The sequence below is a fragment of the Pelodiscus sinensis genome, chromosome 1, assembly GCF_052426305.1.
Source record: "Pelodiscus sinensis isolate ZL-2025 chromosome 1, ASM5242630v1, whole genome shotgun sequence".
NCBI classification, from domain to species: domain Eukaryota; kingdom Metazoa; phylum Chordata; order Testudines; family Trionychidae; genus Pelodiscus; species Pelodiscus sinensis.
The window spans coordinates 43786549-44074906 of record NC_143052.1 but is presented as its reverse complement, the minus strand read 5'-3'; the positions used below and the strand labels follow the sequence as shown (position 1 = coordinate 44074906).

At 41.5% G+C, this 288358-nt stretch overlaps 1 protein-coding gene across 6 annotated transcripts; it reads left to right on the top strand.

Annotated features, from left to right (window-relative positions):
- The first annotated feature begins 91144 nt into the window (after positions 1–91144).
- On the top strand, positions 91145–279288 carry PTPRZ1 (protein tyrosine phosphatase receptor type Z1). 6 transcript variants are annotated; one of them, XM_014573372.4, is made up of 31 exons: positions 91146–91516; positions 150336–150401; positions 196779–196958; positions 198900–199051; positions 200141–200236; positions 200474–200540; positions 204359–204516; positions 205136–205286; positions 212792–212976; positions 214522–214648; positions 221290–221333; positions 225068–228536; positions 240252–240396; positions 249185–249276; positions 253519–253604; positions 255815–255835; positions 255999–256095; positions 257533–257615; positions 258393–258527; positions 260550–260684; positions 262218–262381; positions 263057–263137; positions 264752–264887; positions 268482–268628; positions 269813–269906; positions 270476–270549; positions 271806–271934; positions 272702–272848; positions 275244–275386; positions 277203–277338; positions 278281–279288. In XM_014573372.4, exons 1-31 carry the CDS (start codon positions 91459–91461, stop codon positions 278419–278421), a joined length of 6939 nt encoding a protein of 2312 aa, XP_014428858.3. In that variant the 5' UTR covers positions 91146–91458; the 3' UTR covers positions 278422–279288. The 6 variants fall into 6 exon arrangements, with proteins under 6 accessions (XP_089635245.1, XP_014428858.3, XP_014428855.3 ...); XM_014573369.4 differs by having other exon boundaries at positions 225068–228626; XM_089779119.1 differs by lacking the exon at positions 255815–255835 and having other exon boundaries at positions 91145–91516; positions 225068–228626.
- Positions 279289–288358: the final 9070 nt, after the last annotated feature.

Sequence of the window (288358 nt, the reverse complement as noted above, 5' to 3'; positions counted from 1 at the left end):
AAGATTAAGGGGGGACATGATAGCGGTTTTCAAATATCTAAAAGGGTGTCACAAGGAGGAAGGAGAAAATTTGTTCCTCTTGGTTACTGAGGACAGGACAAGGAGTAATGGGCTTAAAGTGCAGCAGGGGAGGTTTAGATTGGACATTAGGAAAAAATTCCTAACTGTCAGGGTGATCAAATATTGGAATAAATTGCCAAGGGAGGTGGTGGAATCTCCCTCTCTGGAGATATTTAAGAACAGGTTAGATAGACATCTGTCAGGGATGGTGTAGATGGAGCTTGGTCCTGCCTTGAGGGCGGGGGGCTGGACTCGATGACCTCTCGAGGTCCCTTCCAGTCCTATTATTCTATGATTCTATGATTCTAACCCTTCGCTGCAACAGCAGGAAGAAACAGTTAAAACACTCTCAGGGTACGTCAACACTACAGCGTTATTTCAAAATAAGTTATTTTGGAATAATAACACCCAAAATAACTATTTTGAAATAGCACGTCCACACTACAAATCCCCATTAAAATAGAGCAGAGCTATATCGAAATTGCTCATCCACTCTTATTGGAGCCTGAATTGCATATAAGGGCCCCCCAGAAGCACTCCGGGCGGGTCATCAGGACAGCACCCACATCTTGGAGCTACTGCCTGAGGTTGAAGCTCGTGCTTAAACCCCTCTACGGCTGCATCTCTGAACCTTCTCCATTGCCTACCTCATTGAGGGACAGCAAACACCACATTGCATGCTCTGGTTGCCTTGTGGATGCCACAGCACTCCTACCATGGAGCCAGACCTGCTGCAAAGCAGTCACTGGCTCAGCCCTGCTGCTATACCTCCTGGCACAGTTTATGCAGGCTGCCCTCATGCCACTGCTTGAGGATGATGACCAGCCTGTAATGGGGGATTCCCTCATCCAGACCTGGGCATTCTTCATGCACCACAGTCCCTCTCACCCTGTCCCCCACCCCATACCATGCACTGCTGCTTCTGGCAACCGGAGACCAGTACCGACTGGTGAGACTGGATCTTCATGGAGGGTGGGACAACCAGCAGTGGCTCCAGAACTTCTGCATGTGGATGGGCACCTTTCGGGAGCTCTGCAAGTGGCTCGCCCCTGCCCTCTGGCAAAGGGACACCCATATACGACCTGCCATCCCCCTCCAGAAGTGTGTTACCATCATTATTTGGAAGCTCATTATCTGGACAGCTACCACTCTGTCAGAAACCAGTTCAGTGTGGGGAGATCGACCGTTGGGGCTATGCTCATGTAGGTTTGACTCTCTTGTTATTGTCCCAGAATGGCAGTGAACTACTGGAATGGGGTTCCCTGGGGAAGGGAGGTGGTAGACTCTCCTTCCCTAAAGGTTTTTCAGTCCCAGCTTCACAAAGTCCTGCCAGGGATGGAGTACTTGGGATTGTTCTTACTGTGGGAAGGGGTTTGGGCTCAGGGAACTCTCTGTGATCAGTGGTCCCTCTAAGCTGACTGACTGGGCAGGGCTGATTAGCTACCTGTGAAGCTGTACTGCCACACAGCTTAAAGGGAACACTGCTTCTAATTCTCTGTTTGTATTCTTCTACAGGTGGTACGGGCCATCCATACCACTCTGCTGTGTAGGGTTGTCAACCTGTACCACCAAGGTCAGGGAGGTGGACATTCCGATGTGCACTGTGGGTGATACATCCTACCCCTTTCTCTCCTGGCTAATGAAGCTCTACATGGGATACCTGAACCCCACCACAGAACAATTCAATGCCAAGTTCAGAAGATGCCTCATCATGGCAGAGGGTGCTTTTGGCTGCCTCAGAGGAAGGTTCCTGTGTCTCCTCACCCACCTGGACCCTGGCAACTGGAACAACCCCCAGGTGGTGGTAGCCTGCTGTGTCCTTCACAACCTGGGTGAGAACAAGGGGGATATGTTCCCATCAGGATGGGGGGCAAAGACTGAGTGGCTTGCTAGAGCTTTTGAGCAACCATGCACTGCTGCCATCCGACAAACCCAGGGGGCCTGTGCGCATCTGGGAGGCCCTGAGGGAGAGTTTCAGCCAAGGCCAGCTGTGACACTCTTCCCTTGGGCCTCCCCATAAGAGGCCTCTGCATAGCTCCTGTGTGCCTTTCCTCTCCCACCCCTTCCATCCCCTCCCTGCTGCACTCCACCCTCCCCTGCACACCAAATAAAAAAAGACTTTTTGTTTGAAACAATAAACTCTCTGATGTTTATTTGAGGGAATTTAGAACTGGGGAGGTACTGGAGAAAGAACCTGGGAAGGCGGAGGAGGGGAAAAGAGGGGGGAAGAGTGACTCAGGGATGGGACTGAGAATTACACCTGCCTCAGGTAGTGGGGCTAGGAGAAGAAGCTGGGATGCAGGAGCAGGGGTGGTTGCTGGGGGGACGTGGGAAAAAATGGGTGCTGAGGTGTGGCTGCTAGACTGTTCCATGGTGTCAAACAAGGCCATCTGTGACCTAGGCAGTGGGTAATGCCCTGCAAGGGCACGATGTTCTGGGGGAGCCTTGCTACCTCCATCCCCCAGATGCAAGCTGGCATGGGAAGATGCTGGCCATGGAGGGGTGACGGGCCAGTTTGTCATCCCCTCCTCTGTGATGTGTACACACTGGGTCTGGCAGTGGCCGTATCCCACAGAGAGAGAAATTCTATCCCTACCTGCTGGAGGAGATGGGGAAGGGTGTTGGGGGAGGTGTGTGTGAGCGGCAGACACTGCTTGCCAGGGAGTGTGCTACTGGGGTCCCCTTCTCTTCCTGTCCCCTCTCCCCCTGCAGATTCCCCTGCTGGGGATCAGTGTCCCTCTTTTTTGTCACGCTTGACCAGGAGCAGATGCTGTCCTGAGAGTGCAGGCATGACTGTGTGCTGGGGGCAGCACTGCTGTGTTTTTTCCTCTTCCTAGTCTCCTTAGTGATGGCTTGTGGTGGGAAGGTGTCCCACCACAAAGTCCAGAGAAAAACAGGCCTGTGCAGGAACCTTGTGAGAAGGAGCAACCAGTTCCTGTGTGGCAGCCTCATGCGGCTGTCTGCTCCAGACTGCTGTTCCATGTGCACCAACATGCACAGGCTATGGTGTAATCCCCCAGCCAAAAAGGCTAAGTGAGGAGAGCACAACCCCTTGCCATTTGCCGCCTCTCCCCACGTGTGTCTATGGAAACTAATGGAACTCACCTCCTCCATCATCTCCTCATTTTCCTTGTCCACAGCCCCTCTCACCTGGAGGCTGACAACAGGTGTTTCTAGGATGGAGCCAATGACAAAGGGGGAATGGACTGACCCCCCCTCCTAGGATGCAATGCAGATGTTCAAAGTAGTGACATGACTGGGGTGCCGCACCTGATCAGAAACTTTGTTCCCTGGACTTTGTGTTGTCCTAGCACAGCTCTTTTATTTTCATGTGCACCTGCTCCTGGGTGCAACTGCTCCTGGGTGCACATGTGGCCCTTCTGGGCTAGGCTGGCAGTCATCCAGCTGTAGACTTCGGCACTCTTGCACCTGCTGTGGAGATCCTGTAGGGTTAGCCTCCTCTCCCTAGACCTCAATGAGATCCAGGATCTCTGCACCAGACCAGGAATGGGCCCCCTTCTTCTGCCCTGGGCCAGGGACTTCAGAGTTGGCTACTGGCTCACTTTCAGCCCTGGTGTTGCAATGGCGTGTTGGAGTCACTTATGGCTGCACTGATGGATGCTGCTCTGTGGCGCATGGTCAGTGTGGTACCACAAACCCTTTCTCTCCTATCTGTACCTTTAACCGGTGTGGATAGAATGGCCACTAGGGCGACTGTGAGAAGCCCTAGAGGCTAAATATTTTGAAATAAGCACAGCTGCATCATCCACACTCACGCTATTTCAAAATAGCTATTTCAAAATAAACGTTATTCCTTGTGAAATGAGGGTTTACTATTTTGAAATAAGAAGTCTGTTATTTTGAAATGATTTTTAAATAACACGCATGCTGTGTGGATGCTTATCTTGTTATTTCAAAATAACTCCTGTAGTGTAGACATACACTCAGGGACCAGGAAGAAATTGATAAAAAGATACTAAAAGTTTCAGGGGGGAAATCTTTTGATGTCAGTACAAATTGACACCAGGATACAGTGAGGCAAAAGAGTTAGCAGGAGAATTAATAATGAAAAAGGCAAGAAAAAGAACAGACAACTTAACAGGGAAATGCTTAAAGATAAATTTCTCAGGAGAAGAACTGGAGGAGAAAGATGTTTTGAAAAGGATAGCTATCTTCCCTATATTGATTGGTCAGATCAGGGGAAAAGAGGAGGCATTCTTGTTCTAAAACACGTCTAATATAAGAGCCTCTTCTATTTATAAAGTGGGAACAAATCTGAAATTTATTAAGTAGTTAGTCTGTAACTTTAAAAGCAACAGGTAGTCCTGTGGCACCCTTGAGACTAAAACATATACATAGTATCATGAGCTTTAGTGGGCAAAACCCACTTCTTCAAATGAGATGATCTTGAGTGGAGAAAAAAAGGGGGCCCTTCAGAATAAGAAGGGAGAGGGGAAAAAATTACTTGTCAATTGTAGTCCCAGTGCTAATGAGGCTAATTGAGTGGGCTGGAAGCAACCCATACCTAGCTTTTATGTCAATAGGGTGTTGAATGTACGGAAAGCTGGTTTTATAATATGTTAACCAGTTCAAGTCTTTGTTCAGGCTAAGTGAGAGGGTGACAGATTTGCATATGAAGGTTAATTCTATACACATTCTCTCTCTGTAGCTGGCTTGTGAAATTCCTTTGTAGAAGTCCACTAATGAGTGCCCAGGCAGTTAAAATGTTGCCCTACAGGTTTCTGTGTGTTACCATTTCTAATATCTGTTTTGTGTCCATTAGTCCATTAATCCATTAATCCTTTACCTTTACATTAATCCTTTACCTGTCCAGTTTGGCCAATATACTTGGCAGAGGGGCATTGCTGGTAGTCAATGGCATGTATCACATTAGAGGATGTGCAGTTGTATGAGCCCCTGATGTTGTGGCATATCTGATTACGTCCTGTGATGGTGTCACTGTTGTAAGAAGTAATTGATGCTGTGCCCCTTAGTCTCTCATAGGCTCCAGTTCAGCAATGTATTTAAGCAGATGCCCAAGTCTATCGTTATTCAGCCAAGCACCTAAGCATATGCTTACCATTAAGGACAGGCAACCCAACTCAACCTTCCTGCTCTCTTTCCTTCTCAGCCTCTTCCCCTCAGCTTCACTACACACTTGCCCCTCTTCTCCTCACCCTTTTTCCTTTCCATTTAGCAAAGACCCTCTTAAGCATATCCCCCACAAAGTGGAACCAAACTGTCATTTGTGGCCACCTCATTGTTTGTTCTGTTTGTGTGTTCTACCCCTTTCCACACCCTGTCTGTTTAGATGGTAAGTTTTTCCTAGGAGGGACTGTCCTCTTCTTGTGTTGAGATAGGGTCTTGTTGTGTTAGGCACTGTTCTTGGCTGGCCTTTCAGCACAACAGTAATAAATATGTTAAATAATAAAAGTAATAAGATGCTTAAGTCCATGAAGTCAATAGCAAGTAAGCTCATGACTAAAGTTGATCATGTATTAAATATTTTGCTGGATGGGAATGGCCTTCGGTATTGGAACCTAAAGGACCTCATGCTGGCTCCAGTGAAGTCAATGAAAAGGTTCACGTGATCGAAATGGCAGATCCATCTAGCCTAACTGTAGTCCAGCTAATGCCCGCTCTGTTCCCACTACAAGCTGGATCTGATGTTAGTTTTATGTAAGGTATTACATGGGGCAATGTATTTTATACATCTCTCTGTTCTGTCATTGGAATTAATCTGTTTGTAAAGGAAGTTAGCTTGACCGATTTGCAGAGTTCTTTCTCTAACATTTGTGCAAATTTAAGGGAGGCAGACTTATAAATAAATGAAGATATATGGCTATCTCATAGAGCTGGAAGGGACCTTGGAAAGTCATTGAGTCCCCTGCCTTCACAGCAGGACCAAATACCATCCCTAACAGATTTGCCCCAGATGCCTAAATGGTCCCCCCTCAAAGACTGAGCTCACAACCCTGGGTTTAGCAGGCCCATGCTCAAACCACTGAGCTATCCCTCCCCCTTTGAGCAGGAGATATTCCCATATGCTATAAAACTATCCATACACTCTCAGTGGTGTCAAAAGTCACCCTGTGGCTGAGGTTTGTTATTACTAAAAATTAACAATAGGAAATCATTGTCCAGTCCAACCCTTCTCTCAGCCTTGATTTATCTCAGCTTCTTCAGCCACTCACATGGGTCATGGCTGCCTAAGACTCAATGAACCACATTAACAGCTGGTATAAATGGACATAGCTCCATGGATTTCAATAGTGTTACACTCACACTGATTTAGGACCTGATCCATTTTCTCTTTTTCACAGCAGCTCAGCTGTGAGACCTATGTCATTCCTGGGGGCCTGCCCCACCCCAAGTTTCATATTGTTGACAGTGGCTGTGGTCAGCTGTAGCTCCTGTCTCTAGGACAGGGCATTAACCCTCTTGCCCTTTTCTATTATCAAATGACCACTTCTGTGACATGGGGTATATGAAAAATGAGATTCCATGTCTTTTCTTTGATGTTGCAATTTAGCTTAGGAGAGATAACAGAGATTTGAATAAAGCAAGTTTCCACAAGGAAGGTGTGGGACCTTCTCTAGCAATCTATTTTAACATTATTATGCATAAAAATACAAGGAGGGGTCACTGACACTATTGTTCTTCAACTGAATGTGACTGAAAATTGATACCCGGCTGGAGAAATCTGTTCCACCGCCTAGAACCACTCTTATTTGGAAACCTATTTTAAAAATTTTCTGCAACATCTTTGCTGATATACTGGGTACATTTCTGTGCAACTTTCATTCAGAAAGGATTTTATGTTATCTGTTGAGAGATTTAAGACCCTGCTTCACAAGCTCTAGTTGAGACAAGTTTCCAACAGAAAAGTTTTTATCAGAAAATACTGATTTGATGATGTTGGATCATTTTGCAGGAATACATCCATTTCTTCCAAATAGTTGTAATGTTTCATTTCAATAAAGTTGAAATATTTCATTTCCACTTTATCATTTCTACTTGTATTGCATTTTAAATATATATAATTAGAAGTGTTTTGATTTTTCATATTCTCTCTCAATTATAATATAACACAAGTTTAAATAAAATCTTGAAATATTTTGATGAGATTACAGTGAAATATATCAGAATATTTTGTTTTGCCAAAGATTCTGAGACTGACTTTTCATCTTGCTTCTGGAAAAACCCAAATGCCAAAATCTTCGAATATTAAGAGGGAAGAAAATTCCATTTTCCATCTAACTAGTTGCAGATTTTATATATTTAATCTTAATAGTGATTGGTCTGTGTAATGTTACTATAAAATCAGCATCCCTAAGGATCAGTACCTTTACTGGTATTTCTATTAATTTTAGCATATGGTGGGGGGGGGGGGGGAGAGGGAAGGGAAGGGAAGGAATTAAACTGAAACACTGAAGGACCAAGTGCAAAAGTCTTAATCTTGTCTTGGACTCCATTTACAAGAGATAGAAGAGCATTCAATTCTAGCAATGACTAGCATTGCAGATACTCTTTCACTGAGATCATTTGAAACCAGGATATGCACTTAAACCCCTTGCTACAGAAAACAGCTTATTTCTTTGCAAAAGTTCTTAGCATCATAGAAGCAAAGATGTACAGACAAGGAAAATTATAAGGAAGAATAAAAGGAATGTAATAATTCCTTTAGAACTCATTTTGTTCGTGTTGCTTAGGATCCCCCTGACTGGTCTCAATAGATTATTTCTAGTATCAATCTCGGCCACAGTGCCTCCCGGCAGAATACCACATCCATTCTGAATGAAAAGAACAGCAGACAGCTGCAGAGCCTGTTGTAAAGCAAACCCACAAATCTTGCTAGCTACTCATGCTTTGTTTTTAGACTTTTGTAGTTTTCCTCAGTCATAGGCGAGTGCACATTGGGGCAAAGGGATATGTCGTGTGAAGAGAAAAAAACATTACAAAAGGAATACAAATAGGAGCAGATTGCACAGCTCACGGTGAAAGGCACACATTAGTAAATAATGGGCAGAGCTGGTCAAAGCATATTTGACTAAATGAAATTTCTTCAAAGGATGCTGCTTCACCAAAGCTGAAGTGTTCAATAGAGATGTATCAGTTTTATAATTTTTTTGGTGGGGAGGGAGAGGGGTTCTGCAGCCTATTGGTTCAAGTGCTGGCATGGCAGATCCAGATTCAAGTTCCTGCTCTGCTTGATTTGGAGTATCAGGATTGAAAAAAAATATTATGCCCTGAATCAAGCAGAGCAAGGATTTCAAAGTGGGATTCCCACAAACTGCCCACTCTCCACTTTCTGAATTGAAAAGGTCAGGTTTTTATCCAAACCCACTATTTTATTGTCACAAAATCATTCCAAGTGTTTTGAGTTTCATTACCATTTGGAAAATTTCAAAACTGTGTGTCATGACCATGTGGGTTAGCCAGCACTCTGGGGACTAAGGGGTTAACTATGTCCCTTACCTAAGCCAGGTAGAGTCAGCCAATAGGAATTCAGGTAGGAATTTCAAACTGGAACAAAGCAAGTTTTGTTTTTTTCCCCTCCTTTGTCCCTGGACAGTTTCTCTTCAGCTACTGAGGGAGACATTTTGTCTCCCTCCAAGAACAGACTCTTCACTATCTGTAAATAGGGTAAGGTTAGATAAATCCATCAGGTTTAATTGTTTTATGGTTTGGGAAATGGGATCTGATGTCTGTGCATTTTTAAACATGGGTTTTGCTCTCCTTTGTAATTAAGTCGTGACCCATAGTGGGGTTTCCCCCACAAGTATATTAATTTGTGACTTTTCCATCTAGTCATGATGCTTGCAACAGGAATATTGTGGTGATAATAAAAGTTCTTTCTCTTTCTTTTATTAACCTGGTATTGGTTAATTTTTGTGTCCTGGTTTTTACTTTAGGGGAGAGATTTCCCAAGTGATCTCTCCCCTGATTTTCTTATCTTTACTTGGTTGGTGGCAGTGGATTTTATCCCCCAAATCTAGGTTTTTAAGATGTTGGGGGGGGGGGGGAGTTTTATACCAAAGCCTGGAAAGATAAGGTTTTGGAATACTTTTGCAGGCCCCCACTTCTGCATTTATTGTGCCAGAGTGGGGAAGGAGCCTGGACACCATGGAAGGGTCTTTGAAGTGGAATTGTCAGTCATAGGCACCCACATCTCTGAGGGTATGTCTACACTGCAGAGTTTTTTCAGAAAAATGTCTGTTTTTTAAAAAAGTTCACTTACGTCTACACTGCAATCGAAAGAACAGAGGGGTTTTTCCAACACTGGTAAACCTCTTTCTACAAGGAAGAAGTCTTTTTCCGAAAGCGATCTTTTGGAAAAAGGTGTGTGTGGATGGGGGAGAGGGAGTTCTTTCAAAAGAAGAGGAAAGAGGAAAAAGCACAGGTGTCCTGGTAGCCACTCTGTTCATAGTAATCACAGCTTAAATGTGAGATAGTGTCCATTCAGTGTGGACACTATCTTTCAAAAAAGCAGATTGCTTTTTTGATGAGCTTTGGCAGAGCTCTGTCTCGGAAGAAGTTTTTTTGGAAGATATCTTCCAGAAAAGCTTCTTCCGAAAGAAGCCTGCAGTCTAGACATAGCTTGAAACCATGTAAGTCATTTTTTTTTCACAAGGAATTTAGTCTTTAACATTCTTAACACTCAAAAACATTTAACAATAGCTTGCAACTGGAGAGTTCACAAACTCTTTTCAGGGTTAGGTAAAAAGAGCAGGAACTTGAAAGTAGATCTTATTTTCACAGAGGGACAGGTTTATTCACCTGAGAGGATAGGACTTAAAGCCTCATGCAAGAGTCATTTTGCTGATTGGGGCAGATTTTTTTTTTTTTTTTTTTTTTTGTGGACAGCCTGGATAGTTGAGGCAAAACCAAAATGCCAGCCTACTTAGAGCAAAAGGGGATAAAACTGAAGCCACGCTGTTCAGAACCAGCCCTGCCCTTCTAATATAAAACAAAAAACAGATGGATTAGCTTTCATGGGTGACCTGATATATGGAAGGAATACATCCTTTCTCTGTCTTGAACAGATCTTACTTGAATAGTGTCTTAACACTTTTTAAAAAAACTTTCCTCTGCTTTTTGGGTTTAGGACATTCATCTAATTTAAGCAGTATGATCTTTCAGATTGTCTCCTACACAAGCAGATATAACACCTGACTCTTCTTGCTTTCAGAAAATTATTAGTGGTAACACATTAAGGATGTTGCAGTGAGAACAGCTATTTGTTAACTGGACTGCTCATTAATACTGCAGATGCAGCTGGCAACGGCTATGAGAGATACCTTCTTCCAACGTCTGACTTTCAGATGATGACCTAGTCACAATGAGCCATGTACAGCTAAGCTTGTCTGGGGCTACAGGTGGAAGCAACTCAAAATTTTCAGCTTATATAATATGCACAGATTATTCCATTACCTTAACAGAAATAATGCAAAGAATTTATCAGATCGGTGCTCTGCAGCCACAATTGATCCCAAGTTCACTTCATTGTCAATTTACAGCTCTAAGATGCCAAACATCCTCATTAGACTGTGATCAGCTGTCTCTCCATTAACAATCCATTTAGTTGAATTCCTCTGCAACAGTTAATCCAATGGTGTCCAAGGAAGAGTTTTGAAAAGGAATTAGAATGTTTTATGCTTGGAACCCTGTGCCAAGAACAATCTAACCAGGGAAGAGGAAAACATGACTGTTGCAGAGCATGTCTGTCTTGTAGCACCTCTTCTTGATCTAACATGGCACCACAGGCATGCACGGTCTTGGATTCACTTCTCCCGGGGATCCTTAAGAACTACACACAGTCCAAAAAGGTTTCAGGCAGAAGTCCCCTGTTGCGTTCTGCTTTATTAAATACAAATAAACCCAGGGCATAGCCATGGTTTACTTTGGAAACCTTTCAAGAATGGTTCTGAGGAATGGTCTAGCCGGTGGGACAACTGACTGAGTTGTGCCCCAAGAACAGAAGGACACTTGCTGGTGAAGTGTTCTGGGAGTCCTGTTGCCAAACAGGGAGCAGTTTGTGCACACCCTCTCATCTGGACGGAGGACCTGGGTCCTTTGACATTGGCTTGCTATGATGAGTGTAGCCATCAGTTTGATGGAAGAACTCCTGGCCACAGAAGCTCCTGTCAAGCTGAGAGTCCAACCTTGGCAGTAGGATCAACTGCCTTGAGAAGTCTGGGCCCAAGACTGATGTATGACCTGAATCCTGGAAACATGATGCTGGCACTGCATGTGGCTGGCTGGGCATTCTCTATACAGATGTCCAAGACATAGATTGCGGGTTTGGCCAGGACTACAAGGGAGAATCTCATGCCTGCTTGCTGACTCTGGGCCAGAACCATTCATGGGGGGAGTCATCCACTTGGCTGTACCTGAAGATTTCAGATGAGACGAAGAGAGGACCCCACATTCATCTGAGCCTATGAAAATTTGATCCACAGCAAATTGAGACACAAGACAATCCTAGCCAGGTTTGTTTGTTTTTTTTTAGCTGGGATTGAACGTGAAGGATTACTGTAACTTATGTCCCTAGCGTCAGCTTACATCTCCTCCAGGAGTGCAAAAGTCCTCTGGACTGTTTTCCATCATTGGGGTTCCCGTTATGCCTGCTACCGATACATTCTGTCCTCACTGGGGACAGCCCCCTTTGAGTCCACTGGACAGCGGAGTGTGAAGACACCTTCTGGTCTGTCAAGATCACAACTACTGGTTCAGTATAAACATGTGGCATCTCATTTGAGCATCTTTGCTTTGAACCTCTTGCTATCAAAACTATGAGAGGATTTCATTGGGCTCTAATGCACCAATGAGATGTTTTGATTTAGAAAAAAATTAGGTCAATTACCATCAATCTATTAGGCTCTGAGAACATTTTCATAGGCAGTTTCAGTATTGCAGCTACTCACCGTATGCTGAGCTATGGTATGTCATTTAGAATTATCTCTAAATAAGTAATTCTTCCAGCATTCACATATTTATTCAGCTCTCCACAGCTCAAATTCCATGTTCTTTACCTGACAATAAAATAACCACTGCAATGGTGATTGGATTATGCTGTAACACAATAGAAACGACAGTGCATTTATGCATGCTGAGGCTAATTACATCTATAATAAATAACCAGCCAATGTGCATTACATGGCTCTAATCCTATCAAGGAGTTTCAATAATGTCAGAAGCCATGAGACCAAAGCTCAAGTGGTTTGTGCAGTTACCTGAGCTCCTAAATGGAATTATAGCTCCCTAATTAAAAAAAAAAAAGATTATTTTAAATATTTCATACAATGCACGCATCTGAGCCTGGACTCATGCCCTGCACCATCTGCTTGTCTCCCCGCCTCCACAGAGCGTTTCCATAGCTCCTCTCCCACCAAGCTCCTTGGGAGGTCTCCTGCATCCCTCCCCTGCATCAAGTCCCAGGGCTTCTTTATTCCTCTTTGCCTTCATAAGGTATTACTGCCTCCCCCTCACATATTGCAGCTTCTCCTCTATGAGTTCTTGCCACACCATCTTCCCCAGGCCCCACTCAGCTTGTCTCTTTCCCCATAGCTGCTTCTCTGTATCTAGAAATAGCCCTACCTTCTGCTCAAGGGGTCTATTTGTTCTCCTGCTCTGTCAGCTTTTGACTCACTATTGTTAGTTCTGGAGCCAGCTTCTGAATCTATTACTGCCTCCCATGTTACAGTAATCCCACCTTTTCAATAGGACTGTTTTAATCAAGCCTTGGGTCAGATTCTCCACTGTTACCCCAGTGCAAACTCATTGAGGAAAAGGAGGTTGAGCTGTTGTAATGAAGAGAAGAATAGGACCAATGTGTAGAATCTAAATATTCTCTGCATTTTAAGGATGGGCAATGTGTGCACATACCTACACAGATCTGAAGGGCTAGTCATCATTTAACATGTCAAAAAAAAACCAAAACCAGAAACCACACTACATGTTTGATCTTAAATATTTAATGCCATGAACCTGCACTCACCTTTAAAGTTTCATCACGGTGGGAAGCTTGAATCGGGAACTGTTTGTTCTTTAACTGCAGATCTTGACGTACCAGGGTGCTGCTTATAAAGCAAGAGGAGGTGGCAAAGAAAGAACAATGTTTGCTTCCAATTTATATACAGGATTCTGTCTCATGGAGTTAACTGCATCTTAATGTAACAACGAGATATTCAGAGGCACCGATCACCCATATGTAAATCAATAGCAGCCGTGAGTGCTAAGCATCTTTGACAATCAGATCCTGTTGGCTTGTTCCGGCTCACATTGATGTTAAATGGCAAAAACTCCCATTGACTTCAATGGAGCAGGATCAAGACCTTCATGGTTGACTTTTATAGTTTCAAGTTTGTGAATGTAAAGCCGTTTGAAGTTACAGATAAAAAAAATGACAGCATTTGGAACACTGCCAATAAGAACTTCATGTATTAATATCATTACTCCCTCTTTGGGAAAGCAAACATGTTATAGCAGCTTTGGTTTACTAAATGTGGTTGCTCAATTACTCCTTTTTAGGCATTTTGTGCAACACTCCCTGATTCTTTCCCCTAAAGGACCCACCCTTTCAAAACCAAAGTAAATGTGGGCTGTAGCTAGACTTGGTATTTAATTCACTGACAAGTGGAATCTATGGAATAGCTGCAAGGGACCCTTTGTGACTCAGCATCATACATTTTAAAGTTAGGAGAAATGATCAGCTAGTCTGACCTCCTGCATAACATAAACCATAGGACTTTACTCAGTGGTTGCTGTGTCAAGCTCATAACTAGCTCTGGTAGATGATACAAGTAATTTATCAGGGCAGGACAGAGATGACACCTGCCTAGTGAGACAGCAGAGAAACTTTGAGTGAGATGGGCACGGGAACAACAACAGGAGGAAACTGAGGCAGAACCAATGTGTGGAGGGAAGGTGGCAGTACTGGAAGATGAGAAGAAGCATGGAGAAATAGGGGAAGGAAAAGCTCATTCTGGGTATGTCTACAATGCACAATAAGCATAGGCTTTGATTTAGGGTTGAGACCAAGCTCCTCTTCCATCCACACACAAATCAGTCTGACTCAGTCAGCAAGCACTAGGGAGCCCAGGTCCTAGGACACTGCGAGAGGAGATGTGTCAGAGCTAGGAATATAAAAGGTTAAGTGGTTACCCTAAGCACTAGTCTTACCAGCATGTTTACCTGGTAACTGTTCAACTGGAGGTCCAGGCTCCTGCCTGCAGTAGCTTGGCTGGGAAGATCTTAGCCATGGTGGGCCTGGCTGGAGCAGACCCTCGACGCAGTGCAACAGGCTTGGTTGGAGCAGCTCCCTCCACCCATGGCAGCCTGGCCAGCAGGACTCCGGCCTCAGCAGGTGGGCTGGAGCAGCCCCCATCCATGACACAGAGGGCCCAGTGGCAGGACCCCAGCTGCGGCCAACAAGGATAGAGCAGCCATGCCCATGGAGGAGCCTCCTGCCCATGGCAGACTGGCTTGGCAAGACCCCGGCCATGGTGGCCCCTGCCTGGAGCAGCCCCCACTGCGGGTCCCCAGCCCCAGCTGCTCTGCATCAGCCCTCCAATGGTTAACTGGCTAAACAATATAATGTTAATAGTTTAACCTGTTAACTGTTTAATGGGTACTTACATCCCTGGTCAGAGCCTGAGTCCTACTGTGGCTCAGATGTGAGCCCTGCCTTTTTGCCATGTGGAAGGAGGTTCTGACAAGCTGCTGCTCATGGCGGGGGTGTAATATTTTTGGAATAGGTAGAATTCAAATGATGAGACCAGAATTGCAGTAAAGAGCTTAGTGTCTAGATTCCAAGAAATGGCTAGAGAATTGGTGTGCTGTATCAGTTTATTATTGTTTTACTATTTACCTCGTCCTTCCTCCATTTATTTGTTTTATCCACTTGTTGAGCTTCATCATATTTGTACTGTTCCAGACAAAGACTGTCTTTTATTATGCACGCACAATGTCTAGCACTGTGGGTTCCCAATCAGGGCTCCCTACGTGTAACTGTCATGTAAATAATCAGTAATACAACTCATAATAGGATGTATTCTCAGAATAGAATGCAGCAAGTGACATGTATAAGCTAATGACAGGCAAACTTTCCAGAGTTCAGTTCAGCACCCAGAAATTTGGATAATTTGAGTTTGACTAAACCATATCACCCAGAAAGGCATCCAATTGTGATGTGAAGACCTCATGAAATGGAGAATCCACAAATTCCTTTGTTAGTGCCAGTGGTTAATCACACTTGTTATTCAGAATGTGTGCCTTATTTCTAATGTCAATTTGGCCGGATTTAACTTCCAGTCATTGATTTTTGTTATGCCTTTTTCTGCAAAAGAGCCTGTTAGTACCTAGTACTTCCTCTTTCTGAAGGTGCTTATTTACCATAATCATGTCACTTCTTGATCTTCTTTTCGTTGAACTGATTAAATCTCTTAGTCCTGGTCTACACTAGGAGTTATTTCAAAATAACTCCTCTTATTTCGAAATAACAAGCGGAGCACGCACACTACCAAGCCCGTTATTTTGAAATAAGGGGTTGGTTATTTTGAAATCTGTACTCCTGCTTTCCACATGGAATAATGCTTATTTCAAAATAGTGTTAGTGTGGATGCTCAGCTGCTGCTATTTTGAAATAATTGGCCTCCAGAGGCCTCTCACAGCTGCACTTGTGGTTTCTCTGGCCACATTTGTCAGCTCCTCTGCTCCCCTTCCCCTGAGGAGCTTTTAAAGCAGCAGGCTTCAGGAAAAGGGCTTGTGGCATGAGGAAAGCCTTGCCAACTCCAGGGCACTCCACAAAATCCCAGGAGCCATTGCTGACCCCAGCACTCCCTGCCCCTCCCCCCCCCATGGCTGCCAGCTCGCCTGCTGCTCTCTTTGCTGCAAGTGAACTGATGCAGAGATCCTGGATAATATCAAGGTCTTGGGTGAGGAGATCAACCTCCAGGATCTCCACACCAGAAAGTGCAAGACAGATGTCTACAGCTCAGTGCCCGCCAGCTCATCTGAAAAAGGATACACATGAACCCTTGACCAGGTCTGCATGAAAATAATGGAGCACTGGGAAGCCTACAATAAGGCCAGGGAGCAGAGTAGACGCTCTGGGGCAGCAACTCACATGTGCTGGTACTATCACCAGTTTAATGCCATCCTGGGAGGGGGACTGATCACCTCTCCCCCGTCCTCATAGAGTCTGGCCAGGACATGCCCGTCGTCAGTATCCATGAAGGCAGGGTTGTAGCAGTTGATGAGAAAGAGGCAGAGCTGGCCAGCCGGGACACCATGCCCACCAGCCAGGAGCTGCTCCTCATCCTGGAGTTGGTCCGTCCTCCCAGGATGTCTCCCAGGGAAAGTACTTCAGGTGAATTCTATAACTTTCCCTATGCATACACAGAGGCAGGAGGCAGACTGTGAAAGGCTGCATGCTCCTCACTTGACCTACTTGGCCTGGGGGAGGGGTCACACATGGGTGCACATGGAGTGCCAGTCTGGAGCACACAGTCCCATGCCACTCTCACACAGGAGCCCCTTGGTCCTTCTCACAAGGTTCCTGGAGAAGCCTGCCTTATTCCAGCTTCGTGATGGAATGCCTTCCCACGACACATCACCACTAAGGAGGAGGCTGGGGTCATGGAAACACACAGCAGTGCCTCACATAGCTCAGGATCATGGCTGCACTCAAGTAGCATCCACTCTGTCAAGCACAGTGATGCGGCATAGACTGATCCCCTGCATGGGAATCTGCCAGGGAAAGAAAAAGGTTGTGATTCCAGTACTACTCTCTCCGGCAAGATGCAGTTCACACACACCTCGCCAACACTCCTTCCCCTCCTTTTCTCTCTGTGGGACATCGCCAGTGCCGGACTTAGCATGTGTGGGACACAGAAGGAGGCAGAGCCATCCTGTCCTCCACTCCCACCCTCAGTCTCCTGGCCTGACTGGCACCTCTCTTGTGAAACACACCAGGCAGCCACCACAAAAGGGATGTTCTCGCTGAGGTCCAGATGGGTAAGGAGACTCCTGAATCTCCCCTTTATGCGGCCAAATGCACACTACCACCATGCAGCATCTTCTGAGCCTGGCATTGAAATGCTCCTTGGTGAGGTCTGGGCTGCCCATGTAGGGCTTCATAAGCCAGGGGAGCAAGAAGTAGGCTGCGTCACCCATGATGTACATGGGCATGTCCATATCCTCGACTCTGATTGTGCGGTCGGGGAAAAAAATGCCGGCGTTCATTTTCTGGAACAGGCAATAGTTCTTGAAGATGCGGGTGTTATACACCTTCCCCAACCACCCAACAGTGATGCCTGTGAAGTGGCCCTTCTGATCCACTATGGCCTGTAGCACCATGGAGAAGTACCACTTCCTGTTTATATAGTTAGGGGCATGCTGGTCGGGGGCCAGGATGGGGATTTGGGTACCGTCTATGGCCCCCACACAGTTGGGGAAGCCCATGGTGACTGTAAACATCCCCGTTTGCGGGTGCGGTCGTCCTTGCCGCCTCCCCCCTAATCCCGTGCACCTGTCACCCTACAGCCCACTTCTCTGTGTCTTAGCCAACTGTACATTCGGCTTGCTGGCCTCTTTAACGTAGGAGGTCGGCTTGTCTCCCGCGATGGGAAGAAGGGGGGTCTGGGCCCGCCCCCTCTCATGGACCCCAGCCCAGGGCCCTAAGGATTCAGACAGCAAGGTTGTCCGGTCCGGCTGGCAGGGCGTCTGCCTTAACTTGCCAGCCCGCAGGCTCCCTTTGCCCGCCCTGGGCTGCTTCCTCTCCCCACCTGGGTTTGACCTGCCAAGTCAGGGCTTACCTCCTCGGCTTGGGGCCATTCCGTTGTCCTCTCTCGGGGCATGATGCTCTCGGCACTCCCCCCTTGCCACGGTGCCAGCTGGGATTTAAATCCCCACGCCGCTGTTCGCCGGCGGGGACCCGCCCAGCCCGGCGTGGGTCCGCTTCCGGCCCAGTGTTGTGGCGACGGGGTGACGTCATGCACACCGTGACGTCACTGGGCTTCCCCGGCTTGCCCAGGCGTCTTGCGGCCATGGCCGCCTGGCAACACCCGGCGCACCGCCATGTGGTCTGTGTCGGGGCCGCCCAGGTGGCTGGCCGCGGAATGCCCAACTCGGCGGCTCCCGTCTCCGGCCGGAGAGCCACCAGGCATACGGCTCCCGGGCGCGTCGGAGTGCGGGGCGCTTCTGCCCCGTCACAGTGACAAAGCTATCAATGATGTTGTTGAGCTTGCCCAGAGTGATGACTCCCTGTAGTGGCACATTGTTGATGGCCTTGACTAATTGCACAAGCACAGCCGGGACTGTGGATTTCCCAAATTGGTTCCCAATGGAGCAGTAGCTTCCTGGTGTGGTGAGCTTCCACGGGGCAATGGTGATGCACTTCTAAAGAGGGATGGTAGGTTATAGGGGGCAGGGCCGTCCTTAGGATTTATGGTGCCCGAGGCGGGAATATTAAACTGGTGCCCCAATGCCTGACTTGCTTTTAGCAACACAAACATAAGCTTACAGTATTGGAAAACTTGCCACATGCACATTATTAAAAACAGTTTAACTTAATTAAGCGCACTGTAATGCTGATGGACTAGCACTGAAGAAGTAGCACTATAGAAAAAATTCTGATTTATTGACAGAATGATGCAAATAATATATTTTTTTAAATTTGTCACCATTTTATTGGAAATTTATATGAAGAACCCTGCCCTCCTTCACCAGCTACAAGATGGGGGCCAGCTGAAGGCCAGGGTTGACCCATGGAGCCCTGCTCACCCCAGACAAACTTGAGGCCAGGCCCAGCCCATGCAGGTCCTCTCCCCCTTCGGAGGAGCCGCTGACAGGAAAGCGAAGCTCTGTCCCCACAGGAGGAGTCGTCAGCTGCCTGCAGGCCCTTCAGCACATGGCCTACCAGGAAATTCCCAGTATCCTGCCAGACCAGTCTGCCCTTGCCTCAGCACGCAGCCAGCCAGCCCCCTCCTCCCCTTCCCCCAGCACCTCACCCAACCCCCCCGCCTTCCCCTAGCACCTCACCCAACCCAGCTCTGCCGGAGGGAAGGGGGGAAAGAGGGATGCTCCACGGGGGAAGGGGAAAGGGGGAGTTACTCTGTGGGGGAAGGGGAGAAGAATTGTCATTATGGGTGGCAAAAAAAAGGATACTGCCAGAGCCTCCCGGACAGCCTGCCTCACCTCATTCCAGGGGAGAGAGTCACACAGGTGAGTTCCTTCCCCCATCCCTACTCCCTCCCCTTCCCAGAGACCCCAGCAGCCAATCCCCACCCTCAGACTGTGCTGAAGGCAGCGCATTCAGCTCTCTCTAGGACACAGCATCCCTGCTGTTGCATGTTCCATTGTTTCCTGTTCCTCCCAGCAGAGTGGTGCCCCAGAAATACTGGTGCCTTAGGCAGCTGCCTATTCTGCCTATGCCTAAGGACGTCCCTGACAGGGGGATGGCAGTTCTGTAGCCTGAGGGCAAGGACAAGCCATTTACAGAGGTCCAGGATGGTGGCCTTCTGCATGCAGAAATTCTGCAGCCTCTGCTGGTCATCCCACCACTGCAGAACGATGCAATCAGACAGAACTGGTCTCTCTCTGCCAGAAGAGGTGTTCAATGGTGTCCAAAGGGTTTAGGGGCATTTGCAGCAGCAGGAGCACCAGGACCTGGATGAAGGGGTCCTCCGGTTCGAGCTGGTCGTCATCCTGCTGGAGCAGCATGCCACGAGACACAGCATGAGGCAGCAGCTTCAGCTCCCTGATGTCAGTGCTGTGGTGTCTGCAAGGGCAACCAGAGCACACTGCATCCATTTGGCGTCCCATGAGGGAGGAGACAGTGGAGGAGTGGCATGTGAGACGTGGCTGTAGAAAGGAGCCCCTGTAAGCACGTGTCTCAGCTAGCCTGACCAAGCTGCCACAGGAAGTGTCTGCCCTCCTGTTGCCCTCCTGAGAGTGCTTCTGGGGGCTCTAAGTCTGAGGCAGGCTGCAATCAGTGAGGACACACTATTTTGAAATAATTCTGAGCTATTCCAATGTTCCCCCATAGTGTCGCTATTTTTATTTTTATTTTGGGAGTTATTATTTTGATTTTACTTATTTCAAAATTATTTCCTAATGTAGACAAGCCCTCAGTGAGAAGTACGAACATATAAGAATTTTTGTTGCCTTCTAGGGCTAATGTGGTAACAAATGCCTATCTACATTGGTATGTGCTGGGGCTATTGGGCAGTGTGAGTTACAGGGTAAGGACTAAATTCCAGCACTCTATTTCATTTTCAGTAAAAACATTTCAGCAACAAACTACCAGCGCAATGTACATTATGGACATCATGTGACTGGAGAAATGCCATAGCAAGAGACAAGGTCAGAGAGGGTATGTCTACACTACCCTCCTAATTCGAACTAGGAGGGTAATGTAGGCATACCGCACTTGCAAATGAAGCCCGGGATTTAAATTTCCCGGGCTTCATTTGCATAAGCTGGGCGCCGCCATTTTTAAATCCCGGCTAGTTCGAACCCTGTGCCGCGCGGCTACATGCGGCACGGAGTAGCTAGTTCGGATTAGGCTTCCTAATCCAAACTAGCTGTACTCCCGGGCTTCATTTGCAAGTGCAGTATGCCTACATTACCCCGCTAGTTCGAACTAGCGGGGTAGTGTAGACATACCCAGAAAGAGTAACTAGCTAATATTTGAAATACAGGTGTCTTATAGCCATAGGTTCTGTCAGTGCAAACAAATCTCACAGCCAAAGTTTTAAGAAATACTGCACAAAATGACTTTTTGCAGCCTTATTTCTGGGAAGGAGGCATGAACCCTAGTTCAGGCCTGACCAGAGTGAAAGACTGTTGAGAGTTTCAGTTTTATTGGGAGTTCTGTCAGGTATCCCTTACATGCAGCAAGATTCCTGTTTGAGGCAGGCTCCTGGCCTATCCCAGCACTACTGACAAGCAGTTATGCTGGTTGCTGAGAAAGTGTGTGTTAGCTCCATGTTTGCCAATTGCTGGATGGGATCAATGCATGTCAGTACAAATGATCTCCCCAATGGGATCTGTAGATTTGTATGACCATTTTAGATGAAAAAAAAAAAAAAGATTTTATTCCTAAGAAACAACACAATGGTAGATAATGTGCACTGCCTTTGTCACATTGTTTCAGTTACCATTGTGTTTGAAGGAATGTGGATATTTCTGCTGCCTTCCATACTTTTTGCTAGAATTCAGAATTTCTGCCACATCCTTTCTTATTAAAAGAACAAAGATAAATTATGTTGTATGTCAAATTTGAATTGGTGGCACACTCTTCTCATGTATAAGAGAACAAATTAATGTATATTGTTGTCCTTATTTTGACACATCACTTTTACTCTTTTTTTCCCCCAAGATTTGTACCTGTTATCTAAGTTTTCATTACAGAAAATAAAGGTAGTTAAAGCTATCTAAACAGAAACCTAAACCATGCATCAGCTCACAGGTGCCCTGCTTAGTCTTGCTGAGTCATCCAGCTTTGTACTTGCAGATTGAGTATTGCTCATGCTTGCAAATTTCAGAGCTTGTATTTATTTCATCTTAAAAAATGAGTAATCAGTTACTGGGTATGCACAAATATTCAGATTTTATCTGTGTTTCTTACAGGTGAAAACAAGTTACTTCTCAGGTATAGTAATTGCCCCTGGGATGGTTTCAGATTGAAAAAGCCATTCTGCCCAGATCTGGTCATAGACTAGAGCAAAGGAAAGAATGAGCAGAACTGGCTTCTGTGCCCCCAGCCAAAGAGATTCTGGCTATCACTGAGTACATGGAATTTCCTCATTCCAGTTATTTTTCATCATAGGGCCCCAGCAGAGGTGACCTGCATGCCCACTGGTCTCCAGTTCCCTTCTGTATGAAGCACTATGGTTTCCTTCAATTTTCTAGTTCTTATGTTGGCTGCATCATGGTTTAAAGAGGGCAGGTGGTTGCCACAATTTATTTACAGCATATAGTTCATCCACAAAAAGATTCAGTCATAGAACTCCAATACTACAGTAACTTGCATGGTAGAGAAACCTAGAACAGATTAGTAGATTTAAGGCCAGAAGGGAATATTATGTTTATCTAGATGACGTAGGCTCCTACGTCCCATTTTCAGAAGTGGCTTAGGAACTTAGGGTACGTCTAGACTACATGTCTCTGTCGCCAGAGGCATGTAGATTAGGCTACCAAACATAGTAAAATGAAGCGTCGATTTAAATAATCGTCGCTTCATTTAAATTTACATGGCTGCCGCGCTGAGCCGACAAACAGCTGATCATCTGTTTGTCGGCTCAGCGCGATAGTCTGGACCCGCGGGTGGCGACATCAAAGGTATTTGTCGACCACCCAGGTAAACCTCATCCCAGGAGGCTTACCTGGGTGGTCGACAAATACCTTTGATGTTGACACCCGCGCGTCCAGACTATCGCGCTGAGCCGACAAACAGCTGATCAGCTGTTTGTCGGCTCAGCGCGGCAGCCATGTAAATTTAAATGAAGCGGCGATTATTTAAATCGATGCTTCATTTTACTATGTCTGGTAGCCTAATCTACATGCCTCTGGCGACAGAGGCATGTAGTCTAGACGTACCCTTAGAAACATAGGCTACATTGAGAGTCAAGGGATCTAAAGTGCCTAAATTCTATTCTTTTCTTTTCTTTTCTTTTCTTTTCTTTTCTTTTCTTTTCTTTTCTTTTCTTTTCTTTTCTTTTCTTTTCTCATAACATATGTCAGGGTGCCTAGGTGATTAGGTGCCATCTTTTTGTGTCTGCATATATAAATCCAAAGAAATACATTTTTAAAATTTCAACTTTGAAATATCTGGATTCCTTGTAACTCCAGGTTTAAATCCAGCAATAGCATCTCTGCATTTCATTGTCTGGGACAAATAGGCTGAAGACTGTGCACTTTATTCTTTTCAGACAAACTTTTGAAAATTTAGGGTTCATTATAATCATGAAACATATTGGCGGTATCTTGGGCTCTCATCCCCCTACCTGCACTCTTGTGTGGTGTACTGCATTCTGGCTGGCTTCCACTTTTACAATCAGAAGGTCACCACAGTTAATGGACCTCTGTCTAAATAGCTGTAAAATGCTTTGGGAGTCTTTCTTATCTTAATTGTAAATGTAAGGTAACAGTACAGGCCGTCCTCACAGTAAGTCCAAGGTATGTTCCAAAAAACTTGGACTTATAGCAAAACAACTTAAAGTGGGGAATTTTTTCCCCTCGGCTGACTTCCATTTGTGCAAATTGGTTTTTTTTTTTTGGGTCATGATTTAAGAGAAGGGAATGGAAGGACTTATAACGCATCAGTTCCTACAAGCATCAACGACTTTAGTGTGGAACAGATGTATACCGGGGCGACTTATAGCAGGGATGCCCTGTAACAGTAATATAGGGCTTAAAATATAGGATAGAAAAGTAGAGAAATTGTTACTATTTGTCCCAATGTCTTTTTGAGTCAATCATATACTAAAGCTCTCCAAGTATTTGGCAAGCACACCAATCATGACTGTATGACCCAAACCTTAGCAGTGAATCACAGTTAGTCTCTGAAGGAAACAGTTGTACCAGTTCTAAATAATCTGAAGTAAAGAAAGATTCAGTTCATAGAACAAAGCCCTGAACAAACATTTCTTCCCAAACCAAAGTGCCATCAGAACATAACTGCACCGAAGTTAAATCTGCAAATCATAGCCAATGTCCTAGAAAAAAGACACAGTAGCTGGATAATATTCCTTATAAATCAACACAAGGACTATCCACACACTGAGGGTACGTCTAGACTACACATCTTTTTCAAAAGAGGCTTTTTTGAAAGTATCTTTTGAAAAAGTCTCTTTCGAAAAAGAGCATCTAGATTGCATTACGCGGATGGAAAAGCGATCTGCTTTTTCGAAAAAGAGTGTCCAGACTGATGGACGCTCTTTTGAAAAAAAAAATGGCACCCGGAACTGCTTCTGTCAGGACATGGGGGCAGCATTTACTTCCTGGTGCTGCTGCATGCCCTTTGCAGAGATGCGTGCTTAAAGGGATCCCCCTGAACAGCCGTTGCTCTGCTCCTGCAGCTGGCTTGCCTACCTCCTAGAGGGACAGCAAAGCTTCTGCAGTGCTTGCTTTGAGTGCCCTGCTTTCTGGAACACCACATCAGTTACTTTCCTGACTGGTTTTTGTGCTTTTAATTGTTTTTTTTGTTTGTTTTTTTGCCATGGAACTGGAGCTGCCCCTGGGCAGGCAATGGCCCCACACTGTGCTGCTTGAAGTTCTGCTGCATCTTCATGAGACCATCATGATGTTCGTGCCAGATCTGGATGCAGAACCCAACTTTGAGCCTCTCACTCGGGCTGCAGCCCCACTGCCCTTGCCACCAAACCTATTCCTGGAGAGGTGAGTTTGGAGGCTAGACACCAGTTCAGACTAGTGGGACCGTCTTGTTATGGAGCAGTGGGACGACCAGGCTTGGCTCAGAAACTTCCGTATGCGGAACTCCACCTTCCAGGAGCTGTGTGTCTGACTTGCCCCTACCCTACAATGCCAGGACACACACCTGCAGCCCGCCATCCCCCTGGAGAAGCGGGACACTATTGCCCTCCGGAAGCTGGCCACCTCTGACAGCTACCACTCGGTGGGATACCAGTTTGGCATGGGGAGGTCTACTGTTGATGGAGGTAAGTCACTCTCTGGGGACAGTCCATAGTGGGGGGGCAGACAAGGGGGATGGTCAGGACCAAGCAGAAGGAATGGGGAATGGGATGGGAGTGGTAGAAGCCCTTCTGGCCTCACCCTGCCATGGTACAAGGGGGAAGGGGTTTCCTGAGGGGAGGGGACTCTTGGGGTATGACACATCACAGTACCACACCATCCACTTGTCTCCTGCTTCCCCAGCCCTGGGTGTGTTGGACTCTCACAGCTCTCACCTGATGTTCCCTCCCCGGTGTCCAAAGTTGTCTGGGAGGCCTCCTGTGTCTGGGTGTCTGGCTCCTGGGTGAGGGTCACAGTGCTCCTGGTGTCCTCCTCCTCCTTGTCTTGGAGCTGCTGGTCCTCAGGGATGTCATCCTGGAGCTGTGGCTACTGCTGCACAGGTGTCTTCATCCCAGATTTCACAACCTTCTCTGGAGACAGGAGTTCCCCTGGCTCCAGGATCCAGTCCAGGTCCTCATAATATGCACAGTAGTGTGCTGCTTCCCCAGAGCAGGAGCTGCGCTCACGGGCCCTAACGTACCCCTGCCGCAGCTCCTTGACCTTTGCTCTCACTTGGTCTCACTTGCTCTCCCTTGGTGTGCAGGGGTGGTGGCCTTTCTTAGCAAAGCCATCGGCTATTTGGGCATAAATGTCTGCATTTCTCCTCCAGGACTGCAGGGCCTGCAGAGACTCCTCCTCGGACCAGAGCTCCAAGAGGGTTTTGATCTCGGGGCCAGACCATAATAGAGCCTGACATTTGGTGTCCCTGTCTTGGTGCAGGGATGTTTCCCTGGAAGGGCCAGGGAGGTCTTGGGGTGCTTGTGCCTGTGACATGGCTGTAATGGGCCTACCAGGAAGAGCCGAGTAGTCAGGGTCCTGCTTGGAGTTGGCTTGCTGCCACAATGGTACTCCTGGGTGCCGGTGCCTTTAAAAGATGGCTACAGGCAGGAACAATAGAGGTGAAAGGTCTGGCAAGGAGTGTCCATCAGGGCTTTTTCCTGGAGGCCTTTATTTTTGAAAAAAACCCACTTCCCCGCATCTGATCTTTTTTTGACAGATCTCTGTCGAAAATAGCGTTATTCCTCATAAAAGAAGGTTTACCACCATCGACAAAACCGCTGCATTCTTTTGATTTACTGTTGACAGAATATGGCAGCAGTCTAGACGCAGGTAAAGATTTTTCGAAAAAAGGCCACTTTTTCGAAAAATCCCTGTGGTCACACCATGAAGTATTACTGAATGCATAGAGTTGCTTTCCTGTTTGGAAACAAAACCAAGATGATTTCTAGGCCTTTGCTAGGTATTAAAAACACAATAGGAGAAATTCTGTCCACAGACACATGCTCAAAGCTCTTGCTGTGTTGGTATACCACCTAGCATAAAGAGATCTTAGTCTATGACAAGGTCTTCTAGGTGCAATGGTTCTACAAATAAGTAATAATGATTCCAATCATATCAAATATCATGGTGCAAAATTTGGCTCAAAATGATCTGGAAAAGCACAGAGAGAACAGTAACCCATGTGAAGCAGCCATTGGCATTGTGTGTAGTAACTTAGCTTGATCTTCTACAGTAGTACATATTTGTTCTGAATATGTAATTGTTTACATAGGAGTGCATGATATGATTGTAATTGATCGAAGAGAAAGTACAGCAGAATTATTACTTTGATTGTAGGAATATTATATAAATTAGGACACAATAGACATAAAGACAAAGTTTTCACAGAGTGAACTTTCCTGTGGCACTACCTGCAAGAGGATACTCTTCATTAATAAAGAGTATACACTACTCTCATTACAGTGCCTAATTGTTTTCAAACCAAAGGTTTTGGATAACAAAAGCTTATGCATTTTTTATAGACACTCACGTATTAAAGTTCTATGTCAAATATGCCTGGAAGATGTTGTGAGTTTTATTCTTCAGATAAAAAAGTATCATACGTTCTATGAAAAATAAGGGTCTTGGAGAATCACATTTTCTCATACACGCATCCCAAACATTTCCATCCCACACTGCTTGCACTTCATTTTATTGTAATACACCTGCTGTCATTAACTACTTTTTCAATTAAGAACAATTAAATTTCATACATTAGGCCAACATTTTGCTCTTGGAATCAAATCTGAACCCTAATGCCTAGTCTGCATTGTTGGACTGGATGTAGAAAAATCCAAGAATGGCTCCACCATGGTATCTTGGCCCACTGGCTAAAAGAACCTGGTCACACTTAAGATGGCTGTGAATAGAGGGTATACTATCTGTGCAGCAGTGGGCCCAATGGCCCTGCCTTTGCCAACTCTTCCCATGCTCCTATATTACTCTTGCCTGCATGAGCTAATGTACAGGGAGTTCCTGTGAAATTGAACTCTGCCCCACACAGCGAGAGCCACTTAAATCCTGCAGCCTCCCCTGTACAGGGAGTTGCATCATAGATCTGATTCAAAGCCCACAAAATTCACTGAGAGGCTTTCCACTGACTTCACAGGGCTTTGGAGGCAACTCTACAGCCCGTGAGGGTATATCAACATGGTGATAAAAGCCCCATGGCAGAACAATGGCTGGCCTGGGTCAGCTGACTTGGGCTCATGGGGCCCAGTTTGTGGGGCTAAAAATTGCAGTGTAGACATTCAGGCTTAGGCTGGAGCCTGAGTTGTGGGCCCCTCCACCCTCACAATGACCCAGAGCTGCAGCTCCAATATGAACCCAAACATCTACTGTAGCCCCACAGTCCAAGCCTAGTCAGATGACCAAGGTTCCCTCTAAGTTACATGGCAGCATGGCCCACAGCTGCTTAATCAGTCCCACCCAGCCAGGCAGCTCCGTGCACAGAACCCTGAGCCCCTGGCTGGGCAGGGCTGATTAAGCAGCTTCAGGGCCAAGCTTCCATGTAGCTTAGAGGGAACCTTGGTCAGCTGACTTGGGCTAGGTTGGTTAGCTGACCTGGGCTAGTTGTTCCTGTGTAGACATAGATAAGGACTGGATTTGCTCTTGAGTTGCTATTGTAACACCCATTGAGGTCAATGAAATTGAATTGGTATAAATGAGAAGTATTCTGATCCATTACTTTATGTTAAAGATTGCTCAGTTGAACTCATTTTAAATATTGTAGTATGCAGTTCAAGTGAAAAACCTACAATAATCAAGATCTTAAGTTCTGTCTCTCTCTCTTTGTATATATAAACTCTTTTGATAGCTTCATGATTAGTTATGAGCTGAGCATTTGAAAAAAATCTAAAAAAATCCTCCCATCTTCCTCCAACCTGCCTCCTTTCCTGTTCTACTATAAAGAATAAGTCTGACTTTGTGAAATATTCTCATTTTTCTCATCCTGTGGAATTACAGTATTCTCTCTTTATAATGAGTATATGATGCAACTGGCAAGTGTTAAATAGACGACCACCCACTGTGTGATAATGGTGGATGGTAGCGAAAGTGCAGTAAAAGTCCATCAAATAAAGAACCAGATTCCTTAGGCAACAGTAGAAATCCCAGGGATGAAGCAGTCGAGCATCATTTCCTGCTTAAGATAAATAACATTAGTGTCCAATCAAATAGCAGGGAATTACAGAGGAAAAAAATGTAGACTAGGTTCTGGGATCTAGATGTGAAGGGACCCAATTAGCTGCACTTGTTAACTGTCCATAAAACAATGTGTAAATCTGAGTGCAGGCTGTTTGGAAAAATAAAAGCACTATATAAACCAGTTTATGATTTTTACAGTTCCTCATTGCAGTTGGCAATTACTGACATAGATGATCTCATAGTCTGCTGTGTGCCTGCCAGATAGCTTGCATGCAGTTAGATGCCTTTGTGCTTCAGACCATAGAAACCTGCATAAAATTGGCCTTCTTTCCTTAATAGAGCTGCATGAACAAAGATGAGTTTGTCACTGACCAAGAACTGAAAGCTTTGTTTTGTAAGACTCTCTGAATGTATCACACTTTGCCAAAGGAGAAGGTCGAAAGAAAGAAAGAAAGAAAGAAAGAAAGAAAGAAAGAAAGAAAGAAAGAAAGAAAGAAAGAAAGAAAGAAAGAAAGAAAGAAAGAAAGAAAGAAAGAAAGAAAGAAAGAAAGAAAAAGCGGAAACCTGACAACAAATCAAAGTGCATACCCTTCTGGTGGATATTTGTGTATAAAGTGGGCTGAAACTTTTGTGAATACTGGTCACATTTCACAAGCTGAATAAAAATGAAAGAAAAAGGAACCTTAATTAATGGGATGCCTTTTGATTTGTAGAGCAAAACTGCCAGAGCAGATGTACCAGCAAAGAGGATTAGATTGCCCCTTTTTCTGATGCACTGAAAAATTCTTTTCTCCCCTGTAGTAGCCCCCATTGAGGAGAGGCTGTCTTTAGTGTCTAAGTTTCAGCACTGCCAAAGAAACTGTTGTATTTGGGTACAATGGGCAGCTCTCACAAGACCAGACAGAATATGTGAGGAGAGAGCTAATATTCTTTTAAATCCAAGGTTGATTCCACTTTAGTATTTAAAAGAAGTCCAAATAAAAGAGAATCTCTGAGTTGGAATGCACACAAAGCCTATCAAATATGTATTAAAGAGAATCCTGAAATGCTCATATATGAAGTTTATCTTTTTGAAAAGCTCACATAGTATAAATCAGTTAAATCAACGTACAACTAATTTTGGTTTACTTATATGTATTAATTTAGTCTGTTCACTTTTCTCTGAGATTTTCATCTGCAATTGTAGTTCTCCATTAATTAGATTACAGTAACAAACTGCACATTTAATGGATTAATTTTGGTTAGAAAAATCAGAAAGATTAGCAAATTGCATTGCTATTTCAACTGTACAATATTTATTTTAAAACTCTATTTTTACAGGAAATAATTATCTGCTGTTATCACCTATAAGGTGTATAGCAATGCTTGCTGTCTTTATTACCACTGCTTAGGTCAGGTTCATTTTGCATTTTTTCAGTATTGAGAAGAAGCAAAAAACCACAGGATCTGATGTGACTGAAGACATTCATCTGGGGCTGCCTTAGAAGACCACCCATTTATACTAGCCAAATTTATCTAGGCAAAGGCTGACCTTCTGCAGAAATTAAATAAAAAGTTTCATTTTCATATCTATGAGCTGTTTCCATGGTAAATATATGCACATTAATGGAGGAGAGAAAGAGAGCATTTTGCTTTCTTCCTTAAACCATTAGATTTTGTTTTGAAGGAATGGACCTTCAGGCCTCAGTGGTTATTCCCTCCTTTCCCTAGCCGACCTCTGAAATGGAGCTGTCAGCTAAGGTTTCCCTTACAAATAACTTCTCTTACAAGGAATGATAATTTAGGATCACACTTCTCCCTTGCATGAAGGCTTGTATCCACTTACTGGGAAATCTCGGCAGCGTTGAGTAAGGACCCACTAAATCAAACACAGATGGCACCCATATTGACTCCAGTACTCCACAAGGTTGCAAGGAGTAAGAAAAGTTGATGGGAGAGTTTCTCCTGTCGACCTCCCTCAGTAGGAACGCTATGGAAACTCAACCTAATGTATGTAGACTCCAGCTATGCTATTTACATAGTTTGAGTTGTATATCTTAGGGTGACTTTTTCCCTTAGTGTAGACCTGGCCTTAGTTAAACAGCAAAATACCTACCCTAATGTCAGATTCCCTGATGGCATTCCAAAGGACCTGGCCATATGTGATGTTTTGAGTTGGTATATGTCACAATATTCATCCTGGTTAGCATTCTGCAGTTTCTGTAGTGGGAATGTTATTTTCTGAAAAGATTTTATGGACTAGCAGACATGAAAGCTTTTTCCTTGAATGAGGATTTGTATTCTAAAACTATCTAAAATTGTTGAAACTACCACTTATTTGTTTCTATAGATTTCAGTCACAGTTAAATGGAGAATTTTGAGCATTAGTCATGTACAATAAAGTCTGGACAAATAATATTCTGAGATGAATATGTCAATATAACTATATTCAGTTTTGCTTATGTAGAGATTTTGTCTTTTCTATTGGAGTGCTCCCAGTGAAAAGACAGGGAATATTCTGGCCGCAATAGAAGCATTTGCAACAGACATTTTAAAGTGCACCAACAGCTGGTGTTTTGTACCCATCCTGTTAAGGTATCTGATATAAACTTTTTTAAAATTACCATATTCATTACACCCTCACCTGCAGCCATGCAAAATATAACAAAGATCCAAAGAAAAGCTACACTAAAAGTGACTCAGGACCTCAAGAATTTTCTTTTATGTCTTACATTTGTCTTTTTCAATGGCCAATGCAACATTTCACAAAGAATTTTTGTCAAATGCAAGGGCAATACTCAGTGACATGCCTTATTGGTCCCTTGACTATTAGAACAGCTTTTCTTAGGGGTGAAATCTTGCAAAAGAAATTATCTACCTTGCGTTTTGATTTAGGAATAATAACTGGAATAAGATTTCCCTCCATACCATTTTGTGAATATAAGAATCATCACTTCTGGACACAAGTGAAAGAGATTTTGGGAAAACTCCTCCAATGAGGTAGTAAGGGAAGATTTCAAACTAAGATGAAAATAAACCAGCAAGAAATAAAACACTAGTGGCTGCAGCCAGAGGTACATGATACCATAAGCTTTGTTTCACTGAGGAGATACTGTGATAGGATGCCTAACCCACACAGGCATAGAAAGGATTATTTATGCTGAATCCCAAAAGGAGCAGGAGAGGTGAAATCCCCAAGTGTTCTAGAAAAACTGTCTAAGGCCCAATAAATCAGGGAGAATATGCAAATAGCAACCAATCAGGACCCAGCGAGCTCACATTAAAGAAGCTACAAATAGTGAGTCAGTTGCTGCTGGGAGCTCAGGAAGTAAGGACTGGTCCCTGGAGGGCTGAGAGAACTGTCAGTATCTTGGGCAGAGCAGATGCTAGCAGGCACCAGTTAAGCAAGGGGGAGCTCCTGTCTGAGCAGCTGAGGGCCATGAGGTGAGGGCAAAGAAAATGCTGGGCCCCTGGGGAAGTGGCACAAAGAAATATAGCAATATTGATGGAAGTTAAAGAGGCAAAGCAGGACACTGCTGTCTACACGGTCCCTGGGTTGGGATCTAGAGTAATGGTGAAACTGGGTCTCTGCCACTTGCCATTGGAGAAGTGGCTGGACAAGAGGACTGTGATATGATCTCCCCTCCATCCCTGAAGGGGGAAACAGAGACAATAACATGGCTGGAGGGCTGAGTCATAAAGAGGATGCTGCAGTTCTGGAAGCTGAGAGAAGGGCTGTAGATAGAAACAGAGACAGAGTGATGGTGTGTAGACTTTGGACAGGACTGTCAGCCTTGAGCCAGTCCCAGAAGCAACCAGGGAAAAGCACAGTTGGGCAGTGAGGATGCACCCATGACATATACATAAAGATCAATGTCTCTCTTGAGAGACCTACAGCTAGGTAACGAGGCCGTAAACTCATGCTTTTAAGTAGCACTGCTGAGTCATGGGTAGGGGGTCAATTTCCACTGTCCCACTTACGTAACCCTGTTGGGGCTTGGGTGAGAACTAGCTGAGGTTTTAATTCAGCAAGATGAAGAATGATAGTGGTTTGAAAAAAAGCTCTGGTGTAAGTAAGAGCAGGATTTATCCCTACAAATTATAAATCCAGATATACTGCTTTTCTCCCAAGTGTTAAGCTGTCCCACTGATTTCTCATAGATTTCCCATAATGAGTTTTTGTTTGAAACAAATCAAATGGGTCAAAATGCAAATTAATGAATTGTTTTTAAGGGGGAAAAAAAGCTTGATCATAATTTACTTAATGCTGTTCTTGGCCTTTCTAGTCAGTCATCTGCCAGATAGAATTGCTAAGTGCTCCTTACTGTGATGTCAGGGGGTTCATGTTCACAGGGTTCTTTTTCACTACTGTATCCTCACAAACCAAGCTGACATTATACTCCAGGTGTTAGTATCTGTGTTGGAGGCTGTGTATTGACATCTATAGCACAAGCAGATTCAAATTGGAAAAGATCTGTATTTATCAAGAATAAGCAGACTGTTGTCCAGAAGTCAGAGCTTGCCTTAGTCAAGCCTAGATTCCAAGTCTTAAAATAGATACAACATATTCAGTCTATAGTGGTTACTCTTAAGAAATAAAGGCACCAACAATTACTATATCAAGGTATTATCAGTGACAGCAGAAGGTGAATGGCAGTCACCACCAATTTGGTTAACTTAATATAACCTCTCTCTAGATACCCACACACACATACACACACAGACGTATGAAAGCATGGCAAACTATATGGCTGTGTCTAGACTGCATCCATTTTCTGTAAAAGGGATGCAAATTAGACACATCGCAATTGCAAATGAAGTGGGGATTTAAATCCCCCCCCGCTTCATTTGCATAAACATGGCTGCCGCTTTTTTCCGGCTCGGAGCTTTGCCGGAAAAAAGCACCAGTCTAGACGGGGATCTTTCGGAAAATAAATCCTTTTCCGAAAGATCCCTTATTCCTCTTAAAATAAGGAATAAGGGATCTTTCGGAAAAGGCTTTATTTTCTGAAAGATCCCCGTCTAGACTGGCGCTTTTTGCCGGCAAAGCCCCGAGCCGGAAAAAAGCGGCAGCCATGCTTATGCAAATGAAGCAGGGAAGATTTAAATCCCCGCTTCATTTGCAATTGCGATGTGTCTAATTTGCATCCCTTTTATGGAAAAGGGATGCAATCTAGACACAGCCCATGTGTAGTTCCTCCCTGCTCTCACTGTTTATCAAATGGATAAAGTTTCATGGCACTCGGGCCCTCAAATGTTAGTGGAGCCACTTAAGGCATGAATGAATTGCTTACCAACAAGTTTTTTTTTTTCTATAGAAAAGCTACATGCCCACAAGAATTAACAAGAAAGTCTAGCAATTCTGCCTTTCTCCAAAATTTCCCAATATATGCAATAAAACAGCACAGGGTGTAAACCCCTCCGCCCCCTAAGTCAAATCATATTAGTATCAAGTTCATTTGGGACAGTTCATCTCTCTTGCTGAGCAACAGCATGCATGGTTTGAATGGCATGCTGTTGTCCTAGCCATTCCCTTATAAATCAGTGCTGTGATACAGACTGTGGCCATGTCAGTTGATACAGCATCCACAAGAGATGCATATGCAACCAAAGTGTAGGTGCTCTGCTTTGTTGAAAGCTTATGATTGAAACAAAATGGAATCAACTATTTGTGAAGAATATCAGTGTAATTTGATATTGATAGGACATCATGAGGTAGTACTCTTCAAAGACACATGGAACAATCTTGAACAGCATTCATTTGTAGTGACAAGAGGTTACTTTCTCAAAGAATTTTTACATGGTGAGTCAATTCTGGACACATAGTAGGTTTTTCAAATGCTGTACATTACAAAAGAGACTCTAATTACCCAGGAAGGATCAGGGACTTTTCCTTCCCACAGTTCAGTGATATTTCTTGTGATGCTGGACTATCTTCATGCTCTTCTTAAAATGTCACTTAAGCCACTGAATGGAAGATACTCTTTCTATCTGTTTTCTCTGTGTTAATTTCTATATTATCTTCTCTTTCATGAATAAGATTTCCACCAGCATGAAGTGATACAATTCCATTAGGAGTCTTACTTCTCCAGTTTTTGCAGCACTAGGAATGAATGGCCTCAGCACTTTGTAACGGGCACAGAATTAATGAAGGTGTACTATATCAAACCGAGAGACCCACATTTATGGTGTAGCTGTGCAACAAGTCATATGTGTACATTGTGTGATAATTTTGGAACTGTTAAACACTATGCATTACACAGCTGAGAGGCACCTTCTTTGAATGTCTTCTGAACAATGATACTCTTTGTTGGTTGAATGTCATGCCTTTATCTATCAACCAAAGGACAAACTCCTGCACTAACTGGGGTGTAAAACTCTGTAAACTACAATCACCTGTTTTGGATAATATTCTAAGACTCTTGTTTGGGCTATTTCAGACTGCAGCATTATACAACACTACTTGTTGTTCATTCAAAAGCTGCTCAGAAGAACAACCATGAAACATTTGGATGGCTTAAATTCCTGCTTCAGATTACTGGCAGCTTGGATTGCATCAGCTAATATAATTACACTGCTTGGTAGACTTGACTTGCCCATGCTACCATAGAATGAAATTGCAGAATCATAGTGTTTTTTCTAATATTGTCTGCAGGCATCACTTGACACTCTACATCATATCTCCTCTAAATGTACATAATATAAGCTGTTCAGCACCACCTGGCATGTGCCGCCTGGGGTTTGGGCTGCTGCCGTTACTGCTGTAGCAGTGGTGGTGGCTGGAAGCCCTGGGACCTTTTAAATCACCAGGCCCGAGAGCAGCTGTCTGCTTTGCCCATGTTGGTGGCCTCATGAATTCATCAGGAAGAAGGGAAAAATGCCAGCCCTCTTCCCTCTTGATTCTCTAGTCACATGTTAAGAATATGAAGAAAAGTAAGCATATTTTCCAAGACAAAGTGACTTTCTTAAGGCGAAGCTAAGATTGTCACATATATCAGCAATCTTAAAATGGGTGCCATTTATGTGGGACTAAGGGGATCAGTAGACACCCCACCCGAGTTTGAAACCCTGGATTTCATACACAAGGTTTGCTTAAAGCTGCATGTCCTGACTCCAGAGGCAGGCCTTACCTGCAACAGAGTTTGAGCTGCTCGCAGTTTGCCTTTGGGGCAGGGAGTTTGTTATAAAAAGAGGGAAGCAAGGTGATTAAGAATAACAAAAGGCTGGGCATTCAAGTAATTGAGGGATCGTTAGATTATCATGAAAGCATTGCAAAGGTATTCCACTTAAAATAGGGGGGAGGGGAGGAAATAGGAATGACTGTTGTGCTGCTGGATTTGCATTTGAATCACTGCTGTTAAACTTAAAAAAAAAATAAAAAATGAATGGTCCTGTAGAACCTTAGCGACTAACAAAAATATGGCTCTTAAATGTATAATTGTTCTTGAAAATGGGATGAACAGTGACTAAACCAAAGCTGACTGCAAAGAGTTACAAAAGGATCTCACAAAATTGGGTGACTGGGCAACACAAGGGCAGATGGAATTCAGTGTTGATAAGTGCAAAGTAATACACATGGGAAAACATAATCCCAGCTATACATACAAAAAGGATGGGGTCTAAAATACCTGTTACAACTCAAGAAAGAGATTTTGGAATCATTGTGGACACTTCCCTGAAAACATCTGCTCAATGTGCAGTGGCAGTCTAAAAACTAAGAAGCCAACAGAATATCAGGAATCATTAGGAAAGGAATAGCTAATAAGACAAAATACCATTTTGCCTCTATATGAAGTCATTGTATGTCCACATCTTGAATATGGTATCCAGATTTGGGCATCCCATCTAAAAAAAGATATATTGGATTTGGAAAGGGTACAGAAATGTCAGCAGAAATGATTAGGGGTAAGGAACAGCTTCCCTATGAGGAAAGTTTAACAAGACTGAGATGTTTCAGCTAGGAAAATAAGTGACTAAAGGGTGGGGGGATATGTTAGAGGTCTAGAAAATCATGAACAGTGTGGAAAAATAGAATAAGAAAATGTTATTCATTCCTTCACTAATATAGCACAAGAAGCTGACCCAATGAAATATATAGGCAGCAGATTTAAAACAAAATGAATACATTATTTTTTCACAGTCAACTTGTGGAACTCTTTGCCAGAAGATGGTGGAAAGGCCCAAACCATAACAGGACTCCAATAAGAACAAAATAATTTAAAGGAGGATAGGACCCTCAATGGCTACTAGCCAGAATGAGAAAGGATGGTGTCCCTAGCTGCTGTTTGCCAGAAGCTGGGAATGGGCAACAGGGGATGGATCATGAGTGCCTCTTTTGTTTATTCCTTCTGAAGCACCCGGCATTGGCCACTGTTGGAAGACAGGATACAGGGCTAGTAGGACCATTGGTCTGACCCAGTATGGCCACTCTGATGTTCTTATATAGAGCTGACATATATCTGCCCCCTGCTGTAACCCACTAGACCCCACAGGACCCCTTCCAGAGCTGAGATAGACCCCAGGGGTCCTGATGGGACCTCTCTCTTTCTCTCTCTCTCTCTCCCTCTGGCTCTGTCTAGACTGCAAGTTTCTTTCAGAAGAAGCTTTTCCAGAACAGATCTTCCAGAAAAACTTTTTTCGAAAGAGAGTGTCTACACAGCAAAAGCACAATGAACAAGCGATCTGCTTTTTCAAAAGATATCGTCCACATTTATTAGACGCTATCTCACATATAAGGCCACCAGTCTGCCAAAAAAGTAGAGTTTTCCAGTGTCTTAGTAGCCCCTGGATAGAGGTGATGTATGTGCATGTGTGGGGAGGGGCGGATGGAGTTGGTTTCCCTCCCCCCATTTGGTGCTTGGCTTGCACTGAGCATGCTCAGTAACACTGCTGAAGTCTCCGTCTTCAGTCCGCTCTCGTTCTCTTCCCCCCATCATAGTATGAATAGGTTGCCTCCCCCCACCAAAACCTGAAATAGCACCCCTGGATCTAAATAGATATCACCTTTTGAGAACTTTAGAGTTAGAAAAAGAAATTAGAAATTAAGAAATTCAGCATTATATTCGCAGATCTCAGCTTCGGCACTAACTTACATGCTCACACCAACCACAGTTGAGCACAGCTCAGCAGAATTGCAACTATGGGCTTGAGGAAGTCTCTTTTTTCCACTAAGTATCTGTAAATTAGAATAGTCCGTTAATAAAGGAAAGATTCAATCTTCCTTTGTCATCTTGATTAATATATCAATTGAACAACTTTCCTTAAAGGCAGCATTCCTGTTCTCATTACATTTAAAAATAAAGATGTCCATAATATGGTATGCATTTCTTTAAGCTCAGATTAGAAGAAGAAGAAGAAGAAGAAGAAGAAGAAGAAGAAGAAGAAGAAGTCAAGGCTAGCCATTCAAGGAAAGTTGTTCAATTGATATATTAATCAAGATGACAATGGAAGATTGTATCTTTCCTTTATTAACAGACTATTCTAATTTACAGATACTTAGCGGAAAAAAGAGCCTTGACTTCTTCTTCTTCTTCTTCTAATCTGAGCTTAAAGAAATGCATACCATATTATGAACATCTTTATTTTTAAATGTAATGAGAACAGGAATGCTGCCTTTGTCTATTTATTTTCTGCATAACTTATCAATGCGTTTATAGGCACAAACCTTGTGGGAAAATGGGTTTAAAAGTGAAAGATGCCTATAAAATTGTGCTTTTATTTGTCTGCTTAAATGTAAAGATATTTGCTTTATTTGCAAAATGTTGAAGGAGAAACAAAAGTGAGCTGTACCCACGAAAGCTCATGATACCATCTACATGTTTTGTTAGTCTATAAAGTTCTACCAGACCATTTGTTGTTTTTTTAAAAAATGGTGGTCCTAATACCTTCAATGACAAAATGTAAACCTAGTATTTTGGGGTTTGGTTTGGTAAACTGTATTTATAATATGATACACTGGGAAATAAGTTTATCAGAGCCACATTTCTATTTTAGCATTACAAGCACCTTACTTTCATTTGCTGTATTATCAAATCCATGTATTAGCTGCTTTTGTGTTAATTAATGCTTTATTTTGACTCTTTTGTCTCTTCTGTGTCAGGCTTAAGATTGTGCTTATTGTTTCAATGCCTGGTTCATGAAGTACTGCCTTAACTGTAAATTCCCTGAATTTCTAATATTACTTTATTTATTTTTAGTTCTAAAGTTCTTGGAAGGTAATATGTACTCAAATCACACTTCTGGTTCTATCACCTGAACTTTACCTTAATGAAACTTTTGGTCTGAGATCCAATATACCACAGTTTTTCCTTATACAGGTTGGACCTCTCTGGTCTGGCACCCTTGGGACCTGACTGGTCCCAAAGGAGGAAGTTTGCTGGACCAAGGGAGATTGGCCCCTCTGCTGACAGACTCTGGGCTCTCCCGGGATCTGTCAGCAAATCGCCAATCTCCCCTGTCCCTGGGCCACCAGGCTCCCAGCTCCTTAGCCAGTCCCAGGGCTGCTGGGGTTCCACTGCCCCCAAGGCTGCCAGACTCAGCTGCTCCAGGGCCACTGGGGCTCCTTTATTCCAGGCTCCGCTGCTCCAGGGCTTTGCTACTCCGTTGCTCCAGGGCTCCTCTGCTCTGGGACTCTGCTTCCCTGGGGCCACCAGAGCTCTGTTGCTCCATGACTCTGCTGCTCCACTGCTCCAGGGCTCCACGGCCCCTGGTCTGCTCCATTGCCAGCCACAGGCTGCTGGCACATAGCACCCCCAAGGCTGCCCTGGGCACCAGGATCCCACTGCCCCAAGTGAGGGCTCTCTGGTCCAGGGGCTTTCTGGTTCAGCAACATCCATGGTCATGCCAGACCATGGATGTTGCTGGACCAGGCAGTCCCAACCTGTACTTAAAATATAGGAGATGACTATGGCAATATGGTGATATGATAACTACTAATTGTCCGCTGATTTTGAATGGCAGCCAATACATGTTCCATGATATCCTCTGCTCATGAGCACTATAATATTTATGAACTTCTTCAGCAAGCCAACTCTTTGCTTTTTCCTGCCCACAGTATTCATTGAAGCATTGCTGATATACTTTGGTTGATTCCATGTTGTCATTGCAAATGCATCTTTTCAGCTCCTAGCATCAGAGTTTTCAACAATTCAGAAGACACTCAACACACAAAACTAACGCTGTGCAAAATTTCTACTTGCTTTTGTAGAAAACCTCAAAAGCAATTCACTCTGAAATACACCCATTTGCCTTTAAAGTAGCTTTTCAGTTAATCATTCTGTTGTTTTTACCTTTCACCTCTCAAAGAATAGCTTTGAAGGATTTGAACTCATGACCTAAGAAATTTGAAAAGGATACCCTATCCATTAAGGAACCCACTCTTTCCCCAAGTAACACTTCCCTTAACAGCATAAGCATCACCTCAGGGCTTAGTGCCCTTGCTTCCTTATCTTCTTTAAAGGACAGTGAAAAGCAGCCATACCAATGACTCATCCTGTTATCCAGGATTTTCAGAACCCAGAGCAGTGGCAACTTAACTATTTCACTCCAGGCAGGGTCAAGAAAAAATTAGTAGGAACACAGCAATTCTATCTGATCAAGAATTAAATTAAAGTGTACTCGCTAGCACTGCAGTTTATTAAACTTAAGCACACAGAGATGTATGCAATAGGTTTAGAACATCCCAGATATTTTACCATCAGGAATGGTACTGAATAATTAACAGCAGGATCACAATGGCCATTTGCTCAGTGGCCAACGAGAAAGGGTGTCAGGAAAACTCTCTCTCAAGATGGCTTCAGAGGACCGCACCAAAGTACATAATATTAACTAGTCTTTTATAACTAATTTCTACAAAATACATAGGTAAAAATGACCCTTCCTGGATCATCACCCTCCTAACTTTCAAAAAAAACTTTTAATATTAGAGGCATCTAGATTCCATGTTTCCCATCCACAGGGTTTCAGTCTCATTTGTTTACTTGTCTATCCTCTTCTCTCATTCTGATTAACAGAAACTGCGCCTTGCTTCAGATTAACCCTTCACTATGTGATATTCTATTTCATTAATTCATGGTGGCTGAATGCACATAATATGCAATTAGCTTAATCATACTTTGGGGCACACACCCCTCAAATCCAGGGCAACAATTCCACCTATTATGAACTGCATGCCCTCCCCAAGATCCATGGCAGTTGAAGATATGCTCAAAAAGACAGGGAAAAATGCCTCCACACTGGAAGCCTCTCTATTGATCCAAATGCTATCCCCACTTATTATTAACACTTCTATAAAAACAACTGCATGTCACAAAGATAAGGTATCAAGTATTTGTCACATCCTGAATAGCAACAGAGAAATAGCGGTGCTTTTTCATGGTGTGCTGTTCAATGAAGGCAAGTCTCTGTGGGAGAATGAAACAAGCAAGATGTGCAGTGTGAAGGAGGTGTGGGGGAGTAATGGACAAATTTCTTCCTGTATGGGTGAAAGCAGCAGTTGAAGTAATGAACAAGGGAATGACAAACTTTCCTAGAGGAAAGATGAGAGAAGCGATTCAGAGTGGACAATGTCAGAAATCTGCCTCTGTTTTGGTTAATACATGAAATGTATTTAAGCCACAGTATTTATTAAATTTGTTTTCTGGGAATCTGAGTTCTGGAATTTTGTTTTTTATTCCTATTCCAATTAAAGCCACAAGGAGAAAGTTGTTAGAGATAATTACATATGTGAACGTTTTTTCAGGAACTGTGATCGGATGAAACATTCCCTGATATTAGGTGCATCAGCTTTCAAAACTAATGTATGCTCTGTATAATATCATAAGAAAAAATTACATAATGTTCACCCATCCTTTAAGTGAAGAACCAGACCTATCACAGCATATTCACAAATATCACTCCAACCACAAATAACCCTCCAAACAAAAACTCTTCTACTTGCTCTGATGAGCAAGTCTCTGATGTACATCTGTTTAAAAAATCACATTCCAAAAGAGGACCATGAGGTAGTCATTTCACTGAGTGTTATTTTATGGGATCAGCTGCATAGTAATAGATCCCTTGACTCCCACAATAAAAGAAGTTAGACTTTATTCCAGCACCATTGCAGTTTCAGTTGTGACAAGATTTCAAGCATATTGTTCATTTGAGCCTTACAAAGGAATACAATTGAGTCCAAGAACTATGGCAAGTGAGGACGATATCCAGCAGAATCTCTGCTTTGGGGTTAGGTCTCTCACTAAAAAATATTTGTACCATAGCTTCTCCTTATTACAAACTGTGCAGGTTAGCACAAGTCTGTGACCAGGTGTGCCTAGTGTAAGACTGACTAACTCAGGAGCAGGCAATAAGGGGCCCGTGGGCTGGACGTGTTTACAAGAGTTAGCCTCTGACAGGCTGACAGCGCTTTATTTACCTGAGCATCCTGAGATACGGCCGCTCCAAGCTCCCATTGGCAACAGTGGGAAGCGGCACAGACTGGGACATCACTTCTTGGTCAGGAACAGCGATCTGCAGCTCACAGGTGCTGTGAGCAGCGTACCTGTGGGCACTCAGGTAAGTAAAGTGCCAGCAGCCCACCACGGGCTAACCCTGGTGAACCACATCTAGCCTGCAAGCCGCTTATTGCCCACTACAGAATTAACTGCTGAGTAGCTAACTGACCTTGTTCAGTGGTGTTATTTTGAAAACTGCAGTTTTGTATACTACCTCTTCTTTAATGAGAGATACTTAATACATTCTATAGAGAAGCAGCGACACTGAAGGGAACATGGGCACCCTGAGACACTCCAGTTGTTATGCAGCATTATTCATTATTCAAATAGCCCTGTTTTCTGGAAGTACTATATAAGCAAAGGAGAAAACAAGGGAGAAAACAGTTAACATTTCATAGCTGTGAATTGAACCCTTGTGAGACTGGCCATCCTTACAAAATAGAAATATTTAATGGTTTATTCCTACTGTTCTCAGGCAAGGAATTCCCACTTTTAGATAGAGTTTCCCAACCTACAGACCATAGGCATAGCTCCTTAAAAAACAACCAAACAAATCCAGAAGTTCTATAGAACATATGTGTGTTTCCTTTTCCTGATCCAAGTGACCATTTATTCATTTGTTATTCAACTGTCAACATTTGTATCCAAGAGATTTCAGGATAACATAGTGTCTGCTCCTGGCAAAGGGAGTAAGGGCATAAGGAGCTGGAGGACTGGTAACAAAATTATTTACCATAGCCTCTTCTATATCTGTAATTTCAGTTCATTGAGCACAAGAGTTTCCTTAAATTAGTAACAAAAACAGTTGTGTCCTTGTAGATTCATAGACTTTAAAGTCAGACAGGACCATTATTATCTGACCTCCTGCATATCACAGATCACAGAGCCTCACCCAGCTGTTCTTGAAATAATCCCATAATCTATGACTCAGTCGCTGAAGTCTTTAAACCATGATTTAAAGTCTTAAAGTTATAGGGTATGTCTACACAGCAAAGTTATTTCGAAATAACAGCCGTTATTTTGAAATAACTTTCCTAGCATCTACACAGCCAAACCGCTATTTTGAAATTAATTTGAAATAGCGGAGCACTTATTTTGAATTTGGTAAACCTCATTCCACGAGGAATAATGCCAAATTCGAAATAGCTATTTCAAATTAAGTGCTGTGTAGACACTTATTTCAAAATAGGGGGCCTCCAGCCTTCCTAGGATGCTCTGGTGGCCACTCCAGCCTCAACCAAGAACACTCCTCTCCCTCCCCCTTCCCCGGAGCCCTTAAAGGGGTAGACTCTGGCCACAGTGCCTGTGCCAGCTCCAAGCCTGCCAGACCAGAGCCAGCAATCACTGCCCTTAACCCATGAGCACCAAAACATGAGCCAGCAAGCCACTGGCAGCCAGCCCTCCACCACTCCCCAGGAGCAGTCTGCCAGCTCCTGAGGGCCTGCAGAAGGTGGGTGCCTTCCTGGTTCAGGGTGGAGATCATGGACCTTATTCAGGTTTGAAGGGGATGCCCCCAACGTCCATGATCTCCACACTAGATGGAGGAATGCAGCCGTCTATGGCAGGATAGCTGCCAGCCTGGCCACCAAAGGCAACATGCAAACCCAGGAGCAGGTTTGCATGACAATCAAGTCTGTCCAGCAAGACCTCCAACCCTGAGCCCTGAGCTTCCCCTCCCACTTCTTCCCCTAGCATCCCCCTTCCAGCTCCCTCCTCCCAGGTTTCCCCCTCCCCTCTTCCACCCTCTCTTCTCCCCTCTCCCACCTCCTTTCCCCAGTCTCACCAGAGTTTCATTCCTTCCCCCCCAGTTTTGTTAAAGAGAGTTTGTGTTCATGAAAATACATGTATTTTATTTGACATCAGGAAGGGGGGTTAGGGAGGGGTAAGTGGAAGGACGTGAGAGAGGAATGAGGCACAAGCCCCCAGTGGGGCAGACCAGGGAGGCTCTTAGTGCTCCTCAGGGTGGAAGCTCTCCCGCAGGGCCTCCTGGATACTGACAGCCCCCCGATGGACCTCCTCGATGGCAGTCTGCAGAAAGTGCAGCCAGGCTCACAGCAACATGTCCAAGAGAAGCACCAGAGTGCACAGGGACGGCTCCGGCTCCATGTTGCAGAGTGCTATGGTGTCTCAAGTGAGGGCAACCAGAGCATACAGGGACAAAATGCTTTGCTGTCCCTCATTGAAGTAGGCAAGCAAGCAGGGAAAGCTGAGAACTGGCTGTCCAGGGGAGTCCCTTTAAGCACAGTCCTCAGATAGCTTCAGGCAGCAGCCACACAAAGTAATTCCTGACCTGATGCCTTGCCGGACCTGTTTCCGGCCGGCCTTAAATGCGATTCAGCATCCACTCAGTATGGACGTGCTATTTCGAAATAGCAAAATGCTATTTTGAAATGTATTTTATGTGTAGACACATTATTTTGAAATAACTTATTTAGAATTAACTATTTTGAAATAAGATATTTTGAAATAATGCTGTAGTGTATACATACCCATAGAGAAGCCACCATTTACTCTAGTTTAAGCCAGCCATAACCCCTGTCCTATGCAGCAAAAGAAAGTGACCTCCTCCCGCAGCATCTCTGCCAATCTGACCTAGAGGGAAATTCCTTCTTGTCTCCAGACATGGCAGTTAGTTAGATCCTGAGCTAGACACCTGGGAAAGAATACATCAAATCAGAGCCCTCTGTCACATTCTCAAATGCAGTCCAGAACAGTGAGGGGCTGTGTCACCACCTGCTTTCCACTTTGGGTGCCTCCAAACGCTTTGCTGGTGTAGCCCCCAACCTGGGCTATTCACAAACAGTCAAACAGCATGTACTTTGCATTCTAAGCATCTGGTTATAGCTGCAGCCCTGGTCCAACTCCTCTGACCACAGCAGTCTGTCAGAAACACACCAGCCACATTCTGGCTCCCAACAGTCTTGGCTACTATTTGTAGGGTGACTCCAATACACTCCCGTCCTGAATTTCTCTCAAAATTTGTGTTCTGGATTGTCCTGCACTCTCTTGGATAGTTCAGATATTAAAAGTTGGATGCCTCTGTAATGGCTCTGTCATTAAGAGTTTGCTACTTTAAATGGAATTACCCAAACAGTTTGGTTTAAGCACAACTTTGGATTAGTTTTAATTAAAGAAATAAAACAAGTGTATTTAACTACAGAGGTAGACTTTACATGAGGCATTAAAGTCTGAAATGGTTATAAGAGAAATAAAGATAAAACACTTTCTAGCAGCTAAGACTTAACAAACTAGACTTATTTCAAGACATTATCCTTATCACATGATCGCAGCAACATCACTGACCAAAATCTCAAGAAAGGGTCCCTTGACCCACCAAGGGATGATCCCTTTGTTGTTTTAGATGAGAGAGAATGAGGAAGAAACAGGGGAAAAGATCTCACCAAACTGAGTGATTGGGCAACAAAATGGCAAATGAAATTTAATGTGGATAAGTGTAAAGTAATGTACATCGGGAAAAATAACCCCAACTATACGTACAGTATGATGGGGGCTAATTTGGCTATGACAAATCAGGAAAGAGATCTTGGAGTTATCGTGGACAGTTCTCTGAAAACTTCCACCCAGTGTGCAGCGGTGGTCAAAAAGGCAAATAGGATGCTAGGAATTATTAAGAAAGGGATAGAAAATAAGACCCAGAATATCTTACTGCCCCTGTATAAAACTATGGTACACCTACATCTTGAATACTGTGTACAGAAGTGGTCTCCTCGCCTCAAAAAAGATATTTTGGCCTTGGGATGGGTTCAGAAAAGGGCAACTAAAATGATTAGGGGTTTGGAATGGGTCCCATATGAAGAGAGGTTAAAGTGACTGGGACTTTTCAGTTTAGAAAAGAGGAGACTGAGGGGGGATATGATAGAGGTCTATAAAATCATGCGTGCTGAAGAGAGGGCGGATAAAGAAAAGTTATTTATTAGTTCCCATAATAGAATAACTAGAGGACACCAAATGAAATTAATGGGTAGCAGGTTTAAAATTAATAAAAGAAAGTTCTTCTTCACATAGCATGTAGTCAACCTGTGGAACTCCTTGCCAGAGGAGGCTGTGAAGGCTAGGACTATAACAGAGTTTAAAGAGAAGCTAGATAATTTCATGGAGGTTAGGTCCATAAAAGGCTATTAGCCAGGGGATAGAAATGGTGTCCCTGGCCTCTGTTCGTCATAGGCTGGAGAAGGATGGCAGGAGACAAATTGCTTGATCATTGTCTTCGGTCCACCCTCTCTGAGGCACCTGGTGCTGGCCACTGTCGGCAGACAGGCTACTGGGCTAGATGGACCTTTGGTCTGACCCAGTACGGCCGTTCTTATGTTCTTATCTGTTATTTCTAAGTATTTTCCTGAAAGTTACCTCTAGATAGAATTCCTTCCCACTATAAGGATGGAGCTATGGAGTCTCCTGGTGAGAGAGGTTTCATGCTGTTGTTTGGTACAATGCATATTGATCTGTTCCTGTCCATCTTTGTTGCCAATTAATGGCCACTTGACCAGCGATTGCTAGTCAACTTTGATAACACCTGGCTATGGGTGTCAGTTTGTCCTTTGTCTTTGAATAACAGGTTCCCTCTCCTCTGTAAACACATTGGAATCATAATTTCAGTTTATGTTTATTCCCCTTCATATACATTTCATACATACATTATACAAGTGTTGATGATGAGTGTATAATTAGTTTTTAAATGGTATCCCACAAGGTATATTTTGCACAAAGATCTTTACAGTGTAAGGTGTGAATACAGCGGTGCTTTCAGTCATACTCTCTCAATTTACAGTCACTAGAGATACTTGCCAATAATAGATATGGAAAATCCATATGCCATTGTCAGCAACTTCATCATGCCATCCCCTCCATATACTTAACAAGCTTAGTCTTGAAACAAGTTAGGGTTTTTGCCCGTCCTCTACTTCCTTTGGAAGGCTGCTCCAGTACTTCATTGCTCTGATCGTATAAACTTTTATCTAGTTTCAAACTTAAATCTGATTGCCAGTTTATATCCATTTGTTGTTGTACCAACATTGGCCCTTGACTTAAATAAGTTCTCTTCCTCCCTAGTGTTTATCTCCCCTTGTGTTTATCCCATAGCTATGTATTTATATCAAGCAATCCTATGTGTCTCAACCTTCATTTTATTAAGATAAATAAGCCAAGTTCTTTGAGTATCCTCTGGTAGGTTTTCCATTCCTCTGATCATCATAGTAGACCTTCTCTGCATTTGTTCTAATTAGAATTTATCTTTCTTAAACATGGGAGGGCAGAATTTCCCAGACTAGTCAGATGAAATCTCACTTTTTACTTGTACAATGGTAATAATACTTCCCTCTGGAAATTTCTACTGGAAATACTTTGCTCATTCCATCCTAGAATTTTATTAGCCTTTTCCACAGCTGGATTACACTGGTGGCAGGTTGCCCAACACTGACCTACTGGTGAGAGAATGAGAGAAAAGCCTAGAAAATAGAATTGTACAGTAAACAGTTTTTTGTTCAATTCATAATGAGTAGATTTATTTAAAATCTCATGTGACAGGAAAAATTAAAATCTCCAATTATTTTACAACCCAACATTCAAAAGATAGATAGATAGATAGATAGATAGATAGATAGATAGATCGATCGATCAGTTTGGGTCAAGCAAAATGTTTTACTTCAATTTAGGCCATTTTTATTTTATTTTTTCTATATTTAGTTTAAACTTTTAAAGAAAAAGTTGTGTTCAATCAGAAAACTGGGATTTTTTCATTTAGAAAAATGTTGAAATAAAACAGACAATTCTTTTCAAAAAAAATTATGTCAGAAATTAATTGAAATCAATTCTTTCCCATGAAACATTTGTTTAGGGGAATCAGGAGTTTCTGATGAAAAAACATTTGTCAAAAAGCTTCCAACCTTCTCTACTAGACCAAACTTCATTTCTTTAAAATATATATATTTATATATACACACACACACATACGGTAGACCAGTCCATCTGCCCCTGAAATCTAGACATATCAAATTTCAAACGTAAAATAAACATGTGCCGATGGATTTTTAAAAACCAAGCTAGTATTGTGCTATACTGTAATGATGAATTGTTATCTTGTTGTATAGGGAGAAAAATAAACACCAGCTGTCTTGTTTCCCACCAGTTTTGATATTGCTCTGGTATATGCTTTTTTAAAAGTATGTGTAGGGAGATATTGTCTTTGCAGAAAGTCTTTTCATTGTGTCAGCCTCACTGAACTTTGTAGAGCAGATAAGGATGGATGCACAAAGAAAAGAGACAAACATTTCCCAAATAGTACAGAACAATAGTGAGGATTTGGAATTAGGGAATTCAATCCCTGACATCCCATAAAGCAAAATCTTTGGGGCTTTTGTATAAAAATACCAATGCACTAAAAACTTTTATCCGGCCCTGAACCGACTGGAAAGCTCTATAAACCAGCGTTTCTAATCTTCACAGAAAATCTGGTTTATAGTCCAGTTGATGTGGGGCCAGCAGGCTCCTTACCTGGCTCCACATAGCTCCCTAGAACCAGAAACATGTGCCTACTGCCCCTGGGCAGAGGAATGGCCACAAAGGGTTTGGAGTGTGGAAGGAGGTGTGGGGCATGGGCACAAGAGAGTTTGGGCTGGTCTACACTGGCCCCTTTTCCGGAAGGGGCATGTAAATTTCATGAATCGTCGTAGGGAAATCCACGGGGGATTTAAATATCCCCCGCGGCATTTAAATAAAAATGTCCGCCGCTTTTTTCCGGCTTTTAAAAAAGCCGGAAAAGAGCGTCTACACTGGCCCCGATCCTCCGGAAAAAGTGCCCTTTTCCGGAGGGTCTTATTCCTACTTCACTGTTTGTGAGGAGCTGCCTGAGAGAGCAATCCCCAGATCTGACACCCCAAAACCTCTCCTGTGTCCCTGCCTCCTGCCCGGTGCCCCTGTCAGATCCCAACTCCCTCCTACAGCCTGGACTCCACACTCTCTCCCTCACCGAAATTTCCTCTCTTAGTTAACTGGAATTTTTCACTTACCAGCACCCCCATTCATCCAACATATTGGATTAAAAAGCTTTTACTGTATCCGGAGTCTTGATTAATAAATGAAATGAACAACATGACCTGGGTGCATTCCTAATTGAGGAGAAGAGAGCTTAAACTTTGCATATAGCCCCTTTGTACTATCCCAGCTGACACAAAGGAGCCATAGAGCAATTATGAACTGACTTCCAAGCCTTAAAGTGCACTCTGTTTCCTTGCCATGTGAATTTGTGTAGAGAAAGTGAAATACATTTAGATTAAAGGGAATTTTTTTACCAGTAGCTACTGATGCACAATATCTGGTTTTCTGTATTATAAATATAGAAAAAAGCTGCAGTATCTCCAATATCATTGATGATAAGGCCGGACGGGAATATTGTGATCCTTTGGTCTGACATTCCTGAATTTAGTCTATTTGAATTAGGGTATCTCTTTTAGAAAAACACACAATCTTGATTTCAAAATTTCCACTGATGGGAAATCCACCACAATCCTTGGTAAATTGTTCTAGTGGTCAATTATCTGGTAACTACTAGCAAAGAATTGCCTTTTAACAGCAATCACTCTACACAGCTTTTAGCTATCAACTGATTTTCGGTAAGTCACCAAGCTTAAAGATGGAGTACAAGCTATCAGGAACTGTTCCCCCAATGATATCAGGGCATACCTGATTGTTAAGCTTTGTGCTTTTGTTCTCACCCACTACCATTTCAGATCTGGGGAGAATTATAGCTTCATGTCAGTGACATTGCTAAGGATTTCCACATGGCCCCACAGTAGGCAAACATTTTTATGGCTGACTTAGAACAACGCTTCCTCAGCTCTTGTCCCCAAGTGCCTCTCTTCTACTTGTGTTACAATGTTGACATCTTCATCACCTGGACCCACTGAAAGGAGGCCCTTGAAGAATTCCACCAGGATTTCAACAATGTTCATACCATTATCAATCTCAGCCTGGACCACTTCACACAAGAGATCCACCTACTGGACACTACACTGCAAGTGATGGTCACATAAATTCCACTCTATACCATTTTACACTGGAAATCTACTGACTGCTACACTTATCTATGTGCCACCAGTTTTCATCCAGAACACATCACATGATCCATTATCTACAGGCAAGCCCTAAGAGACAAACACATTTGCTCCAATCCCTCAGACTGAGCCAAACACCTACAGGTTCTCTGTCAAACATTCTTAAAACTATACTCATCTATACTCATCTGGGGAACTGAAGAAACAGATTAACAGAACCAGATGGACACCTGGATGTCACCTACTACAGGACAGACCCAACAAAGAAAGGTACAGAATACCACTGGCCATTACCCATAGCCCCCAGCTAAAACCCAGTCCAACACATCATCAAGGATCTACAACCTGTCTTAGATGATGATGCCTTGCTCTCACAAACCTTGGGAGGCAGGCCACTCTTTGCTTACAGTCAGCCCTCCCCAATCTGAAACACAAACTCACCACCAACCACACACCCCACAACAGAAACACCAACCCCTTTCTCATCTCTGTCTATACATATAGGCTACGTCTAGACTGGCATGATTTTCTGCAAATGCTTTTAACGGAAAAGTTTTCTGTTAAAAGCATTTGCGGAAAAGAGCATCTAGATTGGCACGGATGCTTTTCCGCAAAAGCACTTTTTGCGGAAAAGCGTCTGTGCCAATCTAAACACGCTTTTGCGCAAAAAAGCCCCGATCGCCATTTTCGCGATCGGGGCTTTTTTGCGCAAAACAAATCTGAGCTGTCTACACTGGCCCTTTTGAGCAAAAGCTTTTGCGCAAAAGGACTTTTGCCTGAATGGGAGCAGCATAGTATTTCCGCAAGAAGCACTGATTTCTTACATGAGATTATCAGTGTTCTTGCGGAAATTCAAGCGGCCAGTGTAGACAGCTGGCAAGTTTTTCTGCAAAAGGAGCTGCTTTTGCGGAAAAACTTGCCAGCCTAGACGCAGCCCTACTGTCCTTCTGCAATGTACATTGGACAAACTGTACTGTATTTACACAACAGAATAAATGGTCAGAAATCAAACAGCATCAATGGGAGAACAGTGTGGAAGCAGGACTAAGGGAAAGGGGATTTGGGTGGCCATTTCAGGGTTTGTCAGTAGCAGAGCAAGAGTCTGGGTCACTCTGACTCCTGCTAATGCGAGAGCCAGAAGAGACGCTGTGTTCGCCTTTCTGTCTCTCCCATATTGATAAGAGTGGAATGCTTACCTCAGTGAGCCTTGAGATAAGACAATGTCCGATGGAAACTGAATGGGCAGGGAAGTAATTGTTTAATGTTATATGTAACAGAAAGGTATATATGTTGGCTTTTAATTGTTTTGTATTTGAAGATCCGCTTATGGATGTCTTCCCTTGCAATATTGCTCGAATAAACTGCCTCTGGCTACTTTGTGCTTAAACACAACGCAGAGTGAAGGCTTGTTTTCTTCCGCAACATTTTAATCTCTCTGGACAGAGGTTACAGAGTTGAAAGTTGCCATCTTCAAGCAAAAAAACTTAAAAACCAGGCTGCAGTGTGAAACTGCAGTGCTGGAATTCAGATACAAATTTGACCCTATCTGAATAGGTCTGAACAGAGATTAGGAATGGCTCACTCATTACGATATGTAATATTCTACTTAAGGTATTCTCACCTTTCCCACATTCACCCTGATTGAATTAGCTCTCATGTAACACTCTTATCTCTATACCACTGCTATCTGTTTCTCTTTCTTTCCCTTCATACATCTGATGAAGTAACTAGCAACTTATGTTACAATAAAATCATTAGTCTTTAAGGTGCCACCAGACTTTTTGTTGTTTTTTCCTTAAAGTAGTACACACATCAGTAACACTAATTCTCAGTAAATTTCCTTATTAATTTGGTTGTCCCATCCTAGCAGCTCTGTTCTGTCTTGTCCTGTCCCTTAGAAAGTGCCAAACTGAATAGTCTCTGGAATTATCATTAAGAGAAATAGTTTCTGGGAAGAAGGGCATTTAAAAGCCATCTTTGCTGGCCGTTAAGGAAAAGGGAACAAGGCTGTAATGTACCTGTTTCTCCTTCATATCTATAAATATCTCATTTACACTGAAAAAGCTGAAGTCCCTATTTTATTTTGGACATAGCGTCTATGAGGAAAGGTTTTCATGTGACAGCATTGATTTGACATATGTTCTCGTTTGGGCAACCATAGGGCCTTCTGGAAAAAATACTGAGAGGTGCCATGTGTCTGATCTCAAGGGAGTATATTAATTTTAGATGTGAATGTTTAGTTTTATTCCAGAATCCCTTATTTATGCTGGTAATATTAAGGCTTTATCTTGCATTGGTGTGTTAATTATTAGATGATGTTACCTATTATAAACAGGGAATTTGAACATGAATCAGTTAATAAGCATGATTTGTGAAGTTGCCAAAAACACATGAAAAGGGAGATTGTAATTGTAGCTTATTTTTTAACTATCACTCATTTCTCTTAATTTCTCATTGCTCATTGTTCTTTCACACTGTACAGAATCGTTAGTCAGACTTATGGATACCCAATAAACTGCAAAAATGCACAGAGAAAACATAAACAGGTAAGTCCTTCAGCACTCATTCTTGAGAGCAACACGGTAGACAAAGAGCAAGCTGCAGAAAAATCCTTTTCTGCTTCCACTCTAGTTGTAATAAAGCTACTTATCCAATGGTAGCCTATGATTTGCTCACTTTTCAACACTAGCTTACTAGTTTCATAAAGTACTATATACTAACTATGGCTCATGGATTTGTCACCTGTCTTCAAATAACTCATAATAATGAAAAAAAATCCAGAAAAAAAACTTTGGGATATAAATCACATATTTAGTTGGCTTGTGATTGAATACAGAGAAGGAAAGATAAGAAGCTAAGAAAGCAGAAGGATGGATTTGCAGGTAACACACTCTCCAGGAAGACAGATAATCCTCTTCCACAAATTTTATCTGTGACCACACTGTGGCATTCTGTGCCTCGAAACAACACCTAGAACACCCATATTTGCTACTGTCATAAAATTATAATATGCTTTGAACAGAGTATGCCTTGTGATGTATCATTTTAAAAATCTTGCTCTGTTGAACATTAATAGTCTACTGGATTGCATGTACTGTCATTGTTTGTGAAGATATGATGTTTTGCTATGTATGTATTGCTCAAATATGATATAAGGTTGGGAACACCCATGACTAGCCTTTCAGGTACAATAATTGAACAGCCAGACATGCTGATGGACCCATTAAAGAGAATCCAATGTCCCAGGAATTGGTTACAATGGAGACCTCTCAGATATAGTATGTAGGCAATGGAGAACGTTTGACCAGTATGAGTGGACCCCCATCTCAGAAGCGAAGATCTTTCTAGTGAGCTGAAAAAAACTATAAAAGAGAATAAGTGACATCATCATTTGGCCTCACTCCCTTCCAATTCAATATCAGGAAAGACATCTGGGCTACATCTAGACTGCAAGCCTCTTTCGAAAAAGAGCGTCTAGACTACAACCAGTACTTTCAAAAAAGCAAGCTGCTTTTTCGAAAGAGAGCACCCAGGCAGTCTGGATGCTCTCTTTTGAAAAAGCACCGTTTGCATTACAAGAGCACTTTCAAAAAAAGGCATTCTTCCTCGTAAAATGGGGTTTTCTGTGGTCGAAAAAACTGCTTCATTCTTTCCATTTACTTTAGAAAGAACGCAGCGGCAGTCTAGATGCAGGGGAAGTTTTTTCGAAAAAAGGCAACTTTAAAAAAAAAAACTGTAGTCTAGATACACCCCTGGAGAACAAAGATTTTGAATTGGTGAGTAGGGGCGACTAGAGCCTGCGGAGAAAAAGAGTGCATGGAGGCCCACCCAGAGAGGCAGGGAGTGGTCATGTGTGGGCACTCCATTTAGCACATAAAATTTTGGTGGGATATAGGGGGGCAAGTGCTACCATAAGTCACCTATGTTGGGGATGAAGGTCCCGGACTGAAGGAGAATTTCAGCCTGTGCATTGAAGACCTATAACCTGCTTGTCCTGTCTATAAGGATGAGATACTACTTGACTCAAACCCTGCCTTGGGACCAGCAATGGGCAACCGAGGTAAATGAGTGGGCCGCATGATGGCCCTTCTTCATTTCAGTGGACTGCAAGTGTGTTATAATGGTCTCCCAAGATAGGGTGGTTTTGCTAACTGAGCTTGCATACCTAGGATTTTCCGGGTATGCTGAGTAAACAATAGCAGCACTTTGATTGAATGCAGAGAGAGCAGATGGCTCTCATAGTGTTATATGCAATCAGCGCACACCTCACTTCACATGCCCTTGCTTCAGGTGTGTGCCATTTTAGTAATACCAGTAGGAAAAAAAACTGCATGGTTGAAAGCCAGGGTAATCTGTAAACACTGCCTGTGAGCAACAGTAAACAAAATGCTTCACGGGCCACACTTGGAACCCCAATGGGTCGCATATGGCCCTTGGTCTTCAGGTTGCCCATCTCGACTTAGACTGTGAATTTATTTTAATTCTTATGGGACCATCTTTGATCTCTATGTTTGCTATTTATAATCACTTAAAATCTCTATATAGTTAATACATCTGTTTTATAATTTACCTAAAACAGTATGTTTTAGTTGAAGTGCTTGGGAAAGCTGCTCAGGTGACAAAGGCTGATGCATGTAGAAGTGGTGATCTTAGAGCTTGTCTTCACTGTGCGATAAATCAGCACCTCTTCAATCTATGCAGGTTTAACAGGTCTGGTGAAGATGTGAGAAGTCAATGGGTGAGCACTCTCCTGTTGACTTCAATACTCCATCGATTTACCCTGTCATGTAGACAAGATCTTAATTAGTTTACACTGGTTAGGCTTTTGACTAGTTGTGATGGATAGGAGGAGTGCTGGCCAGCACTCGGTGACTAAAAGTTTAAGCTCAGGTAGCTAGGGGGTGTTTACAGGAAGCCAGGAAAGCTAATGGGAAAGTTTTTTGAAATTTAAATTGAAGAAATATACCTGCCTGCTGTTCCTTTTTGTGAGGTTTTAAGCTAGGAGCTGGGGAAAACAAGATGATTAATGCAGGCAGCACTACCATGCCTAGAAGGAATTCAAGGCATGGAAATGGACCTTGAAGTGTATCATGAGTGAACAGGGAAAAATATATATTTAATCGTGATCAGGTTATTTTATTTGTTTTGTTGTTTGGTTAAGCTTCTCTGTGCTAAGTCTTTGTGCTCCCCCCTCCATTCACTATATCCAAGCTGTACCCAGAGATATCATGTTCTCTGTGTTTTAATTTGTTTTTCTCAGTTGCTCTGTAACTCCTAACAACCAAATACACCTTATTAAGGATATCTTTCTGTTTTTGTTAATAAAATCATCTTTTTGAAGGCGATGCCTTGACTCTCGTGTCCTGGAAAGTAGCAGAGGGTCTGTGTTTGCATGCCTAAGACTAAGAGGTCAGCTATCAGAGACTGAAGTTTGTTTTCTTTTTTTTCTCAAGCTCTCTTGTGGTAAAAGAGCTTGGTGGCTACCTCTCTGGAAGAAGTTCGAGGGCTTTTCAAAAGAGGGAGTCTTTGCTTTACACTTGATGGTGGCAGCTACCTTCCAAGGGCTGGAAATGTGAGACCCCAGGGAGTTTTTGTAAGCAAAAGCCAGTAGAGGCAAGGTCTCTTGTGGGCCCACACCTGCTGCACTCAGAGTGCCAGAGTGGGGAACAGCCTTGACACTAGTGCAAGATGGTACATTTCTTGGGTGCAAGACTAGGAAGTCTGGGAGAGAATTGGCTGGAGTCTCTCTGTTGTTAGCTCATGAGTGGCTGGGAGAAGCCTTTCCTAACATGGGTGGATGTACCTCTGCTAGCGGAAGTCTGCATAAGTGCAGTATATGACAGAGGTTTATGACTTAGCAACAGCTCCACTGTAAGAGAGAGCCCTGGCTGGTGAGGCAGTCCCCTAAGCCAGGTTGCCTACCAGGAAAACCAATCACACATACGCAAGACACTCTTTTTTCTATGTTTCAGTTTTCGCTCTCTAAAATGGGGGTGATGCTTCCCCTAGCTTGCAGGGATATTGTAAAAAACTAAAATGCTATGGTGATGAGTTCTATGGAAAGATCTATAAATAAAGTACCCTGAATGCTTAAAATAGCAGATCAGAATTATAAACATTGAACTTCATAGATCACCCTCTCCTTGGTGATGTCAGTTCATCAGCAGACACACTGAATGTCACGTTTTGTTTGCTATATAGATGTTGAATTGTGAAACAACCATCTTTTCAGCCCTAATCCAAAGTTGAATATAGTTATTCTGGGTATGGCAGAGAAAGCTACTGTTCTGATGGCTTTTGTATAAATCATAAGAGGTGCAGCCCACGATGGAGTAGCTATCAGTGTGTGATATCTTATTTATTCAGAAAGTGGTAGTACTACTTTGCAGACAATATCCCTCTTCCTCTGCAAAGTGGGATAGATATACTGGAGTAGAATCAATCGGGGCTTATTTTATGTTAGATAGTAAAGTGTAATTTGCATAACTCCCCTCCCACATCAGTGTTACTGAATTAGGCCCACTCCCTGATGTGATGGGGATAGGATGGGCCATATAAAGTCATAGGCATAAATAGCTAGCTCCTTAAGGACCCCCAGAGCTGGACTGGTGTTACAGAGCGGAGCTTTGAGCTGATTTCCAAATATTCAGATGTTTCAGTCTCAGGACAGGTATAATCAGTGAAACTGAGACCTGAGCTCCTGCCTAAAGCTGAACAGTCATCCCACCTATTCTAGCTCTGCAGGGCAGTGAAGAGTTAGTAGTGGCATCCCAAACTGCCAAGCCTCAGGGGCTGCCTTCCTTTCTGCTTATGGTCTGTGAGCTGGTGAACAGTCTCAAATTATGCTCCTCCAGATCTGGGCATGAGGTGCTCTCCTCACCCATTCCACCCCCACACATCCATTCCAGGCCTGAGGATGAGTTTTAGGGTTCTGCTAGACATGCCACTCCAATCATCAAAGAAAGCGAGTGAAGGTGGCAGGCACCAGAGTGAGAAGTGAGACACAGGATTAATGCACCCCATCTCAGCATCTTATACCACATCATCGGGTATTATGTATGTCATACACACAGGGCTGTTCAACCAATTTGCCAAGGCTGCCAGAGTCCATCTGTCACCATCTTTATATATTCAAAATACAGTGTACAGACTGGCTGCAATTTTTGTTTTTAAATTGATTTCCAAATAGAATAATATGATTTCATAGAGGCTGATGCTACAGCTGCTCTGCTGCTCATGGAAATCCATTTAAAGTCAACGGAAGTTCTGTGCATGGAGTAACCACACTACTGCACCTATATACAATACAACTTGTGGTTGCCTTTCCCTTTCATGGTATACATATTTTTTACTTTCACTGTTGAGAGCAAGAAACACATTTTAGTTTCTAATTATACATAAAAGGCTTTTGACCATTCTCAAAGACCAAGTACAAGCAATGACACTTGGTCTGATCTCATTCCCAAATGTCATCCCTTGCTCTGTCTGCTTTTGCATTTTTTACTAATTTTCAGATAAATACTTTTGCCAAAATATCTTCCCCTAAAACACCAGGATAAGCAACCATAATTCCAGTGATTTCAGGATTGAATATACAAATACATCCGAGACCTGGGATACATATTTCTCAGACCACTGGGATTGCACCCCTTGTATGTGTATTTTAGCCAGTCTTAATAGTGTGCTTGTGAATGTAAGATACATGTAGCTGCCTCGTGACTTTTTATTCTATACTTACACAAGTACGTTCACCTGAAAAAATAAAATGAACAAAAATCCCAACAACAAAAGAAAAGCATGCCTGTCCAGTTTATTTGAATATTTACATTTAGGAGCATACATGGTCTGTAAAATATCAGAGATTTAATAAAATCGCTACACATGGTAGGTTGTCGGTATTACAATGATGTTCACTCTGTAATATGGTAACACGCATTAACTAGCGAGATCTGATGAACTATATTACTGTATAATGCCTCTCTAAATAAAAGCATGAGGCAACAATCTATAAATCTGTTAATACTTCCTAAATAATATTTTTAAATGAAACTGCCTAAAGACTTGATTCTACAAAGCCTTGTCTGTAGGATCAAGAATGAATGTACAACATTCAATGTAGAACTATAATTTGGCAGCTCGTAACTGCTGGTAGCAATTTTAGTAGAGGTAAAAACAATCTACTTCAAAATTTGCAGCCTTCCTAGCTCTAACTGATCTTAGAGATTAGGAAAAGATGAGGGAGAAAGGCACACATCTCCATTTCCATGTTCTGATTTTGTATTTTCCACTATTTGAAACAATCATTTTTTCCCCTTTGATAGGTCTTCCTACAACACCACATATTATGCCATCATTTACAGAATAACACCACATCTAGCATTTCTGGTGCAGAAGGTCTCTAACTATAACCATTGCTCATTGACTCTGAAATTTTGAAGAGAAATGCTACAAAAATGATATGGTTGTGGAACAGTATTTATATTATATAGAAGATTTACCTGGCATTGCTTGGGTCCTTAACACAATTATTTTTTTCTTTTTCTTCATTTAAATCATTACTTTGGGATGAGATTGGGGATGAGGGATTCAGTATTCAAGCTTCCCATGGAAGCTACCCCACCCCTCTCTCACTGAAACAGTTTGGGGCCAGGTCAGAAGCATCTCCTCATGGCCACTGCAGCTCCAGTGGGCACAGCTGGGGAAGGGGTGCATGCCCCCAGATTCGGGCAGGTCCTGGTTTGTCTGCCCCCTGCACTTCACAGACAGATTGAGGAATGGAGCAAACTGTTCACTTTCTTCTTGCGCTCTGATGAAGGGGAATAGCCAGCAACATATGAAGTGGGGGGAGGGGAAGCTGTACCTGGTGGGTGGGAGGCTTGGGGCTCGGGCAGTCCTGGACAGGGTCGGGAGCGAGCACCCTAGCCTTCCCTTTGCCTGCCTGGTGATCTGTCTCTTTTCTGTATGGTTTTATGCATCCCCGTATGAATCGGGGTAGGAAAGGGAGTAAGAGGCAGGGTGGAAACTTTAGCACCCACCCCTGCCACACAACCAAACCCTGACCTTGCTTTAAGTTATTATAAGAGGAAGCTGTATTCAAATTTGGTGGTTCTAGCTCATAGCGCTTAGGAGGAGTTCTTGAACAAAGAGATAGATGGACAGACAGACCCGCTGCTCGCTCACAGACAAATTCACTCAAATACATACTAGATGGAAGATTAATATTTTGTCATGGGTATTTTTAGTAAAAGTCATGGATGGGATGCAGACAATAAACAATATATCATGCTCCACCAGGCAAGGCGGAAGCAGGTACCCCACCACCCAGTGCTGACAGCCTGAGCCTCGCCTCATGGGGCTGAATATGTAGAGGTCACGTAAAAATCATGGAATCTGTCACCTCCAGGACTGACTCATAACCTTAATGATATGTTATCTAACGCATATATCTATAGTGCATATAACGTGGAACACAATATGAAGAATACAGGGAAACCCAAACATTTTCCCTTGCAATAGAAAGAAAATGGCATTTTTCCCCTGGACTAAAGGTGGGAAAAAAACTTGTTCTTTTAAAAAAGTATTCTGATGCCACGCATATTGAAGGCATTGTTGAAGAATAGCCCCTCACTCCACACACATAGAGGTTATCCTTGTGATGCTGCCAAGGTCAGTGCCTGAATGGGTGATTTGCCAAGTAAGTGCCAGTTGTGTAATATATACTGTAGCGGGCATGGAAGCAGATTTTATTTTCACACCCACCTTCTGAATTCAGATTCTTTGCTTCTTTTGTGCCAGTATTGATCTCTTTCCCATTCTGTGCTCTCTCTTTTCACTTGCTTGCCCTCACCCCTCACATATAAGCTGAATGTTTCATTGTTTGCTAGAAACTAGAATTGTTGAATATGGATTTCATGGAAGTTGCACAAGAGAGACAAATTGCAAAATCTCTATATTCAAAGGAATATTTTCAAGGGTACAATGCTTCAACAAGGCCCTTAATATTTTTTTAAAGCCTAGGTCAGTGAACTTGCATATCTTATGAAAAAAAGTAAAAAGAAATTCTTTACTCAGGAGGTACTTTCCTCCTTTTCTCCAACTCCTTCGGTCTTTTTTCTTCTTGGCTATGTCTAGACTGCAAGCCTCTTTCGAAAGAGAGCGTCTAGACTGCACGTTGAACTTTCGAAAAAGCGGCTTGCTTTTTCGAAAGAAAGCATCCAGTGAGTCTGGATGCTCTCTTTCGAAGAAGCCCTATTTACATTGAAGAACGCCTTCTTTCGAAAGAGGAACTTTCGAAAGAAGGCGTTCTTCCTTGTGAAATGAGGTTTACCGCCATCAAAAGAAAAGCCGCGTTCTTTCAATTTAATTTTGAAAGAACGCGGCTTGAGTCTGGACGCAGGGGAAGTTTTTTCGGAAAAAGGCTACTTTTCCCGAAAAAACCCCTGAGTCTGAACACAGCCCTTGTGTCTAGTTTTCTCTTCAGCCTTCCCCCACACTCTTTAATTCATTATTTTCCCTCTTTAGTATCTCAAATTTGCATGTAGATTTATGTCAATTTCTTCATACTTTTCTCATTTTTGTGTATACTGTTCAGCTAGGCCTCTGGTCTTGACATGGGCATACACAAACTTGTACTTGCATTTTGCAAACATCTTCCCATGTAACAATTGATGTGTGCCTTCTGAATAGGCAAAACACTGTTCACAGAAGACTTTTAAAAGGGTGCACACAAGTGTTATTAGGCACCCAGGTTTTTGCAGCTCTGTAATTCAACTGCAGATGCATATTAGCCCACTGTCGAGGGCTGGAAATATGAGAAATAAAACTGTATTCGTATCCCCTTTGACTGATCTGGGGATTAAAGTTCCTGTTACACAGAGAAGTTAGGTAAAAACATAAATACTCTTGATGGAATGCTGGAACATAACGCTGCTGTATTTTTTAGAAATAAAAATAACACACAAAGAAATGAAAAAACACAGATAGACAAAGCAATTCCTGATTGAGGGATTCATCCTCAGATGGACTGCACTCACTAAGCACAGGGCTAGATTAATGCTTCAGGAGGACCCCCTGGACTAGTAGATTTTGTGGCCCCCCTTTGGTTCTGGGATGGGGCCAAACTGAATGGTTCATTATGTGGGAGGTGAGTGGGCTGGTGGTGGGTGTGGAGGTCTAGGTGGGAGCAGGAGTGGGCTAAGGGTGGGTTTTCAGGGTCTGGAAGAGAGGGAGAGGTCAGGCGAGGACAGGGGATTGGGGCATTTACCTAGCACAGCTCTCATTTGGCTGTGGGGAATAGGTGGTTCTACATTGTCCTGCACTTGCAGTTCCCCCCGCCCCATCCACTCCCATTGACCAAATTCACGGCCAATGGGAGTGGCCAGGGAAAAAGCCTTCAGAGGAGCATAGGGACAGAAAAATTCCCTGCACTCACAGCAATGCAGCTCCAGCCTGGAGGGTGAGGAGGGAGAATGGCAGCAGGCAGAGCTGACCCCCTACTAGGCAGAGCCAGCTAGGAATGCAGCACAAAGGGGCTTTAGTGGCTGCATCCCAGGGCCCTGCACTAAGATGCCCCCCTTAGCTTGAGGCCCTGGACTGCATCCCCAAAAGCCTCTTTCATAATCTGACCCTAGCTAATCAGGGGCAAGAGTGCCAAAGCCAAGTGGAGAAGGAGAGAGAGAATATCGCTGTGCCTGGTGGTGTGGGCTTTGCTGAAGGGTCCTAGACACCATTTGACCGTCGCTGTGTTGGGTTCTGGGTTGGTTTGTCATAAGGAACCCCTTGAAATTGAACCTTGTCCTGGTTGCTGAAACTCCACCTGGCAGAAGAGTTTCACAGATATTATGTGATCCACCACAGATTTCGTTTTATCTTATTATTTAAAACATTTAGATTGTTCCATGTAATTGTCATGTTTCTTTAACCTTTCTACTGCCTAGTTTCATGTAACAATTGATGACATAAAAATAAGTAAAAGTAGACTATAATAACTTTCCTTTTATTTTTCCTTTCCTTGTATTTTTTTAACTAGCAGGAGATAATAAAACCCAATCAATGAAGTGTCAAGAAATGAAGAGTTAAGTAAACCAAATAGTAACGCACGTCCATACAATTCATCATCTTGCCACACTTGATTTGTCTGGATGCCATTGAAGCTCACTTTCATCTTTTAAGTACATACTTAAATGCTTTACCGAAATGAGGAACTGCTTATAGAGCAATTCAGCAAACAATTTGATCACTGCTTAATGGGGAACTAGGCCTTATTTTTCCATCTTATAAATTCATGTTCCTTTCAGCGATCAATTAAAATAATTTGATAGTCATCCATTTTCCTACTTTTTAGATTCTATACCATCTTTTTTTTGGAGCTGACTGAGGATGAATACTTTCTGAGTAATTTAAATCTTAGGGTATGTCTAGACTACCGGGTTTTGTCAACAGAAGTTTTGTCGACAGTATATGCCGACAAAACTTCTGTCGACAAAGAGCATCCAGACACATTGAGTTCTGTCGACAAAGCAAGCTGCTTTGTCGACAGAACCCTGTAGTCTAGACGCAACCCTACAGGCAATAACACCTTGATGAAGCAGATGAAGATCTTGGGGAGGCAAAACTGAGTGTTAGGAGAGAGAAAGACAGTCCCAGAGGAATAGTCAAAGATTGGAGAAATTCCAGGCTACTGTTGCTGTAAAGCCCTGGGACCAGGAGCACTAGAAAGAGTTCTACAATTCTACCAGCCAAATGGCAAAATCTCTGGGAGAATTCCCCAGGGTTAGCTCCTGCTAGGCCACTGCCATTATATTTACCTGTGCTGCCACAGGTATGAGAGAATGCAGCTCCTGTTGCTGTGGATCACCATTCCTGGCTAATGGGAGCTGCGGGGAGTGATATTCTGGTTCATGCAGGTTCCCGGAGCTCCCATTGGCTGGGAACAGAGATCTGCAGGAAATGGGAGCTGCAATTGCCTGTACCTATGGAGGCACAGGTAGATATAGTGGTAGTGGCCCAACAGGGGCTAAGCCTGGTGAACTGCTGCCATTTTACTGCCCATCCCTGGTCTAACTGATTGCTATATGTGGGTCTGGGAAGGGACTTTTGCTCAGGTCAGATTAGCAGTGTCCTTAGGTATTTTTTGCCTCCTTTTCAGTGTGTGGATGGAAGTTATTTGCCAGGATTCTCTGTGTATAGCTTATTTAATCATTTCATAAGAACAGAAGAACATAAGAATGGCCACACTGGGTCAGACCAAAGATCCATCTAGCCCAGTATCCTGTCTGACAACAATGGCCAGGGCCAGGTGCCCCAGAGTGGGTGGACTGAAGATAATGATCAAGCGATTTGTCTCCTGCCATCCTTCTCCAGCCTTTAACAAACAGAGGTCCGGGGCACCATTCCTTACCCCCTAGCTAATAGCCTTTTATGGACCTAACCTCCATGAATTCATCTAGCTCTTTTTAAAACTCTGTTATAGTCCTAGCCTTCACAGCCTCCTCTGGCAAGGAGTTCCACAGGTTGACTACAGGCTGTGTGAAGAACTTTCTTTTATTAGTTTTAAACCTGCTGCCCTTTAATTTAATCTGGGGTCCTCTAATTCTTATATTATGGGAACAAGTAAATAACTTTCCTTTATTCATCCTCTCCACACCACTCATGATTTTATATACCTCTATCATATCCCCCCTCAGTCTCCTCTTTTCTAAACTGAAAAGTCCCAGTGTCTTTAGCCTCTCCTCACATGGGACCCGTTCCAAACCTAATCATTTTAGTTGCTCTTTTCTGAACCTTTTCTATTGCCAAAATATCTTTTTTGAGGTGAGGAGACCACATCTGTACGCAGTATTCAAGATGTGGGCATACTATAGTTTTACATAGGGGCAGTAAGATATTCATCTTATTTTCTATTTACTTTGATTTTAATGCAACCAACATGGAAAATGCAGCCTCACAAACAGGCTTGGTAAAGGCATCAAGTATTTTGCAGTCTTGTAAGAAAGTTCTGGATACTCAGTAACGACTTGTAGCCAAAAGTCAGTCAGGGAGTTTTGTTTGAAGACAAGCTTCAACGAGTTATCACATGATAGTTCAGCAAGATTGTCTTGTTCTTGGGATGTCAAACTTGTGTTTATGTCTGTATCAAGGTCCATAAAAGGGTTTCTGATCCAGTCGTTGTTCATGTTGGTAACAGGAAAGTATTCAGGCAGCTGTATTTGGAGGTTTTGTATGGGCTCTCTGATTTCACATTTTACACGATCCATGAGTTGCATTTCTGAGCAGGCCAAAAAATTGGACAGATTTGGGAAAGAATCATAGTTGGACTGACCAAGTCGAGATGTCCACAGGCCCAATTTCTTGATCATAGCATCAATTTAATCATGGTCATGGAAGATGGTCACAGCTTTTTCCTGTAGACTCATATTAAGCCCATTTAGATAGCTGAAGATATCAGCTAAGAAGGCCAATTTAGCTAGCCAAGGAAACTCAACATGATGATGAGAAAGCTCAAAATGATGGTTCAGCAAATAAATCCTCACTTAATCACGCATTTCAACCTGGCGTGAGAGAACCTTTCCTCTCGAAAGCCAGCAAACATCTTATGTGCGAAGAAGTTGGCTGTGATCACTGCCCATCTCGTCACACAAAGCAGCAAATAGTCTTGAATTCAATGGATAGGCCTTGATGAAATTGATCATCTTCGCTGACTCGTCCAAAACCATCCTGAGGTCATCGGGCATTTTTTTAGCAGCTAATGCTTCCCTATGAATGCTGCAGGGCCATTTTACAAAGCAGTACTAGTTGGAGAAGGGATGAGTAACATTTAGAGGAAGCACCAAGAAGTTAGTCTGTGTGTACATGGCTTGAATGTTGGCTGCACTTGCAGCATCTCTATACAGATTTTTTCTCAATAAGGACCCAGTTTAGTTTTACAAGAGTGGACTCTTTTTGTGTTATTAACCACAGCATGGTACACAGAACACTGGGGCATGCAAAATTTGAGGTGAAGAGCTTCTGGGGTTTGTTGCTTGAATTAAAACTGGATGTAGTGTCTCATTGCCTTCTGAAACTTTACTTGCCATTCAATAGGATAGCTTATTCCTTATAACAGATGCAGAAATAGTTACTTTTATTGAATTAGAACCTTATGGAAGTGAATTATTTAGTTGTTTTTAGCATCAGTGAATTCATCATAAAATACCATCATAAAAGCAGAGAACCATTGTAGTCTGCAGGGATCAATTTTCCACGTTTGCTTCATTTACCAAACTCTGCCTCTCACTGCTCTCTTCTCTCTCGCTCTCTCTCTCTCGCCCTAGACTTTCTCCTCCTCCCTTTCTTTCCATCTTCGCTTACCAGTCTTTCTCTGCTTCTCATTCAGGCCTTTGCCTCTCCATTCAGTTTCTGCCCCTTTGGCCGTTTCTCACCCTGTCTGTTACTTTTTAGGTACAATACATTTTATTCTCTGCTTTTATTTCTCTGGGCAATTTGAATAATCACTCCCGCTTTTTTGATCTCATAGGCATCTTAATAGGTCTTGCTACCACCTCTCACCCCTGTAGTCAAAAGGTGAGATTTTCCAAAGAGCAGATTCACTCTAGAATGGAGCAAAGTGCCCTGTGAAGTTCAGTGACCCCTTCTAAATGAGGGGCCTCATTGTGTATACTGGGATGATGCATTTGTCTATTGCATGAGAATGCTGAAGTTGTTAGTGAACATTTTATTTGATGAGTACATTGCATTCTGTGTTACACTCAAATTTACATCACTTGGTCTGTTGTACCATAATGATTAATTTTGGGTATTTTTTAATTGATTCTTAAGTAATATTGACATTGCTACAAGGAACCATATGACCATAATGTAAGGTCTCATACAGTATAATGGCTAAATACATGCATTTAAAATATAAACCAGTAATGCAAACAAAAGCAGACATACAAGTTACCATTGGGACACATTTTCAAAAAGAGGCCCCTCATTTTATATCTGTGACATATCAGTGTATAACTTCAACGTGCAATAATTCAGCTTCCAATTAACCACTTTGTATGGATATATAGTTCTCAAGTGCTGTCCCGTTATCTCATGAATCAAACCAAAACCCTAGACCTGTTCAGTCCCAAATGCTGAGAGGGTTCAATATAGATGTTAATGGTGTCATTCAAATCCATTTCAAGTGAGAATAAACAGGACAATATGTGGGAAACGGCTTTGCAGCTGTATGATGAAAGATGGCCTCCTTTTCAGAAATATGTGAAACTAAGCAATAGAAAATGGGCAGACTTTAACTCTGTATTAAGTAGCATCAAATCTGCTCCACAACTCCAGGAGATTCAGAACAGAATGTCCTCAAAGTTCAGTGGGATATAGAATATTCCACTGGCCTAGCTCTTATGGGAATATCATAATTCATGATGTACAGGGTAATTGCAATTTCAATTTTGATGGCTTTGTCATTCAGACCAATGAATGTTCTAGCATTCTCCAGTTCCCACCACTGTAGTGTCCAGTGTCACCAGGGTACAGATAAATATTAACAAAATAAATCTAATGAGGAATCACACAGTTAATTCTGACTTCCATACTGTAAAAACAGTTAATGCTTTTGACCAGTACTAAAGATTCCTCTGATGGCCAGTCTCTTGCAGAGCTATGTCTATTTCTGTTAGGATCTGGGCAGGGGCAGTAAGTCAATACTGAATCTATTTTTGGTTTATCATACTTCCAGTTGATACAGACATAGATTACTGGAGAGTACCTTTATAGAGCTGCAAGTCATATTTTATTACTTACATATGGCCTGATAATGCACCCACCAAAGCAGATGGTAAAAATTCCTTTGACTGGAAAGGACCAGGATCCACCCCTATAAAGTCAGCTTGGGTTTTGTTGTTGTTGTTGTTGTTGTTTTTGTCATCACTGCTTTTAATTCCTCACCTTTTCATACTGCTTTTTCTCTTGTATGCATCTGTATTAGTGCTAAATTCTGCTGAGACCATGTAGTCTAGTGCAACCTATTAGGGGAGGAGCAGCTTTGGGGGCAATTTTTTTTTGTGTATCAGGCCCCCCCAATGCATGTTTTGTCAAGGTCCATAAGGTAAGCTATCTAGCTATTCAAAGTAACTTTGGTTCTTAATAGGTAATATCTGACTCATGGCTTTTCTTTCCTGAGTGCTTGACCAGAAAAAAACAGGTCAAACTTTTTTTTTACTTCCACTGATGAATCCTATCAACTTCAGTAACCATTTATAAGAAAGATATTAACATCTAGGCACCTTCTGCCACAGAATAGACTCTTAGCAGCAGTTTTCTTTCAAAACAGGATGGAAATGTCCAAAATCTGAAACTGTAAAGAGTAAACACTTTTACAATAATCAGTGCAAATCCATTACAGCATTGTCAACAGGAATGTGAATCAATTTTTGAATGACACAGAAAGGGTGGTTGTATTTAATGTGCCTCTGAACCCATGACAGTTTTGAATCTGCTCCCATTGACTTCAGTGGAAGCAAGATCATGGTCATTTCATTCCCCAGTGTTCCTTCCAAAAATGTAAATGACTTCCATACCTGCTTGTACCACATGTACAGTTTCACAAACAATTTTTTTGTGTGTGTAAATGCAGATTGCACAGGTCCACAGCCATTTCCATTCTGCACTTGGTTTCTACTAGTTTGCATAATTTTCTCTTTAGGGATTCTTACCAAAAGTGACAGTGGGCTGGAAGTCTCTCACACTCCGCCCTCCCCAGCCATAAATTCCATCTGTTGTCATGGCACTGAACCTAGTGGCAAATAACAGCAAGCTTTGCTTTTGATGTTCAGTAGGATCAGTAAAAATGTCTGATGCTATTATGAAGTATTTATTCATATAAATAAATCTACCTGCGCTTTATGCAAATAAACAGCTGATGCATGTTTAGTTGGTGAAATAATAGCATGCCACATACCTATATAACTGTCACATTTTGGGAAAGGTGGAGGAAGGGAATTCACCTGGACTTTAAACCTTTTCTGTTTTGGTAATGACTTGAATCGAATGTGTGCTATTAATTTAAACTCTACAGAGCCAGACCAAGTCTCTGCAGTATTTAATTTGACACAGTCACAAAATTAAAAGTAACAGTGTGGCTGAAATACACATTATTATAGTTGAGAGTCTATAATAGTTGTCATAAGCTTATGTTTCTCTGAAACACGATTAGGACAACCTTATTTATAAGATCTTCTAATCAAAACACTTCTGAATTAAAAATATAATTCCATGGACAAAATTGTGAAGCTTTAACTGAGCCCTCATTCGGGCAAAATTCACATTGGTCCTAATTTTGATAGGTGCTGAGTACATAGTAATTATGGGTACTCAGTAATGCTGAACACATATAAGGACTCTAAGCTCTGAACAAACATCAATTAAGCTTCACAACAGCCCTTTCTGTAGAGTGGATGTTGTTTGCCAATAAAGATATATGTAACCATTAAAAGGAAATGAGCAAGAGCCTGACAACAGAAGCTTAAGTAGACAAGAAATATTAATATTCTGTTTAACTTTTTCCAGTTGCTTCATCTTTCTAATCTGCACCTATCCCTAAGGTATATACAGTACTCTTTTATTACAATAATCTTTTTTCTCAAAGTTAATTCTTCTTCTTAAAGAATCATTGTACATTTATCCTAGGAAATCACTGTAGAGTTTACACACTTCTACAAAATAGTGGTGTGATGTGACACTTGCTTAAAATTGGTGCTCTGTCTTAGGCAGTGACTTCAAGCAAAGAAATTCAGCAGTCAATTTTAGTTGTGTTAAACTGGAATAACCCTATCAATTTTGCTGGCAATATTCTAGATTTCCATTAGTGTAAAAGAGCCCTTCTTTCAGTGACTGCCTGTAGCATTTCATGTTGCAGTTGAATTAAAATATGCAATTCAATTAATTAATCAATCTCTGTTTAGAAATGGTAGGCAAACACAGAGCTCAGTTTGCTGCCCTTCAGTTCAGACTGCAAAGCTTTTGGTCCAGGTTTCTCCTGGAAAATGGAGTGAAGATGCTGAAGCTCATTGGTTATGGAATGAATTGAGAGAGGCGGATATTTTGCTGTGAGTTGGTGGGGCTTCTTTAGTGGGTTTTTTAGTGATAAGCTAGAAAATAATGGGAAACGCATTTTAGGGCAAAAGTTGGTCCTTAACTCTTAGGTCATTTGGGATCTTAAATGTTAACATGAGTCAAAACAATTATGTCTTTTGAAGATTTAAGTAATTGTTTTAGAAGGTCACTGAGCAATTCCAGTTGTTCTTTGATACTTCTCCTTTGAAGAAAAATCAAATAATAGACACAGCTTTAAATCAAAACCCTTTAAGGCTCCTCTGAAGCATATTGAGGGACACTGGAAAAAAGAAACATAAATAATAAATGTACCTGGCAACCTTTTCTTGATGTGTGTGTGTAATGGGAAAGGAAGAGATGGTGTATTTTATTCCTAGTGTTTTCTCCATACAGACTTCGCTGCTTTATTGCTGTTATGTAAATTTCAGTGAAAGGCACACATATGCACACACTCCCCTCCAGTCTTTTCATGGAGATGTTTTCTCAGTGGCGCCAAAAGTGGTATGTGACAGGTGGTTATCCTGCACTGGCACGTAAGAGGTTAAAACAGGTCTGGGAGCTGAGGCTGGGAGTCAGTCACTACTTAAGGTAGTGAATCAGGGCCTGGTTGGGCAGTATAAAAAAGTGTTTGGCCAGGGAGATCTCAGTCTCTCCAGCTTTGGAGGGAGATGGACCTAGTTGCCTATTAGGGAAGGTACGTTGGACTGACCAGTACTGGGAAAAGTCAATGGAAGCCAGAGGAGTTCTGGGATGACCAGTGCTAAGGATGTAAGTGACTAGTCGACTAATTCCTTGACTAGTCACTTCCCCCACCATTGCAGCAAGGGGGAGGGAGCAGGAGCCGGTGCTGAGGGGAGCCAGCTTAAAAGCCAGTTCCCCCTAGCATTGTCCCCGTGGGAGAGGGAGGTAGGGAAGGCAGGGAGTAGTGAGGACAGGGCGCTAGGAATCAGCTGATTCCTGGCTCATGCCCAGTCCTAGACGCTGCGCCTCTGCTTTAAAAATGCATGAAGAGCCTATTGGCTCTTAATGCATTTAAAAATCATAAATGTGGGTGCGGGGGTGGGGAGTGAGCTGGCCCAGCTGATTCCCAGCTTGTGCCAATCCCACAATGCACTCCAGGCTTTTTACATTTAAGGCTGGTGTGCAGCATGGGGACTTGGCATGAGCCAGGAATCAGCTGTCCCAGCTCACTCTGGGTCCTGTCCCCCCCCCCCATTGCCCTTCAGCCTTTTAACTGTATTAAGCACCGGCCAGTTCTTAATACAGTTAAACGGCTGGTACACAGCAGAGGGGACCTGGCGAGAGCTGGGAATCAGCTGGCCCAGCTTGAACAGGGTCCCCTATGCTGTGCTTCAGACTTTTAAATGTATTAAGAACCTGCCAGCTCTCAATACATTTAAAAGGCTGGTGCGCAGTGAGGGAGACCCAGCTTGCACAGGGTCCCCCCCCCCCCCCCGCCCCGCTGTGCTTCAGCATTTTAAATGCATTAAGAGCTAACAGGATCTTAATGCATTTAAAAGGCAGAGCCACAGCAGGGTTAGCTCCTGAGGCTAGGCGCTAACTCCGCTGTGGCTCCCCCACTTAATGACTAATCCACTAGTCGATGGAAAAATCTATCAACTAGTCAATTAGGTGACTACATGAAATTTAACTTCCTTAACCCAGACCCAGGCTGAAGCCCTGATACAGGGTCCCAAGAAGGTACTAGGGCTACAGACAGGGCAGCCAGGGCCAGAATAGGCAGCAGGTCCAACCATCCTTGCCAATGATGAGTGGCCTATTCAGACTGCAGTTTGCCATTGACTTCAGTGGAGCCAGGATTTCACCCACTACGCCTACTATATCTCACAATACACAAATTAAACTATATATTGTGTACCACAGGTCAGCATCAGACTAAATTATCCCCCTACATATGAAATGCATACCATGTTCAGTAAGGCCCCAATACTCTTCCCAATGCTGTTTAAAGGGAACTATCTAAGACAGATATGGGGTGCATAGAAGTGGGGTTGCAACATGTGCAACCAATGCCTTCCCTACAATGTTCCAGAAACACTGCTATAGATATATACTAGAACCAGACTCTGTAATTTGGTAGGGGCTTATCTGTCTGATGGAGGAAAAAGAAACCACAGTACAGCTGCTTCCCATGATATTGCACCCCTCAAACCTCTGAGGATAAATAATCTTATACGATAATGTAAGAAATATCAGGACAGAAAAAGCCACCCAGATTTTGACAGAGATAATGGCTCCTGTCTACTCCAGGGCTGAACCCTGTAGATAGTTTGAGGGTATGTCTACACTACAGCGCTAATTCGAACTAACTTAGTTCAAATTAGTTAATTCGAACTAAGCTAATTCGAACTAATGGATCCAGACTAAAAAACTAGTTCAAATTAGCGTTTTGCTAATTCGAACTAGCATGTCCACATTAAGTGGACCCTGAACCGAGGTTAAGGATGGCCGGAAGCAATGCCGGCAGGGCATCAGATGAGGACTTAGAGCGTGGAGCTGCTGCCTCAGTCTAGCCGAGGGCTCTGCGTAAAGGGACCCGACCCCCACCCTGGATAGACAGTTCTCAGGGGTGCCCCGCTTGCAAAGCAGTCCTGGCTTGGATTGCCTGGAGTACCCACACTGGGCACATCACAGCACTCAGCCATCAGACCGGCTGCACTTGCCGCAGGCTGCCATCTGGGAAGAGGGGGAAATTGGGGGGCTGCAGGAGAGCTTCTACCCCCAGAAGCCCGCAGAGCCAGCCCAGTCCTCCCCATCGGGGGCTCGTGCCCCATTCCTCCCTCACCTCCTTCCACTGATCCCTCCCTAGCCCCCCTTCCTGATGTACAAAATAAAGGACAATTGTGTTCAAAAATAGAATCTCTCTTTATTGAACAAAACTGGGGGAGACTGGGAAAAGGAGGTGGGAGAGGGGAAGAGAGAGGGTGGGAGAGGGGAGGGCAACTACAAAGATGAGGGGTTTGGAATAGGTCCCATACGAAGAGAGGCTAAAGAGACTGGGACTTTTCAGCTTAGAAAAGAGGAGATGGAGGGAGGATATGATAGAGGTCTATAAAAGCATGAGTGGGGTGAAGAGGGTGATACAGAAAAGTTCTTCATTAGTTCCCATAATAGAAGGACTAGAGGACACCAAAGGAAAGGAATGGGTAGCAGGCTTCAAATTAGTAACAGAAAGTTCTTCTTCACAAAGCAAAGAGTCAACCTGTGGAACTCCTTGCTGCAGGAGGCTGTGAAGGCTACAACTAGAACAGAGTTTAAAGGGAAGTGAGATCAAGTCATGGAGGTTGGGTCCATGGAGTGCTATTAGCCAGGGGGTAGGAGTGGTGTCCCTGCCCAAGGTTTGTGGAAGGCTGGACAGGGATGGCACGAGACAAATGGCTTGGTCACTGTCTTCGGTCCATCCCCTCCAGGGTCCCTAGGGTTGGCCGCTGTCGGCAGACAGACTACTGGGCTAGATGGACCTTTGGTCTGACCCAGGACGGCCATTGTAAGCTCAGGGATCAGGGTCGGGGGTCTCAGTGGACCCCCTTGATTCTCTTGCACACCTGCTCCTGGGTGGCCAGGCTGGCAGCTCTGCTGCCCTAGACGGCCACTTTCCTGTGCCTAGTGCAGAGATCGTGGACGAGATCCACGATGTCTGCACTAGCCCAGGCGGGTGCCCGCCTCTTGCGGTCCTGGGCAAGCTGCCGGGAGCCTCCAGCCTGGTCCCGGAAGAGGGGGAGGGCTGGGGGGCATCGGGTGGGTGGCTCGATCCGTGCTAGGTGCAGGGTCTGCTGGCTGGGTGCTGGCAGGCTTGCACCTGGCATGGGCACCGTAGCCAGACCGTGCCCCTTTAAGGGGTCCGGGGCCGGGAGGGGGGCAGACGAGTTTCCCTGGTGTTGGCCAGAGTGGCTACCAGGGAAACCTGGGGAGGGCTAGCCTCCCACTAGTTCGAATTAAGGGGCTACACAGCCCTTAATTCGAACTAGCTAGTTCGAACTAGGCTTAATCCTCGTAAAATGAGGTTTTCCTAGTTCGAACTAAGTGCTCCGCTAATTCGATTTAAATTCGAACTAACGGAGCGCTAGTGTAGCGCCTATCAAAGTTAATTCGAACTAACATCTGTTAGTTCGTATTAACTTTGTAGTGTAGACATACCCTGAGTTAATGCATTATGTAGCATTTAGTGGCTGTTGTTTTAGTAGCATTCATCCCATGTTTGTGTTTGTGCATCTTGTTGGAGTGAGGGGGAAAAAACAACAGAGATGTTCAAATCCCACCTTCATTGTTCACCTTATTCTACAAGGTTCATGAAAAATCATTTATATCTCATTCTGCTACCATCTATTACTCTACTAGGCTGCATCTAGACTGGCATGATTTTGCGGAAATACTTTTAATGGAAAAGTTTTTCCATTAAAAGTATTTCCGCAAAAGAGTGTCTAGATTGGCAAAGATGCTTTTGTGCAAAAAGTGCTTTTGCGCAAAAGCATCCATGCTAATCTAGATGTGCTTTTGCGCAAGAAAGCTCCGATGGCCATTTTAGCCATCGGGCTTTCTTGTGCAAAAAATCAAGGTGCCTGTCTACATTGGCCCTCTTGCGCAAGTATTCTTGCGCAAGAGGGCTTATCCCTGAGTGGGAGCGTGAAAGTATTTGTGCAAGAAGCACTGATTTTGTACATTAAAAAATCAGTGCTCTTGCGCAAATTCAAGCGGCCAGTGTAGACAACTGGCAAATTTTTGCGCAAAAGCTACCATTTCTGCACAAAATCTTGCCAGTCTAGACGCACCCCTACTGTTTTCCACACTACCCAAAGAATTAATATCTTTCTTGGGGTAAGATGAGTAGTGTGGAAAACTGCACCAAGTATCCACTAGCAAGTGATGTATCAAAATGACTCCATTTGCTTTATATTCTTCTAATACAATCCTTTTGCCCTCATTCAACCCAAGCAGCTAATCAAAGTTTGAGGCCTTGATAATGATTCAGTTGGAAGTAGAAACTGATGGAATCTTCTGTATTATGAGCAATGCACAATGTCCCATGTCTCTGAATGTAGAGTGAACCAAGAAAAAAAGGAGCAGTTTCTCAATTTATGGCCTTTTCAAGCTAGCCTTTTAAGAACATAAGAACACCCATACTGGGTCAGACCAAAAGTCCATCCAGCCCAGTATCCTCTCTGCCGACAGTGGCCAATACCAGATGCCTCAGAGGGAGGGATCACAACAGGTAATCCTCATCTGATCCCTCCCCTGTCATCCACCTCCTGAGAAACAGAGGCTAGGGATACCATTCCTAATCACGCTGGCTAATAGCCATTGATGGACCTAACCTCTATGAATCTATCTATCTATTTAGCCATCACCAGACCTACAAGCTTGCACTCTAGCTTTTCCAGTGTGATGCTGTGCTTCCAGGCAATGACAGACATGGGCACTGACTCCATGGGTGCTCTGAGGCTCCAGCACTCACCAGACAAAAATAGTGGGTTTTAAGCAGCCCCCATATCAGAATCTCCCCCTGCCCCCAGCATCCCCTACCTGTAGGCAGGCCCTACAGATCAGCACCTCCTGCTCCCTTTTAGGGCCTACAGCAATTCAGATGTTTTGCAGAGTCAGAGAGACCCTGAGAGTGGGAGTGGGAGGGGAAAGGAACAAGGGTGCAATGCACTTGGGGGAAGGGATAGAACTGGGTGGGGGAAGAGCTAGGGCAGAGTGACGCAGGGGTGAGAAGAAGCAGGGAAGGGTCAGGCCTTGGGGAAAGGAGTGGTCTAGGGCAGAGCACCCCTCAGGCAGATTAGAAACTCAGCACTTATGATGGCAGATTACTGCATGGGTCCACAGGGCTTGTCACTAGGGGCTCTAGCCAATTTGGGGGCCCCAGAAAAATCCATCCCCACAGTAGCTCTGGATCTGAAAGAGCTCTCATGCCTTGCCATAGCCCTAAAGCTGAAAGACTTTCACGGTGGGAGCACAGAGCTTCTTCAGGTTTTAGGTCTGCAACAGCTCCTTTAGTAAGCAGAAGCAGGGCAGCAAGGGAGGGGACAGAATGGAGCAGGACCATGAACAGAATGGGGTGGGGCCACAGGAGAAGTGGAACGAGGTGTAGCCCAGAGAAAAAGGATGGAATGGGATGGGGCTGTGGGTAGGGCTGCAGGAATAAGTGGTGGAATAGGGGCAGGACTGCCAGCAGGAGTGAGGCTCCCCACTTGCTCTGACCCAGGGTCCTACGAGACCTTACTCCACCTCTGCTTATGACACTGCACACACACCCATCTCTCTACCCAAAGTAATATTCAGTTTCTGGGCAAGTTGACATACACCTTTTGTCTTTGGTGGGAGCTTATGTTTGAAGTTACGCTAATTGTAGATGAGTTCACACCTGTCAACCTCCATGGAGTTTTAACTCAGCCAGTAACAAGATTTCATTCTGCTTTTAGCAATAAAGTATTATTTTTGCCACTTTGCATTTCTGCTGTGCAATGCACTTCCAATTTTTTTGGTAAAAATAAATCTTTTCTATATCAACATGCTGCACGGTTGTTATATTAAGCACAAATTTCTTAATTTGATCATTGCTCCATGAGTAATTATTTTTAAGCATGTACTTAAAATTATTTTTAAGCATATAATGCAATATAATTGATCAAGCAAAGCAAAATATGCCTTTCTACATACATTGCAACTAAACAAACAGCTATTTAAAATGCGTACTTTAATTTGTATTCTAAAGGCAGGCTATTAAAGCTTTAAAACCAACCAACCAGGAGCCATTTGGGTACTTGCATTCAAAAACATTAGTGCATGTTAGTGCTCACTGAACCAGATTCTTCATTGCCCTCCTGTTGTATAGTCACTTGCACATGTGCTAAGTGGTATCAAATGTTATCCTCTTGACCTAGTAGTGTTTGGCACTCACATTGCACTGGTGTATTTTAAATACACATGAAATACAAAGAATCAAAGCCTAAATATTTCCTGTATTTACCATATTTAACAAGAAATGTTACACGTGTTTTTACAAAAACAAGTACAAGACATTTTGTAGTTACTGCATAGTTCTTTTTACTGACAATTGGACTTAATTCAGTTGTATAACAAGATTTGTATTATGAAAATTATTAGTCTCAAGATAAGCATGCTTGCCAGAACCTCAGTATCATAACATTGCTTATGAAGTTTAACTTCATTGTAATGAAACACTGAAGATGTGAAATTGTTCTCTGACTTGTGGAGCACATTGATGTATATTCTGGCAAATGTATCTACTATAACTGGTAGGTAGTTATACATGACTGCATATCAACTACAGGATTTTCTCCTGTATTTTTAATTGAAAACTTTTATTGTGTGATCTAGCCATGTAGCTAAGGAGCCTTTTTTGTAAACTCCTTTTCTACCAGTTCAATTTATGGAATCTGTCTCAACTTTGGACACGACAAGTTCCTCTGGGCTACTGTCATCTTTGAGCCTGCAAACCAGAAAGTCTGACTTCCCAGCTCACAACCCTTCTGGATGAGCTGAAGCCTACGAGCAATTCGTGGTGCAGGTTGGACCTCCATGGTCTGGCATCCTTGGAACCTGACTGGTCCCGAACCAGGGAATTTGCTGGACCAGGGAAGATTCCCTGCCATAGTCCCTCAGCCCTCGATTCTCAGCGCTGCCAGCTCAGGGGCCCCCTCACTAGTCCAAGCCCAGGCCATCCCTGCTGCTGCTGTTCTGGCAGGAAACTGCTTGCTTGCTCCAGCAGCCCTCAGTATCATGGGCTGCCACAGGCTCAGGCTCCAGCCCTGCGAGGCGCTGCTGCAAGTCCTACCCCAGCCCCACTGCTGCAAGCTGCCAGGGGCTGCTGCCAGCTCCAGCCCTGGTCCTGCTGCTGTGGGCTGGAAGGGGCTGGCTCTGGTCCCGGTCCTGCTGCCACAGCTCCCAGGAGTTGTCAAGAGCTCTAGCTCCACAGCAGCCTATGGGCTCTGGCCCCATGCTTCTGCAGGCTTCCCGAGGCACTGGCCTTGGCCCTGGTCCTACTGCCACAGGCTGCCAAGCGCTTGAACTCCTGTCCTGTGGCAGCCTGCAAGCTCTGGCCCCTCTCCCACTGGTGGCTTGGGGCTCTGGCTCCAGCCCTGCACTGTCACAGGCTGTTGACTGCGCAGTACTGCAGTGTGGGTGCTGCCCCAAACCCGGTCTTAGTGCTGCAGGCTTCCGGGGGCGGCTGCTGGCTCCAGTCCCCCTGCTGCAGGCTGCTCAGGGTTGCCAGCAGCCCCTACCCCGTCCCGTCCTGCTGCTTCATCCCGGCCCCGCTTTTAGATAGCCCTCCTGCCACTAGGCTATATCAAGCTCTCTGCTCCAGGACCATGGATGTTGCTGGACCAGAGACTGATGGTTATGGAGGCACAACCTGTCGTCAACGTGTCAATAATTGGTTGCAGAGGTGAGAAGAACTCTTTACATTTCTGTCTTCATTCTAACATTTGTTGTCCATTTGCCATAATCCAGAATAATTTCAAAACCTGAAAATGAGCTGATTGGAAATTAAAAGGCAAAAACAAAATCCCAAAGTTATTACTAAAGTGCACTGAGCCAAAGAACAACAGAAAGAAATTATTTGATTAGCAATAGTTATCTTGGAGGTACCAAATACTGAAGCCTGGAACTAGCTATCAACTAAGGGAAGAAATAACCCATTAATTCCAAATTATGAAGGCACAGAACATCCATGAATTGTCCAAGTAAACATAATCTCTGCTCTCCAGTAAGACCACCAAATTTGGTATACAACGGGGTGGCCAACCTGCGTCCTCCCACCCCAAACGTCCCTTGGCTCCGCCCCAGCCCCTGGCTCCCTTGTGCTCACTGGGGCGGCTGTTGATGGGAGCCTGATATGGCCAAAAAGCCTAAGCTTGTTTCTTAAAGGGGCAGTTAAATGTGTTGGCTACCCCTGGTGTATAGCTTCCTCTTCTCCTAACTTAAACCAAAACTAGGATTTGGTTGTGCCAGGAATGGAATTGTTTTCCATAACATGGAAAGTGAGGGGGGTGACGAGGGGAGGGACGTGAAACGGAGGGCATAGAGAGGATGGAAGCTATACTGAGAGAGGCCACTGGGAGCAGCTGCAGCACAACAACAGTGGCTAGCAGGGCTGGGGCTCTGCCATCTTGCCTGCCACCAGACTGGGTGAGTACCCCCAGCTTCAAGCAGCCCCTTCCATCCTGCAGCCTGTTTGGGGGATTCTCTGTGGGGCTGGCCAGGCTCTGTGGGTTGTCCCCACCCCAGACAGCCTGCAGGCCATGGGGGCAGGAGGCGGAAGGCTGCTGGAGGCCAGAGATAGCCCCCAGAGCCTCACACACCCCAGACTAATTGCAGGCTGTGGGGCATCCCACGGAACCTGGCCAGCCCCCAAAAAATCCCTCAAACAGGCTTCAGGATGCAGGGGGCTGCTCAAATCTGGAGGTATCACCTGAAGCACCACCCCTGCAGATCAGCTTCAGTGCAGAGAGGGGGAAGCTGGAGGGCAGGCCAGCCCACAGAATGCTTCCTCCCCAAGAGGCTGCAGAATGGGAGGGACATTGCTATAACCAAGGCCTCCCCAGAGCAGCTCCATGCTGGAGGGATGCAGCAGGCCAGGCAGGGGCTGCTGCCCCAGACAGGCTGTAGGCCAGAGGAAGGCAGTTGGAGGCTGGGGCCAGCTGCAGAGCCCCAATTCCCACCTGACCAACACTCAGACCTGGATTTTCCCCCTTCCAGAAGGAGCCACCCACCAAGGAGCACAGTCCTGGCCCCTCGGGAGAAGCCGCTGGCCAGGGAGCACTGCCACAGCCCGCCGTAAGAGGAGCTGCCAGTAAGCCCCACCACACTTCCCATCCCCATGTCCTGAGCCCCCTGCCCTGAGTCCTGCACCTCCCACTTGCTTTGACTTCAGCACCCCTACCTTCTTCCCCTGTGCCCCACCTCCTTCCACCTGCCCTGAGGCCCCCACCCCTTGCCTTGAGTACCCCCACACTGCCCAACCCTCTGCCTTAAGCCTCTCCTTACCCCCAAACCCTCACTCCAGCCTTCATTTTCCTTAGTTTAAAAAAAATACAATAATTTAAATAAAGCATGTGCATTTATAGAATCATAGAATCATAGAATCATAGAATAATAGGACTGGAAGGGACCTCGAGAGGTCATCGAGTCCAGCCCCCTGCCCTCAAGGCAGGACCAAGCTCTGTCTACACCATCCCTGACAGATGTCTATCTAACCTGTTCTTAAATATCTCCAGAGAGGGAGATTCCACCACCTCCCTTGGCAATTTATTCCAATATTTGACCACCCTGACAGTTAGGAATTTTTTCCTAATGTCCAATCTAAATCTCCCCTGCTGCACTTTAAGCCCATTACTCCTTGTCCTGTCCTCAGAAACCAAGAGGAACACATTTTCTCCTTCCTCCTTGTGACACCCTTTTAGATATTTGAAAACCGCTATCATGTCCCCCCTTAATCTTCTTTTTTCCAAACTAAACAAGCCCAGTTCATGAAGCCTGGCTTCATAGGTCATGTTCTCTAGACCTTTAATCATTCTTGTCGCTCTTCTCTGTACCCTTTCCAATTTCTCCACATCTTTCTTGAAATGTGGCACCCAGAACTGGACACAGTACTCCAGCTGAGGCCTAACTAGTGCAGAGTAGAGCGGCAGAATGACTTCACGAGTTTTGCTTACAACACACCTGTTGATACAACCTAGAATCATATTTGCTTTTTTTGCAACAGCATCACACTGTTGACTCATATTCAACTTGTGGTCCACTATGACCCCTAGATCCCTTTCCGCCATGCTCCTTCCTAGACAGTCGCTTCCCATCTTGTATGTGTGGAACTGATTGTTCCTACCCAGCTCTAATAATGAAATTGAAACATTGATGAAAGCGTAATTTAATGCCAACTCAGTAAAATGAAGAGGGAACACTTTAATGTTTGGAGATGCTTTAGAGAGGAATTATTGATGTTGCTAATGTTAAATGGGTACTATCAGCTTCTACCTTTTCTACTTCAGAGATCACTTTGCTAAATATCATCTTCATTAAGCAATTCCATGTCTTACAGGATTTTTAAAAAAATATCTTTCTGGGCCAAAGGTTGGCAAAGGGCAACCCTATTGCTTAACTGACCATAATAAGATCTGCCAAAATTTTCAAGTACAATTTTGTCCAAACATTATTAAAAGATCATCTCTTGTTGGCAACTGATCTTTGCTGGCCCTGTGAGTCGTTGCCTAGGAAAGGTTGCCCTCATTATTTTTAGATGATGGAGAAGAACATTACTGTACCATATTTGTCTTTTTCCTTATTTGAAACTATTGCAATTATTTTTTTCAAATGCAACAGAAGTTAGCATGGTTATCTTTGTTTATTTTTCTATATGTGAACAAGCATCACTGATGCTATTGGCAGAAATGAGCACAGCTGTGAATATCTTGACTGCATCTAATGATAGCTATTTTTAAGGGCAGTTCCTTAAAATCAGGAGGCCTTTATTATTTGCTTTTTCACCAATGGCTGAATGGTGGATTTCAGGAAAAAATAAACATTTCAGATTAGTGAAATTTCCTTCTGAAACAATAAGTCAAATGTATGGACTAAGACGATTGATTTAGATGATGTGTGTCAATTATAAAATTGAAAATTCAACCTCATAGTGGTACCATTTAATTTATACACAACTATAGAAGAAAAATTTAGAAATATCTTTCATTTAGCACTAGTAAATGGTACCTAACAGTTAAATAGCCTTATCTGAAAAGTCCTCTGTGGAAAATAATCAACAGTGTTACCCAACCATGAGTATAATACATTATTTCAGGAAGATCACATCTATTGTGTTTTGTAGTATTGTGATCCTTGTAATAAGAATGTCACGGCATCCACAAATGAAAGAAAGAAAAATTTGGAAAATATGGAGTCAGTCAGTAAATATTTGATTAGATTTGTGACTCAGCCAAAACAATTTGCTCTTGACTGGAACTTGACCTATTAGATCTCTGTTTGAGAGCTGCTGTTTTCTCTCTCTTACTGAATTAAAATATGGACACTCTTAAAGAGGGTGATTTTTTTTTTGTCTGCAAGATTAAATCTTTGAAGTTTGCATATGTAGTTTTAATATATACTTTAAGCAAGCACTAAAGGTTTCCGTTCTTGTTCTCTACCTTTGTAAATATAGATGTAGCATTGACTTGCATTGATGTGTGTTATCTTTTAAAAATAATTGAAGCCTTTAATAATATTAATACTTTTCTTTTTGTAGTAGCATAACTCAAACATCCCATACCTTATTTTTTCAAAAGGTAATATAACAAAATGTTAGCCAGCAAATTAGGGAAGCCAACATGTAGTGGACTATACAATTAACCAGGAAGTCTAGTCTTCTCCGTTAATCTTGTTGACTACACACATTCCCCTTCCCCTTGCTGCTTCTGTATCAGAGGCAGCAAGGGCGGGGGCAGGATCCGGTGCCTGTAAGGACTGTGCTTAAAAGAGGCTCCCCATGAGCAACAGATCCACCTGCCTCCCCTACCCCCATGTTGCTGCCTCTGATAGAGAGGCAGCAGCACAGAGGCTGAGGGGGTCAAGCTGGAGCTGAGTTGGCAAATGTCATTGCAGAGTCTTTGGCCATTATCTTTGAAAACTCGTGGAGATCAGGAGAGATCCTGGATGACTGGAAAAAGGCAAATGTAGTGCCCATCTTTAAAAAAGGGAAGAAGGACAATCCAAGGAACTACAGACCAGTCAGCCTTGCCTAAGTCACCGGAAAAATCATGGAGGGGAACCTCAAGGAATCCATTTTGAAGCACTTGGAAGAGGGGAAAGTGATCAGGAATAATCAACATGGATTCACCAAGGGCAAGTCATTCCTGACCAATCTGATTAGCTTCTGTGATGAGGTAACTGGCTCTGTGGATATGCGAAAGTCAGTGTGTGATGGGGCTTTCCGGCCCCAAGCTCCGGAGAGCCGGGACAAACTCCCCAGGTTATGGCGGGGAGCGTGCGGAGGCCGGGCAGGCTGCCATGCATCTGGTGTCTGCTGATTTGGCCGCACCGGGAGGTAGCATGCGGCCCGCGGCATCTCCCGATGATGTCACCAGAGATGCCACCAGGGCACAGGCGGATGATGTCACCCACCAGCTCGGCGGGATGATTGAAAAGCAGTGGGCAGATGCCGAGAGGGGGGTAATCAAGGCGGAACAAGACAAGGCGTAAGTAGGAGCCCCCCCCCCCTTGGTGGAGAAGGGGGGAGAGAAGGGATTGCAGAGGCGGAGTAGGAAGCAGCTCAGGGCGGGGCCATGGAACCCAAGAGCAGGTGGGTTTAGGGGCAATTACCCCGTCCGCTGTGAGGGAGATTCCCTCCCTGCCTTAGGGCCCTGGGCTGGGGTTTGGAGAGAGGGTAGGCCTGAGCCCCCCTGCTCCGTCACCAAGAGGAAATTGCGGTGCAGCCAGGGTGGTAGCCTTGAAGAATGAGATCTCCAGTCGGAGGACTAGAGGACTTCTATCGCGTTTGATTTGTGTTGGGGAATACGGGAACGGGAAAAGGTGTGGAGACACCCAATAAATAGTGTCCACACGGAGAGGAACCCGTGGAACAAGTCAATTACTTTACACAGTGGATGTGATACACCTTGACTTTAGCAAAGCTTTTGATACAGTCTCCCACAATATTCTTGCCAGCAAGTTAAGGAAGTATGGATTGGATAAATGGACTGTAAGATGGATAGAAAGCTGGCTAGACTGTCAGGCCCAATGGGTAGTGATCAATGGCTCGATGTCAGGTTGGCGGTTGGTTTCTACGGAGTTCCCTAAGGATCGGTTCTTGATGTGACCAAATATTATCAGTCTAATGAAGAAAGTTGCATCTTGGTAAGGCACATGGGCAGTCGGTAATGTAGGCAAGGGAAGGCACAGCCTCCCCTACACTGCCTATATGACCAACTGCCTAAGGCTGGGGCTGCTGCTGGGGAAGGCTGGAATTGTGGCGGGCAGTCCGGCTCTGACTGGCCCCTGGAGAAGGCAATCCAGCTCAGCAGCCTGGCGGGGGGTGAGGGGATGGGGCCATGGTGGGGCAGCATCGCTTTCCCCTGCTGTTGAGGAGGGCTGGCCAGGGGCACCACGATAGCCCCAGCTTTCCATGTGGCCAGGTAGGATTGGGCTGGGGGATAGGTGGGCCTTTGCTCCAGGAGCGGGGCCTCAGACAGAAGGGGCGTGGCTGGGTCTTTCCTTCCTGAGGTGGGCTTTCACCTGACGCCTGTGGGTAAAGCATGCTGTAATAGTGTATGCTTGTATACAAATGATGACCGGAACAGTTACAAATAGATATGAAAGAAATTAGGGCAAATATCCTCTCTATATAATTCTTGTTCATTTGCATGAGGCTAAGCTGTTCAGAGTCTACAGTTTCAGTAAAAGATTGCTTATTCCTTAATGTAGTAATCTCTGTATCTGTTCTGATCATTAAAGAATTGGGTAGGAATTATTCTGGATTTAATATTTGTCAAGAGGCAAATAAAACATGGTTAAAGGTATCAGCTAGATACCATATGGCAATTTAAAATCTTTTCCACAGCCAGATCCAGATGCACATTTGTCAAAACAGTGCAATGTGATGGGTAAGTTGTGCTGTCTTTGGAACTGTGTAATGTTATGACAAAACTTTAAAATGTTTTCAATTGAGACTTAACATATTAAATGCACAATATCAGAATAGCATGTCTATTCTTTTGGAAATTAATAGCCCTTTTTAGCACATGATGACAACTTTCTGTTACCAAGACCTATAATCCTGTCTTCTATCACAAATGAAAATTTACAAGACCTATTTTTGGCAAAATAGTTATCAAAAGTCATTCAATTGGATCTAGTATTTTTTTAAAGGAAAATGTCTACTTTCAGTATTGATTTCCCTCACTATTTTTATTCCTTTTCAACATCCTTTGAGACAAATGAATCCAAGCTAGTTTGGGAAGAATTACTAAATAAACTATTAAAATAACTTGATTTCATATGGAGTACAAAAAATGTAGCTTCTATATAAAATGAAGCTATCTTTACTTAAGTCAGCTGAGGTAAAAGAATGAATTTATGACTGTTCATAAAACTCTGGCAACATATTGAATCAAAAGTGAGGGAGATATAAAGTTCATTGACACTTTCAATTTCATACCTTAGTTAAAAATGTCAGTTAAAAGTTGTCACCTAATGTTCAGACCCCTGAAAAGACTTTACAGTGTTATAACCAAATATATTTAGACTTAAAGTTGGGGCATCATGAATCCGAATTTGATTATTTTATAATATTGCTGGATGATATTCCTGTTCTTCCTATGTTTAATTATTGGAACATAAAAGCCTGTGCTCAGATAACTTTATATGTTAAATAAAAATGTTTCTGTAACATAGAAAATAACAAATATTTTTCATTAAGGTTTGTTATCCCATAGCCTGGTTGGAATAGATGCTGAAGAAAAGAATTCTTTATATATGAAAGAAAATAAAAGCCTTATATAAACAAAAAAGAACTTAACAAAATCAGCGACAAAGATGAAAAAGAAAAGATTCACTACAAGAGAAGCAAAGATTAGCACAACACAAAATTTGATTTCTCTCTGAAAAATATAAGCACTCAAAACAAGCTCCAGGAGAGGTGAACATAAACATAACTCACTCTGAGAGAGAGAAAAGAAAACAGGATTGCAACAATAAAAAGAAAAGTATTGTATCAACAGCGAAAAGGACTCATTTAGACTAAGAACTAATATAATATTGGATAAAAAAGAGAGAACTGAAAGAAAATATTCAATATCAAACCAAGTGGGTAAAAAGGGCTCAAAATTAGACAAAGGAAATACAAAAATGAAAAAGGGAAGGTTCAGAATAAAGGGGAAAAAAGGTAGCTATTGGGGATGTTAACCCAGAACTAAAAGGCATAATACCTCACCAAAAATATACTAATGCAGACAAAAGAGGAAACTTGGGGCGGGAAACTCAGACACAAAAGAGATTCACTGCAAACTTTTTTTTTTTTTTTTTTTACTGAAAATGAAATTGATAAAAGACATGTCTTAAAAGAGCAATGAGAGAAATGTTAACTATAAGTTCAAGTCTCAGACTGGTGTTTTATCTACTATACATTTGAGAGTTTGTCTGTCTGTCTGTTCAAAAACTCTTCCTAACCAGTATGAGCTAAGACCACCAAATTCTGTATGCAGCTTCCTCTTATCATAACTTAAAGAAAGGTAATGGTTTGCTTGTGCCAGGAAAATGGGATGTGGCTGGAATGGGATTACTTCTCAGAAAACCACACAGAAAAGAGACAAAATCACCAAGGAGGTGAAAAGAGTTGACTGGGGGAGGCTTCCCTCTCCTGAGACTGCCCCAGCCCTAAGACTAGCACCCTCCCTTAGGGTGCGCAGAGGGGCTGGAGCTCCTCCCCCCATTCATATAGGAACATTGCTGGCTGTTCCCCTTTGCCATGGAGTGAGGAAAAAGTGCACAATTTACTCCATTCCTCATCCTGGCTGAGGAGCACAGGGGACTGACAAAGCTGTACCTGCCCCAGCTGGGGGACATGCACCCCTCCACCAGCTATGCCAGCTGGAGCTGTAATAGCCATGGAGAGGCACTTCTCACACAAGCTGCTGCTGTCAGAGAGAACAGGGCAGTCCTCTTTCCCTGGTGCAACCTGCATACTGAACCCCTGATCCCAGCCCCACCTTAGAGCAATGATTTAAATGAAAAAAAAAAAAAAAAACATACAGATCAGTCAGCCTGAATTACAGACCAGTCAGCCTTACCTCAGTCACTGGAAAAATCATGGAGGGGATTCTCAAGGAATCCATTTTGAAGCACTTGGAAGAGGGAAAAGTGATCGGGAATAGTCAACATGTATTCACCAAGAGCAAGTCTTGCCAATCTGATTAACTTCTATGATAAGGTAACTGGCTCTATGGACATGAGCAGGTCAGTGGATGTTATACATCTTGACTTTAGCAAAGCTGTTGATACAGTCTCCCACAATGTTATTGCCAGCAAGTTAAGGAAGTATGGATTGGATAAATGGAGTGTAAGATGGATAGAAAGCTGGCTAGACTGTCGGGCCCAATGGGTTGTGATCAACGGTTCTATGTCAGGTTGGTGGTCGATTTCTATGGAGTGCCCCAAGGTTCGGTTCTAGGGCCGGTTTTGTTCAACATCTTTATTAATGACCTAGATGAGGGGATGGATTGCACCCTCAGCAAGTTTGCAGATGACACTAAGCTAGGGGGAGCGGTAGATACATTCGAGGGCAGGGATAGGGTCCAGAGTGACCTAGACAGATTAGAGGATTGGGCCAAAAGAAATCTGATGAGGTTCAACAAGGTCAAGTGCCAAGTCCTGCACTTGGGATGGAAGAATCCCAAGTATTGTTACAGGCTGGGGACTGAATGGCTAAGTAGCAGTTCTGAAGAAAAGGACCTGGGGATTACAATGGATGAGAAGCTCGATATAAGTCAATAGTGTGGCCTTGTAGCCAAGAAGGAGAATGGAATATTAGGTTGCATTGGGAGGAGCATTGACAGCAGATGTAGAGAAGTGATTATTCCCCTTTATTTGGCTCTGGTGAGGCCACATCTGGAGTATTGCATCCAGTTCTGCTTCCTCCCCCCCCAGAAAGGATGTGGATGCATTGGAGAGGGGCAACCAGAATGATTAGGGGGCTGGAGCACATAACCTTTGAGGAGAGGCTGAGGGATTTGGGGTTATTTAGTCTGCAAAAGAGAAGAGTGGGGAGGGATTTGATAGCAGCCTTCAATTTCCTGAAGAGAGGTTCCAAAGACGATGGAGAGAGGCTGTTCACAGTAGTGACAGATGGCAGAACAAGGAGCAATGGTCTCAAGGTACAGTGGGGGAGGTCTAGGTCAGATATTAGGAAAAACTTTTTTACTAGGAGGGTGGTGAAGCACTGGAACGGGTTACCTAGGGAGGTGGTAGAATCTCCATCAGTAGAAGTTTTTATGTTGGGATTGACAAAGCCCTGGCTTGGTTGATTTAGTTGCGATTGGTCCTGCTTTGAGCAGGGGTCTGGATTTGATTACCTTCTGAGGTCTCTTTCAGCCCTATGATTCTATGATTCTAACATTAATTGAGTTAAAGACCTGACGAATGCCAGGTAAATCTAGTATTTTATAGGAAAGAAGACAACAATGGTAATTGAGGTAATTAAAATGATGGTAGCAGTTTGATGAACAAACTTCCCTCGCAAGTATTTTTGCAAGTTCAGGCTGCCACTGTGCATAGCCACAAACCAAAAACAGTTTAAAAAAAAAAAAAAAAAAAAGCAGCAGCATTGCAGAAAGCTGCTGCACTCATAACTGTTTAAATACAGATTAAACCTCCTAAATCCAGGACTTTCATGCGTGGTCCAACAGGATCATGGATTTTGCTGGACCAGAGAGCTCCGGTGCCTGGCAGTACAAGCCAGGCAGGAGTCCAGCAGCTTGGAGCCCCACCATTGGGACTGGCAAGCCCCATCATGGGGAGCCCCACCCGGGTGTGGCAGCAGCAGGACAGCCATGGAGCCTTGACCCTGGGAAGCTCCGACCGGGTGGGACAGAAGCAGGACTGCAGTGGCTGGTGAGCTCCATTCCTGGAGAGCACCAGCCAACTGGTAGAAGCAGGCCAGAAACATGCCCAGGCCCAAGCAGCAGGCTTGATCAGACCTAGCCAAAGGGAAGGGTGGTGTCCTGTGAGGCAGGAGGCGGGCAGCAGGGGATCTCCCCTGATCTGGCAAATTCCTTCATTCAGAGTGAGTCAGGTCCCGAGAGTGCTGGACCAGGGAGGTCCAATCTGTACTAGGAGCCAGGAGGGTCTTTAAGGAGTGGGCCTATTGTCTAGAACAGGAATGAGGAACCTTTTCTGGGTTGGAGGTTGCTTATCCCTAGAGGTGTTTAAGTCTCTGCTTGACAAAGCCCTGGCCGGGTTGATTTAGTTGGATTGGTCCTGCCTAGAGCAGGGGGCTGGACTTAATGACCTTCTGAGGTCTCTTCCAGTTCTATGGATCTATGATTCTATGATACTAACAGAAAAATCAGTTGGGGGCTGCACACAAGTAAGAAGCAAACAAGAAAAAACCCAAGCCCCCGAACCCTCATTGATGTGGCTCCTGACTGAGAAGCAGAAAGATGCTCTCCACATTCCCCTCACACACCAGAGCCTTGGGGGGCCAAGGCTAGTAGATTTTGTGTATTCTAGTCCAGAATTGGGGTGGAAGAGGGCTGGAATGCCAGCCCAGGATCTCCAATGCTGGACGGGGGAAGCCATGAGCCTTGGGGGCTGGATTCAGGCAAGCCTATAGCCACATCCAGTCCCCAGGCCTCAGATTCCCCATTCTTGGTCGAGAACCTGGTCTAATCTATACACCCTGTGCAAAGTGGGCATAAAACACTATCAGGGTGTTGGCATTTTATATATCTTCTTTCCAGGTGTGCCCAGTAATCAATTTTTTTAAACTAGAAGGTACAGTTATAATTTTGCCTGACCTTTTGCATAATGCAGGCTCCAGAACTTCACCCAGTAATTCCTAGGTCAGTTGCTATAGGCTGACACAGAAACCAATTTAAGCACAGGCCTCTTCACAGATTATTAAAATGATAATAAAAGTGCATATGAACATGTAAAGAATTGTACAAAGGCTACTCTGAGTACAAATTTTGCAGTGATGTTGTGTGAGGAGGGTGAGATGATCTTGGCCACAATACACATTAAGATAACACTGCTTTTGCACCATCTATGCATGCATATCTGGGGGACATTATACCTAGCACCTGCCAGCATATGAGCCTCTGAGAGTAACCTGGAAATAAGGTGACTGAAAATCTCTGTCTTAGAAATATATTGAAATAGCATCATTTGGTTGGAAAGCTTAAGACATAAAAGTTATTGTTCATGTGATGAAGACTGGGTGAGTGTGGTAGTATTTTTTTAATTGGACTAGCGAATCTTGTGTCTCTAATATCCTGGTTACAACAACACTGAGTTAACAAGACTGTCATGTAAACCAAATCCTTTGATCAATGAACCAGCCTCCATTCCAGTGTACATTGTTTAATATAATGGAAGATACTGAACTTGTCTGCTACTTAGAACAATCAACACTTCCTACATTCCTAAATATTAATGACAATTCCTTGTGTAGTTTTTGTTTCCTCAGAACTCTCCAACTTGTTTTGTATCGAGATAGCTCATAACTGCCCAAACAGCCAGGTACTTGAATTGTCAGCAGCCAGAAAACTGAAATGAAAAGGTGATGCAGGATTTTTTTTCTTTCTTTTTTGTGAAGTAGACAGAAGAATGTGCTACCAGTACATGAGGAATAACAAGCTCCAACAGAATAGCTTAAGTATAAAGCATGAAGTGAAATTACACTTCAGTATCTCCAGCCATTAAAAGTCATGTCACATACAAACTGAGTGGGTGGTTTAGCTCAGATGGGACTAGCATTGAAAACACAAAAATGTGTTGAAATAATCCAAACTCTTACCACCTTCCGCTTAAAGATACCTTCTAAGCAGGATCTGCTGAGCACTTTATTACAAAATACTGTTTTGGAAAACAAGGCATCATCAATGCAACAGGCTAAGCTGTTTGAACATATTTTTGTTGTGTGGCTAGTTGATGGATATGGACATTCAAAATCCCAGAATTGACCTTTTGTCCTCAAATCAGTGCTATTTATATCTACCTACTTCATGACAAACTTTCAACATGTGATTTCATATAAATGTCGATACCTAGAACGTTAACATTTTTATTCCAGGGTCTTACTCCCTTGCTCCTAATGTCAGCGAATTACTGAATCAGAAGATCACTTATCAGGCAGCTGCACTACAGAAAAATTGTCTAAGGGAGTCCATCACAGTCACCGCTTTGCTGAGGATAAATTGATATGGTTAACTTATCGAAACAGCAGCAGAAGTACATGCTTTGTTGCCTCCCTCAATCTACTTACCAAAAATTGCAACAAGCAGTCATTAAACATTCCATGGTTCACTTTATAAGATAAATAATGTTAATTCTTATATCCTGATCATGTTATCATAGTTCATTATATTCTACTACCTCAGTCCCTTCAACCCCCTCCCAATTTCAAATAAACCCAGTATTCTTTGATGCTGCCTATCATAGAGCAGAGAGGGATGATGGAGCAGAGATTAGGGTTCTGGTTTAGGACAGGGAAAATGAGGTTCATGGTCTTCCTGTGTGATCTTGGGAAAGTCACTTACTCTTTCTGTGCCTCTGTTCCTGAATTGTAAAATGTGAATAGCAACACTTCTCTGCTTCAGAAAGGTGGAGTGAGGATAAACACCTTAAAGAGTGGGAAATGCTTTGGGATCTGCTGCTGAAAAAGTCTGTAAGTACTAGGCAGTAGCATACGCTGAAACTACTGGGCTTAGTCACACTATTATACCCAACAGGAAATGTCCACAGGATCCCTACAAGAGTGGATGATAGGTAGTGCTTAATTTGTAACAAAATCAGTGCCTGAGCTCAAGCAATTATTTTACTTTCATAAGTGATGTAGCAAGCCCAGAAGCAATGAGGCTATGAAATGCCAAGTGCACAGGGGCCAGAGTTCAGTCCTTGCAATCCCTGGCACAAATTAAGCATGAGTGGCAGGGTTTGAGTGTTGTTTAAAGAGCTCCTGACCACTAGCTGAATTATAGGATGGTCCAGGTGCTCATTTTATAGGGCGCAGGAACAATGTGTAGAGAAGGAGTGCTAAGAGCCATTGAACCAAATTGCAAGTCCTGTATATAATGGAAACCACTTCAAGGCAGGGGGTGCAGCAGCGCCCCTTTTACATGACATACGACGGGCTATGTAGCCCGATTGAAGTCGCTAGGGGTTGCAAGGCTCAGTGGGGTTCACTTGTAGGGGGCACAGCATGGAGCTCATCCTTGCTGTCCCCTGCCAAGCCACACGCCCCGAGCTCGCTTTGGCTCGCTTGGTTTTCGGTGCATATTAATCTGGCTTGAAGGGGCAAGATCCCTCCCTTCCCCTCCGCTTCGATCCCATCCCGCAGACGCGCAGCAGGGGCCCCAGGTACGCGCTGGCTGCAGCCTCAGGTGCCCCGCGCGCCCATTTCTCTCCCCCCCCCCACGCCGCGAGTGGGAGCCTCCCCCCTGCCGCTTCTGCACTGCTGGGCGCGCGCCCCCGCCCTCGCGCGCGGTCGCGCGCCTTCCCTCGCCCTCTCTCCCGCACGCACCCTAGGCAGCTCCGCCGCTGCCGGCTGAATGGGAGCAGCAGGCTGGAGAGCTCGAGCGAAAGTCCCAGAGATGCAGCACCAAGTCTGGCCCTGCTAGGTCCCCCCGCCAGGCATTAAGGCCCGTTCCCCCACCCGCCCCCTCCTCCTCCTCCTCGACTGGGAAGCGTTTAAAAGGCGAGGCTGGAGACTCACACGCCAGTCCCCCAGTGAGGAGAGGTGCCGCTGCCTGGGCGCAGAGAGCCACCGAGAGAAGGGGGAACCGGACGGTGTGGAAATGCTAATTCTAAGGCGCTTGCTTGCTTGCATCCAGCTCGTCTGCGTCCTCCGAGCGGGTGAGTGAGATTTGCATGCCTTCATAATAGCGGGGGTTGGAGCCAACTTTGCGCCTCTGTGGGCTCTGGCTAGTGCCATTCCCCACCAGAGCCTGCTTTACTTTCACACCATGGAAACAACATGCTGTCGGTATCATGGACGAGAACGTTTCTTTCTCCCTCCTCACCTTAGCCTCCCGCTGCTGCTGCTGCTGGGCTCCATGGATGCAAGCTACAGTCATGCGAGCCCCCAGCAGCAGCAGAGACAGCCTGGGCTGGCTGGGATCGCTCACAGTCCCACCCACGCCCTGGCCTGAGAAGTGGCGTTTAACACCAAAAGCACTAGGTTCGCGTTGCCATTAGCCACGCAGCCAGGATCCTTCGACGGAACTGTGCTCCAGCCATTCACTCCCCCAGCTCGACAGAATGCACTCACATGAAAATGTTTCACATCGGAAATGAGAGGAAGAGAATTCAAGGCAGCGTAGACAACAAGCAACAGCTTGCCTGGACAGTGCATGAGATGTTCTATTTTATTTTAGCCAGCTGCCAGTTTAGGCAATTAACATTTAAGAGTATCAGTGCTGGGTTCTACGTCTAGTCTAAAAAGAAGACAGTTATCCAATAGCTGATTAATTCACTCATCGTCCTAAAATGTGTGGGATACAGATATCTTTAAACGCAAAAATGCATTAGTTAACATAGTCACGTTTAATATATTCAAGTTACACCCTTACTTTACACAGTATTTGTATTTTGATTTTTAGCTAGACAACTTACATAACCAAATTAATTTTAAACACATTCAGATTCATGCAGCTGTGCATCATGAGAATCCTGAAATTTCCTTTCTATTGCTCTAAAACAAATATTAAAGGAATGGTCATATTATTAGAAGAGTTTGCCTTCAATACTTTGTCATATGTATTAAATTAAAATGTTTATATATATATTTATATATAACCTTATTTGTGATGCTATTAGCTCCTGCCAAAATACTAGAAAATATTGGTTGTTAATTTCACATACTTATATGAAAATAAGATCTTCCATCATCATCATCTGTCTGCAAAACCAGTTTTATAGTAGAGCTCTCTTGTTAAAGTAGATATTAACCTACATTTTGCATCCAATAGGTGGTGCTGCTTCGGGCATAGTAAATCTTTATAAACAAAGATCAGTGTCGTGTGCTAACGGTGCAATCAATTTCACTATAGTTGAACTGCTCATACTGTTTTATGATTTGACATATGAAGAATCTCATTTGAATTCCTTCTCCAAAAAGCTCTTTGTAAGTGCTTTGTCTATAAATTTGATGTGTGCAACTGACCTTTAATTAAAACTATTTCATTTGTTATTAAGACATTCTTAACTTTTGATAGGCACTATTCAAATTTTAATGTTAATTCTAACTTCCCCTTTGTTATTCTAAAATAAAATTTAAATAAATAGACCATTATATATGTTGCCAGTAAAGTATGGCAAAGTATGAACTACCAAAATATACTTGAGTTTTTATAAGAGCTTTCATATATTCCTAACTTACTTCCTAATACAGTGTAGTAATGAAAATTCCTATTTTAAAATTAAGAATTAAGATCTGCTTGTAAGGGCAGAAGAGCGACATTATTGGGGTTTGTCTGTCTTCTGTGTTAATGTAGTAATGCCATATTATAAACAGTGGAAAAGGTATTAAGTAAAACTTGAACTCTAGGGTAATAGAAATGTTCTTTCCTTAAACAAATGTTGTGCTTTCTTTTGTGTCTTAGTGGAAATAATGTGTTTTGTTTATAATGTAACTTTCTAACACTCTAAGTGTGCTTGTGTGAGCATGTTGTACTCTTAAATACAAAAGTTCTGCCAGTACTAGAAATCAGAAATTGTAATTCACACATCAGGTGTAATACCAGATGCTGCTTCATTTTTTTCTTTCCTGACAGATTCACCATTGTTTTCAAACCTGACCTGAAGGGGTCACTCTTCTTAGAGGTGATGGATGATTTAGTCTCAATGGTAGCTCATTCTGAGGACTGATGAGCCAGACTGCATAACATGCTGAATGATGTGATTGTTCCCATGAATGAATACACTGTACAAGTTATTAGACTGTTTTTAATCAGATTTCATTTGAATATATTCTTCCCTCTGTCTACAACCCAGAATTCTTCTAATCTGTTACTCTTTGCCTGGCAGATTACATTTTTTTAGACTTTTGATATAATTAAATTTTGCTTTCTCACAATGAAGACTTGAATCATTGGGTTTAGTGAATTTTATAGGTCCTAAGGTTTTTTTGTTTTTGTGGGGGGGGGGGGGTTGTATTGGGCTAGTGGTTACTACACATTCTGTTATCCTGCCCCAGTGCCAGTTTATTTTGTGAACGCAATGTTGCTGATGAGCATGGTAGACTGTTATCTTCATCCTGAAGGCTGTGCATGCTGGTTCAAGAATCTATCATCTTATCCTCAGGGAGATATAGAGAATTTTCTTGAAAACTTTCTTGAAAACCGTGTTCCTGATTTGCTTGTAATTTCAAAAAATGTAGTGGCAATCTGGGAATTCAACTACCTTACAGTGATATTCTCTCATATTTCAAGGGAAGTGAGTTCTGGAGTCCAGATCTTTAGAGTTTTGCCATGCACTTCAATGGGAAGAGTATGAGATGCTTAATCTATAAAAACTGCATAAAGCTTGGTTCTCCCTACCGTTTAGAAATTCTCATAGAAGAGGAACAGGAGAAAGAAAACTCTAAGGCTAAATTGTTCCTTTGGGAATGAGTACAGGGCAGGGGTTTCATCTATAGTATTACTGGAAAACGATAATGGCCTGATTCTGATATCCTTACTTAAAAATTGTTCCACTGAAGGCAAAAAACTCAAATCATTGGGGCTCCTTATGCTGTAAGGCTTTATTCAAATAGTAACAATTACTTCAGTTCTTCAATGACACTACTTGCAGAGTATGATGATGTTCCTCTGGTATCCATACAGCTATCCACCCAATTTTGGCACTATGTGATTTTGTGCAAACATTATTCTATAGTCAGAATAAGAATTTCCTCCTAAATTCTTATTTTTGTTATAAAAAAAAGCTCTAAACAACATTCTGTATTATTTATGGCATTTTTACCATGACCTGTGTCAAAATCATTGACACAGTTTGTAATTGCATTTATTCAACTAATTCACTCTCATGTCAAGTTTGCTCTGACTTACTGATACATTTCATGTAACTCAGATCAATGAGCTGTAAGATTTTGCAGAATTTATTCTATTCTGTCATGTGGAAAAATCATTTGGTGTCTATAAATAACCGAAGAGGAGAAAATATTTAAAAAACCAGAAACACATTTTAACAAATCATATTATAAAGAGGGATTTAATTTTGAGTTAAAGTGATTTAAATATTAAGTCTATCTGAACATGTTGGAGATTGTTTTCTGATTCTATGTGCCCTCTTCTTACTTCTGAAAATTTACAGATGATTTCCCCAATGTATATAAAAATCACTAGAAATATAGCTCATCTATACTTTGCCATTATTAAATTCCATCCTCCTTCCCTCAAAATCCAATAAGGAAACCTTCCAATTAGTAAATTATCCCTTTGTTTTCATTATGTGCAATGAATTGCTCAGTTTGGGCATGTCTACACTGGGGAGTTATTTCAAAATAACTCCCCTTATTTTGAAATAACAAAGCAAGTGTCCACACAACCAAGCCTGTTATTTCAAAATAATGGGCTAGTTATTTTGAAATAATAACTTCTGTTTGTGAAGAGGAATAAACTTATTTCAAAATTGTTATTTCAGGAGTTATTTCAAAATAACTTATTTTAAAATAACTTGATAGCATAGGAATAGGCTTTCAATCTAATCTCTAGCATCAGAGTAACAAGCCATTATCAATCAATATAGAAAATAGTTTTGTTTTAATAATTCATTTTTTGTTATTATTTTGAGTTCAATGGGTTTATTTCCAAAGCTGAGTGATGGAGATACATTCACTAAGCTTCTTATTTGTAATGAGATAATTGTACTGTATTTGCTGCATTGTACATTGATATGTACCCTTAATAATTAGTAATTAATGGATGTGCAAACACGAAAGGCTTGGATCAAGTCTGCTTTTATGATCCCTATGGACTCAGTTATACATTATGTGCATATTCACAACCTAATTTGGTTTCAGTATGATTTGGACTATGTAAAGAATACAGAACCATGCCCTATTGCCCAGATAAAATTTCTTGTATTGATACTTTTGTTGTGTCCTAAATATTAATTTAATGTATTTTATAATTGATGATATCACAGTGGAGATCTTCTATTATTAACTCTGCTTTAAATTAAGATCATGCACTTCTCCTATTGCATGCTCTCTATGGATATATTTAGTTAAGTGGGGAAAAAAAAGATAAAACACAGACATGAATTTTAAGGTAATTTTTTTCATCATTTTGTATATTTGTGTAAAATACTGCATACAAATGCATTCATATTTCAAAGTATCCACATATACAGTATTATATATGTTTATAAATATGAGTATATCTGAAAAGTTATGCAGAAGTTACTGATAATATTTTTATGGAACTCTGGCTGATGTGTAAACCAATATTTATCCTATATATATTTTTTGCATGTGATATATAAACTAGCTGGCACAGTAATTTCCCCCATTTTCATGCGATGTAAAAGCAAAGTTTTCAAAGCCATGCTAGGCAGCCCTACTTAAACTTGTATACATGTATTTTTGTTTGTTTTTTTTCCTGAAGGAAAAAATAATTTAAATACAAATTATGTGGAGATAGTTTAAATATCCTGAATATAATCAAATTAACAATATTATCAAATGATTAGTACATTAACAAGCAACTATGTGTATTGCCTATCCTCCAATTAAGGCTATTTTCTTCATTTCATGCACTCATTATTTAAGTGACCACTTCCCAACATGACTCTTCTAATTAGGAATTTATGGGTGAGCAGATTCTGTTCTTTTGCTGGCAATTTCAATTTCTCACCAAATGGGCAGTGCTTCTCAATATTCCCCCTAGGGACTGGAAGTCTGAGTTAGTTCCGGAACCCATTTCTTCCAGTTAATAGCTTGATTCTTACACCATTTTATATTGCTTTTCAGCATGAAGAATCCCTTGTCTATTCAGTAAGCTTCTTTTCTCATAAAGACAAGTCACCTTTTTGACTACGTTTCAAGAGTTCCACATTCAGAAAATAAATTGCCAGGAAAAGAGGGCTTGCAGTATTAAATAAGCAAAACATGCAGATCAGTTATTTTCAAAATAGGGAATTTTTCGAAAGAGGTTAGTGTTGAAGGTCAAACTTGGCTCCAGTGAGTTTGTGAGGTTCTGTTTGTGATACAGTACTTTTGTGGATAAGTACAGTGTAGGGTGACTATTGAATACAAATTATTGATAAAAATAAATTCATTTTAGAGTCATAGGTGGAAAATACTAATCCCATTGCAATTTTAGAAAAAGACAGGGTGATTACTTTTTACTTTACCCCAAACTATGTCAAAATGTGACTTATTTTGTTAATTTAACAAGGTTAGGCCTGGTTAAATCACCAGAGGATGCGATGAAGGCTAGAACTTTAACAGGATTAAAAGAAGAGCTAGATACATTCATGGAGGTTAGGTCCATCAATGGCTATTAGCCAGGATGGATAGAAATGGTGCCTGAAGCCTCTGTTTCTGTGGAAGTGGGAAACAGGGGAGGGATCACAAAAGGATTACCTGTTGTGATCCCTCCCTCTGGGTCATCTGGTATAGGCCATTGGCAGCAGACAGGATACTGGGCTAGATGGACCTTTGGTCTGACACAGTATGACCGTTCTTATGTTCTTATGTTAATAGTCAGATAGGAGACTTCTATGCACAATCCAGGTACTGTCTGTTTGAAATAGTGTGGGTGATTTTGGATGCAACAATTCTCTCAGAAATTCCAAATTTTTCTAACTTCCCAACCTAAACTTTTATTTAGATTTGCTATGCTCTTTCAGAAATAATTGTATTTCACCCCAGAAGTAGATTGTTGGTTGGAGAGATTTTTGTGTAGGCTAAATTCAAAGGTAATTTATCAGGCAAAATTGATACTGGCTTTTTAGAAGATTTTTGTCTAAGTAAGGACTTCAATATTTTTGAATTAATCAAATCAAGTTGTGCTGTCAAATTATTTTGTTAGAAGAACGTACACATTAGGAAATAGTGCATAATATGCAATTTCCATTTTTCTAGTTTCTGGTCATAACCAATCATACACAGGATTTCTGTGTAAATATTGAGGTTTATTGATGTGAGGTTTACAATGGATTCTTATAATTTTGTTTTATAAAATTACTTATTACTTTGGAAGAATGCTAAAGAACTAGGTATTTCTTTACATTTATGGATGTCAATCTTACCTGAAAAATTCCCTATGTAATAAATATTGAACTACATTTCAATTTTCTTAATCTGGGTGTCCGTGATCTGACAACATCCAGGGTTTGGACCCTGCATGGCCCTCCCAGAGTCTGTGACCCCACCCCCAGCGCGATCCTGCACCATCTCTCCCTTTCATACCTCTCACACTCACCTCTAATTACAATTTAAACACAGTGCATTCAGGATTTATTTTATTACATGTTTTTCGTGTGCAGTCCTCTCCAATGGTTTGTACATACAAAAGCTTTAGTAATAGCCTTTGTCTACCCTTCATTATGGTGAACACCCATAGTCTGGAAAATTCCATAATACAACATAATCTGTTTCCTAATGTTGCTGGATGAAAGAGGTTCGAGAACATTACAATTTGGTGAATCTTAATTTAGGATTGGCATCAAGGGGAACAATCCTTGATTTCCAAATTCCCATTTCAGGTTCAACCCCATAAAAATACCGCAATTATTTGGCATTCTCATGAATTAGTTTGGAGCTAGTAAATAATTATTTTCAATCAAATTAATGATTCCTTGTAAAATATTTAAAGATACTAAAAAACTACAACAAAACTCAATAGTATTTGTATTTTTTGCTAAAGCAACTGTGGCACCATGTTGAAATGACAAGTGTGCTGGATAGAGATGTAAAATTTTGATTAACTGGCTAATCGAATAGTCAATGCAATTTGCGTAGTTGATAAGGGTGCCTCCACCTTTGGAGCATGGGGCCAGTGGGGGACTCAAGCATTTCAAAGCATCAGTGCCACATGGTGCCTGGGGTCAGCAGACTCCACGTGGTGTTTCAAAGCGGCAGCGCAGCATATAGCCCAGGGTCAGTGGCATTTCAAAGAAGCAGCACTGTGTAGAGCTCAGGGTCTATCCTGGGCTGCACATGGTGCTGCCACTTTGAAGCACCCCTTCTTCTCCTCCCCCCCCCCCGGTGCCCCTTTCTGGTACAAGCAGCAAGAGGGGAGGGAGTGATTAGCATGTTGATTAGTTCACATCTCTAGTGCTGGAGACTAAGGGTACATCTACACAGCAGCACTATTTCGGGATAACATTCTTAACAGCATGCCTGTTATTTTGAAATGCATTCAAAGTAACAAACTTCTTATTCTGGCTTCTTGTAAACCTCATTGCATAAGGATTCAGGAAGATGCCGGAATAGTGAATTATTTTGAAATTAGCACTGTGTAGACAGCACCAAATTTTGAAATAAGCTATGCAATTTGCATAGTTCAAATTGCATAGCTTATTTTGAAGTATACACTACTGTGTAGATGTACCCTTAAGGACCATCCTGCAAAGCTTTAGTTATATGAGTAAAATTGTGCACGGAAGTAGTCCCATTGATGTAATTGGGCATTATCATCTACGTAAAAAAATACACATTTGATTTAGGGATGTGAAGGACTAGTCGACAGGATCATCAACTAGTTGCTCCCCCCCCTTGCTGCCTCCATCTGACAGAGGCAGCAAAGGGAGGAGGAGAAATTGGGAGTACTTCAAAGTGGCAGCACTGCTCAGAGCCCAGAGTCCCCAGCTGACCCTGAGCTCTGGGCTCCGTGTGGGGCTGCTGCTTTGAAATGCCAAGGGAGCCCACCGTCAGACTCCTTGCAGCATTTCAAAGCAGCAGTGGAGCCCGGGGTCAGCTGGAGAGTTCCCAGCTGATCCCGGGCTTTGGCGTTTTTGCCTTTGAAGTGTAGCAATAGCCTTAGGTCTGTTGCAACACTTCAAAGGCAAAGGCACCCTATCGAATAATCAAATAGTTAGTGCAAAAATGCACCGACTATTCGATTAGTCAATTACCCTATACTTAACATCCTTGATTTGATTAAGGATTTGTAGGCGTGGTGCTGGACCTTTAATTTTCATAGGGAGTTCTGTTTAGTTCTAGATTGCTTGATGATTGAATAAAACAGTTACAATGAAGCACTATGTGTGTTCTCGCTGATTTAAGTACCTTTTGCGAAGGCTTGTTAAAGATAAAAGCAATGAAGAGCTGGTGAAATATTTGTGCTACCAAGATTAAAATGAGAAAGCTGGAGTGCTATATTGAAATACTGTTAGGCTACGTCTACACTGGCATGAATTTCCGAAAATGCTTTTAACGGAAAAGTTTTCCATTAAAAGCATTTTCGGAAAAGCGCGTCTTGATTGGCAGGATGCTTTTCTGCAAAAGCACTTTTTGCGGAAAAGTGTCCGTGGCCAATCTAAACACGGTTTTCCGCAAAAAAGCCCCGATCGCCTTTTTCACGGTTGGGGCTTTTTTGCAGAAAACAGTATTATGCTGTCTACACTGGCCCTTTTGCGCAAAAGTTTTTCGGAAAAAGACTTTTGCCCAAACGGGAGCAGCATAGTTTTTCCGGAAAAGCACTGATGATTTTACAGGAGATCGTCAGTGCTTTTCCGGAAATTCAAGCGGCCGGTGTAGACAGCTGGCAAGTTTTTCCGGAAAAGCAGATGATTTTTCCGGAAAAACTTGCCAGTCTAGACACAGCCTTACAGTGTAGTTGGTTGAAATACAGTGAATAAAGGATGTTGTACACAAATTTAATCAAATTTCTTAATAAAGACTCATGTTTCTGTTCATCGGCTAATTGAATTTCATAGAGAACTGCTAATTAATTTTAACTTTCCTTGCAAATAACTGGGGGTTCATTTTAAAGTCACTGGTTGTTAATTGATTTAAATGCTGTAGGGCCCCAATCTAACTCCCACTGAAGTCATGGAAAGATTTTGTGACTTCAGTGGGAGTTGAACTAAACTCTCCCTGCATTGTAATTCATTAAAATAATCCTTTTCAATCAGTCAAAGCCTAGGCAAAGAATACTTGCAATATTCCAATAGGGGCAGACTGCATTAAGATATTTGAAAGTTTTTTTTTTTTGAAGGCCAAAGTGCATTAAAAGGTAATTATATATAGTCTTTAAACTCATTCCCATTGAGAGGCTTGATTCTGTGCCTTTACCACATGTGCCTGTACCAAAACTCGCATGATTTCAATGGATGTTCCAAGTGAAAAGCAATGTTTGACTGGGTGCTGGATTGGATAATAAATAATTAGTTATTGGGAAACTAGCTAATTTTATAGGTTCTCCTATTAAAGCAGTTTGTCTTTTAAAAATTCAAGATGCCAATTTTAGTGCCAGATACATCTTCAAACTAATCAGGTTTGATTCAGTTCCAGCCATTTTGAAAACTTTTGTTCTATGCTTTTTCTCCCTGTATCTATTATATTGATATGTACTTTGTAAATAACATATAAGTGGGGTGAAGTACCTTGTTATATGTCATTTACTTTGAAGTTTGTACTTTAACTGCATGTTCTAATATTATGGAGTTTGTCTTGTATAATAAAACCCAGGGAGCCTGATTCTCTTCTCTCTTGTCCCACTTTTGTATCACTTCTTACTTTGTTGACTTCACTGAAGTTACTAGCAATTTTACAAGATACCTGAAGAGAGAATCAGGCCCAGAATGAGCATTTGTAACTGGAGGGGGAATGCAGATTGGATCCTATCCACACTCAGGCTGTGTCTACACTGGCATGAATTTCCGGAAATGCTTAAAACTGAATAGTTTTCGTTATAAGTATTTCCGGAAAAAGAGCATCTACATTGGCAGCCCTTTTTCCGGAAAAGCGTCTGTGGCCAATGTAGACGCACTTTTCCAGAAAAGAGCCCCGATCGCCATTTTCGCGATTGGGGCTTTTTTCCGGAAAAGACTACTGGGCTGTCTCCACTGGCCCTTTTCCAGAACAGTGTTCCGGAATAAGGACTTATGCCCGAGCAGGAGCAGAATAGTTTTTCCAGAATAGCGGCTGATTTTGTACAGTAGAGCGTCGTTGCTTTTCCGGAAATTCAAGGGCCAGTGTAGACAGCTCGCAGCTTATTCCGGAAAAGCGGCTGATTTTCCGGAATAAGTGGCCCAGTGTAGACACAGCCTTAGTGATTATATAGCAACTCCATTGCTATTCCGTATTGCCAAACTAAACTGTTTAAAAAGCATGCGATTTTAAAATATACATTTTGGGCTCTTTTTATTTGATTTCTGTGTTTTGAAATTTTTAGCATTTACTATTTCAAGCAAGGTTTTCTCCACAACCAGGAGAGTGAGAAACTTATTCACTATTTTAAAAAGTTAAGATTTTATCAAATAATCAAATTAATTGTATGATGCCAGGAACTGTGGCTGTAAATAAAGCACCAAATATTACAAGACCTATAACAACCTCATGAGAATTGGCAGTATTAGCTGCTTTTGACACTGGGCAAAGGATTCCTCACTTCCTACTCTCAGCCATTCTAGAAAACCTTCTCATGTAACCCAACTTGTTCACATGAATGCAAAGTTGCCCTGAATGGGGGAAAGAGGTTCTTGTAGGTAAGACAATTTTGACTAGGACTCAGTAGAACATGCATGGCTCTGCCACACACTTCCACTTGACTAGAGTTGAAGTGATTAGTCACTTGATCTCGCTGTGTCTTAGAATGTCCTTTGTAAGTGGGGCAATAACACTTTAGAGGCATGTTTCATGGCTAAATAAATGTTTTTAGATGGAAGGCATGATACATGTGGAAAATATTATGGGGAGGGGGAATGTCTAGGCCCTATGGGGAAAAATAGCTTGTGTTCTTGTAATTAAAGATTATTGTAATACATACATACAAAGGACGAAAATGCACAGGCGACTTCAATTCTGGCATTTCCAGAACTTTTGAGTGGTTGACTTTAAAATCTTAATGTAGTTTTAATGTTTATAATGACAAAATAATGGATAGGTCTGATGCTCCACTCTGTTTTAGTAAGTGAAAGGCTCTGTGTGAGAGTTGAATTGTCCTGTGTGTCATAAAAGATGAAGGGCTGTCATTTCTATTGTGCTGTACACTCACATTGCCCCCTTCAATCCATGTAAAATGTGACTAATTAAATAATATTCCTTGCCCATTCATTTGATCATGTCTCCTCCCTTTTTGCAATCCTGTGTTGTCTTCCCATCTACTTTTGCATAAAACGAAGGACTCTTGTTATCACTTTCTAAGTTCTTAATAATGTTGCCCCTTCTAGCTTATTTTAGCTTGTCAAATTTAGTATTGGCCCATCCTTTCCACTCTGACTGTTTCCAGCCTCATCCACTGGTTTGTCAGCTTTTTACACAATCACTTGGGATATGTCCACACGGCAACATTATTTTGAAATACCCAGCATTATTTCGAAATAACTTAGTCCGTGTCTACACAGCAGGCAGTTATTTTGAAATAACATTGAAATAAGGTCAAGTTGGAGGACTTCTTCCTCCAACTCCTGTAACCCTCATTGTACGAGGAGTAAGGGAAGTTGGAGGAAGAGTGCTCTATTTTGAAATAAGTGCTGTGTAGACCCTCCCGATTTAGAAATAAGCTCTTTCAAAATAAGCTACGCAACTGACATAGCTAAATTTGCATAGCTTATTTCAAGTTAAGCCCTGCTGTGTAGACGTACCCTTACGTTTCTTCTTCCACATAGCACCTTATAAATGGTGAGACCTCTCTGACTTCATCTGCAAAGCCCCTACCATCCACATATAAGTTCTTCTTAAAGACCTACCTCTGCTGTGTTGATTAGAGTGAATTAAGTGCAGAGTGATTCCTGCATCTGCAGGTCCTTGTGAGGAAACTTTGCAAGATTCCTTATACAGATTTTCAGACCTCCTCCCATATGTATTTCCAGAGAAGGGGACAATCTTTCCCACTCTTTTTATCTACTCCTTCTTTATTTCTTTCATATTATTCTCCATATATTTGGCATTAGGATTCATCCCATGCTGTATTATTTAGTTTTGTGTTTCTTATTTTAATTTTAATGTTGACTCTATCTGCAAACAACAGTAATGTAAGGATCAGTATAAATCACAGCCAATAGTAATTTTTGTTACAGACAAGGACTGGATAAAAGAAATAATGTAAATTTCCTATTTTACTTTCTGTGTTTTATTTTCTGCATCGTCTTATTATTTTGTATGGAGGTTTACAGTGTTTATCATCTGTGTGTATATTAGAGGAAGAAAGCAGATTTATGTAGTTAGCAACATAGGCATATGAACACAGATTAGTCAGTATTCTAGTCAGTAGCATTCATTCAAGTGCAGATAAGAATACATTTAAGCAAGGAATCATTCTCCTCATCCATTAGTGATAAATAGACGTGTAGATTGTGGGACACTACCCAACCCTTTAGCTCTGAGAAGCTTTGTACCTTTCCTGAATTGTGCTGTCAGCTGTGGGATTTGTATTGTGTGAAGTTGGCAGAGAAAATGTACCTCCATCTAACAGTATTTTTCATTGTCTAGGAAGGGAGCTCTGAATTTGTGTGTGATGTTACTGACATACACAATCTGCTAGACATTTTTCTGAGTGGTTGAACTGTGAAGCAGAAAACTGACTAAAAATATGCAACCGGGAAAGATGGATATATACTTCCCCTTGGGAACTTGTGCACATCTTCAGTGATGTGACTAACATTTTCAACTATTTAAATGTTTACTATAAGGAAAGAGATTCATAATGTGAAAAAATTACCAGGGCAATTTAGTGTACATTAAGCTTCTTCTAGTTTTCTTACTGAATGAAAGAAAATTGGTACAAATAAATCAGATGGAGATGATAATGCAGTGGTGCATAATGGAAAGTTTCAGGTTACATAGTTTGAAAGAAATAGAAACACAATACAAGAGGACTTGAATATGTGGTTTTGTTTGTGATAAATAAGATGCAGGTTAATCAGTTGATTAGAATATGATCTCCAAATTTTATCCCTAATGGAGATACTGTGTGTGAATAAAACTTTATAACAGACTATGTCTTGATAAAGTTGTAATTGTAGACATTATTATTTGTTCAGTGTTTATAGAACATCATAAGGTTTTGCTGACAAATTAATAGGATCTCTGTCATTAACATTAATAGGGACAGAATTTCAACCACACACTCTACTCAGAGGAATTTGCAGTTTTGGGGACAGATTTTTTTCCTCTCCCTTAAAATGTATAATAGAGCCAATAGCTAAAAAAAAAGTATTCTAACTTGTGTCCCATAGGGAAGAAAGGACAAAGTGAATGAGGTTGGTGAAAAAGGCTTCATTTAGAATAGATGTGTCTTGCAGTCCATCTAGAAGCCTGTGAACGTAGCAGACAGATGAAATAACTTTACAGAACACAGCATCTTTAGTCTAGTTGTGAAAAAATAGAATTTATGACCTGTTGGATTTAATGGGCTCCACACGCCTTTAGTTGCACTCAATAATACAGAATGCCAGTGGAATCTGCCATTTGCATATGGCATTATGGGTTATGCTATTTGCTTGCTTACTTTCATTTTTGGTGCATGTGAAGTCAGTCTGACTCTTAATGAAACTAATGGAAAGATTTCTGCTGATTGCAGTGGAACGTGGATCAAGGCTCTCTTGTCCCCAAAGACTTGATTTTATTCTTGACATTAGATGTAAAACACAGTACACTTTGTCAATAATGTCTTTCTTAGTGTGATTGATGGCTAACCTAGAGTTCTAGTTTAAAAGGGAGGGGAATTAAATGAATAAAAATTACCCTAACTAATAACATTTTCATTTTAAATGGTTCTATGCAGGCCAAATAAGCATTTTGTGTTTCACCACAAGTATCCCAGGATATACTGCCTCAAAGCAGCCACATGATGGCAAAGCTTTATGTGCTTGCCCAAGTCTGCTCTTTCTCAGAGCTGAAGATAAAAGATTTTGCTCAACAGAAATGCCACAAAGAAGACTTAAATGGACTATGCAACCAAAAGACTGAGAATTCACCACAGTATGACAACTGCCAGGGTTTTTAAAAAGGAGTGTTTTTATAGGCTGGGGGAAGGGTCAGCACTAATAACAGTGACTATGTCTACACAGCAGCATTATTTCAGAATAACTGATGTTATTCCAAAATAACAAAAAGTGTGTCTACACTACAAACCTTTATTTCAAAATGATGTTGAGCTAGAGGACTTTTTACTCCAACTCATGGTAACCCTCACTTCACGAGGAGTAAGGGAAGTCAAAGGAAGAGTGTTCTTCCTTTGACTTCCTGGTGTATAAATAGCGCCAAAAGCTGAATTCAGCTATTTCGACTTCAGCTAAGCAATTAACATAGCTGAAGTTGCGTAGCTTAATTCAACTTTAGCCCTGCTGTGTAGACATACCCAGTTATTTTAAGGATTCTTTTCCAGACAATCTCTTTGCAATAGGGTCCATGTTGTTGTTTTATGTTTTGTATGATACAATGGGACCATGATCTTGATTGAGGCTTCAGGGTGCAATCATATATATAGTAGCCCAGTGTCTGTGAGTCTGTAACGCCGAAATGCTGGTTGTTCCCTCTGGGGGGGCGCTGTTGCCGGAAATACTGCCTGTTCCCTCTGGGGGTGCTGTTGCCTGAAATGCTGGCTGTTCCCTCTGGGCGGTCCATGCTGCATGGGGAGTATGCGCCGCTTACTCCCCCGCGGCAGCCTGGCTGAGTGGCGCAGAAGTCAGCCAAATGCCATGGTGAGAGGCGAAGGGGGGCAGGGCGGTAACGTGTGGCGTGACAGCGGCTCCAGGCCCCGCCCCCTGGCCGTGAACATCATCGCCCTGCCCCTTTTCACCTCCCGCCGTGGTAGTCGGCTGACTTCTGCGCTGCTCAGCCAGGCTGACGCGTGGGAGCAAGCGGTGCAAGTGACCGTTTGGGCTCCGCGCCCCCCATGCAACACGGGGAGTGTGGAGCCTAAATGGCCATTTGGGCTCCGTGGTCTCCTGAGTGAGAGGCAGGAGGGGGAGGAGAAGTGAAAGAGAGACGGAGAGAGAGGCAGGAGGCAGAGGAAAGCTGAGAGAGAGAGGGGAGGAGGTAGTAGGAGAAGGAGAGAGAAAGAGAGAGAGGCGGAACAAGAGACCGGAGGCTCAGGAGAGAAGACTGACGTGGAGGAGAGACCTGAAAATCCTGTCTTATGACAGGCTAATTGGCTAGTTATAATAGAAATAAAAGTAGAAATATTTAGGATGGGAAAGTCATTGGTTCCTAGCAGAAAGTTAGGGGTTCTTTTGAACTGAAAATAATAGTTCAAGCCTGGAACCAGTCTTCCATTGTGAATGGGGCTGTGTAGTAATAGGAAGCAACATTAAAGAAGATCAGATAAATTATCCTCTTAAGCAGCATCACAGCTTAAGGAGAGTCTCATTCTTGGTTACTGATAATTTTGTAGCCTTGTCCACAGTGCAAAATTTATTTCTGGATACATTATGCTGCTGTACATCTGGCATGTGGACCTGTGAAGAAACTAGGCAGACTCCTAGGGATTGCATATCCCCAAAGTCCATGCACATTTTAATCTCGGCAGATCCCCATTTCTGTGTATCAGAAGAAGAATTGGTCTAGTGGAAAAGCGCATGTTGCACCCTTAAAGGCTGCAGTTGCATAACTGCCATTAATCTGCATCCATGTGTTGGGAACTGTTAATTTCATCATCCCAGTGAATGCTCCTAGATGCATTTTGCTTTAGGGCAGATATAATACCTCCCAAGCTCATAGAGCATGCATCAGCAGCACCCAGCCTTAAGGAGGGTAAAACGTCCTCCTGTTCAGAGTGAGCCAGCTCCATTGGATGGAGTAGAAAGAAGAGAATCGTTTCCCAGTGAGTCACTCACCTTTCTGCCTCACAATAAGTCCCAGAGTTTCCATTGACTTAGTATATCTCACACCATCCCAAATGCAGGGCAAAACCTAAAGGCTCAACAAAATGCCTTAATTAGTTAGTTTGTGCAATAGTTGGCAGATAGAAAACATTAGATAAGTCCTCCTAAGTGTTAGATTATTTCACATTTACAAAACATTTCTCAATAATCCTTTAAATGGGCAGTCATAACTTGTTTGAGATTTGAAAAGCTTTCAGTTAGTCAAGAACAGGAAATAAATGTTTAACTTGCACTGGTGAGATATGTTTACAGAACAATTACATATTTTAAATATCCAGAGCATGAGAAAAGACAGAAACACAGATTTATTATTGCTACTTCCAAAACTATATTTTGTATTTTATTCTGTATTGAAAGAACTACTGTATTTCTGATCTGAGGAGTGATAAGAGAATATGAAGCTTTTTACTTTCATATCCTCTTACAGAATTTTTAACTCATATGTACATAAATATAAGACTATATTCAAGCAGGCTGCTGGCAAGGGACATAATGGATATGCCTACTGCAGTATCCAGATAGTAAGTGTGAAAAATCAGGATCGGATGAGGGTTAATTGTTAACATAAGACAAAGACCTGAATAATGGGATTGAGCCTATAAAATTGGGACATCTAGTCACCGCAGACACATTCTTCCTTGCCTTACCTTCAAGAGTTGAATGCAGCTATATATCGAAAAAGCTGCATTAATGTTCACCCATGTTCTGGTTTTAGCTTGGCTAGTCTGTTACTTTGAAGACTAGGAAAATTTTGCATGAAGACTGCACATTGAGGCCTGAGATCAGTCAGGCTTGAGTGAATGCAGTATGTGTTTAAAAATGCACACTGCACCTCAGATCCATAGTCTGTGCCCTGTTATGCCCCTGAAGGTTGGTGGTGTTGTGACTTTTTTCCAAGAGGCAGAATCTTTGAGTCCATTTTCTGCTTTGCATGACTTGTGATGGATGTGTTTTTGCTGGTTGTAGGATCAGAAACAGCATCTGTCAAAATGTATCCTCATACTATTAATTTTTTATGAGATGATAAAAATTAAGGAGAAAGGCACCAAAGGTTCTGTGGTATAAAGCAGTGCAGTATTTGCTTACAGTTTCTCTATACTCAAGGATTATTTATGAATATATATTTAAGTAAAATTAAAACAAAAGCACTATAGAAAAGCATTAATTTTAAGGTTGCATGGATATCTTTTAGCTATTGTACTTGTATTTTATATGCAAAACAAAGTGTTCCCATGCAAAGAATATTCAAACACATTTAGTCTACTTTGATAAATTGCTTAATAAATGCTTCTTAATTATATTTGAATAAGTAAAAAATAGTTTTCAATCTTGCTCCCTAGGAAATCAAACATTCTGGTGATGTTTCTACATCAAAATAAATCTATTAGCAGTTTCCCTCCATATTGCTTATGGACACACATTATCTTCAAGAGGCAATGTATGAACAGTATTTGGGTTTCAAACTTCATTTACAAAACAAAATGATCTACAAATACAGGTAAAAATAATCTCTCTACAGATATGCAGGATTTTAAAGAGAAAACGTTTTTCCTATACTTATTGATGTAATACCTCTGTACTTTACAATTACTCCTGTGTTTGAGAAATACAGCTATTTATATTATAACAGGAGATTTTTATTCAACAGACATAAGCATTGTACAGACCTTAGCTCAAGCACCGGAGCTCTCTTCCTGGCCTCTGCTGCAGTGGGCAACCCATTTAAACACTCTGCCTTAGCTGCCCATCTGTAAAATGGGGTTACTAACACTTACCTTCCTTCAAGACGTGTTATGAGAATTAATAAGTTAATGTTTGTACTTTCAAGAGGAAAAGGCTATATTAGTGTTATGTAACATAATGATGAGCAAAATCTTACTGCCAGGAAATGATATAGGTAGACTCAATAGTCTATGGAGGTGTATGTACAGGGAAGCGAACTTCCATTCAGATGGTAGGCAGAGTAGTTCCTGTATCTGTATTCCTCTTGTGGTCTGTATTTTAACCAAAAATTAGTATGCATTTAGGGCTAAATTTATACAATGGGTTGCAGTCTGATTGGTTATTCAAACATGGGACTGGGAGTCAGGAGACCTGGTTACTGATTCTGACTGCCAGTTACATACTGTGCAATCTTATTCATGTCACTTGCCTCCATTTTACAGATTATAGGATAAATTCTTAAACATTTTAAAAGCAGTTTGGGTTGGAAAGCACAATACAAATGCAAAGAACTGGGGTTAATACTACAAGTGTTCTTTGAATAAGATACCCTGATGCTGCTGACAAATAACTCTTACTCCTCTGTCCTCTTCCTCTGAATGCGGTAGTCTTAATTTATTTGTGTACATTTTAGTCATAGTTATGTTTATGCTAGAAGACTTGGGTTAAATCAGCTGGTCTGAAATTTTATTCACAATATGTTATCTCTAACATTTTTTTATTAATATTAGACACAACATTTAGGCCAAATATTTTTAAATGTTATGTTGTTCACCTCATCAAGTAATCAGATTCTGAATGGATGGTGAAGGTGAGTATTTTGTAGCATGTTGCACCCAAGTCAGTTCAGTGAAAAGAATGTAGTAAATCTGATGTGCATTTGTGATGTCAACCAGGCCACATCATAGCTGTAATATGGTAAAGGGAATACTTAAGTTGAATGGGACCATCCATAAAAACCGATGTGTCTTTCTCCTTTCATTTAATGACTGCATGTCCCAAAAGTATGGTAAGACACTTTTAAAGTTTACAAATTCTGGTTTTCCCTCACATGTGGCATTCAACAGTGGCATTCACAGTCACTGCATGGCTCCTCATAAGGGTAATATTTGCAAGAAATAATAGCACCCAGAATCTTTTATCGTTCACCACTGAAACATGTGAAAACAAGGTCGCACCTTTAGCTACCATTTCAGTTGATCTTGGAATACATGTTACAAAGTAACATTTTTCTATTTAGTAATCTGGCTTGCTAATGTTTATTTTGTGACCTCTACATTAGAGATCAGAATCAGAATATATATTGGTCATCATTCAAAATTTGACATTTTTCTAACAGATGCCACATAGTAGTGTCCCTAGATACCACTATTATCTCCTAACCCAGCACCAGGAAAATGTTAGTGTGTCAGATACCAGATTTCAAACACATTGGTGAATGTTGCCTTTTTTGACAGTGACCCTTGATGCTCTACTTAGCATATTATATATGCCTCCCTATTTATGTCAATATTGCACAGCAACTGGAGAAATCTGCAGTCCCAGCACTCCCTCAAGTGCAGGGTCTTGTCCTTGCTATTTGCCATGTAAATATGGTAAAGGGATTTGACTGGGCATAGGAGTATATGAGTTAGCATGTCCTCAGGTAAATCTATAAAGATTTCTATCCTCAGTGGGAGGGAAACTGACAATTTAAGGAGAAGAGGGGGGATGGTGATGAGATAGAGGTATGCAATTGGGAGCCCGAGAGAGAGAGAAACCAAGGGTCTAAGTGAGATAAATAGGAGCAAAGGGCAAGAGTGGCCACAAGGATGCAGGGAGATTGGACCTGAGCAAAGGAGAGAGTAAGTGGCGCCTCTGAGGCTGGGGAGGACAAACAGATGTGCAGGACAGGGTCCCTTTGATTGGAAGGTGGCTGGTCAAGTGAGTACGTGTTTCATGGTCTATTCCTGAGCATCCATTCCGTATGTTTCTTAGGAATGGTTCCAGTCATCACCATCCCCCCTTCCCCTCCCGCTGCGATGCTCAGCTGAGTGCTGCGCCCTTAGCCGGGCCGCCATGGGGGAGCCAGCGGCGCAAGCGGCCATTTGGGCTCCCCCACAGCAGGAGGGGAAAGAGGGATGGGCAGTGATGTACATGGCCAGGGGGCGGGGCTGTGTACGTCACTGCCCCCCCCCCTTCCCATCCCGCCATTGCGCTCGGCTGAGTGCTGCGCCCCTCAGCCGGGCCACCGTGGGGGAGGAGGGATGGGGTGGTGACATACACGGACCCATCCCCTGGCAGTGTACATCACCGCCCTGCCCCCCTCCTTCACGGCAGCGCGGCTGAGCAGGCAGCACTCAGCCGAGCGCCACGGCAGAAGGGGAAGGGAGGCGGGGAGAGATGGAAGGGAGAAAAGGCAGGAGGAGAAGAGAAAGGGAGAGTGAGAGGCAGGAGGGGGAGAAGAGAGAGAAAGAGAGGGAGAGAGAGGCAGAAAGTGAGAGAGGCAGGAGGCAGAGGAGAGCTGAGAGAGAGAGGGGGAGGCAGTAGGAGGAGAGAGAGAGAGAGAGAGAGAGACAGAGCGAGAGACCAGCGTGGAGGAGAGACCAGAAAATCCTGTCTTATGACGGGCTAATTGACTAGTTGATTTATATTGTCCCAGAAATTTGGAACAGAAGAACCATCAGTCCTTCAGATCCCATGGGTCTGGCTTATTCTGCCCCTTTCCATGCAGGGCCGGCTCGAGCCATTCTTGCGCCTCCGGGCTGTAAGGGGCGCCGTGCGCCCAGGGGTGGGGACCGCGCAGCGCCTATTTGCAGCTGTAAGGGGTGCCGCGCGCCCGGGGGCGGAGGCCGTGCAGTGCCCCTTACAGCTGCAATCAGGGGCCCCCCACAGGTTGGTGCCCTGGGTAGCTGCCCGGCTAACCCCCTCTGTTAATCTGGCCCTGTTTGCATGTAAGAATCACTGCAGTCCAGTCTGTCTCTTCAGGAAGTCATGAGAAGCACTTGAGGGTTAAAGACTGAGTTGGGTATTAGAGAGCACCAAGTGTGAGATTTGAATAAGGGGAACCTTGAACTCTAATAATAACCTAAGAGAGGCCCATGCATACAGGCTTCATTTAGTTAAGTGCACTTACGAGTAAGCTATAGAATGCATGTCTATATATTTCAAATTGTTTTAATTTTTGTATTACCTGCATTCATCTCTATTTAATTTTGTAGGTAGGTCGAATCCAGTTCCATTTGTTGCTGTGTTTAAATAAAATCCCTGTTACATTTTTTTGTTTTGGTTAACCATTTGGTATTCTCTTTTCTACCATTAAATAACATCTCTCACCCCCTGCTGAGTAAATTATACCGCCACTGTAATGGACCATTGCTAAATCTTGCTCGGTGGGTTAGAGACATGGTGACCCTCAGACGTATTTTGAATTATAACAGAATAACCCTACTCTGAGAGGTCTGTTTGCACCTGTATGGGCACTTGGCTACCCCAAAGGAGGCAGGGAAAAGTCATAACTATGGCGCTGGGCATTCTACAGAGGTCAGTGAAGCTGGCTGGGAAAGCAAACAGGATGCTGCAGCAAGGAAGTTTCACTTTCTCTCGGCACTGGGAAGCTCCAAGAGACAATGAGAATTCTGATACAGTGACTCCCACTGCATCTGCTGTGGTTGTGCACATATTCAACAGCACTTTCTCAGCTCCCAACATAATTGATCCCAAATATGCTACAACAATAGATATTGGAAGTAATAGCAGCACGGATGTGCACAAAAGTTTTAAATTAGTCAAGCAAGTGTTGAAGGAAAATATAGCTACCTTTATTTCTTAATTAAAAAGACCCTTATTAAAAAACAAACAAAAACATCTAGCAAAGGGAGATTCCCCCTCCTTCCTCTCCCCAGTATTTGTAATACCTTCTGAGAAATGACTAATTTTGGAATTCTGGACAATTGAGCAAAGATAGAGTGTGACAGTTTGCTAAGCAAAGGGATATTAACTGTAAACCTCCTAGGACTATTTCTAAAGGTTACTAGAAAATGTGAGAAATAATGTACTGCCTATTGCAAATGAGGCCAATAATTCTGCATTCTTGCAAAACTCCAAATGCCCACTGAGCTAAATGGGAGGTTCTGTAAAGAGGTTTGCTTGCCAAAGTCCTTTAATGGACAAGGTGTTCATAAAGATTTCAGTGAACTGTAATTGTAATTAAAACTGTACACTCTGGCTGTGTCTACACTACAAAGAAAAGTCAGAAAAACATACACAAATTGCAAAACACAATTTGCGTATCTTTTTTTGCTTTTCTTTTGGAAGAAGCTTTTCTGAAATTTGGTGTGTGTACACATCGTCACATTTTGGAAAATCCTCCTCTTTCGGCACATCCCTTCTTTCTTGTACAATGAGGTTTACAGGGATGGTGAAAGAATGCATCCGCTTTTCCAAAATATTCTTTGGACGTGGCATAGCTTTTCCGGGATATGGGAGGTATCCCGGAAAAGAGCTGCAGTGTAGATGTAGTCTCTGCTGTTAAAGATGAGAACTCTCATCTGAAAGAGACTGATTGTCTTTTATAATACATACTTGAGGCTGGTGTTATCCTTCAATTTGTTTTTATATAGTATTCCATCCCAGGGGTGCCTAGTCCAATCAGTAAATCTAGTCAATAACCAAAGAAGGACTGTGAGAAACCATAATGATCATTATAAACTGTCGGTTAAACATCAAAAAGTGTAGTCTAGTTTTGTTTTAATGTATAAATGTGTTGTTTGAAACACAATTGGGATGAAATGTACGGTATTTTAGGATGTTGCATTTACTCATTAAAAACCATACCAGTGGCTTAATAATGTACTATTGTATAATAACAGGACAGCATTTGATTTCAAAACCTGGCTTTCATTACCCTGGTCAGCAGAGTCTGGTGATCTGAGGATGCTATAGCATGTAATCTGAGCGTTATAGATCGAAGGACATTGCTTGTTTCCTAGCATGTTTGTGGTTGGCACATAACATGAATATGAATATCTGAAGAGGGGGGAAATTGGGGCTGGGAAGTACTTTGGTGTTAATGTGAGAGTGGAAAAACTTTAGTGTCAAAAAGGGTGTGTCTGCACAGCAGGGCTTAATTTGAAATAAGCTACGCAAATTGAGCTGTATTAGTTGCGTAGCTTATTTCAAAATAGCTTATTTCAAAATACAGAGCGTCTACACAGCATTTATTTCAAAACAGAGCATTCTTCCTCCAAATTCCCTTATCCTTGTACAATGAGGCTGTGTCTAGACTGGCAAGTTTTTCCGCAAAATCATCTGATTTTGCGGAAAAACTTGCCAGCTGTCTACACTGGCCGCTTGAATTTCCGCAAGAACACTGACGATATCATGTAAGATCGTCAGTGTTCTTGCGGAAATACTGGGCTGCTCCCGTTCGGGCAAAAGCCCTCTTGCACAAATCATTTGTGCAAGACGGCCAGTGTAAACAGCACAGTACAGTACTGTTTTCCGCAAAAAAGCCCCGAACGCGAAAATGGCGATCGTGTCTAGATTGGCCACGGACGCTTTTCCGCAAAAAGTGCATCCTGCCAATCTAGATGTGCTTTTCCGAAAATGCTTTTAACCCATGTGGTAGTGTATCAAATGCCTTACTGAAATCGAGGTAAATTAGATCCACTGCATTTCCTTTATCTAAAAAATCTGTTACTTTCTCAAAGAAGGAGATCAGGTTGGTTTGGCATGATCAACCTTTTATAAAACCATGTGGTAATTTGTCCCAATTGCCATTAACCTCAATGTCCCTAACTACTTTCTCCTTCAAAATTTTTTCCAAGACCTTGCATACTAATGATGAGGGGGAGATAGTCGGGAAGGCATGCAGGGATGGGGGGGGTCAATGGAGAAATTCAGAGAGCCAGGGGTGAGTAATGGGTGGGGTGCACCCTCTCACAGGATCTGGTCAAGATCAGGACCTGGTTAAGGTCAGGACCCAGCCAAAGCAGTGGGCAGCAAAGTGGCCCTCACCTCCCTGAAGTATGCATCGGGAAGTACAAAGGGTGAAGAGCCTCATGTGTTGGGTGAGCATCAGAGGAGCCATCTAGTGTCCCTGGATGAAGTCCAGGAGGTTTCCAATCCTGCTGACTTCTGCCAGGACCAACCTCTGGCACACTGAGGGAGATTCCGCCACCTGCAGATGTAGGTGTGGATTATGTAGCAGGGGCTCCATGAGGAAGTGTGCCCCCAACGTGGCTCCCAAGGACCTGGTTGCCAAAAACAGATTCCAGGTCCCGAGGCAGTCCTGGTAGAAGGCTGGCAGCTCAGACAGGTCTCATGGAAGACTTCTGAAGTAAAGGAGCTGCTGATCATGTTGGAGCCCTTGGAAGTGGCAAAGGAAAATGTGCACTAACGTACTCCACACTGGACTACTTGCACGATATAGGAGCCTAGACATGGATCCGCATGCACAAACACATCAGGCCCTGCCCTCTCTCCTCTGGGAGAAGATGGAGAACCCCTGCAGAGAACGAGTGCAGTGTTGGCCAGAAGAACTGCATCATTAACTCCTAGATGTGGGCAAGAAAACCCACGGTTGGGACCAGGGTGTTGAGATGGTGCTAGAGCATGGACAGGACCAGTTGGTTAAGCACCAGTGACCTCCTTCACAGGGAGAGACACTGGAGAAGTCCTGTCCTCCTTCACAACTGTTTGGCCACCTTGGACTCTAAACCTTCCCAGCTCTCCGGTGGGGAGAGATGCATGGTAGAAAGAAAGATGGTGAGATAGAGCAGCGGACCCACATTCTACTGGATGGCCTGAAGGGCGGGTGGGAAGGAGCTTGCCTGCCAGGCAGCCCTGATTAACAGGCCGGAGCTCTTGGCCCAGTTGACCCAGGTGGAGGAGGCCGCCAAGTTCTCTCTGCATGCTAGCAAGGTAAGAAATACCGAATTTAAATAAAAATCGAACTTCTGCCCTCAGAGGCATCTGCAAAACCACCTGCGTCAACTAGGTCTACTCCTGAGAACTTAACATAGGTCCATTATACTTTCCATTCAGTAGTTTTACAGTGGCTCTGTATATTTCGTAATGAATGATAGAAGATCAAATCTTTGAGACTAACCTTCTAGTTCTATCACACATAGAACTACCCTTAGTTTTAAGTCATTTTTATATTTAAAATGAAATTAGATAAATGTTGGTAATAATACAGATAGTTTCTAAAATGGAGCACCGAAAGTGAAGAAGGATATCTTAGAATATTTATGTGCTTGTCGCGTTTTTTAAGTTTATCACTAGGGTACAGTCTAAAAGATGGGCATAAAAACATAAAGTAGTAAATTATTAGTCAGAATCTACCAGTATTTTACAACTGTAAATTCAGTAACCACATAGCATCAAATAAATGTAAAATCTGGCTGAGACAGAGAGACTGTAAAACCAAAGAGAAAAGTAAATCTTAAATCAGGAGGATGCATCAGACTGAGGAAGCCAATTAAAATGAAGTTCAGTGCAGTTGTCTGGTGTTTGAGGTTTTGCTGAGGGACTGTAGGGGGAAGCCTGGTGAGCTGCTTCTCCAGAAAAAAGAGTTAGGCTGAACAGGAGTCTTCCACCCGTCAACAGAGACTAGCCCATATAGCTACCTCTGAAATGTCCTGCACCTTTTCCAAGGTCAGGAACTATTTCCACTCTGGTAGCTTTTCCACAGTTCTGTCTTCACCTGGCTTCTGGCAAGCCTTCCCTCACTGAGGGAACTCCAGACCACTTCTTTCTAGAGCCTCCTCCTCCAACTGCACTGAACTTCATTTTAATTGGCTCCCTCAGTCTGATGCATCCTCCTGATTTAAGTGCTATCAATACTTTGGAAGAGGTGGAACAATAATGTGATATTGCTGGAGGCCACTGAAGTTCTTAGGAGGAGGGTGTGGTAGAGTTAATGAACTGTCTTGTCCTTCCAGGAAGTGGATCTCTGGGATGGTAAAAGTATGATGCAAGGCAGTAAAGTACACCAGTCTTCCTGCCCCAAACCCACTGTGGAATACATAAGAGGAGATATCTCTTAATGAATGAATGAGACTCTTAATCCTCTCTTTAATAAACTGGTTCACTGCCAGTATGTGAGCTGTGAGTCCATTCATCTGACTGAAAATTTGGAAATAATCCAGGTTACTGTAGGTTAAATTTGAATGCAGTCCCTCCGTCTTGGCCTGATTTTGCATTTAATTGATGCGAGTTGGGTTGGCTAAAGCAATGAATATAACATTAGAAAAGGAATGTAGAATGTGATTTCTCTTAATTAATACAACATTCTAATCCCTCTTTTATGATACACCTTACAAAGAGACTGAATTTCTCTGATAATGGAATTACTATCTATAAAACAATTATACCGTACTGCTAGTTTATAAAGCATTTAAACATAAATAAACATAAATTTTCCTTCTCATTGTCTAATTATGAAAAAAACTAATGAACACACGATACAGAGCCCCTTGTATAGGAGAAGGAGGATGTGGCTATTAAAAAAGACAAGAAGTAGGGAGGATAGATTTGCCTTCCTGACCCCATCAGCAAGGACAGGAATTAACAGAGAGGAGTAAGGAATGAATCTGAGATTGAAAAAAGATAGCAAAGAGAGCAGTAAGGTGGCAATCCTCAGATGACCATGGGTAGTGAGATTGTATCACATGTAGCATGGGATAAGATTATGTGGGTTCTTGAAGGTGAGTATGATGAACTCATATTTGACAAGGTGAAGATAGGAAGCTAGAAGAGAGAGAGAAGTTAAAATTAAGGACATTGGCACTAGATCTGAGGATGATAGGAGGAGAAGGAATGGGGTCAAGGGTATAGATTGAAGGTTTGTAGCAGAAAGCAGATAAAAGAGTCTGAAACAGAATTTGGAATGGAAGTAGGAGAGGATAATAAAGGAAGGAGGAGCTTGGTGGATGTTAGTTTTGCTTTTGAAGAAATTGAAGAGGTCTTGAGAAGATAAGGAATCTGGAGAAAGAATTTAAGAAAGAAACTGAAGCTCATTGATCCATTCTGTACCTCTTCATTGGATAAGCAGAAGTTTATTCACAATATTGTCTTCATTTTGGTGATCACTTCCACACACAGATGTAATATACATGATCAATTTTGTTTCCTTCATCCAAAGTGAAAGTCACCCTTATGCCAGGGGAAAATACAAAGTCTATGTACAGCCACAGCCACATATGGGATGTGGGGACATAAATGCCACTAAACTGTTGTCTGAGCCTAGTGCTGGTCCTCTGCACGGGGGTGAATTGTTTCTTCTGCTAACATAGGTGTGACTGTCATCCTGGCTAATCTAATCTGATGCAATAATCTAGTATTTCAAGCAGTAGTTTTAATTTGTCCTATGTAACTATCAAATAATATTTCTTGAAACTCATAGACTCATAGACTTTAAGGTCAGAAGGGACCATTATAATCATCTAGTCTGACCCCCTGCACAGTGCAGGCCACAGAATCTCACCCACCCCTCCCAGAATAATCCTCTCACCTATATCTCAGATACTGAAGCCTTCAAATACTTTGAAGACCCCAAGAAGCAGAGAATCCTCTAGCTGTGCTCTGTACACCATGCTACAGAGGAAGGTGAAAAACCTCCAGGGCCTCTGCCAATCTACCCTGGAGGAAAATTCCTTCCCGACCCCAAATATGGCGATCAGCTAAACCCTGAGCATTTGGGCAAGACTCATCAGCCAGACACCCAGAAAGTTCTCTAGTAATTCCTATCATCCCTCTATTGACCTATTTCCCACTGATAATGAATGGTCAATTAGTTACCAAGATCATGTTATCTCATCAAACCATCCCCTTCATAAACCCATCTAGTTTAATCTTGAAGCCAGATAGATCTTTTGCCCCCCACTACTTCCCTTGGAAGGCCGTTCCAGAACCTCACTCCTCTAATGGTTAGGAACCTTTGTCTAATCTCAAGTCTAAACTTCCTACTAGCCAGTTTATATCCATTTGTTCTTGTGTCCATATTGGTATTTAGCTTAAATAATTCCTCTCCCTCCCTGGTATTTATCCCTCTAATATATTTTAAAAGTGCAATCATGCCCCCCCCCCCCCCCCCAGCAGACCAGGCTTTTGTTTTGGACTCTGAGGCAGAGCAGCTGGGGCGCTGCCGATTGGTCCTGCAGCGCCCGCTCTGGGCACTACTGGACCAACCCGGCAGCACCCCAGCTGCTCTGCCCCAGGTCCTGATTCAGCCGCTGCTGGTCAGTTTCAGCAGCGGCTGAATCAGGATGCCTGGGGCAGAGCAGATGGGGTGCTGCTAGGTTGGTCCAGTAGCACCCAGGAGCGGAGCTACTGGAGCAACCCAGCAGCACCCCAGCTGCTCTGCCCCAGGCGTCCCCAAGTCAGCTTCTGCTGAAACCGACCAGCGCTGACTACAGGAAGCCCCAGGCAGAGTTGCTCTGCCCCGGGCTTCCTGGAATCAGCTGCTGATCAGTTTCAGCAGCAGCTGACTTGGGGACGCCTGGGGTTCTTAAGTTGATTCTGTATGTAAGTCAGAACTGGCGGTCAGTTTCAGCAGCGGCTGAATCTGGACGCCAGTTCCGACTTACATACAGCTTCAACTTAAGAACAAACGTACAGTCCCTATCTTGTACGTAACCCGGGGACTGCCTGTACTTTTTATTAAAAATATTTAATCTGTCAAACTGCTGAATAGTTTCATATTAGTATAGTAACTTATGCCAGATTGTTAGTGCACTAAACACAAGAAAGACTGAATACTAGGACAATTGTCTGAAGAAATGTATTTAATACAACTGAATATTGGAAGGTACGTAGGAACAATTAAAGGGTTCTACTTTAAAAGAAATTACTGCCCTTCCCTGGTGGATTTGACTAAATGTTGTAGATAGAAATTCATTATACTCTTGGGTCTCGTTTATATACCAGTTGAATGACAATTGGTTTTGCCAGTATTTCACAATAAACTTTTAAAGAGAATTTATAATCCAGAGCATATTAAAAGTGCTCAGTTCAGTTCCTAAAACTTGTGAAAAGAAATGAAATGCCACATGTAGCTTTATAGGAACTTTTTAAAAAATGATATATTAAAAGGGTATAAAACATTTCTAAGATTAAGTTGGAAGTATTTTACTTAAACTTTCATGTACTTGAATAGCTGCTGTAGATTGGCAATGATGCTACATTAGGTGCTATTTTTACTTGTTGTGGAAGAGGGCAGATTTACTATATTTTTCTTTCAACTTTTTCTACATACTGCATTTTGATGTTCGTAGAGCTGGGACTGCTTCTAAGTGAGTTAAATACATTCCAATATGCTTTCTTAAAAAACTACTCCATAATAGTTTGTCAGTGATGATGACAATGTCTATGCTGATAACCTCACACCAGCTGAAGCTCTGTTTGGACATACAGATGATGAGGAGGAGAACTCCAGTTTTGAAGGATTTTAGCTCTTGTGTGTTAGCTTGGTTGCTGATTGAGCTAAGGTTGTTGTACTTTTAAAGTTACAGTATTTTTGATACCATATTGTTTTTGTTGACCCCCTTTTGCACTTACAGAGCTAGGTTATTGTTTTTCTTTGAATTAAATATTCATGTAATTTTATTGGTATCTATCTTCATTTTTTACATTTACCAGTAGCTGCCTCATTTCCTACCCTAGGCTTATACTCGAGTCAATACTTTTTCCCAGTTTTTTGGGGTAAAATTAGGTGCCTCGGCTTATATTCGGGTCGACTTATACTCGCGTATATACGGTAAATTAAATTGGCCCCAAAACTGATCCCTGAGGAACTCCGCTAGTAACCTTCTTCCAACCTGACAGTTCACCTTTCAATATGACCCGCTGTAGTCTCCCCTTTAACCAGTTGCTTATCCACCTCTCAACTTTCATATTAATCCCTATCATTTCCAATTTAACCAATAATTCCCCATGTGGTACTGTATCAAATGCCTTACTAAAGTCGAGGTAGATTAGAGCCACTGCATTTCCTTTATCTAAAAAATCTGTTACTTTCTCAAAAAAGGAGATCAGGTTGGTTTGGCACGATCTACCTTTTGTAAAACCATGTTGTAATTTGTCCCAATTGCCATTAGCCTCAATGTCTCTTAACTACTTTCTCCTTCAAAATTTTTTCCAGGATCTTACATACTACAGATGTCAAACTAACAGGCCTATAGTTACCCGGGTCGCTTTTTTTCCCTTTCTTAAAAATCGGAACTATATTAGCAATTCTCCAGTCAAATGGTACAACCCCTGAGTTTAGAGATTTATTAAAAATTTTGCTAATGGACTTGCAAGTTCATGTGCCAGTTCCTTTAATATTCTTGGATGAAGATTGTCTGGGCCCCCCGATTTACTCCCATTAAGCTGTTCAAGTTTGGCTTTTACCTCGGATATGGTAATATCTACCTCCTTATCTTTAGTCCCATTTGTTAACTTACCATTATCCCTAAGCTCTTAATTAGCCTCATTAAAGACTGAAGCAAAGTATTTGTTCAAATATTGGGCCATTCCTAGATTATCCTCAACCTCCACTCCATCTTTAGTAATTAGCGGTACTACTTCTTCTTTTTTTGTTTTTTTTTTCCCTATTTATATGGCTATAAAACCTTTTACTATTGGTTTTAATTCCCTTTGCAAGGTCCAACTCTACCTGACTTTTAGCCTTTCTCACTTTATCCCTACATGCTCTAACCTCAATAAGGTAGCTTTCTTTACTGATCCCTCCATTTTCCACTCCTTATATGCTTTCTGCTTTTTCTTAATCACCTCTCTGAGATGCTTGCTTATCCAGCTTGGTCTAACACACCTGCCTATAAATTTTTTCCCTTTTCTAGAGATACAGGCTTCTGACAGCTTCTGCAACTTTAACTTAAAATAATTCCAGGCCTCCTGCACTTTAAGATCCATAATTTCTTTAGTCCAATCAACTTCCCTAACTAATTTCCTTAATTTACTAATGTTAGCCCTTTTGAAATCAAAAATCCTAGTCTCAGATTTATTTTTGTTTATCCTTCCATTTAATTTAAACTGAATTAGCTCATGATCACTCGAGCCAAGGTTGTCTCCTACAACCATTTCATCTATGAGGTCCTCGCTACTCACCAAAACCAAATCTAAAATAGCATCCCCCCTTGTTGGTTCAGCAACTACTTGATGAAGGAATTTATCAGCTATCACATCTAGGAAAATCTGAGCCCTATTATTATTACTAGCACTTGTTCTCCAGTCTATATCTGGAAAGTTGAAATCTCCCATGATTACACAGTTTCCATGAGTATTTACTTCATTTAAAAACATTAAAGAGGTCTCTATTCATATCCAAATTGGATCCTGGTGGTCTATAACACACCCCACGCACTATCCCAGGGGAGAATCTGATAGTTTTCTTCCCCAATGTGATTTTTTCCCAAACGGACTCTGTCTTCTCCATTCCATCACTTTTTATTTCTTTACAATCTACCTCATCTTTGATATACAATGCGACTCCACCACCCTTACCCTTATTTCTGTCTTTCCTAAACAGCATATACCCTTCAATACCTGTACTCTAGTCATGCCTAGTATTCCACCATGTTTCTGTTATTCCTATAATATCTGGTTTCACTTCCTGGACCAATAGCTCTAGTTCCTCCTTTTTGTTACCTAGGCTCCTCGCATTGGTGTACAAACATCTTAATTTTTGCTGTTTGGCGTCATGCACGTTCTTTACCCAATTTGGCACAGACGTTATACCTCCAATGTGACCTATTAGACTAGTATCCACCCCACCCTTCCTTATGTTCATTCTCCTACCTCCAGCTATATCCTTTCTTACTTCGTTTTCCTCCCTCTCAGTGTTAAAATCTGGCGTAGAGACTACCTGGGCATCTCCCAACCGTCTCCCCCAAATTCCTAGTTTAAAGCTCTCTTAATAAGTTGAGCCAGCCTCCATCCTAGAAGTCTATTTCCCTCCATACTTAGGTGAGGTCCATCTCTAGAGAACAGTCCTCTCTCCATAAATGCCTCCCAGTGACCATACATCCCAAAGCCCTCCTTATAGCACCACTGCCTAAGCCATCTATTGATCATCATAATCCTGTCACATCTTAGTTGCCCTTCTCTAGGAACAGGCAGAATCCCACTAAAGATCACCTGAGCCTCAATTTCCTTGAGCATCCTCCCCAGCCTAGCATAGTTTCCCTTAATTCGTTTCAGCGAGAATCTAGCTGTATCATTTGTTCCTACATGAAGGATGATCAATGGATTCCTTCCAGCTCCCTTAATAATTCTCTTCAACCTCAGTTACACATCTCTTATCTTAGCACCTGGCAGACAGCACACCCTTCTATTCTCTGGATCAGCTCTGGTTACAGGCCTATCTATTCTTCTCAATAAGGAGTCCCCAATCACATAGACCTGCCTTTTCCTAGTGACAGTGCAATTCTCCGGTCTATCTCTAGCTTCCTCTGGCTGCAAGTCCTTGCCATTCCTATTTTCCCGTGTAATCCTAATGCTCATTATTGGAGTTGTCTCCATTAAGACTTCCCCTTTATCTATGGGACTAGCCACTCTTCTCTTCTTCCTTACCCTTCCATCTTCATTATCTACCTGCTGTACCCTTTCTTCATTCTCCAGCTCCACATACCTGTTCTTGAGCTCTATTTTTCCTTCACTGACCCATCTTTTCCTCTGCCTGGTTCTCTGAGTCACATGCTTCCACTGTCCATTTTCTTCGCCCAGCAGTCCCCCCTCTGAGGCCCTTGATCCTGCTTCCATCTGCATATCTAAGCTTTCCCCTTCAGCCACGTCATGCCTTTGCCCCATCATCTGCTCAAACCTCCTTCTAAACTCGACCAAAGTTTCCACCTGTATCTCCAATCCTCGGATCTTTTCTTCCATCAGCTCTATCAGGCGGCACTTCATGCAAACAAAACTCCTTTCAGGTACCCCCTCCAGAATCATGTACATACCGCAGCTACCACATCCATCATCCTCCTTGTGTTCTCTACTACTTGGGCCATGGCCACTAATGCCTCTGTGTTTTATCTACTTTCTCACCAAAATCCTATTAGTCCGGTGAACACAAAAACAAACCAAAACACCCCCTCCACAGCAAAAACAAACTCCAAACAAGTTCCAATATCCATACTCCCCTTACAAACTCCCCTGTTTACAGTTCTGTTTGCTTGGCTCGTGTGCCACTGCAGCTATCTGTGATTGGATTAGAGGTTGGTGGGTGCTGCTTCAAGGATAAACTAATGGAGTTTACTGAGGGATTGAAAGAACAAACTTTTTACCTAATGTCTATATAGCCAAACATCGAGACCAGAAAATTAGAATTTCTGCTCTATATTAAAAGGCCTTTTTACAAATTAATTTACTTGGATAGTTGCAGAATGTTCTTCCATAATTTAAATCAATATTTTCCCCTACACTGAAAGCAAATTCACTTTCCTGACTGATAATATTTTTGCATTGTTACTCTAGAATTACTCATTAGGTATTTAAAGTTTGGTTTGGAAACAGATAGCTACAGTCTTGTTAGCAAGTAGATAGATCAGATTATAAGAAGTCCATTCACAAGTGAAAGGGTCAGACAATGTAAATTTGGACTAAGAATTATTAATAAAAATCCTAATTCTATGACAATGAGGAGTCCTGTGGCACCTTAAAGACTAAAAAGTGTATTTGGGCATAAGCTTTTGTGGGTTGCAACCCAGTTCGTCAGATGTAATCCAGGCCTCGAAACTTAGGCTCAAATAAATGTGTTAGGGTATGTCTACACTACCCCGCTAGTTCGAACTAGCGGGGTAATGTAGGCATACCGCAATTGCAAATGAAGCCCGGGATTTGAATTTCCCGGGCTTCATTTGCATAAGCGGGGCGCCGCCATTTTTAAATCCCCGCTCGTTCGAACCCCGTGCCGCGCGGCTACACGCGGCACGAACTAGGTATTTCGAACTAGGCTTTCTAGTTCTAACTACCGTTACTCCTCATTCCACGAGTAGTAACGGTAGTTCAAACTAGGAAGCCTAGTTCGAACTACCTAGTTCGTGCCGCGTGTAGCCGCGCGGCACGGGGTTCGAACGAGCGGGGATTTAAAAATGGCGGCGCCCCGCTTATGCAAATGAAGCCCGGGACATTCAAATCCTGGGCTTCATTTGCAATTGCGGTATGCCTACATTACCCCGCTAGTTCGAACTAGCGGGGTAGTGTAGACATACCCTACGTCTTTAAGGTGCCACAGGACTCCTTGTTTTTCCTGAAACGCCTGACTCAGCTACCCCTCTGAAACTTGTCACAGTACTATAATATGTCTCACCTCAGGGGGGCATTTTAAACAGAAGTACCCTATGATGTGCAAGCTTCTGTATTCTCTATACTCCCAAATCCCTCCTGAATTTAATGGGTGAAATTGTGGACTTGCCTGAAGTCAATGGTAAAGTTTCCATTGACTTCTGTGCAGCAAGGATTTCACCCAGCAGAGACATGGATGAGCAAGGAATTCAGGATCAGCCATTGTGATTAGAACTGTGGTATGTTATTTTGTCTTAAAAAAAATCTTTTTTCATAACTTGTCACAGAAACTAGCAATTAATCCTGAACCTAGTAAACTTCCAGCCTTAAATATCAAAAAGATCTATGCTCAATTTGTAATTATCTTTGTGGGCTACAGAAATTGATTAAGATTAAGAAAAATAGAGTTCCTTTTGTTAAAACCCAGGGAGTGTTGTTAAAAGAAAAAGATTGTAAAATAAGATTGGTAAAGGATTTTGTTAGAAAAGAAACCAACATTTGTTACATACACTGAGAGTATTTTGACATTTCTAAGGCAGTGAGAGATACAAGGAGGCTGTGCCTAGATGACGGAAGCTGCAGAAAAGAAGGTTTTTAAGCCCAACATTGTCAGGACTGCGCAAGCGGGCAGAGAGGAAATTAATGCTCAATGAGCGGAGAGAGTGGGATAGAGCAGATATAGGCTAAAAAGCAGGCTGGAGCAGGTCTCCTACATCTCTCAGATTCAAATAGTGCTGCCCTTGCTTGCACCAAGTAATACCGTACTTCTCAAGCCCACTCAGGCCCACTGAAGAGAGGGGGCAACTGCCCATGGAGCCAGTGATTTAAAAGGCCTGAAGCTCCCAGTCACCACTGCCATTACTTCAGCATCAGTTGCAGCAGCTGGTGCCCTGGGCCTTTAAATCACTGCCAAAACACCATCCAGTGTGCTCCATGCAGCAGTGTTCCTTGTAAGCTGAATCTCTCCTGAGCAGCTGCATGAGCACACAGATGCCACTCAGCTCATTAGGAGAGTATCCACAGCTGTGGGTTTTTTATACTGGTGGTGCACATTCACACATGCCATGGTGCACAAAAATATCATTCTGCACTCGGATGGAAAAAAAATCCATACATGGATGCTAAAGATTAGTGGGAACATTGCTGGGTAGCTCTGAGGGCTGCCTGAGAGATTGGGGCCATGGCATGGTGCACTCTGGGTAGTGCTGAGGGCTGAGTGCCCCAGCCCCTCCCTTTCCGCATGAGGCCCTACTCCTTTCAGGAGCATGGAGCCACCTACCCCCTACGTTGTCCAGTGGCCCATCAAGTCAGTCAGCTCCCATGGTCTCACTGATGTTTATTCATTATGTAAAATGCTGTTGACCATAAAGAAGGTGCAATAGAGCCTTTTAAGATTCCTCGGAAGAGGTAAAAAAATTTCTGCTGATGCATCATTTCAGTATGAGTTTCTCCTCCTTTCAGAGACAGATTTTTAAAAGAACTTTAACATTTGGCATTTGAGAGCCCAGGTCCCAATAGGGGTATGTCTACACTACAAAGTTAATTCAAACTAACAGACATTAGTTCGAATTAACTTTGATAGGCGCTACACTAGCAAACCGCTAGTTCGAACTTATTTCAAACTAGCGGAGCGCTTAATTTGAACTAGGTAAACCTCATTTTACGAGGACTAAGCCTAGTTCGAATTAGCCAGCAACCCGCTGCCACCCAGCCCTCCCCCTCTTCCTGGGACCAGGCTGGCGGCTCCCAGGAGCCTGCCCGGGGCTGTAAGAGGCGGGCGCCAGCCTGGTCTAGTGCGGAGATCGTGGACCTCATCCACGACCTCTGCACTAGGCACAGGAAAGTGGCCATCTAGGGCAGGATAGCTGCCAGCCTGGCCACCCAGGAGCAGGTGTGCATGAAAATCAAGGTGGTCCACTGAGACCCCCGCCCCTGAGCCCTAAGCTTAGAATGGCTGTACTGGGTCAGACCAAAGGTCCATCTAGCCCTGTAGCCTTTCTGTCAACAGCGGCCAACACTAGGGACCCTGGAGGGGATGGACCGAAGACAATGACCAAGCCATTTGTCTCGTGCCATCCATCTCCAGCCTTCCACAAACAGAGGCCAGGGACACCATTTCTACCCCCTGGCTAATAGCACTCCATGGACCCAACCTCCATGACTTTATCTAACTTCTCTTTAAACTCTGTTCTAGTTCTAGCCTTCACAGCCTCCTGCAGCAATGAGTTCCACAGGTTGACTATTTGCTTTGTGAAGAACTTTCTGTTATTAGTTTGAAGCCTGCTCCCCATTCCTTTCGTTTGGTGTCCTCTAGTCCTTCTATTATGGGAACTAATGAAGAAGCCTGCTACCCATTCCTTTCCTTTGGTGTCCTCTAGTCCTTCTATTATGGGAACTAATGAAGAGGCCTGCTACCCATTCCTTTCCTTTGGTGTCCTCTTGTCCTTCTATTATGGGAACTAATGAAGAACTTTTCTTTATGCACTCTCTCCACACCACTCATGCTTTTATAGACCTCTATCATATCCCCCCTCAGTCTCCTCTTTTCTAAGCTGAGAAGTCCCAGTCTCTTTAGCCTCTCTTCATATGGTACCTGTTCCAAACCCCTGATATTGTAGTTGCCCTCCCCTCTCCCACCCTCTCTCTTCCCCTCTCCCATCTCCTTTTCCCAGTCTCCCTGAGTTTTGTTCAATAAAGAGAGTTTCTATTTTTGAACACACGTGTCCTTTATTTTGTACATCAGGAAGGGGGGCTAGGGTGGGGTAAGTGGAAGGAGGTGAGGGAGGAATGGGGTACGAGCCCCCGATGGGGACGACTGGGGTGGCTTCGCGGGGTGGAAGCTCTCCTGAAGCCCCTTGATTGACCCCCCCTCCGGATGGCAGCCTGCGGCAAGTGCAGCCGGGCTGATGGCCGAGTGCTGTGATGTGCCGAGTGTGGGCGCTCAGGGCACTCCAAGCCAGGACTGCTTTGCAAGCAGGGAACCCCTGAGAACTGTCTGTCTGGGGTGGGGGTCGGGTCCCTTTAAGCACAGCCCTCGGCTAGCCTGAGGCAGCAGCTCCACACTCTAAGTCCTAATCTAATGCTCTGCCGGCACTGCTTCCAGCCATCCTTAACCTCAGTGGACATGCTAGTTCGAATTAGCAAAACGCTAATTCGAACTAATTTTTTAGTCTAGATGCACTAGTTTGAATTAGCTTAGTTCGAATTAAGTTAGTTCGAATTAGTGCTGTAGTGTAGACATACCCAAGGAGACTTGGAAGACTAGAATCCCTAAGCACTTTTGAAAAATTTCCCTAAGAATATTATATAAATATAGATTCAATAGATACTGCAGCTATCCTGCACTCTGTAAACTCCTGCAGAACTCCTGTTGAATTTAGAATTGACCACATGACTGCCACAGAGATGTGGCTCTAAGTAGTCATGGTACCCAGCACGCTGGCAGCACTGGGATCCTTAGCTGAAGGCTTATTGCTGTATTTATACGTGACTGAAATCTTTTTGGGCACATCACAAGTGGTGGTTTTGTTTTTCAAGGTGAACATAATGCAGATTAGAGATTGACCTGGATTGGAGCATTTTATTCCTAACCCCCCTTCCTTTAATATCTCTGGGGAGTACAGCTTGGGGTCTGATCCTGCTTCTGAACTTTTCCACTCAGTGGAAGTTTGTTTTGGATGGTGTAGGCACAAACAATCCTGCATCTTGATCTGGGATTAGACTAGATGACTTGCAGTCCCTCCAAATTCTATGATTCTATATTGATCAACTGGCCAAAACTGAATTCAGTACCAGTCTAGTTTGAATTAAAGTTGCTTGATTGGGCCCAGAATGACTAAGAAACAATGAATACTTTGTGCTGAGAGGATGGGGATACCAGTTTTAGAAGAAGCATGGATGGTTGGTTTAAAAAATATGGAGTAAAACCAGACTGTGCTAAGGATATCCCCACAATCAAGCTCTGAGTGCTGTCACAGCTTAGTTTTGCTCTATGTATATCTTCACCCATTTCCCTGTTGAAATGCCAGCATAAAAAGAACCCCTAATGGCATATATAGAAAAATGTCATTTTTATTCTGTGATGAATATTTCTAAAATGTTTTTAGTTTGCTTTCACAATAAGTCATGAGTTTAGCACAGAAATTGATTGCACATTAAAATTGTTTGGTACAACTTTCTAAAAATAATTGTAAAACTTTATTTCCCTCCCACATTAACTATTTTGAATTTTCAGTTACAAGCTCAGTTTTCAGACACACTAAAATTGTTTGGTACAACTTTCTAAAAATAATTGTAAAACTTTATTTCCCTCCCACATTAACTATTTTGAATTTTCAGTTACAAGCTCAGTTTTCAGACACACAAAAATATGTATTGTTTGACCATTTCATCACAAGATTCAAGCCAGTAAAGGCTTGGCTTTCTGGTCTTGCTGTAGAGTTATGTAAACTTCCAGAGACCTTGTGTGAATGGAAGGAGTCTGAATCTGTGTCCATGGCAATCTGTTCAATGTGTAGAGGAAGTTACAATGGCACTAAGCCATGAAAAGGATCACTTGTTTTCATGGAAAGCAGTCAAGACATGCTTTGCATTCAGATAGCCAAGTTAATCAGAGCTGGACATCATTTATTAAGGATTTCTTTTTGAAAGCACTTAATGTTGGTCACCCGCTACAGTCAAAAAGTGCCACTTATTATAGGAACATAAGTAAACTCTACAGTTAATAGAAAAGCAGGAGAACAAATACATCGCAGACCAAAAAAATCCCATAATTATTTATAACTTACACCATGAAACTAGAAGCATGACTATGTTGGACAGGCCCAGATTCGTTGTCTAGTTTCTGCCAGTGTAAGTTAACTGATGCCAGGCTGTGAGCCCTTAGCAGCAGGAAGTATGCAGTACGAGCCCCTCCCCCAACTCCCATTCCACCCTTGAGGAGGCTGGGGATGAGATGACCAACATATCCAATAAGGTAGGCATGGAGGGACCAAGGTACCCAGAAGTAGTTCAGAGAATCTCCAATGGAGCAACCACCAGCCATAGGGCTCCTTGAATTGGAGGGTATACCCTGGTCAGAGGGCATATTTGCTTCCCTGCTTCCCAGCAGAAGGACAGCCTGCTTTGCCCAAGCATGAATGCTTCCTATGGCACAACTGCCCTGGTGAGGACAGAATGACTCAAATTGCATCCACTTCTGCTGTTGTAGGAAAACTCAATCCTGCATGCTCCACTTTGGAGGGTTTTTCTTTTTGTAATGTTTAATAATTACATTAAATCTTAGAGCAAAAAGTACCAACTGCATGGATTGTTTTACATAATCTGTGCTCATTTGATCAGCAGGTACTAAACTGGCAAGATCAAGAAATTAATACCTGGCTTAGCTTCTTCATATCATTTCAGTGATGCTAAGGGCATATATACACAGCAGCGCTAAAGCCAAAACAAACTAGGCAACTTCAGCTTTGTCAGTTGCTTTTGGCTCTGTCTACATAGCAGGAAGTCTGAGAGAGAGCGCTCTTCCTCTGACTTCCCTTACTCCTTGTAAAATGAGGGTTACAGGAGTCAGAATAAAAGGTCCTCCAGCTCCACATTATTTTGACATTGTCAAAATAACTGCTTGTAGTGTAGATGCGTACTATGTTATTTCAGAACATCGGTTATTTCGAAATAACACTGCTGTGTAGATGTACCCTAAAAGATCATTTAATATCATAGCTTCATATGCTGCCAAGTATTTCCAACATAGGACAGTTGCTTATGATGATAAATTAATAGAGCAAATGTAGTAGAATAAAAGTACTACATACGTAATCTATATTATTTTAGTTTCTAGTTAATTTTTTAAAAATCAAGCAGGCATCAACAACATTTAATACACATTATAGGGGTAAAATAATTGGTGGTGATGCTATGTGAAGCAAAAATTTAATTTAATGTCCTCTTTTTCTTGTTTCTGAGGACTGGACACCAAAGTTCCCAGTGTGCCTTCTCTAGGCCATTCATTATTTTACATATATTTTTTCCCATTTTATTCATCTCCTTTTTAAGGTTTATAATCCCAGTCTTTTCATCTCTGTTAGTTTTTCCATACTTTTGATCATTCTCATCATTCTTATTAGCTCTTCAATATTTTTTTTTAGATTGAGTATCCAGTACTGTACATAATATTATGGATGAGTTTGCAACATTGATTTTTATAAAAGCAGTATAATATTCTTTGTTCTCATCACCATCCCAGCTTTATTCATCCTATCATTAATTTGACAGCATCTGATGCAGAGGGTTTGTGAATTCCAAAGTCTTCACTGAGCAGCTTATATTGGAGGTCCCTTTCTTTAGCTGATAGTTAATTTTACCATACCATGAGATATATGAATAGTTTAGATTTCTCCCTCCAGTGCATACATATTACTTGCCATTTGTTAACCAACACATTTCCAGTTTTGTTCTATGTTCACGTACTTGTTTATCTCCCAGAAGTTCTTCACAATCCTCTAGTCCTATTAGTATAACTCTGTCATCTGCAGATTTTACGGTTTTCTCTTTATCTCAAATAGCCCCTAGAAACTTGCCATTTAGCCATATTGGTTTATTCTTTGCCTTCTTAGTTTGCTTGCTGGTCAGCAGTAGACATTTCTTCTAAGACTTTATTTAAAGCAGCATCCATATTAGGACTAAGGTTTTTGCTTCCTTTATTTCAAACTTTATATCCATTTTGACCAACCATCTAATTTTGTTGAAATAAATATTTTCTAAAGTTTAGTGTCACTGTAGCTCTGTTTTTTATGTTGTGTGTCACTTGGAAGTAGAATTTAATTATATTGTGGCCATTGTTTATTTAGTGGTGCACTACAGTCCTTTCCTGAATTAGCTGCTGGGTGTTTGTTGAACACTAAGTCAAGATTAGCCTTTGTTCTTTTGTTCTCTAGCCATAATTGATCCCAGAAACAGTCTCTTAAAATCCTGAGAAATTGTTTTTTCTAAATGTTATCCCATGACCAGTGTATGTGTGGGTACTTGTAGTCCTTCCAGCACTATCATTTTGTTCCTACTTTGATTGCACAGGGCTGAGAGATCAGTCTCGTTTTCTTAATCCAGGGGCCAATCATGTAGCCCTACTAATATATATTTATCCTCATAGCTTGGCATTTGTATCTAGATAGATTCAGTGGTGTATTCCTGTCTACTCAGAATTTTTACCTTGCTAGATTCTGTGAAATCATTTAGATACAACTCTTTAACCCTTTCTTTTCAGACTACAATATTCCATCATTTGTATTGATAATACCTGTTCTATTTAGGTCCTCATCCATTGCAAGGCATTCTGATTAATCTAAATTTGCATTTAAGCATCTTGATTTTGTAGATAGGCAGTTACAGTTTTTACTCTGGGCTAGGTGCTAGATTTTATATAACTTTGCAATCTGATTTATAGAATTTACCTTTGTGGTTTTAACTCTGTAATTGTTTCACTCCAGTTTTAAATATAAGAGGGGTAGCCCTGTTAATCTGTATCCACAAAAACAACGTAGAGTCCTGCTTCATCTTAAAACAAGGGGCATCAAACTCATGGCCTGCAGGCCATCTATGGCCTGAGTAGGTCCACAATTCCATCTTCACACAGCTACCAGAAGATGAGTCCATGTGGCCTGGAGGTGTGTGTGTCTATAATCTTCCCTCAAGCCCCTGCCAGCTCTCTTCCTGATACTGCTCCAGCCTCTTCCCACTCCTCCTTGCACTCCTTCCTTTAAGCCCCCATCCCTGAGGGAAGCAGCTTTTCCTTTGATAATGGAGAGTGAGGAATACCACTTTGAGTTGTTGAACTGCAGTCACATACAATGACCACTTGTTTTGAAGTTAATACTTGAATAGAAACGTCCATTTGCATCCCACAAGGCTTCTTTCTCATTTTTTGTGTTATTTAATTACACAGTATAAATATTTTCTACAACATTAAAATGGGATGCAGGTAAGTGAAAACAATGCTAGTAATGTTCCACTGGTTTTCATTAAGTTTAAACACCCACTACATTTGTATACTTTTAACAGTCACTTTGATCTACACTAATACACAAGTGAATTGGCTAGGACCTCTGGTATAAGCTAGCACCTGGTCTGCCAGCATCACACCATACATTGAATTTCCTTTGCCTAGCTGTACTACACATGGAACTGTAAATATTTCAGAAAAAAGTCCTACAGCTGAGGCCGTGGATTTAAGCTTTCTACTTAGTAGCTCAATTTAGGTCCAAGGATCTCTTTCGTATCTCCTGACATCATTGGTGTTAATATGTGGCATGACTACAGAGCACAGACTCTGTCCATCTAAGTTTGTCATGAAATCTTTTAACTTCATACCCACTGGCAAGTCACCTAGCAGTTCTCAGTCACCACATAGAATCATAGGGTTGAAAAAGACCTCAGAAACTCATTTAGTTCAAATCCTGCTCAAAGCAAGACCAACCCAACTAAATCATTCCATCCAGGGATTTGTCAATCTGGGACTTAAAGACCTCTAGGGATGGCGATCATACCACTTCCCTAGGTAACCCATTCCAGTGCTTCATCACTCTCCTAGTGAAGGAGATTTTCCCAATATCCAACCTTGACCTCCCATACTACAGTCTCAGATTATTTCTGCGTATTCTCTCATCTGCTGCCATTGAAAATAGCCTGGCTGCTTCCTCTTGAGAACCCTCCTTCAGGTAGTTGAAAGCTGCTACAAATGTTCCTTCATTCTTCTCATCTCTTCAAGGCACACTGTTGACTCATATCCACCTTTTCATCTACTGTAATTCCCGGGTCTTTTTCTGCCCAATGCAACAGTCTGTATGTGTGAAGACTGAGGGGGAAAAAAGCATTGAATACTTCAGCTTTTTCCACATCATCTGTCTCTAGGTTGCCTTGCCCATTCAGTAAGGATCACACCCATTCCCTGATCATCTTCTTGTTGCTAAAATACCTTTTGAAACCCTCTTTGTTATCCTTCATATCTCTTGCTAGCTGAAACTCTACTTGCACTGTTTCTATATTCCTCCATAGTCATCCTCCCACTATTCCACTCCCCACTTACCACAGGGCTTAGATCACCATTTCCCGGAAAATCTAGTTTCAAGTCCTCCTTGCTAGGTTAGCAAGCCTGACTGCGAAGATGATCTTCTCTTTCTTTCTTCGTTAGGTGGATCCCTTCTCTTCCTTGCAATCTTTGTTGCTGGAACGATATCCCATGGTTGAAGAATCCAAAGCCCTCTCTCTGATACTATTTGTGCAATCACTCATTTACCTTCACAATTCAATGATCCTTGCCTGGGCATTTTCCTTCAAGAGGGAGGATGGACGAGAACATGATTTGCACCTCAAACTCCTTTATCCTTCTTACAAGAACCTCATAGCGTGACAGTATCATTGGTGTTCACATGGAGGAAGAGGAAGGGTTAGTGGGCCAATAACTTGATCACCCTCAGTGGATGCTCCATCACATCCTGAATTCTAACTCCAAGCAAGTTGCACACTTTTCAAGTTTCCTGGTCTAGATGGCAGATGGATGGACACAATTGTTTATATTCCTGACGATCCATTTCCCCTATATTTACCTTTTAAAACAGAATTTGCTTAAGTAAAATTGATTGTCTAAGGAGCCCTAATTCACAAACATACAGTATTCTCCTCTGGATCAATTTTAAGGGAGGCACAAAGTTAATTAAATGTAATTTGGTATGTCAGGATAAAATGAGGCTTGACTCTTATAGATCTACTTCTGTTTCATTTCATATATAGAACTGAAGTATGGAATCTGCCATTATGGGAAGGATTTCTTAGAAGGAAAGATGACAACATTATTTTTTGGCTGCTGCCAAAGTAGTTGAATGATTTTGATGAATCTGTTGCTTAGTGATTAGAAAAATGGTCTGTAAGCCAAGTGTTCTCAGCTTTTAATCCAAGCTGTTACGTGGCATAAGCCTGGGTAGTTTGCTTCGCTATTCAGTACCCAGCTGTGGAACTGTAATCAACAGAAAAATAAAGCTTGCATCTTTGCTGAGTCCTTCAGCATAAATATATTAGGCTTGTGCTCCAAAAAATATTTGGATTTTGATTGTAGAAGTTGTTTTTTACCTTAGCAAAATATGTCTGAGCTATTCATTGTTTAGAACAGAATTTTAAACTTGTCTAGATTGCTCAATATAAACCTTTCTACGGACCACCAGTTGCTAATGGAAACTCACTGTTAATTAAATAATTATACCCGAGTCATTTTGCTGGTGCTACAGCTAGGGAGAATAGACTAATTTAAATTATTAAACAGACTAAGCATTTTAACTTTCTCATGTTAGTTTATCAAACTTCATTTTACATAAAGTAAAATATGAATTTATGTCCAGTGCAAAAGGTTTCAATGTTTTCTTTATTTTAGTCTATAAAGTGGTACTAGACTATTTGTTGTTTTTAAAGTTTATCCTGTAGAGACTAACTTGGCTACCCACTGAAGTTTTTTTACTTATGGCAGGGGCGGGGGACCTTTTTTGGATCAGAGGCCACTGACCCACAGAAAAATCAGTTGGGGACCACACAAGTGAGAAGCAGAAAAATCTCCTGCAAAAAACCCCAATCCTCATTGATGTGGCCCCCAACTGAGACACCTCACTCTTCTAGTGCTCTAGCCCCACAGGACAAGGGAAGGCAGAGGGAAGATTTAAGTTCAGCGCTTTCCATAGGACAGATGTACATTTCTGGGATTCCAGGGTTAGTGGATTTTTGGGATCCCCTTAGGCTCTGGGGTGAAGACAAAAATAAGGGGTTCAGTATGCAGGACAGGGCTGCCAGTGAGTGGCATAGGGATAGGGGTACAGGATCTGGGCGGGAGGTGGGATGGAGGAGGGGGTGAAGAGGGCAGGGTCTAGAAGGGAGTTTGGAGGCAGGAGAGGGTGTGGGCTGGGGGTACAAGTGGGAGTTTGGGGGCAGGAGCGGTTGGGGGAGTAATGCAGAAAAGGTGAGAGGGTGAGAATGCAGCCTAATAGCTGCACATTAAAACCCTTGTGGCTGGTTGACTGTTGTGCAAATGGGCTGAAACTGTCATTTACGCACAAGGATAAAGTGCAAAGAAGATCGTGCTGTGATGGGGAGGAAGGGAGGCAAAAGAGTGAAGAGTAAAGGAAAGTGAAGCTTCTGCAAAGGAAACTTTTATTTCCCCCCTCCCTCGACATCTTCCCTCTGTTTCAGCCTTGCTCCCCTCAGCCTCATGATTCCCTCCCCAGCCTGATCCCCTGCATTGTCCCATCCCCCCACAGTGCTGCCTCTGCCTCTCCCATCCTGCCCCCGCATTGTCCTTCACTCCTCTTCAAACCGCCACATCTCTGTTCCCCTCAGTGCACTCACTGGCAGGGCAGCAGCACTGGGACTCGCAGCCCTTGGGAGCAGCGCTGAGGCGAGTAGGGGTCAGGGGAGGGGCGGGAGTGACAGTCACTTCCCTGCTCAGCCCAGCCCTTTGCCCAGGGCTTGCCCCTCATCAGCAGGCTGCCGCTCCAGGCACAGTGGGGCGCTAGAGAAGGGGCTCCTTGCCTTCACACCTCCCAAGGAGTAGAGTGGCACAGCCTGGGCCCCAGCACCCCACATGTTACTAGCTACCCAGCCCTGATCTGCGGAGCCCTGCCCCCTCCAGAAGCAGGAGGCAGAGCCTATAGAGCGGGGGTGGAGGTGGTGCTAACCCCTTAGATTCCAGGAGCTGAACACCCTGGCTGGAAGGGGTAGCCACACGGACATGTATGTGCTCCACTCTCACCCAAGAGCTGGCGCTCCAGTCTGCAGCTGTGCCGCTGAGGCTCAAGTCACAGCATGGGTTCCCTGCTGCTTGGGGCGTGGGGGAGGAAGGGGCTGAGCTCCTGCCCCACATGCGACCAAAAATTAGCTTGCATGCCATTTAGGGCACTCGTGCCATAGGTTGCTTACCCCTGCTCTAGATTCTGATCTGTTCTTAAGTACAAATAGTGAGTCTAGAAGCAGACTGAAATCCCATATGTCTAAGGTAATATAAAGAAATGCTAAAGTATCTTTTCTAAAAAGTTCAATTGCAAGTTTACGTGTCCCCCTAATGAGAGAAAAAGCAAATTCCATTGACCAGATTCTTTCTTGTCAAATCATATCTGAAGATCCCAGAGGTGTTCATATGTCCTAGAGATGCATTGTATCACATGCTTTTTCTTAAATAAAAAGATTATGAAGAAAAGCATTACTGGATTATTTAAAGAAGGCAGAGGTGTAGAAGCTAGTGTCTATTCATTTGAATAACTTTCCTCTAAAGTCTGACACAAAAAGTTCAGTTTCTCTTTTCGTAACAAATGATCCTAAGGCCATAGAAATCAACTAGAGTCCATACACTGAGTTGTTTGAGCTTTGGATTAGGCCCATGAGATAATATTTTCAAAAGGATCTAAACAATTTAGGTTTCTAAATTCTGTTTTCAAAAGTAATTTAACCATGTAGGATAATCATCCCACCGAATTTATAAGAGACATGGGATTTTAAGTAAAGCTGTGTAAATAATAGATTTTTTTTTTTTTGCTTCATTGGCAAAATACTGAAAAATTAGAAGCAAAAAGTTTTGGGTTGATATAAAATTGATTTTTTTGAGATTTTTAACAAATTGAAATGTTGAAAAACTTGGGTTTGGGAAGAACTACACATTTTCTTTAGCCAAAAATGAAATGTTTCATTTTGATTGGGCTTTTTTACATTATTATTATGTAAACAAAACTCAAAGGATATTTTGAAAGTAAGTCACTTCAGATCAAATAATCAAAAGAGCTCATTATGTTTTACTGAGACAGCCTTTAGCCAATTCAGCATAAATTTGCAAAATATTTTGGTAAATGCAAATCTGCATATTTCCCTGTGAAGAAAAAGTTTTGGGGCAAACTCTTTTACACAACTATTCCTAAAGTGACTTTTAACAATGGCATTTGGGTCCTTAGGTCACATAACTGCTTCTGAAAATTATTCATAGTATATTATGCTCAGATCTTTCCCTGCTTCCCTCCACCATCTCAACCATACTGGGTTGAAAGTAATTGGAAATACACTAAATGTTTGGTTTTTTTTTTCTTGTCTGGATGATTGAGTCATTGCAAATGACCATAAAAAATAATGGCTATGAAATTTCTGTTATTGTGTTGGTGAGACTATGCCTTGCTCTTAGGCTTTATCACATTTTTGTTCCAAATATTTAATTTCTTTATACTAGAAAATCAGAGCCAAGATCTATTTACTCGTGGTTAGGGAGTACTGACAGCTGAATGCCACAATATGTGACTCTTCATTTACGTTGAACTAATTTGAAACCTATGAGAGATGAGCTGAGGTGAAGTTTTCCAGTTCAGCATTACAAAATTCAAGACAGCAAGCAAACGGTCATAACACGCATTCTGTGACTCATCAGACAAATTGAGACCTAGTGTGTCAATAACACACAAGAATTGGTAAAAGGCCTTTTTATTGTTTTACACAAGGTTGGATTACTGTATATAGAGATAATGATTGCAGAAAGGTGAAGTTTCATATTTTCAGTGGTTGATTAAATGTTGCATCTTCATTGAGGAAAATTATCTAAGTTTGAATGTCCTGTAGTCCATCTTCCTGAAAGGATGTTATTTCATTCAGCATTTTGGGACAAATTTAGAACTAGATTAAAGTTTAACTGAATTCAGTAGAGACTTGGATAGAGAAAATATTAAATGTACTGTATTCTGAAATTAGCTGAATTCTCTCTCTCTTTAGGTTTATCTGAAATGTGTGTAAATCAGCCTTACTTTTTTTCAAGTATTTCGCACCATATGTTAGCTAACCATGTGGCTTCACACAAACCCTGAACAGTTTCCCATGCAGATTTTTTCCAAGGATGAGTCCATAACCATCACATATGCATCAGCAAGTTGCACAGATATACATAGAGTTTAAACACATGATTCCCAAGCCCCCCTGGGAAAATGCCCTTGTGAATCCACAGAGGGTCTGCAAAGTTCCAGTTTTGTGGTATTTCAGAAAACCAGGATTAGGTTCCTCTCATAGATCCTTTTTCCTCTCATATATGCATATCTTGGAGAGCCAATATTTGGACCTAAAAACACACCAGATGGTAATAGTAATATAAATAGCAATACACTGAACTGCAGAATAGAAAGTGAGTCCAGCAAAAGAAATATCATGAATATATATGTAAGAATTCCCATTACCTCAGTATTTGCAGTATTCTCTGTACTCATACTTTACTAACATATATTAGAGGGAAGTACTGAGATCCTGGTTGTGGTAATAAGGTTAATGAATACTGTTTAAGTACAGCCAATGTACAACACACCGGTAAGTTTCCAGAAGATTAGAAATGTAATGATGCTTTGCTGTACAGAATTGTGCAGGACATTCATTTATTACTGATGTAAAAACATCAAACCCTTATTGGACTGAGGATTAGATGATTGCTGGCCTACATCTTTTGCCAAAAACACAGTTTGGGCGTAAGAGCCCATGCGGGTACTAACTGCCTGAAATGGGTATAGAAAAGGCTATAACTTCATGTACCCCTATGTTGGCCAGTGAGCTGGCTGGATAAAAAGGGAAGCACACACTTTACCTTCTCCAGTGCAGCGACCATTCTGGCATGCTCTCCCTAGAAGCTTTGATTTAACTAGAATTACTGCTGAAAACTTGAGACTATCTCCTTTATACTCTAATGCACCTTTGTTTGCAAAGACACATTCCAGCCCTTACTGAAAGTAGGAATATAAGTTATAAAATCTACTTTCCATATCCTGTTTTACTAAGTATATTGACTGATTAAAAATAGTGCAGGCCACTAGTAAATTGTATGAAGATTTTAGCAATATATTAATTATGATAAATGTTTTCCCCAATCATGTTAATTGCTTGGTCTTTTTTAATAAATTAGTAAAGGAAATGTACATGAAATGTCAGGAAATGTGTATATGCATTCAGGCTGGGAAATTATCTACATAATGGTTCCTGCATTAAGTGTATCCAAACCTAAGTTATGACATGGACTGGAAACATGATATAAATACTAAGAATAAGCAGTGGGATCATGGGGTAAGCATTAGAATGCGTTGATGAAACTTTCAAGGCAGCCTGCTTTTCGATTTGAGAAGACCTTTAATAGGATGCACAAGAACAGTCTTGTTAATATTAAGTGTTTCATCTTTTTTGACATCTCTTGCCCAAGGTTAATCAGACAGTAAAGTAATATACATTTGTGCAAAAAGGAAATGTCCACACTGCTTGTTTTTGCGCAAAAACCTCTTGTGCAAAAACGGACTGGAAGAGATTATGCAAATGAACCATGAGAAAATGCTAATCCGTGCTTCATTTGCATTGCCTCTTCCGGCAAAGTGTGTAGTGTAGCCATAGCCATATGTCATACTGACAGACTATATACTGAGTGACAGAAGTACTCAACACTTACTAAACTTACTAAACAGATGTATTTAAGAAAAAGCACTTAGCACAGTAAAATACTATGGTACAGTAATCCAAATACAACCATGTGGCTACTTTTGGTCATTAGTGACTTGTTAATAGTAACCAACTTATGTGGCATACTGCTGTAAGCACTGTGGCATATATTCAGTCTCTCACAGGCAGCAGCCTAAAAAAATCATCAAATTCAATAGCAAATTTTGGAGGAAAAAATCATGCTGCCAAGGATGGCTTGGAAAGTAGCCAAGAAAAATGATAAATGACAGTAAGAAAATGCAATAATAATGTAATGGGTTTGCATCTTCTTGTGCATAGCAGTTCATATGAATTCATTAACTGTATGTTTCCAGGCTTCTCCTATACCCATGTCTGTTTCTACTACTCTGAGGATATAATTTTTAATGTAGAGCTGCAGAGTATGAATGGCCCTTGCAATGAATAGTTTTAAGCCTATACAACACTTTAGCATGTATAATAACACTTTAATTACTTGCAGGTAATAAAGTGATAGGGAATAGTCAGCATGGGTTTGTGAAGAACAAGTCATGCCAAACTAATCTGATAGCTTTCTTTGATAGGATAACGAGCCTTGAGGATAAGGGAGAAACGGTGGATGTCATATACCTAGACTTTAGTAAGGCATTTGATATGGTCTTGCATGATATTCTTATTGATAAACTAGGCAAATATAACTTAGATAGGGCCACGATAAGGTGGGTGCATAATTGGCTGGATAACCGTAGTCAGAGAGTTAATGGTGCTAAATCCTGCTGGAAAGGGATAACAACTGGAGTTTCACAAGGGTCAGTTTTGGGACCCGTACTGTTCAATATCTTCATCAATGATGTAGATATTGGGATAGAGAGTACGCTTATTAAGTTTGCAGATGATACCAAACTGGGTGGGGTTGCAATTTCTTTGGAGGATAGGGACATAATTCAAAATGACCTTAGCAAGTTAGAGAAATGGTCAGAGGTAAACAGGATGAAGTTTAATAAAGAGAAATGCAAAGTGCTCCACTTAGGAAGGAACAATCAGTTCCATACATACAAGATGGGAAGCGACTGTCTAGGAAGGAGCATGGCGGAAAGGGATCTAGGGGTCATAGTGGACCACAAGTTGAATATGAGTCAACAGTGTGATACTGCTGCAAAAAAAGCAAATATGATTCTAGGTTATATCAACAGGTGTGTTGTAAGCAAAACTCGTGAAGTCATTCTGCCACTCTACTCTGCACTAGTTAGGCCTCAGCTGGAGTACTGTGTCCAGTTCTGGGCGCCACATTTCAAGAAAGATGTGGAGAAATTGGAAAGGGTACAGAGAAGAGCGACAAGAATGATTAAAGGTCTAGAAAACATGACCTATGAAGCCAGGCTTCATGAACTGGGCTTGTTTAGTTTGGAAAAAAGAAGATTAAGGGGGGACATGATAGCGGTTTTCAAATATCTTAAAGGGTGTCACAAGGAGGAAGGAGAAAATTTGTTCCTCTTGGTTTCTGAGGACAGGACAAGGAGTAATGGGCTTAAAGTGCAGCAAGGGAGGTTTAGATTGGACATTAGGAAAAAATTCCTAACTGTCAGGGTGGTCAAATATTGGAATAAATTGCCAAGGGAGGTGGTGGAATCTCCCTCTCTGGAGATATTTAAGAACAGGTTAGATAGACATCTGTCAGGGATGATGTAGACGGAGCTTGGTCCTGCCTTGAGGGTGAGGGGCTGGACTCGATGACCTCTCGAGGTCCCTTCCAGTCCTATGATTCTATGATTCTATGTCTGTACATGGCTGGGTGCACAGAAGAAAGCAGATAGGCAGGTTTTATTACAGTTTGCTTTGTGATGGAAGATCAGTATGTCAATGAAAACTCTGCTGAGGAGCACTTAAATGGAAGAGAGAAAATGTAAGCCATGTCTAGACCCTGAACTTGATCTTGCTTTCCTTGAAATCAGTGAGAATTTTGCCTATCTCAGATTCAGTTGGAATAGAAAAGGGCTCTCTAAGGACTGCTAATCATAACAATACTAGTTTGAATACTTTTGTCTCAGTGTTTAAAAGTTATTTTAATTTTTTAAAATGTTGCTAATGCAATCTCTAGACATAAATCCAGACCAGTATTCAAGCCACACAAGGTAACCTCCATCTTCCAAATGATAAAAAAATCCTCACAATGAGGACTATGATATTTCCAAAAAGTTCAAAAGACAGTTAGATTCTTAAAACCAGCTTTTTTGGTAAATATCCAAAGGCCAGATTCTGCTCACTTACCACTATGCAACCCTGTTTACTTGAATATTGCATGGGTGTAAGTTAAGGATAATTAGCCACTATGTCAGTAGTTCTCAAACTTGAGATACCGCGACTCCCCTCTAAGTTGCTTGCAACCCCCCGAGGGGTTGGGACCCACAGTTTGAGAAACACTGCGCTATGGGTATGTCTAGACTACATGGCTCCGTCGACGGAGCCATGTAAACTAGTTTACCCGGCATAGGCAAAGAAGTGGGGATTTAAATAATCCCCGCTTCATTAAAATAAACATGGCCGCCGCGCAGTGCCGACCATCAGCTGATCTGGCACAGTACGGCAGTCTAGATGTGTCTCTGTCGGCTAGAGAAGCCTTTACCGACCGATCCTGTAAACCTCCTTTCGCAAGGCATAAGGGATCGGTCGGCAAAGGCTTCCCCAGCCGACAGATCCGTGTCAAGACTGCTGCACTGTGCCGAATCGGCTGATCATCGGCACAGCGTGGCGGCCATGTTTATTTTAATGAAGCGGGGATTATTTAAATCCCCGCTTCTTTGCCTATGCCTGGTAAACTAGTTTACATGGCTCTGTCGACGGAGCCATGTAGTCTAGACATACCCCAGGTGAATAGTCACACTTTGCTAAGCATGTAGAAGGTCATTTGTACTCTGTCAGGGTATGTCTACACTACCCCGCTAGTTCAAACTAGCGGGGGTAATGTAGTCATCCGCAGTTGCAAATGAAGCCCAGGATTTGAATTTCCCGGGCTTCATTTGCATGAAGCTGTCCGGCGCCATTTTTAAATGCCGGCTAGTTCGGACTCCGTGCCGTGCGGCTACACGCGGCACGGCCTAGCTAGTTCAGATTAGACTTCTAATCTGAACTAGCTGTACACCTCGTTCCACGTACAGCTAGTTCAGATTAGAAGCCTAATCCGAACTAGCTAGTCTGTGCCGCGTGTAGCCGCGCGGCACGGAGTCCGAACTAGCCGGCATTTAAAAATGGCGCCAGCTGGCTTCATGCAAATGAAGCCCGGGAAATTCAAATCCCGGCCTTCATTTGCAACTGTGGATGACTACATTACCCCCGCTAGTTCGAACTAGCAGGGTAGTGTAGACATACCCTCAAATAGGGAAAACAAATGATTTCAACTTTAGAGAGGGTGCGTAAGAATAGGAGATTTTTAACAGCTTGATTTCGCAGTCCTAACTAAAGTAGTTTTTATTGCTGTGGTATTCTTTGGGACCACATATGAGAGAGTCATAAGACAACTAGAACCAGAAGTAAGTATGTCTTGATGTATGTGTTGTAGACAATAAAGCATAGTCTTACTAAGAACTAATATTTTAAAACAAACATTCCAAAGTCCAGATAAATGTCCCTGCTAATGCCTTAGTTGTAGTATTTACATGATGTTGTGTTTATAATATTTATAGTACATGTGTTAATAAAACTACAGTGCTGAAATGCCTTGTTTCGGGGGGGATAGAAAAACCTAAACGTTTTCATAGTAGGAAAACAACAAAAATAGATTAAAATGCAATAAACTCCTTTATGTTTTACTCCTATTCAACATTTTTGTAGAAAGACTTCCTAATGATTGATTTATAATGGATGCAGATGCTGTTTTCAGTTTACCTATAGAACACTAGTGAAGCATATGATAGGTTGGATCACAAGTTCCCTTTGGGTTGTTACCCAGTGTGCTGATCAAGCCACTGACACCTGACTTCCTGCCCTTGGGTTCCATACCATCCTCTTGTTAGCCTAGGCACAGAATTGCAGTTACTATCCTGAAGAGCAATACAGAGGATGAACAAACTCAGCACTGGGAGGGCTCAACTATAGGGTGGCTGACAGCACCTAAGAGCCCAACCCCTAAAAGGGACTAAACCCCCAAATAAATGTGTTACTTTGTCTAAAAGTTTTACATAAAACTTATAAGTTTGCCTTCTTTTTCAATTAAAGAAAGATATGCACAGTGCTTACTCCCTCCTCCCAATAGTGCTTGGTCCTGCCATGAAGGCAAGGGACTAGAATCGATGACCTCTCAAGGTCCCTTCCAGTTCTACTGTACCATGATTCTATTATTCTAACAGTGGTTCCTTTACATTCCTAATGGAACTCTGAGCATTCCTATAATTTTTCATGCCTTATTCATCACAGGCCCTTTTCTGTTAAACTCAATGATAGAATTCCCATTGACTTTAATGGGAGAAGCAGCAATCTCCATACCTCCATCAAAGATGGACCAGCCCTACGTAGAGCCCTTCTTTAGTGCTTTTTAAATTAGATTGTGGGATTAGAGGAAAATACTGGGAGACATGAGATTACGCAGGACTAAGACACATTTACAAATTGAATAATACATAATTAACTTCTAACCTGTATGTACAGAACATCAGCCTTACATTGTTTATTTTCAGATTTTTATCAATGCAGAAATAAGATGTTCTCTATTCATGTCCATATTCCATAAATAAATTGCTTGATAGTACAAGCTATTTGATGAAAGAGGAGATTCTATTCTAGGCCTTTTAGAGACACAGGCCTGAAGCTGAAGCTCATGAGAAAAGGTTTCTAAGGTGGTTTTAACTTACCTTTGTGCACCCTGAAGATTGTTGGTGGTTGGAGTGGTTCCCAGTATAACTAAGTCCTAAGAGCATGTATAAAAAGCAGCAGCCCTGCTCAAAGTCTCTGAAGTACTGTGTGCTGTGGCCCTACCCTAACATGCCCCTCCTGCCCTGAGCAACATCTCTCACATTAGGGATTGGGAAGAGGGTCCCCAGAAGCTCAGGCCTGAGTCTTTCTACTTAAGTTTCTGTACCAGGAGGCTCTCACCTGGCTGGATCTGAGGTTTTAAAAAACCTTTTTTTGTCATTCTTGCCCCTTTACCCAATGTCAGTAATATAGAGGGGCCAGAACAAATGTGAGGGCCACATACAGGTGACTGACAGCTTCCGTGAGCCCCCACGCAAGGTTGTGGGTGGGGGCCTTGGGTAGAAGTGGCCCTCAGAGCTGTGCAGAATGTGCAGAGTGGTGCTCTGGAAGCTACTTAAAGGGCCCAGGGCGCCATCTATCACCTTGCTGCAGTAGCCCTTTGAATCACCGGGCCTCAGGGCTACAGCCTCCTTTGCCTTGCCCTATCGAGGGGCCTGGTCACATGCATAGAAGTGTTTTTGTTTTTATTGACAGAACTATTAATTATTTACTTTTGCATTTTAATTAATAAAAATTGTGAGACTGAATCTCTTACTTACCCAGAAGTAAATTAGGAGCAACTCCATTAAGGTAAATAGAGCTAAGCAGGTGGTTTAATTGATGTAGTAAAAGGGGGTGAGATTTAAAACTGATGTGAGGGGAGATTCTGACTATTTATGTTTATAATTTGTGAAAATTAACTACTAGATTTTGTCATTCTCATTCCTGCTCTTTTAACCAGAAAACCATCTTCCTCCATTTTCTCCTCATGGCTAAGGAATGAACATGCAACAAGGTCACCAACAAATGAGTCAACCTGGTAGTTACCCCCTTTTGATCAGTGTAGCCTCTTGCCAGAAATGTTCCTTAAATGCCAATGGAAATGCAATGTGCACTGCTGAAATCAATGTATGCAGAAATAAAATTAGTTTCACAGCCTCAAAATAAAATGTCCTTGGAGAAGGCTAGGAATAAGGAAACAGACATTTTGATTGTTTTTCACTCCTATCAGACTTTCGTAGAAAGGTAGTCATACAACTAGCTAAAACGGGATCCTGTGATTCAGCCAACTTGCTGTATGTATAAATCAAGCTGTGGAAACATGTTATCCAGCTTCAGACAGTTCTATGTGCACATGAAGACATGAAGTATTTTTGCTTTATACCGTAAAACCTCCAGTTCAAACTATTTTTAGGTGTTGGATGAAATACTTAGCCACGTTAATGACATTTTTAAAAATCAAGCACTAGGTCCAGAAATTTAGTTACAAAATGGCAGCTATGACTTTGTTTTTTGTTTCCTCTTAACAAATTTCTTCCGTTCTGCTAAAACAAATCTTTAATTTAGGCACAATAAAACATTACATTTACCTAAATGCCTACTCCCAGATAGCCAGAAATAAAGTGGGTGTAGATTTGCTCATTTTAACACACAAATTACACAAAGATATACTGCTTCCATTTTGTCCATACATTATCAAGTGGCACACAAAGCATTACTGTGTCCCATAGTATTATTACATCGGTACCACAGAGGAAAAATTGCTACATTTGTTCATTCTCTCTCTCTTTCCTCTAACTCTTTCTCTTCTCCCCCTTCCATACCATGCATTATTTCTGCCATCTTATCCTTCCTCAAAGCAGTTGTATATATTTTTCTTTTTTTGCAATTTTCAGTTTATTGAAATGGAAAGAAAGCAATAGGAAAAATTAACATAACTGCAAATGTGGGAAGGAATAGTATTTGTAAATCAGTTTTCTGTGAGCATTTTGTAAAGAATACAATAGGTGAATAGCAGAGTAAAGAAGGTGTATGAACTTAGGAAGTCCTTTGGCATTTATACAGGCTTCCCACAAGATTTACTGAGTAGAAAAGTGTATAATGCATTAAAAAAAAGTGAATCCTTCTCTTTTTTTCTTGTTCATTGAAGCTATCACTCCTTGTCCATCAGACCTCCATATGGAATTTAAAAAGTGGTGGTATTCTCTCACGCCCAAACTCTACTTCGTTAGCATATGAATGTCCAACAGATTGTTTGAAGTAACAATTAGGAGAACAATAGATAAAGAAGGAAATTAGAGACAGCAACTAACACCTGGGAATTAGGGCTTAAACAGCTTTCTTTTACATACTGATTAAAAGAAAACTATAGCAAATACATGTTGACTGAAAAACGTGGTACAGAAATAGTGTTAAGTACATAATGCATGGCTTGGCTGTCACTTTCAGTTATACTACATAGCTCACTCACTGCTTTGCGTCATAAGGGACTGATTCTGCTATCTTTGTGCACACCAAACTCCTGTTGACTACACGGAGTGATAGACATGTATAAGGGCTGCAGGATTTCAGGAGAAATATCTTAAAAGTGTTGGAGTGATGTGGATGATATAGGCATCCTGTCAAAATTTGCCACATGCATCTACTCCAGGGAAACAATTGGAAAATATTATGATTTGTAAATATGTAAATATATATTCTTGTCAGGAAGCAACTATAATTTTAATATCCTATAATCAACAGTATATGATGGCTTTCTCCCAGGGATCTTTGTGAAAATGATATATGAACCTTGCTCGGGTAACTTTTGTTCTTGTAAAATTTTACATTTATGGCACAGTATGAGCAGAATTATCTTATAGCATTCTCTCAAAGACGACAATCAGTACATGCCCTTGGTTTATAGTTAGTTGTTTCTGTTGTAGGTTACAGTCTGAGTGGCCATATTTTCCAAATAGAAAATGGGATATTCCACGGAGCTATCCCAAGCCTTCCTCACCTGCACTGGGCTGTCCTGAGCTTCCCTTCCACGTTGGGCTGCCATAAGTGTGCCACTGAACCCTACATACCCCCTACCCCCCAACAAGCTGGGTCTGGTGTCACTGCTCACTTGAGCCCTGTCTGTCCTAGACCTCCCCCCCGCCAATAATGCTCCCTCCTCTCCACCCCCGCCCCTGGCATGTTCCTCTGTACCCCACTCTTTCACAAAAGTGAGTACAGTAGTTGTCCCGTTTGCTCTTGACAACTTATTAAGACTCTCCTACTTATTTTGACTCCCTGAGAAAGTGGACTGTTGTATAAGTGGTTTTTTATCACAAACAATTACATCATATTTAGGTTGCTTCCTGTCCCAAGAGACCAGTCACTTACCCAGATCAGTTGGGACTCTAGATCTTTCACCAAAAACAATGCTGGGAGCCAATTTTATAGTAAATTAACTAAATGTTTATTAGATAAGACAAGGAAATGAGAGTTAAGAGATTAATGCATGTCAGATATAGACATTTGTAACTCCGAATGGTGGCAGTGATGTAATAAATTGCCACTTTTCCAAAAGGCTTTTCTAGGATACCCAGAAGCGGTCTGAGGACTTTTGCTTTGCATCTGATACACTTCCCTGTAAGGGTACATCTAGACTACAGGGTTTTGTCGACAGAAGTTTTGTCGACAGATACTGTCGACAAATCTTCTGTCGACAAAGAGCAAGCTTTTGCTGAACTACATTCAGTTCTGTCGACAAAGCAAGCTGCTTTGTCGACATGGCAGTGTAGACGCAAGGACAGTTTACATGCAATAACGCTTTCAGAAGGCGTTATGCCTCGTGAAATGAGGTTTACCAGCGTTGACAAAACTGCTGAGTTCTGTTGACGTTATGTCGACAGAACTCAGTGGTATTGTGGACGCAGGTATAGTTTTGTCGACAAAAGTCCACTTTTGTCGACAAAACTCTGTAGTCTAGACACACCCTAAGAGTGCAAACAATCCAGAGATCCAGGATTTTTCTTTGAATCCATACATATAGCTCCTTCTCATAAAAAAACTGTGTAGAATGTCACTACCCACATGGGTTTTTCCATTGATAACAGAAAGTGAGACATGCATTTTGAGTCTTTGACCTCTGATCATCACACACACTGACCATTGTTTTGACGATAGAACTTTTCTGTTAAAGTTCTTACATTTCACAAGGCTTTTTCTCTCACCTGATGGGTTATTTAGTTAGAGGGGTATATACAACATAAATGTTTACTACAACAATGTAATGGGATACAGATAAGTAAAATCAATGCAAGTAACACTCCACTAGCTTTCAAGAGGTTTAAACATCAATCACACTCTTATACATTTAACAGTCATTTTGATCTATACTAAATATAGATCAGGAATGAGCTGATACCTCATCTGCTAATGTCCCATCTTGTTTGTGGATTCACTTTTTATTTTTTTGTTACTGATGTTTTTCTGTTTTATTTATTTATTGTAGATTTGGTTTATGGATACTACAGACAGCAGAGAAAAATGATTGAAGAGATTGACTGGTCCTATACAGGTAAATACTTTATGTGATTGAAGAAAATATTTTGATTTGATATTTCACATTCACTATTATAACTCCTGGAGCCTGTAATATAGCTGTTGCTAAAATTGAACTGGCAACTGAGTTATATATACAGAGTTTGAAATTAAGTCTGCAAAGTTTCAGGAACAAGTTCTGATTCAGCAATGGTAGAACACGCTGGATTTTGTTTTCATTGATTGTTACACTAAAAAAGGTATGACCTTATTAAGTGGTGTTTTAATATGCAACTACCTTTAAGACTTGAGTTCTCACCCTCTATTGTTAAGTGCTTTTTCTCTTCACCTTTATATTACAATTTGGGGACTACGCAAGGCAGACAGGCCACAACTGGCTAGGTCTTAGTTGAAGGTTAGCAAACTTACTTGCTCAATGACCACTACTGGATTCTGTAGGATTCAGCTTCAGAGCAGCTGAGTATCTTTTCCACCAGCTACCACACTGGTTAACCATCTTCACGATCATTCAGTCTGGCACAGAGCTCCTATCTGTGGCAGGAAAGGATATTAGTGCTGCTTTGGATTTACCCATTTGTGTTTAGAATGGAGTGAATAACAGGTGAATATAACTTATATACACAGGCTGTATAAAAACTTCAGGATTTGGCTCCCAGATTTTGCTTGAAAACACTGCTGTCTTTCAGATATATTGAAATGATAATTTAGTTCTAAAATGTTACTTACATCTTACCCAGAACCAATTTTAAAAATTCAAATTAACTTACTGTAGTTGTACATAGCCACATACTTTTTTTATAGCTTTAATTTGTTTAGTCACTTTCAAAAGGTACCACTTTACGCCTTTTTGCCAAGAACCTGGCAAATTTCAGCTTTTATTATTTTCAGTTCAAAAACTTTCTGAAGCCTCAGATAACTTTTCAAATCTTCCTATATCTAAAAAATAGATATAAACTGATTTTAGTCTCTATCTTTCAGTTTGTAAAACAAAACGTTTTCTTCCAGGGTGAAACATGTCTAACAAGTTTGAGCCTAAAGAGAATTGAAGCAGGCAAGTTATAAACTCCTTAACAATGAGTTTATAATGGAAATACCTACTCAGACATGTTGCATTGTGGCAACCAGCGGTGAAATCAATCAGCACAACATTCCTTATTCAAAATCCTTCTCTGCCTTTTGTAAACATTATTCTGTATAAAAGAAGTAGGGTTGATCGCAAAGAATACATACACTCAGAGGTCAAATCCTAATCCCTGTGCCAATTACTAGAAAAGGGCCTTTGCACAGGGGGTCAATATGGGGTTCAGTGAAGGTCAGAACCTCCATTTAGGCCACGAAACATCATCAGAGGTTTTTTGCAGCTGCTACTACTCCCTCAGGACTGCAGTAACACTTCCAAACTGAGGGCACCCTCTCTGCCTGAAATGTTTATGGTTGCATTTATACCTTGAAGATGGACAGACTTATCTGTGAGCAGTTTATATGAGTCTGGGAACACATTGCTCAGCTAAATTGCATTGCAGGAGGCCTTCTAAGATGCAAGGCACCATAGTCTTTCTCACGTCATTCTTGGTCTTATATTTTCAAGGTATCTCCATTTGAATGCATTTGTTGTTACTAAACTTGCATTTGCCTAGGTACTCAATTTTGCCAGCTCTCATGATTTTATCACAATTCTCATGAGTGATGTGTTCCTTAAAACTCCAGCTCCTGGAGTCAAGAGGTTATATGACAACTTTAGGTTTCATTTTTTAAAAAGTAAGTTTCTAGCTTGCACAGTTCTAGAGAACCACATAAAAATGTAACAAACTGGGTGTGGTCTAAGGCTCAAAAGCAAGAAGGCAAATAAAAGAAGAACCCAACCTTTATTGAAGTTCAACATTTTTAAGCTGCTCACATGAATTGTTGAGGCCTGACTCATGATTTCTGAGTTTTCAGGATGACAATGCTATGTATGCACAGGCCTGTTTATATATAGAAACTAGGGCTTTGGCACATAAACTTGCATGTGGAGCTTTGGATATGCAGCCCAAACTGAGAGAATGTACACATTCCTTTAGTCAGACACAAATTATGCTTGGATTTGATAGCCTTGAATCCTGAGCACTATAGAGTCTGCATCTGTTGCTTTGTGGGAATAGTTGCCAACTTTCTAAATGAACAAACCTTAACACAACTTCCTTGTCCCTCCCCCAATGCTCCATGCCTCACTCATTCCACCCTCCCTCCGTCCTTCACTCTCTCCCACATTCACTCACTTTTACAAGGCTGAGGCAGAGGATTTGGATGTATGAGGGGGCATGGGCCCTGGAGTGGGGGGAGAGGTAGGGCTGACGGGTTTGTAGTTGGCATGGGGTTCCAGGCTGCACCTAGGGAGGTGGTTGGGTTACAGGATGGGATGTGGGCTGTGGGCTCTGGGAGGTACTTTGGAAGCAGGAGGGGACTCAGAGCTGGGACAGGGGATTGGAGTGCAAGAGGGGGGTGAGAGACGCAGGTTCCGTCCAGGTGACACTTTCCTCAGGCAGCTCCCAGAAGCGACTGGCATGTCCAGCTCCTAGGGTCAGGGCTGTCCAGGCAGCTGTATGCCTGGGTGCAGGCAGGGAGTGCCCACAGCTCCCATTGGTTTCAGTTCCCAGCTACTGGAAGCTGCAGACTCAGCATTTGGGGAGGGGCAGTGTACCCCAAACACAGAGTCTGCAATTTCCATTGGTCAGGAACTGAGGCCCAACTAATGGAAGGAGCTGGGCATGCCAGTTGCTTCTGGAAGTTGCATGGAGCCAAGGCTGGTAGTGAGCCAGCCTTAGCTCCGCTGCACTGGTGTCTGGACTTTGGCGTATTAAAATCTCTCAGATTGTCTTAAATCATAGAATCCTAGGGTTGGAAGAGACCTCAAGAGGCTATTGAGTCCAAATCTCTGCTAAAAGCAGGACAAAGCCCAGACAGGGCTTTATCAAGCCAGGACTTAAAAACCTCTAGGGATGGAGATTCCACCATCTCTCTAGGTAACCCAGTCCAGTGCCTCACCATTCTTCTAGTGAAATAGTTTTTCCTAATATCCAGCATATCCCTCACCGCAGCTTGAGACCATTGTTCCTCATTCTGTCACCACTGAGAACAGCCTCTCTCCATCTTCTTTGGAACCCCAATTCAAGTAGTTCAAGGCTGTTATCAAATCCCCCCTCACTCTTCTCTTCTGTAGACTAAATAAGATCAAATCTCTCAGTCTCTCCTCATAAATCATATGCTCCAGCCCTCTAATCATTTTGTTGCCCTCCACTGGACTTCCTCTGATGCATCCACATCCTTTCTGTAACGTGGGGCCCAGAACTGGATGCAGTACTCCAGATGTGGCCTCACCAGTGCCAAAGAAAGGGAATAATCCCTTCCATAGATCTGCTGGCCATGTTCCTACAATTGCACCCCCAATCCCATTAGCCTTCTTGGCTACAAGGGCACACTGTTGACTCATATCCAGCTTCTCATCCACTGTAATCCCCCAGGTCCTGTTCTGCCAAACTGATACTTAGCCAGTCGGTCAGCTAGAACTCAGAGAAGGAATAGTGACACAGAGATGTCACTTTGTTTACCCCTTATTCACAAGGAAGAATTCTCAACTCTCACTCCTGACCAGCTGCAAATCATAACCCCATGCCACCCCTTACCTGTGTGCCAGCTTAAATTAGGTTTGCCTAAATATTAGGAATGCAGAGCTAAGGTTCCACCCACTCCCTACTCCTCTCTGTGCATTTTGTAGCCACTTGTTTGGTAGTGGGAGCACTCTTCCCTATGTCTGATGTGGGAAAGCTGCACTGGCATGTTGGGCGGGGGGAGAGAGGAGGCAGGACCTTACTCTCATTTATACCTTTATGCAAACTGAAGATCTGTCTCTTATGTCATATTAAAATTGCAATCTAACCACAATTTAAATACCATTTTTAATAGGATGGTTTCCTCAGTGAAAGCCAGCTAATAAATTCCTTCCTTCTTCCCAGGACTAAGTGAGAAATGGCAGAGGGTTGACACATAGGAAACTTAGTAGCAGACAGTGGCTGATGAAACTAGGAAGCATTATGGAGTGGGTAGTGCACGCTCCAAAAGAGGGTGCAGGTCACATAATTTTCATATGTTTATTCCTGCTGGTTAGGTACCTCAGCAATACTGGTATAATGTGATCAGACATGATATTTCTGTTGCCCCATAGGAAATAAATCATAGTGATAGTGTCCAATTCCACATATTATAATAATAAATGACCTGATAGATTAGTGCTGTAAACAACAAAGGAAAATCTATGCTCTTGCGCTTGGATGGGTCCCACTGTAATGAAAGTATTAGCATAAGAGATAAAAATAGTTTACTGGATTAGCTGATTTAAAAATGGCTCAGCAGAGGCTATCTTCATTTTTATAGTAGGCTGTTTGCTTAGGAGGCTGTCCAAATGCTTCTTGCTTGAGAATGCATACCATACATTTGTGTCCTAGGGCACATCTACACAGCAGGGCTAAAGCTGAAATACATTACACAACTTGAACTACATAAATTGTGTAGCTTAAGTCAAAATAGCTTATTTTGGCTTTTGGCGCTGTCTACACAGCAGGAAGTCTGAGAGAGAGCACTCTTCCTCTGACTTCCCTTCCTCCTCATAAAATGAGGGTTATAGGAGTCAGAATAAGAAGTCCTCCAGCTCAACATTATTTTGACATTATGTTGAAATAACTGCTTGTAGTGTAGACACAGACTGTTATTTCAGAATAACATCAGTTATTCCGAAATAACACTGCTGTGTAGACATACCCCTGGTGGCCAATGTGTTGATTGACAGCACCAACATTTTGTCTGTCAATTCAGTGGCTCATTAATTAAAAAGCCTATTACCTTATTATGTGGGTTTTGGCAGGCTGACAATTCAACAACAGAAAGTACAGCATTGCATGCTTGCTGGGGTTTCCTCTGGTATGCAATTACATGCAAACATTATTGGGTATGGGCAAAAAGCCACCATTTTATCCTCTAGATGGACTGTGTTAATGAGAAACAAACAGAGAACATTGTTTAAAACAAATGAGAAAATAACTACATGTATGTTGTTCTCTGGCCCTTATTTTCCTATATAAGCTATGGTTCAAAAGAGCTTGTTTATTCAAATGGAAGCTTCCTCTTTTGTTACAGTAGGATTGGTTGTTGCACACAGAAAAGAAGGTTCATGACAGCAAATTACAGCTTATTTAACTTTGATGCAATCAACAGTTTTTAGTATAAATTGGGTGGAAAACTTAGTACACGGTGCAGATATTGTTTATAAATTGGGTCCTTGTTTGGTTGCACGTGGCCCTTCAGTCTTGGCTGCCTATAGCAGATTCTAGCAACAAAGATACAAGACGTGACCCATGGATGATCTGAGCTCTTGTTTGCCCAGTTTGATAAAGTTCTATAATTTTCTGCCCCCTGATGATTTGCAGCTAAGACTGCAGTGATCTGTTTGCCAAAATTTGCTGCTCCAATGAGGCTTATCCTGTCCCCACTTATCCCCCATTGCTGCATACAAAGGTAATGGAGCACTTGGGTAATGCTCAGAATCAAGACATCATCTCATTAACTAGATCTTTTACAAAATGCTTCAGAGTTACAGATGGTAGAGAATGCAAGTGAGGATGTGGCTCTATTAAGCATGGTACTATTGTTTTGATGAAAATTTCATAGGCAACAACAAGGCTCAAAACGCTTGTTTTGTGGTGCCTGTTAGACATACGTGATGATAAAACCACATGCTTTTTCTAACCTTAACATCTCTGGGACATGCAGCAGTGTAAATGCACAAGCAGCCTGGGTTCATCTCATGCTAGAGTATGGGCAGTGGTTTAACATTGTTGCACTTCAAGAGGATAATGAATCCTCCTATACTCACTGAATTATTTCTCACTCATAAGTATACTCACACGATGTTAATCTAGCAAAGATGTGTGCTTGTGGAGTACTCATTTCTGAAATGTGCAGATGCTTAATGCAAAGTTATTGTGAGCCACAAACTAAAATAGATTTATTCATTGATGAACATCACATACCTGAGAACTCAGGATCTGTTCTGTCACCCTTACTTACGCTTATGGCAGTATCTTACTCCATGAGTAATCCCACTGGGTTGAGTCCAGTTATGAACTTCTTTTGTGTGAGCAGTCTCATTAGTTGCAGTGAGACTACTTGTATAAATGTTCACACCATGAAGAAGAGACAAACAGTTGATCCCTTCTGTAATTCTATGGCAAGTGAACTTCCTCATGGAACAAATTATGGCCCAGCCTATGAAACCTCATAGGGATAAAGCAGGTGTGGGGGTAAGCTAGCTCTCCAGTGGTCCTCTCAATCTCCCCTTATCCCCAAGGTAGGTGGTTTAAGCAGGATCTGCATGCCTGATACATCCCCAGTGAACGTGCACGAGGAGTAGATAGAGGGTGGGAAGGAGCACAGACAGGGCATGGTATGTTTTAATATTCTACCCTGTGTAGTTTTGTGGACCTCAAAGGATCACACATATATTTTCCTCTTTATTTGTGTCCCTTTTTATAAGATCCAATTTGAGGCAGATGAGCAGCTGCTTAGATTGACAGAAGAGATGGGAGTATGGAATATTGCCTACTGACAAAAATGTCCATCTTTATTTATTACTATTTTTGAACATCCTTAAAGATTTGCTGCAGCTAATTTGCATATTGAACAGCACAGGGAACAGTACTTATATCTTTAAAAATAAAAAGACCTCTATGTTTCTTCTTTCAGTAGGGTGCTAACTTACTCCTGGGCCATACCTGCACCAAATGACAATACTTCACTATAAGCCAAAGCTACGCCTACTAACTAGATCTTCCTCTCCACTGCAGCCTGTTTGCTGGAGGGAGAGGGGGAGTGTCTAGATCAATGAATCAGGGCCCAAGATCCAGATAAGACTGCACAAGGACAGACTATGGCTGTCTTACTCTCTTCTGTGTCCTATTGCAGGTGCTCAGGGTAGGGAACAATTGTGCCTCTAGAGAATATTTTAAAGACTTTTTCAGACCACATTCATGTAACTCACTTTTTGGGGGTCATAGATTGTGTATTTGTCTTTTTTATTGCAATTCAGTCTGAGCAACTCAATATTTTCTATAATCTCTGTACATTTTTATATTTTCTTGTCTATAAGAGAATCTCCACCCAAAATTTAAATTCTAAATTTATTCATAGGCTCATGGATTTAAAGTATAGTGTTATGTTGAATAGTAACACTATAAAATGGAACTTTTTTACTCAACAGATCTGCCTTCTGTGCATATTTAGAGTCTTAGCTACTCATTGTAGTGTCAGGAATAAGTGTTTCCTGCTCTTGCTTCAGTTAGACCTTCAGATCTAATGCAATGAACAGGAAATGAGCTGGCTCCTATTCCTCCTTCTTGTGCACCAACAGCAGAATTGTTTGTTCCATACTGTTACTCCTGTCAAAATCTGTTCACCTGGAAGGGATTGTCCATGTGTCAGTAATGACCTGATTTGGTATACAGACTTTCTATTATTGTTGGTAACAAGGCATGAGAAGGCAAGAAACCAACTTGACTGACATCTAAATCTGACTATTCAGGGCTGGCAATAGGGAAAAAAAATCACTTGTAAGATGTGTACATTTGATCAGGAGTCATTGAGAGACAATAAATGTTGAAGTAGTTTGGGGGGGGGGAGTAAATATAAAGGGACAGGTCACTCCCTCCCATGGGAAAAGACACTGTAGGAGGCTCAGAAGAAGGAAACCACTCTGATGATCTTCTGGATATTTGTCCAATGTTGCTCCAAGCAAGGATGGCAAGGTTTGTCTCCCCCTCAGAACAGACAATGAATTGTGCCTACAAATTGCATCCATCCCCATTGATGCTTATGGATCCCAGAGGAGCCCTGGTAGCTATAGACACCCATGCCAAGGTCATGTGCCCCTGGACTGGACCCTTGAACTTTTCAGAACTCTCTTCCCCTCACTACTGCTCCAAGACTATATAGCTTAAATGGGATCAGATTCAAGAAGGCACTTCTACAGCTGTTGACTGGCCCTCAATTCCTCATGTAAGATGGGCACCTGCTGTGGAGGTGGTCCAGTGGAAAGCTGTTACAGCCTTGTGACAGACTGCTAGCTAAGCCAGAGCTCTACCACTACAGCCTGACTGAAAGGGGAAATTGAGGCCAGCTGAGCAGGCCGATGCCTGAGGGGCTACTGGGAAACAGTCGTGGGTCTCATTAATCAGAGGGCTAGGTAAGACATCCAGAGGGGAAGTGAAGGGGGGGGGGGGGAGTCAGAGAGTGGCTGAATGTGGTCCCCAGCCAGAAGGAGTAGCTAGCTGAGTTTGTTGTGAACAAAGCTCTGTAAATAGAAGGTGGTGGGAAATTGGCAGAGAAAATAAAAGACACAGGTGATTGCACCAGAAAGGGTCTCTAGTTGATTTGTGGATCAAGAAGGGGTCCCAGGGCAAGGACCTTGCCACAAGCCTATAGCCGTGTGTATATCTCTTATATAATTTCCACAGGGATGAAGGGGGTTGACATATGTATCCCCTGCCCCAGCTCCCCACTCCTTCTCCTATGTGGTCCCCAGACATGCAGAATGTCCTCTGCTGCCACAGAGCCCCTCTTTCAGGTGGAAGACGTGCATAGTTCTTCAACACACTACTCAAAGGACAACGTTGGACACAGATTTAGATATTCATTTCCATGTTGTCACAGTTATACAGACAGTCCCCGGGTTACGTACAAGATAGGGACTGTAGGTTTGTTCTTAAGTTGAATCTGTATGTAAGTCGGAACTGGCATCAGCCGCTGATGAAACTGATCAGTTTCAACCGCGGCTGAATCTGGACGCCAGTTCTGACTTACATACAGATTCAACTTAAGAAACCCAGGCGTCCCCAAGTCAGCTGCTGCTGAAACTGATCAGCGGCTGATTCCAGGAAGCCGGGGGCAGAGCAACTCTGCCTTGGGCTTCCTGTAGTCAGCCGCTGGTCAGTTTCAGCAGCGGCTGACTTGAGGACGCCTGGGGCAGAGCAGCTGGGGTGCTGCTGGATTGCTCCAGTAGCACGGCTCCTCGGCACTACTGGAACAACCCAGCAGCACCCCAGCTGCTCTGCCCCAGGCGTCCTGATTCAGCCGCTGCTGAAACTGACCAGCAGCGGCTGAATCAGGACGCCTGGGGCAGAGCAGCTGGGGTGCTGCCGGGTTGGTCCGGAGCAGCGCTGCGGGACCAACCCGGCAGCCCCCAGCTGCTCTACCCCAGGGGTAGGCAAGAAAAGCCTGGTCTGCTGGGGGGGGGGCACTAGTTGCACCCCGCCCCCCATCCCCCAGCAGACCAGGGAGACGCGGAGCAAAGCCGCATAGCACGCGGGCAGCGGGACAGTCCAGGCGCGCCGCGACTGTCCCACTGCTGGCATGCTTCAAGGCTTTGCTCCCCATCTCCCTGGTCTCCTAGTCAGATCAGGGAGACGGGGAGCAAAGCCTTGGAGCACGCCCACAGTGGGACAGCCCAGGGCTGTCCCGCTGTGGGCGTGCTCCATGGCTTTGCTCCCCGTCTCCCTGGTCTGCTGGTCGGGAGATGGGGAGCAAAGCCGTGGAGCACGCCCGCAGGGGGACAGCTCAAGCGTGCCCGGGCTCCCTGCAGACCAGGGAGACGGGGAGCAGCTTTTCTCGCCTGGAGGACGGGGGCGGCGGACTGCCGCCGCTCCCATCCTCCAGGGCGAGAAAAGCCCCGTTCATAACTCGGGGACTGCCTATACTCACAGTAAATCAGTTCCATGCCCTCCTCTGGGCTCTTCGTCCACATCCCAAGGACATTCTTAGGAGAAATTAGTCTGTAGCTGCTAAACCAACAGAATTCCTTGGAATTCCTCAGTCTGACTCATTCAGATCCTAATCCTAGTTTAGTAGCCACAAAAATACTGACAGCTCTGGCATGTTGACTGTTCCAGAATGTTTTTTATCAGTCTCCTCTTTCAACCATCATTACAGAGACCTCCCTTCAGTACTATGCAGTGTAAGCTACAATACTACCACAGAATTTCTGGACTCGGAGTCAGTACTTCAGGTGGGCTTTCTCTTACCAAAACAAGATATTTTAAAGAAATATTTGGGCCTTGAGAATAAAGTAATTAACTAGAAAGCAAGAGCATTAAATCCTGGAAAACATGGTTTGAAGCTAGGAAGAGACTCCCAGTTTAAACATTTAGGATACTATGAATTTGTTTTTTAAATATCTGGAGTCTCTTGGTTTAACAGAGAATTAATCCTGGCCAAGGTTGGGTTGTCTGAGCAGCCATATTTTCTACTGATGTGAAAACAATAAACAAAAAAACTCTACACTGTTTTATTTGATTGTTTAAAAGACAAAAAGGGCACAAACCATTGCTACAATATTTCAATATCAGATAGATGGGGCAGCTGGATTTGCTTCTGTTGTTTTCAATTTATTTTCTAATGTTTTGGGTAACCATGGATTTAGTAACCACTTTTAAAGTCTCTGGCTACTCTTGCACACATACAGTTAAGACAAGCAAAAGTTTTAAAGCACTGGTTGGGTGGATTCTCCCTCTGTATTTTTTTCTTTTGAATTGTTTTAAGCATGTATCCATAATAAAAATGCTGTTTAGTGACCAAGATTGCCTCACTTACTATAAAATAGGCACTCAGGAAGGCTAGAGTTGTGTTTGGAATATGTTACTGTATTTGTGAAGGGAACCTTGGAATTCTAGTAAAGTGATCTCTAAGAATTAAATATGAAACACAGATTCCCAAACTCCTTAATTTGTCACTTTATTGGTCTTCAGAATACCCAGAACAGGGTAAAGAATGACACCTAGCAGAATGAGTAGCATGCCGAATGTTTTACTGGAGGAAGAGTACAATGATTTAAATAAGGAAATCTGTAGATTCTTCTTACTATGAATCTTTTCTATACTGTCAGCACTATAATATCCTGCTATAGCTTACCTTTAATGACACATATTAACTATTAACGAGCGACTGTTAGTCAAACACTACGATATGTTATTGGATATGGATGCAGGGCCAGATAAAGAGCAATGTCTGTATTCATCTGAATGAGTGTTACACATGATTATCTGGTTGCAGGGTTTGTTAGGTCCGTCTGAGATTCCTGAGGGACCTGCTCAGGTGCCCTGCTCCTCGCCCCCAATTGAATGCATTGTCCTAAAATTGCAAAATTGCGTACACATACTGTATATTAGGGTAGGTTGAATAGGATATGTGATAGATGGTATAGAACAAGAAGGATGGAGCAACAAGAAAGTAAGGACAGAGACAGAGATGGGATGATTTTCATGAAGAGATTAAAGGACATGAAAAGGAACCAGAATGCTAAAAACAAACAAGCCAGCAGCTGGGGGATTCCTTTCAAACTCCCCATTCAAAGGCAGCATTAAATGTAGAAAAAATGGGGTTCAGAGGAAGCCCTCAGGAGCATCAAGAATAGCAGATGGGGAGTTGAGATTTGCTGCTGCTGGCCTCTTCTGTGCCTAAAGCAGTGTTCAATACTGGGTATAGAAGTCTGACCTGTAACACAGGACGGGAAGTCCAGAGTGTGGGCTGTGTTTCCAGTTTTGCCACAGACATGCTATGTGATAAGCTACTTTAATATATTATGCCTCAGCTTGAGAGAAAATCTATAAAATGGGACTAGTAGTACTTTACTTCTTCACAGAAGGTAGGGGAACATGCTGTGGGGATTCATTCGATTATATTTCTATGATACATTGCAAATTTACTTGTTCACTATTGTGATCTGTGTATTAGCTCCTCCTTCTCAGTTAGGCTCTGAGAACTTAGAGCAGCACTTATGCATGAATATAAGTGCTTTTCAGACTCCGTGCCTGAGTTTTCTCAGGATGTACTTTTCACTGTATCAGCCCTCCCCAACATTTGCATTTGGGCATGCCTACAATAGGAAATTATTTAAAAATAATTTATTTTGAAATAACTCCTGAAATAATTATTTTGAAATGGTGGGCCCACACTATGGGGAAGCCTCAAAATTAGTCTGTGGCAGGCTTCTTTAATGTGAATGTGCAACCTTGACTTAGAGCCCCAGGAAGTACTGGGAAGTAATTATTTTGCATGAATCTGGAGAGTACATATATTTTGAAAGAGTAGCAGTGGAGCATCCATACTATTTTGAAATAAAGTGTTATTCCTCATGGAAAGCAGGAGTTATTATTTCAAAATAACCTGCCCCTTATTTTGAAATGATGGGCTTGGTAGTGTAGATGTTCCACTTGTTATTTCGAAATAACTCCCTACTGTAGACCAAGGCTTTATGATTTTGTTGTCTGACTTTCCTTCTCCGGTGAAAAGAACGGCTGTTTTTCAAAGTGTCACTTGCTTTGCTTTCTTTCCATGGAGCCAGTTTTTCTTTTCCCAGATTAAATTATCTCTGCCTGGCCTTTTGGTGTCTTCCTGCCTAGTTCTTCTGTCTACAACATACAAGTTATAAAGTAATTGTCACTTTGCTACTTTCTGCATACTGTATTTTAGAGAGAAACTCAATATCAAGCAGATATTATGGCATTGGAGAAGGAGACAGCTAACTCTCTTTCCTTGGCTATCTTTGTGTTCACCCTCTGCCCAGCTGACTTTCCTGAAATGTCACAGCCACTCTCCAGCATGGTTGCTATGGTGCATTCTGTTGGAATGTCTGCAAGAGGTCATACAACCCACTAGCAAATCAGCAACACATTTTAAAACGATCATATAATTATGTCAGCCATTTATCTATTCAATGACAACTTAAAGGACACAATAGAAGAGAACACAGGAACACAAGTTCGTTACAGCACTCTGAGGCAAAAGATGTCCACAGTGCAGAGCTGAATGGTATGAATATTTTCTTTCACAAACTGATAGCAACTTCCATTGAATTCCAATTTTCAGTGATTGGAGTCTATTGACTTTTCTTTTAATGCAGCCTTAGGATCCTTGTATTCTGAATCTGTGTTGTTTTCCTTAGGGTTTGTGTGTCAGTATGGACTACCTCAGCCTGCCATTTTATTATGTCTTAACTATTGGCTTCATTCAACAGTACAGCCAAGCTCTGTAGCCCATACTGCTAGCTTACTAACACTAACAAACCACCTGTATTCCTGCTGGCATACACTATTGTTTATGTATATAAGATCATAGGAGAGCCATTTGCCAACTTGCCATTTTACTACACCTTCAACTCGCATCTTTAAACAGTAGCTCTTCAGACCAAATTAAGTGCCTTCATTGAAGTGTACAAGAATCTCAGCCTCACACTGAACATCAAAAAGACCAACATGCTCCATCAACCCTCATCGATGGGACAATTTCATGTACCATCTATTAAAGTCAATGGAGAACTGCTGGAAAACGTGGAGTATTTCCTGTACCTTGGAAGTCATCTTTCCGCAAAAGTCAACATTGATGCAGAAATCCAGCATCCCCTGAGCTGAGCAAGCTTTACTTTTGCCTGCCTGAGATGAAGAGTCTTTGAGAACTGGGACATCAGTGCCAAGACAAAGCTCCTTGTGTACTGCACAGTGATTGTTCCAAAACTGCTGAATTCATGTGAAACCTGGACAACATAAAAATGTCACCTGAAGGCACTTGAACAATAACATCAACGCTGCCTCAGGAGAATCCTAAATATCCCTTGGGAGGACAAGTGCATGGACACTAGCATCCTGAAAGAGTCAAACATGACCAGCATTGAAACTATCATCCTCTATCAACAACTTTTCTGGACTGGTGATTTAAGAACTTGTTGAAGGCAAACATGAAAAGTGTGGCATCGGTGTCGACACTTGGGAGAACCTTGCCCAGGACCATCCCAGTGGAGAGCGTTAATCCGTGAGAGTGTTAATCCGTGAAGAGGTGGCACAATTTAAGAGGTCTCACCACAGCACAGACAAGGAGAGGCGGAGAAGGAGAAAAGAGCAGCAATAGAGAGCTTACCTAGTTCTGTACTTTTTTCAAAGAAAGGACACAGTGGGAATGGAAAAATCCTCATAATTGGTCTTCTGTATCCTGTTCTGAATCTGGGATGCTGTGATCACTAGACGCATGAGCTGTTGCATGTAAGTTAGCAACCTAAGTGTTAGTATATATGTGGGGGTACCTACATTTTCCAAGGAACTTACAGGGGATTTTCAGTTGTACAAAAACTCTGAAGTATGTCCAAGAACACATACACGTCTTTGAAAATTTAGTTTAGGATTTTCTCACCATGCAGTGTGGTATAATTTTAAAAGGAGGAGAATGTAAGACAAGTGTCTTATATAAGGTATGCAAAGTCTGTTTATTGATATCTAAATATATCCAAATTGGCCTCCCTCTGCCTATAGTGGTGTTGCAGGTCAGGGAATCCTGCTGGCTCCTGGAGCTCACAGGTGCTGAAACAATTTGTCTAGTGAGGATGCTGAGAGCCATGGACTCAAACTGTAAACCCTGTGTATAATGGAACCACTTCTAACCAGGAGGTTATGGTAGGATCCCTAACACTACAACTGTAAGTTAGCGATTATAACCCGCTAGTTATATATTTTTTTGCAAACCCCGCACCCCCGCACGGGCTATAATCATGTGTGGGTTATATAGGGTTTTTTTACTGAAATAGCAGAGGATCCCCTCCTCCCCGCCCCTTTCACTAACTTTGCTGGGCTGGGGTTAGGCTCCCAGCCCGAGACCAAACAACACAGGGAAACTTACAAGCAGCTGGGAACGCTCCGGAGCCGGGGCAGAGGCATCCCCAGCAGAAGAGCCTAACCCCCCCGCACCATAAATATACCCCCGGCACAGTTTTGTATACCCCATGGGTTATACTCGTGCGCGGGATATACAATTTTTTTTTTACTGAAATAGAAAAAAACGTGGGCTATATTTGGGTGCAGGGTATATTTGGGTGCAGGGTATATTCGTTAAATTATGGTAGGTCCAGCATCTATCTGGGAGCTTGTTTCTCCTCTACAAGTTCCTATTTTTACTTCATCCAGGCACACTTGGTCTTCTATGTGCCTTAGTCCCACATCTCACAACCACAGGCTACCAGTGTTATCCAATATAATTGTAGCCAACTTTCATTGTTTTAGTAACATTCCATTTAGTAGTAATTTCTAAACTGACATACATTTCACTTTTTTGTATAGCAACATGAAAATAATGCTGAAAATCTTTTTTCCTACTATCATTACAACATCTAAGACTTCTATTACTGAATGTGATTAGTGGAGGAAAAGTCTGATTTTGTTTTTTCTGGTCATTTGGTAACACTGTATATGATCATTTTCTTTTGCCTCTGAGTAGAAAGCCAGTTTCCTTTTTGTGTTCAGGTGAGTCATTGCATAATAATGCAGTGGAGATTTTTTTAAATAGGAAATATAATCATAAAACCTCAAAGATTGGCAGTGTTGCTCAGGAGGAGGTATAATACTTGAAACTATGGTCATCTATTTAAAAAAAAAAACCCTGCGTTTCAAGCTAATAATATTATTTTAAATTTGTATTTGATATCAGTACTGTAATTTAAAAATGAAAAACTGCAATTTAAATACAGTTTATACAGAGACAGTGTTCCCTAAAGCTTATTTATAAATCCTCTTTATAGTTTTCATTAAGCAACTTCAATAAAAGCTGTTTTTGCAGTAAGCAACTTGTGTAACAGGCAGTTTGCAGAGTTATTCATTAAATATTAATTCTGTCATCCCTCAGGACATATTGTTTATGCCATCACAAATGCAGATTACATCTCAGATCAATGGAGCAATTTTTTTTTCAAAGAAGCCTTCTTTTTTTAAAAAAAAACCCTGTCTCTGAAACAGCAGTTGATTACTGTTGTCCACAGTGGTTAAATCATGAAGTAAATTAGGAAATATATGTCAGTATCCATTATTCTAATAGGGGCTTTGCAAGATTTTTAAACAATGTAAGTAGATGCCAGACTTGCAAAGCAATGACCCCCTTTGAAACAATACCTCCAGCAGAGATGAGAGAATAAAAAATTCTGTTGACTTGTGCATGGTTGTCAAGTCAATACTTCATAAGAATCGAAAATACAAATCACATTTCTTAAGTGGAAGTTTTTCTTTTCTTTGGCTCCCTCAAAAGACGCCCTTTACGTGTTCATTAGTCCATCACAGTTGAAAATTTGTAAATTAATTTTCAAGGCCAACTATGATAAGCATTTCTGTCTTGCTGGGTACAAAGGACATGACTTATTACTGCTTATGTCCACTTGTTTACAGCATTTTTGTAAAATAAATATTTTGCTTTTCAAGATCCACTAAAATATAGTAAGCTTTAATTTATTCACATAAAAGTTGAATTTCCGTCATACCCTACTATATGAAACATAACACATTCTTCTGAAAACCCATTCACTTATATGACAATCTCTTATATGGAACATCTGAAGATCTGTAACGGCCAATTTTTGACCAATCAGCAGCATCATTATTAGGTAGGGAAGCATAATGGTTTGAGTGGGTACAATATTTATTGTACACAGCTAAGCAATTTGTCATAATAATGAATTAAATTGAATACCTATTTGAATGCCAAGATCTGGCATTACATTTTTCTTGCCCTTCTTAGGGTCGTGATGATAGTTGTAGAAGGTATGTTTTTAAATGGCCAAATATTTCTTGAAATTGATTTTAATCAAATTGCCTTCAATTATAAAATAAAAGAATACTGACAATAGTTTGAGTGAACAAAAAGGAAGTCACATTCTGGTGAGAAACTGAATTTTAATCTTCATGCTGTTGTCCCTGGGTATTCCACTCCTTGCTACATTTGTGGGGACAGGAATATGCCAATACCGAATTATGACAACATCCATCAGAAGAGATCTAGTGAAAAGAAATCCTCTTCAGGCTTCCCACACTGACATTCCTGTTGTTGGAGAGGGGCTGTTTGCCAACCCACAGAACAGCATATGCCACTCATCTCCATGCTCTGAGAGTGCCTTTAGAAAGATAGGAGAAGCAGACTGGATGCTCTGTGACTTCACAGAGGCACTGGCTGCAGTGATCCCTGCACATGGAGCTCCAAAGAAGCAGAGCTACCATTGACACCCTCTGGTCATGGCTGCTCCAGGCCATAATATTTTGTCTTTTCCCTATAAACTCCACATCGTGCAGGAGGAGGAGGATGTGTTTTGCCTCTGGTCCCACTCCTGATCCACTCACTGCTTCCTTGGTCAACCAAGTCCCTATTGTTTTCCTCCATTTGGATTTCAAACCAGAAGTCAGACCTCTGCAGAGGGCAGGGATCTTGCAGATTGAAAAAGGGTAGGGCTGAGGAAGGCCACATGTGTTCAGAAGGATTCTCCCTCAGCATAAACTTTCAGGACAAAGAGGTGTTAGTTAGAACAGATTGAACCTTCCTGCTGTGAAACTACAGCTGGATGAGCAGCAGATTTTATCGCTGTGCTAACAAAAATTGTTTGAACTCAAAATGAACACAATTTGTAAAAAAAATTTGGAAAGTGAGAAGAATCAAAGTATTACAAAGTTTTTAATCTCGGTTTAAACTAAACATTTAGTTTGGTCCAGAAAAAAAATTTCAACTTTCATTTTGAGCATTTTATAACATATTCATTTTAAAAAATAAAATTAAAGGAAATTTCAAAATGAAAAATAATTTTGAATAAAAATCAAAGTGTTTTAGTTTGAAAATATTTTGAAACAAAGAATTTAGGGATTTTTTCAGATTTCTTTTTCAACAAAAAATATGCAGTAGAATTGACAAATAAGTAAACTGTTTTAGTGCTGCCAAACTTGCATTTTTCTGGAAAAATGTTTTGGTTGAAAATTTTTGCCCAATTATATGTGTAATATTTACAGAGGGAGAGGTCCAAGGACAACCACCACCAATTTTGCAGTTCTCTATGGAGCTGTGCTGTGAAAGTATGGTAACAAACTGGGAGCTTAGATGGTCATGTGGACAAGAGGTGGACAGTCCTTTCCTCTAACAGATCCCTTAAATCTGCAGGTTTAGTAGGCAGATCTCATGCCATTTCATGATTTCAAGAAAAAGTCCAGGAAAGGGAACTTCTGACTCATAGACTACGTCTACACTGCGTTTTTTTCAGCAGAAGATATGCAAATGTAATGCTCATTAGCATATCTCACACTGTCATTTGCATATCCTCTTCAGATCCTTTTTGCTAAAGAGGTTTTGCCATTAAAAAGCCCTGTGTAGACGGGGCTATTTGTCGGAAAAAAACCCTTTTGCATAAGATCCTGTAAACCTCATTTTTTGAGGAATAAGGGAGCTTGTGCAAAAGGGGGTTTTCCAACAAATGGTCCCGTCTACACGGGGCTTTTTAACAGCAAAATCCCCTCCGCAAAAATGATCAGAAGATGAGAGCAAATGAGAGTGTGAGATATGTTAATGAGTGCTTCATTTGCATATCTCTGCCAAAAAAAACCTGCAGTGTAGATATAGCCGAAGGGACCTCGAGAGGTCATTAAGTCCAGTTCTCTGCCCTAATGGCAGGACCAAGCACCATCTAGACAGGTGGCTAGTTGATCTGCTCTTAAAGATCTCCAGTGACGCAGATTCCATAACTTCCTTAGGCAATTTATTCCAGTGTTTAACCACCCTGACAATTAGGAAGTTTTTCCTAACGTCCAGTCTAAACTTCCCTAGATGCTATTTAAGCCCATTGCTTCCTGTCCTATCCTCAGAAGTTTAAGAGAATAATTTTTCTCCCTCCTCCTTGTAACGCCCTTTTAAATACTTGAAAATTGCTACCATGTCTTCTCTTTCAAAACTAAAAAAACCAAATTATTTCTGTTTTCCATCATAGATCATGTTTTCTAGACTTTTAATAATTTTTGTTGCTCTTCTCTGGACCCTCTCCATTTTTTCCACATCTTTCTTGAAATGTGGTGCTCAAAACTGAACACAACACTCCAACTGAGGCCTAATCAGCAAACATTAGACAAATTATTTCTCAAATGTCTCAGACTTAACTTTCCCCTGCAGGAGGGTACCTTGCACAGAGGAACATAATATGCTGGATTTTATTTTAAGATAAGGTTGATGCAAAAGAACTGTTGTTAAAGACTTCATGTTTGTGCTCTATAGAAATTATTTCAAACAAATCATTATATCTGCATGTACGTATTGCTGCATTTGGTTACAAACATTGATTTAATCTACTCTTTGTTTCTCCTTGCTTTCCTGCTTTTGACTTCCCACGTTTTTTAGTCCAATGTGCCACTACATGCCATGAAACTCATGTGGATGAATCACAATGTTGTGAAATTCATTTAAAAAGGCGTTTAATCACCTCTTTCACACTAAAATTCCCATAAAAGTGTTAGGCAAAATATTGATGAATAGGCTATCAATACTCTTGAATTTTCACAATTATACTGGAAGATGTATATACTACTTGGGCATGTCTACAGAGCAGTGTTATTTTGGAATAACTGGCATTATTCTGAAATAACAAAGAGTGCATCTAAACAGCAAGCCTTTATTTCAAAATAAAGGCGAGCTAGAGCACTTCTTACTCTGACTCCTGTAACCCTCATTTCACAAGGGGGTAAGGGAAATCAAAGGAAGAGTGTTCTTCCTTCGGCTTCCTACTGTGTAGACAGTGCCAAAAGCTGAATTAAGCTATTTCGACTTCAACTATGCAATTGACATAGCTGAAGTTGCATAGCTTAATTCGACTTTTTCTCCTTGTGCTTATGTGTAAAAAAGAGTTTTATACTCTATTTACTGAATTCTTTCATATACAAATACTAACAGAAAAAGGGACACAAATAAACAAGAAACAATCACTATGTCCTCTCCATCTCTTGATGTTCCATTGTATCCAGTCTTTTCTATGTCCTTCTTTTAGGTTATGTCTACACTACCACTTATGTTGACAAAATTATGTCACTATGGGGCACGCACACTGAGCTACATAAGTTACTTCAGCAAAAATGATAGGGTGCATAGTGCTATGTTGGTGGGACACAGCTACCACCATTGGGGGTGATTTAATTATGTTGATGGGAGAGCTCCTACACCTGAGATCTTACAGTGGTGCCGCTGTATCGGTACAGTTGTGCTGCTGTAAGCTCGCTTGTGTAGACGTAACCTCAGGCCAAAGAGGAAAATCACTGGTGATTCTAAACAGATAAACAATGAATAAATATATATTAGGAATACCATCACATACACATGCATAGACACACTGATGTTAATGTAAACTCTCATTTGACTTCCTAGCTAGGGTTGCATTCTAAAAACTTTAAAAGAGAACATGAAATGGGGCCTCCCTAATAAGGTGTTCATTTAGAGTGGAATTTCCCAGAGAATTACTCTGATGCCCTTCTAATTTTCTGTATAGGTACTGTGACCATATTTTCTGAACAAAAAAAGGGGACACATTAGCCATGCCCCCTGACTACATTAATTATGCCCCTGGCTCCTAAGGCCCCACCCACCTGGCACAGGAAGTCCCACCCCTAGGGATAGTTCTTCCAAGGTTAAGATGGACACACGACTAGAAGTAAAGGGTATCATGTGACCCCTCTAAGAACTCCTCCCACCGTCCTCTACCAATAGGGATGTGTTTGGGCCCCATAGGACCACCCACAAGCAACTATACTGCAATTGCGTTAACTCAGACCGCAGACCTAGGGTCCCATGACACTGCAATGCTAGGGTTTCCACCTCAATTCAAGATAAGATCCAGGATCTGAGATCTATTATTTTTCAGTATAGATGCATCCCTATTTGATTCATGGCCTAGAAGTCATCCAGAACAATACCACAATTTCATGGGACAGTTTCATGGGACAACTTTCTTAGTTGTCTGTCCAGAGCAGCTCTTGTCTGTTGGGAACTGTGCTAGTGTCAGGAGCACCCTCTGTCCCTGGGGAGTCCAGCCTGCTGTGGACAGTGGTTGCTCCCAAGGGGGCTGCAAACTGGCAGCAGCCCCAATTTGATCTATTTTAACTGATTAACTGATTAATGGGAATTTATATCCCTAATAAGATGTACTGTAACTGCATTTTTGAAGTTACTGCAAAACTATCGAGCGTAGTATGACAAGCCAGAATGACAATACTGAACTAATCATGACAATTACAGGGTGGAGAAGACCATGTCACTAACCCTCACCATCTTGCTTGAAAGGTACATTTCCCATAGAGGTCAATGGAGCTGGGCTATTTTATATGTAAAGCTACTGAGAAATGTATATGTTGATACTGTGATGGCGATGCCTATATTATGTAAATTATGCCTAATAAACATTGCCAAATGGGACCACTTTCCAACCTGCTTACAAAGGGCCTGACCCAATTTAAACTGTAAGCTAGGATTGGGCCCAAAGCAATCTGTTGGCATGACCAAAGAAGATCTAGTTAACATTTGTCACTCTTCAGAAATATAAGGGACCAATAAGTAAAAGCCCCACTACCTAGCACAGGTGATCTCTGAAGAAAATTGGAGAGACTTTGAACTGATGTCTTGTTACAGCAGCACTTTCTCTCACTGGACATAGGGTCTTTAGAACAGGTCTCACTTTGTGTATCAGAATAACTCAGAAATGCGTTGTCACAGCTAACTCCTTTCAAGTCTAGGCAATGTGCAGCCTCTTCACAGAGCTCACAGAGGATTTGTTTACCCAGACACATAAGTCAGGACAACCTTTCTGGAGAGAGATGATACATCCTGCCTCTCTGTGGATGTGCCAAGTGTTTTCACATGGCATCTTAAGACACTGTTTAATCATCAACTGCTTAGATGAAGAAGACTCACAAAGAGTCTGTCCATCATCCACGCCAGAGTGACAGGGTGATTTCACCGCTATGGTAACAGACCCAATCTTTCTGTTGGCTTTTGTGGAGCAGCGGGGAGGGGAGAGGCCAGGGATGCCGCTATTTCAGTTGTTCTTGAACTTTTTGGCCCATGGACCACCTAGCTCACTGTAAAACTTTCTGTGGACCACCAGTTGCTAATGGAAACTCACTGTTAATTACATAATGATGCCCAAGCCATTTTGCTAGTTCTGCAGCTAAGGAGAATGGTTTAATTTAAATTATTAAACAGATTAAGCATTTTAACTTTCTCATGTTAGTTTATCAAACTTTATTTTAAATAAAGTACAATATTAATTCATGCCCAACACTAAAGATTTCAATGTTTTCTTTATTTATGGCACAGGAGGGAAATCTTTTTGGGGTCAGGGGTCACTGACGCACAAAAAAATCAGTTGGGGACCATACAAGTGAGAAACAAAAAATTCCTCCAAAAACCCCCAACCCTCACTGATGTGGCCCTCAATTGAGACAACTCATTCCTCTAGTGCTACAGTCCCACGGTGTGAGGGGAAGCAATAAAAAAAATCCCTCAGAAATTAATACACAAACTTTGATGTAAAACACTTAGAATTACTAGACATATATACAAAAGATATGACAAACCCAAGAAAGCAAAGAAATGAAAAGATAAGCAATCTACCAGTAAATATCCTCTCCTCCTCCTCCTCCTCCTCCTCCTCCTCCTCCTCCTCCTCCTAGTAACATACATTTTAGCATTATCATAACAACCATATGCGTCAGGCTAACCTTCACAGTCAATCTCTTTGCTCCTTTAGACATTCCAGCCTTATAATGCCACCCTTCTGTACACAAGCCTTTCCTAACTATGATCTCCCAACATGACCAACTATTATACCAATTTTCTACAACTGTCTACTGATGTTAGTTAGGGAGAGGTAATCTATATGCAGAGATGGGCAAACAGACTGAATTACAGTTGTGGTGCCTTCTTTGTGGTGAATGGTATTTGTTGTGATGGTAATTAATGTTCTGGTACATGGAGAAGGAGAGGGAATGTACCTATTAGATGATTTAACTTTTCATTTGCTTATTTTTGGGTTTTTGTGTCAAGTATGGGGGGGTTGCCTTCAAAAGCAAGATTTTTGTCTATATTAATGTTCTATGCCGGGCTCATTATAGATTGTTGGTTGTTTTTGAATTCACATATTTTCCCTTGTTTTTTGAATAATTCATATGACTAAAACCACTGAGTTATGTGTCTGATAGTCTGAAAATTAAATATGATCAGTTGATACAGATATTACTCAGTCTGTGTGAAGAGATCTCTTGGCACATACACAGCTAACTGTAGAAAGTTAAGGGATGTAAAACAAATAGTAGACATGTTACTTGAGTATCCAATGTAAAATATTTAATATTTTAATTACACTTAAAACTGTATTTCTTTGATAGCACTGAACTTTAAGTATGCCACAGAAATGAGTTATATTTTTCTGATTAATTTAATGGCATGCAAGGTGCTTTGCAGACAAATATAAAGACATGGGTGGTGGGAGAAAGTAGGCCTGGGGAAGGCAAGTCCCCAGCTCTGCCCCTTCTGCCAAGGCCCCACACCGACACGATGGAGGCAGGACAGCACACTCTCCACCTCCCTCCCCTTTCCCGTATGCCTACAGTGAGCATTATGGGCGGAGCCAGGTTGGAAGTTTGGGGAGGCAATGCCTTCCCCTGCCTAACATACAAGCCACCCATGTATAAAAATAAGATCTGTAGCCTGAACAACTAACTTAAATGGGTCTGCTTCTGAGAATTTCACTGCAGGATTGGGGCCCAAATCAAACTGAGAACTAAGGGTATGTCTACACTACAAAGTTAATTCGAACTAACGGACGTTAGTTCGAATTAACTTTGATAGGCGCTACACTAGCGCTCCGCTAGTTCGAACTTAATTCGAACTAGCGGAGCGCTTAGTTCGAACTAGGAAAACCTCATTCCACGAGGACTAAGACTAGTTCGAACTTACTAGTTCAAATTAAGGGCTGTGTAGCCACTTAATTCGAACTAGTGGGAGGCTAGCCCTCCCCAGCTTTCCCTGGTGGCCACTCTGGCCAACACCAGGGAAACTCTACTGCCCCCCTCCCGGCCCCAGACCCCTTAAAGGGGCACAGGCTGGCTACGGTGCCCGTGCCGGGTGCAAGCCTGCCAGCACCCAGCCAGCAGACCCTGCACCTGGCACGGATCGAGCTAGCCACCCGATGCTCCCAGCCCTCCCCCTCTTCCCGGGACCAGGCTGGTGGCTCCCGGGAGCTTGCCCAGGACCGCAAGAGGCGGGCACCCGCTTGGTCCAGTGCAGACATCGTGGACCTCGTCCACGACCTCCGTACTAGGCACAGGAAAGTGGCCGTCTAGGGCAGAGTAGCTGCCTGCCTGGCCACCCAGGAGCAGGTTTGCAAGAGAATCAAGGGGGTCCACTGAGACCCCCGACCCTGAGCCCTGAGCTTAGAATAGCCATACTGGGTCAGATCAAAGGTCCATCTAGCCCAGTAGCCTGTCTGCCAACAGCGGCCAACCCTAGGGACCCTGGACGGGATGGACCAAAGACAGTGACCAAGCCATTTGTCTCATGCCATCCCTCTCCAGCCTTCCACAAACTTCGGGCAGGGACACCACTCCTACCCCCTGGCTAATACAACTCCATGGAACCAACCTCCATCACTTTATCTCACTTCTCTTTAAACTCTGTTCTAGTTCTAGCCTTCACAGCATCCTGCAGCAAGGAGTTCCACAGGTTGACTTTGCTTTGTGAAGAACAACTTTCTGTCACTAGTTTGAAGCCTGCTACCCATTCCTTTCCTTTGGTGTCCTCTAGTCCTTCTATTATGGGAACTAATTAAGAACTTTTCTGTATGCACCCTCTCCACCCCACTCATGCTTTTAGAGACCTCTATCATATCCCCCCTCCGTCTCCTCTTTTCTAAGCTGAAAAGTCCCAATCTCTTTAGCCTCTCTTCATATGGGACCTGTTCCAAACCCCTCATCATTGTAGTTGCCCTCCCCTCTCCCACCCTATCGCTTCCCCTCGCCCACTTCCTTTTCCCAGTCTCCCCCAGTTTTGTTCAATAAAGAGAGATTCTATTTTTGAACACAATTGTCCTTTATTTTGTACATCAGGAAGGGGGGCTAGGGAGGGGTAAGTGGAAGGAGGTGAGGGAGGAATGGGGTACGAGCCCCCGATGGGGAGGACTGGGCTGGCTCTGCGGGCTTCTGGGGGTGGAAGCTCTCCTGCAGCCCCCCAATTGCCCCCTCTTTCCAGATGGCAGCCTGCAGCAAGTGCAGCCGGTCTGATGGCTAAGTGCTGTGATGTGCCCAGTGTGGGTACTCCGGGCAATCCAAGCCAGGACTGCTTTGCAAGCAGGGCACCCCTGAGAACTGTCTGTCCGGGGTGGGAGTCGGGTCCCTTTAAGCACAGCCCTCGGCTAGCCTGAGGCAGCATCTCCACGCTCTAAGTCCTCCTCTGATGCCCTGCCGGCACTGCTTCCGGCCATCCTTAACCCCGGTTCAGGGTCCACTCTGTGTGGACATGCTAGTTCGAATTAGCAAAACACTAATTCGAACTAGTTTTTTAGTGTGGATGCGTTAGTTCGAATTAGCTTAGTTCAAATTAACTAATTCGAACTAAGTTAGTTCGAATTAGCGCTGTAGTGTAGACATACCCTAACATAGTAGAGAACTATCAGTATAGAGTTAGATTACGATTTGAGTTTCTGAAAAGAAACACTTTAAACTGTCATCTGCATTTTAATAATTTTCCTGGATATATTCAGTAAAAAAAAAAAACCCTGTCTCTTACGGTCTAGTTTATTTAGCAGATCTTCACAATGTTTTGTGCAGTAATGAAGGTGTCTTTGATTTACTGTTAATTCTCTCAAATCCCTGTGTTCTGGGATTTCACTTTTCAATAATTTGTGCAGTTCACAGATGTGAAAGGTAATCTACATAGATATTGGATAATTTTTTGAGCTATTCTGCTTTTTGTGTTGGTAGTAAAATAATTTTAAGGTTACCCGTAAGTTTATGACAAAGGGCCTAGGGGGTTCTATTTTTAGTAGTTGATAATAATCTAGTTCAAGAAATTCCATCTGTTTAGCTCTGAGAGGCCAGTACTCAACAAAAAATTGTTGTCAGGAAGATTTCTGATAGTTTAATTCTACCACAGAATAATTTTGTTATATAAGTATGTTACTGAGGACAATTTGTTTTTTAGCATAAATACATAGAGATACTTGCCACCAACAGGAAACATGAGAGGGGAAAGATAGCTAAAAGACAGGACTAAAATAAATCTTCAGAAGTCTTCTGCTACAGAAGCCCTCCAGAGACAGGCAGCACAGGGTTTTCTGAATGTAGAGGAAATGGAGCAGGGAAGCATCTCTTTCCAGCATATCTTCTTTGGTATCTGATTTATATCCAATAGGCAATATGTATGGGTATGTCTACACTACCCTCCTAGTTCGAACTAGGGGGGTAATGTAGGCATACCGCACTTGCAAATGAAGCCCGGGATTTGAATTTCCCGGGCTTCATTTGCATAAGCGGGGAGCCGCCATTTTTAAAACCCCGCTGGTTCGAACCCCGTGCAGCGCAGCTACACGGGGCTCGAACTAGGTAGTTCGGACTAGGATTCCTATTCCGAACTACCGGTACACCTCGTGTACACCTCGGTACACCTCGTGTAGTCCGAACTACCTAGTTCGAGCCCCGTGTAGCCGCGCTGCACGGGGTTCGAACCAGCGGGGTTTTAAAAATGGCGGCTCCCTGCTTATGCAAATGAAGCCCGGGAAATTCAAACCCCGGGCTTCATTTGCAAGTGCGGTATGCCTACATTACCCTCCTAGTTCGAACTAGGAGGGTAGTGTAGACATACCCTATGTGAGTTAATACTATGGGCGGCTGGTATGCTAGAAGGGGGAAGGCATTGCCTTCTCAAACTGCCAGTCTGACCCCACCCACACTCCACCCCCAGAATGCCTACTATGGGCATACTGGGGGGTGTGGAGTGTTGCTGCCCTGAGCACCCTCTCTTCCCCTGCTCCAGGGATGGGGAGACTGGGGACATGTGTAGTCTCTGTCCTCCTTGTGCTCCAGGGCCAGGAAGACTGGGGATGTCCGCTCTCTGTCCTCCTGTGCTCCGAAGCCAGGGAAGCAGGGGACATGCATCTGGGACATGTGTCTGCCCTCCCCATGCTGGGGGGGCTGGCGGTGGCACACTGCCCCACCTCCCTAAGGGTCAGGAAGGAGGATTGGCTCCCATGGGGGGCAGGCCTGGAGGATGAATTGGGGGCTTGCCTCCCCCAGCCCTACTTTCACTGACTGCCCATGGTTAATACTTCTTCAAAAAGCATTAACTTGCTTTGTGCATCTTCTGCTTTGGGGACGGAGATGGTGAGGGTATATATGCAGAGGAGAAAGCAATGCACTCATCTACCACTCTGAGGGTATGTCTACACTAGCTACCCTAATTTGGACTAGGGTGGCTAATGTAGTCATTCGAACTTGCAAATGAAGCCTGGGATTTAAATATCCCGGGCTTCATTTGCATGTTCCTGGGCGCCGCCATTTTTAAATGCCTGTAGTTCAAACTACCTGCCCGTAGCTACATGCGGCACAGACTAGGTAGTTCAAATTAAAGCTCCTAATTCGAACTACTGTTATTCCTCCTGCAAGGTTTTCAAGGGTATTCAAGCCCATCCCTTCAAGTGGCTTAGTTAAAGAAAAGATTTTTAAAATATTGACACAGATCATAAATATTTATTTTTGAACCTTGGGTGACAGGATAGGAAAAGGAAATAACATTTGCTGCTCCTGATTCCCTGCTATCCTTCTGTATTTAGAATGAGAGAAGAAATGAGAAGAAATATTTCTATTTGGTTGATTTCAAAGAGGGATAATGATAACACAAATCATCCTGGAAGTTGATTATCCTATGTATTAGTCATAGATGAAATAAAATAAGAGGCTATCATACCCGTAAAGAGTTTAGTGAATTTTAAAGAGAGAATTAATAGGAAACATTGGAATCTTTGCGATGAAACTTCTCTATAGAATTTCTGACATTAGACCACAAAGATAATTGAAAATAAAATCTGTGTTTCCTCAGAGAATTATTATACAGTTGCCAAGGGATGAATTTATTCCATGCATCATGGCTGCAATTAATCTGCTTTCTTCATCACTCCAAGCATAAATTCCTTTGAAGGGCAGCAATGGAGGCAACCTAGGTAAGAATGCCCTTAAGACAGAGTGGGTTCCCCAGCAGAGTTTATTCATCTGATTGATTGTCAGACATGTATAACTAAGAATAATTTCTCCACAATAGAAATTGCTATAAAATTAGTTCAGAAAGAAGATTTTTAAAAGCCTGGTTAAGTCTCTCTGGGTATGTCTACACTACAACGTTAATTCGAACTAACTTAGTTTGAATTAGTTAATTCGAACTAAGCTAATTCGAACTAACGGATCCAGACTAAAAAACTAGTTCGAATTAGCGTTTTGCTAATTCAAACTAGCATGTCCACATTAAGTGGACCCTGAACAGAGGTTAAGGATGGCCGGAAGCAGTGCCGGCAGGGCATCAGATAAGGACTTAGAGCGTGGAGATGCTGTCTAAGGCTAGCCGAGGGCTGTGCTTAAAGGGACCCGACCCCCACCCCGGACAGACAGTTCTCAGGGGTGCCCCGCTTGCAAAGCAGTCCTGGCTTGGAGTGCCCTGAGTACCCACACTGGGCACATCACAGCACTCGGCCATCAGCCCGGCTGCACTTGCCGCAGGCTGCCATCTGGAAAGAGGGGGCAATTGGGGGGCTACAGGAGAGCTGCCACCCCCAGAAGCCCGCAGAGCCAGCCCAGTCCTCCCCATCGGGGGCTCGTGCCCCATTCCTCCCTCACCTCCTTCCACTTACCATTCCCTAGCCCCTCTTCTTGATGTACAAAATAAATATAACGTGTCTTCCAAAATGGAATCTGTCTTTATTGAACAAAACTCGGGGAGTCTGGGAAAAGGAGGTGGGAGAGGGGAAGAGAGAGGCTGGGAGAGGGGAGGGCAACTAAAATGATCAGGGGTTGGGAACAGGTCCCATATGAAGAGAGGCTAAAGAGACTGGGACTTTTCAGCTTAAAAAAGAGGAGATGGAGGGGGGACAGGATAGAGGTCTCTAAAAGCATGAGTGGGGTGGAGAGGGTGCATACAGAAAAGTTCTTCATTAGTTCCCATAAAGAAGGACTAGAGGACACCAAAAAAAGGAATGGGTAGCAGGCTTCAAACTAGTGACAGAAAGTTGTTCTTCACAAAGCAAAGAGTCAACCTGTGGAACACCTTGCTGCAGGAGGCTGTGAAGGCTAGAACTAGAACAGAGTTTAAAGGGAAGTGAGATCAAGTCATGGAGGCTGGGTCTATGGAGTGGTATTAGCCAGGGGGTAGGAGTGGTGTCCCTGCCCAAGGTTTGTGAAAGGCTGGAGAGGGATGGCACGAGACAAATGGCTTGGTCACTGTCTTCGGTCCATCCCCTCCAGGGTCCCTAGGGTTGGCCGCTGTCGGCAGACAGGCTACTGGGTTAGATGGACCTTTGGTCTGACCCAGGACGGCCATTGTAAGCTCAGGGCTCAGGGTCGGGGGTCTCACTGGACCCCCTTGATTCTCTTGCACACCTGCTCCTGGGTGGCCAGGCTGGCAGCTCTCCTGCCCTAGACGGCCACCTTCCTGTGCCTAGTGTGGAGATTGTGGACGAGGTCCACGATGTCTGCACTAGCCCAGGCAGGTGCTCGCCTCTTGCGGTCCCAGGCAAGCTCCCAGGAGCCGCCAGCCTGGTCCCAGGAAGAGGGGGAGGGCTAGGGGGCATCGGGTGGGTGGCTCGATCCATGCCAGGTGCAGGGTCTGCTGGCTGGGTGCTGGCAGGCTTGCACCTGGCACGGGCACCGTAGCCAGCCCGTGCCCCTTTAAGGGCTCCGGGGCTGGGAGGGAGGCAGAAGAGTTTCCCTGGTGTTGGCCAGAGTGGCCACCAGGGAAAGCTGGGGAGGGCTAGCCTCCCACTAGTTCGAATTAAGGGGCTACACACCCCTTAATTCGAACTAGCTAGTTCGAACTAGGCTTAATCCTCGTAAAATGAGGTTTTCCTAGTTCGAACTAAGTGCTCCGTTAGTTCGAATTAAATTCGAACTAATGGAGCGCTAGTGTAGCGCCTATGAAAGTTAGTTCGAACTAACGTCCGTTAGTTCGAACTAACTTTGTAGTGTAGACATACCCTAACTCACTCTCTCTCTCTTTTTAAGAACTGCAGCAGAAGACAAAAATAAAAAGATGTTCAAACAAAATACTAGGGAAAAGTATGAGTTTGTATAGCAGCTACTACATAATTTATGTAATGTTGTTATGTCAAAGGCTGAGTAAAATACTATTCAGTGGAGGAACATTCATATGGAGTGCTTTTTGAAGCCTGATAGTCTCAAAGACAGAATAATTACATAATAGTGCTATTGAAATATGACACAATTTTGGAAGAAGAATCTTTTATACTTCCATTTAAATTGATGTCCCACTTTTAAATTAGCCATTATAACTTCAGTGGAAAAATGGTAAAATAATGGTTCGACTGAAATTACACTGGGTACAAATAAAATAACGCCATTTCCATTCAAAAGGCTTGTATGACATTGTTTTGATTTCATTTCTTTGCTTATAACCTTTTTTTTTTACATTCCCCTGCTTCTCTCCTCCTTCCCTCCCCCCCCCCCCCGAAAGAAATCAAGTAAAAAAAACAGAATTAAAAATAAAGTTAAGGCATTAATTTTTAGCAACATATGAGTTTCAATAGAGGGCCAGAACAGTGGTCTATCTAGCACATCATACTGTCTCCATCAGTGCCCAGTGACAGCAGAATTTGAAGAGTGGACAAGAATCCCTAAAATGGACATGTCTAAAATCTTCAGTTAATTGTTGGCTTATGTCCGTAAACACGCACATTTAAATTGCTTATACTTTTAGAACAATGGATGCTCACATTACTTATATAAATAAATAATCTTTAGTAAAAATTCTGTTTGAGACAGGTTGTCACTCCTGAGGTGCAGTCTGGGAACTTTGAGAACCATGGTGTCTCTCTAAGGCCTTTTCTAAACTGGCATGTTTTGTCATTAAAACCTGCCTTTTTGCATCAAAGCAGTGTGAGTGTTTTGGTAACAAAAAAACTTCCACCTTTGTGAAAGTCTTGTGTGGACTCTGCTGTTTGTTTGTCGAGGGAACTGGCTTCCACCAGTATCCCGCAATGCCTGCCCTGATGACTATGCGTGAAGTTTTGTTGTCTCTGCTGCCCTGCAGGCATACCCCCCTTTGCCTTTCAAAGCTTCAGGAAGTATCTAGCAGTCGAGTGATCTGCTCCATTTGGGGAAAAAACAAAGAACAAATCATTGGAATGCTCATTTCTGTTCTGCTTTGCTAGGAACACAGTAGCAGGCAGATTGCTGTTGCAGGGTGGAGTGTGGGGGGTTGGAGAGACTGCTGTGCTGCTTTGACATTCCTCAGTATGGAGAGCTCATAGAGTAGCTCTGCCTTCCCACAATACTGCACTTGGGATGCTTACCCACATTGCTTTGCTCTATCTCTATTGGTTGACAGGGTACTAGCAATGTAGCCATGAAATATTGACAATGGGAAGCAGACAAAATTGTTTGATCATTTTTCATTTTTGGAGACTTTTGCATGTCAACAACACTTTTGTTGCCAAAGTTTCCCAGTGTAGACATAGGACACACAGCTGCCTTGGCAACACAGACAGCCTCACCAACATCCTATTATCATCCAGCATGACAGCAGGTGGCACCACTGACTCAAATTGAACTACTTGAGTGCAGACAACAAGCTCCATAGGCATGCAGCCCCCTCTGGTGTATAAACCTAAAATTATACCATCTTTCACTGCACGGGTATCTGTACAATGTAAACACGTTAATAAAGTTTGCCCTTCCCTCGTTGTGGAAAGGACAATGGACATATATGTTAATCAGACGGATTTTCCCCCAGACACTTTACCTACAAGCAAATTAGGTTAAAATATAGAAAAGTATATTAGCTACAAAAAGATAGATTAGAAGGGATGTCAAACAAATCAACTATCTAGACTGGAAGCATCTTGCCTAGTGCAAAAAACAGATACATAGTCAATATTTATAACTTCAGATACAGAAATGATATGTGCATATAAATAGGATAATAATATTCAGCAAATCATAACTTTTCTAGTGACATGTTACATGACCCATCCTGTACAAAAGCATCATAAATGTGCCTTAATAATATCATAATAATACTACTATGAAGAATATGAGATTAAATGTCACACTGTCAATCTCTTGTTGTAGTGAGACCAAAGACTAATTATGAGTTATATAAAAGTTATTTCTTTTTGCCGATTGTATCTATTTGCCTTTTAAATTTATAGAGAAAGATAAGTGGGAATTAAAGTTATTGTATGAGTTTCAGAATAATATGAAGAATGATAAGCTTTATGGGCAGTAAAATTTCTAAAACTTCATATTTGGGATATAAATCACTTTATTTGGGCAAATGTTTATGCGTATACATGCATATGTGTGCAAGAATTCCATATGACTTGATATAATATTACAAAGCAAAATTTACTCTTTCTCTCTCTTTTGTACCCTTTTCTGTCCTTGTAGCATGTAAAATTAGTACTTTAAAAAATTCCTTTATTCCTTGTAGAAGTGTAGCACAACTAGATAAAGAATCTTGTTAGATGAAATAGTTTTCATATGGTACCATATTGTTCTGTAGATCTGTAAGTCTTATTTATAAAATATGAAGTGTTGTAATGTGAGAAACTGAGGATGAAATTATTTTCATGCTCATGAAACACATGAGCAGGTGATTGCTGGGTGACAGAGCAGATATGAGGCTAAAACAATACTGGATTATATTTGTCTTGCTTCATAGGCTTGGACCTCCCTGGTCTGGAACCTTTCGGACCTGACCCATCCCAAATGAGACAATTTGCCAAATCAGGGCAAGTCCCCTGCCACCGGCCTCCCAGGACACTACCCCTCCCTCCAGCTGGCTCTGCTGCAGCCCTGCTGCTACAGGGCTTGGGCTTGACTCTGGCCCACTTCTGCCAGCTGTCTGGGGCTCACCGTGGACAGAGCTCCAGCTGCCATGGCCCTCCTGCTTCTGTCATACCTGGCTGGGGCTTTCCGGGGCAGGGTTCCATGGCTGCCCCGTTTCTGTCCCACCCGGCCGAGGCTTTTCAGGTTCGGGGCTTCTTAGCTGCCCCACTGCTGGCATGTCAGGCCGGAGCTCCGGGGCTGCCCTGCTGTGCCATGCCCCGCTGGGGTTCCTGGACCACGGATGTTGCTGGACCAGAGAGTCCCAGATTTAGGAGGTTCAACCTGTACTGAAAAGTCCTTGCATGTCAATAATTTCAGATTATTTCTGAAACTTGAGGTAAAGGTCTCCTTTTTATCCAAGGGTAAATGTTAACTTTTTACACGGCTATTTGTGTTGGCATACAAGACTCCTCTGCTGTCATTCACTGGTATTTCTTTTATGAATGTATTAATCCCATTATTACAGTTCAAAGTCCACTGAATTCACTGGGAGTCATTTTTCTTAGTTCAGCTGGGTTAGAATTAGAACCTCTCTGAATGAGGGGCAAATTATAAATACTAGCTTTCATGATATGCAAGCCCTAAAATAAACTACCTATCTAGGTGACACCAAACTACAGGTAATTCAATAATGTAACCTACTTGGTAAATTAAAGAAGTTCCTTTGGGATTTTTGTGTGAGAATAGCGTTTGCATGGAACTAGATGAATTAGTGTTTCATTAGCTTTCAGCACCTCTGTCTTAAAGAGAAAATAAGCACCATAATGAGAGTTAAGTAGATAAATTAATACATTCAGGAAAATACGTTATACTTGATCAGGAGAAAGGCCGACGGAAGAGGAAAATTACATGGAGTGAGCTTTTTTAAGGTAAATCATTGCAAAGATCTGTATTTGTACTGGGGACAAGAGCAGTGCCTTCTTGAAACTCGTTTCTAAATGCCGGAGAATCTACCATATAATAATATGGAACGAAAAGGAGAAATTGCTGTAGTACATTTCAGTAGACATCCTCTCTTTTGACTGAACTTCATTCTGCTTATAGTGAGTTTTTCCCCTGTGGAGAGGAGATATTGTGCCAGTCTTCAAGTATATCAACTGTCACTTATTAGGTGGAAGATAAATGCTGCATTTGAAGCTGATAATCATATTCCCCTCCTCTTTTGCTCCTGCTGATGAGAAGAAGAGAGCAACAGCAGGTTAATTGCCACAACTTTGTGGGAGAAGGGGATAAATCCTGAGCTGCCAATCTTCTTACATCTGTTCTGCACTAAAAATGGAGCTACAACTTCCACAACTTCTACCTATCACTCCACTCAGCACCTGATAGCATAGATGCTGACTCTGTGGGTGCTCTGGGGCTGGAGCCCCCATGGAAAAAATAGTGTATGCACAGCAATGTTCCCCCTAATTTTTCTCATGCACGTGCAGAATTAATGTTATGTGCAGCAATAAGGAGATGATGTGTGGCAGGGATGTGGCTAAGGGGTTTGGCATGTGCAAGAGGGCTCAGGGCTGGAGCAAAGAGTTGAAGTGCAGGGTTAGGGTGAGGGTTCTACCTTGAGTGGGGCTAGGTATGAAGGGTTGGGGAGCAGGCTGCCCCAGGACTGGGTGGGAAGAGAGAACTCCCCACAGCCTTCTCCATACCACAGCAGCTCTCCCATAAAGTTCTAAAAATACATTCCCTCCCTATCAGCAGGGAGAGACTGGCTGCTCTGTCCTCAGCAGGGAGCTGCTGCTGTGGTTGAGGGAGAAGTGCCCCTCCCTCTGTCAGGCAGCTCCATGTGCAGAGTCCTGAGTCCCTGGCTGGGCAGAGCTTGTTAAGCAACTGTGGTCTTATGCTGTTGCTCAGTTTAGAGGGAAGCTTGGTTATGACCTATCCTAACTTAAATACAGAATGGAGTTTCCCAAGTTACAATCACTACTTCTTTCTAGAATAGTTATTATTCCCAGGCAGGGCCACCAAGAGAGGAGTGGGGGGAGGGGCAAAGGAGGCAGCTGCCTTGGAGCCTGATGATTTAAAAGGGCCCAGGGCACCCAGCCACAGTTGCTACTATCTCAGTCGTGGTAGTAGTCAGAACCTCTAGCCCTTAAATTGCAGCCAAAGCCCCTAGCAGCATGCATCCCATGGCCCCAGGTGGCACTGCAGGGCTATCTGAGGAGGCTAGGCCTCTGCCCTGCCCCTCTGCCTGAGGCCCCACCCCTTCCAAGGGGTGAGTACAGGGCTTGGTGAAGTCTCTGATCAGCCCTATTCCCAGTAAACCAACACATTTTAACCTCATATTTCTTGCACAAAAATTTTCAATAATTAGTTGAAATAATATGAAGTACTCCTTTTTTCATATTTGACTCCCAAGTTCTTATTGCACCATGTTTCCCAAGCAGCATTGGTGCATGGTGAATGAATCACAAGTTGTATACTATCACTTCGTATGTATAGATACAATACTCAGAGAGGTGATTTACAGTCCTGCCTATATATGTAGGGCAGGCAGTGCACCAACCTACTGTAAAGCACCTCTTTTGTATGTAACCCTTCCACCGGGTAGGCCCAGCAGCAACCAGGGCTGGGTTCAATATCTAGGGGTCCATCTCACACAGAACTGGCTTGAGCCCCCACCTAGTAGCCTGGGAAATTCAGACATCTCTGAGGGGCAATGCTTCCCCACTCACAAGCACAGAGTCTGAGTGTAGAAAAGAAACTTTTAATGAAAGAGAGAGAGAATTCACATGGCATTATCTTGGGAAATTACCACAGAGTTCCCCCACGAGTAACTGTCCCAGTTCAAAAGGACTGAGCAGTGTCTTTTGCCTCTCAGGCTCACTAGTCCAACAAGGTAAGTTCACTTGCCCAAACTTTCTCTGTACCCCATGTCAAACACCCTACTTACAGCTCTGTCCAGTCAGTGCAGACCCTGACACATCATCCTGATGACTCTACTCCTTGAGCCTGATGACTCTACTCCTTGAGGCTATGCCACTGTTGTGCTGCTCCTACCAGCTGCCTGCCAGTCGTTCCCACCAGCCACTCCATTAGCCGCTTGCTGCCGCTCCTACTGGCCGCCCCCCAGTCATTCCCGCCAGCCGCTCCACTGGCCGCCCTCCGCTGGCCACTTGCCGCCCGCCGGTCGCTCCCGCCAGCCACTCCGCTGGCTGCCTGCCGCCGCTCCTACCAGCCACCTGCCGGTCGTTCCCGCCAGCTGCTCCACTGGCTGCAATGGTTCTGGCTCCCAGCCAAACCAGTGATTTCAGCTCTTAGTGATTTCAACTCATTAGCCACCACCTAGCCTGGCCAAAGATTCCAGCTTCCACTGGACTAGCAAAAAGACTCCTCATGAAGTCTGCTTTAGGTCTGTACTTAAAACCAGGGGGAAAAGGGCAGGTTGAGCCAGTCTTACAGTTCGCACCTGGCAGGCATGAAGCAGGCTGACTCAAGCCCTCAAGCCCTTTCCACCCCAACTCAGTTCACTCAACTCTGGCAGGGGGAAGGCTTGTTCCTCTGAGACCTCTTACAATGATCGTGTCTCTCCTGCAAGCACTGGTGTCATATTTTACAGTTCCCATAATTAGGTAGCACACCCCCACAACAGCCCCAAATTAGTTACGTTACACCACATTCCATTCCAACATTGATCCTTCATCAGCCCTGGCTGAATTAGATTTACACAGTCACACCTCAGATTCCTTCCCTCTCCTGACATGAGTTGTATTTACATATCAGTTAATTATCTTGCAGTGCTAAACAACTGGGCTATGTCTACACTCGCGGCTTCTTGTGCAAGAACATCTTGCACAAGGGTTCTTATGCAAGAACTCTTGTGGAAGAAAACATCCACACTGCCATATGTGCACTGTGCTTTTGCGCAAGAGCTCCCATGGCAGTGTGGATGCTCTCTTGCGCAAGAAAGCTCCGACGGCCATTTTAGCCATAGGGCTTTCTTGCGCAAGAAATCCCTGCCGAGCGTCCACGCTGCCCTCTTGCGCAAGAGCTCCTGCTCAAGAGGGCTTACACCTGTTAAAAAAGAGTGTAGCTCTTGCACAAGAAGCCCTCTCTTACCACGCTGTACTGTAAATTTCCTTGCACAAGAGCGGGCGGGCAGTGTAAATGCTCTGTGGATTCTTGCACAAGAATGGCCATACTTGCGCAAGAAGCCGCAAGTGTAGACATAGCCTCGGAGTGAACACACTCACCCCCAGGGCAGCTCTCTCCTTTTAGCTGGCTGATAGCAAGCAGTAATTCAGCCCTGGCTTACATGTAGAATTGCAGAGGACAATGCAGCTGACTTAGGGTACATCTATACTGCAGGGCTTGACTAGAAATAAGCTACGCAAATTGAGCTACGTCAATTGCGTAGCTTATTTTGAAATTGAAATTGAGAGCATCTACACAGCACTTATTTCAAAATAGAGCACTCTTCCTCCAACTTCCCTTGAAATAAGTGCTTCCCCCCCCACCCTGCGAGGAGCGCATGGCGCTCCAAAGTGCCATACACTCATGTCGGGCAGGGGCAGAGCAAAGAATGCTTCATACAGCTCTCCCACCACCAGGCCTTGATTGGCCTGGCGGCGGGGGAGAGCGCAAAGCCTCCTTCTGCTCTGCAAGGAGTGCCTGGCACTTTGAAGTGTGGTGGAAGGGGGGCTAGGGTGGGAAGAAGCTTCACGTGCTCCCCCGCCCCCAAACCCTGATTGGCCTGGGGGGCAGAGCGTACGAAGCCTCTTCCCACCCTGCCAGGGGCAAGGGTGCCTAGAGGGAAGGGGGGCAAAGGGGCTCCTCCATCCCCAGACCATTCATGGTCTGGGGATGGGGAAGTCCAGAAGCATACTGACCCCGCCCCTTCCGGTTTAGGCCATGTCCCTTCCGGGGCGTCCCGGGGCCACTTCAAAAATTTTTGAAGTAGCCCCCGGCCAAAAATTATTGCCCACCCCTGCTCTAGATGTTTCATGCAGTATTGTCTGACGGATACTTTTCATTTAGCATTTTAACACATGCCAAAGGTGAATTTGGGGGAATGGTCTGCTGTGCAATAATATATTATGGGACAACAGCAAAAGTGCTCAGCTGATCATACAGTCAAGTAACTACAACTATCAATGGAGGGATGGTTCCTCTGCAAGTAGAACTGTTTGAGAATTTTTGTGACTATATTTTTTTTTTATCCCAAGAGAAATACTGACTTATCAAAACCTAAACTTTTCCTGGAAACTTACTGTTTTTGACTAAACTTTCCTTGCAAGAGTTTCTCAGATCCAGGATATTGGGGATGGACACAGGGGAAGTAGGAGACATAAGTTGAAGTCTCTCCTCTGAGTAATTGAGAGCAGGGATTTGAACTTGAGTCTTCCACAGCCCATGTAAGTATCCTAACTGCTAGCCTATTAGCTGTTGTGGGTTTATGTACTGCTCCTTTTTTTTGTGAAAAATTCAAATTGTTCTGCCTCCAAACAAAAGCAAGTGTTAAAATCTCAACATTTTTCATGAAATGGAATTCCTGCATTACTGCCAGCTCTAAATGGGAATAGGGATGGAACAAAGTTGAATGTGAGAATCAGCTAAGGAGAAAAACCAAGAAGTCTACACAGCACCTTAAACTCAAAATAAGTTATGCAATTTGTGTTACAAATTTGAAATAGCTTATTTTGAAAATTAGTGCATCTACACAGTGCCAAATTTTGAAATAACGTGCTATTTCAAGACATCCCTGAGCCATCGTGGAGGGTTACTGGGATGATGAAATAGCACACCTGTCATTTCAAAAAATATTTTGAAATAATGGGTGGCTTGTGTAGATGTAGGGTAGCTATTTCGGGATACCTCTGGTATCCCGAAATACCCATACAGTGTAGACACAACCTTAGAGTCAGCTCTGGAGATTTTTTTTCCCCACAAAAAGAACAATGATTCTGATATACACTCCCTTTTTTAGCTTTCTACCTGTGGTGCTTATACTCATTCATCGTGAAGTTTCAGATCTGTCTCTACAGATGACAGATTCGACTAATATTTTCTTTTGTGCTTGCCTCAGTTTCACAATGAAGATAATTATTTTCTTCCGGTTTCTTTTCAGCAAACCACAATTTCACAAAATTATTTTCTTATCTTCACTTGTCATAATTTTTTCAAAATGGCTGGCATTACTTTGAATTGTGATTTTACACCACAGCACTTACATTTAAATAATCTGATGTTTTGGTGAGCATCTTGTAGTTGATGGTTTTTTGTTTTCTAAAACAAAATTGTGGAAGTTTCACAAATTTTCACTTTTAACACCTACATGTGCATACAAATATGAATTGAACCATCAAGCTTAAACTCCAGTTCTCTTTTCAGATTTTTCTCTGATTTGCTTTATATTTAACTCCTAATGCTATTTCATCAGTAATGAAAGTGCTCTCAGTTGCTAATCTATGCTTTGAGCCCAGAACATGAAATCAGCATATGAGATGTCATTCCTTATTACTACATTCAAATAATATTCCTCATATAGCTATTTTTTTTTGAAGAGCACTATGCATCAAACTTGGCAAACTGTTTTGCCAATTTTGTCTTCCTCTGGGTCAGTATCAGTTGCTTGTTATTCTGCAGTTGTAAGCAGTGATATTGCTCTTTGTCTATCTAGCTTTTCAGTTGCACCAACTGCTGTGATATAAAGAAGAAATGTCTGTCTGAAAGTTTTCCAATTATTGTTCATAGTTTCTACTATATACAGTGAATGTGGTGGTTTGAATAATTCATCTTTTATTCTTCATGGATTTCAGTTAACTTTCATGGCACCAAGCAAAGATCAGTAATTTTTTTGTCAGCTAGAGAGCAACAGAGAGACTTTGTGCTTTTTCTTTATTCACGACAGGAAGGAGATCATCCTGTTACAGTAATTTTGTGCAACACACCATTGCAAAGCTCTCACAGTTCAGGCTTTCTCCCAAAGCATCAGGGTTCTCACACGCAGCAGAATTTTGGTAACTGAAAGTGGGTAGGCAGTAAAGCTGGTAACTGTCCTGCGAAATTTGTCCCAATTTTGGGTGTTTATTTTTTTAAAACTGTAATTCCTTCCCCCTCTTCTTCCCCCCTTCCCCCCCCCCCCCCCACCCCTGCTAAACCGGCTATAGCAGGCTGTGGGGGGCCCTTCCTGGAGGGGGAAAATGTGATTTCTTTCCCTCTTCTGCCCATACATCCTCAATTACTTGGACTTTCCCGAGCCACCTGGGCCCTTTCCCAGACACACTTCTTCCCTCATGCATATTCTCCAACCATACTCCTTCCTTGCCTACCCAAGCAGCCAGCCGCCATTCCTTCCTGTGTCCCCAGACTTTTGTCCCCTCATGTTTACCCATCATACTTCCTCCCTTTTTATGCCACTGGTCTCCATCCTTTCTGTTTACTTCAAGTGCCTCCCCCCACCTGAGGACTAGAAGGTCTAGCTGCTTCTGCTGGGCCTTAGTGATGCTGTACTACTTGCAGCCAGCTTCCTATTTACCTGCACTAATTCAGGGCAGTGTGGAGGATTTCCATAACTGCATCAGGAACTAAGAACCATCGGGGGATTGTGACTCAAATTGTAAACACCTCCAGAGAGCTGCCATCTATGGGGAGTCTTGAACATGATGGTTCAAACTGGACTTCTGAGAGCAACAAACAAATGAAGGGCTTTTCACATTTTAAAAAGTTGTATTTAAGTGGACTCAGGACCTTCTTTTTGATCCAGCAAATAGATAGGACCTTCTGTCCAAGGGGGTCCCAACACTTGCAGAAGGGTGGGAAAGACTTTGACCTGCTAGTGGCCCACAGGACTGATGAGTGATCTCTGGTAAGCTTTTAGAATGCATATAGGAACTTCTATTGTGTTTATATGTTTTCTCTAAAATGCTTTTAGCAGAAGAATAAACATGCTTGCTTGGGAAGAAGGCTGAGGTAATTTGTAGCTGCTGGCAATATTCTGTTCATAGCTCTTTGAGAGAAAACAAAGCACCGATGCTGGCCTTCAGGCAATCTGGCTAACAGCAGACATCATCTGAAAGAAAATAAGGTGATAGGTAACAGCCAGCGTGGGTTTATAAAGATGTGGATAAGGGAGAAGAGGTGGATGTGATATATCTAGACTTTAGTAAAGCATTTGATACTGCCTCACATGACCTTCTTATCAATAAACTAGGGAAATACAACCTAGATGTGGCTACTATAAGGTGGGTGCATAACTGGCTGGATAACCATTCTCAGAAACTAGATATGAATGGTTCACAATCATGCTGGAAGGGCATAACAAGTGGGATTCCACAAGGGTCTATTTTGGGACTGATTCTGTTCAATATCTTCATCAGTGATTTAGATGATGGCATAGAGAGTATGGTTATTACATTTGCAGATACCAATCTGGAACAGGTTGCAAGTGCTTTGGAGTTATAATTCAAAATGATTTGGACAAATTAGAGAAGTGGTCTGAGGTAAATAGATAAAGATTAATAAGGACAAATGCAAAATACTCCACTTAGGAAGGAACTATCAGTTTCACACATACAGAATGGGAAGTGATTGTCTAGGAAGGAGTACTGCAGAAAGAGATCTAGGGGTCATAGTGGACCACAAGCTAAATATGAGTCAACAGTGTGACACTGTTGCATAAAAAGCAAACATGATTCTGGGATGCATTAACAGGAATGTTGTGAACAAAACATGAGACATTCTTCTGCTCTGCACTGCACTGACTAGGCCTCAGTTGGAGTATTGCATCCAGTTCAAGAAAGATGTGGAAAAATTGGAGAAGGTCCAGAGAAGAACAACAAAAATTATCAAAGGCATAGAAAACATGAGCTGTGAGGGAAGACTGAAAGAATTAGTTTAGAAAAGGGAAGACTGAGAGGGGACATAATAGCAGTTTTTAAGTATCTGAAAGGATGTTACAAGGAAGAGGGAGAAAAATTGTTCTCCTTGGCCTCTGATGATAGAACAAGAAGCAATGAGCTTAGGCTGGACATTAGGAAAAACTTCCTAACTGTCAGGGTGGTTAAACACCGGAATAAATTGTCTAGAGAAGTTGTGGAATCTCCCTCACTAAAGATATTTAAGAGCAGGTTGGATAGACATATATCAGGGATGATCTAGATCATGCGTTCCCTAACTGGGGGGGCATACCCTCTTGGGGGGTGCGTGAAGAAATTCCAGGGGGGGCACGAGGCGACCAAGCCACACACACACCCCGTCAATCCCACCCCAAGTTTTCCTGATTTTTTTGGGGGGGTTTGCAGGGTTTCTAAAAAATCAACAAGGGGGGCATGATGCCGAAAAGTATGGGAACCACTGATCTAGATGGTGCTTGGTCCTGCTAAGAGGGCAGGGAACTGGACTTGATCTCTTGAGGTCCCTTCCAGTTCTAGTAGTCTATGATTCCAACGTAAAGCAGAGAGTTATGTAGCATTAAAACTCCTAGTCAGAAGAGAGAGAGAGAGAGATGTAAGTCTTCACCCCAGAGAAGTGACACCTGGGAGTTGGAAAATCTAAGTGGATACCCTCGAGAGACAATGGAGCGGGAACATAAGTGTTCTTTCCCTAAATCTGAGTCAATAGGGCACAAAAGTCAGGGAAGTCAACATTGAGGATGAAGACAGAGCAATCAGAATTATCAAAGGTAACAGAAGGTCAAGATAGAGACCCTGAGACATAGTATAGCGAGGAAGAATTGTCTTTGGTAAGTGTAGTTTAAGCACAGTGGAAAGGTGAAAGCAGTTTTGGTATGAATCCCAGACTGACTTAAAAGAGAGTGAATTGATAAAGTTGTAAACAATCCACTCATGGTACTAGGACAATAATCAGTGACAAGTAGAATGATCAGGTTTGAATCTTTTGAAAAAGAAGGATATAGGGCATTTTTGAGAGGGTATATATTATACATTTTCATTGAGATATTGAAGTAATGTGCCTGCATATTTAAATCAGGAGACTGGTAACAAGTGATGCAGTGTGACTGGGATCTAGAAGAGATGACCACTAAACTCAGAGCTGCAGGCAAGGATCCCACAGAGGACAATCGAGAAAAGGAAATGCTACAAGAGGAGGGGAAGTGGTAAGCTGGCCAGTGAGCTAGTTAGTTAAATTGAATTTAGAACAAAATTGGCCTCAGTAATATCAGCCAGGAAAGTTGTATGGTTCCTAAAAATTGTAAAAATCTTGGTAAAATGCATAGTCAGTTTACCCTAGTCATATAACCGGCATGGTATTGTGGAATATGTAGTGGGCTTATAGTATTTGACTAGAACTTTCTTGGCTGTAAAATGCAATCACATCGGACATTCCTAGTAAGCAGTAGTGTGGACGAAGTGGTCTCTTGAACTCTCTTACAACCCTACATTTCCCTGCTTCTTTGTGCAGTTGGTATTTTGAATTCCTCTAGTCATTGTTTTAGCGCAAGAAATGCCTGTCTACCACGCCCAGAATCTTTAGGGAAGTTTTGAGAGTAGAATGTTAGAATGTTACTCCACGAGAGTAGAATGTTAGCTTGCATTCAACAAGAAGGCAAGCTATTACCTTGCAATAGGGAAATCCCATCAAAATTCACAGTCATTTTAGACATTGTCCACTGAAAGGAGTATACATGTTGAAATAGAGCTGGCAGTTTAGACAGGTTGGCATTCTCCAGTGGTTGGAGAATTCAGCAATATTCCCTACCTCCAGAAATTTTAGAATTCATCTAAAATTCCATAGTGAGCTATGTTTACTTTGCTTTGATTTTGCAGCTGACAGCTTCATCTATCAAAATTTCAAAGGAGTACTCACATTATTTATGCATAGTTAGATGATGTCAGTACTCTATTTAACTCAGTTTCCTGAATTATTTAGCTTGAGATTTATCTGTCTGATTGTAGAGTTTTATACCACTGGCCATTTTCATGGCTGTAAGACTGCTGCACCTCTGATCCCTTCTCTGGCCTCATATGGCCTTGTGTGTTTACCTCCCTGGAGTAGAATCACACATTTCTCCCACTGCTAGACCAGGCGCTGGACTACAGCACTCTATGGATGAACCAAGTTTACCCTCATACAGGACTTAGTACCTGGAGCTCTTCCCTTTTGAAACTTTTGGCCAGCATTGAATAGGGGCCACAAACTGCTTTCTTAAAACAAGTATTGTTTAATCTTAACAGCAGAAACAAGGCAAAGCATAAGAGTAGAGGCTTTTTGAAAAATAAAACAGTCTATTTGTAAGCGGGGGAATGGTCCCGCTATTGTGGGGAACTTTCCTGGCTTCTATACCACCCCGGTGAAATGGACCAGCGAAAGGATCTGAGTCCCCGCTCCCACTTCCTTTACCCCACAGCCTGCCTGATCCTGAGGGCTCCCCCTCCACTCTCCTGAGTAGCAGAGCCCTTGAAACCCCAACAAGGCTGGGCCCAGGTTTCCTGGGGCTTAATCCCCGACCTTGTAGTCACTAGGGGCAAGAGTTAGGGTGTTCCCACTCCGAGGTGCTCTCTTTACACTGCAGGCCTTCTTGGCCCAGTGATCACTTCATAAGGTTCAAAGCAAATACAATTTATTAAACATCAACTGATTAAAGAGAATAGAATAAGAAAAAAATGAGAATGGTTAAATGAGAACACACAGCCCTGATCTGTAGCACAGGGACATCAAAACAGCAGCCTGCAGAGTGCAAGGACAGTCCACAGTCTCTTCCTTAGGGGCCCCTTAGAGGCCTTGGATGTGCTGCGGGGGGGGGGGGGCGGCAGGCTGGACACGCTTGCTCTGACAGTGACCACACAGCCTCAAGCTCTAAGTGGCCAGACCCCTCTCCCAGTCCAGAGCCTCTCCCCACACTTTGCAGTTCCCAGCTGCTCACCACGTCCAGCTGCAGGGTATTGCTTGGCCAGTCTCTAGCTTCTTGGGTTGCTTCTCTGTTCCTTTTGGCTCTCTGAGCACTGCCAGTCTGCTGCTCAGCACAGGGTCTGCGCTCCTTGAGCTGTGTGTGTCAGGCTCAGCTGCTGCAAAAACTGCCCCTCAGCACACAGCTTGCACTCCTTGGGCTGTCTCTCAGCTCTCTGTTTTTGCAGGACTTCTTCTGCACACAGCTTGCACTCCTTGGGCTGGGTCTCAGCTCTCTGTTTGCTTAGAGAGAGCCAGAACAATCCCAGCTCACAGGGAGGACAGGGCCTAGCCTCTCCCCTTCCTCACTGACCTGTCCAACCTGTCAATCAGGCTGAGCTGGAGTGTTGGATGCTTTCCATTGTCTCTGGGGTCTGTCAGTCTCATGAACCCTTCCCCTTCTGAAACTGGGAGCTGGGAAACCAAAAAACTCCCACAGAGTTTTAGTAAGGGGTAACAGTCCCCTTACATATACACAGGCATAATGGTTGAGGCAGGATTGTCTTACCTCAGACTATTCATCTCTGGGACTTAATTTATTCCCTCAACAGACACTCTCTGCCTTGTCTTTGAGGGCTTGTCTTTTTGTACACCCAAAGTTCCTTGCTCCAGTATTCATAGGCTTGAGTTCCCATTTGGTTACAAGTTGGGACACAGTCACCCTTTTGCTAAGCTGACTGTTGAGTTCAGCTGGGTGTCAGACATAAAAATTCAAAGTGAATGACCCCTGCATTGTCACTTATGTATCAGCAAATGGGTGGCTGTCTGAAGCAATTGTTCTTTTTCCAGCTTATGTCCAGACAACTACTGCTTGTATTCATACAGTAACTGCCACTTACATCAGTCCAATGAACAGAAAGACCATATATAATATTCATCAGTTATTACAGATAACCTGCAACTACCCCATAGTCCTTACCATGCTATCTGAGTGCCTTCTATTTATTCTAATATAATAGCAAAGTCTTTAGCAGACTTTGTGGAATCATAAAGTCTCTGTCACTTCTCCCTTTGAATAATAAAAGTTGTGTTTACGGTGTGGATTTTGTTTTTGATTTTTTAGATGTTATTAATTTCTTCTTTCTGTGTCTCAGTTGGCAGTGCTATTTTGGGGACATTAAATAGCAGCACTGTACTTGTCAATATTATAGTGTAAACGCTTTTTCAAAGAAAAAGGTTTTTCAGCATTTCCCAAAGATAATCAGATTCTGGATTCGCTTGACTTCCTCTGGATGTTTGTTCCATTTCTATATTACATATTTTAGCATCTACTTTGTGTGAGAGAGTGTGTGTGATCTGCTTTGTCATCAGCCAATGGTTATTTCATCATAGTCTTTGTACATGAGATTTTAGGTGATCTAAAAAATGATTCCCTGTCTAATATTTAGGATGTTAAGTCATATGTATTGCAATGTAAATGAAGACTAAGAAAGGCAAGTTTTCAACCAAGTTATTACATTCTATATTGTACCTTTTCTACATGCAAAAATTAAAAGTATTAGCTTGCAATTAATGTTTAGTTATAATGTTTGCCTTTATGTTTTGCTGTTCAGGAACTTTGAACCAAAAAAACTGGGGGAAGAAATATCCAGCATGTAATGGTGCCAAACAATCTCCTATTAATATTGATGAAAACCTTACACAAGTAAATGTAAATCTCAAAAAACTTAAATTCCAAGGCTGGGAAAAGGAAACTTCGCAAGACACTTTCATTCACAATACTGGCAAAACAGGTAAAATGTTTGATTTCATGTGTTGAGTTAATTGGGGTCATGAAAATGAAATATGGGTGATAGATGAAGATTTTTAATTATATTTTTCTTTTTTTTTCTCTTTTCTTTTAGCCTTTGCCTTTCTGATTTTAGCAACTGGGGAAAAGTCAGGTGGTGATCAAAACCAAACATAATATAGAACATCACTAAAATAAAGAAAACAAATGGAAATTATGTGCTTGGTTAGAAATAGCAAGAATAATCACATCATTAGTATCATCCCATAATGAGTACTTATTCTGAAGCTAAATAATAATTTAGCATTTGCCACAAAATAATAATTACCAATAATAATGCTAGTTCTGGACGATGCAATTCGGATACAGAATCATTTCAATGTATTATGAATAATCATCCTTTCATCAGTAAGTAGTTCATAGGATTAGTTAGTATTTACTGAGTCAGGGCTGCTATTAGGATCTAGTGCATTAGTGATAAAAAAGCAGTTTCCCTTCTGGAAAGAGAGGGATGGCCTTTTGTTTCAGGGTACGTCTAGACTATATGGCTCCGTCGACGGAGCCAGGTAAACTAGTTTACCTGGCATAGTCAATGAAGTGGAGATTTAAATAATCCCCACTTCGTTAAAATAAAAATGGCCGTCGCGCTATGCCAACGATCAGCCGATCCAGCACAGTGCGGCAGTCTTAGACGCAGCATGGTTGACAAGGGAAGCCTTTGTCGACCACTCCGGTAAACCTCGTTGTCTAGACATACCCATAGGCATAGGATGTGGAGTAAAGACATTTAAGTTGCATTCTTGTTTCTGCCATATACGTCCTGTATAATCCTGGACAAACCATTTAACTCCCCCATGCCTCCATTTCCCTATCTGTAAATTAGGCAAATAGTTTTCCCTACCTTAGAAAAGTGTTCTGAGGATAAATTCTTTAATGCTTATGAAGTGAATTGAAATCCTCTTCCACTGTAGAAGTTCAAAATATTTGAAGGAAGCAACATGGCATTCCAGCCAGACTTCCTTTACAGCTCTGAGGAAAGGAACTTAGCAGTTTATTGTGATAGGTGGCAAGAAAGGAGTACAGTATTGATAATCTAGTGCATCCCTCTGAGAGTATAGGAATGTTCTCTACCACATATCTGTATTCAGTTCTTTGTCCAGTTCATTTACAGTTATCCCCAGGGACAGCGTTTCCACCACTTCCCCTGGAAGACTATTGAACAACCTTACAATCTCACAATCAGGAAATTCTTCCTGTTGTCTGACCTACATTTTCCTTTCCTTCGGCTACATCTACATGGAAAGTTAAAGCACCTTAACCAACCCCACTCTCCATTCAAAACCCTGTCATTTAGGAGTAAAGAGTCCTTAATTTGTTGTCACTTTATCCTCCTCCTAGAAGTGTCTGATACCTTAATGTAGACAAGCCCTAAGTCAATGATATCATCATTCCTAGTTAAAACCACTTTTATTATGTTCAATAATTTCTTTTTGTCCTTTCCCATTTGCATTATTAATGCACCCACTTTCAGAAAGATCGGTACCCAAGGACTGTAAAGATAGGACACTAGGGTTTTATTTGCTTAGAAGCAGGGCTTCATCAGTATGTCAGTTTTCTTCAGCTTTTGTTTAACACAAGACTATGACAGTTTTCAGATGGAATACAGAACACTGGATTATGAGAATGCATAAAAATAATTCAGCTCCCTATATGACTACTTTAGAAATCACCATTTAAAATGAAGTAAAATGCACTTCATTTTGTTATTAGTGGCTATAAATCTCCCATATGTTTTTCTTACTTAGTCGAATAATCCACATTCTGTCAAGCTGTTTATGCAATGTAAGGAGAGCCAACATATGTTTACCTTTTAGCTAGTTACGTTGTTGTTTTTGAATTGCAAATGCAAAGACCTATTCATTGATCATTCTTTTCTTCTCTTAAGTGGAAATTAACCTGACAAATGATTACTATGTCAGCGGAGGTGGCTTAGAAACAGTATTTAAAGCAAGCAAGATAACTTTTCATTGGGGAAAATGCAATATATCATCAGATGGATCTGAACATAGTTTAGAAGGACAAAAATTTCCTCTGGAGGTAATGAATTGTAATAGACTCACTACTGTATAGTCCTGCAAATAATCGAGTTACTTGTTAAACATGTTAATTTATTATTTGATTGTGATATATTGTACGTATATAATTCTCCTTTAAATCCAAATGAGTAAAATTTAAATTTTATGTTTGAACATATGAATCAAGACCTGGTCTGAAGCACATGAAAGTTTTGCCACTGACTACAGTAGCCTTTGAATCATGCCTTGACTGTACAGTTGTATTTAATTTGCCATTCTGAAAATAAAATGTGCATTTTCAAATTCAGAATATCTCAGGAGAAATGAGCACAAATATTGGTATGAAATACAGAGTACTAGTCCTACAAACTGAATATAGGCCACATTTGCACAAGTGATCAAATACCAGAGGGTTACACAGGGTTCATGGACCCATTCATAGTCTATTATAATAGGTTGCAAAAGCAGTATGCATCTCTTTGGGGACAAATGAAGGGATGTTGTTGTTCTGGTTCCTCTTCTCTTCTCCTCCCCAGTTTCATGGGGAACTATTAGTAACAAACTTTCAATGTGTTCAATGTTGTCCATTTAGTCTGCTTGACTGCATGACACATTTTGACTTTCCACTCAGGCTCCTATCTTATGTCTTCTATCCTGCCAAAACATTAAGGGGGCAGAGCCAACCTTGAAATCATCTCCTGGCAGGAGGGTACAGTCACAAACTCTTCCCCAATGTAGGGTTCCAGGTTTTGGTTGGTCATGGAGCCTGGCACAAGCATACAGCTCCAGCTGACTCCAGGCACAAGAGACAGGATCAAAGATTTGGTTGTATTACCAATACATCTCTTCTTGTAGTTGGGGGTAGATACAATGGGTGAAATACTGCCCTTCTGAAGTCAATAGGAGTTTTGCCATTGCCTTCACCAAGTAAGCTTCTGGATGAGAGAAATATAGAAGATATATTTATTAGAATGAAAGTTTGTTACTGCTTCAAGAGTTTTCTCAAAATAGGAGTATCTGAAATAAACAATTGTTCAAATACTTTAAAAGATTTTTTCTATTATGTAATGTATGCTTCTGGAAACTGAAGATACAATCTTTATATTTACAGATGCAAATCTACTGCTATGATGCAGCTCAGTTTACAAATTTTGAGGAGGCAATTAAAGGAAATGGAAAATTAAGAGCTTTATCAATTTTATTTGAGGTAATCATTTTGATATGTCTTTAATTTTGCTTTGAAATATAGCAAATATCAAATCTGAAGGTAAATGGTTCTGGCATATAAAATATGTATATGTTTTTCTAATTTGCTTTGCCCAAAACAGTTTGGCAAATATGTCTAATTACTCTTTAAATCCTCTGTTGCCTGTTCATATAATTAATAACCTTCATTTTTTATTAAACCCTGTTTTTAATGAAGTTTACAATTTCTCTTTAACAGCTTGGCCTGGAAGATAATATGGATTATAATGCAATAATTGAAGGAGTAGATAGTGTTAGCCGTTTTGGTGAGTTTATCTTCTTGCTCAAGTGGTTATTGGTTGGGACTAATTCTGAACATGAACGCAAAAACTTATTGAAGCCATTGGGAACTATGAACCACCAAAAGCTGGACATTGTCACTTCTGTTAAAAACAAAATAAAAAAAAATGTCATAAATTTGTTATATTTTCTCAAAAATGCTTATGTGAAAAAAATGGAAAAGTCTGACTAACAAAGTGAATATATTTAACTTTTCCAAGGACTTTATTACACTTTTCAGTGTTTAGTCAAGAAAAATGATTGGTTTTATTCATTAAGTCTTTTTAGTCATATATGAGTTTCTGGAGGAACAAATACATCTATTCTAGTAAATAAAAATCTGCCTTACAAGGCTAATTCTGGGAACAGAGTGAAATTTTATGAATGTCAGCATTCAATAGACTCAGCGAGTTAAATTCCACTTTCAGGGTTACTGGTGTCAATCAAAAATAACTCAGTTTCCATGAATACTTTACATCCAGAACAGATTTTGACTGTGAATGTTTTAAAAAATTGTCTACTCTTTTACATCGAAGTATGCTAAATAGAGGGTGGTGTATGGAGACCTAGTTTCTGTTACTTTTACAGTATCCACCATAGAGGAAAGTATTTAAGCATGAGTGAGGATTCTTTCCTGAATCAGGGTCAATGACCTTGGGTAAGTCTCTAAGCCTCAGTCTACACCTAAAACTTAGATCAAACTAGCTATGTCACTCAGTGCTGTGAAAAATGTCATGCCCTGAGTGCCATAGTTAGGTCCATCTACTCCTGGTGTAAGCTGAGCTAAATCAATTAAATGATTCTTACACTGATCTACCTACCATTTCTAGTAGAAGAAGATTACTGATATTGACAGAAAAAACTCTTGTGTCAGTGTAGGAAGTTCATATGCTCTACCACTACAGCAGCACAGCTACAGCTGTTGCAGCAGCTTTAGTATAGATAGATCCTCAGCCTGCCTTCTCGTTTCTTTGTCTATAAAATGGGAATAAAAAATAACTAACTTCTATAAAAAGTCTTCTGAAATATATGGATTTAAAATGTAAAATACTGATTCTTTATTATGATTAGTTATTATAGAATATACATCATAACCTTTTAAAACATTTAGCCCTCAGAATAGAAGCACATTGTCTGTCTCCAGCAGACAAATATAAAACAAGGTGATGAAACTATAGCTTATAAGGTCAAGGTGAATTGTGTAAATCCGCTAGGATTCATTATGATGGATGTTAAAACTCAATCAATATTACTCTGAAATGAAAATCATATTTTGAAAACTGGGTTTGTTCTGAGATGGACCAATAGTAAAGTTTTCAAAAATTTCTCACAAAACAGAAATCATGCAAAATAAAACTCCTCCTCATTTTAGAAAACATTGACGTATGGTGGTTCTGAAAGGAAATAATCTCCTCAAGACAGGTAGCTACGGAGTGAAATTAACATCCTTTTCAGTTCCAGTCAGCAGCTTCTCATGTTCCCAGCATCTGCAGATCCAAACACGAAGGCCCCATGTCTTCCAAGATTCTTTGTCCAGCCTGGGAACAGCAGCATGGTGAGCCAGCTGGCCCAGAAGTCAAGAAGCCCTGGGGTCACTGCTCCACGATTGGCCACATAGTAAGGCAGTCCCAGAACCAGGGACCCTAAAAGCTCATCATAGGATATGAAGACTCCTGGCTCGATGACAGAGAGCCTGGAAATCCTAAGAGCTCCAGCTTCCTGCCACAGAGCCAGAAGCCAAGCACTGATTGGTTGTGCGGTTCCATATTCCCTGCTGTGGAGCCAGAATTCTGGACCCGGAGGGTCTGTTTGGAGCCCTGCTCAGTTATAAAAATTTGGATCCACATCTGGTCTCCATCCATAGTAATTAAATTGTATCTGATCTGCAATCCACACTCCATCTTTTACATGTAGCCGCACAAGCATGCTCCACAGCAGGGGTTCTCAACTGGGCATCTTCCATGAGCCAGTTTCAGGAGGTCAATGAGCCCAGTGGAGCAGAAGCTTGAGTCCTTGATGCCCCTATGAGGGGCTGGAGTCCAGAGGACCTGGTGCACCATAGGTGGCTACAGCCAGGAGCCCTGATGTTCTCTTTCCCCTCCAACTGCCTGCAGGGCTCTGGGCTTTAGCCCTGGGGGAGGGAGGCTGAAGGGTACTGGAGCTTCAGGCTTCAGCCCAACTGGGGGGCATCAGTGCTTGGAGCGCTGCTTTAGCCATGCTCAGGGCTAAAGGCTTAATTCCCACCAGGTTCTGGGCTTCAGCACTATGGGCAGATCACCTGAAACCGTGGCTCCACAAAGAGCCACAGACTCCTGGTTGGAAACTGCTGCTGAGCTAGAGCCTGGGAGGATAAAAAAAAATGTGGCTCCACATCCAGTCCAACAGGACAACATGCAATACAACCACATTCCCAGAGGCAGCTATCCATGGATATAAAGCCATTACATGTAGATTTGCAGAGCATTAGCTCTATCTACAGTGCAATAAAAGACCTGCTTCAGTGAACCTTAGAGCATGAATCAACAAACTTTGGCTTGCAGGGCTTTCACTCGGGACTAAAAATAGCACGGTTGATGTTTGGACTCCAGCTGGAACATAGGTTCTGAAATCTGGCGGGTGGAAGCTACAGAGCCAGGCTCCAGGCTGAACAGAAATGGCTTTTTAGTCCTGCATCACAAGCACTGTGAGCCCAAGCCAGTTGGAACTCCCAGCTCCACACCAAGGAGCCTGGAAAACCTGGATTCCCCACAACTTGAAAACCTGGTATCCACAGTAGCCAGCTTTGTGCATTGCCAGGAAAATGGTTCCATTGTGATCGTGCTTGCAAGGCAATAAGAGTTTGTCAGACCCGACTGGCTTTTGTGAGACTTTTCAGGTTGGATGAACTGGCACTTTTGGACAAAACTGTTTCATCAGAGCATTTCTGACCAGCCCCATTCATTAGTTTTAGATGCCATGCTTACACGAGACACCAGAAGGGAAATGGTAAGTCCTCAAGGCAGACACCCTCAAACAACCTTATTGAGGAATTGGAAACCTAAGGGCAGCAGGTGTCAAGCTACGTGACATGTTAATAATGAACAACATACTTTATTATAATAGATCTAAGTGATTTCACAAAATTCAGATCAAAACTAATTCATAGGGTTTATACTGGGGAAAAATGTATGGTACATCAGCTGTTCTCATCAATCATATCTTATATTTTGTTTACTAAAATGAGAGTTGCTGAATTCTCAAACTCTAGAGTGGAAGTATTCTCAATTTCTTCCCCGGCTAACATTCTGGGAAACCAGTCATGTTACTATCTGATATAGGACATTTTCTCTTGAAACTTTTCAAATGTTTAGTTTTATAGACAACTCATTTAGCCTCATTAGCACCAGCACTACAGTTGACAGGTACTTCCCCCCCCCTTCTTTTTCTGTTATATATTGGGAGGTTCCCCCTTTTTTTCCCACTTAGCTCATCTGAGGAAGTGTACTTTTCCCATGAAAGCTCATGGTACTATATATATGTTAGTCTCTAAGGTGCTTCGGGACTACTCATTGTTTCTTTAAAGTTAAACTAACATAACTATCCCTCTTAGACTGTCCCAGTAGAATTATTGTTTTAAGTCCTTTGTTCAAACTGAAGTGCAAAGGGCCCAGCCTTTTATAGGCTGAAAACCCATTGAAATTGGGCTCCAAATGTCCTGAAATACTCCTTTGTTTTACTTAAAGGGAATTTCCATTGTGCAACTCTTCTTTTGTTTTATTCAGGTTTTATTTAGTATCTTCACAATTTGAATATACATGTTTTACAGGAAAGCAAGCTGCATTAGAGCCATTTGTTTTGCTGAACCTTCTGCCGAACTCAACAGACAAATATTACACTTATAACGGATCTTTGTCGACACCTCCCTGCTCAGAGACAGTTGAATGGATTGTATTTAAAGATCCGATTAACATTTCTGAAAAACAGGTAATGCGTTATTATTTGCAAGGAAATCAGTTTAATGCATGAGGAAAAAGGGCATGGCATCACTTTGTAGCTGAACAGTCTAACATTTCTTATATCTAGCTTTTCAGGTGTATATGTTTAAATTAAAATCTATTTGTGGAGATAACCCCTGCCCACCATTTTTTATTCATGGCTAGATTCTGACTATGTCCCCATGCAAAGGTACATTACTAACCCAAAGAAAGCAAGCAGGAAGCACTAGAGGAATAGTGACTCAGAGCACGTCTATAATACAAAGCCATGGCTGTTCCATGTCAGCTGACTTGGGCTAGTGGGGATGAGGCTAAGGGGCTGCTTAATTGTATAGGCATTCAGTTGGGCTGCAGGACCTTGTGAGGTGGCAGGGTCCCAGAGCTTGGGTTACTGCCCAAGCCCAAATGTCCACACTGCAATTAAACAGACCCTTAGCCCAACCTCTGCAAGCCAAGTCACCTGTCATGGGCCAGTTGTAAGTGGACATACCCTCAGAGGTGTGCATCGGAATCACATTGTTTCCTGAGGTGAGACAATCTATACACCTCCCCCATTTTCAGAATCATACACCAGAATCCAGTTAACTGTGCTGTCTTTTATTTTTCAGTTGACTATGTTTTGTGATGTCCTTACGATGCAGCAGTCTGGCTATGTCATGCTGATGGATTACCTGCAAAACAACTTTAGAGAACAACAATATAAATTCTTTGGACAGGTGTTTTCCTCATATACTGGCCAAGAAGAAATTCATGAAGCAGGTATTTATGGAGTTACTACTGCCGCAGGCTTCACAGATTATAAGGCAGTTTTAAGTACAGCTATTGATCCCAGTAGTAGGCCTGGTTTTAACTTGAAGAAGAGCCTAATAACACACAATGTTAAGAGAGAAATTAGTGCTTATAAAAAAATTCCAAATTAAATGGAGTGGAAAATGAAATTCTTGCATCTTCAGAATACATGTAGTGAAGAAGACATCAGTCCAAGCATCCCCAGGCAATCTTTTTCATGTGATAAAAGGGACCCCTGTCCAATAGCATCTCAAAGGAGACCACCAAATTCATTTAACTTCTGCTACCAAGCAACTGCAAGAGAGAAGCTCGACCTGACGAGCCGTAATACAGACCACTGTGTGAGTGATTTACTGTAGATGGATACAGCATCAAAGGTCAAATTTTGTTCTCTGTTAGATCTGCAGAATCTCACTTAAATCTTTAGCAATTATATCCTTGTAGTAGCTGAGAGCAAAATTTGTCACTAAATCTGTAAATTAGGGATTTATACTCACAAGCACAAAATCATCCAGAAAAAGAGGAGGTGGAGAAGGAGTTGTACTTTTTTACTAGCTGTGATTCTATGAATATTTCCCATTGGTTCTGGGCCTGATACTAGCAGGAATCTGTGTGTGGAACTTTCATTGATGTCAGTGGGTGTTCTGTATTCAGTACTCTTACAGGATTGGGCCTCTTGCACACATATGTGCTGCTATTTGCATGAAAATGCTGCTACATGGGAAAAATTTATAGCCTCTTTGATCTAATTAGCCAAGACGACACTTCAGTTTTAAGCCCATCCTTTCAGCCTCTTACAAACTTCTCAGGTTTCTCATAACTAGCTTTCTGCCAGTAAATTTTTTTTCTGAGGAAAAAGTTTTATAAAAAAGATGCCAAGCTGTATCTGAATTTTTCAGATAGAATTGAGGTTCAACAGACTTTGGCGTGGTCAATATAATACACAGTTAGGCTAACACAAAATAGTTTGTAGCAGCCTAATTATATCACTGTACATATGTGTACAGCCATGCTAGAGCTGTGAAATTGACAAGAAAGCCCTTGCTGCTCCTGGCTCCCCACTCAATGATTGTGTAATTATTGAGAGTCCAATAATTACACAATCTATTGTTTTATGACATCATACTTTTTCTGTGTATTGATACTTTTACATGAAAAAGCAGGCACTCTGCCTTCTTTGAAGAAAAGTAGTTTGGAAAATAACTAAGAGCATATCGACTCTACAGCCCTGGCCTCTGGGTTGACCTAAGTTAGGTTGACTTACAACCACTGCAGCAATTACTGTGATGGCTAGTGGCCACACAACTGTCTTTGTGTCACTTGTACTCATCCTCACCAGGAGAACTTCCACCAACTGACAGGCAGGGAAGGTGGGGCTGAGAGTAAGGGCTTTCAGCTCCACATAGCTCCCTGACAGGAGTCCAGGAGTCTCCTCCCACTGCCCCAGCTCTTTGCTCCCCACTCTCAGCAGAGACCTGAGAGGCAGCCATCTGAGCTTCTCAGCTCCTGAGAGGGGAGTCTCTGGGCAGCATCCCACCTGGGAATGGGGAGCCAGGAACAGCAGGGGCTTATCTACTCATCTTTCTTGTCCATTTGACAGCTCTAGTATGGCTGTAGTGTGTTCACTGTGTGCATGGCTGTACACATTGACATGATTAGGTCAATGTAAACCATTTTGTGTTGACCTAACTGTGTAGGATTGACTATGCCAAAGATTGTCCCCTCCCAAGGAGATGCTTGAAGGAGGGCTAACTGAGGCAGATAAGTCCCTCAGATGGATCACCCTTTTGAGTTTAAGGATCCATGTTGTAGGGAAGGGATAAAGCCAGTGGAAACTGGGATCCACAGATAAGGTATTCATGGGGATGAGACCCCCTACTCACAGAGAGAGAAGACATCTGCATGGATTATCCTTCTTCTACCCTGCCTCTCTCTCCATGTGCCAGCACTTCTGCCCATGGGCATGTCCCCTGTTGGTCACTAGCTCTAGTGGAAGAAATACAGAGGGAGTTAATACATGTGTTACCCCACTTACATTTCCACATAGAATTAGGGGACAGAGTAGGGAATGATGTGACAGGAAGTGGGTTACTACTCTAGCCCTTTCACCCCACACCAAAAAGCCTGGAGGAGCTCACTCTGTGCTGACTCTCAGAAGTGTGTGGATTTACACATTGGGGGTTAGAACTCCAGAGGCAGATTTGTATCCAGCTTTTCCCTTTCTGCCCTAGCAAGCAACTTTCCATTATTAGAGTGTCCTTTCATTACATACATGTGGAGAGACTAGCTAAAGTCACACGGTCAGTGCACATAGGCAGTAACCTCAGGTCCACTTCTGATTAAATACTTTGTAGTTGATATACAAAATGCCTGTCATGCCATTAAAAACTCATATTTAACATTGCAGACTATAGAGTTTGACTTTTCTTAGCTTCCAATTTCAGACTAGTACAATAGACATTTTCACACATGACTGATAGACTTGTATAACAGTATATTTCTACATTGTAATAAAAAACCTGCTGTATCCAGTTCAGAGCCCAGGTCAGCTGACTTGGGCTCATGTGCCTCAGGTTTTGGGGATAAATATTACAGTGTAGTAGTGTAGTTCAGACTCAGGTGGGAGCCCAGGAAGGTGGGGATGGTCTCAGAAACTAAGCTAAAATATCTACAAGGAAGGTTTTAGCTCTATCCCATGAGCCTCGGGCAGCTCACCCAGGCCAGCTTTCATTGAGCCATGGAGCTTTTATTGCAGTGTAGACGTATAGGTGCAGAACAAAGTGATTTTCATCTATTAAGTTTAAAAAACAAATGTATTCTGTTCTTCATACCACCCCAGTAACAAGCACAATCAGTATTTGTTCTCAAGTGGTATTTAAATTTGCTAATTGTTAAACAATCTGCTCTACCCAAAAGCAAAATGGAGGCGTAGGAATGAGATAATAAAAGTTCCAGGTGTTCCTTGTGGTGTGCAGGTATTTTACAATTCCACTGTAATGAAAGGAAAGGATGATTACTCTTGATTTGAATACATATTGCTTCCTTTAAAATTAACATCAGCTATGGGCATGTATCAAGAATAATATTTATCTAAAATGTGCTCATTTGAGTACCTGAATTTGTAGTATTTGTGGACTACTTGTTCTGAACAGGTAGTAGATAAAAAAACTAGAAAAAATGCTTATTGTTCTGAATGGATCTCAAGGAGCTCTGAAACACCGACATAAAAATTATAACATGAATGGCTAACTTCAATAATAAATGGAATCGAGATAAACAACTAATATTGTAGTTCACAGAAGGAAAATCTCTGACTTTCCTTCAGTTAACACAGAAGAAATTGCAACATGAGCTTCATTCAAATGACCATTTGAAAAGTTAAAATTACATAATAAGAAAATTAGGGCCAAATCCTTCTCCTGTTGCCTCTCAGACCCAGTACATTCTGCTAATAATGTCAACTTCAACGCTGCATCAGTTACCTTCTGTACACTCGCCTCTGGGTCTAAACTAGCACCAATTGAAATCTATGGTGAACTTCCCACTGACATGAATGGGCACTGGATCAGGCCTTCTGTGCCTTTCTCAATGCTATCCCAGTACTGGCTACTGCTTCAGAACTGGTTGGATACCATGAGTTTTAAAGCAATGATTTAAACTTTATCATCCTTATCGACAGTGTTGCCATGAGAAATGCTACAGCTACAACTTGCCATGCATGTGACTACAAATATATAGCCACCTGATATTATGTAGGACTGTCAAACGACTTTCAATTTAAACCTCCCGCATTCACCATGGAAAGACTCTGAATTCCTGAGGGAAAAGGAAAGTGAGCCAATTGCTTCCCCATAGAGCCAGTTTGACAGTGTTGAGCACTGGGCTGTGTCCAACCTGTTGACATCCCTCATGATAGGTGCTGGAACTAGAAGTTATGAGACTGCTTCTGGCTCCCCTCCCCTGCTTGAAGTTGTTTTTCACATACAAGTTCTATAATTTAGTTCAATAGCTCTCAGTGCCCCCACTGTACAAATAATTCCAGCATTTCTGTACCTTATGACTGATTACAGTTGAAAAGGCATCTTCTGATTTTTTTGTGTTGATTTCCTTATGCCATCTGGTGGGCAAGAACTGTACTAACAACAGTTGGAGTGATTTAATGTAATTGAAAGCGTTTTGAAAAGACAATTTATTGTGATTATTCACATTTACTCATACTACACCTAAAGGAATTTACTGTAATGAAGATATTAACACGTCACTATATGAAAATGGGCACAGTGATAGGTTTCAGATTAAATTATAAGGATCACCAGTGTTCCTAGTGAGGAAAAAAAAGACATGCTCACTAATCTTCATTGTTTTATTTGCTCATAAAAAAAAAACATGTAGAACTTCCCCCAAGTCTGTGGTAGAGAACTTTGCTTTTGCAAAACAATATTTAGTTTTGTGTGCCCTCTTGTGGTCAAGATGCTAAATATAAAGGCAATTAAAAGTTCAGTCAGTTTCTGCCTCTCTACTACAAACAAATATTCACAAGGTTTGTTCTCATGGAATATTTGGAGGAATTTAGGTACTAAAATCTAAGAATTCCTTATTGAGCATATATGAAATACAATTTTTCAAAAGCTTATAACTTTGCCAAATGTGGACATATTTTCATACAAAAGCAAAAGGTGTATCTGAAGTTGGTCCCAGAACATTAGAGAGAGGTGGTAGGTGAGGTCATATGGTCTCAATTTCTGTTGGTGAGAGAGACAAGCTTCCAAGCTTACCTAGGTACACAAAAAGCCACAACACAACCAATTTTAGGTCCCAAAGAAATAAAACCATCCATTTCACAGGGGTGTTAATGTTAAGGCCAGATCTACACTGGGGACAAAGTCGAACTAAGATACACAACTCCAGACTGTAGCTGGAGTCAACATACCTTAATTTGGATTTCCACAGCATCCCCACTGCAGGAGATTGTTGGGAGAAACTCTCCCACTGACTTCCCTTACTCTTCATGACCCAGTGATGTACTAGGGTCTACAGGAGCATGATTAGCAGTCGATTTAACTGGTCCTTACTAGACCTGCTAAATTGACCTTCAGGAGATCAATCTCTGCAGTGTCAATCTCCCGGTAAATGGAGACAGGGCCTTAGTTAACGTTTATGATGCACTCAAATGCCATAGTGCTGAGCACCAGAGTAAAGCCCATGAAGAAATTATTTTTGTCTTCAGGGCAGCGTTTGCATATAGTACAGTAAATAAAGCTTAAGGGCACACAATGAACGATCAGGAGAAAAAAACTGAATATTTGCACCATCCACCATGTGCAGTGAAGGAGGCACTGATGATGTGGAATAAATAGCAAATGGTCACATAATTAAAGACTGTATCATATGCACATGAGTGAGGAGGGTGAAGATTTACAGAAGACTTTATTTCTACCTACCTTTTCTATTCCTACCTTTTTTCCTGCCTGCCTGCCTGCCTGCCTTTGCAACCTTAGCAATGTTCTTTTAAGCTTTTTCATTGTAATTTTTGTATTTATATTGTAGTAACACCAAAAAACATAGTAGGCTCTGTGCTTTCTGTGTACAAAGACACAGTCCATGCTGCAAATAATTTATAATCTTAGAAAAGTGCTATATGGTGGGCAAGGGCACACTCAACATATATGTTTTTATATATTCATTTTAAATGAACAAATATCACTCATGTCCAAACCTGTTGTTAGTTGGCCAGTTGCTTGTCAGCCTCATGGAAGAAGTGGGTCTTTAAAGAGGATGTAAAAAGAGAAGATATAAAGCAGGTTAAGAGATAAGATGAATGTCAAGAATGGCCCGAGAGGCAGGAGGCAGCCAGAATTGAACAGAGTCACTATTGCCTCGGGAGCCAACAAGACTTGGAGAAGAAGAATATATTTGACAGTGCTAAAATCAGCAGCAGAGATGATGACAGAGTCAAAGTCCTGAGACTACCACAGGAGCAGGTCATTAGGGTTTATGAAAAGAACATTAGATTGCATTCCAGGAGCTCCTAGAAGTAGGACTAGAGGATGTAATGGAAAGTGATATCTGAAAAGTACTTTAGATTCTCATAGTTGTCCCAGGCTAGAATAGAAAATAATACTCTCTATATTAAACTCCTGAATAGGACCTTTTACTCTTCAGTGTAAGGTGACGTGATCTTTCATCTTTTAGTTAGCCTTTGCAAATTAGTTTGTATACTTATTGTGATTTAGTCATGTAATGATAAACTGTGTACTAATTTGCATCACATACTGGCCTAGATCTCTGGTAATTTAAGTAGTAAAGTAATAGAATCTGATTCTCCTATGTAATTGGTATTAAATTTGTATTCCATCACCTGTATTTTTGGAAGAGCATAAGTAGGTGGACCTCGTGTGAAAAGGTTGATGGATGGGAAACATAATGGGGCATAGAATGAAATAGTGATACTCATTAACTAACTTTTATTTCAGAAGGCAAATTTCAGTCCCACAAACATTTTCTAATAAATGAATGTTGAACTTAACATGTCCATTTGGTATTTGTTCTTGCTTCTTTCTTTTTCTGAGACTCCTTCAATTTTGTTCTCTTTCTCCTTTTCAACTTCTATAGCTTTAACACCCCTGAAAGTCATAGAATGATATATTAAGACACACAACCTTATTCACATTGCCTTGTAAAACCACATTTTTAAGATATGGTCTGTATTTATACATATTAGACACTGGTTGATTTTGTATGAATGTATGTCTTGAGTTGAGCTTGCACAAATACCAAGTATACAAAAAGATCGGTAGTTAAAGATCATGTGTCTTTCAAAATATATTTGTAACAGAAAACAAGCAAAAATTTAGCAAGCCAATGTGAGCATGTTCAGATCCCTGATTACTTCAATTCTATCCACTCTTTTCCCACTACTGTCAGACTCCATCTAACAGAATAAATATGAATTCCTGCTGAGCAGTTTCACATTACAGTCTGGTTTTAAGTTTTTGCCTAAGAATAGCAATTTGTTAATTTTTAAGGTGCCACAGAATGCAAGAAACTTTTTTTCCTGAGAAACATGTATAAGAAGTTTTACACTTCCATTTTGTCACTTGTATGATTACAAAGAAAAAAAAATCCTTTTGGATATACCAGTATTTTATGACCAATAAGCAGTTCTAACACAAAACAAATGAAAAGAATGTTATTCTGTAATTACCATGGGACTTGATATACACTTTTATCAAAATGTGAAAAATAAATCAAAATATACCAAGAGCTCTACTCTACTCCTATTAAAAAGAAAAATAACCTAAACACAATGGTGACATAAGTAGATCTGTAATAGTTTAGTTTTATATGGTTTAGAATGTTAGGGACAGATCCAACTCCAATGGAAATCAATGCAAAGAATTATACTAACTTCCATGGGAATTAGATCAGACCCTCACAATCCATTATGCTGTTTATTAATATGCTGCTGTTTTTAGTTTGCAGCTCAGAACCAGAAAATGTCCAAGCCGATCCAAAGAACTATACCAGCCTTCTTATTACATGGGAAAGACCTCAAGTGGTTTACAATGCCATGATTGAGAGATTTGCTGTCTTTTATCAGCAGTTGGATGGAGAAGACCAGACTAAGCATGAGTTTCTGACAGATGGGTATCAGGACCTGGTAACTGTAAACTTTTCAAGTTTAATACAAAAGTGGGTGGTCGTGAAGCACTCACAAATTATTTTGAGGGATTTTGTGTGGGAGCTGATAAAAAAAATGTCTTTGGCTGCTACTCATAGAAGCTCTGCTTGTATTCTTAGCTATCCAGCCACTAAGACAAATTATAAAACAAAAACAAAAACAAACTAAAAGCTATGCAGGCAAGAGTTACCACTTATAGTGCTAACGTTTTAAAATTGTTCTTCCTATTTCTCTGTAATGCCTCAAAATAACTATTGCTGTGGTGTCAAATACAAATCTTGTTAGGTCACTAGACAATTTCATCATGCAGTAAGAGCCTCTGCCCCAATGATCTTTGAAGTATATATAGGATGTTGTACACAAGTAACTAATGAAAAATTCAGCATCTGAACAATGACCCATCTGTCACTATATTCTAAATATTTATTCTCTGATTTATTAATTTGACGGTTCTTTACTGGCACAGTTACATTTAGCCTCTTCAAAGCTGAACAAGGAATATTAGAATCTAAAACTAATATTCAACATACAAAAATATACTCTCTCCAGTTCTTCTGCCTCCTGCCTCTAGGACATTTCACAAAACTAATTGATTGCAATTTTATGTCTGTTTTTGTGGCTATGAAATGTAATATATTAGAATGTATGTGCGTGTGCATATATATATATACAGTATATATATGAGAATGTTGATATACTATCTAGTTGCTTGCAGTGTTGTTGTAGCTGTGCATGTCCCAGGATATTAGAAGTACGAGGTGGATGAGGTAATATCTTGTATAGTAAATCCTCGCTATTTGCAATGGATACATTCCTGAGACCACTGTGAATGGCAAAATCCACAAATACTGAGGGGCAACAGCTCCTGGCCACCATGTGAGCTTCCTATGGGTTCTTTCTGGCTGCCGTGATGAGTTTCCCATGGCTCCTGAACTCACCACTGCTGCCAGGAGCAGTGGGGAGCTCACCACAGGGGTTGAGAGCCACGTGGATTTCCCCCTGGCTTCCAGCAGTCACAGTGAGCTCCCCATGGTTCCCAGCAGCTTCAATGAGTTCCGCACGACTCCCAGCCCCACTGGTAAGATCCCCATAGCTCCTGACTGCCACAGTGAATGTGTGTGTGGGAGGGAGGGAGGGACCCTGACAGCTGCTACCATCCAGCAACAGTTCCCTCCCTGCTGAGGCTGTATTCCCCTTCCAGGCCAAGAGGATGGGGGGTAATGTGAGGGATGAGAGAGATCCACAAATATGCAAAATCATGAATAGCGACTTCGCAGATCATGAGAGTGTCCTGTATTGGTCCAACCTTTGTTGGTGAAAAATACAAGCTTTTTAAGCTACACAGCTTATAAAAGTTCAAAAAGCTTGTCTCTTTCACCAACAAACATTGGTTCAACAAAAGATACACCCAACTTGTCTCTCATATCAGAAAACACTGTTCTAAGAATAAAATAATTGAATATTTTTTCAAAAAATATGCCAAGGATTCACATTTATGTGAAATAAACATGATTTTTCTTTTAGGGAGCTATTCTAAATAATCTGCTGCCCAATTCAAGTTATGTTCTTCAGATAGTTGCAGTTTGCACTAACGGTCTATATGGAAAATACAGTGAGCAAGTCATTGCTGATATGCCTTTAGATGATCCAGGTAAGTGTTCTTTTGAGCACAGTCATGGTTTTTAGCTAAAAATCTGTATTCTGAGAGATATTTTGCTTGCAAACCAGGTAAAATGCTTGACTATCGACGTTCACTAGAATGGAATTTCAAAATCATTGTGGTTTACTTAAATTTGTTTAATGAGGTGACTTATTTATTCTGTGTCACTTATTTTCTGTTGTGTTCCTGTAAACACGAGCATATTCACATTGATTTTTTTAACTATCAAATACATTGAAACAAGTGCACATTATTTCAAATCATATCAATGATTTTAAACAATAAACGTTTGGAATGCAAAGTCATTGTGAAATTTTCACTGATGCCAGCATCATTCTGCCTCCTAAACTTAATCCATATGATATAAATGTAAAGCAAACATAATAAAGGGGCGGGCATAATTAAAACTATGTATCTCAATTGATTTTGAAATTTTATTACATATGAGTACTTGGAGTTTGATTTCAAGGCATATGTGGTGATGGAATTCCCTTGCTTCTTAATGTTGGATTGCAAAAATCAAAGGGGATAAGAATCAAATCTTGTTGGTTTCAAAGCCAGATTTAACTCCTCTGTCTGCAAGTAAAGTAAAACCAAAATAGATAAGCGTGTCCTTGTATTTCAGTCATTCTTTAAAGTCTTGGGAGATTTAGGGCTTGATCCAATTCCCAAGGTAGTCAGGGGGAATCTTCCATTGACTTTAGTGACTGTTGGATTGGATTCTGTGTGTCTTGATCATAGGATCAGTCTATAATGATCTTTAGCATATTCACAAGCTCCAGTTTTGCTTATCCTATGGACCAGATTGCTGTTGTTTTTAATTCTGGGTTAGAAAGGTAGAATTCTGCCCTCAGTTAGACCTACCTGTACAACTCCAGTAAAGTCAGTGGAGCTATAGAGATGTGACTGAGAGCCCAATTTGGCCCATAATTTTAGGAGACCTGTGCTTTTTTTTTCAACTACTGATGAAGAATATAAATATTTTCATTTTTCTGCTTGTTACCATGGATTGTGCAAATATAATGATCTATGAGCATAAGATAAGAAGTTATTTTATGTTGGGACATTTTTGGTTAAAACTCAAAAGTTTCCCAGGTACATCTAACCTGTCTGACAAAGACAACACATTTAAAAGAATGTGTATCCTAGCTCATCTTATGCTAATATTTGCCAGAGCTTTGAAGTCTATATTTCTCTGAATCTTTGTAGCAGAAACAAGGAGAGGTTCTGTCAAAATAATTGGTTGAGTTTGTATCCTATCTGTAACTCCTTGATATTGGACTTCCTTACTTCTCTCCAGCAGAGTTTAGGGGACTCCATCTGCAGATGCCCACCCAAAGTCTAGATACCTCTACGCATAGCTTGAAAAAATGAGAGCCTCAATTGTGCAAAGAATCCACAAGCACAGACCCTATTCCTGTGCAAAGTCCTATTGAGCGTAAGCAAGGCAGCTCATTTGCAGATACCTTTTATAGGATCAGGGCCTCGATTCTGCAATTGAAGTCAACAGTTCATGCAGTTTCCCCAATTAAGCAATGTTTCACTCAGTACATGGACTTATATTGGTGCAAAACAAACACTATAGCTTTAAACACTCAGACTATGTCTCTACTGCAGGCTTCTTTCTGGAAGAAGCTTTCCGAAGAAGCTTTTCTGGAAGAGTGTGTCCATACAGCAAAAGCGCACCGAAAAAGCAATCTGCTTTTTCGAAAGATAGCATCCACATTGATTAGACTTTACTTTGCATTTAAGCTGTGATTACTATGGACTGAGTGGCCATTGGGGCACCTGTGCTTTTTCCTGGAGGCCTCTTCTTTTAAAAAAAAAGCCCTCTTCCCTGTCTACACATGCCTTTTTTTGAAAGAGCACTTTCAGAAAGAGGCTTCTTCCTCGTAGAAACAGGTTTATCACTGTTGGAAAAAACCCTCCATTCTTTCAACTTTCTTTCGAAGGAATGCAATTGCAGTGTATATGTAAGTGGCCAGAAAAATGGCCATTTTTCCAGAAAAACTCTGCAGTGTAGACATACCCTCAGAAGTTCATAGGATGTTTGAACCCTCTTCTTCTCTCATAAAATTCCGTGATTGTTTTGTCATTAACTTCAGTGGGAACAGGAGTGGGTTCCTTATATTGCACATACTTACTCTAGAAACTAATTTCACCTTCTATTACAGCTATACAACTCACACAGACATTACTTGGAGTTTTGAGTGCATATCTGAGAAGAGAAACTGGTCCATTGTATGTTACATTTACCAACAGAGGGTCAAGGTTTGAGGTTCTTACTCCATTTCTTGAAAGGAAAACTCCTGATGATTTCCTTTTGAGTAAGAAATGAGAAATATGGAGTAAGGAATTCAGAATCTGCTTCATAAGTAGTAATGTAAAAGACATACCCATGCACAATATGAACAATTAATGTTAATATAAGAACTTGATTTTTGCATTTTATTGCATTTGAGCTTTTAAAATAGTACCCTTAAATATGGAGTTACCTTTATCATTTTCCCATTTTTTAAGAAAACATATGAAAAGATTAAAGTGTTCATACAAATATTCACATTCCAAATATAATTCCAGAGCTTTATGTTGTGATCTAGTTATCTTCACCTATGAGGACCTGAAACAAAATTTACTCAAATTTAGTATAACTTTTATGTTCAAGAATTATTCAAAGTATGTCATCCCAATTAGGATGGAATTCACTGAAATGCCATCTGAACAAATTAAAGGTCATGTTAAAAGTTTAAGATGACCTTAAATGATGCAAAAGTCCCTCTTCACTCTTGGACTTCATATTTTTAATATAAGGGCTGTTTTATACTACTGTGCTATTTTTTTTATTTATTCAACGGCTGCTACCATGCTTTTGTTCTTGGTTTTCCATTATGCTATCCACCATATGAGAGACAGATGCTTTAATAGCCTGCCATCACACTTTCAAAACATTTCATTCTATGAACCACCAATAAGGGCTCTGTAGAGTAAAAGATATCCATAGACCAGAGTGAAACCCCTCATTCTTCAGAATATTACATAAGTGGAAATGTCCTGACATGGGCCAAGTCCTATTCCAACTTTATTCCCACTCTGCTGGGTTCTAAGAAATATTCCAATCTATGGATGCTCCAGAAGGGCTCTGCAATCCACTGATAAGCCATGTGCCCTCATGAGAACTAGCATACTGCCTACTAGTCTATTAAGTTTCTGAGAAGAACTGTATCATTTTCTCTTTGGTTTTTTTCCTATATAGTTTTTGTTTAGAACTGTAGAATTTTGACATGTGTATGAAGCTTATGGCTAATCAGAAACGGTTTGGGGTGCTTTATCAATATTTGCTTTTACTGGTTAACATTTTCAAACCCTATTAGGAGATTTAGCTACACAACTATCATTAGAATTAATGGGACTTGCATGGCTAAATGACATAGTCAGTTTTGACAGTATCTCAACTACAATTTATAATCTGATTATTTGCCTTTGGAAGTGATTTCTGAATGGTTATCTAAATGCACACATTTTACTCTTTAGATAACATTTGAATAGTTATGAAAGTTGCAGAAACTTCCTCTATAGCTGGTACTATAGGTGCATAAATGCTTTTAATAACACAGGAAATAAAACTAGATACATATCTTCTCTCTTTTCTTTGTGAGAAAATCAGCTCAAGTTTTTCATAAAAACAATATGATGAGAGATAAATCTCAAACTTTTGTCTCCTACTTGGCAGCTCACACTGGCTGCAGTTCTTTGTAAGGGCTTTTATTATGCAATGTCTTTGTGACTTGCCTTCGTGAGGGATTTTCTTCATAAAGAACAAGAAGGGTATCTGAAATGTTTCACTTTAGGAGGGCTTTTGTGATTCTTGGTGATGAATGTGAAAGAGATAATAGATATTTCATTTAAATGTAACAAAAATAGTTTTACTTGTGTTCTTGAAGTGTCATTGATTATGAATTGTAGTGTAGAATTGAAGGCAATTTACTCTGTGAAAATTATTGTAAATTATGGAACACATTATTATAGGGGTATGTTTTTAGGAGTTGAGCTGAATTTAAATGTAAGGAAATATTTAGCTATCACATTTTCCTTTTGCCCTTATTCTATCATTTCTGCAGGAATCATTGAACTGCAGTATTATTTAAATGTACTTGAAAATTTTATAATATAATTTAACATTCAGACCTTTCCAATAACATCTGAGCTATAGCATAACCAATCTGCAGCTATAAAAAAAATCAGACATACCTTGTTTGTTAACCTACCTTTTATCTCTATAGTTGCATCTATACTGCACTATTATTTTGAGATAAGTAGTGTTATTTCGAAATAACAATGTGAGCGTCTACACAGCCATTCCGTTATTTCAAAATAATTTCAAAATCATGGACGTCTTATTCTGAAATCTGTAAACCTCATTGCACAAGGAATAATGCCTATTCCAAAATAGCTGTTTTGAAATAAGGCATGCATAGACGCTCCACTGCTGCTATTTCGAAATAGCCCCTCCCCAGGGCCATTCTAAGTTATTCTTCCTCAGTGCCTCCTAGGTCTCTAAATTGAGATAGCACATCTCATAGGGAAGTCTTCCTCGGGCTAATTTGGAGGCTTCCCTGCAGTGTAGATGCTCTATTTCAAAATATTTCTATTTTGGAATAACTATTTCGGAATAGGTTATTTTGAAATAAGCGTGCAGTGTAGACGTTGGGAAATGGCACCATACTACTTAATATATATCATTGGTTCAAGAACATACTTTTAAAAGTAGCAAAAACACAATAATTGATTTTCTGGGTAAATAGATTAATTTTGTTATGTTCTAATCTAGAGAGTTTCCATGGGTACATCAAAATGAAATTGTAGTTTCATTCTGGTTGAAACAGAGGATATTGAAACCTTTTACAGCTTTCCTTGTGGAGAATAAAATATGAAGAGGTGTTTTACAAACATTTGTACAATCACTGGATTCGTTTGTCTTCAAGATAAAGTTCAAAAGACAACATAGATACTGCAGAAAACATGAAATCAGAAATAAAGTATTAGTTTTTATTAACCGAAGACAAAATTAATCCTAACAGCAAAAATAATCATATTTCTCTTTAATGAAAGACTGTTTTTAAGAGTCTGTTGACCACATAATGTATGTTACTGGGCTACAGTATTAAGAATTTTGAAATCACTATCTAAAAATTTAAACAGAAACCATTGAGAAGCCAGGGAATATCATCATCTTTCCCCCCCCTAGCCTTCTAGCCTTCAGAAAGTCACAGGTAAGATAACTTTTCTATATTTTGTTAATATTCCAAATATTTAATTCAATAGTTGTTACTTATTAAATGCATTCATGGAGAATTGTGCATTCCATTTTTTACATTCTACAACTTACTGATAAAAATATTTTAGCTTGTTAGTGCAATGGAACCCCAATTAATAACCAAATTGGGTAGTGAGAGAGAGAGCCTGAATCTGTAGCCAGTGTTTAGGACACTTCCATGTGATGTGGAAAACCTAAGTTCAAATCTCTACTCCAATTAATATTTAATTGTTTATTCAAAGTAGAACAGGGAAGGTTTGAGAAATCTGCCTCAGTTAACCAATTGTCTAGGTCACTCATCTACAATGTGGGTTCAAGTCACTATTTCAAATCACAGAGAGCAGGGATTTGAACATGGGTTTCCCAAATAAATGCTTTAAACACTGGGTTTTCTCATTTTCCCTGGTTTTTCATAAGAAAGATCTGAGTTTTGATTGCTAGGGCATGTTCTTTTAATGCCTTCATAGGATCCATTATAGTTTATGCTTGCAAGGCCAAATCATGATCCTTTGAAATAACTGGAATTTTGCCATTGACTTCAGTGGGACCAGGATTGGTTCTGAATGTGAGTTTAGCCTATTGTGTCAAGGATTACTAAATTAAGGAGGCCTCTGACAAAATTTCATAAAATCAACCATACAAATTCTAAGGACAAAATGCAAACTGTCTAATCAATAATGCCATTTTCTAAAAGTCCCCTTGTAGCATTTTTTGCACTGCATTATAGGCCGTAATGACACAGGACCACCGTGACAGTTCCCCAACTCTGTAATGGAAGAGCCACAAGAGGGAAGTTGAAATGGTAGCAAGACAGCCATAACCTTTCCTCCTGGAGCTTGCATAGCCCACCTGTTCACTCTAATCAGTATTGGTCTGGATGCTGTTCCTCCATGCAGAGAGGCAACTGCAACTACACCCCTTCAGACCACCAGAAACACTACAGCTAAATGCCATCCAGTTGTTGAGGCCTATTGTTTCCCTCACTGCTGCTCTTCTGTGAAGCTACTTGGCAGCTTCTGCAAATATCACCTCCAAAATCATCTCAGACCTCGACCTAATAGGTTAATTGGTTAATACAGCCCTGGTTAGAAAATGGTTATAACAGTGTGATGCCCTGTGATTGTAATGCAGCTAAAATATTATTTCTTTCTCTATCTATTTCTTTCTTTATTTGTTTGTTTGTTTATTTGATAATCTTAAATCTTTTGGTCTATCATTTCTAAACTAATCATGAAAATGATACCACTGTGTCTTGCAAAATCAATAGTTCTGTGAGGTTATAACACTGGATAATGCAATGCACATTTTTGTTTCATAGAAACTGACCTCTTTCCTGAACTGAATGAAACCGAAGAATATGAGGTATAGTAAAGTGAAGTCATTTTATACATTCATTTTCACACAAGCATTTCAAATAATATATTACACACTCCACATTAGGATGTAAACAGGTAACTGATTACCTGGTAAGAATCATCCTAACCGAGTGATGCTTACCGGGTACTGGTTAATTGGTTCCTGGGATCAGCCCTGCAAGCGTCAGGAGCTGGCGCTCCCGGTGAAGGGGTAGAGGATGGGCTGGGAGTGGGAGCTAGCCCTTCTGTGTGAGTGGGCTAGGAGCAGTAACCCGCTGCCTATACATGTGGGCATCAGGAGCATAACCTGGACCTTCCTCCTAGATGAGGTGTGGGAGTGGGATCCCACTTAACCAGGTAACAGTAGCCAGGATTTTACATCCTTACTCCACATAAGCGAAGGTGATCAACTCTGATAATTTGCAGAGCTGAATTTAGCATGTACTTATAACCATATCACCCACACTTTGTCAAGTAATGAGCATCTCTTGAGAATTGCTCTCCATTCCAGATGGTTCAGAAGCTTCAAAAAAATACAGTTAAAAATACACCTGGCAAAAGAAATATTTTTTTCCTCACCAAAATGTGGAATTGCCTCCTTTTCTCCAATGACACTTGCCCCTCAGGCAAACCCTGGATGGGCCTATTGGTCAGATTTACAAAGGCATTGGAAGTCATGGGAGTTAAGTGCCTAACTTGCTTAGGCATTTTTGTTCTTTCCACTAGATGCCTATCTGCTGCTTTGTAAATCTGGCCCCTAAATACTAGATGAAATGTTTGCTCCATTGAAGTTAATGACAAAACTTCCATTCATTTCAGTAAGATGGTAATTCCACCCTTTGAACATGATTAATGACATTTTGATGTATTAATCATCATTTATAATAATGTAATCATGTTTTATAAAATGTTAGATTTTTTTTCATAACTTCCTCTGATCTGGCACAGTTATACTTTTGGCATCTAAGGTAGCTGGCATACAAAAAGAGGAATATGAAAGAGTCCCAATACAATTTTTCAGACACTGTAAAATATTTATAGTAATGTGCCAATGGCTTCTATAAAATATGTGTTAGTATTAAATGATCATTCAAAACATCTGTTTTACTGTATCAGAATATGTTCTCATTATTCTCACTGAGGAGCAAATCCTAGTCAATTAAACAGATAGAGAGACTGCCCCTATCTGTCTTTCCATCTCTGTACCTATTCATCCAAACTATCAAATCTATCTAATTACCCATTTGTTTAATCCATGTACCTACATCTATTTAACCCTTTATCTAGGTATTTTTATTTCACTCCCATCACTATGGTATCTGCATTTTAGTTAACTTCAGCTGGGATTTTGTCTGATTTAGGGCTGAAAAAAGACTCCAGGAGTTGACCTTGAGAAAACATACTTTCAGAATCTAATGCAAAATTCTAGCATGCATTTCTGCAGAAATATTTTAGATTGTATTCAATAAATAATTACTAAGATGCTTGCAACAGGAATTTTAGGATGTGGTCTATGAGAAATTGCCCATGAAATGGCATTTAAGTGTCCTAGGGTCATGTTGACTTTGAGCATCTTAAATCTTAACATCCTCGGTAGATTAACTATGAAGTTTAAATAATTTGAAAGCAGTATATGTATATTTTAAAGATCTTCTGATATTTTGGTTGATCCTTGCAATTATCATGTATGGAAGATGACCCAAGGGGAGGCCAAAGACTTGGTGCAAGGAGCAGATATCAACCGACTTTAAAAACACTAATTTGCACAATAACTAGGCATACAATCATAAGCTTTGAACAGAAGATCTAAAAGTCCCTATCTCCGAGTAGGGAAATGACAAGAAAGATCTTCTGTTACATTGCAATGACACTTGAACTGATATTAAAGAATAGTAATGCATATCTTTGAGACATTGTCAACAACATTCTATGGTCAATCATTTTTTATTAATACTGCAATGCTGACAAAATGCAGTGAGAGGTTTTTATCTCTCTTTAAGGGTACGTCTACACAGCAGCGTTATTTTGGAGTAACTGACATTACTTTGAAATAACTGCACATCTGCACTACAAGCCTTTATTTTTAAATAATGTCAATCTGGAGGACTTCTTACTCCAATTTTCGGTAACCCTCATTTCACGAGGAATAAGGGAAGTCAAAGGAAGACTGTTCTTCCTTCGACTTCCTGCTGTGTAGACAGCGCCAAAAGCCGAGTTAAGCTATTTTGATTTAAGTTACACAATTGATGTAGCTGAAGTTGCATAGCTTAATTCAACTTTAGTCCTGCTGTGTAGATGTACCCTTAAGAGTCACAAACAGCAGGAATACAGTGTTTAAGAAGGTAGAGGGATCCGTGGTTCTTTTGTCAGGGTATGTCTACACAGCAGCGTTATTGTGGAATAATTGATGTTATTCCAAAATAACAAAGAGCTCGTCAACAGAGCAAGCCATTATTTTGAAATAATGGCGAGCTAGAGGACTTCTTATCCGAAAAATATGGATAGACCAGAAAAATATGGATAGATCAGAGACATTAAAGAAAAGACTGACATTAAAGAAAAATTAAAAGAGTTAAATATAGAAAAGTAATTTAAGAAGAGTGATGGAAAACATGGCTATGTCTACACAGCAGCATTATTTCAGAATAACTCATGTTATTCTAAAATAACATAGTGCACGTCCACACAGCAAGCCATTATTTTGAGATAATGTTGAGCTGGAGGAGTTCTTACTCTGACTCCTGTAACCCTCATTTCACAAGCAGTGAAGGAAATTGAAGGAAGAGTGTTCTTCCTTTGACTTCCTGCTGTGAAGAAAGCACCAAAAGCTGAATTAAACTGTTTTGACTTCAGCTATGCAATTGATGCACCTGAAGTTGCGTAGTTTAATTCTACTTTTGCCTTACTGTGTTGATGAGCCCTCAGTATCATGGTTTCAAGGAAAAAAATGACATAAATGTTTTGTGGTTTAAACCATTTTATTAAGTTTAATAACCATTTCAAAGGTTACCTGCCATTCTGTCTGTTATAATTTATGGACACAGGCAAATGTATGCAATATGTGTCTTGATTTTTCCTGTTTTATCTGTAAATACAAGTTGGACCTCCCTGGTCTGGCACGGTTGGGACCTGACCGGTCCCAAATGAGAGAATTTGCCGGACCAGGGAAAGTGTCTCTTGCCCCTCCTTCTGGCCCTCTCTACCTTCTCCCCTGATCTGCTGTCACCAGCCCCAGCCCCAGGCTGCCTTTGGCAGCTGGAGTTCTCTGGACCTTGCCTACGCTGCCTCATGCGGCCAGATTTCTCCAGCCCTGCGCTGTCACAGGTGGCCGAGCTTCTCCGGCCCCCAGCCACACATTGCTGCTGGCTGTTGGGGGTTCTACAGCTCCATGATGCAGCAGGCTGCCATGGGCTGAGCTTCCCTGTCCCCCAGCCCCACACTGCCATGGGCCCTCAGGCTTCTATTGTCCTGAGCCGTGCACTGCCGCAGGCACCTAGAATTCCCCAGCCCCCGGTTCCTCACTGCCATGGGCTGCCAGAATTCTTCGATCCCTGACCCAGCACTGCTGTGGGCCTCCCACTGTCCCCTGCCTCAGACTGGCTGTTGGCCCTCCTGCCATTGAGCCCTGGGCTCTCTGTGGTGTTGCCAGACCACGGATGTTGCCGGACCAGAAAGTATCGGTTTTCAGAGGTGCAACCTGTACTCTTAATAAACTTTGGCTGTGTTGTTTTCTTTCCAAAGGAGGAAGTTAAAGAGAAGAAGGCAGAGATAGATGAAGAAATTGTGGTGATTCCTAGCACTGATAGTGCTCTAAACCAAATAAGGAGAAAAGAATTCCAGGTGACTACATCTAGCTATAGTCAAGAGAAAATGGGGACAAAATTTAATGAAGCTAAAACAAACAGATACTTAACAAGAGAGCCAGGATCGCATGGAAAGGATGATGTTTTCAAAGCCATTTTTTACCCAACTTCCAAACCTGCTATTGAAAAATCAGATGAAGAAGATGATGCTTCTTTGAAATCTCAAACTATTATTGGAATCTCCCCACAAGTCACTGACTCCACCAAAGGTATTGATGAAGAATACATTTACATTTCTTCTGGCACTGAACCAACAAGCATGTCCACTACTGGTGGTCATGAGGAAGATATTTTATTGTCAACATTTAAGCATCACCAAGATGGAGACAACTCTTGGGATTCCATTCCTACCACCTCTGCCAAGGAATTTGTCACTGAGGAAACATCCCAGGAAGACATTCTTCATTCAAGAGGCCCAGAAATAAACAAATATGATGTTGATTCACAAGGCTATGTAAAAAATGTTTCAGAAGATGTAGAGCCCTCAGGTAGTGAAGAGTCTGTGGAGAGTACTCCTTCCATTGATGGAAAGTTGTGGTTTCAAAATGCAACAGATTTGGCACCTAAATCTGATGTCCCATCAGATAGTGAGCTGTTATTTCAGACTAGTTATACTGATGCATATGTTGAGGGCTCAAAACCAGCTACGGTGCCCTATTCCAGTGGTCCAGTGATGTCACAAGATACTTCAGATGCGGATATAGAGTTGCTACATTATTCTAATTTTGCTTTCTCCCCTACTGAATTATCACCTCATTCTATCTCTTCAAGCTCTGGAGAATATGGCTCTGCTTCTGTTGCCAGTGAGGTACTCTCTCAGACAACTCAACCAGTATATAATGGTGAGATACCTCTTCAACCTTCCTACAGTAGTGAAGTGTTTCCTCTAGTCACCCCTTTATTGTTTGAAACTCAGATGCTCAACACTACCCCATCTACATCAGGTAGTGATGTGACCTTGCATGCTACACCTGTGTTTCCCAGTGTTGATGTGTCATTTGAACCTACCCTGTCTTCCTATGGTGACGTACCTTTGCTTACATTTTCCTCTGCTTCCTTCAGTAGTAAAATGTTTGACCATCTGTATACAGTTTCTCAAATGTTTCCACAAGTTACTCCAGCTGTTACAAGTGATAAGGTGTCCCTGCATGCTTCTTTGACATTGGCTGAGGGTGATATTTCAATGCAGCCAAGCCTTGCTCAATATTCTGATGTGATGACACATCAGACTACTCATGCTGCTTCAAAGACATTGATATTTGGTCATAATAGAACTCACATGTTTACTCAAGTCGAACCATCCAGCAGTGATTTAAATGTGCATGCCCTGTCTACAATGTCTGAACTTACTTATGCTTTGTCTAGTAATGTGGGCTCCCTCCAAACTTTTACTGTTACTTATGACTCTGCAGAATATGTGCATGATTCTGTTGGCATATTTCATCAGGTTCCCCTATTTAGGAGCTATAACAATGTACTGATGCATAAGCCTTCTTCTGTAATATCACAAGCTGATACTTTGCTGCTGACTACACGCTCTCTATCTAGTGATATGGATTGGTCTGAACCGTACTCTGGTAGTGAGTCCCTTTTGCCTGACACAGATGCTTTGGCCATACTCAAAGTTTCTTCATCTGATTCTGTAGATGAATTTATGTTTGCAACATCTGTGTTAAATGATGTTAATGAGACACTTCATAAAAGTGATATAATATATGGAGATGAGAAAGAACTTCAAATTTCTTCTTTCAGTGAAGTGGCTTCCCATGCTGAAAGTACAGTGATGCCTGAACTTCCTACATCTGATTCTAACAATGATGTAATTAAACAGACTACGTCTTTGCAAGGAACCCCTCTTCCTGTTTCTAGCACAAAGGGAATCCTTCCAGTCTCTCTTGCTTTCCCCTCTACTAAGATTTTTGATTATGATACTAGTAAACTTTCTGAAAATTACTTTTTTGTTCAGCCTGTGCATGTTACATCTCCAGCCTTTGATGACTCTTTGCTTAAACCTATGCTTAGTGCAATCTCAGATCAAGCTGTCTCTCTCCCTGCTTCTAGCAAAATATTGTCTCCTTCAGCACAGCAGTACTTTTATGAGACCTCAGATACATTAAATAAAGAAGCATTACTACAAACCTCCTTTGAATCTTCTGATGATGGCATTTTGCTTAAAACAGCTGCATCTGTGCCTAGTGATCCAATATTGGTTGAACACTCCAGGGTTCATAAGGATAGTTCTACATTTGACCAAATATTCTATCAGATGGCACCAGATTCTGCTACAAATAAAACAATGTTGCATTCTACATCTACACCCTCAGTTGCTGACATGTTCTCGTACACCTCTAGTAAGCCCACAACATCACTTCAAGGTTTAATTGATTCCTTTGGAAGTGAGGAATATGTTTTATCCAGTTTGGTTAACAATGAAGATAATCACCAGGTAGTTCCTTCATTGTACAGTAGTGATGTTTCATTCCAGTCATCCAGTTTAGAAAATACAAATGCCTTTCCCCGCAAAGTAGAGAGCAGAGTGGCTACTCCTGTCTTAACAATTGACATATTGCCAAATATTCCTACTTTTATAAACAGCCATATTTCTTCAAGTGTTTCTCAAAGAAATGAGGTTCCCATTTTTTTCTCAAGTTCTACTATTGCTGATGTTTCTGTTCATGTGCCTGCAGATGTTTCTGATTCTCATATATCTGGTCATCATGATCTTCCTTTACCTGATGTATATATTTCAGACCTGGCTGTTTCTCCCAGCAGTGAGGGCCATAGAACCCTACCTAGGTTGCTGGTTCCCTCTCAAACATCCTCTCAGTTGATCCCCAGTGCCAATTCTGGCACTAATCTGTGGACTCCTGTAATTTATGATGAGTATGATGAGTATGAGGATGGCTTCCCGTGTACTTCCCATAGAGAAACTCAGGAAAATATGGTAGATGAACAGAATATGCAGGTAAACAATATAAAGGATGAGAGTAACCTAATGATGAATTCACATTCTGAGAAGTCTGAAGAAGACAAAAAGATTACAACTGTTGCATCAGACAATCAGATAAGCCATGGCATGGACAGACAAACTTATCCATCAATACCAACATTGGCAGCACTGATACCTAAGAACCGCAATGATCCAACAATATGGGAAAACCACATTCAGACTCTTAGTATCCCATTGCAAAATACATCAGAGTCTAAATCTTGGGCTGTTTTTACAAGTGATGAAGAAAGTGGCTCTGGTCAAGGCACCTCAGATAGCCTTAATGATAATGAGACTTCAACAGATTTCAGTTTTCCTGACCTTAATGAGAGAGACACTGAGGGGGCAATTGAAGCAGGTAACTCAGAATTAACTCCTGGATCATTACAGTCATCAGCACCATCTGTAACTAGTGATCACTCACCAATATTCAACATTTCTGAGGCAGGTTAGTTATGGGTCAGTCTAATGCATAATGTGTAGCTGTGACATTTTTCTGCTACTGAAAATGAAAAAATATCTTAGTACAAATATATATGAGACTAGTGAGAATTGTTACATATATTTCAGTGATGGAAGAACTTAATAGTGCAGTGGGGTTGATTAAGGAAACACTGTGGAACGGGGATCATAAGTGATAAAGCACCTGTGTTGTAAATGCAACTTTTGATTACTAACAACTACAACTGAAATACCTGATAGTATTTAGGTTCAAATTCTGCCCTTGAGTATGTTTGTACAGTCAATGGGAGTTATGTAGCAGATGGCAGAAAAGTGTAACATTTTGCTCTTTAAAGGCTAAGTTGGACTTAGGCCATTTGCACAGGGGTAACTATCACCCTTTCAGAGGAAAGCTTGCTTCAAGATTCTAACGTTCTGTATGAAAGAATCCTAAAATTATGTTTTTATTATGGAAATAGTATTTTGTATTATTTAAGATGAATTTAGCAAGGTAAAAGATGTTTCAACCTAGTTCTGACTGGTTTTAGATTGTAAAAAACTTGTTTTAATTTTTATTGCATCTCTCATTTTTAATTTTCAGTAATTTACAGAAACTTCCTCCTTGACATTCTTACTTCTAAAATCACCACAGGCTTGATTTTGTCATGCTCTTTGTTCAGTTCTACTGAACACGATTTAATTATTTATGGTGTTACATTCTTAGCGTCCAAATAAGAGGCCCTTCCCACCTCCACCCCAGCCTAGCCTGGCCTCCAACTGGTGATGGGGGGGGGGGACAGCCTGAAAATAGCCCTAGACTGAACCAACCACAGCTGAATTGCCTTTTCCCTGGCATTAATCCAGCTGTGGCCGGGGCCGTCAGGCCCCACACCTGTCTCCATATTTGTGCACATAACAAAATTCATTCCAGTCGGGTGGGAAAAAGTTAGCGGGATCATTGTTTAGCATGGGTGGCAGAATAGGACCACACATTTATAAGATCTTGATGAAATTTAAGAAAAGGCTTTACAAAGTTCTGTTGTGAAAAACTTGAAGTGATCCAAAATAAGTTGTATTGCCTGTTTTGTCATATTTGTTGAAATATAATCAGAGCCAACAATATGGGTGCTTATTTAAAAAGTTCAAGATTAATTTGATAAGGTAGAAAATATTGAACTTCAATATTGCAGTTCAACAAATATTGAACTTCCATCACATATTTATAGCCTCTCTAGGGGGCAGTGTCATCCAACTAATGGTATCTGTAACATATACAAAAAACTTAAGTCCTATATTGTAAATATATAGTCAGATAGCTTTATTAGTAACTGGGGGGCATAAAATCATCCCTAGGTAGCCTGCATAGATCAAGATGCTGTAGCATGGATAATCATGAGCCCATTTGGCCCACAGGAATTTTACACATGAGCAAGCAACTGAGGCAGTAAATGTGTTCATAGTTTTGATGCTTCCTTAGGAAAATTATGTAAAACACACATGAAGTAAAATTATTACCTTTAAATGTCAGCAAAAAAGAAAGATAGAATAATTTTAAGCCCGTTTTACACCAGCTAGTAACATGGGGGATGTCTACACTACAATGTTTCAAAATATCTTATTTTGAAATAACACATCTACACACAAAATGCATTTCGAAATAGCATTTTGCTATTTTGAAATAACGCGTCTACACCGAGTGGACTCTGAATCGCATTTAAGGCCGGCTGGAACCAGTTCCAGCAGGGCACCAGGTCAGGACTTACTGCGTGGGGTGGCTATCTGAGGTCTGTGCTTAAAGGGACCCCTCCACCCCCCACCCCCACCCTACCAGAGAGCCAGTTCTCAGGTTTCCCTTCTTGCTTGTCTACTTTGATGAGGGACAGCAAAGCATTTTTTCTCTGCTTGCTCTGGCTGCCTTCACTCGGGACACCACAGCACTCTGCAACATGGAGCCAGAGCTGCCCCTGGACACTCTGGTGTTTCTATTGGATGCATTGCTATGAGCCTGGCTGCACTTTCTGCAGGCTGCCATCTGGGAGGTCCATCGGGGGGCTGTCAGTATCCAGGAGGCCCTGCGGGAGAGCTTTCACCCTGAGGAGCACTAAGAGCCTCCCTGGTCTGCCCCACTGGGGGCTTGTGCCTCATTCCTCCCTCACATCCTTCCACTTACCCCTTCCAACCCCCCTTCCTGATGTCAAATAAAATACACGTATTTTCATGAACACAAATTCTCTTTATTTAACAAAACTGGGGGGAAAGGAATGAAACTCTGGTGAGACTGGGGAAAGGAAGCAGGAGAGGGAAAAGAGAGGGTGGGAGATGGGAGGGGGAAACCTGGGAGGAAGGCGCTGGAAGAGGGAAGCAAGGAGAAGAAGGAGGAGGGGGGTCTCGCTGGACCAACTTGATTGTCATGCAAACCTGATCCTAGGTTCGCATGTTGCCTTTGGTGGCCAGGCTGGCAGCTATCCTGCCACAGACGGCCATGTTCCTCCGTCTAGTGTGGAGATCATGGACATTTGGGGCATCCCCCCCAAACCTGAATAAGATCCATGATCTTCACCCTTGACCAGGAAGGCACCCGCCTTCTCCGGGTCCTGGCAGGCTCCTGGGAACTGGCAGACTGCTCCTGGGGAGAGGTGGAGGGCTGGCTGCCAGTGGCTTGCTGGCTCATGTTTTGGGGCCACTGGGTCAGGGGCAGTGATTGCTGGCTCTGGTCTAACAGGCTTGGAGCTGGCACAGGCACTTTGGCCAGAGTCTACTCCTTTAAAGACTCCGGGAACGGGGGGAGGGAGAGGAATGTTCTTGGTTGAGGCTGGAGTGGCCACCAGGGCACCCTGGGAAGGCTGGAGTCCCCCTATTTCGATATGAGTGTCTACACAGCACTTATTTCAAAATAGCTATTTCAAATTTGGCGTTATTCTTCAAAGAATGAGGTTTACCAAATTCAAAATAAGCATTCCGCTAATAGCGGTTTGGCTGTGTAGATGTTAGGAAAGTTACTTCAAAATAAGGGTTGTTATTTCAAAATAACTTTGCTTTGTAGACATACCCATGGAGATTATCAAACATTATTTGTAGTTTGCTGTAATTAAACTTAAAATGCCTCATTTTCAATTAACCATGAACAGCTTTGAGTCTTGACAGTACTTCAGAAGGATGGCATAACATGTGGCTCATCTAATAACTGAGATTAACAATTTAGTTTATAGTCATCACTCTTATTAAAGAATTGCCTATGCATTGGTCTCTTCCAGCAAATTCTTCCTTCTATAGTCTTTTAATAAAACAGCACTTACATTGGAGTAAATTTCTCAAATGAGCTTCCTGCTGATCAGAAATAACTGCTTAGCTACGTCTTAATATTTATTTTAAAACAATAGCAACAAAAGAATCTTATTTTGATATTTAATATTTGTATTTAAATCTCAAGTATTACAGTGCATTTCTCAGTAGTTACATAAGTCATATGTTTTGTTGAAAATTTTCATGAGTTTAAAAATATTGTTAAATCATATTTTGTTGAATAGTAAATTATTACTATTGTTGTTGTTACTAATTAGTGGTGGTGGTAGCGTGAGATGCATTTATAAAATCTGCATCACGTAAAAATTGCTCCATCAATTAGCAGTCATCTTATCAATCTTTCCTACAGGACAATTAATTGAGAGGAAATTCAAGATGTCATTAATATTTTTAAATAGTTATCGCAGGTTTACTATGAATTTTTAACTGGATTATAATATAAAAGAGGAAAGGATGATGAAGGATTTATGGTTAACTGCCTCACAAATCTGAAAGTGTGTCCAAAATTAAGGAGGAACTCACTTTAGGCAAAAACAAAATTACATAAGACCTGTTCAATGCCCTGTGAATCCAGTGGGAGTTTTCCTATTGACTTCTGTTGTCATTAGTTCACAATGGCTTGTTCCTATACTTTGAAATCAGTAGGAATTATGCCACTTACTGTATTGGGATTCAAATCAGGAAAATGGTGAAGTTAAACATGAAGAGGGCTCTCTGATTTTCCTGTTAATGACTACAGAGAATTGTGCATCTGTGTCACTCCATACATATATTGTAATTATTAATTCTAATGAGTGTTGCTACTGTAGAAGAAAATGGCAAATGTTTTTCTCATATTTTTTTAAAAATTTCCCTCTATAGAGTTAGTGTGAATTTAGATACCATTACAGGATCAAATAGAAGATTTTACAGATTTGTTATGTGGGGATTATGTGTGATTATTTTAGATTCTGGCCCTTAATTATCTGTATTTGCAGAGGTCGCTGCTAAAAATGACAGCTCATAAGCACAAGAAGAACTAAGCTCTAAGAAACTGATATGTGCTGATATTTTAGAAGAGCACTAGTTATGCTGAATATCAAAATAAATATCATAATTGTAAGAAATGATAGATCCCAAATCCTGGTCTAGCTGGAAAAGAGGCAAATGGAACTATAAGGTTAGGCCACTCTTCATGACTTTAGAGCTGTACTGTATTTTGAGACAGAATCCAAATGATAGTTTTCTGCATACCATCCACATGGCCACCAAACTTGGTCCACCTGTAGTCCTGTGTTAGGAGAGTCCCTGATATATCAATTGTGGAGAGAGGAGCAGCTTCCCCCCTGGTTGCCATTTACCCATGAAATGGAGATTCAGTGGGCTGCCTGAAGCAAAATGTTCTCCCAAGAAGGAGCAGAAGATGTAACCCAGAAAGATGAGATGGTCCTAATGATGCTAAGAAAATTTCTCTATAGAAATCAAGGGAAGGATGGTTTGCAGATAGGTCTCCTGCAAACTCATATATCCACAAATAGTTCTTCTCTTTGTTCAGGTTTCTGCTATTCACCCCACAGTAGCTTTGCAAAATTTGTAATCACAATTTGGATAGGAGGACAGAATCCTATGAACAGTGGTACCCTATGCATCAGCGGCTGACAGACCCTTTTGTCCAGGCTAAACTTTCCCTCTGGATCAGCCAGCTCATCATGTGGATGGCTATAATTTGACATTTACTCCCATTTTATCATGAACCAGAATATGGCTCCTAATAAAATCAGTGATCAAATAATAGTGTATTTTCATAAGCTTTTATTTCATAATAATATATTCAAACTATTGTGTAAAGAGCTAGCTACATATTTATATTGAAATGTATGTTATCTCACCTCAAATTATACTGTCCTTGAAGTCCTTTTGCTCACCTTCTTTTGATTGAGTGGGAGCAGATAGGAATGGGCCAAAATCTGCCACAGACTGAAAGCTATCTACAAGATATCTGAGCTACTTAAATATTGCATAAGTGCTGTCTTTTAACAGTGTGCTGAGAGAGCATCTGTCTGTTATAAAATATCACATGTACACTTCTGGGTCTGTGATAGTGGTTTCCAGTGTGAAATGTGAATTTGTATTTTAGCTGTGCAGCATGGTTGTATGCAATGACAAAGAGCAACCTTATATGGCTGAAAGAATGTATTCTTTTCACTCCCCTAATTTAACTCACTAAAGTATGGTACATTGTTCTGAAAAATATAAGATCATGTTCTACAGTGAGAGTACCTCCAGAGTTGAACAAGTGGACTTATTCAAAGGCCACATCCCAATCAGTCATGCACAGACATAGTTCCCATTAAAATCAAAAGGGCTACGTCTACACTGGCCCCATAAAACGGAAGAGGCATGCAAAGCAGGTAAGTTAGAATAGGGAAATCCGCGGGGGATTTAAATATCCCCCACGGATTTAAATAAACATGTCCGCCGCTTTTTTTCCGGCTTGGGGAAAAGCCGGAAAAAAGCGTCTAGACTGGCGCGATCCTCCGGAATAAAGCCCTTTTCCGGAGGATCTCTTATTCCTACTTTCAGGAATAGTAGGAATAAGAGATCCTCCGGAAAAGGGCTTTATTCCAAAGGATCGCGCCAGTCTAGATGCTTTTTTCCGGCTTTTCCCCAAGCCGGAAATAAAGCGGCGGACATGTTTATTTAAATCCGCGGGGGATATTTAAATCCCCCGCGGATTTCCTTATTCTGACTTACCTGCTTTGCATGCCTCTTCCGTTTTATTGGGCCAGTGTAGATGTAGCCAAGGAGATACCTGAATGGATCCCATATCTTATTCACCAGAAATTTGGGCCCTGATTTTTAAAAACAGCCTCCAATACTATGACTGCAATTCTGCACCTGCAACTAATTGTGAAATTTAACTTGCTCATTTACAGGAAATGGGTTATTTAGATGTTTAAATCCTATAAGTTAGGTAAAAAGATCTGCAGTCCAAAATCAGGAGCTAAGTTGAGGCTTTTCTATAAAAGAGATCCTTGAGCTTAAGAAACTGATAGTAACCTGCTAATGATTTTACCACTGACATATTTTAATCACTTTGCTAATTCTGGCAGCTTTTAGAGGATAATTCAATGTTTGGCCTTTGCAGATTCCATTTGGTATTCTGTAGGGCTGTCAACAAAATATAAATTACATTCTGCAAAAAAATGAGATTTCAAATGTTTTGTTGATCCCAAATTACAAATCTTATGCTAAATGAAATATCAGTTAAATTCCATTTTGTCTCAACTGAAATGATTAATTTGCTAGATATTTGTAAAATCCTTGTATTGTATTTTGTATTCTCTAAATGGGTGCTGTTTTAGAAGTGTTAAGGGATAGATTTTACTACTCTTGATTTTAGTGGGACTACTAGAGGAGTAAAGATTTAAAAATATGACTTTTGGATACATATACACTGCATGGCTATTTTGAGATACCGTAGGTATCCTGAAATAGCTACCCTGCGTCTACACAAGCCGCCCATTATTTTGAAATATTTTTCAAAATAACGGGTGTGCTAATTTGCCATCCCAGTAAACCTTGTTGTACGAGGGTTATAGGATGGCTCGAAATAGTGTGTTATTTTGAATTTGGTGCTGTATAGATACGTCAGATTTCAAAATAAGCTATTTCGAAATAGACTCGAGATAAGATATGCAATTTGCACAGTTCAAATTGCATATCTTATTTCAAGTTTAGGGTCCTGTGTTGACGCACCCTTATAGTCAAAGACTCAAGGAGCTCAATATTTATCTTAACAGACTTGGCTACTGTGTCTCAGTTCCCTCAAAGAGAACAAATACTGAATAATGCTCAGTTTAGGAGAGAAAAGTGTAAAAATTAAAAGGCCAAGGCACACAATGAGATGAAACTAGCTAGAGAAATAAAGAGTAATAAGAAAACACTGTGCAAATACATTAGAAGCAGGAGGAAGATCAAGAATAAGATAAGCCCATTACGCAATGAGGCAGAGAAAACAACAACCGGAAATGTGGAAAGGCAGAAGTGCTAAATGATTTTTTGCTTCAATTTTCACCAGAAAGGTTAGTAATGATTAGACAGGTAACATAGTGAATGTCAGTGAAAAAGAAGTAGGATCATAGGCTAAAATAGAGAAATAAGGTAAAAGTTACTTAGGCAGGTTAGAAGTCACTGGGGCTTTATGAAATACATCCTAGAATAGTCAAACAGCTGACAAAGGAAATATCCAAGCCATTAGCAATTATCTTCAAAAAGTCATGAAAGACAGATTCCAGAGGACTGAAAAAGGGCAAATATTGTGCCCATTTATTAAAAAAAAGGGAAATAAGGACAACCTAGGGAATTACAGATCCGCCATCTTAACTTCAGTATCTGCAAAAACAATAAATTTGCAAACACCTAAAAGATAATTAGGTGATAATCAACTGTCAGCATAAATTTATCAGGACAGATCATGTCAAGTCAGCCTAACACTTTTCTTTGGGTAACAAGACCTGTGAATAGGGAGAAAGTGGTAGCTGAGGTATATCTTGAATTTAGTAAGGTCTTCCATGAGATTCATATAAACAAACTAGAGAAAATTATTCCAAACTACATGGAATTATTGTAAGAAGGGTACATAATTAGTTTGAAAATCATTCCCAGTTGTTCCCAGTCAAGTGGAAAGAGCATATTGAGTGGGGTCCTGCAATTAGTTCTGGCTTTGGTTCTGTTCAATATCTTTATTCGTTAATTAGAGAATGGCATAGAAAGTACACTTATAAACTTTGCAGATGATACTAAGTTATGAGAGATTGCAGGTGCTTTGGAAGATATTAAAATTCAAAATGATCAAACTGGAGAAATGGTCTAAAATAATCAGCATGAAATTCAATACAGACAAATGCAAAGTATTCAACTTATAAAGGAACAATTAATTGTGCACATACAAAATGGGAAATGACTGACTAGAAAGGAGTACAGAGGACAGAGATTAGGGGTCACATATTGGGTCACAACCTAAATAGTACTGAACAGTGTAATACTGTTGCAAAAAAAGCAAATATTCTGGGATGTATTAGCATGGGTCTTGCAAGCAAGACACAAGAAGTAATTCTGCTGTTCTGCTCTGTACTGATTAGGCCTCATCTGGAGTATTATGTCATGATGTAGGCACCACATACAGAAAAGGCTCTGGTCTACACTAGGGAGTAATTTCAAAATAACCCCCCCTTATTTCGAACTAAAAAGTAGAACGTTCACACTACCAAACTCGTTATTTCAAAGTAACAGCCTCATTATTTTGAAATCTATACTCCAGCTTTCCCCGGGGAATAAGTTTATTTTGAAATAGTTATTTTGGGAGTTATTATTTCAAATGTAGTTCTTTTGAAATAATTTTCTAGTGTAAACATGCACAACATGTGGACAAATTGGAGAAAGTAGAAAGAGTACAACAAAAATCATGGAAGGTCTAGAAAGCATGACCTATTAGAGAAGATTGAGAAAAATTGATTTCTTTCGTTTGGAGAAGAGTAGACGGGGAGAGTCATGATAACAGTTTTCAAGTATATAAAGTTTCTTACAAGGAGGAGGGAGATAACATTTATTGAAGCTCTGAGGACAGTACAAGAAGCAATAGGCTGAAATTGCAGCAAGGGTGGTTTAGTATTGGAAATAAGGAAAAGCTTCCTGACAGGGTAGGTAAGTACTGAATTAAATAGCATAGGGAAGCTATGAACTCTTTAATCCCTGGAGATTTTTAAGAGCAGGTTAGACAAACTCCTGCCAGGGTTAGTCTAGACTCTAGGGCTACGTCTACACTGCAAGGTTTTTGTACAAAAATGGCCATTTTTGTGCAAAAACCTATTGAGCGTCCACACTTCAAATGCAGAGGGCTTTTGCCGCTCTAGGTAAACCTTCTTCTATGAACAGGGCTCGCCAAGCGGCGGCGAGCCCTGCTCGCCAGCTGTGCGGTTTCGCACCATTCTGCATTCTGCGCATGCGCAGATCGCTCTGCGCCAGTTCTTCCGGGTCGTAATCTACTCACCACAGGCGAGTAAATTATATTATTTTTCATGCCCTGTCTATGAGGCATAACTAACTCCCTTTTGCACTATAGCTATTGTGCAAAAAGGCAAGTGTGGGCACTCCAGTGGGGTTTCTTGCACAAGAAACTCCTATGGGAAAAAGCACGGGTGCTCTGATGACCATTTTGTGAATGGCCATCAGAGCTTTCTTGCATAAGAGCATCCATGCAGTGTGGACGCTCTCTTGCACAAAAGCACATCGTTTTGCGATGCGCTTTGAGGTGTGGACGTGTTTTTGCACAAGAACTCTTCCTCAAAAGACATCTTGCACAAAAATTTTACAGTGTAGATGTAGATTAGATAGATAATACTTAGTCCTCCCATGAGTGTAGGGAACTGGCCAAGATGACCTATCATGGTAACTTCTAGTCCTATGATTCTATAAAACAATCCAATGGCTGGAGATGAAGCTAGACAAATTCACACTGGAAAGAAGGTATGACTTTTTAATGATGAGAGAATTAAGCATTGTTGCAATTTACCAAGACTTGTGGTGGATTCTCTATGAGTGGCAATTTTTAAAGCAAGACTGGGGGGAGTTTCTAAAATTTAACCTCTAGGAATTATTTTTGGGGAAATTCTATGGTCTCTGTTATACAGGGAGTCAGACAAGATGAAATTTTGAAATATTTCAATTTTGAGTTTTTTATTTCATCTTATTTTTAAAATAAAAAATGCTTTAAAATGAAAAATCAGAAGTTTCTCCTCCAGTAATGTTGAAATATTTTTTCCTATGCTTAAAGAAAATTGTATCAAAATCAAGATTTTGCAAAAAGTTGCAGATTTGATGGCAGATTTGGGTGCGTCTAGACTACATGGCTCCATCGATCGCCGCTTCATTTAAATCAAAATGGTCGCTGCGCTGTGCCGGTCAGTTGTTTGTCAGCACAGCGTGGCAGTCTAGACAGGGATCTGACGACCCCAGAACCCTTCATCAGCCAATCCTGTAAACCTCATTTCACGAGGCATAAAGGAGCCTCTATTGATGGAGCCATGTAGTTTAGATGTACCCTTTGAGAGGAAAACTGTTACACCAACAACTTTCCAAATAGCTCTAATAGCAGCAGCATTTCAGAAAGGAGCATTTGCTCCTGCTGTTCTTCCTAGGACAAAAATCCCACTAGCCCTCCATCAAAGGGCAGATTTGTTCAAGTAGAACTTTAGAATTGCTCCCTTAGGCCCCAAACCTGCAAGTGACTCCACATAGACAGATTCCTGCTCCCATGTAGAGAGAGGGCCATTGACTTGGAGCCCTGCATAAGGCCTCCTTTCCCCCTCCCCTCCAAGCAGTGCTCTTAGAAATATTGGGGCCTTAATTCCAACACTGGTGAAGTACCTTTTCATTTGTAGTTATAATAAAATATAAAAAGCATAGACAATGACATGGGTGAACTACACTCACTAGAAAAACTGTCATTTGGGTCAAAACTCGCAACTCTAGCTACTGTGAAAAGTCTTATTGAGTTAAAATTTAAGGATTGACCTGAGAAAGAGTTGCAGGGCCAGGCCCTTTACTGTGTTCCTTTATTTTAATAAAATAATAAAAATATATTTTGAGATCCCAATGTACCCCTGGGCCTGAGCATTTCAGGCATCGGTAATATAAGGCTAATAGAAACATGTGAGATCTATAAAATATATCTATTTTATATAGAATCATTTTATTCTCTGTTAAAAGCCAAATAAGAAGTGAAATTTGGCTCAGCTGAATTCTTCAGTGGATGCAACATTTCTCCCATAAATCTAAAAGCCAAATTTACAGGACTGACAAAACATTAAACTAATGCAATTTCAGTTGCAATTTAGCCGTCATGTAGCTATTTGCTGTGCTATGAACATTGTTTATTAATAAAAATAACAATGGTTTTTATTACATGAGTAAAATAGAATATTAAAGCTATATTTATACACTTCAGTATTATATATTTAGATCCCTCAGATCATTGGATGTTCTGCTAACTGAAATTTAAGAGTGAAAATTTTTCTTCTTGAAATCATATTTTAACAAAATTCTGCATTTTTACAAAGAGCTTCTACACTGCTGGGATGCTGTGTTGCATAAACGCTAATGCTTTGCTGTCCTTTCTGTCTGCTTATTTTCTTTGAACTGGTTTGCAAATATGTATATTTTCTGCAGTATACAGTACAAATTAGAAAGGTAAGTGACATTATCTAGGGCTCTTATAAACACATTCAGTTATGTTGTACTTTTTTGTCAACATTTAAATATGGATTATTTCAATTTTCTCTGACTACAGAGGCAAGTAATAGTAGCCATGAGTCTCGTATTGGTCTAGCTGAGAGTCTGGAATCAGAGAAGAAGACAGTTATACCACTTGTGGTCGTATCAGCTCTGACTTTTATCTGTCTAGTGATTCTTGTGGGTATTCTCATATACTGGAGGTAAGTTATGCATTTTTGTAGTTTTAAAAAGTTCATATTTTGTCAATTAGAAAAACGTAATTGACATTATGGAACAAATTTTCAGGATCCTGACTCTCTAATAGCTACTATTATTAATTATTTGTATTGCAGTAATACCTATTTTTGGAAAGCTGTTAAAAAGGTCCACTATCATATCAAGAGATTTTTTTAAAGCAAATAGTTGATGTGATTGTTTACCGTTAGGTATTAAATGATACAGGGAAAATAAAATTAAACATCACACATGTAACAGAAATGTAACTGTAGGGCCATTTACAAATTCACTATGTGATCCCACAGTTCTTCACGTCAGTGGAAGTCCTATGATGCATATTATAATGCAGAGAAGCTACGTGTATAGAAATATATTTCTGTATCAATCCAAATTTTATTTTTACATGGCTATTTTGTTGTGTTTTAAAATTACTTATGGAGCACCATCAGCATATAAGAGGATGTAAAAAGCAGAGGAAGTTACAGCCCCTAACTCAAGGGTCTTCCGGGCAAACACAGATTCTACATTAAGCCAAGAATACAATAGATGATCAGAGATGAAACCTTTTCTCTCTCATACACACATGCGTTCACACAGTTCCACCATCCCATATAAAGTGGGGGAGGAAGGGATCAGCAGATACTGCGTCTGCACTTTGTGCTCCTCTGGCCCAGTGGAGATTCCACAGGAAATATGGAGGGTTATGGCTAGGGCAATGACAACAGTCATAGCTAGGGGATTCCATAGTAGCCAGAGGCAGTGCTAGCCCTTTAGAGTTCCTAAGCAAGAATATTTTGGAATTCCTCTTACCGCTCACCCACATCCTAAGAATAGCAATTGCATTATTTTCTCTCACACACAAAAAAGCCAGCATAAGAAATCCCCCAGGAGAATTCAAACCTGGGACCTCAGGAGTTTAGTAAAGGAGCTGCATAAGCTTGAGCTATAAAGGCATCTAGTGTTCAGTTTAGGCTGTAGAACTCACTGATTCTGATCTCTAACTGTAAGTGGTCTGAGTGCCACCACATGGGACAGTAACCCATACCCACTAGGTGTGTGTGTTTCAATAACACATAGCATCCATGTGAAATGGGATGAATTGGCAGGAAGGGGTAATACTAAGTTCGTATTATAGTCTTAAGCAATTGTTAACTCTGCTTATGCCTAGCTCCACCATGTTATATCATGGCTCCATTGGTTACAAGATTTTCTGGGGACCAAAGTAAGCAAGGAGACAGAGGCTCCAGGAGAATAGCCCTATCCTCCCATGGATCCCCCAAGATCCATGGTGAACACTGGTGGTTCACTAGTGCCAATGGTGGACTCCACAGCTTATTCTCTGGGGCAGTTAAGGAGGAATTCCCTTGCAGAGGGAAAGCCTTACCCAAACCTGCTGTTATACTGTGGTTCTGAGCTATCTGGTCCCAGGTTATAATTTATATTGTAATAGTGCCAAAAGATGCCAGTCATAAATGGGATCCTGTCATGGTCTAAACAGTCTTTTGGAGGAACTTCTTCAATATTCCAGACCCCTAAGGAGTCTGAGTCTTCCTTAAGGTTAGACCATGTGGCCTCACTGCATTCTGCAACTGAAACTCTGGGGCTTCAGTACTCCTGCTTCACACCACGAGCTCTGCTTAGTGAGACCAATTGAAATAGGCTCCTCGTTTGAGATTTGCACACTGTTCTGGAACTAATACACCTCAGCAGTGATACTCAAGCAGTGTTTTCAAGCAGGCAGGATTTATCAGTTACCTGGAGATTAACTGCCCCTAGGTTGACAACCCCTAGGTTAACACAGAACAGAGGCCCCCAAAGTATAGGAGGAACCCCCAAAGGAAAGCATGGAGGAACCTTCAGGGGCACAGTGGGGCTCAGGACAGTCCCTCTCTGCTCACAGCTCAGCTCCGGCCCTAACCCAGTTGAATCCATGGCTCTTGGCATTGTCCCCAGCCTCTGTGTAGTTCTGCTCCTGGCCCCATGCCAGCTAGCCTTGGCTGCTGGTCATAGTTCCATTCCCAGCTTGGGGCCAAAGCTGGGGTCAAGGCTGGGAAAAGAGCTGCCCTGGCCACAAATTCGTCTGCTAGCCCACCTGCACCTCTCACCCTCTGCATTGGCACCTGGCTGCCCTGCTCCTGGCTCCAGAACTACCCCTAGCTCTGGTCCCAGAGCCATGTCTTCCTCCTGCCTCAGAGCTGTGGTCCCACTCCTAGCCCCAGTTCCAGGGAAGGGGTACAGACAGGAGTAAGGGGAACATGAAAAGCTTAGGGACCACTGGCATAGAGAAGTAAAGGTTAATGCCTAGTCCATTCTGATCAGCCTAGAGCAAATTCACCAATCTGTAGTGAACTCCATTTTCAGACTCTGTTTCTCTGATTTCTTTCCTTAATCAGCTTCCAGGTGAGAGAGCTCATGCTTCTTCCAGGTTTATTCCCCTTCTTTACAGCTCTTAGCCCTTTGTTCTTGACTGAGTGTTGTGCTTAGCTTTGCTGCTGATAGATTCAATCGGTGTGTCATTGGAGCTTGTGTTATCTTTCTAGGAACCTTGTTGATCTGGGTAAGTTTCCACCAAATTCTTAAAGACTCCATACATTGTGCTCAGACAGTGATGGCACACAAACCTACATTTCTTGCCTGCCCTGAAAGAAAACTTAATCCTTTCACTGCTGCCCCCAACTGGTTTGCAATGCAAAGTATAGAGGGAAATGGAGGTACACAAAGAAATTATGTTTTTAAAATATCTCATCTGCATAGTGAGTCTTGGAAAGGAATGAGTTAATGTCCAGAAGAATTGCACAACTCATTTCCTAGATTACTTCTAGTCAGTTGATTATGAATTCTACCACAGGGATTTATGGTTACTCTCTCATTTTATTGACAGACTTCTCTTAGATTTCACATTGTCCAACATGAATGTTCATATTTATGTTCCAAAAGACTTTATCTTTAAAGCTAAATGGTATTTGAAATCTTTCCTGTTTACAAAAGAAAACATCACCATACACTTTAAGACCCGGATTGCATGGTGTAGTTTTAGTAATCCTACACATGTTATGAGCTTGTTCTTGTCAAATGACATTGTGTTCATTTGGTATTCTTTCTCAGAGAATGCACAGTTTTGAACCCCAGGCTTTCAAAATATAACAAAGATCCCATTAGCAGTAATATCTTCTGGATGTTTAATTTAATCCTTTGTGTATTTCCAATGTATTACAAAGTAAAATATGGAGCTCTTTTTTTGTTAATCTTCAAGATTTTCTTGACATTATGCTAAAGCTAGTAACATATTTTCAACTCTCTTTAAAGGAATGAAATCTAAATATCATACAGAAGTTAGGACTTTGTGGCCTGATTTTCAAAAGTGCTGTGCACCCACTGCTCTTTTTAAAGTCAATGGAAAATTAGGACATTTACTTTCTATGGCAATTTTATATTCTTTGTACTTGCAAAATGTTTCATAGGAAAAACTAAATAATAGATACTGTATCCAACCTAACAAAGCAATTCACATGTTTAGGGTTAGCTGATTTTAAGCTGACAGTTGATACCAGATATGAGCCTTTTTAATTTTATTTGTTGTTAGCCAAATTCATGATAATTGCACACCAAATATTTAAAGTTGCAAAAATCTGATCTCTTTGTGCTTATTAACAGCAATGTTTACAAAAATGATGGTGGGATAGCCAGAGGTGCTCAGTGAAATGAAGAGATATCCATCAACCTCTGCTTAGTATAGCTCTTTGGTTCGAAGATGAGTCAAAAAGAATCATACCTAGCAAAGCTGCCAAATAGCTGTTTTTCAGATTCATGGAAAAATTGTAGAAATTATTTTGCCACCTCCTCAGATTGTTTGCAAAAATAAACAGCCATTGCACATAGCAGACAACTAAGCTTGCAGTTTAACTCTGCTCTTTGTAAAGAAGTATTGAACTTCTGCATGGAGAAATACACAACTCTTGACTATTTCATGAGGCAGAATTCCCCTTTTTTCATGAAGTAATACTCTCTTCACTTGCAGAAATGTTTAACTCTGATGTTTCCTGAATATTTTATCAGATTCCATATATGAAATTAAAATATATAATCTTGCCCATCTCTAGTTTGGTGGTTTAAGCACTCTAGTAATTTAGGGAAGGAGTTTCCAGGCAATATAATTATGGGTTTTTTTCCTCTTCAACAGCATAGGTTTACAGTGAAGTAGACAAAGAGATCCTTTTATTCTTTCACAGCCTTGTCCCCTTGGATACGTTGTTTTGTGCAGCCTCTCTGGGAGGATTTTCACCCAAAAATAGAATACATAAAACCAAAGAAAAAAGATTCAGTCCTCATAATAGAGCTTCACTGGAAATGCCTATATCCCGGTTCTGAAGATTTCATGTCTGAAGCTCTAGATCCAATTATCATTAGCAATGGCTTTTTACTTTGGTGAATGGACTTTGTACATTAGGATCACTGGGTGAAAAAAAACCCCCAAGTTCTGAAAAATGGAAATTTTCCTGTCCTGTACTAGCAGCAAATTATACCCCATCCATGCAAATTGAGCTGCTCTGCTCAGCCTGTTTGCCTGGCCCTGCCCTCAGGGGAATAGAGGGAATTCCAGACACACAGCACCAACTTAATTCTGCATGGCCAGACCCAAGGTCTACCTAGCCTGCACAGGAGTGAAAGAGTGAGTAGAAGGATTTTCATTCCCTTATAAACTGCTATATTGACAAATAGTCCAAGTGACAGTCTTGCCCTAAACTGTTCTTTTAAATTTATTCTCTCAGCTCTAATTTCTTTCATGGCAGTTTAATGTGCTGCTATTTGTCTTACTCTACTGCTGTAGCCTCTTTAATTATTGCAACATCTTTAATACTGTCTCAGGTTTTAAGTGAGTGTTCTAAGAAGTGCGATGTCTGAATTATGAATTCCACAATTTTAGTTTGGGCTTGAAATACTGTGGCAAAAAGGTGTAAATTAAATAATGAGGTTAACATTGATTGATGGGACTTTTGTCTGCAAGTTTAAAACAGTCATCACTTTTTTCATTGACGATGAGTGATAATTAGTGAGCGACATGGCTATCAACACTTAGCTTAGTCATGAAGGCTTTCACTGCTGATGAAGAGCAGATGGAATACTTAGTATGAATCTTGTTCTAGATTAAATAGTATACTTTGGATTTTTTTCTCCCAGATGTTTAAGGGTATAATTTACTTGAGGCAACAAGGGATAATTAACACACAGTATGTTATTAGAATGCTTTAAGTGCTTTTTAGATGTGAAAATCATTACACAAATCTTTTTCAATTTAATTTTTTTCTTGTGGAAATGTGACAAAACACTGTAATGTGACATATATTTAATGGAACAAGATTTTCTGGAATCATTGCATCAAGGAATGTTCATGATTTTCTTTTTGTTATTTTTATTTATTCATGTTTTTTAAAAAAGCACACACTGTTACAAAGGCACAATTCACTAAGTATCATGCCCAGATTTTTAAAAGCAGTTAGTGATTTTGGTGCCTTATTTTTTGGGTGCTGTACTTGAGACACCTCTAATGAGTCTGATTTGTAGCAGGTGTGATTGATTGAACACCACTTGGACCAATGGGCAGCTTACTTAACAGACCAACCCCTCTCACCATGATGAACAGATGGAGTTGCAGTCAATGAGGGCATTGGTGCCCTCAATATGATCAGGTCTACACTGGCAGAGAAGATTGATGCAAGATACTCAACTCAAGCTATGTGAATTGCGTAGCTGCAGTCATCATCTTGATTCTGATTCAGAATAGCCTTGATTAGTTGACTGTCTTGATTTAGCACCCCACATATTTACCCAGCCTCTGCAGAAAGATAAGAGATTGTGTTATCTGCTGTTGTGAGAGTGTTAACATTTGATTAAGATCTACTGCATGGCAGAATGGAAACTGAGATTTATTTTTCATGTTATAATTTTAAGTCATTGACCAAGTGTTTGGAGCTTGTGTATGAGTGTTTTGTTTTTTATTTTTATACATCAGAATAAAATAAGTACAGGATTACTGTGGATGGCCAAGTCTCCTGCAGATATTCCTTGAGGGAAAGTTCCTTCTTGGTGCCAAGTTTGATTTTCATGTGAATCTCCTTTCTCTAACCTCAACCTCCTTTAATACTTCAAGGCTGTGTCTAGACTGTATCCCTTTTTCGTAAAGGGATGCAAATTAGACATATTGCAATTTCAAATGAAGCAGGGATTTAAATCCCCCCTGCTTCATTAGCATAAAAATGGCTGCCGCTTTTTTCTGGCTCGGAGCTTTGCAGGAAAAAAGGGCCAGTCTAGACGTGGATCTTTTGGAAAATAAAACCTTTTCTGAAAGATCCCTTATCCCTCATCCCTCATTTTATCCCTAGGTTCCTATGTGGCCTAGGGAATAGGGTGCCCGCTTGGGGAGGACAGGGTCATGGGTTTGCTTCCTGCCTCCCCCGGGGTTGGATTGAGTCATTTTAAGAGGGATAAGGGATCTTTCAGAAAAGGCTTTATTTTCTGAAAGATCCATGTCTAGACAGGCGCTTTTTTCCAGCAAAGCTCCGAGCCGGAAAAAAGCGGCAGCCATTTTTATACTAATGAACTGGGGGGGATTTAAATCCCCGCTTCATTTGCAATTGCGATATGTCTAATTTGAATCCCTTTTATGAAAAAGGGATGCAGTCTAGACACAGCCCAAGATTTTGTTCATGTAACTATAGTTTTATTCCTTTACAATCCTGCTAGAGGGGACTCCACCAGGAGCTATAAGGACAGAAAATTCCAAGCATCAATTACAGTCCAAAGGATAAAAAAATAACTCCAGGAGTGTCCACAAATTTCCCCAATGTTTAGTTGAAACAGTTCTCACCCAAATCTCTGTGATCTAAATTTATGAGTTTTTTTCAAGAAAATGATAACATCTCCATAGCCTCTTCTTCTCTACTCTGAATAGTCTTATGTTCTTCAGCTTGTCATCATAAATAATGCCCTGCAATAGCTTTGTTCACCAGGGAGTCCTCAGCACTGCACTGAGGCTATTTTCAGAATGGAGCAGGGAGGCTCTTCCAGGAATAGGGAGCAGCATGAAGAGAAAAAAAACCCCAAAGAATAAAGTTCATAAGAGGAGGGCAAAGTATAGAGCAGTGGGAACAATGAGCACATCTTCATGTCAGAATAAATACATTCACAAAATTGGAGATGGAGTGGAATGAAAGCCAAGATGTTAACAGGGACCTCTGTATGGACAGCTGTGAAGATGAGATCAATGAGTTTGAAATTACTGGAATGGGACAGAAAAATTATGGAGGAATTTGAAAACTGAAATAAAATGTAGGATTACATAATCAGTGTGGCAGGAAAAGTAGATAACTAGCAAGTTGAATCTTTCCTGGCAAAGGTCTCAGAACCCAACGGAGAATCTGCTGACTTTAACCCAGTTTATTTGCAAACTTCCTCACATCAAATCCACCCATGTGAACCCAAAGTTTTCTCTTCTAAAAATATTTTAATAGGTTTCATAAAATTGGGTGGGAATAGGAGTGACTGAGTCCTGAAAAGTGGAGAGACCTTGTTTTAAAATACAAAAGCTGGATATAACTCTTTTTTTAATATAACATCACACAGATTAATTATAAAGTGTATTTTCTCTGTGCAGAATTATTAGTTTGGAAAAAGCTATTGTATGGAAGTTGAATTTAGAGTAACAATAATCACTCAAATGCATTTTTAGCCAGTGGCTTTCAGTGAATGAAAATTCATAAATATAAAATGAGATTAATATTTTCCCTGAAACAAGTATCTCTTTTTAAAGTTAACCACTTGTGAATAATGTTTCAAATAGATTAAATGGCCCACAGCAAAGAATGTTATTAGCAAGTGTAATTATCTGGTGAGTTTTTTAATTAAGGAGGGTGTGCAGTGCTTAAAGCAGCAGTTGGTTATTTACTCCTTTGAATAGCTTGTTTTATGCTCTTACCAGATGCTGCTCATATTATCTTCACAGCTGGGGTATGGAAATAGACTCAAGTTTCATTGTGGGCCATAGTTAAGGTTGGTTCCATTAGTATGCATCCTTAAACCCCTCTGCAACACGGCCAGCATCTGTTGGAATCATAAACTCCCCTGCTTTCAGCTATCTGCATCATGATGACTTCCTTGGTTAAGATGTGCTCAGTGAGATGGCTACATTAAGAAGAAACTTCCCCTCCCCAATTATAAGAGCACTGTGAGCTTCTGTCTAGTTTTCTACACAGCATATTGCCTTTTGCTTATTTCAATACCTGTGGTAGTAAAGGTGTCTCAGTGAAAGTGGTTTCAGACATAATTCCAGTTTAGGAATGGTACAGTACCTAGAATTCGAAAGAAGTCAAATCATGTGGATATGGCTGGGTGAATAGGGCAATGGAATTTCATTTTACTTGAAAGTGCTGTACAGCGTCTACAGTGGTTCTAAGTGCAGATTCACACTTTCTTGGCTTTCACTATGGCTGATGTCTGCTCTATCTTCTGCCTCTGGTACAGGTAAAAATAACATAAATTATTTTGAACTTCTGGGCTAATGTACAGCTATGTGGTGTCGTAAATTGTGGGCATAATGTCATTAGTGAAATATAGTGGGACTTACAGTGAACATTTATATTGTAACAGGTGTGTTTTGAGGTTCCTGAGAAAAAGTTCTCAGATATTTGATTTTTTTTATCATACTATCAATATTTCAAGAAAATGTCTCAGAAAACATATATATTTGCTGTATTTACAAATGATTTTTTTCTTTAGGAAATGCTTCCAGACTGCTCACTTTTACTTAGAAGATAACACATCACCTAGAGTGATTTCCACTCCTACTGCACCAGTCTTCCCAGTTTTAGGTAACTTGTTTTGGAATATTTTGTGAATTATTGGTTGTAATTGAAAAATATGGTGAATGTTAAAGTGTACTGTCATTAAACTGTGTGGTAAGTGGCTTTTGGGTCAATAACCATTCCTCATACACAGTCCCAAAGCTATAAACATGATTTGATTCACCACTCCAGAGTATAAGTATTTGAAATTTGCACCCCCATGTATTCATGGAGACAGCTATACTTCGAGGGAAGGTCTCCCCTTAAGGGTGTCAGACAATGCCAATAGGCTCACCTGAATATTCTGTGGGAATAAAGCACCTTTAAATTATAGCCAGGGCTCTATCAGACTCCCTCCCCTGTGACAGAGGCTGCTAGGGAGATGTACTGAACAAAACTTTCTGCTAACATCTGTGAACCATATTCTGTATGTCATTCTATAAGTAGTGCCACTGAAAACTGAATCATTATTTGAGGAGTAAGAAACTACTTAGAGTAAGTAAGGATAAAATCTGTCCCATATAGGTTACTAATAAATAGATTTTATTTATTAAATCTCAAGTATTTGATTGCTATTTATAACTGAAAAGTAGATATTTTTAAAGTGTTCCTTCTAAATCCAGCAATGTGAGAGGAGCATACCATTTTAAATGGCTAATCACAAAACTAATAGGTATAGCTCAGGAAATTCAAAGAATTCTCTAAAGTGATCTAAGAATGAATTTCATGCAGTAGTTCCCATTTTTGTTTGTTTCATTTATTTACTTTGGGTCATCCATTGACAACTTTTGTTAGTATAGTTAATTACATTGTTTAACAGTGGCATTGTGTTTGTTTTTACAATCTATACTTATCAATTCAGTATAAGAAGATACAGTGTTCCACTGTCGGGGAGGTGAAGTTGGGGATTGCATCCACAGTTGTTGTGTAGTTCATATGTATGTTTTGATATTGGGGATTTTATACTAAAAATAGTAATTAATGCTAATTTAAAACAAGTGAAAAGAACCTTTTAAAGTAACAAAAATATACAGAACTTTTTGTGGGAAGGTTAGAAATAATTAGGAATAATGCTCACCTACTTTGTTGTGATAGATTTTTTAACTGAGCAAGTTTTAGATTTTCCAATGCAAATGGGCTTTTTTTAAGCATTGCATTTTTAGATCTATTAACATATTTTGTAAGACTACTCAATACACTGTATGTGAGAGGCTCATAGCAGCATAATGTAGGTAAAAATGTTTGAGCCGGAAAAGCACTATGCAATTGCTAAGTATTATTTTTACTAGCTGAGCCCCAACTTATGACTGTGGTATAGTGGGCTGTGGGGCGGCAGAGATGGGAATGGGAGGATGTGGTAGGAAGTGAGGCAGGCGAGCTGGCAGCATGGGGGGCAGGCATGCGGGGCAGGCATGGGGGAGAGAGCAGGGCACAGGAAGACCTCGGGGGGGGGAGAGGAAGGGTTGGGTGGGGCGCAGTAGGCAAGGATTTACCGCCAGCGCCACCACTCGCAGCATATCCCGCTTCTCTTTGTCCCTGGGCTTGATGTGCCACTCGGAGAAGCGTGGCAGCCGCTGCTTGAAGGCTGCAAGGTGCTGTCCCCCTTCCATGCTCTGCTGTCCCCACCACCTCCACCTTCCAGACAGGTTACAGGAGTAGCACAGGACCCCAGTCTGTGAGCTGCCCACCCCAGCATGCACACGTCTGCATAGTGTCACCACCACCACTAGCTCTCCACTTCACCTGCCGTCCACTTGCTGGTGTGGCGCCGAGCCAATGGCAGCCCGAGGGGAGGGGCCCTGGCCATGCTTATCACTTCTCACTCATTTTGACACTTTCTAGGAACTTCCTAAGTCTTCTCAAATATTCTCTGTGACAGACGGTGTTACGGACACCTCTCCTTTTATAATAGTATACAGATTAGAACTGAATGCAAACACTCCATACATTTCTATTGCGTATTCTGTATTCCTTCTATGCATTCTCATTGGGATCCGCGGGAGTTCCACATGCCTGAGAGATACAGAATGTTCCCTAGAGATCTTTAACATGAATCAGGCAACTCTGGGTTTTCGGGATGGGACCTGGGGACTAGTCCAATCATTTGGACAGTGCCGATGATGCCTGTAAACTAACAAAAAGGCCTACTCCTGGAGTCAGAACTAGCCGGAGGACAACTCAGCCCTGCCCATAAAAAACAAATGTGAGCAACTGCCTTTCTCCTTTACTGTCTATGTTCCAGTTTTGCCCTGCCCTCTCCAGCCATTACACATCTCTAGCTAAAGCAGCCTGATGGAAAGGTGCCAAAGAGGCAGTAAATGTTGAGTTGTTTGTTTCCAAACTTGATTTGTTTTAAGATTAGGACTCAAGAGGTTGCCAAACTCCAGGAATACTGAAAATATTTTTATATAGATAGAATAAGAGGTCTGGTTGGCACGTGCTAGTTTTGTTGCCACTTTTAAAAATATTATTTTTCCCTCCTCAGGCCCCTGTGGTCATGGTCATAAATTGGCAATATTTTTGTCTGAGGTTTGGTCCTATGTTCATTGTAGTCAATGAGAGTTTTATTACTGAATTCAATTCATGCATTGTCAGACTGTATCTGAGGAAGATTTAACAATAGTTTGTGTGTGAGAATATTTGTGCTTGTTTCTATGTTCTGAGCTCATTGTAAAATTTACTTCATGCCAGAATCCTTCACCTACACTTGAAGGATGGTATTACACATTTGTGCTGTTTTTCTTAGGCTTGACTGCCTAATTCAATTTTAGTATTCGTGTCCATTCATGTAAGGAAAGAGCAGATGGATCTCAATACAAATCAACAAATTCTTGGTAACTGAAGCCTAAAAATATTAGGTGTCCTAAATGATGAACATCTGTTACTGTAAATAGCTGGTCTTTATGCAGTGTTATTGATGTTTCCTTACCATATAAAAGGTTATGAAATTGCATATTGTGAAATAGTCATATGTTTAATCTATAAAAAGCTTTCAATGGAAAAAAGTCTCTCCCTTTTAGAGCCAAAACAAGTTAAAATAATGTGTCCCTTTAACAATGAATTAACAGAACAGATGATTTTATTTACAAAGCATATTTCTTTGGAGACCTGCAGATTAAAAATCCTGAAGATTTGTTACATGATCCTTAATGAATATTCTGCACATAATTTTTTTTGTATTTACATAAAGAATGAAAGTGAGGTTCTCAAATGAAAACATCAGCCTGAAAATTCTGATTACAGCATGTTAAGTGCAAAATGAAAAGCCCATCAATATCAATTTGTCATATTTACAAATATTTTATTCGTGGTATCCAGAAAGTTTTCCTGATGTATCTAATTCTCATTAATGGTGATGACACTTTTCTCTGAGGAAAAAACAAACTTTGGTGAAGAATTGCACTATAAGTCCATGATCCTGAGACTTTACAGATGCTAAAAATTTCTCAGGATGACACACAAAATTAGTACCTATAATTACAACTACAGAAACTTATTATGGTACAAAACATTTAAAAAAAAAATTCTTGCATGAGTGATTTGTCTAGGGATGAAAGAGAGAATAAAAATTACCTTGACACTAGCATTGATACTCACACTTTAACACAGTCTCTGGCATAATAGTGGCTTAATTTCCTAGTCTGGGATCCATATGCCTGGCCCCACATGCCCAATATAACACCACTCAAAGCCAATCATTCTGACTCCAGAATCTAGTCATACCTTCTACTGTTCTCCGCCAGCATTACTAAAGAACTATATTCCTGCTGTATCATTTTAAACCAGCTCCAGCAACTCGCTGAAACTCTTACCTCTCTTTCACTTCAGTAAGAGTAGAGAGCTCTCTTCCATTTCTAGTCTCAGCATTTTGCAGGATAAGCCCCAGTGATCGTGGGTAAGCAGACATAAGGAAAAAAGGGAACTTTCAATGGTGGAGGAAGATATGGATGAGGAAGTTGTATGCCTTATTTCATAGTAGGCCTTAGCAAAACTTGTGTGTCTAGACTACATGGCTCCATCGATCAGCTGTTTGTTGGCATAGTGCAGCAGTCTAGACTGGGATCTGCCAACCCCAGAACCCTTCGTTGGCAGATCCTTTATGCCTCGTGAAATGGATTATGATTTTAAGAAGACGACAAATACCAAAAGCTATACACGCTGCATGTTTAATTTGGGGATTTTATATAATTTGCCTAAATATAAATCTTGTTATAGATCACTCTGGGTTATTATCCTTCACAAATGTCTTTTTCCTTTTCCCACCCTAAGATGATGTTGGAGCAATTCCAATAAAACATTTTCCAAAACATGTTGCAGACTTACATGCAAGTAATGGTTTTACCGAAGAGTTTGAGGTATGGCTTTATGTTTTTCTTTTAAAGAAAGGCTACAAATATTGTCAGATTGAAATTAATTTGAAAACAAAGAATATAATGTATGACGGGATCTTGATTCTGGAACCAATCCTGTAAATATTTATGGGAATGCATATCTTGAACCCACTGCACTACTAATTTGTGTAAAGCTAAGAATATACATAAGTGTTGACAAACTTTTAGAAAGGTACCTACTCAGACTTGTGATTAGCAAGTGAACTGATGCATAGTCTTGATATATGATAGTGAGAACTTTCAGATTAATCTCACAGCACATGTAATTCATTATGTGTTTCATTCACAACACTGAAAAACATCATCACATAATTCATTAATTATGCCCTATGTAACTAATGAATTTCAGTGCATGATAAAATACTTGCATGTATTTCATGAACAAGCTTTTGTTAAGTTACATTTCCCTTATCTAATTAAAAAATTTTAAAATCAAAATAGACAATTTCACGTGTATTGGCAAAGCTCTACTGTTAAAAATCTTGTGTGTATTCACAAACAAAAAAATGTGTGGAGGCACAGTTAAGGTTGTAAATAAATCATCTGTAATTATTATTATTATCTAAATAATATTAGAATGTTACAATTACATCAACAGTGTTTGAAAATGTGGACATTCGTTGTTAATCACCCTTTGCTTTGTTGTGTTTCCCCTACCCATTCACAATATATGGGGTGGGGGCGAAATTCCTATGCTCACCTGATCTACCCCATAAACATTTCTTGTATGTGCCACAAGACAACACTGAATGTATATGGCCTATAGGTAGGTTTAGCAGAATTCAAATTTTTGGCCAAGGATCTGGTTTGTATCTCACCACAAATAGGAAGACCACATACAAAAAAGACTCTTGACTATCCTCCATCTCTGTTTCCCACTGTCATCCAGAGACTATAATATAGACCACTAGCAGACTTACCCGATATTGCCTGGATCCTTCAGGGCAGGGCCTTGGGGATGTGTGTGGGGTTGGGGGGGGGGTGTTGCTGGAGGCCAGGGGCATGCTCTCTCACCCCCAGATCATCCCCCAGACCATCCAGAGCCTGTTCTCTCCCCTCCCCTATCCTTCTGAGACAAACCCTAAAAAGATGTTGTACAGAATATATGATTCAAAAACAGCATTTTTACTCATAGCATGGTTGTAGATAGGAGTGAGACCCTAATCTACCTATCTGTTCTCCTGTTTATAAAATTCCCCATAATATGTGCCCTGACTTTCTGCTCCTGGAGAACTTACAAGATATGCAAGACTCTAAACAAATGTTATTATCTTTGCTGTGTGGACAGAAATTAGCTTTTTCAGTTTTTAATTCCTATTACTATAAAACAAATTCTATTTAAAATCAAATTTACTAGGTCATTAGGCTGTAACCATGACTAGTAACCATGTCTCTTATTTTTAATTTTTAGAAAGCCTAAAAGGAAGATGTTTTGACCATAAAATGAGTCCCAACACATTACAGGAAACATGACAGTACTGTTTTTAAATGAATGGAATTTATTTCCTGTCTAAGAAGGTGTCCCTAATATAGAAGATTGACCCTCCTATTTAACTGAAGCATTGCTTAAAATAAAATTTGAATTAAATGCTGAGAATACTGTGGTGGATTTTTAAGGGCCTGCTCATGTTACCCTTATTCATCAAGGTAGTCCTTAGGCATGCGTTAGGCTCAGTGAGACTTTGTATGAGTGAAAGTTGTAGTTTAGAATCTGAAACTGTCAGTTTATAGTCACATGAAGATGTAAAGATGCACAATCCTGCTCCCATGGGAATCAATTGAGGTTTTCCAGTTCACTTCAATGACAGTAAGAAAAAGTCTGTACAAACTTGACTCAGCTCATGGACCAATAGCTAAAGGCCTCTGTCTTGTCAATGAGATGACGCATGCATAATTATTTGCAAATCCAGAGTCTAAGACTGAGACAAGTCACTGAGATACAAATATATTCCAGTCTTTGTTATGAAAGTTAATTCAAGTTCAGAATTTCTCATTTATTTTATTTGCATGCATTATGTCAAAATATTCAATGTTATTGCTATGTTATAAACACATATATTTCATGAACATAATTGTTTTCCATTGTAATTATAAATGTATAAACACTTCTATCCATTTGTTGTGTGCTGTGAAATTTGATTTCTTTACTTTTTTTGCATTCATTCCCTCATTAGACACTGAAAGAGTTTTACCAGGTAAGGATTATTTCACTGCATTTTTTTTAGCAAAAAACTAGTTGTAAGATATCATAGATAGTTTGGTATGCAGTTGTGGTTTTTCATGTTGATTTATTACATTTTAAGATATTGCATGTCAGTTAATATTTATTACAATAGCATATCCACATTTTCTTTTCAGGAAATCCAGAGCTGTACTGTAGATCTTGGCATTACTTCAGACAGCTCTAATCACCCAGACAACAAGAATAAAAATCGATATATAAATATTGTTGCTTGTAAGTAAACACACTTGATTATGTATTTTAGAGGTCAATGTAGAGAAGTGCATACTTCTGTATTATCACAGCAGGAAAAAATCACTTTGGTCTGAAAAGTATTGGGTCCATTCAGGTGAAGTGTTCTGTGAGTTACAGAACAGATTTTTCATATCTTTTCAAATTATTCCTTTGAAATTCTGCTGCCCTACTAAGATTTGATAGCAAAACCTAGGTAGCCTTCTGTGACAAAACAAAAAGAAATCGGAGACTTCATTACAATGCCATTATAAAGCCAAAGAAGCTATGTTTTGATTATCAAAGTTAATCCATCTTTGAGCTGAAATAATGATGATTTTATCCTCTTTAGCAATCTGCAGAATCCCAGAATCTCTAGTTGCTGCTCACACAGAAATATAAATTTATCAATTTTTAGGATGTATGTGCCCAGTCACTGGATATAAATCAGTTTCATTAGCTGAGACACTTGGAGTATGTCTACACAGCAGGGCAAAACTCAAATTAAGCTACAACATAACTTGACTCGTCAATTGCGTAGCTGAAGTCGAAATAGCTTAACTCAGCTTTTGGTGCTGTCTACACAGCAAGAAGTTGAAGGAAGAACACTTTTCCTTCAATTTCCCTTACTCCTTGTAAAATGAAGGTTACAGGAATTGGAGTAAGAAGTTCTCCAGCTCGCCATTATTTTGAACACACACTATGTTGTTTCGGAATAACGTCAGCTAAATTCTTAAATGACTTATCTATATTTAGCTCTTTAATCTTTCTTTAATGTCAATCCTTTCTTTACTGTCTCTGGTCTATCCATATTTTTCTGGTAATAACGCACTCAGAAGTAAATACAGTGTTCCAAGTGCAGAGGCAGCAAAGCTGGGTAGGTAATAGGACCAATTCAACAGGAAATAAATTTCACCCCAGAAAAAATGAAGTTCACTGAGGATTCACCTTAACAGAGGAAAGGTTACCAATATTTGCACTCTCATTCTCCCCATTGCTACACATACTTTGTAGGAGCACTACCCATGTGATTTTGGTTATTTCCTGAGAGGTGCTCAGATACTAGAGTGATATATGGCACTATGAGAGTCCATATAGGCCTCAGAGGATACATTCTCTGACCATCTAGCTCTACATCTTTCCATTCCACATGTGCATCCAAGAGGATGATCAACTTTTTCCTTTCTTTAGGAGATATGTGTTTCTGATTTCTCAAGCCAAGTCCCAGATGTATTTCTTGTATTTCTACTTGTTTTCAGATTGTATTTCTACAGCTGAAATTTTGAATCTGATTCATATTAAAGCATATATGATTGTTGATGTATTTCCCATATAAATATTCTAAAATTCAATTAATATCTTTCTCTGTTAAAGGTTTCTTAAATAAAAATAAGCCTACTTGCTAGAGTGCTGTGTTTATTTTTATTTGTTTTATTGCAGATGATCATAGTAGGGTTAAGCTTGCACAACTTGCAGAAAAGGACGGAAGACTTACTGATTACATCAATGCCAACTATGTTGATGTAAGTACATTTATATATCAATTAATCTGGCAGGTATCTCTGACACAGTAGAGGCACTGAGTCATCTAGGTTTCTTAAGCAATGGATTATTTTTAAATATGTATGCACACAACAATATAAAAAGCTTCTTTAGTAGGAGCGTCTTTAAGGATCTGACTTAAATCCACAGACCATCAATAGGAAGATAAATCTCAGATTCTGTCTTGAACACATGTTCTTGTATTCAGTTATTGTAGAGGTTTCAGAACAGCTGATGATTTTATATACCATAAATTATGTAGTACAACAGTACAGAGTGAGTATTTCAGTTCTGAATTTCTGTATTTTTATATACTTTTAGTTGATAATTAATTCTTCCATCTGGGATAATCTCATGAGATGTGTATGCCGTTCAGATGATGGTCTCAGGGGGACAGCCCTTTTTCAGTTTTAGTACCCCATTCTTTAAACCCGTTATACGTGAACTGATACTGCTTTATTTCATACAGTAATATAACAGGTCTTTTTGTCAGTGTTCTACCAGAACATACAGTAATCCAATACACAGTAAGATATTCCCTTTGCTGGAATTTTGCATATTAACATAATAATTCCATTCACATTTTATCTGGTACCACAGGTTTTATGTGAATGAAATCATTACACATAAAAAAATACCTGAACCTGAGTGAAGTTTTCTATTGTATCCGGATATATTAAATGTCATGTACTCTACACAACTTCCCTTTTCACACTAAATATACATTAACAAGTGTCATTTGTTATATTTTAATTTAGGGCTACAACAAGCCAAAAGCTTACATTGCTGCTCAAGGACCTTTAAAATCAACAGCAGAAGATTTCTGGAGAATGATTTGGGAACATAATGTGGAAGTCATTGTGATGATAACTAATCTTGTTGAGAAAGGAAGGGTAGGAATGCATTTCTTTATATTGTCTCCACCAAAACCAAATGGTTCCTACATATACAGCCTACATACATTTACAATTTGTGATTAGACTCCTATCAAATATTCTATACAAAGGGGAAGTTGCAATAACATTTATATGCATCTTTCAAAATATAGTCGAAAAGAAAATATTATAGAACATAATAGAAATGGAAGTCATAAAGCTGCATCTTAGAATCTGTGTAAACTAAGTTGGAAGTAATAAATATAGTTTTATGACTAACAAGGTGTCATCTTCTGATATCCATCACTGATTAACAGAAAGAAGAGATTTCCCAGAGATTTCCTAAATTAACATAAACATTTCATTAGAAAAGTAACAAAAAAGCATAAGCGTGTGAGCTATTATAATCTCCAAGCATTATGTGTATGAAAAAAATTTATAAATGTCTCTTAAAATTTAATAATTGCAAAAGCAAATGTATAATAACCTAAAATTATAAGAATAACTTTATTAACAATCATTTTGGCATTTGGTAAGAACTGTTTAGGTCTATTCTCTCCAGGCCCTACAGCCACCCCGGATGGTGAGGTATGCAAGACATAAAATCATCACTGAAAATTTGAAGCTGATACAAAATTTGGGGGATTGATAAATAATGCAGAGGACAGGGCACTTATAGACCATCTGGAATATTTGTTAAACTGTGCACAAGAAAACAATATGTATTTTAGTATGACTAGATGTAAATGTATATGTCTATGAACAAAGAATGTGGGCCATAATAACAGGATGGGGGAGGGGGATCTTTACCCTGGGAACCAATGACTCTGAAAAAAAATTGGGAGTCATGGTGGATAATCAGCTGGTCACGAGCTCCCACTATGACACTGTGGCCAAAAGGGTTAATCTATACCTGGGATCCATTAATTGGTAATCTTGAGTAGGACCAGAGAGCTTATTTTAACTCTGAATTTGGCACAGGTATGACTGCTGATAGACTACTGTGTACAGTTCCCATGCCCATAATTAAAAAAGGTTGTTGATAAATTGGAGAGGATTCAGAGAAAAGGCATGAGAATGGTTAAAGTATGGAAAACATATAGAATCTAGGAGCTCAGCCTATGTAGCTTTACAAAGAGAAGGTTAAGGGGTGACTCATTACAGCCTCAATGTATCTGCATAGGAAAATATTTAATAATGGTCACTTCAATCTAGTAGACAAGGTATAAAATGACCCAGTGGCTAGAAGCTGAAACTCACAAATTCACACAGGAAATAAGTTGTACATTTCTAACAGTGAAAGTAATTGCCCATTGGAACAATTTCCAAACGTTGTGGTGTATTTTTAAATCAAGGCCATTTTTAAATCCCAGTTGGATGTTAGTCTAAAAGAAATGCTCCTGGAAATATTCTGGGGAAGTTCTGTGGCCTGTGTTGTATATGAGTCCAACTAGATAATCTCATTGGTCCCCTTTCTGGCCTTGGGCTCCCTAATGAGCAAGGCCTGCTTCTTTGGCAAAGGTTAAATTCAGTGACCACTTGCCACTAAAATTTCACCTGGTGCATAGATATGGTGGAGAAGTCAGTAGCAGAGATAACTCAGCCGTGGAGATGCTGCTAACCGTGGAGATGTTCCTTGTAATTGATGCAGAGGGATTTATCCTGTCCAGCATCTTCTCAGGGTCCTGACCTATTCTGTAATTGTAGACTCCATTTCTCCAACAGATAGCCATCCGCACACACCTGAGGGAAGAACTGCAGGCACCACAAATATACTTTCCCTTTCTACAGATTCTTCTTTGTCTGGTGGACATCATTCTAGCTTCTGAAAGAAATGCAAAGCCCAACTTTGAGATTCAAAATAAACACTAAGCATTTTAGGCTGTTAAGAGGATAGCAGAGATGCCCAGGCACAGAATAAAGGACAAATTCTACCTTTGTTATGTGTCCATGGAGTTCCCCACTTCTGCAGATGATAGTTCCCTGAAATTTGCTCATTTTAACCCTGAAGTATGACACTGTGTTCTCTCTTCATGACAGAGAAAGTGTGACCAGTACTGGCCTGCTGATGGTAGCGAAGAATATGGAAACTTTTTGGTCACTCAGAAGAGTGTTCATGTGCTTGCCTACTACACTGTGAGGAATTTTACTATTAGAAACATCAAAATAAAAAAGGTTGGTAAAATCTCAAAAGCATATCCTGGACTCAGAGTTGTTTTATGATTTTCAGAACCTTTAAAAATAATTGTAATGTCAATTTGTTTTCATACAGATTTAGTGCTGACTCCTTCAGCCCCTACCCAAGCAAAACTCTCATTGTTTTCACAGTGAGTTTTACCTGAGTGCTCTCTGGATGCATAGTTTATGGCCTCCCAGCTGTATAGTACCCAGTTAGACACATAATTAAAATTGCAATTGAGGCCACACATCATGCTCTTAGGGTACGTCTAGACTACATGCCTCTGGTGACAGAGGCATGTAGATTAGGCTACCCAGCATAGGAAAATGAAGCAGCGATTTAAATAATCGCTGCTTCATTTATATTTAAATGGCTGCCACACTGTGCCGATCAGCTGTTTGTCGGCTCAGCGCGGTAGTCTGGACACTCCGCAGTCGACATTGAAGGCATTTGTCGACCTTCCAGGTATGCCTCCTAGGATGAGGTTTACCTGGGAGGTTGACAAATGCATTTTATGTCGACCGCAGAACGTCCTGACTACCACGCTGAGCCAACAAACAGCTGATCAGCTCAGCGTGGCAGCCATTATTATTATTTAAATTGCCACTTCATTTTCCTATGCCAGGTAGTCTAATCTACATGCCTTTAGCAACAGTGACATGTAGTCTAGACGTACCCTTAGAGAGCAAGTTGATTGAAGGCAGTAAAACCCCCTGTAGGGGAAGAACTATGGTCATACCAGTCTGTTGCTGTGGACATCACTTAGACTTAAGGTGGAATTCTCAGGATGGAAAAACTAACAGAAAAGTAGAAAGATTGAAATAATCTTGCTCAGTAATGTTTGCCCCATCTCTAGGGCTAGATGATTCAAGTTAAGAGGAAGACTTGTTCTAGGGAGAGGGAGGAGATATACTTGTTTGAACAATCTTGTGGTAATACACACTTAGGGCATGTCTACACTACGTGGAAGATCGACGCTGCTGCTGTCAATCTTCTGGGGTTTGATTTAGTTAGTTTAGTACAGACCCACTAGATTGAACTGAAAGGGCTCCTGCTCCTCGTGAGGAGTAAGGGAAGCTGATAGGAGCATTTGCTCCCGTTGGCCTCCTGCTATGTGGATGGCACAGAAATGCAATGTAAGATACATCAACTCCAGCTACGTAGTTTACATATCTTTGATCTTCCCATGTAGGATAGACCAGGCCTTAGACCAATGTAAATCAGGAGTAGCCCAAATGAATTCAAAGAGATCAAAGCCTGCTCCATTGAAGCCAAAGGCAACATGCGTATTGACTCACTAAAGTAATTTTAAAAAGTCCCTCGTGTTCTTATAAGGAAGGCACAATTTGGCCATTATAATACATATAACTATGATTCACTACTAGTATTCTTAAGATCTGGCATGCTTTATTCTGAAAAGTGACTATGTTAATTCAGTTGCAAAATAGAATATTAGGCATATGAAGAAAACAAAAGATGGCCTTTCTTTGGCTTGGCCTATTAACATATATAACTATTTTCTGTTTCAGGGTTCCCAGAAAGGAAGGTCCAGTGGACGTGTAGTTACTCAATACCATTATACCCAGTGGCCTGATATGGGTGTTCCAGAATATACACTCCCCGTCCTCACATTTGTGCGAAAAGCGTCATATGCTAAGCGTCATGCTGTGGGGCCAGTTGTGGTTCATTGCAGGTATGGTTTTTACTTATTGCTTGTTTGCTCAAAAAATAATTTTTCAATGGCATTTTAGGCCGAATTTCACATGAATATTTAATAATTACTGATGAAAGAACACATTTTTTTCATCTAATAGTTACAGCTTTAAGGTTGAGTAATCAGGTGGATGTTCCAGCACTATGTATTGCCTGGTGACTGTAAACAATGTGATGCTACACTGTGCTACACTTTTTTTTTCAAATTACTTTTCTTTTGCGTGTATATATTGCTGTTTGGGTATCCAAGGGCTTTTCTGATACATATATTGCAGCAACTGTTTCAATTCTGTCAAAAACATATATTATACATTTTTCAGCTAACATGGTCTTTGGTACAGAGTTGCAGTTGAAAGGTGTAGTTCTAAATGGAGACTGCAAAAAAGAAGACTAAATATGCTACCTGCTGAACAGCAGCTCTATTGATTGTATCATGACTCTTGTGTTCTATCAATGGTTTGTAATAGAGGGAAAATACTTGAGTTCTGATTGAGCTATAAGTTTTAGGCAAAGGTTCTGGTAATGCTCACTGAGACAGAAGCAGCCCAGGAAGGTTGCTTTAAAGGGGCTTATAGGACCTGGGATTACTTCCCAGCACCAGTGAAGTATAAAGTTACTGGAAAATATATAAGCAGGTTCTGGTTTCCCACTATAGTAACTCATCTTTAATGGAACGTTTGACAAGAGAAGCTCATGAATTCTGTCCTTCTGGGGCTGAGACTGAAGAAGCCAACAGGTAAAGTTGCCATAGAAATGCTACAGATATTTTGTTTCGGGATGATCTAATTCTACCGAAACATTTTTTGTACTGGAAAAATATTATCAAGGTTTTTTTGTTTTGCTGATGTCTCCACCACTGATTGTACTTCAGCAGTCCAAAATTGAAGCTTTTCAGAAACACCAACATTGAGCTATATTCCGAGGGGTTGCAGAGAAATCAGCATTCTGATAGCCCTCAATAATGTTTTTAAAATGCTAAGTGATATGGCTTCATTCAGATCTCTCCACTGGGTCATGTACAAATTTCAGGATTCTATTTGCAAATTGTTTTATAAACGGTTGGTTGGTTGGTTGGTTGGTTGGTTGGTTGGTCGGTCATATGGAGTTTTAAAGGAATCTCATACTATGAGACTAACTTCTCTTGTTACATTTCCAGGTTTCACAGAGGAGAAAATATTTTTATTTTTATAAAATTGTGCTTAATTATTTTCATATTTCAGTGCTTTTGTTATTTAATGTTTGCCATTTCTCATAGGAGTATATGGTGCCTGGTAGGCCATACTCAGTAGCCATAAATGGAATTGTGAATACTGTATATGCAAAGAGCAGAATATTGGCTTAAGACCACTAACCCAGACTGTTCATGAGAAACCTAAATTAATTGTTTACTATAGAGATATTTATACCTCATCCATCACTGTTAGATCTGAGATTGTGTTAAATAATTGGACAGTGTTTTGTAATCCAGGATAAAAATACAAATTAAAGTTTTAATTAAGGTTCTAAACATAACAGACAAATTTTGCCATTTATATATTCATGCTAAATTGAATGGTATTTGCACATGTATGGTGTGTTAGGGCAAAATTTGATGTTAACATTAGGCTATGGCAATATCATGAGTCTTAAAATACTTGAGCACCAATGACCTCCTTACACAATCAATAGGATTTTTATAAATCTTTAATCAATTGGCCATTAACTAAACAAGGTTGACTCCCTTTCTTCTATTTGTTTATTTAGGAAGGTCTCATCTTTTGCTTACTTTTCTGGGCTATGTCTGACAAGCAATAAGATTTACATTTGCTAATGTATTTGCACAGTTCTGATGTATCCTAGGATCTTCCTCGGTGCACTATCTCCTTTAGAAGAACCTTAGTCAGTGTCAGAATTTGTAAGATATGGTAAACATCGCCTCGCTTCTGAAGTGTCACATGCATCAGCTGAGAGCATTCTGGGCACATCAGAGCTCTGAAGTGCTGGTATATGGTGCACCTTCTTTGAAATACCTTGATTCCTGCTTCTGACGATACCTGGAGCATTAGAGGCTTGAAAGCTGCAAACCAATAGAAAATCACAAGTCTTGTTTAAGCTGGGATGTGGGAAGAATGGCAGAAGGAGCTGAGAAAGAAGTCTTCCCCTTTAAAAAAGATGAATAGAGAGGAAGGGGAGCGATTCCTCTTCATTACCTTCCTTACATTAAGAGTGTAACTGAAAACAGTATATGTAAAATCTGTATGTTAGAGCTTCAGAATTTGGATTGAAAACCTGGTATCTGAGGAGCAATAATTCACTTCATGTGAGTTCTTTCAACCTGCTTCAGACTCAGATGCATTTCTTTGTTTTACAGTGCCGGTGTTGGGAGAACAGGCACGTACATAGTATTAGACAGCATGTTGCAGCAAATTCAGCATGAAGGGACAGTCAACATATTTGGATTCTTAAAACACATACGTACACAACGAAACTACTTGGTGCAGACTGAGGTAAGAAGAGAACATGTGTTATGATAAATAAATGAAAACCAGCTTCTGTGACTCAGTTGGAAACAACATAGACACAGGGCTCCTCCTCCTCATTGGCTCCAATAGACAGAAGGGTGACCAAACACCATACTGGATTTTCTGCCGGTTTGGTTTCCCTCTTTGCTTTCACACTTTGGTCCTGGCTTCCTTAAGCAATGAGCCAGAAAGTGATCTCTACTGTGGGCAACATTAGTCTCTTAACCACAGAAGACTACAGAGAGAAAAGAAATGTCCACCATGCCTCTTGCAGTAGCACTTTTCTGAGGAGATTTTTGCCTGAGTTTATGTATAGCGTTGTTGATAATTCAATAATCAGGATACTTGTAAAAGGGCTAGTGAACCAGTAATGTAGAGAAAGGTAGCCAGAAGAGTATTATGTCAAAGAGAAACAATGCATATAAGTAGGAAGGGGATAGGGACACCTGTTTCAATACTCAACAGCTGTAGGTGGATGATGCACATATTTAGATACCATGGTGATAGATGCCTTAGCAATACCTTAACTTGAAAAGAAAGTAGCCACAAAGGAGAGGACCAAGTGTTAAAATGGTGTGAGAGAGGGAACACATTTATAGCCCTAGGAAGTGGGGGAAGAGAGGCTTACTATGATAGCAAGGAAGAGAGCTGAATAGAGCTAAATAAGAAGCTGGTTGGAAAATACTGCCCAAGGCTCTCATTCTATGTTTAATTCATCCTATGTCTATAGGAATTGTTGGTGTCACAGAATGGATGGGGATATGCACAGCATGGGTGTATGACATTTCAGGGTTCAATTCAGACAAACGAGGGTGCCTCACAATGCTTTGCTGCTGTAGCTCTCACTTGGTCTATTCACAGTCTGCCAGCATGCAAGTCACACCCTGTGTATTTGTGTACAGTAGACCCTTATTTCTGGTCCAGCAGCTCTGATCCCAACAGCTTATCAGCAAACACCAGCCATACTCTGGATCCAGCAGCCTTGGTTACTTCTTGCAGGGTGACTCCAAGACCCAAATTTCCCCCCCTCAAAATCTGTGTTTTGCATTGTCCCGCCCTTTCCTGGGTAGTCCAGTTATATTAGGTCTTTTGCCCCTCTGAGGTCTGCTACACCAAATGGAATTACTAACAGAGTTCACAACAATGGATTAGTTTTGGTTAAAAAATGGAACAGAAAGAATTAAAGTGAGTACAAGTATGAGAAGTTTAAAGTCAGAAATCGTTAGAAAAGAAATAAAGTATTTCCTAGTATTAAATGTAACAAACTAGGCTTGGTTCAAGGTGAAATTTTTACTACAGATTTCCAGTAATATTGCTGACCAAGTTTTAGATCCAGATGCTTCCAAAGTCCAAATGCTGTTTGTTTTGTTATCGGTATAGGGAGAGATACACGAGGTGATTTTACCCTCACGTTTATAGATCAACACCCTTTGAAATGCACTTTCTTAAGGATTATCTTTAGTTAAAGTTTGTTCAAACAAAAAAGGAGACATGGCGTCTGGTGATAAAAGAGGTTACACAGTTGTTTCTTCTCACCTCTGTTTGCTGAAACGCAAATTTTCCTTGTCTCCTGTCTTCCCCCTCTCGCTGTCTGAGGATCCTGTTTACAACTTATATGTAAATTGAGGTAAACACACATTCTTTTGTTTGAGACCAGTTTGACCATTCCTGCCGCATTGGGGCTATGTGGGTTTAAACATGTGCTACCAACATCATTCAGATGGAATTCATAACTTTGCTTATAATGTTGCTCTACACATTTCTTCATGGTATTATTGACCAGTAAGTTATTAGTTTTCAAATGACACCTCACAAGGCATATTTTGTACAAATTACAATAACTTGTAAGGTGTGAGCATAGAGATGAATTCAGTCATACAATCCCCTTTACAAAGCTGCAAGAGAGTTAGCCACTGACCAGCTCAGAGGCAATAGCCCTCTTTCCTGGACAGTACATATGCCACCACGTTTTTGTTTCTCTTTTATGCACATTTTCCATATTCTAGTCTTGGAGAATGAGACTGTATTGGAGCAGTTGAGAATTGGAGTCTTTCATTCTGTGTAATCAGACTAATGGAGAATGATCAGTTAGTAATCTGAATTTTCTGTGAAAAGGACAGAGACATAAATTCCATATCTAGCTGTAAAGGGTCAGATTTAATAAAATTAAACAGAGGACCCACCAGTACCCTTTGGGTTTCTGTGTTAAGAACAGCTGTATTTGTATTTTATACAAAGGTTATTCTAATACTGTATCTGATTTGGCTACAGGGGTGCCTTCAGTCACAATGGCTACGTCTACTCTGGCCCCTTCTCCAGAAGAGGCATGCTAATTTCTAACTTTGGAATAGGGAAATCCGCGGGGGATTTAAATAAACATGGCTGCCGCTTTTTTTCCGGCTTGGGGAAAAGCCGGAAAAGAGCGTCCAGACTGGCGCGATCCTCCGAATAAAGCCCTTTTCCGGAGGATCTCTTTCAAGTAGGAATAAGAGATCCTCCGGAAAAGGGCTTTATTCCGGAGGATCGCGCCAGTCTGGATGCTCTTTTCCGGCTTTTCCCCAAGCCGGAAAAAAAGCGGCGGCCATGTTTATTTAAATCCCGCGGGGGATATTTAAATCCCCCGCGGATTTCCCTATTCCAAAGCTAGAAATTAGCATGCCTCTTCCGGAGAAGGGGCCAGTGTAGACACTGCCAATGTGATTTTAATGAACTTATGGGTTTTAAAATTATATTTCAGTACAAAAGGACCCGGTCTTTTTCTGGTCACATCTAAGAAGCCTCCCCCTTCAGGAGTTCATACAGTATACATGTGGTATATTTTTAGAAACCTGGGCTTTGCTGCTGCAATTCAAACAATCAAAAAGATGCATGACTTCCTGATTATCTTTAATTACATTGATCATGAAGGGTACTTCTATTCTGTGGGCTAAAGTCAAATTAATATATGCAACTTTAGCTTTGTTAATTGCATAGCTGAAGTCAAAGTATCTTAACTCGGCTTTTGGCGCTGTCTACACTCTAGGAAGTTGAAGAAAGAACATTCTCCCTTTGACTTCCCTTACTCCTTGTGAAATGAGAGCTACAGGAGTTGGAGTTAGAAGCCCGTTATTTCAAAATTATTTTGAAATAATGGGCTTGCTGTGTAGATGTGCACTCTGTTATTTCAAAGTAACACTGCTGTGTAGACATGCTCCATTAGCCAACAAATATCACAGTTACCACTGTCATCCCTTCTCTAACTATATAGAAGATTTGTGGCACATTGCACATGCTGCGTGGCAAAGGCTGATCTATTTTGAATGGTACCCAGTTAATAGAGAGTCATTGGCACAGTCAACATTATTCAGAGGAGATTTCTGGCTCCCAGACTTCAGAAAAAGTTTTCCACACATCTTTAGTTAGAGTTCTCTTCAGTTATGTAACAATTCAGCTGACTAAATCATAGCAGTAAGATGGGAAGAATCCATAATCATACAGAAAGGTTGCTGTGAACCAACAGTGGCAGTTTAACCAAAGAAGGTGTTTATGGGAGCAATCTGACAATTGCTAGAGCTAAGATGTTTGTTGCTATTTTACTAGGAGCAATACATCTTTATTCATGATGCATTGGTTGAAGCCATACTCAGTAAAGAAACAGAAGTTCCTGACAGTCACATTCATGCCTACGTTAATGTTCTCTTAATACCTGGACCAACAGGAAAGACAAAGCTTGAGAAACAATTCAAGGTGAGCTTTCTTGGATGTCAAAATGAAAAATGCTGGGGCAGTGTCATTTTCATATTCCAACCCATCAGAGTAAACAATGGGCTTTAGATGAAGTAACTGATTCTACCTCCTCAGCTTTCCATTACCTTTCTATAGTGATAACTGTTGAGACTAGATCTAGAGCAGCACAAAAGTACATATAGTATGTGAGGTTAAAAGACCTAATCATGAATTGTACTTCAAACAAGTCATGGTTTTGGAAAACACGGGCTGGAAACAGTCTTTAAAAGGTAGATATTGGACCTGATTTATAATGTGTCCCTGTTAGAGGGGCCCCACCTGTGGAAAGACTGCCTGGAAGGGATTGTAGTGGCACATGGTGCCTGCAATCTGCTTTGCAGGCCAGGCAGAACCAGACAGTACAGCCCCAAAAATATGCAGCACTGTCTGGGCAGGAGAGTAGCATGGAGAAGATATGGGAGATACTGATTCCACACACCCTTGTTATGGCCACTGCCACCAGCTGTAGTGCCAGTGGCTGGAGCAAGTAGGTACAGTTTGCTGATTGGTGTGACCCTGGTATCTTAAGTGAGAGATTGGCTTTTTCAAATTCATTTTCATTCTGGAAACAAATCCCACCTGCCTGCTTGCTGGGTTGTGTGGGGTACAACAGAATAAGTGCTCTAATTTACTAACAAATGGTACTGACGCATGCACAGTACTGGCATTTCTCTGAGATAATTAACTACTGAGCAGGCACAAACCACGCTTATTAATTGTAATTCATAGTTTGTCACTCTCCTGGATAGGATGAGCTCGTAGTGCGACACAGTCACTCCCTGGAGGGAAGTAGCACCTTATATTGCTCAACAATTACCCTTGCTGAGAAATTAAGAGCTGGTGAGCTCAGAAGGGAATCTAACATGTACTTGCAGCAATGCAGCACTGACAAGCCAGATCCCAAGTGTAAACTGGAAGGAACGTTGACGGTTCATTTGCTAACGAACCAAATAATATCAGAGTGTATATTCCCCTCACTCGTACTTTCTCTTGAAAACCAAAATTAACAGAGCATTAAAATTAAATGTGCGGCACTTAGCAAGTTAAGACATCACTGAAAGCTGATTTTAATACAACCAGCTATATAGTTAATCTCTGTTGTCTGTATTGTATAGTAACATGATACTTTTTCCGTATTGTTTCAGCTACTGAGCCAATCTAATATACAGCAGTGTGATTATTCAACTGCACTGAAACAGTGTAACAGAGAAAAGAACAGAACTTCGTCAATCATTCCTGGTAAGCTTCTTGAAATCAATTGCTTTTGATGGAAAAAATTCTGTGTACATTGTGTAAAGTTACATCTTCTCTTAACAAGATTGCGAGATATGTACATTGGAGTGGGGTAAAGTGTACAAAATTCCTGGATGGAATTTTAGTACAGGAATGCTTCACACTCAGGGCTAGTCAACACTAGAAGCATTGCATTGGCAAAAGTGCAGGTGAAGCTGCTGTATGCTGATGGCATAGAGCTCTCCTTTCAGAATAATTACTCCACTTCCGCAAAAGGCAGAAGCTACATGGGCAGGAGAGTGTCTCCCACAGACATAGTGCCGATATGCACAGTGGTTGGGTTATTGGAACATGTGTCGCTCAGTGGAGAGGCTTTTTCACACACTTATGTGATGCAAGTTATATTGACATAAGCAGTAGTGTAGACCTGCCCTAAGCAGCCACAGTTAGGAGAAGAAAGTAGATAGCTGGGTGACGTTTTATCATGTTTCATGAATCTTTATGTTGTTATAATTTCTATAATGTATGAACCAGACACTACAACATATAGACTAGCTTACAACTTCCTTTTACAGTGGAACGATCTAGAGTGGGTATCTCATCACTGTCTGGTGAAGGTACAGATTACATCAATGCTTCCTATATTATGGTAAGTTACATTAGCTGTTCTGCGTTAAAAATATTCTATACTGCTAGATATATTTGTAGAGCTGAGAAATATGTTCATGTTAGTGGCATAGTCTTGATTTTGAAGGGACTCCCTGCTGTTTCCTTCATTTTTCACACTTTTCCCTAGTGCATGCTGCATTGGAATTGTTTTTAAGTCCACTCAAACACATTAGAGTTTGTCTAACCGAGCAGTAGGAATACACGACACTTTTTGAAATAGTTCAGTTTAGCACCAATAATGGGCAACCTTTCATGATTAATTAAAGCTACCAAGCTTTTTCAGGCCACAGTGAATCATTCTGGCAAAACAGTATCCATGTATTGCAGGAGAAGGGCCATAGCCTTGTTTCCTCTCTGATCATGTTCAGGGATCAGTCTCTGCATGTTTTAATGTTTGAACAATAGACACAGAATATAGTCTCCCACTTTCTGCTTTTTCTTGGCATCATTTTTTTCCTTTGGATTTCTTTGTAACCCCTTCACTGTTATATCCCTCACTCCATAGCCATTTCCTAAAAGTGAAACGTGTTGCTGTTCGGGGTCAGGGATCCGCTGAACTGGCCACCTATTTCTCTCCTTATCCTGCCTCACTGTGCAGCACTGAGAACAGAGAGTGGAAGGAGAGAGAGGAGGAAAAAGCCTTGGCTCTGTATTCAGAAGCTCTAGGAGTGGCCTCTGCCAGCTGGTAGAAGGACTTGATGGGAAACCTTGCCCGCTGCCTGCAGGCCCGTTTATGCATGACATTTTGCCAGGCATAAGTGAGAGTGCCAGCAGAAGCTGTCACTCCTGATGAGTGACATTTGGCAGGCATGTCTGAGCTTTCTTTCATAAAGCAGTGAAGTGCTAGAGGATTTCACAGAGAGAAAGAATCATTATTTTAAGAAATTGAATTTATTCTTTTGTCCTCCACCCCCAATTCCCTCCAGAAGCCTGGCTAGGCCACATCAACTAGTACATATATCTCAGCTGACATACAGTTTTATTTTGAGTTGTCAGTTCACCATTAACTCTCTGTTGATTGCAATACATTTTGGGAGGTGGGGAAGCTTGAACATTATTTTTTTGTTTTTATTGATTTTTCTCCTTTTCTATATGATATGCATTGATTTCTGTTCCTAAGCCATATGAAATACAGGTCAACCTCGCTCTGTCTTTCTGTCTTTGTATAGTAAAAGTTTTCTTTAAATACATATATTGGTGGATATCAATTCTCAGACTGATGTTTTTGATTTGCAGGGTTATTATCAAAGTAACGAATTCATTATTACCCAGCATCCCCTGTTACATACCATCAAGGATTTCTGGAGAATGATATGGGACCATAATGCTCAGTTAATAGTCATGCTTCCTGATAGTCAGAACATGGTAAGATTCGTGGTTAATTGTTCTGGTTTGAGCTAATGTAGGCTATAATACTATCCTAATTTAAAAACAAACAGGTCAGCACAAAATTTGGTTAGGGAGTCTGCGATTTTACTAAATACAGTTTTTAAAAGAATACGATAGTACTGATCTAAACCAGATGGGAAATCAGCTTATTACTGTGGGCCAAATCATAAAGTCCTTATTCAGGCAAACTTCAACTGAAATCAATAGTAGTAAAAACTGAGAGAAACGCTCAGGTGTTGGAGTTGTGTGTATACTTGAAGACTGAACTAATGCACTCTTCAGTGACTAACAGCATATGCCATAGGAACATCCTGGGGAGGTTATTTTTATGTTTTTGGATAAGACCTGAGGAAATGGGAAGGGGACAGTGTATGAGGGTGCATTCTGGAACACAGTCATACAAATGCTTGAGAGATGCTTCTGTGATCTGAGAAATAGCTGTGAAGAGAAAGTGCAATCTCACTTTCTCTGCAAACATTTCAAAAATGTTATTCTTTTCATAAATGGGAAAGACTTAAATTAGTATTAGTGATCAAGGCAATTTCTGAGAACTGTAAACTGTGCCTAACATACAGGTTAAAAAAAAGACATTTTAATCCTATCACATTTAAATTCATAAACTGAACTTTAAGATTGTCACTGGCATACATTTTGCATTATTTCTCTACCAAAGAGGCTATGTTGGAGTGGTTTTTTTGGTAACTGGAAAGAACATTAGTTAACTTTGTGTGGGTTTTTTTTAGGCTGAAGATGAATTTGTTTACTGGCCAAACAAAGATGAGCCTATAAATTGTGAGAGCTTTAAAGTGACTATGATTGCTGAAGAACATAAGTGTCTGTCTAACGAGGAAAAGCTTATAATCCAAGACTTTATTCTAGAAGCTACACAGGTAACATCATTAAAGTGGTAAATTCATGTGGATTTGATTTGTTAAAGTTAAGTTTTAAAGGGTTTATCATTTAAAAAAATGTGAGGCGCTTTAACCACATGGATCAGGGTCCACAGAGGGAATCAGGCATTGCACTCCTGAATTTTACCCCTGAATTAATAGGTGTCTAGGGTCAAGTCTACACTACAGGATGAGTTCTAATCAAGATATGCAACTCCAGCTATATTAATTGCATAGCTGATATTGACGTACCTTGCTTCAAACTTTGGCACCGTCCCTAGAGCGGGACATTGCCAGGCGAAATGCTCCCATTGACTTCTCTTACTTCTCACAAGAAGAAAGAGTACCAGTGCTGACAGGGGCACCCTCAGCGTTCAATTTAGCAGAGACCCATTAAGTCGAACTAGACCCATTAAGTCGAATGCTAGAAGATCAATCTCTGGACCGTCAATCCAGGGTTAAGTATTGATATGGCCTCAGAAACACTGGAATAAACTGTGATCCACAAAGCCTTAATTAGACACATAGGCTGTGTCTAGACTGGCAAGTTTTTCCGCAAAATCATCTGATTTTGCAGAAAAACTTGCCAGCTGTCTACACTGGCCATTTGAATTTCCGCAAGAACACTGACGATCTCATGTAAGATCGTCAGTGTTCTTGCAGAAATACTGTGCTGCTCCCGTTCAGGCAAAAGCCCTCTTGCACAAATCATTTGCGCAAGAGAGCCAGTGTAAACAGCACAGTACTGTTTTCCGCAAAAAAGCCCAGATCGCGAAAATGGCTTTTTTGTGGAAAAGCGCATCTAGATTGGCCACGGACGCTTTTCTGCAAAAAGTGCTTTTGCGGAGAAGCATACTGCCAATCTAGACGTGCTTTTCCAAAAATGCTTTTAACGGAAAACTTTTCCGTTAAAAGCATTTTCGGAAAATCATGCCAGTGAAGACATAGCCATAAGCTCCCTAGTCCACAAAGGAGGAGAGGTAGGTGCCTTAGAACATGATCCATAAAAGCCAGCATACTAGGTGGGGAAAAGGCTAATTAGCCAATGGGAGATGATGACAAAAAAAGTGTAGCCTAAGCCTCATCCCTCTCACAAAAATGGGAGCTGAAGTCCAGGGTGAAGGGAGGCACCTGTATCTGGGGGGAAATAGGCAGGAAGGCAAGCAAACACCACTCTTGCCTTGCAGATCTGACCTGTTAAGCATGCTCAGAGACTGCCTAAGGGAGTGGAGCATATGCTAGGCTTGCCTTCTAATGTTAGCCCAATGGTTGGGGTGCTTATCCAGAATGCAAAGAAACCTCTGGGTTCAAGTTCCACTCTGCCTCTGGAGGAGAAGAGCGTTGAACATGGATCTGCCACCACTTAAGAGAGCATGCTAATCAGTAGACTACATAGTAAGTCCAGCCTTTTCTCTGGCCCAATTAATATTTCATTATTCAGTTATTTAAGTGGAACAACTTAAGTTGGAGAGATTGAGGGAAACCCAAATTAAAATAATCCATAGAGCAGTGACCAAGTCATTCAATTAACAGATACTTAATCTTCAAATTCCTTCTAATCAAATCTTGATCTAGTGCTCTCCCACACCCCGGGTGAGTTCCCTAACCACTGAGCTAAAGCATATAGGGGAAGCTCAATAATCAGCTGTTTTGTGAAGAGCACAGCCAGTATCTAAATATGACTATTAGACATGGCCCTACAGACAAGGTAGATGAGTAAATATGCATCTCCCTCCAGTCTATGAACCTTAGGTGGTGATAGGTGTCCAGATGCCCAGAGTAAGGGCTGGTATACACTTTAGCAAAGCTATATTTCACTGGGGTGTAAATCTGGGGATTGGGCACCTCAATGTCTTTTGTGGATTCAGGACACAGATTGCAAACTTTCTGGGGAGACATGTGTTTCTCTATGTGCACAAAGTAATGAGGCTTTGCTCCCATCTGGGCCTCTTCACGTTATCATAAATGGCAATACAAATAATTGCATGACTGGAATACCATAGCATCAAGAACATAGACAATTACTACACACAAAAATGCCAAGTTGTTTTAATCATACAAATGCCCTGGTAATTTTCATAGAAACATCATAGAAATGCTAGGTTCAATGTGGTTGTATTACCAAATTAACCCCATGAATTTAATGGATTAGTACTGAAAGTTACTGAGCACAATAGTTTAATACATTGACGTCAGCCTACTCACATGATTAATTTTGAGCATATATGTGTTTTGTTGGCACAAGAAGTCAATACCTTCAAAGACTTAGCTCTTAAGCTTTAAAACTTGAGACATTAGCATGTGCAACGCTCCACAAGATATCTTACAAGGGCAGTCTATTCTTTGAAGAGCTAGATTTATGCAAAACCTATTAATCTTGATATTTTCCTTTTAGGATGACTATGTACTTGAAGTGAGGCATTTTCAGTGTCCCAAATGGCCAAATCCTGACAGCCCTATTAGTAAAACATTTGAACTGATAAGTATCATAAAAGAAGAAAGTTCCAACAGAGATGGACCCATGATAGTGCATGACGAGTAAGCATTGCAACTTTCACTTTGCTTTGGATACAACATACATTGGCATTATCCTACCACACTCAAGCTTATTTCTCAAAAAGAGCCTGATCCATTGAATTCAGGCCTATAGCCTATATAGAGAGCAAATAACAAAAGCAGCAGAACTAGCCTCGTATTTCAAAGGCTTCAGCAAGAGAAACACTGCACTCAACATCAAGAATGTCTTTTAGTAGGGTCTTTGTTTTTTGATCATCTGAAAGAAGTACCTGTTTCTATCCAATAGAGATGGCATAATATTATGTCATTTTTTTATTATAGTGACAAGTGAATATGCTATTTGGACATGGGCCCTTAGAAATCTCTGTGGATGAGATTCTCACCCCTGCTCTGGCTCCTTTACCATGGGCAAAAGTTCTAGAGTGGCATAAAGGAGCACTAATAAGGCCAGGTCCACATTGGCAGAGAAAATTGATATACAATACACAATTCCAGCTAAAACAGTTGCATTACAGGCAGTCCCCGGGTTACATACAAGATAGGGACTGTAGGTTTGTTCTTAAGTTGAATCTGTATGTAAGTCGGAACTGGTATCAGCCGCTGCTGACCAGGGAGACGTGGAGCAAAGCTGCGGAGGACCCGAGCCGAACCGTGGCGCTTCCAGATCAGCGCCGCGGTCTGGCCCGGGTCCTCCACGGCTTTGCTCAGCGTCTCCCTGGTCTGCAGACCAGGGAGACGCTGAGCAAAGCCACGGAGGACCCGGGCGGACCCGCGGCTTCCAGATCAGCTGAAAGTGCTGCGGGTCCGGCCCGGGTCCTCCGCCGCTCTGCTCAGAGTCTCCCTGGTCTCAGCGTCTCCCTGGGGCTGGACCCGCGCCGCTTTCAGCTGATCTGGAAGCGGCGCGGGTCCAGCCGGGTGCTCCGCCACTTTGTTCAGCGTCTTCCTGGTCTGCAGGAAGCACCAGAGCTGATCTGGAAGCGGCTGCGGGTCCGGCCCCCGGTGCTCCGCCGCTTTGCTCCCGTCTCCCTGGTCTGCTGGCTCTGCCAGCAGACCAGGGAGACAGGGAGCAGCTTTTCTCGCCCCGGAGAAGGTGGGCGGCGGGACCAGGCGTCCCGCTGCTCTAGTTCTCCGGGGAGAGAAATCCCCGTTCGTAACTGCGGATCCGACTCGGGGACTGCCTGAACATTGTTTTTCTGCGGTGGCTCCACAGTGGGAGATTGACAGGAGAAACACTCCCATCAACTTCCTTTACTCCTCACAACTGCAAGGAGAACTGTGGACAATGGAGGCTCTGCCAGCTTTCTATTTAGTGCATCATTACTAGACCTGCTAAAGCAAATACCGGAAGATTGATCATCGCAGTGTGAATCTCTGTGGCATGAAGACAAGCCCTGGTTCTAGTTGTCAGGGGACAACTTAGTGCAGTAGAGACATCCATAAAGCTGCATCCTGAGGACTTCCTCAAAAGCCCTAGAATTGGGGAGCTAGTAGGGGAAAGGTGGGAGCAAGAGGGGCTTCCCTTTGGGCTGCATGTGTCAGTGTTACTGAGATTCCTGGTTGTGTTGATGCCCACAAGGCAGTCCATAAAGGCTCCCATAACTTAGGCCACAGGGATGTCTTAAGTATACTGTTAGCCTTGAAGCAGCCAAGGATCAGAGGGATGCAAAAGTGGCATAAAGTCACCATAGTTGTCACCCTCCTTATGTGCTTTACCTCCTGGAGGTGTAGTACAGATTGTCACAGAAGCCCTCTCAGTGCATGGGGTATCTTCTTCCACTGTGGGAATATGACCCAGTTTATACAAACATTTCTTTTGTGTGTTTCTACCTTTCAAAAGGCATGGAGGAGTGACAGCAGGTACTTTCTGTGCGCTAACTACACTCATGCATCAACTGGAGAATGAAAGTTCCATGGATGTTTATCAGATAGCTAAGATGATAAATTTGATGAGACCAGGAGTCTTCACAGATATTGTAAGTAAATAAACTAAATGTGTATATTTCAAGATATGTAACCTGTTCAGCAAAATTAGGTATTAGAACAGCAAAACCACATTTTTCAGTGTGAATCGCTTCATTGGTTAAAGCAAAACTGTGTTCCAAAAAAAAGTGTTTCATATGAAGAGCTAAATATATTAAGTCTCCTTGATAGAATATTATTTAATGATTATCAGTCAGAAAATGCAGCCCTTCTCTACCATCACAAAACTTGAACTATAACATGCACACTACCAGACATTCCAAATAGACCTTTGAATGATCACCTGAATGTTTTCAGTCTGATTAGGATCCACATTTATTAAGTGTACTATTACCGCCACTAGGACCACTGATCTGTGTGGATCCACTGAGTGATCACTGATGATCAATTTCACTGTGGTTGTGGAAATGGCAAAATAGAAAACTGTGTAAGATTAGAAATCTTCAATGAAGTCCATGCAGGAATAGATACAAATTAATTGCAGAGATGACAATTGTGTGTTAAATTCTGCTGTCCGTTACACCAGTGCAAATCTTGAGATAATTCAGTCCTGTTTCTCCAGCATTGCACTGTTGTGACAAATGGAATATTTCAAGTTATGAGTGGAATCCTGGCCCTGTTGAAGTTAGGCTACTTTTCTTGTTCTGGTGGAGTACCTTCAGAGATTGATTTATTACGTCTAAGCAGACATGGTCAATCAACAGTTGGTGCATTGATCGCTGGTATGGTGAAGACAAGCCCTGAGTTATGGAGTGTAGATGTGGGCTGTTTGTCACAGAATTAACACAGCAGTTAATGAGCTACTGTAGACTGGTAGGGACCATAAAGAGTCAGACTGACTCATCAGTTGCTAAATTATTTTTGTGTGAGAGTATTACAAAATAATCTCGCACTGTTAGAGCACTGAACTGAACATATCCTTTTTCCTTCTGCAGGAGCAGTACCAGTTTCTGTACAAAGCTATCCTCAGTCTTGTTAGCACAAGGCAAGAAGAAAATCCTTCCGCATCCATGGACAGCAATGGCACAGCTTTACCTGATGGAAATGCAGCTGAAAGCTTAGAGTCTTTAGTTTAACTAACACACATACACGCAGTCATCCCTAGAATTTGACACTGTTTTTATATACGCTATTATATGATCTGTTCTCTTCCCTTGTTCAAACAAACACTTATTTTTGTGGCATATGATTTTACTTCCGAACTCACATCCTTAACAATGTGTGCCTTTTTTTGAAAGATTACTTGTAATACATTTGTTACATCTGGACTAACTTGATTGAATTTTACAGTGTTTTTAAGAATGAAATTGTGGTATGTTTTTCAGAATGAAATTGTGGTATGTTTTTCAGTATTAGTTTTCAACTTGTCTGGCTTTACTTTTAACTTAAAAGTTATCATATTTATAGATGGTAGGAGGGTTCTCAACTACAGATAAACATGACACATTTTTAGTATCCAATTTACTTGCTGTATTTATAGCAATCCATACATTTGCTAGAAATATAACTTTTAATATAGTAGAATGTAAATAAAATATTGTTCTCTATAATATTCAGCATTTGAAGACTGCAGTAGATACGTAGAATAGTAACCTGATACTTACTGTAAATACTTCTATAGTGATTCCATGGACCAAATTTATATTTATAATTGTAGATTTTTATATTTTACTACAGAGTCAGTTTTCTAGTTCTGTGTAATTGCATTGTAATAATGATGTAGTTCGGTATCTGTTTTTATTTTAGCAAAGTCTTCTGATATACTATTGTGGATCTTTGGTGATTAACCTTCATATATGTGCATGTAATTTTAACTTTTGTGGAAAATATAAATTCCGTTGTTTTGAAATGAGAAGTTTTTATGAGAATAACATCTGTAAGTGGCATTGTTTGAATTGTTTTTACCTAAGGCATTGAAAAATAAATATAAATATTCCAGTCTATGCCTAGCACAGTGAAAAATCTGCATCATCAATACTGAAGACATTTTATTTTTTAAGAACAATGTTACTAGCTCAAGGGCACCTTAGGAAAAACTCCCTGTGTGAAACCCACGAGTGCTAAGTTCTGGCCTGCCTCCTCTTAGCTAGTTTTGCCCCGTCCTGTTGTGATTGTGCTCTCTGGTACTCAGCTCTTTGCTGCCTCCTACTGTGAGGCAGAGACCAAATCCTGGCAGAAGCAGCACAGGAAGTAATGGTTTCTAAGTAGGAGTTAGGAGTCTCAGCTTTGCCCCCTCAACCTTCCTGCGAGATTCCTCAAACCTTTGAATTTATAATCCTAGCCATTGAGGCTGTATAGTGAAATCATATCCACTATGTTCATGAGAAGGCTGAAGCAGCACTAATCTTAGAGAGGCTAGAGTAACAGTTTACTTTGTCTCAGTTGGTTTTTAATTTTATGGGGACACATTGAAAGATTATATCATGAGGCTGGATAGGAATGCTGTGGCAAGGTGAAGGGAATGGATTTTATCCTAGACAGAAACTAGAAACAGATGATCAACCTTTTTGGGCTTTGAGCTCTTTGGAGCCCTGTGGGATGCCTACTTGAGGAAAATAGAAAGGAGTAAAGCAAGTGTAAACATATTAGGCAGCTCTAAAAAGAATTTGAAGAGCAGCTAGCAAGATTTTTTTTTGTGCTTTTTTTGTTTGTTTTTAAGCGTTACAGACTCACAGAGATTGGGCTACTATATATATGATGTGATTGTTTCTTGTCTGATGTGGACCATACTTTATCATCTACCCTCCTCTCTTTCTGACTAAAACCTAGAGAATCTCCATCAATGGACTCTCCTCTAAGAGAAGTCTCCGTCCGATCCACGTGCTCCTCCGCACCAATTGGCTTTCCCCCATCTCTTAGTCTAAAAACTGCTCTATGACTTTTTTAAAGTTTAGTGCCAGCAGTCTGGATCCACCTTAACCCTCTCCCAAAAGTTTCCCCAGTTCCTCATAAATCTAAACCCCTTCTCCCTACACTATTGTCTCATCCATGCATTGAGACTCTGACGTTTTGCCTGCCTACCTGGCCCTGCGCGTGGAACAGGAAGCATTTCTGAGACTGCCACCATAGAAAACCTGGATTTCAGTCTTTTTCCTAGCAGCCTAAATTTGGCCTCCAGGACATTGCTCCTACCCTTCCCGATGTCACATGTACCCCGACCACTAGCTGCTCCCCAGCACTATACAGGACTATCCAGATGCCTCGAGAGATCCGCAACCTTCGCAACAGGCTGGCAAGTCACCCTACAGTTCTCCTGGTCATCACAAACCCAACTATCTATGTTTCTAGCGATCGAATCACCCACTACTAACACCTGAAGTAAGTCACCCTAACACCCTAGAAGTAAGTCAAGAGTTCTGAAGAAACTCAAATATGAAATTGCAGAACTATTAATTGTGGTATGTAACCTATAATTTACATACTGTACCAGATGACTGACAGATAGCTAATGGGGCAACCATTTTTTAAAAAGGCTCCAGAGGTGATTCTGGCAATTACAAGTCAGTAAACCTACTTTCAATACCAGGTAATTAGCTTGAAACTATGGTAAAGAATGAATTATCAGACACATAGATGAATAAGATTTGTTGGGAAAGAGTCAATATGGTTTATGGAAAGGGAAATCATGCCTCCTCCCCCATCTATTATTATTCTATGAGACGGACAACAAACAAGATCAAAGTGGATTCAGTGGCTATTGTGTGCTTAGAATTTCAGAAATCCTTTGAGAAGGTCTCTGACCAAAGGTTCTCAAGCAAACTAAGCAGTCATGAGGGAACTACTCATGGATCATTATTTAAAAGACAGGAAACAAAGGGTCAGTTTTCAGAAGAGAGGGGCAAATAATGATGTCCCACAGGAATCCATACTGGGACCAGTGCTGTTCAACACAGTCATAAATGATCTGAAAAGGGGGTAAACAGTAAAGGTGGCAAAATTGAGGGATGATAAAAATATTTAAGATAGTTAAATATAAGGCAAACTACCAAGAGTTACAAAAGGCTCTCACAAAACTGAGTGACTAGACAACAAAACGTTATTTGAAATTCAATACTGATAAATGCAAAATAATACACAATTCCAAACATCCCAATTATACATACAAAATAATGGGATCTAAATTAACTGTTAGCATTCAAGAAAGGCTCTTGAATTGTATATTGGACTCTGAAAATATCTGCTCAATATGTAGCACCAGTGGTCAAAGGTAACAGAAGGTTAGGATAGGGATAAATAATAAGATAGTGCCATCATGATACTGTGTATGTAAATCCATGGTACACCCAACACCTTGAATGTGGCATGCAGTAAGGATGTTGAGGTAGGTATTTCGGTAATCATGTAATTGATACAATTTGTATTGACTACATGATTAGTTGATAAGGGAAGGTGCTCAGAAGGAGCTATCCCCGCTGCGGCTCTGCAGTTTAAGAGTTGAGCGTGTAGACAGCCTGGCTTCTACTACATTTAAACTGCAGAGCCATAGCAAGGAAAGCTCCTGGACCTGGCATGAGCGGAGACTGAGCTGGGCTTGTTCAGTCCTGGCTCACTCCAGGTCCAGCAGAGAGTTTGGACCCTGCCCCCCCCCCCCAGACAGGGACTGCTGCCAGAGCAGCCTCTGTTCAAGGCCAGCCCAGGCCACCATGGACAGGGACTGCTGTCGGAACAGCCTCTTTGAGGTGTCTGGGCTGGCTGCAAACAGAGACTGCTCTGGCAGCAGTCCCTGTCTGTGGGGGATTTCACGGGGAAGATGGGATACCCTCCCCCCTGCCCCTCAGACTGGGGCTGCTTCACCACAGCAGCTCCTGTCCACAGGGAGTCCCAACTCCCCATTGAGACCCTCTGCGGACAGGGTCTGCTGCTTAGAGCAGCCTCCTCTCCCCCCACACTGCCGCCTGCTGATAGAGACAGCAGCGCGAAGGGGAGCAAGCGGAACCGTTGAAATGGTGCTGAGGGAACTGGCTTTTAATCCGGTTCCCCCAAGCACCAGCTCCTGCTTTCCCCTCACCCCCCAACCTTGCTGCCACTGATACAGAGGCAGCAAGGGGCAGGGGGGAAATGCGAGTAGTCAACTTGACTACCTGATAAGCCTAGGTTTATCGGATAGGCAACTAATCAACTACTCTTACATTCCTAGCATGCTGTGCTGGTTGCCCCAACTCAAAAACTATAGCGGAACTGGAAGGGTGGAGAGAAAGACAACAAAAACTATGAAGGGTATAGAACAGTTTCTGCAAGAGGAGAGATTAATAGATTTAAAACAAACATAAGGAAATACTTCTGCATAAAATGCACAGTTAGCCTCTGAAACTTGTCATCCAGTGATGTTATAAGGCTGAAACTATAAAGGGGTTAAAAACAAACCCGTGAGCTCATGGAGGGCAAGTCCATGGCTATTAGCCAAGTTGGTCAGGGACGCAACCCTATGTCCTGATGTCCCTAGCATCTGACTGCCAGAATCTAGGAGTCAATGATAGGGCATGGATCACTCAACTGGCCTGTTCATTCCCTCTCGAGTGCACCTGCTGTTGGTCACTGTCAGAAGACAGATTACTGGGCTAAATGGACCACTTCTTTGACCTAGTATGGCCCTGGTTGTGTTTACATGAGAAGTGCCTGACAACAGACAGGCATTAAAGGGGCTTTCTGAACTTTGAGCACCCAGTACCTAGTAGGGTCCAAATGGCCAGCTAGAGTGCAGGATGTTAGGGTTACACCTCATCTTGCTGCATATAACTGACTATGTAGACAAGCCCTAAGTAAAATGGATTTGCCTAAGAAATTAGGCACATGCATTCATTTTGCTGTGTTACATGTAGATGAAATCTCAAGTATGAGTGGACTGACCTGAATCAGTCAAAACAATACAACGCATAATTTATCTTCTAAAATTGTGCCAATGTGTTTATACTGTTAAATCCCATTTTCCACTTGACCTCCTCTGCTTCCAGTTATGCAGCCCCCTGCCTTCCTAATTCAAAGGGTCAACCAATTGCACAAGTCACTTATAAGAATAAAGGAGCCGCTCTTTGTGAATCAGGTCGTTCACTGCTATGGTTATTCTAGTTCTTTCACTGTTACATGTCATATTTGTATAATGCTAATTCTAGGTTACATAGGAAATATAGCGTTATGGGGTACACTGTGTTTCAGCATACCATTAAGTGTTGTTTATATGCTCTCAGACATATTGAGTATTAAAGAAAGTTTGAATGAATGTACTTACTTGAAGAATGCTCGACAATAGACAGGCATTAACAGGGAATTTTGGGGCTCCATAAGTTTTTAGAACCTATGTTTGCTCAGAAACTCTGTAGTTTATGCACATTTTCTCTTCATTTGATAAAATGAAAGTTTCACGTATATTGTATCTGCTTGTGACCACAAAACTACATGCTAATTTATTACATTGTAAAACTCCAGTCCATAAAGTGCAACCCTCATCTGAGCTGAGTTTTAAAGAAGTAGGATATTCCTTCTGTGCCAGAAGGTATCTTCCTCTAAGGCATGGGTCAGCAACCTATGGCTCTCAAGAATCAAATATGGCTCTTGTCATTCCCAATATACCTGCAACTTTTTAAATTAAAATGAAAAATTAATTAAAAATGTTAAAAACACATAATTCCTCATGTCAAGATGATCTTTTTTTTGTCTATTTCACATTAACTGGAGGTGAAAGTAAGGCGGTGCACCCCGGTAAGAACCGGTTCTGCACTGCAACAAAATCTGGCTGGGGCGCTCTGCTCGTTTAAAGGGCTGGCTGAGGGCGCACTGTAGGGAATGTGTGCATGCTCCAAGCTGGCATAGTGAGAGGGGCTGGCAGCAGATGCCTTCATCTGGCCACAGTCTGTCCCCAGCCGTCATGCTCCTTGGACAGACCCCGCTATAGTGGCTCCAGTTGTGACAGCCTCACCAACAAGGCCATAATCAAGGCCCAGCCCCCATGTGGTCACAGCATCCTGTCACCAGTCCCAATCCTGGGGCAGGCCCCATGGTTTTGCCCCCATCTGGCTGCAGAAAGAGTGGGCAGTGGCTCCCCTCCTGCTGCAGCATGGGAGGAGAGGAGACCATGATCCCGTTATGGCAATGCTGGCCCAGCCCCTCATCCATCCACTGCTGCCTGGGTGTGGTAACCCAGCCTCGGCCAGGTAAGGTAAGGTCAAGTCCCAGGGCTACCCCCACATCCACAAACTGCACCCCTGGCAGCAGCAGAAGTCCTGTTAAATAAAGTCTGTGAGTTCAATGTTTCATTTACACTATTATTAATCATGTCAATTATCAATAATATTAAGTTATATATTTTCAGTCATGCAAATGAGCATTCGTGTATGGCTCTTTTCAGAACAAGTGGTCAACATTTTGATCAGTTTGGCTCTTTAGTTTCTAAAGGTTGCCGACCCCTGCTCTAAGGGGCCTGGGCATCTGGCTTCTACTTCTTGCAAATAACTGAAGTACTTGAAATCTTTGCATAAGTAGTTCAATAGGGCAGCTGTGGAATTTAAGGCCCTCTTCTTCTGTTCCAACACAGAACATAAACAGACAAAATAATTTTCTTCTCTTAATCCCATGGGGTGCAAGTGCTAGGGAGGTTAATTTTGATCTTATGGCTGTTTCTCTAACCCCATTCCCTAATCCTCTTACTTTATATTTCCTCTCCTCACCATAATATCGGCACACGGTATGATTCAAAGCAACAGTACAAGTAATCCTAAAGCTCTTGTCTGCTCCAGCTTTTCTGTTAGGAAAACTGGCCTATAGCCAAGCACAATGTAATGCTTTTTACCCTGTGATAACTTCTAATAGTATTTTTTCCCTCACTTCAATTGAAAACAATTATAGATCTTCCAAATTCCCAAAATGGTGTTTAGTCAAATGAATTCTGTTGTAGCTCTTCAATTACTTAAATGAAAAGCAAAACTGAATGGTCCCATTTTGAAAATTCTCCCTTCAAAACAGTGTTTCTTTGAAATTGCAAAACTCTTTTGCACACATTTTAAAAATGATAATCCAAGTAATCAAGTAGTGTTCCAAGATTTCTTCCACCATTGTCTGCAATCACATTCATCATCTTAGAATGCCTGACATTTATTTAAAACATAAGTCCTTCGGATAATCTCTTTAGCAACACATATTGGGTCTGATCTAGAAAAAAATTAAGAATCATAAGAAATCTTTCCTAATCTTCAACTTGTGATGGATTACTGATTTTAATAAATGCGTGTCAGTTCCCAAATAGAGCTGGCAAGTAATTCTCAGACAAAGTCCATCTTTTAATTATTTTTTCTTATAATCCAAGTCATAGCCTCAAAAGATATAGAGCTGGTCTTTTTAACTGGGTCAAGTGTGGAAAAGACGTTAGGTATGTTCTGCTAGTTGCCAACTAACTTAACCAACCATGTCAATTTAAGGCTTTAAAAAAATAAACAAACCCCTGTGTACATTTTTGGGATAGATTAACAGGTTCCTGCTAAGCACACCCAAATAAATGGACCAAGTAAACAGATACTTACCAGCAACATTCCCAATCCCTGAAAACACATTCGTTATTGTAAATACATATATAAGGAAAACATTTACAGATGTCACTTATGTATCACTTGCAACTACTCTGACACCATAAGCATTGCCAGCAGCTAGGGCTCTCCACCATGTTTAAGGCCTCTGAAGTTTAAATTGTTGCTTCATTTATGGATAGTGCCAGTAATAATACCTCTAGTTACAGCTGCCTGCCTTTTGCTCTTAGAAGATCCTGGTTTCAATGGTGCCAAACTGTAGCTGTTTAGGCTGTTGTTTGGTCAGTCAGGATGCTTCCCCAAAGCAGACTGGCTAAAAAAGTCCAGTCATTCCTGCAGCTAAGGTGGCTGGGGGAAGGGAAGAGCAGGACAAGGAAGGTTGGTTTGCTTGTGTTTTACCCATTTTGTTAAGGAATTCTAGTAGTGCCATGATTTAGCACAGGAGGCCCAAACTCAATTTATCTTAGGGCTCCAGGGAAGGGGTGCGGGAGCTCCATACATTTCTCCCCCTCCCCCTGCACATCTCCTGACCCTACCTACCACTACAAGCCCCCACCCCTGCATATCTCCCAGCCTCACTTGCTGGTCGGAGTATCCCCTTGCAAGTCCCCCCGCACTCCACAATCTGCCATTCCTAGGCAATTGAACCCAGCGGGGGCTCCCACCGCCATTGCCAGCAGTGTAGTGGGGCTAGAGAGGCATCTAGTGACTTGCTCTGCTTCACTGCCAGCACATTCCTGTGGCCCAGGGGAGACGTGTGCAAAGCCGTCCCACCCATAGAAGAGTTTGGGGTGGCTTCCCTGGGCCCTGCACGTTGGGGATCCATGGCCGCCACCCCAACAGTCCTATGCACAGTCCATTCCCCCATACTCAGGTTAGCCTGCGGGGCCCCGGACAGGGGGAGCTGCTGGGAAGCAGAGCAATGCAGCAGCCTGCTTGGCTCCACTGCCATCTTTCAGGCCATGTCTCTCTGGGAGAGGGCTTGAGTAAAGGGATGTAATCAGGGGCAGGGGTGGGAAGGGGCAGAGCAGAGGCTGGGCTTGGGGGAAGGGTATGGACCTACACCCCTGGCCCAGAGGGCCTCATGTACTGGCAGGTGCATACAGGCCGGAATGCGGGACAGTTTGGGTCATGGCTGGCCTGCAGGCCATGAGTTTGAGACCCCTGATTTAGCACAAGGGCTTGATGTCTGGCAGAGTTATGGTATGGATGTGCCTTTAGCCATCCCCGTCAAAATACACCCCATTTTGGCCACAGTTAGTGCTGGACATTGCTCACACGCTTAGAAGCCTTGTTAGCATCTGACAGTTAAATGCTCAGAAGGTTCCATTGGCATGTTATTGCAGGGGCTGAAGACGAATTCCCAGCTCCTGCATCTCCCCACAGCGAAGGGCTGCCGTGGTTCCAGGCACAGGAACTGACAGCACAGACGCTCTCTCCTGTGCTCCCAACTTTATAGCTACCGAGAGCCCCAGCAAACTGGGTGATGATAGCAGCAGCCTGACTGGAAAGTGGGGGCTTGAACGTAGGGAGCAGGAGCCAGGGGAACAAAGGAAAACAGAGGGGCCTGAGGAAGGTGTGAATGGAAGAGTGAGGAAACTGGGCAAGTAGAGGTGCAGAGTTGGAGGGCTGGGGCAAGAGCCAGAAAGGAAAAGTTGGTGAATAAGGGCAGAAGGGAAGGGATAGCATTTTGAGAGGTACACAGAAGGAGCTAGAACAGTGGTTGAGAACAGAAGTGGCTAGGGGAGTGTATGAGGGGAGAGCATGGAACTCATAAAGCCAGACGGGAGGGGACATGACCCAGGTGCTGGGTGTAGCTAGATGCAGACTGGGAAGGAAGCAGGGGTGAAGAGAGTGACAGATTCCAGTATCTATGAGCACTATGCTAAGAGATTCCCGAGCAATCACACAGTTAGAACCCTCCCTCGGATAGCTCAGGATCAATGTTCGAGTGAAGGTCAAGAGGAGCAGTAAAAAAATTAAAGGAGAAAAGGGAAATTAAAGACATTGAGTTTTACATTCTTTACACTCCCATGAAAGGAATCCCCCAGGAAAATTGTGCTACCTTACCCCTCAGCAAGAGTTACTCTACACAGGTTTTGTATATTTAAATAAAAAGTTACACTAGAAGGTTACATCTAGACAGCAGTGCTATTTCGAGATACCAGAAGTATCCCAAAATAGCTATTCTGCGTCTTTAAACACACCTGTTATTTTGAAATCTATTTTGAGCTAACAGGCGCACTATTCTGGCATCCCTCGTTCCACAAGGGTTAAGGGACATTTCAGAATAGCACTTTATTTAGAAATGTACCACATTTTGAAATAAGCTATTTTGAAATTAGATAGGCAATTTGCGTAGCTCAAATTGCGTATCTTATTTTGACCTATGGGTGCAGTGTAGATGCACCCAAAGGCTATGTCTACACTGGCGCGATCTTGCACCAGAAGTATGCAAATGAGGCTAAGTGTGGAATATTGCTGAGCCTCATTTGCATAT

What these genes read in the sequence shown, in the direction of transcription:
- PTPRZ1 (XM_014573369.4), top strand. Translation starts at nt 91,459, where the DNA reads ATGCTAATTCTAAGGCGCTTGCTTGCTTGCATCCAGCTCGTCTGCGTC. An exon ending in TCAATGCTTCCTATATTATG is followed by an intron (nt 270,550 to 271,805) that starts GTAAGTTACATT and finishes TTTGATTTGCAG; the next exon opens with GGTTATTATCAAAGTAACGA. An exon ending in CCCATGATAGTGCATGACGA is followed by an intron (nt 275,387 to 277,202) that starts GTAAGCATTGCA and finishes ACCTTTCAAAAG; the next exon opens with GCATGGAGGAGTGACAGCAG.